Source organism: Euleptes europaea, chromosome 2 (genome assembly GCF_029931775.1).
Source record: "Euleptes europaea isolate rEulEur1 chromosome 2, rEulEur1.hap1, whole genome shotgun sequence".
Taxonomy (NCBI): Eukaryota; Metazoa; Chordata; class Lepidosauria; order Squamata; family Sphaerodactylidae; genus Euleptes; species Euleptes europaea.
In genome coordinates, this window is record NC_079313.1 from 95,205,160 (window position 1) to 95,485,556 (window position 280,397).

At 43.9% G+C, this 280,397-nt stretch overlaps 3 protein-coding genes across 3 annotated transcripts; 2 read left to right on the plus strand and 1 right to left on the minus strand.

The window, feature by feature from the left end:
* The first annotated feature begins 53,723 nt into the window (after window positions 1-53,723).
* On the plus strand, window positions 53,724-139,255 carry CAMK1G (calcium/calmodulin dependent protein kinase IG). Its single transcript, XM_056844324.1, has 13 exons — window positions 53,724-53,756; window positions 99,379-99,496; window positions 114,832-114,960; window positions 118,237-118,311; window positions 124,430-124,568; window positions 125,278-125,401; window positions 126,546-126,621; window positions 128,834-128,946; window positions 129,401-129,479; window positions 130,825-130,912; window positions 132,877-133,301; window positions 136,157-136,288; window positions 139,037-139,255. Exons 2-12 carry the CDS (start codon window positions 99,405-99,407, stop codon window positions 136,245-136,247), a joined length of 1,431 nt encoding a protein of 476 aa, XP_056700302.1. The 5' UTR covers window positions 53,724-53,756; window positions 99,379-99,404; the 3' UTR covers window positions 136,248-136,288; window positions 139,037-139,255.
* Window positions 139,256-140,239: 984 nt separating this feature from the next.
* Window positions 140,240-214,260, minus strand: LAMB3 (laminin subunit beta 3). The gene is made up of 23 exons (XM_056845387.1): window positions 214,202-214,260; window positions 212,914-212,970; window positions 211,319-211,473; window positions 184,173-184,287; window positions 183,089-183,162; window positions 182,131-182,322; window positions 181,066-181,129; window positions 179,240-179,427; window positions 177,206-177,326; window positions 175,877-176,065; window positions 169,785-169,940; window positions 166,576-166,769; window positions 164,774-164,885; window positions 163,473-163,845; window positions 162,066-162,226; window positions 160,097-160,305; window positions 158,204-158,407; window positions 156,976-157,120; window positions 150,037-150,244; window positions 149,028-149,169; window positions 146,637-146,813; window positions 143,293-143,446; window positions 140,240-140,444 (listed from the first exon to the last, which is right to left on the minus strand). The coding sequence occupies exons 2-23, from the start codon at window positions 212,936-212,938 to the stop codon at window positions 140,305-140,307; spliced, it is 3,498 nt and encodes a 1,165-aa protein (XP_056701365.1). The 5' UTR covers window positions 212,939-212,970; window positions 214,202-214,260; the 3' UTR covers window positions 140,240-140,304.
* A 40,767-nt stretch (window positions 214,261-255,027) lies between these two features.
* Window positions 255,028-256,251, plus strand: G0S2 (G0/G1 switch 2). Its single transcript, XM_056845250.1, has 2 exons — window positions 255,028-255,051; window positions 255,877-256,251. The coding sequence occupies exon 2, from the start codon at window positions 255,910-255,912 to the stop codon at window positions 256,228-256,230; it is 321 nt and encodes a 106-aa protein (XP_056701228.1). The 5' UTR covers window positions 255,028-255,051; window positions 255,877-255,909; the 3' UTR covers window positions 256,231-256,251.
* Window positions 256,252-280,397: the final 24,146 nt, after the last annotated feature.

Below are 280,397 nucleotides of genomic sequence, written 5' to 3' on the forward strand. Positions count from 1 at the left end.
CCTAGATGGCCATCTGTCAGCAATGCTGATTCTATGACCTTAGGCAGATCATGAGAGCGAGGGCATCTTGGCCATCTTCTGGGCATGGAGGGGGGTCACTGGTTGTGTGTGAGGGAAGTAGTTATGAATTTCCTGCATTGTGCAGGTGGTTGGACTAGATGACCCTGGTGGTCCCTTCCAACTCTATGATTCTATTATTCTCTCCAGGCCCCAGAAATTTCCCAACCCAGAATTGACAACCCTAAGCCCTAAAGCCTTCAAACTGACAGCATATGTTCATGTTGTGCATTAGATTGTGCAAATTCATAGTATTCCTTGGCATCTATGATTCAAAATAAATACACAAAAAAGGAGACTTGTGGCACATTACAGACTAATAGTTAGAACCCCCTTCGGTTCTCTTGTTGGGGAACAGAAAATGGCTGGCTCCATTTTTAAAATGTGTGTGAGTGTTGTTACAATGTCTAAATATACACAGAAATCATTCAGAACTGCAGGGTGGTTATCCCCCATTTCTTTAAACATGTGTTTGTTTGTTTGTTTGTTTGTTTGTTGGCAGTCCTGTGGAGGGCTTCCCTTGGTTTACAGAAAACTCTACCATAGCTCTGGGTGTCCTTCCTTGCAGGGTTGTTGTTGTTGTTTTGATCCACATAGTGGAACTGCCTATCACTATGTTATCTGCACAACAGTGAGGTACAACAAAGGAGACTATATTACTTGAGGAGGTCTATTCATAACAGGTCAAATGTCCAAAGGTCCCATAAAAAGCCAGCAAAGCCTTTCCTTTTGTAAGAATCAGGTATGGATGCAATTGTCTTAAACATTCTCCTAGAATAGCCAAGGGAGAAAGAAGTATATAGTATGTAGTAAGGTCACGGGTTACGGATTACGTGGACTGCCAAAAAAACAAATCAGTGGGTTATAGATCAAATCAAGCCTGAACTGACCCTAGAAGCTAAAATGACTAAACGGAGGCTATCGTATTTTGGTCATGTCATGAGACGACAAGAGTCACTGGAAAAGACAGTCATGCTAGGAAAAGTTGAGGGCAGCAGGAAAAGAGGAAGACCCAACAAGAGATGGATTGACTCAATAAAGGAAGACACAGCCTTCAATTTGCAAGATCTGAGCAAGGCTGTCAAAGATTGGAGTACTTTCATTCATAGGGAAGCCATAATTCGGAAGCGACTTGATGGCACTTAACACACACACAGTAAGGTCACATTAACAAGTGAAATATGATTATACACAAGTAGTGTTGCCAGCCTCTAGGTGGAGCCTGAAGATCTCCCAGAATTAAAACTGACTTCTAGACTACAGAGATCAGTTCCTCTGGAGAAAATGGCAGCTTTGGAGAGTGAACTGTATGGCATTATACCACACGGAGGTCCCCCCTCCCCTCCCCAAAACCTTGCTGTCCCCAGGCTCCACAAGCCAAGTAGTTAGCCTCTTTTCCAGACCCATCCAATTAAAATATCTGTTTAAAAAAAAACCTGCTATCCATAAAGGCTTATTTTAAGGCAATAAAGACAACAAACAGATGATCCAGAAAGCATCTTGTAAAATGCTTACTTTTCAGAACCTAGTTGGTGGAAAGATTTGCTACAGGACTTGATCCTTAGGCTAAGTTATTCTTCCACTCTTTATTTTTTAAAAAAGTGAAATGAAAAAGGAGCTGTTTGCATCTGTAGCTTAGTACCTTTAAGGAAAGTTAGGGAAGCTTTAGATACAGTGGGTCAGTTCCAAGTAGAAAAATAATTCTTTAGAAAATCAGTGGATAATTTCCTTGAGCAGGACTCTGGAGAGGCGCAATATACATTTTCCTAAATAAATAAATTCCTTTTTTATGCCATCATTTCAGAGATTGGTTATAGATCATTTAGGCAGATCATGAGAGGGAGAGGCTTTTAACTGAGATAGCCATATGCAGGGATGTCACTTGACTTGAAGAACACTGTTTCAGTCTGAAGATTTCTTTGTACCTACACAGGTGTTTGGCTGAGGAAGACAGGGAGCTACATCATCTCTGCATTAAATAACCAACCATCTGTACTGTCTTTCCAGACTGCAACAGCCCAAGAAATCAGGGAACCACTACTGGCCTGTTTAACCCCCCATCCCCACCCCTGACATGAGGCATGCCTTGTACCTAATGGACTATATTCCCTGGAGCACATCAAAGACAAAGGGTCAGCCAGATTCATTGACTTGTTAAGGTTACAGTCACAAGCCTACTAAGAAAAGAAGTGAGGGCCAAACTAGACATTGGAGCATCCCTGGGGATCCCGCCAACATTGATACAGCATCCCCAGAGATGCTGCTGTCTCTCCTCCCTCATGCCATTTTCAAATGCCCCATGGGGATTGGGGCTCCTGAAAACAGCTGGAGGGGGGAGTCAGGAGCCCCTCCCTGATGGTTCCAAGCAGCCTTGAAACCCCACTGCATTTGTAAAGTGAGAGAGTTCAGAGGAGAAATAGCAGCAGTGTCCCAGGGGCATCCCCGGGGATGCTGTATTGTCAAGATGGGCCCTGAGCCATCGGCCATTACTGTACTAGTGCAAGATATGAAAAGCCAACTCCATCCAGAAGAAGAAATAGTTTAGCTTTTAGCTCAAAATTCAAGTGCGTGAAAAGTCACAAAAGAATCACCTCCTGCTTGGAGCAGATTGCAAACTCCTCCGTGGGGTGTCAACAAGTGCTTTGATTGACTGCAACAGGAAGATGTACTAATGAATGGAGATAAGAAGGTGGCTTCAAAGACTACAACAACGATTGTGTCAAGGGCAGAGCAGGACTGGATAGATCAAGGACTGGATGTCAAGGCTTCAACAAATAATGCAATGATTATACCAAGGGATGATTTATCTTCGGCTTCTTTCCTCCCATAAACTTCTACCGAAATAATTCTGTGCTACAGTCTTATAATGGCAACCTGGTCCACTCTGCCTGCTCATGACTAGGTTGTGTGCTTGAAATTTACCACCAGAGCTGGCATCAGAGTTCCGGATTTACAGCACAGTGAAAGAAAACCCTATTAATCTTTCATCCTTCACTCAGCTGTATATTCGGGTCATATTTAACTCAAGGGCTTCAAGGTCTCCCCTGCTCCTGCCATTATCAAGAGGCATATAGTATAAAACCTTTTTTTTTTTTTTTGAATGTGTGAAGAAATCAAGACAAGTGTATAGCTTAGGGAAGAAAACAGTCTCATGTCCCCATCTTTTTTTATTTTCAGCCAGGGTTGCACTGAAACATCATTTATGACAAGTTCAGGGGAAAGTAGTGCTTGAGAGAGGGCTAAGTGACCACACCTGGGGGAAATAAACTAAGCTAACTTTTTTGACTTCTGTTCTTAAACACTGTTACTATAAAGACTATTAAGTGCTCTCTATTGTTCTCAGCTTGCAAGGGAAGCGTTTGGCATTTGAGAGGAAAATGGTTGGACTATAGCAGGCTTCTGTATTTCCAATGTGTGGACAAAAAGCAGATGCCATAAAAATACCTCTTCAAAAAGAATTTGCTGTAACCTAACACCAACAATAAAGTTAAGATTTGTGCTTGCCTGCATTTTGCAAAGGATGCCTGTAAGATCAGGTCATAACCTCATGGCCTATAAAAATGTGCTACTTGAACATGCACCTGACAAAGAATTCTGTTGAGCTTGAAAGCTTGCACATATTGTGTCAATTCGATTGGTCCCAATAAAAGGCATTAGATGGATTTTGCTCTCTAAATAGTAGGAAATCAAGTTGGGGAAATGGAAGAGCTGTTATCTATATTGACTGCACCAACTGGCCACCTGTCTTGATTATGTTGACTTTATCACGCTGATGAACACATGAACACATGAAGCTGCCTTCTACTGAATCAGACCCTTGGTCCATCAAAGTCAGTATTGTCTACTCAGACTGGCAGCAGCTCTCCAGGGACTCAGGCAGAGGTCTTTCATATCACTTCCTTGCCTAGACCCTTTAACTGGAGATGCCGGGGATTGAACCTGGGACCTTCTGCTTGCCAAGCAGTTGCTCTACCACTGAGCCACAGCCCCTCCCCCATGATCCATGCCACTGTAACCCCAAGGCTAGATTATTATTATTAATTACTGTTTTCATGACAAGAGTCATAAACAGAGAAGTCTTTGGTTATTGTAATGTGTTATACAAGGGGCTACCCTGAAAACTATTCAGAAACTTCTACTGGTACAGAATACTGCAGTCAGACTACTGACTGGTTTATGCTGGTATGATCATACGACCCTGTGCTTCATCAGTTTGATCGGTTACCCATTTTTTCCTAGAGAAAATTCAAGGTGCTGGTGGTAACATTTAAACCCCTTTATGAACTGGGACCTGCCTTTCCTCATATGTTCCCATATACCAACTAAGGTCAGCAGGTGCCTCACCTCTGACAGTCCCCTCTGCTCTGCAGGTCTGTCCAGCTACACACTTATTTTCAGTGGCTCTGCTTACACTTGGGAACAGCCTACCAGATAAGGTACAGAAACCTCTTATACTCTCTTGGGGGGTTGGACAAGATGACCCTGGTGGTCCCTTCCAATTCTACAATTCTGTTATTCTGTTCTATTATTCTTCCTTCCATAAAAGATACAAAGCAGAATTATTTCAATGTGACTTTAGCAGACTGCAGGCAAAACAGACGGGATGTTAGTCAGTAAGGCAGAAGTTTTGGAAAGGTTGTGCTTAAGTGGAGCTGCTTTTATGTGATCTGGAAACTTTCGTTGCTACAGAATGCAGATGGTTGTCTATTAACTAGAGCTTGGAGGTATGAACCAGACACAGAGCTGGGGGAAGGAGCACCCAGGGCGGTGGGGGCGGGAGGGGTGTGCCGCACATGCACTGGAGCCTGGCGCTGGTGGCCCTAGGGGTGGAGAGAAATGCACAGGGTGGAATGCATGGCGGCCTCCACCGCAGAAAGAAAGAGAGTGAAAGCAGTGGCCGGAACGAGCTGAAGGTGGGCGGGTGGCGTGCACACAATCCAGGCTGCGGGTGGGCAGCTGCGCCTATGCTGTAGTGCAGTGGTGCTCCTTCTTTCTATACCCGCGCTGGCGCCCTCCCTCTCCTTGCACCCACGGAAACTGCCCCCAGGAGCCCCCCCCCTCAACATCCGGTCCTAGTATGAACATAGTATCCCAATTTTATGTTATCTACTTTGGCTATCAATATCCACGTGCTGGAACCAACATACCTGAAGGACTATCTCTCCCCATTATCAGACTGTGTTCCTATTTCCAAGAGCTTCCTCTTCAGTATTTGATCCTTGAATTCTATTAAATCTTCTATAGTTTGAGCATATTCCTTCTTAGCCATGGCATCTGTTCTTTAGAATACTCTCCCAGAGGAGGTCAGGAGGATCCCCCCTTAGTACAGTCTCAGAAGCATTTAAAAGCCTTCTTGTTTAAGAAGGCTTTTGAGGGCATTTGAACAATTAATATAATTTTTGTGCAGTTGAGTATGTGTAGTGGAGATGAAGTTAGGGTTTTTCCTGTTGTTTTAATTTTTTTTAATTACAGTGTTTTATTATGCTTGTGCGGTGAGGTTCACACATCCATTTGAAAGCCACTTATTTGGCTGTGGGAAAGACAGCGTATAATTTTTTAATAAAAAAATGAAACCTGAAATATAAGTGTTCCTGATTCGTGGTTGTGGAGAGTTCATCCCTAATGGAGAAAGAACCTGTAAGTTGTTGTTTTTTCTTCAGGCAGAAAGCAGTTTGGGGATAGGGGCAGCCATGGCCAAGCAATTGCAAGAACGTTTCCAAATTTCCATCTGGATGGTTCGCCTACATGCCCATTAATTAGCAATGGGTCAGACAGCTAGAAGGGTTAGAGGGAGCCATCTTGAATGTGTTAGCCATTCACTATGAAATGTTTTTTTTTTAAATCTAGTTAATAATGTGATGATGGGAAAGGGAAGTAATACAAACATTTCCCTGTATCCCGATTGTAAAGAATGGTTTGAATCTGCAAGATTCCCAGACGCCAGTTGGATACCTAGCTGTTCTGCAACATTTTTGCTGAGAGACACGAGGGGTAGAAAGGGCCACATAAGGAGGGTGATACATAGAATCATAGTGTTGGAAGGGACCACAAGGGTCATCTAGTCCAACCCCCTGCACAATGCAGGAAATTCACAACTACCTCACACACGCACACACACACAGTGACCCCTACTCCACACCCAGAAGATGGCAAAAAAAAAAAAAAAAACCACCTCCAGGATCCCTGGCCAATTTGGCCTGGAAGAAAATTGCTTCCTGACCCCAAAGTGGCAATCAGCACTACCCTGGGCATTTAGCACTTTACACACAGCAAGGCACAATGGTTAAACCACTGGGCAGCCTATTTGTAATATACATTATGAATATGTCTTTTCCATAAATTTGAGTTGGTTTTGTTTTAACTGCTTCAGCTATAACTGCAAGGCAGAACCTATGTGTTGCTTCATAGGGTGGAGGTAAACTTCAGTATTGTTTCCCATGAAGGCAAGCAACCTATTATTAAAATGTCTCTGGCTAAACATGTTCAATTAAATCTGTGTGCCATGTTCTCCAGATAGCTTGCAACTGATGATCAGATTTATAGCATAGGTGTAACTGGATGATTGGCAAAGATCCAAGCAGTAGAGAATGCCCTATTTTAACATGATTTCCCTGGAGGCAAATTTTAAACAGTTGCATTTACAAACAACTTGATTTCATATTAACCCAGTTTTGTAATTGCTTCCTTGGGAGAATGAAGTCAAGGTTTCGGTATATTCTTTTCTACAACTTCAAAGCACTAATGCAAACAATTAAAGGGGAGATTTTAAATGGGGAGAATTGTGAGGAGAGGCACAAAGGCCAAATATATTTGGAGGAAATTAGAAGAATGTATATGTGTGTGTGTGTGTGTGTGTGTGTGTGTGTGTGTGTGTGTGTGTGTGTGTGTGTGTGTCTGTGTATAGAAGAATCATCATTAAAATTCTACATGGCAAAAAAAATGTATTAAAATGTTTGAATTTTCCAAAGAATGCTTTCAGTAGGTTTAGATGGATCTCATTTCGAGTGTAGGGCCACAATCCAGAGAAACGTGTGTGTGTATTCAGTACCATCAAGTTTATGGAGGCCCTATGAATTAATGACCCCACAAATGTCCTATTGTTAACAGCCTCACTCAGATCTTGCAGAGAGTCGTGGCTTCCTTTATTGAGTCAATCCATCTCATGTTGGGTTTTCTTTTCCTGATGCCTTCAGCTTTTACTAGCATTATTGACTTTTCCAATAATATTACTGGAGAGCCATTATGGTGTAGTGGTTAAGGGTGGTGGTTTGGAACAGTGGACTCTAATCTAGAACTGGGCTTGATTCCCCACTCCTCCACATGAGTGGTGGACAGTAATCTGGTGAACTGGAGAGCTCTCTCAGCCTCACCTACTTCACAGGGTGTCTGTTGTGGGGAGGGGAAGGGAAAGTGATTGTAAGATGGATTCTTCCTTAAGTAGTAGAGAAAGTCGGCATCTAAAAATCAACTCATCATAGAATCATAGAGTTGGAAGGGACCACCAGGGTCATCAACCCCCTGCACAATGCAGGAAACTCACAACTACCCCCCCCACACCCCCAGTGACCGCTACTCCATGCCCAGAAGATGGCCAAGATGCCCTCCTTCCCATGAACTGCCCAAGGTCATAGAATCAGCTTTGCTGACAGATGGTCATCTAGCCTCTGCTTAAAAACCTCCAGGAAAGGAGCACTTACCACCTCTTGTGGAAGTCTGTTCCACTGAGGAACCACTCTGTTGAAAAATTCTTCCTAATATCTAGACAGAAACTCTTTTGATTTAATTTCAGCCCATTGGTTCTGGTCCCACCTTCTGGGGCAATAGAAAACAACTTGGCACCACCCTCCATATGACAGCCCTTCAAGTACTTGAAGATGGTTATCATATCCCCTTTCAGTCTTCTCCTCTTCAGGCTAAACATACCCAGCTCCTTCAACATTTCCTCATAGGACTTGGTCTCTAGACCCCTCACCATCTTTGTTGCCCTCCTCTGGACATGTTCCAGCTTGTCTGCATCCTTCTTAAATTGTAATGCCCAAAACTGAACACAGTACTCTAGGTGAGGTCTAACCAGAGCAGAATAAAGCTATACCATCACTGAGTGATATCTGGGCGAACCTTCCCTCACCTTTATAGTATTTAACCCTGGGGGTGGCCCAAGGCTCTTTTTGCAGGTGTGGACACCTTGGAAACCTCTCTACCAGCTGAGACTTGGGCTGAGCCTCTGTTTCCCTCCCTGTTGCAGGTGTTTAGGTCTGGATGTGGTCAGAGGCGCTTGGCCCTTGGCTCTTAGCTCATGGCCCACAGCCTCTGGCCCTGAGTGAACTAGGCCAGCAAATCCAAGACCAGCCCAGAATGTTGGAGTTGTACTGTATATTTGTATTTCTTATTTGTCTAAAACACTTTGTTGTTTCTTTGCAAGCCATTTAGAGTTCCAGGGAGCGGGGAGGGGAGAGAAACTCCCTGGAGATGCCATGGATTGAACCTGGAAGCATCTGCAGAAAAGCTTCTACCAGTGAGCCACAGCTCTTTCTTATTCCTCCTCGCTAGCAGGTTGATGTGTGTAACTGCCCTTGATCAGCACACCTGTCTCATGTTAAAGTTGCGGGACAACAGCCAGCATACGATGGCAAGTATCATTCTGGAACCAGCACTGGAGATGGGATTTAGTCTTAATGCTTGGTCTCTAGCGTTCACAACAGCCCCTGAATTGCAGACCAAGCTGACCTTCAGGTCCCTTAGATCCTATTAGTTGTTCATGAAACCAATGCATATCTAAATAGCAAAGGGACACCATTTAGCATAAGTAAGGATATCCTAATAGGGCTCAAGTAAAATTGCAACAATATTTTTAAAAAAACCTATTTCCTGAAGCCCAGAATATTTGTGAATTTAAAAGTGCTTTTAAGACCTAACTGGGCTTTTAATGACATCTGTGCCTTCCATTAGAAAGTCGCAGATGAATACAAAGTGACCTTGCTGTCAGTTTAGCATCTAATAGCAGGACTGTGAGTGGCTTCATAATGCCAAAGATTAAAAAGAAATGCATATAAAATTGGAACTTAATTATATATATATATATATATATATATATATATATATATATATATATATATATATATATATATATATATATGTATGTATATATGTATATGTATATAATTTTTTTTCAAACAGAAGGAGCTGTAAATGGAAAGATCATTTTAAATGGATCTGGAGAAATAAAAAGAATCCAGCTGAAAATAAAAGGATTGCCTTCTGATAGACATTAAAGCTTAAAAGGCAGTCAAAGAAAGATATGAATTAAAACGTCCTGCTAAATTTCTCCTTTACGGAAATGATCAATTAACTGTAAATGTATGCTCACTCACTGAAACCCACTGGTGGGCATATGCATGTGCTTAAAACTACACTCTAAAAAAAAAGAGAAAACTGCTGCATTTTCAGTAGTTCAGAGGGAGTTTTTCATGTGTATGATTTCCCTTAAAAGTGGCTAGTTAACCTGTGTTAAGCAAATAATACTTTAACCAGCAGTAATGCCTGTGGGGGCTTTATAACTACTCCTATAGATAGGACACGGTAGATGTGATTTGAAAAACTACAGCCACTATCTAGACATAGCAAAGCACTGTTAAAAAATGTGCTTGACATAATTCCATGTTTATAATTTCATGTTCACTGAAAAGTATCACTTTTTATACTCCTAGTAAACATGCATTTGTATGATTCCAATTGTCTTTGCTGTTTTTTTCCTAAACCTGATGTGTTACCACTGCAAGTTAACCAGAATGGCTGATACTCCACAACACATCACACTAATTGTTAAGTCCCGGCCACAGCAATTTCAGCAGGAAGCAAGAGTGATTCCAGCAGCACAACTGCCGGACTGCCAACCAGCCTTCATCACCACTGTTAAGTCCGTGTGGGGAGGACACACGAGGTCAGAGACGGAGTTCTAATGGAAACTGCTTTATTTGGTGAACAGAACTAACTACAGTGATTAGACCCCTGCTTATACACCCCCCTGGCCGCCTGCAGCCACTCCCCCCTAGTCCATGATTGGAAGGAAAAACCCCAGTAGCCAATGGGAACATACAGTTCAGGAGCCTTGGAGAACACAAAGCTGCCCAGGGTTTCCCCTGATGCAATTACAAGGATCATTGTCCCCTTGATTCAATCACCCCCACACATGCATAAATAACACTACTGACAGGAAGATACACAGATGCCTGGAAACAAAATCCCATGGGTTGCTCCAGCCAATCAGATTAAACAGAAGTGAGGTGAAAGATGACAAATATTACCAAAAGGAGTAGCACCGAGGGAACCAAAAGGGTGCTAAACAGCATCAAAACAACATAACTATTTGTTCAGTCCCATTGATTTCTCTGGGAGAGATTTAAGCTCATGCCTTACATACGTTGAATGTTCACAGGGGTTTGTGAATGTGTCTTGAAGCCAGCATATTCTTGAAGGACTGCTGGGCGAACAAATTCCTCTTCCAGTATAAAAGGTAAAGGTCCTCTGTGCAAGCACCGTGTCATTCCTGACCCATGGGGTGACGTCACATCCTGACATTTCCAAGGCAGACTTTGTTTGCGGGGTGGTTTCCCAGTGCCTTCCCCAGTCATCTTTCCTTTACCCCCAGCAAGCTGGGTCCTCATTTGACTGACCTCGGAAGGATGGAAGGCTGAGTCAACCTTGAGCCAGCTACCTGAAACTGACTTCTGTCGGGATCGAACTCAGGTCGTGAGCAGAGCTTTTGACTGCAGTACTGCAGCTTAACACTCTGCGACACGGGGCTTCCAGTATAGTGGCTTATTATTTTAATGCATTGATCTAACCTCCTTGGTTCAGGGTTGAATGCAGGTTTCCTACATTTAATCAGCTATTCAGGTCGAATCTATTACTGAGGTTTCAGACAATTATCCTCCGAGTATAATCAGGTCTTATTTTGCTTATAGTCTTTACACTATTCTTTTTTCTCTATAAAAGTAGTAGGCAGAGGAGGTTGTATTTACCTGGATTTAAAAATGGACCCAGAGTCATGACATCAAGGAGATGCTGGGATACAAATGCCAGGGTTCTCTGGTTACACATCACATTTACAACTACATACCCATCAGTTTCTGGTTTTCAAGAGACAAGCAGAGATGCAAATTCTAGTATTCTGCATATCAGAACAGAATGGGATTTTTTTTGCAGACACCTTGTCCTCCCCAGATTCAGGGCTCAAGACATTAGTTTAATGAAGGTTTATAAAAATTAACACCAGATCTGGTCTACTAACAAACTCTTCCCAGCCTTTTTTGTATGAGTTTCCTTAAAGGCTGCTCACTGGGGATAATTAGAGCTTGGGTAGTCAGTCCTAAATTTATATACCTCCCCCCACCAGATTTATTTAAATATTTAAAATACTTATATCCCATCTTTTCTCCTTCGACCCAAGATTTTTTTAAAAACACAACTGTATAGATTAAGAACAAACACAGATGACTGGACCTATTACAGCGAAAGCCCATAGTCTAGTTATTGGGATCCAGGTATTGCCCTCTGAACAGAGAAGGCTATCTAAAGAGCATAATGGGCATGTAGGAATATATCGGGAGATGCCCTCAGGCTCTTGCTGATCTAAATTAACTTCAGGCACCTAACCCACCTTAATCCTGCCAATCCTTAGTTAGGGCCTAACCAGTTTTCCTGAGACCATGCCTAACCAGTTTCCCTGAGACCACCTAACAAACAAAATAGCCTGCATGAGCAGCAGGAAACAGGTGAAAAGGGGCTCTTTCCAGAGCCAATTTGGAAGGAATGCAAAACATTCCTGCTTGGCCCCAAAGCCACCAACTAATCCCAGTCTGCTCCAAAAGGGAGGAAAGGCAGAGCAGCTTCACCAGAAAAAGCCTCTGGCTGAGGGGTGGGAATAACCATCTCCTATTGCCCTATGGCTCTGTTGTTTCAGGCAGTTTAGCTAACCCTGGAGTTTCCATCCTTCTTTTGGAATGCTGATAGTGACAAACAACGGCTCCCAACCTCCCAAAAGGGGGGCATGAACCAAACATCTCCGGATTAATCTCTAAACATGGGACACATTTTCCAAAGCCCTGAGATTTTAGCAAAGCATGTTGCTGAAGCATTGGCCCAGCTACAAATGATGACCATGTTTTTATAACATAGCTTGATCTGTCCCAAGCCATCTCTTCATAACACTCAACAGCACTAAAAGGGATGAAAAAAGGTCAGTGTGGCATTTTATCCCATCCTGTAACATAGGGATGAAAACTAGCAATATTAGGAAATTAACCATTTCTTTCAATGAGAACCACATTTCTGGTGTAACTCCCCCCCCCCTCACCCAACTCTGAAGTTCTCAGCATTGTGCCCCTTGTCTAAGGGATCCTCCCTCCCAAATTTCATGCCTATAGGAGAAAGAATCTTCATTCCATAGCCAATACAATTTTCACTTGTAGAGGAGGCAAAGGGATACATGATTTGGTATGTGTGAGAGCCAGCGTGGTATAGTAGTTAAATGTCAGACTAGGATCTGGAAAACCCAGGTTCAAATCCTCACTCGTGCTATGGAAGCTGGCTGGGTGACCTTGGGCCAGACACACTCTCAGACTTGACTCTGGTTAGTATTTGGATGGGAGACCTCCAGGGAATACCAAGGTCATGATGCAGAGGCAGTCAATGGCAAACCACCTCCAAATGTCACTTGCCTAGAAAACCCTTTGGGAACACCATAAGTCAGCTGTGACTTGACGGCAAAAAAAATGTGTATATGGAAATGTTAGAACTGAAAGATGCCTGGAGAACATTATATCTGGATGAAAAAGACTTCACATACTTTCCAGACATACATCAATCTTATTCAAGAATTGATATGTGCTGAATTTCAAAAGCATTGATTAAAGGTGTAGAAAATGGCAAAATTCAGCCAAGGACCTTAGCAGACCACAATCCAATTGAACTAAGTTGGAAAACAGGAAAAAAGACAGAAAGAAGATGGAGAATGAATGATACACTATTATTACAAGATGAAGTCGTGCAGAAATGCAAGAAAGACCTGACTGAATACTTCAAAACCAATAACACTGCCGGAATTGCCGGAACAACAGTTTGGGAAGCAAGTAAGGCTTTTATAAAAGGGACCTTGTTGGTAATAGCTGCAAGAAAGAAAAAAAGAATAACAGACAGAATGCCCATGTTAGAACACAAATATAAACCAATATGAACAAAGACAAATTGAAGGAGTTAAAACAACTAGAGAATCAACTGCACCTGTTAGAGGCAGAAGAAACACAGAAAAAAATAGAAAAAATAAACAAAGACATTTTGAACATGCTAACAAATCAGGAAAATATTTAGCATATTGTTTAAGAATATTTAGCAGAAACACCAATTAAGAAATTTACATCAGAACGTAGAAGAATTTTAAACCAAATGATAACAATACAAGAAATTAAGCATGCAGACCTAATGGACTGACAGCAACATATTATAAATGCTTTGTAGACATTTTAGTAATAGCTTTTCAAAAGGTAATGAATGAAATACAAGTGAGAAGAAATATCCCACCTATGTGGCAAGAAGTTCATATAACATTATTATATAAAGAATGAAATGTTCCAACAGCACCGCAATCGTACAGACCAATATTGTTGTTAAATGTGGTTTATAAAATCTTTACAACTATCATGGCTTAAAGATTAAGAAAATGAGTACCAGAACAAATTCATGAAGATCAGACAGGATTTGTGCCTCGAAGATACATGAAAGATAATAAGAATATAAGAACATAAAAAAGCCATGCTGGATCAGATCAAGGCTCATCAAGTCCAGCAGTCTGTTCATACAGTGGTCAACCAAGTGCTTCTATGAAGCCCACAAGCAAGATAACTGCAGCAGCAGCATCTTGCCTGTGTTTCACAGCACCTAATATAATGGTGCTCACATTGAATCTCATTTGCCATTTTAATGGCCATTCCTCCAGTTTGGACAGATCCTTTTGTAGCTCTTCATGGTCCGTTTTTATTTTAACCACCCTAAATAATCTGCAAATTTGCATCTGCAAATTTGGCCACCTCACTGTTCACCCCCCAGCTCCAGGTCACTGATGAACAGGTTGAAAAGCACCGGTCCCAACACAGATCCCTGAGGGACCCCACTGCTCACATCTCTCCATTGGGAGAACTGACCATTGATTCCTACTCTCTGCTTCCTATTTTTCAGCCAGCTCTCAGTACATAAGAGGACTTGTCCTCTTATCCCATGACTATGAACTTTGCTTAGCAGTCTTTTGTGGGGGGATTTTGTCAAGAGCCTTTCAGAAATACAAATACACAATGTCCACAGGCTCATTCCTGTCCACATGCTTTTTGACACTTTAAAAAAACTCTAATAGGTTAGTGAGACAGGACCTAACTTTGCAGAAACCAAGTTGGTTTTACCTCAGCAGGGCTTGCCCTTCCATATGCTTGACAATGCTATCTTTAATAATGTTTTCCATCAATTTACCTGGAACATATATTAAGCTAACTGGCCTGTAATTTCCTGGGACCCCCTGGAACCCTTTTTTATAAATGGGTGTTACATTGGCAATTCTCCAGTCCTCTGGTACAGAGGCTGATCTAAGGTACATGTTACATATCATCATCATAATTTTAGATACATAATAAATGCAATAAAATAAGAAGAAAAAGAGAGAAAACTGGGGGGTTTGGACGCAGAAAAAGTTTTTGACAATGTATCTTGATCATTACTTATGACAGTGCTTCAAAATATGAACTGTGGAATGGAATTTCTGAATTGGATCCAAAGTATCTATACTGAACAACAAGCAAGAATTCTAATAAATGGGACTATGACAGAGACGACTGAGAGAGAGAAAGGGACATGGCAAGGTTGCCCAATATCCCCTATTAATTTATTCTAGAAATGGAGATATTAACTACAAAAATTAGGCAAGATAAGAGGATCTGTGGAATAAACATTTACAAAGAAGAGTATAAAATGAACGTCTATGCAGTTGATGTCATAATATCAGTAACTAAACTAAAAACTTCTTTGATTTATATAACGAAACACATATATAGAGTTGGAAGCTTTTCTGGATATAAACTGAATAAAAAGAAGGCAAAAGTGATGTTGATATCAGCAACAAAAACAGAAGAAGAAGAAGAAAATCAATAACAGATTATGATATAACCATTAAAAATTAGGAATTTATCTGACAGCATAATACACTTTTTAAGGACAACTATCAAAAAAGGAGAGAGACTATGCGGCAATTAAGGAAAGAGAAAGAAGAAATAGTGGAGAGGTAGAAAATGAGAGGTCTCCTTAAGTCCTTGCAGGCCCCTTACTAATTAAATCTAAACAAGAGGAAGGCAGAGAGAAAAATGGGGTGGAGAATATGAAGCCTGAAAAGAGAGAGAAGATGGGGCCAATGGGGAGAGACAGGATTTTCCTTTCCTATGATTTTGCAACCCTCCAGCTTGTAAATAATATTTTTTTTCTCCAGGATAAGAGGCTGCCTATCATTGGGGGGGGGGTCATAAACAGTGCCTGGGCCCCTACTTCTTATATCCCTCCACCTCTGTAGTCCTGCCTGCTTGCTGCGGTATACAAGCAATGCTTTTGCCCTTGGTCCCTGCAGGTGGGCAGATTGTTGTATAGCCTCTGCTACTACTAGGGTTGTGAAAATCAATATACCCAAACCAAAACAAACAAACAAACCCGCACTTAGCCGTTTCGGCAATATTTGGGTTTTGGGTAGACCGAATACCAAAACCTGGGAATCTGCCCGAAGCAAAATAGGTGATTCCTGAAAAAGCCAAAAGGAAATTCATTTTTTTCAGGTTTCAGCTATTCACCTTTGCTCAGATGCACAGTTCTGTGCTTTCTCCCATTTTTCTATCTTTGAGGGCCCTTTTGAGGTAGGGGTCATGTAATCAGCGCAAAATTGGCCTGACCAAACTAGTCTGGAAGGATCATTTTAAAAGGCGGGGGTCATCTAGCCCTGTCTGGAGGGATATACACTCCAACTAAAAAAGGCCAAAATATTGTCGAAGGCTTTCATGGTCAGAGTTCATTGGTTCTTGTAGGTTATCTGGGCTGTGTAACCGTGGTCTTGGTATTTTCTTTCCTGACGTTTCGCCTGCAGCTGTGGCAGGCATCTTCAGAGGAGTAACACTCTCTGTCCTCTGAAGATGCCTGCAGCAGCTGCGGGCGAAACGTCAGGAAAGAAAATACCAAGACCACGGTTACACAGCCCAGATAACCTACAAGAACCAATAAAAAATGCCAGCTTCTACAGCTGCTCACTAGGCTTCTAAAGAAGACTCTTCACCCACACAGATGAGTCATCTCCTTCACAAGGGCAGCCTTGGTCATGACTTCAGCTGGCTCCGATATCACCACCACCACCACCCGAAAACCTGCTGTCAAACTGAAAGTCGCCCCAAGTAGAGGCTTTGTTTCCCTGCACTATGACCATCTCATGAAATCAGATTTTTGATAACTATAATAAAGGACTGTTCACAGGACGTCATTTGTCACCAAAGAAGTGTTTTCCGTGCCTTATTTTCTTGCATTTAAGCAGCTTTCCTCAGTTTGGAAGCTAATTTGCATGGACATCATGCTATGCGCCCCAGATACAAAGGGAGCCCCCAGACTTTGAGGTGCCAGCCTGCCAATCAGCCTTTCCCCCCAGTCCTTGGCAAAACCGATTGACAGCTCGGCTTGCAAATGCCTGGAGGATGGGGGCAACCCCTTTGTGGGCCCATGAAATTGGACCCCCTGTCCTAAACTTCACCAAACTTTGTTGTTTATCTAAGGAGAGGCCCTTGCAGCTCTGCTGCAAATTTGGTGACTCTACCTCCAAAAATGCCCCCACAGGAGCTTCAAAAAATCCCCATAAACTATAATAGACCTGAATTTTTTCAGTAAACCTGGAAATAGAGCCAAAATGCCCCTTTATGGGAATTCAGCTTATTCCTGGTTTACTTGGGGGGGGGGGGGAAATCTGGCCCAATAAACCCGAACCTGAAATTTACCAATTTTTTGTTTTTTTGCACAACCCTAGCCACTACCCCTCCCATCTGCCCTCCTTACCTGCCAGGTAAAATGCAAAGTTTGCTGCTACCTAGCAGGCACCATTCCAGATAACAAAGTAATTCACACAAGCAAAGCTCTCGTACCTATATAAAATCACAAAACACTGCCAGCCTTAGAGAGATGATGCAATGACTGGAAGAAAATGGGAACACTTTGCACAGAAACACCACTCAAGGTGATCCTGTTTGGCAGGATAATCAGCTAACTGTTCTAATTGGATAACATTCCTATTGGGCACATATGTGCTAAGTTATTCTCTCCCCTCGTTTCCCTTCCTATCTTTCCTTGCTCATGAAGAAGAAATCAGGAAGCCAGATGACTGTCTAATCATAGAAAGTCTCCTATCACTCCCAAATACTGGAAGTAATTCTCTTTAGATATGGAGCACTGTATTTATAAGTGGGTGCAGTTTGGGTAGATTTCTAGCTGTATATGTCCCTAAGGAGCCCCGTGGCGCAGAGTGGTAAGCTGCAGTACTGCAGTCCAAGGTCTGCTCACAACCTGAGTCCGATCCCAACAGAAGTTGGTTTCAGGTAGCCGGCTCAAGGTTGACTCAGCCTTCCATCCTTTCGAGGTCGGTAAAATGAGTACCCAGCTTGCTGGGGGTAAAGGGAAAATGACTGGGGAAGGCACTTGCAAACCACCCAGTAAACAAAGTCTGCCTAGGAAACTTCGGGATGTGACGTCACCCCATGGGTCAGGAATGACCCAGTGCTTGCACAAGGGACCTTTACAGTTTACCTTTTTACATGCCCCTACCGGAATATTCTCAGTATTCTTTTCTGCAAAGAAACTGAATAGAAAAAAAAATTTTTTTTCAAATTGCCCTTTCTAGATCCATATTACTGTTTCTGTGTCTAAATTTAAGAAGCCAGATAAGGGTTGCTCTACATGTGTAGCTGAATCCGGTGGCATCTTTAGGGAACAGAATGAAGTGTAACCCTTCAGACTACCAGTGGAATGATACTGTTTTGGAATGCTAGTCCATGCTTTTTTTTAACTTCCTCAAAGAATAAAACTTGTACAATGGGGGTGGGGGGAGGAATGCTTAAGCTCAGCTTTTTCCCTGTAATGTGATCCCCTACTTGGAGTACCTGGAGTCTGAGGTAGTATATTCCTTTCTCCTACTTTAGGATTCATACCATTCTATTCTCCTCTCAATCAGCTGCATGGGTATAGATTCAGCCAAAGACAATAGGAAAAAATGGCTCTTAATTTTTTATTTCAGATAAAGCATGCCTGCATCAGTCCCTAATCATGTGTAGTGAATTAGCTATGCACCCAGAATCTTTTCAAAGCAATTACTGTGGTCTAGAAGTTTAATTTCCTATATCTCACATGAGCTAGGATTGTCTATCTCTTCTCCTGCAGGCTGGTTTACAAGTTCTTCTGAGCATAGATCAATGGATCAGAGGGCATGGCCTGAATTCTTGAACATCATCTGCTAAAATTAATCATGGGTCTTTGCTCCTGTTAATATTGCAAGGATCCAGTAGAGTTTGGGTTTTCATAATTAAAGGGATTATTCACATGGGTAAGTATAGTAAGATGATCTCCTGAAAACCTGCTGTACATGATGGGAAATATTATGTCACCAGAGTTCTAAGTATTTACAAGGAGATATAGATCTACATCTGGATAAGAATTATTCAACTGAAACAAGACACAGTTTCATTAGATAACAGCAGTAACAATGAATGAATACATAAAGCATTCATTCCTTTAAAATGTGTTCAGTGATTATTCATGTTCAGACCATTCGCCGAACAATTCCTTCATCTGTTCACCATAATACCGATGTAAACCTGAAGTAACCTCTTTAATTGTCAATTAATTTCTATTTGCTTATTGTTAGCACAGAGAAAGTAAATAAAATGTAAATTATGTATTAATACATGCAATGTTTACAAGACACTAAACCCTATATTTATATTTCCTTTGCTAGCATAGTCATAAAAAGTCATTATTTCTAGACCAGGGATTCTTAACAGGGGCCATACACATATGTGGGAGTAAGCTTCAGATCTGGGGAGGGGGGCATTCAGAACTTTTGGGACCTGTAAAGACTGAATCTACCCCCTCCCAAGCTTGCCAGGTCTCCTACTATAGCAAGAGACCTCCCAGAAAACCTGGTCATTGCCCACTGGTGCCTGAAACACCAGCGGGAGGAAAAGAAGGGTGTGCACTTCTAGCAAAAACTGGAAGTGACATCATCATACAATCAGAAAAAAAGGTTTGGTGGGGGGAAGTCATTCCCTAAAGAGATGGGAAATCAGATTGTGAATCTCCAAAGTACTGCCTAGCTTGGCCTTTAAACACATTAGATGCCCATTGGGTAAGACGAAAAACAACAACAACAATTTTTTGTTGCACTCCCAATTCTACTTCCTGACAGCATCTCCCATAAACTTTTTTTTTAGTGGATCATATCCCTAACAGCCTGGGGGCAGGGGTACCCTATTCAACTTGTACCCCAAAGCATCCCCTGAAGACTGTCCTAGCTCTAGTCTCGAAACACTGTGTGATGCTGGTCTCAGCAAATGGTTAGAGCCATTTGCAAGTCCATTGTTTTTGGAAGGGATTCATCAGAGCCATAGCACCAGCCTTAAAAGCTGAAAGGACATTACCAGTGATAGAGGGCAAGAGCCCAGACATTTCTTTTTACAAAATTACTGTAAATTATGCTACTGTACTTTGCATATGATTAAGTTATATCCAAAGCATCTAGAGGGTACAATAAGGCACCTTTTTCAGTATTTCTGTGCATCTAAATAAGCAATTATGCCAATAAAACAAATACTGATTTAATGTCCCATAAAGTATGGAATGGTGACCATTAAAACTAGGCATTATGGACAATTTAAACCATTATCTGTAGATGTACAATAACAAAGACACTGAAAAAGATATACATTCACCCTTGAAATGTCACTGTTTTGCAATTCCTTTGTCCTGAAAACAATGGTAAACAATGTTCCACTGACCTCCAGTGGGGACAAATGGAAAATGCATCCCTTTTGTTCCCCAAGGTGATAGAAAAAATGTCTTGTTTTTCTTTCTTCCCCTTGTCTGCAATAACATGAATCAGTGGCATTTGGACAGAGATGCACTCTGCTAGCACACTCGCACCTGGGCCTTACCTTAAATGACACTGTTCTAATCCATTAAAGCTAATGGTGTGAATGATTTCAGACCATTACTTTCTAAAGCAGTGACAGCAAGTACACAAAGAGAATCCAGGAGACTGTTTGTGCAGGGCATTTACATGATGGATGGGAGCACTGGGGACACTGTTCTAAGGCCGACAAGTTCTTTGACATAATGACACATATCTCATGACTTGCCGTGCTACTGCTATGAAAATACAGTCGTGTGTGGTTCACTTGCTGGCCTTGGCATATATTTTGCTGTCCAGAATAGAAAGGATGAAGTTAAAATAAGGTGCCAGCATGGTATCCCAAGTGTTGACCAAGTCTTCTTTCTACAATAAATTGTATAGCAGACCCAAAGGCTTTGGTGTGGAAGGGACCTAAAAGGAACAATAACAGACTTTCTGAAGAGAATGGCTGTATTATTCTCTTGAATTAAAACTGTTGAGGTGTTTTCCCGATATTACCTGGGTGGTGTAAGATCAGCTGGGGCAGAACCCTCAGATCACAAGGGAGAACTCCATTACATATTCAATATTGCCACGGAAATCACTAAAGCTTTCTGCATGTGCAACAGTCCCTGTGCAAGAGGAAGTGGCTCAGTGGCTGTGGCTCCGTGGTAGAGCATCTGCTTGGCAAGCAGAAGGTCCCAGGTTCAATCCCCGGCAACTCCAGTTAAAGGGACTAGACAGGTAGGTGATAAGAAAGACCCCTGCCTGAGAACCTGGAGAGCTGCTGCCGGTCTGAGTAGAGGATGGTGACTTTGATGGACCATCCTGATTCAGTATAAGGCAGCTTCATGTGTTCATGCGTATCTGCTTGAACTGAGTGAAAGCAATTCTATCCCTACTGTCTTTTCCACATATGCAAGACATAACACAAGGCATTTCTTCTGATATGATTTCCACAATTAATTAAATACAGTCATGTGACCTCTCTGTTGTGCATTCAGTTGCTCAAAGAGACCACTGTTATTTCATAACAAATTATACCAAAGTGCTATAAGTTGCCTCAGCCTTTGTGGCATCATTTGGTGGCACAAGTGGATCTGCACTACTCATCGTCATTCCCCGCCCCACTCATGCATCACTGGATAATGCAGAAATAAGTTTTGGGTGGGTAGCCATGTTAGCCTGTAATATCAGAAAATATCAGGAAAATATCAGTTGGGGAACTCCCTGCCCCAAGATGTGGTGATGGCTGCTTTAAGAAGGCTTTAAGAGGAGAGTGGTCATGTTCATGGAGGATGGCTACTAGTCAAAATGAATACTAGTCATGATGCATACATATTCTCTGCAGTATCAGAGGAGCATGCCTATTATTTTAGGTGCTGTGGAACACAGGATAATGCTGGTGCAGTTGTCTTGTTTGTGGGCTTCATAGCAGCACCTGGTTGATCACTGTGTGAACACACTGCTGGACTTGATGGACCTTAGTCAGATCCAGCAAGGCTTTTGTTGTGTTCTTATGTTCTTTGAAAAAACTTGCATCCAGTAATACCTTAGAGAACAACATACATTTCTATGCTATAAGCTTTCATGAGTTTAAGTTCACTTAATATTTGACAAGGTGAATTTTGACTCATGAAAGCTTATGTCCTGAAAAAGTTTGTTGGTCTCCAAGCCTAAATAACCAATTGCAGCTTTATATTCTTACATTGAGACTAAGAACAATGCCTTGACTAGGCTGAAAACACAGACTGGTAGGAATCCAAGAAACTGAGGTGTTGAGAATGTCTGGGTCCAGTTACGCTGTGTGAGGGTGGTGGCAGTAGTGATTCAGAATGTTATGATCTTTGGATTAAAGAGAAAAAAATGTTCAATTATGCCTTCTTCTTAAATCTGACAAGACACTATTCCTACTATTTGGTTGGCATCCTATTAGCAACTTCTAAAAGAAAGGTGTTGACTTTTTCTGAAGTGAAAACGTTAATAGAAGCATCAACATTGCTTTATTATTGTTTATGTTTTTATGAGGAGATCTAATTTTAAAATGAGAAATGTCTTATGTCACCATCTGGAGTTGGAGAAAAACTTGAAGACCTGTTGACACATTAATAATAGTGGGTGTGAAAAATACACTGAAAAGCATGAAAGTTATACCAGCCGTTAATGTACCGCCACAATTAAAACTGATGAAATGACTTTCAGAATCTGAAAAGAACAGGATGTTGATGTGAAAGGAGATTGTGGAGTCATATTACAAGTTTTCACCTTCAATGCGACTTTTAAGTACTATGTCACAATATGGTGGCAATCAGATACTGTCCCAGCATGCCACAACCCAGGAGGTGCAAAGTAAAGCTTCACTCAAGAGCCACATGTAGCTGCTGATCCCTTCCTCATTCTCATCTCACCTGTACAGACTGTGCATAGTAAGACTCACTCCATACATTTTGGATCAGGGAGTTTATTTATATATCCCCATGGCAGAATCCCACAGATCTCTAATGTGTCATTATGTCACCAGGATCATGTGGGTACTACCGGGCTAAAAGAACCTGGCAGGGGGGGACCCAGAAAAAAATAGCTAGGCCTTCAAGCTCTGCTGCATCAGTCAATCTACAGTGACCCTCCTCATATACCTCAATGCAAATTAGCAGCAGCAGCATCCCTGATATAGGGTACCCCTGGCATATGGTAAGCATTCAACATAAATGGTTCCATGTTTCAAATGTTACCAAAGAAAAGTAAGATCTAGCAACAAGGAACTGGCAGCCATATTGCTCCAGTGACATATGATTTATGCCTAAGAACTATTTCAGAATGGAACATCCATATTCACAACTTGCAGGTAAACTGCATCGGCATGTGACGACACTTCATGGTGCTTGCACAGGGGACTACCTTTACCTTTACTAAGGAATACCAAGGAATACTAAGGTTGTGATGCAGAGGCAGGCAATGGCAAACCACCTCTGAACATTTCTTGCTTTGAAAACCCTACGGGGTCACCATAAGTCTACTGTGACTTGACAGCAAAAAAAAAATTGTATACGTTTAGGCAAGTTTCACACTAAGTTTATAGAGAATTTGGAGGGCCAATGGTACGTGTATGCACATTACAAACCACTCCATATTTATTATGCATATCGTAAATGACAGAAAATAGAAAACTCCCTCTCTTTGAAAAAAGCTGCAGTCTTTTGAATTGGGACGCATCAGACCATCAGCAAAGATTTCTAACCCATTTCTGGAGAAGTAGCATATACATTTTTAAAAAGAAATGAATAAATAAAAAGAAGCTCCAATTCCAACTGACATAGGGTAGCATCCAGTAAATTTCCTGGTACTTTAAGTTTCACTTAAGTTTAATTTAACTTAAATGTAAATCAGAGCTATGTTTACATGAATTACTTCAGAAAATTCCTAAAGCAAGTTGTTTCTCTGAACAGAGCAAATTACAAACCTTTCTATAAGTCTCAGCTTTCACCCTTCCAAAGAAGAGAAAACGGGAAGGAACAGCTATGTGGCTAGAGAAGAGGCACAGTGTTTCAGTACAAAAGGAATCACCAACAAAGGAGTGGAAAGTCCTTGCAACTTTTCTTCACCTTGAACCCTGTCAGATGCACTTTGGGGAGGGCTGTAAACTTGTTTGGAACAAAGCCCTGCCAGATTGCCAGGCTAAAAAAAGAAAGCAAAAACCTTCGAGCCATGCTGCATCATTCATCATTCAATCCAGGCTGGTTGTTTCCAGATACTTCAATGTCACTGCACAGCAAATGATGCAACAGGGGCATATTAGCTAGAAAACAGAGCATCCGTACATCGGTACCCTAGGATGTACTTTACCCTACAATGTATGACATTTGGGGGCCTCCTGTATTTATTGCTCTCCCTCTTCAAGAGGCTGTGGCTATTTTCTTTGTTTAAAGAAGGAGATCTGTCATTTCCCCATGGCATCTGTCATATGCACAATAACTACTTTACCACAATACAGAGTGGTTCACAATGCATACGCATGTGCACATTATTCACAATGAAACCAGCCTTCTAAATTGTCTATACAGTTAGTGTGGAACTGGTACAACCATTTTGAGAATATTGTCCACAATATTCCTTTCAAGAAAGTTCATTGCTAGTATTTGCAGTGGGGGGAGATATCCTTCCCATAAATCAGCTTGGCTGAAGAGAAATCATTTTAAATCAACTTGGAGTGACATTTGAGAGAAAGAATCAATGGAATGGGAAGGGTTAAGTGCCCTCCTCCTAGCTTTTCCTTACCAATGTTTCCCAGCCCTGCTATATGAAAGGAAAAGAGAGTTGAGAAGCCTGTGTTTCCCATAAAGTCTAATTCAGTCTAAGTATTAAGAATGATTCAAAGGGAGTTTGTAACTCTTGACATTTAGCAAAGTTAAACTTCTGGCCAGCTACTCTATTACTGCTTCCCAGCATGTGCAGCAAAATCAAGCCCTAAATTAATTAACTTATTATGTTTGATTGTACTTTATTATGATGTTTTGTGAGTCCTCTTGGCAGCAATGGGGGGAATCTCACAGTTTTGATCCAGAGGTGCTAATTTACTGGGCAATACTTCATCGCAGGCCCATCTATCATGCTATAAAGGGGCACTGTGATCTCATCAGTCTAAGTAAAAGTGACATAAGAGGATTTTATCAAATGAAAGCAAGGCTGATGGATGGTGATCTTCTACTAAGTCAAGTAAGTATTGATTCTGGGCAATACATTATATCTCACATTAATATCTCACAAGCTCAAGCAAATGGCAACACTGCAATATTGTTAGTGTTTTTTACATGATGAAGAATAGCCCTTGCAAGCAGCATCGTTTCCAAGCATCATGATGCACAAGGGTGCTAACTGGCCTCTTATGAACATGCTGCTTTTCCCTTGACCAACAAAGAGCCCAACAAAGTGCCAGTCATATGCTTGATGTTCTCAGGAAAATGGTGGTGTAACATCACATCTCCAGCAAAGAGAGATTGTGCAGTCTAGGAATGGATAGGGGATGGAAGGCATTGAATATTAGAGTAATCATATTGTAGGATCATATGTGCACTTATAAGTATGTGTGTTGAAGCAGACAGACAACAAGGGCCAGGAGCACAAAGAATAGTTAGTAAGTCCAAGGTCAAGCACAGTTCCATCAAAGTCCAAGGCATCAACTCAAGAGAGGGCAGACCATGTCATGAGTCAGGGTCAGTCAAACCAAGAAGCCAGGCTTAGGGTTGTGCCCCCCCAAAAAAGGTAAATTTTGGGTTTGGGTTTATTGGGCCTGATTTTGGGGGAAAATCCTGAAATAAGCCAGATAGCCATACTGGTAAATATGGGCATTCGGCTTATTTTCAGGTTTCCTGAAAAAACTTCGCCCGGGGGGGTTGTTTTTTGAGGTAGAGTCCCCAAATTCACAGTATAGCTTGAAGGTACTCTCCTTGCACTACCTCAAAAGTTTGGTGAAGATTGGGTTGGGGGTCCAATTTTATGGGGTTTGGAAGGGGTTTCCCCTCCTCCATAGAGAAATATTATGAAGTTTGCAATGATTCTCTATGGAGGGGGTGATCCATTCCAGACCCCATAAAACTGGACCCCCTGACCCAATTTTCACCAAACTTCCGGTTTCATGCAAGGAGAGTCCCTTCAAGCTATGCTGTGAATTTGGAGGCTCTATCTCAAAAAATTCCCCCAATAGAATTTTAAAAATACTTACATTTTAGACTTATAAGTAATGGCCACCGTCTGCTTCCTCCCTCGAGACACTAATTTTCCCATTGTTAATTGCAGGGTTACAATCAATCATGGGAAATTGAGTTTTTTCACATTTGTAATGGCCACTCTGTTCTCAAACTGACTCCCTCTAATTCCTCTTCTGAGGAGGAGGTCTCAGCAGGCTGACCCATGACAGTATGTTTGTCCGGGATAAGATGTGGTCAGAGCATGAGTGAAAAAGACAGAGACAAGGAAATGTTGTAACTTAACATTTGACCTGCCCATGAAAATCAGTAGAACCATTTTTTTCTTTAAAAGAGAACAATCTAGCCCAGTGGTTCCCAAAGCACTTGGTGCTCCATGAAACATCTCCTAGTGCTCCGTGAAGAAATTGGAAAGAAAAATACTACTGTCATTCAGTTTAGTATATAGATGCTAGGTGAAAATTAGTGCTCAGTGATGAATTTCTCTCCTGAAAAGTGCTCCATGACTCAAAAAGTTTGGGAACCGCTGCCAATGGAAGCTCAGAGCTACACAGGGAGAAAGGAACCCAGAGATTTTTAAAAATCTTGTTTTTTACAGCAAGGTTCGAGTCCAGTAGCACCTCAGAGACAAGGATATAACTCTGCTTAGGACTGTGTTGTTATTAATGTTATATTTGTTGTTGCTGTTTGGGGGGGGTCTGTTATTCCCTTGTGCGAAACCCTGGCTTAGATTTAGATGTTGTGCTTAATGGCATCAAAGAATTGGCCATGTTTGGATTTTTAAATAAATATTTCCTGACATGTCTGCAAGGAACTAATAAGCATGGGCCAACAACAGCTGAGAAGAGAGGGACTGGGAGCTGGGATGGTGTTCAGGTGCTCTGGTACTATCAGCCACATCTTGATGCTCCTGCTAATAGTAAGACAGCGATTCTGATAAGCCAATTCTGGCATTTGTTTATTGGTGTGCCAAACATCCCAAACTCCTTCCAGTCTGGTTGGTGGCTATATAGTAGCTTTTGTGTTTACTAACCACACTAGTTGGCCGCTTGGTCTCCAGGCCTTATTGTAAGACAAACACAGAATCCTGGTGTATGGAGTGGAGCTCAGGGGACCAACGTGGGAATGCAAATCTCCCACTGAAGTTGGGAAAGTGGTGACAGCAGTGGCAGACAGCTGATTTTGTGCCACTGCTTCCTACCTGGTCTTTCTGCATTGAACAGGTGGAAGGGTCATGCTAACTGGGATGCTAGACTGCAAAATCCTGGCCACTCAAAGGCTACACCAGAACCATTCCCCTCATTGAACTTTTCAATGGTCAAGAATTCAGTGCTGACCTGGATAACACCATCCTAGTGCTGCTTGTGTGGGACCTAGGGTGCCATAGGAAGAGTGTGAAGCCTCCCCATTCTCTGAACCTACAGGAATTCGGGTATCTTTTTCTCTCTCCTTTTTTTGTTATGTTTATGTTTTGCATCTTGTGACTGCGGACCTACTTTCCTTTATGAGACTTTCCCTTGGAGATAACGATAGCCTATTATACAATTCAGCCTACAGGTGTTTATCATTTCCCTCTTTATATTGAATTATTTTTCTGTTTCTGAGCAGAATATCTTCACTTAGTTGTGAATATTGCTTGATGGCACATAGAAATATTACCCTATCCATTTTGACTTGTTAGAAACAGATATATTCATTAATATTTAATTCTGTGTCTTGTTCCTTTTGTTCATTTGTTTTTACGTTTATTTGTATGATGTTCAAGTTCTTTATCTCAGATCTCATACACTGATGTATGACTTCAATGAAGCCTTTAAAGGTCTAACATATAAACGTAGACTTTAATAATTCTGCTAATCTTCTTCTCATTTTAGTATGTTTGTTTATATGTATATTTACTTACTACATTTTGAATTATTATTTGCTATATATATAGGTATAGATACTTTTCCTGGTCTTGCCCCCCCTTTTTAAATTTTCTCATTCAGTGTCTTACAGGATACCTGTTGATATATTTGTTTATAGAAATTACCTGATGTTTGTTGTATTCATCAGCAGCTTTGGCTGGAAAGTATTCTTTTACAACACTGAAGAAGGCATTAGCCAAAACATGTTTGTTGTTTTGCTCAAGGTATGGTATTCCTTGACCAATTGAGTATGTGATTCATGTTGATTGATCTGCATGAATTAGTGCAGCAGTTTATCTGCCAGGTAATGTTAAATTGATATATTTGTAGTGTAGCAATTTTTTATGGTTTGTGTTGCCTACTGGCTATTATTTTATGTTATTAATGGTATGATTAAAATTCACTTTTAGTTTTTTATTTATATATTTCTGTGGCCTGTTAATTCTTTTGGAAAGAAGATGCAACACGATTTTGCTCACTGCTACAAAGGCCAATCAAGTGTTTTTGTTAGTTCTTTCCCTATCCATGGTGTCAGGAATATGGGCATGCCTGTCCCTTTCCCATTGATTGTGCTAGCCTCATCTCTGAACATCTGCATAGGGGCTGAGCAAATGAATTGTGTGTAGCCACCTACAGATTAAATGGTCAATTTCCTAATAATATCCAGGAATCAACCATGTGGTAAGTGCTCAAATATCTGTGTTTTGGATGCTCTCAGATGAGGCTTGTGAGCCAGTTGGGAAGGGTACTCACTGTAGTTAGGGGAGCAGTCAGAAAAAGTATCATCTGAACTGGAACAGTGGGAGGTGTCATGGAGAAGATGCATAACTGGAACTTGTTTTGTTATTGGGAGTTGTTTGACAAAAACTGCTAAGTGATTTCTGATTAAAAGCTGTGGGTGCTATTGCTTCATAATGCAGCATTTATTTCATAATACCTACTTCTGCAACCATATAACATCTGATTGTCCTAAATGTTATCGATGAATGCATTATTACAGAAGCATCATAAACCAGCAATACTTAATCAGGAAACTTATTGCCTTATTAAAGGCTACTCAGAATTTCCCACCAATGTTTTGGTGTTGACTTGTATGACCTTGGAAAGAAAAAGGGAACTAGCGTATTTTGTACCCCATGATACCTGGGCACTATTTGCTTAGTGTCAGTGCACACCCAACAGGAAGTGAAGAATGTGAGTTATTGGGGATCAGATCCCCACATACACAGAGGAGGAAGCCACACAATGACTCTAGCTCTGTATCAATTTATCATCAGAGTTCTGAATAAGACATGGCCTCTTGATGAAAGGAACAATGGAGTGTTCCATTCTTAAGGAATAGAAAGTTGTTTTGATTCCAATAATTAAAGCACAACTTACAGTTTTGCACATGTGACTCTTGATATAGTTACTTACAAAAGCATTGTTTAAAACATATTTGCCTTCATCATTATTGTTATCTGCTGGGGTTGCAAGGCAGTGAGAAGCCCTGAATCTTAATGGTATAAGCATGTTCAGGGAGGTGCTCCTCACTTGGTTCCATGCAACAAAACGTTTCTGGCTTGATGGAGTCATATTCAGAGTGGAGAATGCTTCAGAGTAATTAAGGCTAATTGGTGTAGATGAGCCATAGCTATTGTGGTGATGTGAGAGGGCCTAAGAAAATGTTGTCTGTCCTCTTTCCTCCCAAAGTATGGCAAAATTCACCTCCTCTTTAAGTATTGTCTACTCACTGTCCTGCATGCAGCAGATGCATCACCAGTTCCTGGGATCCCAGCAAACAGAGGTTCCTTCCAATTTGGTGGGGGTAGGACATTCTGCCAGGACAAGTTTCTCTTATGGAGTCTTGGGGACCATGTCTCCTTGGGGACCATGTCTCACCTACTATGGGTCTTGGAATGCATCCCACTCTTCCTATCTCTGAGCCTGATGCAGCTTCAGAACTTTGAACCTTCACTGAATTCTTGACCTGAGCCACAAAAGCAACAGGTAATTAGGTAGGCTTTCTCCACCTCACTTCCGGTCTGCCCTAGTTCACATCTCAGTGGGCTGCCCATGCTGCATTACCACCAAGTGCCATAGCTATGTCTTTTGGAGCCAGCTGCATATGTTATCCAAGGGGGAGCCTAGAATTCTAAATGTCACCTGGTATGTGTTTTCTAGATCAAATTGGCACGTTTCGCTTATTTGGCTTCATCAGCCTATAACAGGTGTTTAATAATACAAGACCATGAACCAGTGTAGGGTTATAAATAACATGGCCATAATGGGGAGCAGATAAAAAAAACAATCATCAAGATTCAAGCACCGATCTCTAATGCGAATCAATGAGAACTTCCAAGCAAGACTGAGCAATGTAGAAATCTCCTACATGTAGGTATAGCACAGTCTGCAGGCTTCATATGAAAAGATTAAAGCCTTGGTTAATGAGCAGGTATAGGTCAAAACTGGCCTAGAACCTCAGCTCTGAAACATTTAGTCAAAGGTGGCAGAAGGGAACGATCACATAGATGGAGACTGGACTGCCATGGACTTTGCTAGCCTGTTGAGTCTGGATGTGGGAAACACAACCTCAGATCCTGAGTTATTTAGGAATGTTGCTGGGAGAGCTAGTTTGCAAGTCCCCGTCTACCTCACCTCTGAGGGTAACTACCTCTGAGGGTTGTTGCAAAGCTAAAACACCAATCTGAGCTCTTTGGAAGTATGAGACAGGAAGAAGGAGAAGAAAGGTAGTTAACCTCACAGAGCCCATTATAGGTGGTCATTTTAAATTAAAAAAAGAAACTTGTCAGGCAAGCCTGAGTATACAAGAACAATATGCTGGACAGTTAAGAGAATGTTAAACTGCCCACCAATCAGCAGGGCTCATGGAAAGTGTTCTCAAGGAGTCAGTTAATAAAAGCTGATCTCTAAACATCACAAACCATGCAAAGACCCGAACGGGTTTAAGATTCATCACCTTTCCATGCTTCATTGCTAAGGAGAGTAAACCAGAAGCTGCATTCATTGAGCCCTGTTGGTTTCAGTGATGAAGTAGTTCTTCTTGTGCAAATCAGCCAGAAGCATCCTTGAACCCGGCCCAAGCTTGTGGGTAAGGGAATGGGTGTGTTTTACTGGGCCCTGGGGGGAATCACACAAACTGTGATCCCATTATCTGACATGAACTATTTATGTCATTTCAGGCATAAAACAGTCATTTTTCTGTTTGAGATGGAACTGGGAGCAGATATTACAGGTATATATCAGGCCCAGGGAAATTATGCTTGGGTACTATCCTTGGGAGGAAGCCATGTGGTGCAGAGTGGTAAGTGGCAGTACTATAGTCAAAGCTCTGCTCACAACCTGAGTTCAATCCCAACGGAAGTCAGTTTCAGGTAGCCGGCTCAAGGTTGACTCAGCCTTCCATTCTTCTGAGGTCAGTAAAATTAATACCCAGCTTGCTGGGCGTAAAGTGTAGACAACTGGGAAGGCAATGGCCACCCACCCCATAAACATAAGTTTCCTAGTAAACATCATGATGTGAAGTCACCCCATGGCTCAGTAATTACCCGGTGCTTGCACAGGGGACTACCTTTACCTTTATACTATCCTTAGTTAAGAGGCGGAGGTTAAATGATGTTTAGAGGGTTGGTTTTATTTGATCGACTGCTTCATGGTATGCCAATAAAGGTATTGAAAATTTAAAAAAATTATACTATCCTTAGGCACTATAAAATATAATTCTTCCTAAGGGTGTATAATTGGCTTCCTGTGCTCATCACTTAGGAAATTTATGCTTTTCCTCCCAGCAGATATGTAAAATTAAAAGGAAATGTTTTGAGAAGAAGAGTTGGTTTTTATATGCTGATTTTCTCTACCTTTTAAGGAGAATCAAACTGGCTTACAATCACTTTCCCTTCCTCTCCCCACAACAGACATTTTGTAAGGTAGGTGAGGCTGAGAGAGTTCAAAGAGAACTGTGAATAGCACAAGGCAACTCTGCAGGCTTCATTTGGAGGAGTGGGGAAACCAACCCAGTTCTCCAGATTAGAGTCCACCACTCTTAATCACTACACCATGCTGGCTCTCTAGCCAGCCATTCATCCATTGAGAAACCTCATTACTCTGCTCAACATCTTTACTGGATTTCTCTTGATTCCAAGCATTTTCGATATAATACCAACTAACCTTTTAAAGGAGCTTTTATTGATGGTTGCTGTTCTACAGCCATGCTCAGTTCCTGAGGGTGGGGAGAAGAGGGAGGGGAGAAAATTAAATTATTTTCTTTAGTGATCTTAATTATCAGGCATAATTACCTCCACTCAATTCTCTAACATGAGCTCTCCAGAGAATGAAGCATTTTAGTTGGGGGAGTAAGTCCGGAATTGAGTCCAAAGGAGCCAGTTGGTAACTTATTTAGAGGTTTCTAATTAACCCACTGAGTGTATAATGCAATCAAAGCTACTCCATTAGGCTTAATTATTAAAAGCTATTAAAGAAATGAAAGCATGTGTGTGCTAACTGATGTGCCTGAATGAGCTGTGTGTGTCCATGTCCCCAAAGCGCCATCTGTCACCAAAAGAAAAGTGAACAGTGCACTGCCCTGCAGGTACAGTCCACATGAAGAATGGGTTGTACACAGTATTCAAAGAAACACAAATGTATCTCATACAACCCAGAAACAAAGCCTAGCTTTTCGCACCAATTTGTAAAGACTGGAGTATCCATCACTTCCTGTTGTATCAGCCGAAATGGCACCTGTCACATTAACAGTAGCCTAAATATATGGCCGTCATTAAGAAGGAATACCCTTCACTGATATTCCAATTTTATACCATCCGTGTCAATCACTTTCTTGTCTGCATCCCATTGCTGTGGATCTGCTACATTCAAGCAAAAGCGAGGAGCTTCAGGTATGGTTGTTCCCAGCTTCTGCACAGAGCTGGTGACAATAAATCAGCCAAGGTGGTCAAACTGCTACAAAAGAGAATGTTTTTCAAATGGTCTCAGTCTGTATCATGAGCAGGGTTGCCACGTGTCCACTGGGTTGGGAGATCTGCCGCCTCCATCAGCCTTTGCCGGCTGGCACGCCAGTGGACAACAGAAAGAAAAAAATTGCCATTGGCAACTATAACATGTCACTTCGGGGGAAACCCAGAAGAGATATCACATCTCTCTAGAAATTGCTGGAAAGGCTATGATAAAACCATAGAGTTTTTGGGTGATTCCTAGAGGGGACTAATGTCACTTCCAGGTTTTCTTTGAATTGATGTCACATTCTCACTGATGGCTTCCCCTACCCTGTCTACCTCTGATTGCCTGACTGGCCTGGCAACGCTAACATTATTTGAACTTGGAGAGGCGAAGGACCATGAAAACAAGCACTGCCAGTCTCCCCCCACCCCAATTTTGCTCCTGCTATCCATGGAGAGAAAGGGGGAGCATGGGCCTTTAGGCTAGGAGGTTGTCATGATGGATAATCTGGCAGCCTCAATTTAGAAGGATGTAACTTTGCTTGCTCAGGCTAGCCTGACCTGGTCAGATCTCAGAAGCTAAGCAGGCAGAGGCAGGCAATGGCAAACCACCTCTGAATGTCTCTTGCCCTGAAAACCCCATCAGGGTCACCATTAGGGCTGCCACCCCTTGGTACCAGCTGGAGATCTCCTGCTATTACAACCGATCTCCAACCGATCAGTTCCCCTGGAGAAAATGGCCGCTTTGGCAATTGGACTCTATGGCATTGAAGTCCCTCCCCTCCCCAAACCCCGCCTCTTCAGGCTCTGCCCCAAAAACCTCCAGCCAATGGCAAAGAGGGATCTGGCAACCCTAGTCACCATAAGTCAGCTGTGACTTGACGGCAAAAAAATGTTTAGGATTGCATAGGAGAAGAACAGATTACCATAAAGACAAGATTAATATGGATATTGCATCTTACTCTCACACCTCAAGCTGCAATTGCCACAATTGCATCTATGTTATGAGAGAAAAGAACCACATTGACAATAAATACAAATAATAAAAGAACAGCTTTTGACATGCCACACCTGTTTCTCAAGAACAGTGTTTTTCAGTGGCACATCAAAAGCTGAATCATGTACACCTCTCTATAAATGCATATGGCCAGTATGTCACATCAAGGCTGGAAATAAACCTGGAAAAGATTTTTTTTTCCTTCCACCACCCTTCTCTGAAATGTTCATGTCAGCAGGCCTTCCATTTCCCATCAGAATCATTCCTGAAAAGCCATTTGCAGCAACACAATGCCCATCCCTAGGCAATTCCACAGATGCTGCATGGCAGAAGGAAACATTGTTTGCATTTCTCTTGTCCTGCATACACTTAACGAGAACAAAATGCTCCAAATATTTATTCGTTGATCTGTGTGCTGAGGCCAGCAGGGTGTCCTCATTTTCATGTAAATGAAGTTTCCCTTTTCAGTATCTTAGAGTTATAGCTGTTCCATCTCACCAAATCTGCATGGGCCACACTAATAATAAGCAAGGGCAGAGAAGAGATTCATAGCTTGGCTCCTACAGGGAACTAATCGTGAGCACAGAAACATTGTAATTGGAAAGGGCCAGGCAGGAAGCTGAGGTTTTTAGAAAGGAAGTGTCTTGCCTTTGAACTGCTACTCTTCTGTGGCATTCCTATTACTTTCTGGTCTCTGCTGTTACCCAAGCCAAGAAACGGTTGCCATGGGCCAGGCCAGGAAGGACAGAAAGGATCTGGAATGATAAATGAATTCATCTTCTTAATTTTTATTCCAATAGTAGTCTGAACTGACAAGTGAAAAATCCTGGAAAGGTACACTGCAGAATATTAGGAGCCCTGGAGTCTGCGTGCACAGGTTTCTTTACAACTCAGACCAAAAGAAATTGATTCATTGGTTTAATTAATAACTAAGCACACATGGAGAGGATGGGCAGCCTTTGCTTCAGGCAAATGGACAGGACAACTTGCTTTCCACAAGGAAGGAACTGTCATGGGACGGAGGGGAGGGGATATCTACTCTGAAGAGCCATATGTCAAATGATTTATAGTGCCAATAGGTTCAGGGCATGGCATAAAACATTTTTACTTGAACACGCAGGATCTTGGGCCTTGAACAAATTTTCCCATTAACAATTAATTTGCTTCCAGAACAAATATCATTTCTAAAATTCATTTTTGGTAAGTACAAAGCCATCAGTGACATGGCCAGCTTACTTCCACTCCTTGAAAAATCACGGATCGGTAATAGAACTAGGAAGAGGGTTTATTTTTATTTATTTATTTTAAGATGGGAGTAATGTGCCACCTGCAAGCCCTTTGGACGCCAACTTCTAAACCACTTCTGATTCTGAATCATCAATAAGGTGTCACCTTTCTGCATGGGCTTGCACTCCCATTGACTCAACAGGTCTGTAGTTCAGGAGTGCTCTTGAACCCAGGACTACTGTTGGACAAGCTGTGGCCAGGAGTGCCTTTTTCCAGCTTGGACTGGTTAACCACCTGTGGCTTCTCCTGGCAGAATAGATCTGGCCACTGTGGTATATGGCCTGGTTATGTCTAGATTACATTACTGCAATACAATCTACATGGGGCTGCCCTTGAAAAGGGATTCAGAAACTTCAATTGGTGTAGAATGCTACAGCTAGGTTGTTGACTGGAGTGGGCTGTAGAAACCACATCACTTCAGTCTTGGTCTATCTACACTGGGTTCCAATCTGTTTTTGGTCACAATTCAAGATTCTGGTGTTGACATTTAAAGCTGCATATGGTTTGGGACCAGCATACTACCTGTTCCCTTAAATACCTACCCTACCAGTATGGTCATGTTTGGAGGCCCTGCTTCAGATGCCCCTGCCTCCTGAGATTTGGTGTGTGGCTACCCAGGAGATAGAGTTCCCAGCTGCCTGGTAATGGCGGGCCATCACCCACCAATTCATGTGCCTGCCAGCCGACCCTCAGCTGGTTGGTGGGCAGAAGCAAGCCAGCAGAAGGGAGAAGCAATCTGCACACCCGGCTTGATGCGGAAGCACCAGCATTATGCCAAGGGATGCGCTAGCACTCTCCCCCAAAACTCTACAGAAGCCCCAGCCAGTTGCCAGGAGGGACCTGGCAACCCTACCAGAAGGCCTTCCCAGTCATGGCACCAAAATTCTGAAACTTTCTCCCCAGAGCGCCTCACCTGTCCCCTTCTGTTGCCATCTTCCACCAATAGGAGAAGACTTTTTGGTTTTGTCTGCTGTTCCCTCATTGACCCCTCCTTCCTGCCCTATGTTTTAATTGTTGTTTTTACATGTGTGTACTCTGTGTGGGTGTGTTTAAGACTGGTTTTCTTTAAATGAATTTTTGTGTGTATTTGATTGTAACGGTGTATCAGATGTGTTTTTATTATTTATTTTATTATATATGTTTTTAATTTGGTGGCCCTGATCAGGGAAGAAATGTGGGGTAAAAATTTTGTAAATAAATAAATAAAATAATAGATAAATAAATGCACAGTGCATTACAGTACTCCATCCTGGATGTTACCATGGCATGTGTGATTGTGCCAGGTCTGCCTTTTCCAGAAAAGGTCACAGCTGATGAACCAACCTAAGCTGGAAAAATGCACTCCTGGCTATCTCTGTCACCTTGGCATTTAGGATCAATTTTCAGGGGAAGAACAAACTGCACACCTATTCCTGGATCGGCTTTAACGCCCCCCCCCCCGACTCATAAAACCTACGGTTTACCTGAATTTAATGTCAGTATATTCACCAATATCCAGTCCTTTATGGCCTAGAGACATGTCCACAGCTTCCCTGGATCATGATGGAAAAGCAAGACAGAGTGTCATCTATACACTGCTGACAACTCACCCCCAAACCCTGGATGATCTCTCCCAGTGGTTTAATGTTTAAAAACATGGGAGACGAGACATAACCTTGCAGGACCCCGTAAGCCAATAGCAAGCACCACCTTCTGAAACCTACCTCACAGCAAGCAAAGAAAGTAAATATTTTTCTTACTTTCACTTGTCTGGATATCTCCTTTTTGGCAGGAAGGGAGAAAAGAATACATTCAAAGCCTTTATAAAATAACAGGACCCTAACAGCGCATTCCTGAAATGCGCCGGTGGTCCGACCCAAAAGCCTTAGGAGGCCGACAAAGGCTTCCGCTGGCACAGGGGCCCACACCGCCGGCATCCAGAAGGCGCACGTCAGCATGAGTGGCCCCAGTGCCAGCGTGCAGGCCCAGCCACCAGTCCCCGGCTGCCTCCGCGGCAGCACTGGGCCTGGACACCACCGCAGCCTCCAGCTGGCCTCTAGCGGCCATCACAGGCCATGGCGGCAAGCTGGGAGGCATTCCGGTGCCCTGGGAAACATTCCTAGGGTGTAACAGTGCCAGCCGGGGGACAGGGGCGACATTAAATGGGCTCCCAATCTGTTCCGGCTCAGGAATGCCCCTTTTTGTTTTTGTCAAGATACGCCAGTTTTTGCTGGCGTATCTCCCGTGCACGGGTTTTTTGCGCTGGGCGGAGGTTTCAGTGGTGCCGAAACCTCCTTAGGAGGCAACGCCGCTAATTTGCCTCCTAACTAAGCCCGGTGTAGGCATTCTTTCCAGGAATGCACTGTAAATGTGTATTAGGCTCTTATTTTATTAAAAATAACTTAGTGAATAAACATACCTAGAGTATTTGCTTTTAAACGTTTGTTGTTTCATGTTGACCTATAATGGCTCCCGAGTATACATTTACTTACACACAAATCCACTAGACAAAATATCACAACAAAAATGCTAGTTAGAGACCTGCATCAAGATGACAGCCCACAGTTTTTTTGTTTTTTACTTATAGTATAATCCTAAACAGAATTTCTCCATTCTAAGCCCATTGACTTCAATGCATTTACAGGTAACTCTGCTTAGGATTTAGGGTTGCCAGGTCTCCTGCTGTGGTGGGAGACCTGCTGGCAACCCTCATTGCCTATTACTGATCTGAACAGTGGCTGGAGAAAAATGCTTTTTAATGCTGGAGCGACATGACCTCTGGAGGAAACTGGAAGGGATTTCATGTTACTTCATGGTAAACCCATAGAGTTTCTGGCAATTCCTAGGGTGCCATTATCTCACTTCCAGTTTTTTCTAGAAGTGACATCACAATGCGTGCAATGCCATTCTCCCATGTCCCTGACCCCCAAGCTCCCAGAAATTGCCAGGCCTGGCTTGGCAACCCTGTTGGGATTACATCCGTAGCTATAGAAAGAGATTATAAACACAGTGAAATGAATAACTTGCCAGTTGTCTTTACTATGTAATGAGGTTTGATTTTCTTGCTTTCACTTTCCTTCCATGTCACCCAGAAAAGGGAATGGATGGGAGGGTGGAAATAAAGCAGTAGAGAAATGAACAAATATTGGATCTTGAAAGGTTACATTTACAAATGAACTGCTGCTGATAAACTCTGCTCCACTGTCAGAATGCAAAATGCAGGCAAATATGTGAGCAGAATACAAGGGAAGCCACTTATAGACTCTGCCTCCTGATGAAATTCCTCAAGGGTCATAGAAGGTGCCATGTATAAATCACATTTCCATGACATATCAAGAACAGCATCCGCGGCTTCTTTCTATCAGAAAGCAATTGTGCAAAAAAACTAGCTGCCCAGGCCATAAAAAGTTGAAGGTATAAAATTCTCTTGCTCTACCCTAGTGATCTCCAATGTGGTGCCTGCTGCTGAGCTTCATGGTGCTCATTTTCTTCTTCTCAATAGCAATCCTGGCTTCCCTCATTACAGCAGGTAGTTATTTAGAAGAGCCCAGGAGGCTTTGCCTTTTTGTCTGTAGGGAGCACCTTTAGTGTATACGTGCCCTGCAGCCTTCTAATATTTTATGATTGGAACCAGCCCATGGCAGCCATTTTATGGCCAGCTACACATGCACCCATGTAACCATGTGAAAAAGGTGGGGGTTGGGAACGGAGGGACTTCCGTGGGGTATAAAGGTCATAGAGTCCCACCTCCAAGGCAGCCATTATCCATGGGGGAACAGAACTCTGTAGTGTAGAGATCAGTTGAATTCCAGGAAATCTCCAGGCCCCACCTGAAGGCTGGCAACGCTATGCGGTGCCCACTCAGTGTTGTCAGTATTTCCAAACCCCCACAGGCTTAACAAGTTTGAGACCCTGGCTTATGGTTGCCAGCCCTTGATTGGCAGCTCCCAGAAGGGGGTATATGTTTGTTAAGTGCCACCAAGTCACTTCTGACTTATGGTGACCCTATGAATTAATGTGCCCAAAACATGCTATTGTTAACATCCTTACTCGGGTCTTGCAAAGTGAGGGGCATGGCTTCCTGGAATGAGTAAATCCATCTCATGTTAGGTCTTCTTTTTCTGCTGCCTTCAACTTTTCCTAGCATTATTGTCTTTTCCAGTGCATCTTGACTTCTCGTATGACCAGCTTCAGTTTAATCATTTTAGTTTATATGGAGAGTTCAGGCTTCACTTGATCTAAAACTCACTTATTTGTCTTTTTGGTGGTCCATGGTATTTGTAAAACTCTCCTCCAACTACACATTTCAAAGGAATCTATTTCCTTCCTGTCAGCTTTCTTCATTGTTCAATTTTCACACCCATACATAGTAATGGGGAAAACTATGGCATGAATTAACTTGATCTGGTCACCATTGATACATCCTTACACCGAAGAATCTTTTCTGTCTCCTTCATAGCTACCTTCCTAGTCTTAATCTCCTTCTGATTTCTTGGGTGCAGTCTCCCTTTTGGTTGATGATGGAGCCAAGGAATAGAAAACCTTGAACAATTTCAATTTCTTCATCATCAACCTTAAAATTGTGTAATTTCCCAGTAGTCATTACTTTTATCTTCTCGATGTTCAGCTGTAATCCTGCTTTAACCTTCATCAGGAGTTGTTGCAAGTCTTCACTATTTTTCTGCCAGTAATGTGGTATCATCTGCATATATCGATGTGTTAATGTTCCTTCCACCAGTTTTCACTCCACCTCATCTAAATCTAATCCAGCAGAGAGTTTTGGCAGAAAGAATAGAGCTTCTTCATCTTCTGCTTCTGATTATATAATCTATTTCATTTTTATATTGGCCATCTGGTGATGTCCACGTATGGTAAACACCATAGCATTTCAGGTGAATCCTAGAGCATTCCAGCCCCACCATTTTACCCCTGCTGCCCTATTGTGTGGCTGCAAGGGACAGAGGCCTGAAGGCAAGAGGTTGCTTTACCCCTGCTCTGGCCAAATGTGCCAAATGTGTATGTAGGTCACTTTTCCTTCAACCTCTGATGAGTTTTTGGACAGAGCCGTTTCCTAACACTTAAGGCCCATTGAAGAGCCAGGTCCATCTTTATGAAATGTTACCAGTTCTTTTGTCAAGGACTCTGGTTCTCCCAGGCATCCCACTTTAGAACAAGCTTGTAGGATAAAATCATTTACTGTAGATTTACAACAGAAGGCTTATTCAGCTGCTTGGAGAAGCTTTTCAATGGGAGATGTTCTTGGACTGTGACCATGTGGACTTCAAGCACTTCAGAGTAATATATTGTAAAGAACAAATACAACTGTTACCTGTCCAATGTGATTAATTCAAGAGCATTCATAAGCTTCTTAAAGGTAACCTGCCCCAATAGTGGTCTGACGAGCCCTATTTGCATATCCAAGCTTAAGGTTGAATTGACATACAGTTTATTGATGGTAAATGACAGTGCATCCATATGAAACTCAGTACAAGCTGTCCAGCTGGTAAAACGTCATAATATGGCAATAAAACCCACAAAGCAAAACCAGCACTCCATTTCCTTTAACTCTCTCCAGAGGTCCAGAGAGATCAGATTCCATCCCACTGGAACACTATGATTAGTGCTAACGCTGTTTCGGGTGTCATTGCGGCAGTAGCAACCAGAGCATATTAAAAGTCATCTTTCGTGTCCAAAAGATGTTTTATGGTCTGATACGCACTTCTAGTAAAGTCATTTAATTCTAGTAAAGTCATGAGAGAGAGAGACAGAGACAGAGACAGAGAGAGAGACAGAGAGAGAGACAGAGAGAGAGAGAGAGAGGTAATATGCTCCTATATAAGAGATGCAACTACTCACATGCACAACTTAAGTCTGACTAATGCCTTGTCCAATGCTTGGTCTAGGAAGAACAGGAAAACAATATGTAATTAATAATTGATGTTTTTAGACTCCTTTAGGGGCTCGAATTTCCAGCGTACGTAGATGATAACATGAAGGAACACCAGCCTGTGCTGTAAAACAAAGAGGGGAAGGATTCAGAGGGAATACAGGATCTGCCAACCTGATCCACCTGAGAATGTCAAAGAAGCAAGAATCATATATTGCAGCAAGACAATGATGTGCAGAGAAGAGTTGGTTTTTATATGCCGACTTTCTCTACCACTTAAGGGAGAATCAAACCAGCTTACAATCACCTTCCCTGATTGTGATTAACCCAAGGTCACCCAGCTGTCTTCATGTGTAGGTGTGGGGAAACCAACCCGGTTTGCCAGATTAGCGTCTGCCGCTGATGTGGAGGAGTGGGGAATCAAACCCAGTTCTCCAGATCAGAGTCCACTGCTCCAAACCACAGCTCTTAACCACTACACCACATGTCATGAAGAGAGAACATACATGTTTCTCCCCAAGAGGCAGATCAAATCCATCCAAAGCAGGAGTGCCATACTCAGAGCTCCATACAACTAAGGCTAGGGTTGCCAACTATGGACTGGGAAATTCCTTAAGATTTGGGGGTGAAGCCTAAGGATAATGGAGTTTGGGGAGGGGAAGGACCTCAGCAGGCTATAATGCCTTAGAGTCCACCCTCTGATGCTGCCATTCTCTCCTGGGGAAGTGACCTCTGTATTCTGGAGATCAGCTGTAATTCTGGGAGAGATCGAGGCCTCACCTGGAGGTTGGCAACCCTAGTGGAAGCAATCACTAATTCTCAAGGGACGGAGGGTGGAGGCAGGCACTGGCAAACCTTTAGGAATTCTGCTTCCCTGCAGCAGAGAAAGTGCTCAACTGACCCTAGCAGATGATAACAGATGCTGCTTAAAAGCAAGGGTAAGCAATAGGCCCACTAGTTTACACATCACCAAGGGCCCACCAAGGCCTTAATATTGCAGTTACTTATTTAGTACATTTTTATTACACCCGTCCTCCAAGGAGCTCAGGCTGGCACTAGGGTTGCCAGGTCCCTCTTCACCACTGGCAGGAAGTTTTTGGAGGCGGAGCCTGAGGAGGTTGGGGTTTGGGAGGAGGGACTTTAATGCCATAGAGTCCAATGACCAAAGCAGCCATTTTCTCCAGGTGATCTGATCTCTATCGGCTGGAGATCAGCGGTAATAGTGGGAGATCTCCAGATATTACCTGGAGGTTGGCAACCCTAGTCATGACACACTGGGGATTTGAACTTGGGTCTCCCAGATCCTAGTCCAACACTTTACACCAAGCTGATAATCTGGAAGTCAATTCTTTCAGAGAGATACAGTGATGGAAAAATGCTTCTGCTTGCCAGTCCTTGTCCAGAAAAAGATGGCAACCCTAGCACTGAGAATTAAATCCATGAGTTTTCCACAACATCTGTTGATTCACTACCCTGCACCCACTACTTAAGAAAAAGAGTCCCAGGAAGACATAAAAGATCCATATTTTCTCTTCATAATGTGGAACCTCTGAGGATTGTGTATTTCTTTTTGGACTTTGCGCCTCAACAAAAGACTCGACATGCTGACACCAGGAGGGGTGTGTGTGTATGTGTGTGTGTGTTAAGAATTTGAATCCAGATACCTGCATGTGAGTTTAGCGCTTTGCTATCTAAATAATAAGCAAGGTGTTCTAGATGGAATCCAGCGGCATTGGATGACTCAAGTGATAAATCAGGAGAAAGGCAGGTGGTCAGCTGGCTAGCATCACAAAGCTGATGTGTCGGTTTTCATGAAAATGGGGCTGGCTTTTGAAAGGATAAATCAGTATAAATCTTGGCTGCTTAGATGTGAGAGCATTTGGCAATGCCATGCAGAGACCCTGCAATAACTCAGGCCTTGCTAATGAAAAGTCAGCTGGCGAGAGATGAATTTACAGACTGGCGTTGAACCGCCCTAACTCTTTTTTTTTTATTTTTCTAATAGTAAATTAAATTAAAGATGCTGTAATTCACTAAGGCTTTGGTACTTGCTGATTGTCAGCCTCATGGGAAGTGCTAATAAACACAGGAAACTGGAAAGCTGGCACTGAAGGAAACCTACCACTTTCCCATTTTACATCTCAGCTTCAATTTCTATCTAGTGGATTTCAGTCATAGAATCATAGAGTTGGAAGGGGACATAAAGGCCATCTAGTCCAGCCCCCTGCTCAATGCAGGATCAACCTAAAGCATCCCTGATAAGTGTTTGCCCAGCTGCTGCTTGAAGTCTGCCAGTGAGAGGGAGCTTTTCTTCAAGGAACTCTCTCTTCCTCAGTTTATCCTCACAATAACCAGCTGAGATGGGTTAGACTAAAAGAGAGTGAATGGCCAAAAGTCACACAGCAAGCCTCAAAGCAATGAACTCACCATTTGAATCCTGATACTAATCCAACACTATGCTGGCTCTTCAGCTGAAGGGGATTCAGCCATAGAAGCTAACTGGGCAATAGGGTTGCCAGGTCCCTCTTCACTACTGACAGGAGGTTTTTGGGGCGAAACAGGTGTGGCATGTCAAAAGCTGTTCTTTTATTATTTGTATTTTATTGTCAATGTGGTTCTTTTCTCTCATAACATAGATGCAATTGTGGCAATTGCAGCTTGAGGTGTGAGAGTAGGATGCAATATCCATATTAATCTTGTCTTTATGGTAATCTGTTCTTCTCCTATGCAATCCTAAACATTTTTTTGCCATCAAGTCACAGCTGACTTATGGTGACTAGGGTTGCCAGATCCCTCTTTGCCATTGGCGGGAGGTTTTTGGGGCAGAGTCTGAGGAGGGTGGGGTTTGGGGACGGGAGGGACTTCAATGCCATAGAGTCCAATAGCCAACACGGCCATTTTCTCCAGGTGAACTGATCTCTATCGGCTGGAGATCAGTTGTAATAGCAGGAGATCTCTGGCTAGTACTTGGAGGTTGGCCACCCTACTGGGAGACCTTGGGCCAGACACACACCCTCAATGTAACCTACCCCAGAGGGTTGTTGTAAAGATAAAATGGAGGAGAGGAGAATGATATAAGCCACTTTAGGGGCTCCATTGTGGAGAAAGGCAGGGTAAATGAAACCAGCGTGGTGTAGTTGTTAAGAGCGGTGGACTGCAATCTGGTGAACCGGGTTGGTTTCCTCACTCCTACACATGAAGCCAGCTGGGTGACCTTGGGCCAGTCACAGTTCTCAGAACTCTCTCAGCCCCACCTACCTCACAAGGTGTCTGTTGTGGGGTGAGGAAGGGAAGGAGATTGTAAGCCAGTTTGATTCTCCTTAAAAGGTAGAGAAAGTCAGCATATAAAAACCACCTCTTTTTCTTCTAAATAATAAATAAAGTAAATAATGGCATATTATACGAACAGAGGCTTTTGAACTCCTACAGCTTATCTGTTGGAAGCACAGATGGTTTCAAAAATGCAAGAGTGCTGTCAAGGCACATGTTTAAGGTGCCCCTTCTGTTTAGATGGGGTTTTTAAAAATCCTTTTAATTTTAGGCTGATTTCCTATTTCCATGTTATTCACTACGGAAAGATAGGGCTGAAGGATTAAAGGCAAGCATAGATTCACAAAGCCAGTGAGATAAGCAAGGACAAAGTGTAAGATAAGACTGGAGAATGTCTTCACTTCATTGGTACTGTTCATGGCTCCTTTTGACCTGAAGAGTTGGAATCTGAAGAGTTGGAATCTGGCTACATGGAACAGCCCATACAGAAACTGCAGATGGCATTTTGCACAGCAAATACTTACAGGGAAGCAATTAATATTGTCTCAGTGGTGACACTATCCATGCAATTGGAAAATCCCAAAGTGTGGGTAACACTAAGGGAGGCAGGGGAATAAGGCAGGGGAGCTGGACAAACATCTGGATAGCACTCACTCTCAGAATCACTCTCAGAATCACTAGCCCACCATCATTTGGCTTCATTTATGCCCCACCTTCCTCCTTAATAGCAACCCAAAACAGTTTTCTCTTCTCCTCCATTTTATCCTAATAACAACCCTATGAGTTAGGTTGAGCATATGTGACCAGCCCAAGGTTATCCGGGAAGCTTGCATGGCCCAGTGGAGATTTGAACCTGCTCTCCCAGATCCAACTCTGTATCTGCTGCCTGCTACAGCTGCTGAGCATTATTCATTGTGAACCCTGTTGTCTGTCTTGGCTGTTTCCCAACAGCCTCTCAACGGTGCAGAGTCAAGGAGGGTCCCCACTTCCAGTGCCAGGTCTACAGCAAAACCAACTCCTTCAGTGACCAGCGTATATCCAGCTTCTCCGCTATGGGGTTGTTTGTTTGTTTAGAAAATTTCTAGGCTGCCTCTCCAGAGAACCCATTTGAGGTGGCTTACAAAATAAAACATATCAAAAACATAGATCACCATAAAAATGGTCGGAAATCCGCAAACTATTTAAAATCCAATGAGAGTTTAAAATTCCACAAAACACAGAAAAACTTAAAACAGGTCTCATAAAAAAAATTCGATCTAGAAGCAGACTGAAATAAAATTATCTTAAAAGATTGACTCCTTAATTAGAAGTCTGGGTAAAAAGAAACTTTTTGTCCTGCCAGGGAAAAGAGAGTAGGATCGGTGCCAGGTGAGATTCAAAGGGAAGGGTATTCCACAGGAGCGGGGCGACAGCAGACAAAACCCTGTCTCTGGTCACCACCCACCTTACCACTGAAGGCAGAGGGCACCGGAAGCAGAACTTGTGAAACAAAATTAAATGGTGGCCTAGACAGTACGGAAGGAAATGGTCCTTCCAAGTATCCTGGCTCCATGCCAAGGCTTCAGAGTAAGAACCATCACATTGAATTATGCCCAGAAATAAAGGTGCAGGCCTTTATACATTAGAATGATACAATCCTTGTATTTAGGGTTGCCAGGTAAAACCATAGAGTTTCCAACAATTCCTAGAGATGTGTGGCATCATTTACAGGGAAAACCAAGAGAAAACAGCACTTCTGTAGAAAATTCTCTAACAATTCCCAGTTTTACCCAGAAGTGATATCACATTGGCCTAATAGCAGTTTTTCTGTTTATTTTTCTTCCACCACCGCTTGGAGTAGTGGTGGGAAATGAGAGCCAGGGTTGGGAGATCCCCACCCCCTGGCAGGAAGATGGCAGCTCTGCCAGTATCCCACCCCTGACTGATCTGGCTAACTGCCATATTTTGGACAGCTGAAGTTTCCATGCAGTTTTTAAAAACAGTCCCATGTAGAGTGCATTACAGTAATAATCTAATCCTCTATATTTATATGCGCAATAAGAAAAACCTGGAATTAAAACATCGTTAATGGACTCAGTCATCATTAACTATTTATCTGCTCAATTAGAGTTAATATTTAATATGTTAAATATTTATATGCTGCTATAATGGAAGAAGAAATGTCTAACTAGGACTTCAGTCCCATACATATATTCGTTTAGATTGTACATTTGGGATTTAATCCAATTCCCGCTCAAAACAGTGGTAAAAATTACCAGTCAATTGAATGGAGCTAGATTAGAAACAGCGATAGGAGAGTGGAGAATAACAAAATGTCTGCAACTGCGCTTTACTTATTAGAGAAATAATTCTTCAAGCAATAATGCAAACAACTGAAATAGAAGGAGCAGAAAGTTCCTAGGAATATTGCAAACTCTTCCTAGGGTCACATGAGTGCATTGATAGGCTGCTCATACCAAAGCACTCCCAGCCAATGCGATTCAAAAGGGGTGGGCTCCAATTAGTTGGTATTCACTGTTAATTATAATCATTACTATTAAGTGATCAATGACATGATCGATTCTTAAAGCTTTTTTTTTTGCTTCCCCAGAGTTGCTGTTAATGTTTCATACCCTGTTTCACACCCCAAAACTTGTTTTGTCTTGTTGTTTGAAGGCATTCTTAAGATTCCTATTGTCTTGTTTCACTTGACCTTCCTGTTCTGAAGAAAAGCGAATGCAGCAAAGTGGTCTTTGTTTTGATTTTGGGTGCCCCGATCCTGGTGATTCACCATCATTACACAGGCCTAAGAAGAAGCCATTTTAAAACATGCTGTACATGTATTTACACACTCTTGGAATAATGACTTCGCCCAGGAATCACCAACCCTACATTCTTTGGCTGTTGCTTTTCAAAAATGTACAGTGAATGCACACATGTTGTGTTAAAATGGTAGACATAATACAAATAGCACTGGCAAAGAAGGTAACAGCTGAGGCCACCCCATGAAGGAGAAACTAATAGGCAGAAAAGAGATACGCAGAAAGGAGCAGAAACTGAGTTAGATCGGGAGGGGGGGTAGAAGAAGAAGAGTTGATTTTGATATGCCAACTTTCTCTACCACTTAAGGAAGACTCAAACCGGCTTACAATCACTCCCCCCCATAGACAGCCTGTGAGGTAGGTGGGGCTGACAGAGCTCTAAGAGAACTGTGACTAGCCCAAGGTCACCCAGCTGGCTTCATGTGGAGGAGTGGGGAATCAAACCCAGTTCTCCAGATTAGAGTCCATCGCTCCAAACCACCACTCTTAACCACTACACCACGCTGGTGGTGGACAGACAGAGGGAGAGCGAAGGAGAGAGAGAAAGACTGGCACAAGAAGTAGACAGGGAAGAATTAGATTCTCTACCAGTATCTCAGATGTGCCATCCCTCAGCTCCAGGAATCTGAAGATCAACACCACTACAAATTGACATGTTTAAATGTAACTCTTTATGCACAGTGTCATTGCTGCCACAACTGTGATATCGATGTCCGCGTGTCAGGAGCAGCATCATAGCTGAGAGTCCTGCTTTACGTCCTTCTCCTTAAATAACTACATTCTGCCACTGGACGGTATGTTCTGCAATTGCCCAGTAGCAAATATGACATAGCATTAAGAGTGACGGCACTCTACACACTTTAAGATTTCAACAGGGTTTGCAATTTCCTTTAAGTCCATGGGAGGGAGCAAGTGACTAAGAAATCTCAGTAGCAAGAAAGGTCACTGGAACCTACTGATGCCAAGAAACCATCACACTGCTGAGTGGATGTGACAGATAAATGGGGCCCGAGATTTGGTTCATGCTTTTGGGACATCTGTTTTAAGGCTTAATTAATTATCTGTCAGGTTGTAACGGAATTGATTAAATCCTAAATCACATTTTAAAACCTTCATTTGTATTCTCTGTTGATGTTTGGTCATGTAATTATTTCTCCATTCTCTTTTTGTTTAAATACTACCTAAAACTTTGTTCAGCTAATAAAATGCCCAATTAATCAAGTGCTGATTTGGAGAAATAGTTCAAGTAAGTATCTGCTTGGTTCACTTTACAGTACTGCCTTAGAAAGACCCTAATTTCTCACGGGTGAAATACAACCACACTAGCTTTGCATACGCTGCATCTACTTCTAAAACACACACAACTAGGGGTGTGCATATTGATATCCTGAAGTAAAAAAACTCCCAAAAAACAAAAACAAAAAACCCTGGGTTTTCTAGATTTTTTAAAAATGTCTGAGTTTTATAAACCGAAACCCCCCAAAATACTTGATATTTGCAAATGTTGGAAGAATCAATTTCCAGTCATTCCCCTCCTTTCCATGAAACCTTCAGGAAAAAACAAAAGCGAGGCATGTAGTTTATATTTACACTAGGAAAGTCAACCCTCCTTAATAGTGCCATCCTAAACAAAGTTACACCTTTCTAAATCTGTTAAATCCAGTGGGTTTAGAACTCTTCTTGCCATAAATAGCTTAGATTCTTATGTTAAAATCCATTAGAACCATCAGAAGAACATAAGAAAAGCCTTGCCAAGCCAGACCAGACCAGATCATTGGAAACTCTTTGGGGGCCCATAACATTGGACCCCCTTGCCCAATTGTTACCAAATTTGGGGAGTTCTTCTAAGGGGAGTCACCTGCAAATTTGGTGCGTCTCTCTTAAAAAGCGGTGGTGGGGGAGAGAGCCCCAGAAAGATCCCCCATAGGCTACAATGAAGCAAAAAAAAAATGGGATTCCCCAAAAAAACAAAAAAACACCCCTACCTGTATGGGAATTCAGAAATATTTGGAATCCTGAAAATATTGCCTCCAATATACCCGAATACAAATTTTCCCAAATTCTTTTTTGCACACCCCTAATGGCTAGTAGCCACTGATAGATCTGCCTACTATGAGTAGGTCTTATACCCTTTTAAAGCCATATATGCTTGTGACCATCACTGGAAGTGAATTCCACACTTTATTTACACCTAAGAAATCACTTTCAAGTTCTGTAATACTTCATACACAAGATGTCCAGGTATCTATGTTTTTGAATTCAAAATAACTAATGTCACAATCATGAATGTGTCAATCTGCCATTAAATATACAGAACCTTCCAGCCCTAACATTATATCAATTGAACCAAAATCTTGTTGTCAGGTGTTTATCCTACTTATAATTAATTTAAAGACTTTGTCTATGGAAGACACTTCACTCCCTTACAGATTTATTCCAATTTACAGTTATCCTCATGCCTGGATGGATGTTTTATTCTAGATATTCACCTCCTGTTTTAATCTGCCTCGAAACCACTACTGGCTGGATGTACAAGCATGTGGAATGCTGATGTGGAAGTGGGCAGAGCTCTTCCCATTGTTGGACAACCCTTAACACTGTGCCTGAGAATGCCATGTGACCATACTAAATTCAGAATCAGTTGAGGGTCTGTGAAAACTCCTAGATAAAAAAAAATAAGATCACAACCCAAAATCCAATGAACTGTTTTTTAAATAATCCAACTTGAAGTGAATCTAATGAAATGTCTTCTATGGAACTCAGCTTTCAGCTACAAAATTCAGGGTTTGATGTTGCCAAACTGCTCTCAAAACCCACCAGAATATCCTGCAATATGTTCTGAAAGTTACATTCTAGGTAAAATTCAGATTTTTCGGAAAACAAAACCCAACATTCCCTGTGATCTGAAGAGAAAGTGTTTCATTCCGGTCATGTAAAAACTATGAGAATAGCAAAAGCTTTTTTTCCACTGCTGTACCCATGCTGTGGAAGATCCTCCCAAAGGAGATATGCCTGACTGCTTCCCTGAAATAAAAACATTGTTGTTTTTAAAAGTTTTTTGTTTGTTTTTTTCTCCAGCGGTGGAGTGAAAGTTCTTTTAACTGCTGAGGCTTCTATCTGGGAACCTCACCATTTGGCACTGTTAAACAAATTGTTCATATTTGAGTTTTTTAAGCTATTTTATATATATATTGTTGATTTTGGATTTATAAGCATAGTTTAATTGTTTTAAGGTCTACATTTTAAACATAACATCATCTGCTCCCGGGCAGAGAGTATGATTAATAATGACTGGGTTAGATCCAAAAGTTCTTTTCTGCTAACTATGAACCCTTCCTGTGGGCCAAAGAGCCAGCGTGGCATGCTGGTTAAGAGCGGTGGACTCTAATCTGGAGAACCAGGTTTGATTCTCCACTCCTCCACATGAAGCCTGCTGGGTGACCTCAGGCTAGTCACAGTTTTCTCCAAACTCTCTCAGCCCCACCTGCCTCACAAGGTGTCTGTTGTGGGGAGAGGAAGGGAAGGTGATTGTCCTTAAAGGTAGAGAAAATCGGGGTATAAAAACCAACTCCTCCTCCTCCTCTTTTTCTTCTTTCTGCGAACACATGGAGTCTTGCGAAAGAAGAGGTATTCTGCACAGGTGGAAACCTCCTTGCACTTGTAGAAGGCTCAACCAACCATTAGCAGAACAGAACTTTGCATCCAATCCAGAGTATAAGTAAATACCAAACAAATGGTTAATAGGGTTTTGTGTGTCTGTCTGTGCGCCAAACCTCACATGCCACTCACAATTGCCATTTCAGAAGTCACCTTATTTTCCTACATTCAGATCATCTGGACGATGTACTCAGACATGGCAAGATTTTACTCTGCTGCTCATGGTTATATTGGTTTTAATCAATTTATATTTTTGTTTATTTTTTATATGTCATCGGTTTCCAGCATTTGAGGAGAATGCAGTTAATAACTCTTCTGCATCAACAAACAAATAAAAGCTTGTCTATAGCCTAGGGTCATATCTCCCTGGGCTTATTTTAGCCTCCTGCATTGGGCTGACACACTTAGCATGCTGACAAAAGCTGGTAGAGTGTACATGCGCTGTCCATCATAATGACTTTGTTTAAATTGTTTTGCAAAATATCTTCCCTTGAGCAAATCTGCTGCCAAAGTATATCTAGAGCAATTGTGTGATACCGTACAAGGTCTCCAATGTAATCCTTTGTTCATTTTCTCATCAACCCCAGCAGTGGGTTATATGGCCACAGTTCAGCAAAACAACTCAACTGTTTTCTCCTTGAACATCCTACGATGTGAAAGGCATTTTAAAAAGGATTAACTGTGATAGCTGTAACTGGTTCTACTGCTGCTATGGTTCTGAGACGTACTTTCCCTTCTCCTAAACATGTATACCCCAAAGTAGGAAAACGCTACATGTCAACACTGTTGTGCAACCACTGTTGCACTGATGTCGTACATCCATATCCACACATATTTAAACATCCATCTCGATTTGTGTAGAACTCTTAGCCCAACCACTTGTACATACAAACATGCACTTTAAGTGAAAACACCAGTATAACACTGGTATATGTGTAGCAATAGTGTTTGCAACATGATCTGTTGTTGGTTTTTTCCTGGAAGACTTTGAATCAGAAAATGTTCTGATGCCCTAAATAGAATATGATCTTCTTTGTTTGTTTGTTTGTTTGTTTGTTTGTTTTTAATATTTTCCCATCAAGTCACAGGTGTCATATGGCGACCCCATGGGGTTTTGAAGGCAAGTGATGTTCAGAGGTGGTTTCCCGTTGCCTGCCTCTGCATCACAACCTTGGTATTCCTTGGTAAAAGTAAAGGTAGTCTCCTGTGCAAGCACCGGGTCAGTACTGATCCATGGGGTGACGTCACATGCCGATGTTTACTTGGCAGACTATGTTTACGGGGTGGTTTGCCAGTGCCTTCCCCAGTCATCTACACTTTACCCCCAGAAAGCTGGGTACTCATTTTACCGACCTTGGAAAGATGGAAGGCTGAGTCAACCTTGAGCTGGCTACCTGAAACCGACTTCCATCAGAATCGAACTCAGGTCGTGAGCAGAGCTTTTGACTGCAGTACTGCAGCTTACCACTCTGCACCACAGGTATCCTTGGTATCCCATCCAAATACTGACAAGGACCGGCCCTGCTTAGCTTCTGAGACCTTATCAGATCGGGCTAGCCTAGGCTGTCCAGGCCAGTGTGGATCTGGTTTAGCATATTTGTTTTAACTTATAAACAAGGTCTTAAAAGTACCCTAACCCATAGCAACAACTACTTGAACTGAAATATTTGATCAAGAGAAAATATTCATCAAGTGTGATTTAAATGTCATATTCAAACAAATTCAAATATCTATATGGTTTTTTTAATGGAAATAAACATGTAACACGTAAAGGCGATATTGCTTGTCCTTCTTTTACATGGTTTAATTTTTAAGAAAAAACAAAGCACAGGGACAACTGCTGACACCCTAATTTTAGCACACCCAAGGAACTGTGCATGATATGCCACAGATGTGGTTGTCCACTCACCTATTTAAAGTTAACTCCCTTCTATGGAAGTCACTGGGGCTTCTCAGTTCCACTGACACTACTTGTTGGTTATATATCCAGTTGGTGATGATAGCACCCCTTCCAGCTTAAGAGAGAAGGCATACATAAGAATTTAACTATGGTTTTTGCATCTGGATTCATATATATGTACTTGTTGCTTTATCTCCTCACCCTGATTTATAAATTAGTAAAACACTCATGTACTTTCTCACACATTTCCTAAGGTCATCACCTGGAAAACATTAATTACAACTTTGAAACCATCAGGCTTGCCTTTCTGGCAATGGCATCCATTCATCGTTATTAATTTTATGATAGAATGAATGGAAATAGAAATGGAAAATTTCCTATGAAAAAAATGAAGCACTGGAAATTTGTTTGCAGAAAAGTTTCTATCCCGTATGTCTGTTCTGCCAGTGTTCCAAATATAATAGGCAGGCTATATTAGGTGCTTTGGAACACAGGCAGGATAATGCTGCTGCAGCCGTCTTGTTTGTGGGCTTCCTAAAGGCACCTGGTTGGCCACTGTGTGAACAGACTGCTGGACTTGATGGACCTTGGTCTGATCCAACATGACCTTTCTTATGTTCTTACATTTGCAGAGTGATGTGTGGCACTGACTTTCACTGCATATGTGTATATTTGCTGATACTGTCTCTTCCTCTCAGATGACAAAGAATACCTTATTGATTGTCCCAAAGTACAGCACAGAACTCTCATTGGGAAAGTTAAAGAATTCTGTTCCTGCCTTTTAACACCTTGACTTCAGCCCCACCCCCCTCCAAGTTTATTTTTTACGTGACTGTAGGCAGTATTCCCCCTGTGTGGATCACTTAATTCTCTGGGCCAAGCAAATCAAATTTTGCTTCTTTACAAGCACATAATTAACCCCTTGAGTATGTATCCCTCTAAACCTAAATAATTATGGTACTTAATTTTCCAATCGCTGATGAAAAATCTCTTTTAGATTCCTAATTGGCTGCCATCTCCTATTAGAGTGTGTGTTGAGCATTTAAAACAACCAGCTTGGGCAATAAGCTATTTTAACAAGCGGATAAGGCAGCAGCCAGCAGAACTAGCTTCATACAGGGCCGCGAGATCAGATGCGAAGCTCGGTGAGATATGCTTTTAATGCTGGATCTAATCTTAGTGTTGCAAAATGTCTCATCAACCAAACCCATCTGAATGTGGTTGCCAATTAATAGGTAACAAAATAGTAGCAAAACATTGGTAGCCATTTTCTTTTTGGTGCAGATATCAATTATTCAGGTTATTGCTCAAACAGTCTGCCTCTTGCAGAGATTTTCTCTACCTTTAAGGATCAAACTGGCTTACAATCACCTTCCCCTCTTCTCCCCACAACACCCACCTTGTGAGGTAGGTGGGGCTGAGAGAGTTTGGAGAGAACTGTGACTAGCCCAAAGTCACCCAGCAGGCTTCATGTGGAGGAGCGAGGAATCAAACCCAGTTCTCCAGATTAGAGTCCGCTGCTCTTAACCACTACACCATGCTGGCTGTCAGAGAAATTCCATGGAGAAGTAAGCATTGCTGGTTTCAAGGGAGCATACTTTTAAGTAGTTGTGCATTAAGATTGCCGTCATAGGGCTGGTTTACACAGTGACTGGGGTTCTGTTAGGTGCTCTCCACTGTTTGTGTTGGTTCCACTCCCACAGGCTGCTGTTCATGTACAGCAAACACTGTTTACTTGTTACTTTATGTATTAGTTCAAAGTATTTATATTTCTCCCTTCTCTATGCACAGATAAGCATTTTCAAGCAGCTACTATAAACTGAATGGTCACAGCTACATAGATATTGTGAAGTGGAGAAAGGCAGTGCCAGCTGGCAAAAGGCTCTGAAATTGAGGCACGATTGCACTGCACCAATAATTTGGGCTGCCAACAAGCTTGGACAAAAAATGTTCTATCCCTTTAACAGTGGTTTAATGTGTAGAATTGGGCAGCTTGAGCTTTTCGTAGCAGAGAGGTAAATAACAGCACCAGGTATATAGTATCACTTTAAGTCTCTATTAAAGGGGCCGGACATTTTTTTTCTCTCTCTCTAGGCTGTTGGCATATCTACCAATAAAGTGTCATTGGAAAGCACATGGTATGGAAGACCTATTCATGAACGCAATATAGTATCAGATACAGAAATATTAGTAAAACTGCAGATTTTCTTTTGGAATTAGACTAAACACATCTATAGGATGAGCTGCAATTTCACACAAATACCCTACTTTGATAGTATGCTGCTCATGGGAGTAAAACTTTTACAGGCCACAACACCCTTCTGTGACTTCAGGGTATATAAGAACATAAGAAGTGCCCTTCTGGATCATACCAATGTTCCATCTAGTTCAGCATCCTGTCTCTCAAAGTAGACAACCAGTTGCCCTGGAGGGCCAACAAACAGGGCATAGAGGCCAAGGCCTTCCCCTAATGTTGCCCCCTAACAAGGGTATTCTGGGGATTATTGCGTTTGGATGTGGATATTCCCTTAAATCATCATGGCTAGTAGCCACTGATCATAGAATCATAGAATCATAGAGTTGGAAGGGACCACCAAGGTCATCTAGTCCAACACCCTGCACAATGCAGGAAATTCCGAACTACCTCCCCTGTTCTTCATGAATCTGTCTGATACCCTTCTAAATCCATCTATGCTCATGGCCATTGCAACATCCACTGATAGTGAATTCCAGAATTTAATTATTCATTGAGTGATCAGTCAATGGGGTCAAAAGAGGTGGGGTGGAAAGAAATAACAGTGTTTGATGAGACTGTAAGCCCAAGGTGATCAGAAGCTAAGAAGAGTATCTGTGTAAAATCTGGACAGTACTCAGAGTCAATAGTACGGTTGACCCCATCATTCTAATATTTTATAAGAGGTAATTGTTTCTCCTTGTAAACAGAATCTAATTCTTACTCTTTCACCTACCAATCCATTTCCTGAGCTCAGGTGCTCCATAACCTACAAACATTTAGCCATAGAGGTCTAATACTATCATAAGCAGCAATATATTAAAAACCACTGAGCACGCCATGAAGCTGTTTCTTATATTCTCTGTTTTTCTTATCAAACAAAGTATCTTACAGGTAAGGGCATGTCCTACAAAGATGGGTCTTCAGGTAATAACAAAAGGTAGGGCACAGAGATTTACTTAGATACCTAATTAAGCTGTAACTAAATGTACCATCAAGTTGCTTAAATAGCAGCATGTGTTTATTAGAAGCCAATTAACTGATCCCTTAGCAGTTTTTAATTAATGATTGTCAGCCCACAAAATCTAATTGGCGAAGGTTAAAATGAACCTACAAAATCCTTGCTGAAATTAACAACCCAAAGTTACTTCTACTGATTCACTATGAGAGACAGAGAAGGATAAGGCTTTGACTATATAGTAGGAATAGTGAAAGCAGTTTATTCTTACTACTTGCAGAACCATCCCTGCAATTCAAAACCATCTCATATGCAGTCTCATCAACCTGACAAGAACACGAAATCAATAGAACCGTCAACCCAGTTCCGTTAGTCATCAGCTGAACAGCTAAAATAAGGCACTTCTGCACCAGACTATAAACTACTCGTTTATAAAATCTATCTGGAAGACCCAGAAGAAAACTTAGACTGTGCAAACAAATTACAAAACACCATTTCCAGTTTGCCCTCTGGGGCCCTAGCTCCTCCTGTGTCCTTGAGCTGAAACTACCAGGAAGTACAGGAAGAGACAGCAGCCAGAAACAAACAATCAAGGTTATATAGGTTCATGGGGAGAGGTTCTTCACTTTTGAATAATCATGTGACAGGCAGACCTGCATATGCAATATTCTTTCCTCCATAGAAATACAGTGATCTCTGCCTTTCTGCTTGCTATAAAACTGTGATAAAGACACAGATTTTGGAATCTGATTTTCCCCCAGCACCATCTTACCAAATTTATCCTGCAACACATCCTGCATTTCATTTTAAGACCCTACAAACGACACACTAAGAGCTTCTCTGTCATGCCCTGAAACATCTTTGCTCCCCCTTTTTATTCTATAACAGTGCGATCCTAAACAGTTATACTCTTTTAATCCCATTGATTTGAATTGATTTAAAAGGGTGTACTTTCCTTAAGGTTGCTTTGTTATTCTTTCCTTTAGGTTGCTCCACTAACAGATGAGTTCCCATGAACTTCCAAGTTCACTCTTTTATGATACTTGGGTAGGTTCTAATCCTTCTCCTTTCCTTTTCAAGCTCCCATGACCCAAAGGTCTTGAGCAGTAAATGGGGAGCCTTTATTTCTTTAAGGAAAATATGGTGGAGAGATACATGTCCACCGCCAATGTTGTTCATGGAAATGTTGTCCACCAGCAAAAAGGGGACTATTTTTATCTTTTGTTACGGTGGCAGGAAATTTAATTAAATAGGGGTAATCCATTGATCATGATAAGAATTGTATCATGGACATTCCAACTTGGGAAATAAAATCTATCTGAATAAGGTAAGTTATTATATCTTCCATTTAGCACTGCCAAAGGAATGGCGTTCAAGCAAGTGAGTATAAAAGTTCTGCAGTAACAAGGGACTTTTAGGTTGCTAAAATAAGTTGAGGTTTGCAAAAATGGAAGGATACTCAAAAATTGGGTAGAGCAACTCTATAGAGCTGGAATAATCTACTTTTTTAGTATAATTCTTGATGGTTAAAATAGATTCTCTTTTTTCCCATACTTAGTAAGGTATCCTTAAATAGGCCTAGGTATGATAATTTCTTGTCAGTTTCATGCATCCTATGGGAGTGGAACTGGTCTTGATTTAATATGCAGATAAGGCCGTTCTTCTCAGTTGAAAATATGACCTTTAGTCTATGTTTGAAGGTTTGTAGCCCCACTTTAGCTTCAATAGAACCTTGGCCTAGTTCTAAATTTAAACGTACTCCAGCTACACATCTTGGGGTCCCTGTAATTCACCGCAAAAAAACTGACACAATGGGAGGTCAATACTCACAGAGACCTGAAGAATCCATATTGAAGCACCATATAAAAGTTGTGGGATAATTTTCATGTAAAACACTTGTAATCCCCCTGGAATATATTTACCTCCCTTATGGAAGAAAAAAAGTTCAATCACTGCAACCGAAGGTGTGATTTTTGGGAGGGGGGTAATAAATTTAAGATGGGGTTTCCAGTTAAGGTTAGAATTAAAAATCACGCCCAGGTATGGAAATTTGGAAACTTGTTCCAATTGAATACTATCAATTCTCGAAGTTATGGAGGTGACTTTCTTAGCTTTTGAAAACACCATAACTTTAGACTTTGAGTAAGTGATCTTAAGTTCCTCTGATTTACAATACTTTGAAAACCGATGTAGAAGTATTTTCAAGCCTTTTTGAGTGTAAGTTGTAAGAATGGCATCATCCGCATTAAGGAGTAAAGTTAGTGCTTTTGAAGATAGATATGGAGGGTGGAGGTTCTAATGAAAAGGTTCTAATAAAAAGCCTTTTTATTAGACATGGAAATGTCTATGGATGTACCACAGCTGACTTCACCATACGCTAGAGACTGCTGGGACAGAGAAACAGAAACTGGCCGCTTTCTTTTCAGAAATATAAAAGCTAGCAGTAAACCAGATGCCTTCCCAGCACAAATGAGTATATGTATAAGGGAGAGAGCAGGGAGAAGGAAAACCATGGTGACCTTTATATTAACTGCGCTGAAATTAATTTTAGGGGATACAATAACAATACTATCCTATACATGGAATGTGTTTAAACTGGAGTAACTTTGCATACGATTAATGGTAGTCACAGGGTATCTTGAAAAATCATGACTTCCAAACAGACTTAAACCTTAGCAACTTCTTGTTGGAAATTGCCTAGTTCCTACAAGCAGGGATGAGGCATTACAGCCATTTCCTTTCGTTTTGATTCAATAGCTTGTCCTCATCTGTTTTAGTCCACCTCATTTTCACTGTTGCTGATTGTTCACTTGTTCCTTTTACATGCTTTTAATGGCATTTATATGCAAGTTAAATGGGTGCACAAATGCTGTTAAAAATGAAAGCATTTTGTATGGGGGAAAATTGGTTCAAGGAAACAAAAATATAAGGTGAAAGTAAAGACTTGTGAGTTCATTTCCCAAAAAGGAGAACAGAAGTTTAATGCAGACATTTGCATCATACTGACAAATTTCCAAAGTAGAGTCTTGGATTTACTGGAGTTTTTCCATAGGCTCAAACATTTCTACCTACAGAATGGAACTTTCTCACTTCCGCTTTCCTGAGGCATCCCAAAATTCCCCTGGAAACACAGTCCCTAGGGATCCCCTGCCCCCCTAGGAGCAGCTTTGGGGGCATTTCAGGCTTCTGCAGGTGGGCGAGAAATTCATGCAAGGTGGGTGGAAATTTTTGTGCCCGACCCGTGGCCTTACCTCTACCTACAGCCATTCCACTTTGGGTGCTTATATAATTTTTTTAAAATTATGTTGAGGTGATAGGCATGTGAAGATAAGCAACTCTATGACAGCTACATTCTTTTTTATACACTCAGGATAGGTCTGGGGATTTTTTTCCTTCTCTTTTCACAGTTGTTATGCCCCAGTGAAACTGTGAGGCAAAAGTAAGGTTTCATTTCCCTGAAGTTATGGCAAGATCTATATTTTTCATATTTGTTTGGGCTCCCCCCACATCTTTTATCACCAGACAAGACATCTCTGTCTACTTTGATCCAAACTAGATTTCAGACATAATCATTACAGTTTTCAGTTCTTATAAGATTTAATTACCCACCCACTTTCACACAGTTTTAGCGTCAGCTACAACCCCATCACCAATCTGTCTTTGAAAAGCTGCCAAGCTGATGTCAAACGGAAATGGTTATCAGCCAGCATGAAATGAAAGCAGTCTCCTGTGCAGATATCCTTGTCAGTATTTGGCAGCATAACTGGGAAGAACACATCTAGGGACATGAGTGGAAAGCTTATGTCGTTTATGCAAGGGAAGAGACTACAAAGTGATTCCTTCATACTGAGTCTATATCTTACAGAGGCAGAAACATTTTAATCTAGCATATTAAGGCCATAACAAACTCAAATAGTGGGGAAAGGCTGTCAGAGGCTAGAAAGAAATTACTAGTTCTTAACAATGGAAAAGTTATTCATGGGAACAAATGCCCCAAGGATCTTTATTACTGAAAGTTAGAGGTGGCATGTGTCCCACTAAGGTTGCCATCTTCCAGGTGGTGGCTGGATATCGCCTGCTATTATAACTGACAGGCGACAGAGATCAGTTCACCTGGAGAAAATGGCCACTTTGGAAGGTGAACTCTATATGGCATTATACCCTATTGACGTCCTTCCCCTCCCCAAATGTCATCTTCTCCAGGCTCCACTTCCAAAATGTCCAGGTGTTTCCCAACCCATGGCTGGCAACCCTATGTCCCGCCCACGTGTCCCGTCCACGTTTTAAACCAGGGGCTCCCCAAACTAGAATTCATCTCAGTGAACCTTTTGAACTCAAGGGAGGAATTGTTCAGGGTTCCCAAATAATAAAATGAAGGGGAAATGAAAAGGTGAAGACTTTCATTGGCCCGCCTCTCTGATCATGTTTTTATATGCTTTATTTAATTGTTTTAAATATTTTATATGTTGTTACCTGTGTTTTAAACGCTGTTTTAACATTTTTGATTGTATGCTGCCTTGGGGATCCTAAGGTGGGGAGAAAAGTGGCATAGAAATGGTTTAAACAAAAAATAAGTAAAATTGCTAATAATTCTTGGAGGTAATCATTGATATTTTAGGGCTAAAGGCCAGAACTGATGGTGGTTACATCACTTGCTAAAAATATACAAATCTATTTAGAATCTAAACATTATCTTTCATGTCTCTAAAAGCAAATGGTCTTATTTCTGCTGGTTACAAGTCCAATGCTCCATCTCCCAGGAATAGGATTTGAGAACAACTGACTCTGTATAATGAGGCTGTTGAACCATGATCAAAACAACACAACTGAAGATGAGACTAATGTCTGCTAATGCATGCAATTTGTAGAATGACCTTTTTGTTCTTTGTACAGTTGTGGGGGAAAGTTTCCCATTGAACTCAAGGAAACAGCCAGCATAAGTGCAGCACGAAGACTTTGGTTCATGTGTTTTTTTGTTGAAAGGGGGGAATGAATCTGATACTTTATTTTATTTATTTATTTGTGTTACTACACTTTTACCCCTCCCCAAGGCCAGGCTCAGGGCGGCTCACAAATACAGAACAATAAAAACCCTTAAAACATAAATTAAATACATTTAAAATAGCCCAAATCATTCAATAAACATTCAATAAACAGGGAGTAATCGTTTCCTTGATGGCGCTAAAATCACATAATAATGGTCTGCAGCATAACATCGTTCAACTTTCTTGTCTTGCAGAATACAAAAGACACAGCAACCCGCCTCTAAGTAGAGCCGCACATCAGTGATGCAGGTCTGGTTCATCTTGAATATGCTTGGCTTTGTTTCACTAGACATGATAGGCATCCCTGGGAATCTAGCCATCCTCTATGCCTTCATCTATGCCATCTTCCAGCAGAACCTCACTCCCAGTGAAATCATCTTGGGCAAGCTTGCACTTGCCAACCTCCTGGTTATCCTGATGCGGGGAGTCCCACTCACCCTCCGAGCCCTTGGAGTCCACACTATGCGCGACAGCTTGAGCTGTGGCATCACCCTCTATGTTTACTGTGTGAGCAGGGCCATGAGCATCTTCTTGACATCCATGCTGGGCTGGTTCCAGTGTCTCATCATTGTCCCGTGCCCTCCCCGGTGCTTGCGCCTAGGGCACAGCTTCCTAGAAAGGCTCCCTTCCACCATGATCTCTCTCTGGTGTTTTAATCTACTGGTCTGCTGTACCCGTCTGCTTTATTCCATGCCACGCACTGATACCAATTGCACCAAGGAAGACATCACAGTAGTATATGATTTCTGCTGTGTAGTATTTCCTAGCCATCTCTTGTACTTCGGAAATGGAGTGATATTTGTCACCCGAGACATGTTCTTTCTCAGCGTCATGACTGTCTCTAGTGGTTACCTTCTCTTTGTGTTTCGGAAACATGGGGAAAGGATGAAGCATTTGCCCATGCTACAAATAAAACGGACAGAGCTCCATGCAGCAAAATCAGTAATTGGCCTACTGGTCATATACCTTCTCAGTTTTGGGCTGGACAGCATCTTCTGGATGGTCAACCTTTGCTTGTCTCCTGTCTCACTCCGGTTTGCAGATGCACGCATGTTTTTTGACTCCTGCTACTCAGCCATAAGCCCGATGTTCATTATCCTGACAAACAGAAAGATTCAAGCTAGATTAAACTGTGCCATTAGGAACTGTGACTTACTGACTGGAAACAACACATCCAAGAATGTCCAAGGACAAACAGATGGGAAGATTTGCAACTTTTAATCTTAACTTCATATCTGTGATGTAGATCCTCTGTTGTCACTCCAACAAAAAAGCAAGCAATCCACGTTGAATAATTTCAGACTTGCAGGAGCCTTTCTGTAAGATCAGAGGTCTATTGTGCATGGTTCATATATTAGTTGACCTGCTGTGGGGATATCTCATTATCTGAGCATTCATTTCAGTGTCCTGAACCTGAGAGACCTGAACCCTAATAAGAACATAGGAGCATAAGAAAGGCCATGCTGGATCAGTCCAAGGTCCATCAAGTCCAGCAGTCTGTTCACACAGTGGCCAACCAGGTGCCTCTAAGAAGCCCACAAACAAGACAACTGCAGCAGCATGGTCCTGCCGGTGTTCCACAGCACCTAATATAGTAGGCATGCTCCTCTGATCCTGGAGAGAATAGATATGCATCATGACTAGTATCCATTTTTACAAGTAGCCATGAATAGCCCTCTCCATGAACATGTCCACTAAAACATGTGTTGCTGATTGTGACAGCTGCATAGAACGTGGTTGCCCATGTTGTGAATTAATCCTTCTGTTCTGACACATTTAGTGATGCAGCAACTCCTCCCCCTCGCATTTCATACATGTATGCTCAAAATTTTATGACATTTTAAAATATAATTTGGGTCAGCTCTGCATTCTCAAGCTGGGCAGCCCCATCCCTGGCATGTTCACTGGCCAATCCTTAATGCTAGAACTGACAAAGAGCGGCAATGCACCCCTGCCCCTTACTGCCTAGCCGTTTGGTGAATCATTAGTTCTGATTAGCTTTTATTTCTACATTCTTTGGAGGCTGTGCACTCTCCCCTTCCTCTGCTGGAGTGCCCATTCAGTGTGGTTATTAAAAAGTTGGGAGCCAGCGACAACATTTCCATGCAGGGAGGCTATTGCTTCATTGATTGCATGGGACAGATATTATCACTCGGTCAGATATATACGCCGCATACAAGATAAAAGGAAGCTGAAACTCTCAGTTTGAAGTACACTCTATAAGGGTTTATGGGCTGCTTGTTGGTACTTCTGTTCTCTGTTTGTAAAAACAGTAAGAACATTTTGCGATCTTACATATTTAAGCTTGCTGCTGATGCCAAAGGCAAATGGGTGAACAACTGCTGTTCTGCCATGCAAAACAATCTTCCTCTTAGATGTTCATACATCTAAGCAGCAAAAGAAGACAAAAGTAATGACTACAGGAAAATTGCTCAACTTTAAGGTGGACAATGAGGAAATTGAAATTGTTAAAGACGTTCTATTCCTTGGCTCCATCATCAACCAAAAGGGAGACTGCAGCCAAGAAATCAGAAGGAGATTGAGACGGGGAAGGGCATTTTAGGACAGAAGCTGAATGAAATTACCCTTCCCATTCTAGTTTCAGAGGGCAGCCATGTTGATCTGCAATAGAACAACTAGATTCGAGTCTAGTAGCACCTAAGAGACCAAAATGATTTTGGGGGGTATAAGCTTTCAAGAGTCACCACTTCCTTCGAGTAACTCTTGAGAGCTTATGCCCAAAACATCTTTTTGGTCTCTAAGGTGCTATTGGACTGGAAGCTAGCCCTTCTTATCCTGTAACTCACATTTCAAAATAATACAGACATGGCTTGGTTTTCTTGCAAAGTGTGTTGAGATTTTCTAATCAGTTATAGAGATGTAGCTATGCTGGTGTTGCAGGACAGTGTTACGGATACCATGGACTGCCCCAAAAAAATAAATCAGTGGGTTATAGATCAAATCAAGCCTGAACTGACCCTAGAAGCTAAAATGACTAAACTGAAGCTATCGTATTTTGGTCACATTATGAGAAGACAGGAGTCACTGGGAAAGACAATCATGCTAGGGAAAGTTGAGGGCAGCAGGAAAAGAGGAAGACCCAACAAGAGATGGATTGTCTCTATACAGGAAGCCACAGCCTTCAGTTTGCAATACCTGAGCTAGGCTGTTAAAGGTAGGACATTTTGGAAGACATTGATTCATAGGGTCGCCATGCGTTGGAAGCGACTTGACAGCACTTAGCACACACACACACAGCTATGCTTTGAAGAAAAAAACCCACCCAAACACCTGCACCACCCAAAGATTAATTAATCATTCTGTTGTGCTTGTGTATCAGAGCCCATTTTTTCAGTGATTCACCTTCTCACATCTGCTGAAGTGAGCTCTGATCGGCAAACGTTTATGCCACAATAAAGTTGTGAGGTTTGGAGCCAAAGAACTGTGAGAGGAGCTCCAGTCATAGAGTGGATATTTGTCACCTTCATATTACTGGCCCCCACCTCCCCTCACAAGTCACTTCTATGGGCTGGAGGACCCTCAAGAATAACATGGGATGCAGTATAGGGATGGTGGCAATTTGCTGAAATCACCTCCTCCCCCATGCAAGAAGGAGTGCCTCCAAAAAAGCTTTAAAACAATCCCTAGTTTGCAGAATGGTAAGCTGCAGTACTGCAGTCCAAGCTCTGCTCATGACCTGAGTTCGATCCCAACGGAAGTTGGTTTCAGGTAGCCGGCTCAAGGTTGACTCAGCCTTCCATCCCTCCAAGGTCGGTAAAATGAGTACCCAGCTTGCTGGGGGTAAAGGGAAGATGACTGGGGTAGGCACTGGCAAACCACCCTGTACACAAAGTCTGTCTAGAAAACGTCAGGGTGTGACGTCACCCCATGGGTCAGGAATGACCTGGTACTTGCACAGGGGACCTTTACCTTGTAGAAATTGGTGCCATACATTTGGGATGAAAAAGCAATGAGAAAAGCTCTCTTTTTTTTGTTTTGGTAAAGGTACGCCTGATTATTCCACATCATCCACAGCTGGGATTCACTGAGCCCCGAAAGCATACCCAAAGTGCTTCATCCTGCCCACGGAGGGATTGCCAGTTTCCCCACTTGCCACATTAAATGCCACTTTGGAGGGTCCTTCTGAAACAACTTTTCAAAAGGCATAAAGACCTGAGGTGGGCAGAAGGTTCTAGAAAGCCCTGGCAAGCTGTGGGAGCTGACGGTTTCTCAGTTGAGACTTTAGGGCCTTGATGGCATTGCTGTACTTTCAGTGGCCAAATAGAAGGGGAAGTCCGCCAGCTTTTGACTTCTACAGTAACTGCGGCATTGTGACTTGGCAGCACAAACAGGACAGCAAGGGCTAAGAAGCAAGGGAAGAGACGAGTCTCATGGATTGATTTGAACTCGTCCGCCAGTTCCTTGGCAGCAGGCTTCTCTTTAATCCTATAATGCAATGTTTGAAGATGGTAAATGGTGCTCTCCTGGCCCTTTACTGATCATGCTCATTGCTCAAAGGGATGTGCTGTGGAAACAATATCTCTTGAGCAACTGTTGTATTGTGCGGTTACAGCCAAGACCCATTGTTGCCAAGCCAAAAAAAAAAGAGAGAGAGAGTGTTGGTTTCAGAGTGTTGGCTTCACCGTTCAACAGCAGTTGGGAAACTTTGTGTCTTTTAGCAAAGGGTGCCACTGATGGACATTTATTCCATGAATCTGCAAAAAACCCCTTTAAGCCCATCCTCGCTTGCAGTAGCCATTTGGTGCAGCACTTAAGAAGAAGAGTTGGTTTTTATACCCCGCTTTTCTCTACTGTAACAGTCTCAAAGCAGCTTACAATCACAATCTCTTCTCCCCTCCCACAACAGGCACCTTGTGAGGTAAGTGAGGCTGAGAGAGTTCTGAGAGAACTGTGACTGGCCCAAGGTCACCCAGCAGGCTTCATGTGGAGAATCAAACTCATTTCTCAAGATTAGAGTCACCGCTCTTAACCCCTCCATAATGTTAGCTCTTTAGGCTGGTTGCCTCCAGGCTGGCAACTGGTCGCGACTTGCCCCGTAGGAGGAACCTTGCTGGTGACACCAACCATCAATGGGATGATGTCATGTTTGGTGTGACCAAAAAATGATGTCATTACATTGATACCAAAGCACATCCATAAGGGAAGCCCCGTATTTCAGTAAAATTAAGATGCGGGCTCCAGCAAAATTCCATTCAGCCTGAAGGCATTTCCAAGCATGATAATAGGAAAGAAGCCTGAATAAAGCCCAAATTCCACTCATACCTGAAGGCAATTCGAAACACCACAAAAGGAAACATCCTTAATAGGTCTACCCAGGAGGCAATGGAATTTGCCTTTTCCCCACTCAAAAAAGCAGGTGATGTCTCAATGATTAGCTGTGATAACATACTCTTAATCAATGGAAGGATCCAGTTAGCAATCACCCCTATCTTAAGTCTATCGTTTACCCAGGATACAACCATCATTTCACACCCGGTTATTTGTCCACCCTCTAGACAAGTGGTCACTTCCACTCACTCACCCTCAGGTGTGTCAGTTTTGCATCTATAATTTTCCCACCTGTCAAGTAGAATCAAATTGGCCTGTAAGATTCAAACTTTGGGGCTCCAAACCCACTTGCTGCTCACCTTCCAATAGTATAAAAGCACGGCACAGTACAAAAATAGCCCCCCCAAACCCCAGAACTTTGCAGCAGCCGTTCCCCTGAGCTTCCTCGCTACTGCCCCCGTGTAGCTCAAACACAGGACCCTCGGAGATTTGAAGCTGGCCTCAGTCTCTGCCCTGCTTCTTCCTTCTTTGCTCTCCTTCCACCCAGGACACCCAGGACTTCCTCACCCCTTTGGACAGGCTTGGGCCCCTTTATTGTGTGCTTTTATTTCTTCAGGGTTAATCTGTCTAGAGTTAAGTTTTACTCTGTGTGTGTGCGTGCACACGCTTGTGTGAGACTGAGGCTCTCTGGGCGCCTCCTGCTTTTCGTGATCGATGTTTTCAAAATAAATATTTGGACTCTGATTCTATTTTCCACTTGTTTTATTTCTGGGAACCTCCCCCATTACCATTGTGAGGCGTTGCTACCAAAATTCTGGACCTTGATATACACAGGCATTGGTTCCTAATTTATATTTACCTCAATACAAGTATGTGTGCTCTTAACATGCGAGGGAGGGATGCTCCAAATGTTGGAGGAGGGTCACACACTTGTAGGCCATTTGGGTAACAACATCACCAGTCTAGCATTCACCCAAAAATCCACCACCCAGATGACTTCTCTTCTTTAGTCCCTCTCACCCCAAGTCTTAACACCTATGTACACAGAACTGCGGTTCTCATATTCTTCCTTTACTTCCATTTCTTGTCTCACTTTATTTGTCACCTATCCCATACACTTCCTTCCCCATACATATGCAAGCAGGCCCTTCCTGTGTCATGTTGGTGAAATCATAATGCTCACATACTCCCATCAGCCCATCTACAGTGTAACATTTCTGGGAGCTCCTTGTTTTTCTGGCCCTAACTACATTGGTGAGAGGTAGGGTTGCCAAGTCCCTCTTCGCCACTGGCGAGAGGTTTTTGGGGCAGAGCCTGAGGAGGGGAGGGTTTGGGAGGGGAGGGACTTCAATTCCATAGAGTCCAATTGCTGAAGCAGCCATTTTCTCCAGGTGAACTGATCTTGATCAGCTGGAGATCGGTTGTAATAGCAGGAGATCTTCAGCTATTACCTGGAGGTTGAGTAAACAATAGTACAAGGCTCAAACACTCAAATAGCAAAGATGTATATTTGAAGGTTACAATAGTGAAAGTGCAGGAAGTGACAAAAAGGAAACTTAACACAAAATCTATACACTAAGATCTAAGGGTCGATAAATATGATAAAGTCAATAATTATGTCTCGATAGAATCTTTAAAAGTTCATAATAAATATATTCAAATCCTTGCGTTGTGGAGACAGAAGTCAGGAGAAGACGGAACGCGGTCCGGATGCCTTGCGTTTTCGCCGCCCCTCAGGGCGGCTTCTTCAGCTCTCTGTTATAAACAGAAACTGTTCTCCTGCAGAAACAAACATCCACAATAGAAAATTCTCTAGGCTACAATCTTTTTAACTAGAATAAAGTCATCACATTTAAAAAAAGATTACTATGCATCAACACCGATACAGTGAGCATACCTTAAATATTCATTCAGCAGTTTCTTAGATATAAAATCTCAGGTGGATTCTTCCTGCTCCCAACTGGGCTGCTCAGTGAAAATGCTTGCTAACTCAAACACAGGTGTTGCCAATATATCTGCTAAGCCCTCAAGGGATCTTTCTAATTGCAGCTGAAATAAATTACTGTATGAGCTCCATGCTTTTGAAAGAATTAAAGAAAACAAGAAAAATCTAATTCATTATTCAAACCATAAGGATGATAGGATTTAAATAAATAAATAAATCGTAATTCTTGCCTAAGTAAAATTTTTTGAACGTTGTCAACATCAAAAGAATTGCCTTTGTAAACCCAGATGGCAAAAAATCTAAGATCATTCTCATTATGCTTCTGATTAATAAAGTGCTGAGTGAGAGGGGCTTCCAAATTCCGTTGTCTGATTCTGGATTTATGCTCCCCTATTCTTATTTTTAGGGGGCGACAGGTGCTACCCACATATAATTTACCACAGTTGCAAGTAACGCAGTAAACACATCTGCTCGTAGAGCAGTTGGAAAAATGTTTAATTTTGAATCTGAAGTTAGAGCTAGTAGAGCTAAACTCTTTAAGTGGTAGACTGAGCGGACAGAAAGAGCAAGATCCACAGGGAAAGTGGGGTTAGTACTTGAGTTAGAGGTACTTGATTTGGGGTTAGGTTTTATTCCCACACCTGCATATTCTTCTTTTCAAACCCGTATAGATTTATTTAAACTTTACCGGAATATTAAGTTACGGAATTTGGAAGCCCCTCTCACTCAGCACTTTATTAATCAGAAGCATAATGAGAATGATCTTAGATTTTTTGCCATCTGGGTTTACAAAGGCAATTCTTTTGATGTTGACAACGTTCAAAAAATTTTACTTAGGCAAGAATTACGATTTATTTATTTATTTAAATCCTATCATCCTTATGGTTTGAATAATGAATTAGATTTTTCTTGTTTTCTTTAATTCTTTCAAAAGCATGGAGCTCATACAGTAATTTATTTCAGCTGCAATTAGAAAGATCCCTTGAGGGCTTAGCAGATATATTGGCAACACCTGTGTTTGAGTTAGCAAGCATTTTCACTGAGCAGCCCAGTTGGGAGCAGGAAGAATCCACCTGAGATTTTATATCTAAGAAACTGCTGAATGAATATTTAAGGTATGCTCACTGTATCGGTGTTGATGCATAGTAATCTTTTTTTAAATGTGATGACTTTATTCTAGTTAAAAAGATTGTAGCCTAGAGAATTTTCTATTGTGGATGTTTGTTTCTGCAGGAGAACAGTTTCTGTTTATAACAGAGAGCTGAAGAAGCCGCCCTGAGGGGCGGCGAAAACGCAAGGCATCCGGACCGCGTTCCGTCTTCTCCTGACTTCTGTCTCCACAACGCAAGGATTTGAATATATTTATTATGAACTTTTAAAGATTCTATCGAGACATAATTATTGACTTTATCATATTTATCGACCCTTAGATCTTAGTGTATAGATTTTGTGTTAAGTTTCCTTTTTGTCACTTCCTGCACTTTCACTATTGTAACCTTCAAATATACATCTTTGCTATTTGAGTGTTTGAGCCTTGTACTATTGTTTACTCAGCCATACTTTGTTAGTACTTGTGCATATTTATCTCAGCATTACCTGGAGGTTGGCAACCCTAGTAAGAGGCCATAGCTCAGTGGTGGTGCAGGGCCTGGAGGACAACCTCTGGCCAGTGAGCCAGCATGGTGCAGTGGTTAGGAGCAGTGGACTCTAATCTGGAGAACTAAGTTTGATTCCCCACTCCTCCACATGAGTGGCGGACTCTACTCAGGTGAACCAGGTTGGTTTCCCCACTCCTAAACACGATGCCAGCTGGGAAGCCTTGGGCTAGTCACAGTTCCCTTTGAACTTTCTCAGCATCACCTAGCGCACAAGATGTCTGTTGTGGGGAGAGGAAGGAAGAAGAAGGAGAAGAGTTGGTTTTTATATGCCGACTTTCTCTACCACTTAAGGGAGACTCAAACCAGCTTACAATCACCTTCCCTTCCCCTCCCCACATCAGACCCCCTGTGAGGTAGGTGGGGCTGAGAGCTCTAACAGAGCTGTAACTTGCCCAAGGTCACCCAGCTTGCTTCGTGTGTAGGAGTGGGGAAACAAATCCACTTCACCAGATTAGCTTCTGCCACTCATGTGGAGGAGTGGGGAATCAAACCCGGTTCTCCAGATCAGAGTCCCCCACTCCAAACCACCACTCTTAACCATTACACCACGCTGGCCAGTTTGATTCTCCTTAAAGGTAGAGAAAATTGGCATATAGAAACCACTTCTTCTTCTTCTTCTTCTGAACTAGATGGACCCAGGTGTGCCTCTGCATTAGGCAGTTTAATATATTTGCTTCATATTACATAAATCAACTGCTGGAAACAAGTAGTACTCACACTGATTCTTTGAGAACTGCACATAAAATCCACTTTTGCTGCCTCCCCCAGATACGTTTTTTTTTTTCCTTCAGAAGGTGTCGGGGGAAATAGAACAGGTGTGAAAATAAGACAGGTCCCTAATAATGGCTCACAGCATCTGGAGAAGCAGGATGGGAGAACAAGAGATGGACTGGAGGTGGAAATTTCTGCTTCTGTATTCTTCTTTGCTGAGCTCTCACATCACACATGGGAATATCAGTGGGACCCAACCGCCCCACTGCAGCTGTAGTGAGTGATTGCAAGCTTGGTTTGTCCTTCCTGATAATAAGATGATCCTTCTTTTCCAAATAGGCTGCACTTTCAGGAAAAAAAGCCACTAATACAAATCAATACCGGGGGGGGGGCAACGAGGAAGATCTGATTAAATGCAGTTTACTCAGAGAAGTGAAGTCCAGCCAAAGCATTAGGGCCACTCTGCCAAATTTTTAAAATTCTCATCAGTAGTACTACTAAACGTTTCTTGTTTCATGCGGAATTGGGGTGGGGGGAGTGCAGACCAGTCATTTCTTTGCTTATGGTCTACTGCCCTCTGCTGGTAACTTCTGTTACTGTTACAGCTGCAAAGGATGGCAACGTTCTTAACCCCTTTTCTCCCCATACTTAATTTGAGGTGAATTTTTGGTGTTTTGCTCAGAGAGAAACTGTTGAAAATCCGAGGCATGCCTAAAATAGTGCTGATAAGATTCTGTTTGCAATTTATGTTTGAAACACCGTCCAAAGGAAAGGCAAGATATGAAGTCAAAGCAAAATGGGTCTAAGCCTAGGGAGGAAGCCTACCGAGACAATGCCAACAAGCCAGTGAAAAGTAAATCTCATTTACCTTATCGCATAGTCTGAAGTGATTGCATTGCTCTTCCCCCTGGTGGCATTCTGTTGTTTATTTGTGCGGTTACTTATATGAAAATATATATCATTCCTGCCTGTGTGTTTGAGGCAGCTCACACTTAGTTTGTTAAAAGTACGATCGTCTTAAAATCACAACAGCTAAAAACAAACAGGATTACAGCCGACTTTTACCTGTCTGCTAAATCACCCAGCAGCATTATACCTCAAGAAATAATTCAGACAGTGAATGCCCTCAAGGAGGGAATGCCTTACACTGCTTTTGAAAAATTTACACGAAGCATGCTCACTGGATCTGACTGGCAAGGTAACAAAGTTTTCACCCTGTCAAGAAGAGGGCACCGAAGCAAAAAGTGTCCTGAGGACCTATGCTGGCATGTGGGTTAAGGAGAAAGGGTCCTCCAGTATATGTCAGCCAGTGTAGAGTAATGGTTAGAGTGGCAGAAAAGGATCTGGGAGAACCAGGTTTGAATCCCCAGTCTGCTATGGATGCTTGCTTGGTGACCTTGGGCTGGTCACACATTCTCAGCCTAACCTGCCTCACAGGGTTTTTGTGAGGATAAAATGGAGGGAGGGAGAATTATGTAAGCCACCTTGGGTCCCCGTTAGGGAGAAAATAAATGAAGAAAATAAATAAATATTCTGTGGAGATGGTGCTTCAATGTCTTTCAAAATGTATTTTGTTAATACATTCTTAAATGCATTCCATGCACCTTGAAAGACAGTTTACAGATATTTTGGCAGATGTTTTGATTGTCTTTCAAAGTGCTCTGTGCTGTTCTGTGGCTTGGTTTGCAAGGTGAATACATATTAGACAGTTTTTTGAGAGCAATACTGTAGTTCTGCCAGGAGGGTGTGTAGAGTTGCCAGGTCCCTCTTCGCCATTGGTGGGAGGTTTCTGGGGCAGAGCCTGAGGAAGGCAGGGCTTGAGGAGGGGAGGGACTTCAATGCCATAGAGTCCAATTGCCAGAGCAGCCATGGTGAAGGATGGGGCCAAGCCTTAGTTAGGGGTGTGGCCAAGGCAGGTTGGGTGTGGGTAGGGTTGCCAACCAGGTACTAGCTGGAGATCTCCTTCTATTACAACTGATCTCCTGTCAATAGAGATCAGTTCACCTGGAGAAAATGGTCGCATTGGCAATTGGACCCTATGGCATTGAAGTCCCTCCCCTCCCCAAACCCCACCCTTTTCAGGCTCCGCCATAAAACCTCCCGCCAGTAACAAAGAGGGACCTGGCAACCCTAGGGTGTGGCCTTTCCAGGGCCATTCTCTGTCAGCTGGAGATCAATTGTAATAGCAGGAGATCTCCAGCTAGTACCTGGAGGATGGCAAGCCTATCAGCCACAATCATTTTTCGCAGGACAACCACAGACTTCCCACCAACTACTGTAGACACACATATGAGAAAGTGCATTATGTATTAAATGTGGGAAAGAAAGGAAAGGGATGGAGGGAGGGAGGGACATAGATTGGAAGTCTGTGGAAACCTAGCAAAATGACTAATTGCTATCTGCTCCCAGTTTCAGAATGGCAGCTGAGAGGAAATTGTTTGTCTCTCTCTCTCTGTCACTGCCTTATCATGCGAAACTACCAGAGTTATTGCTGTGAAGGCAGCAATTCCGTACCTTTTTAGCATCATGCAGCTGGGCGGCTTTTCAAAGTGCTACCCAGCCTACCACCCACGTTGGGCCAGATTGCTTTGTGAAGGGAACAAAGCAGAGCCCTGCCACCTGATGCTCCGGATGACAACAGCTCCCTCCGCGCTTGTGGTTTTGCCCTCACGTGTGCTTGCTTGTACATCAAGGCTGAAGCGGCATTCAGGGAGATGAGAAAGTACAACTGCATTTTCACGCCCAGACAGGAATGCCACTGTGCATACCACCTGCTGAACTCCTGTGGAGACAATTGGGGGGAGGATGGAGGGAAGATGGAGTGTTGATCTAGCACATCATAAATAGGAGGAGACATTCAAAGAGCACTTAGCCCCCTCTCTACGTCCATAGAACTAAGAGCTACTATCAAGAGTCTTTTTGGTTTCTAAACATTTGAAACACCCATTTTGCCCATGGGAGAGAAAGGCAGATTAAAAGGCAATGCAATAAAATATGCCCAAGATCACGTAATATATTAAAAGCTAATAAATCATATGAGTCGCAACATGCAAAGCATGCAGTGGGGAATAGGCAATCAACAAGCCATTGCACAATTCCTAGCGGAAGCCGCCCTATTAAAATAGATGTGTCCACCCACAGGTAATTCAAACAGAGCCAATCCAAGAAGCATGGGTGTGTGGTGTCCTCAAGAAGGAAGCTAGATAGGAAGGGGGGCAAGACAAAGAGAAAGGGATACAACCGGTGAGGGAGGGAAAGATGGGATGGGGATTCAAGATTCCATTGAATGGGGCTTAAAGGAGGGGGCTGTCCGAGCAGTAGGTTCTCCCCTTTTGTTTTCCCAGAGCAATAGGGTTACCACCAGCCTCTGGCTAGCTGCACTCACGAGCATTGAGGGGAGGAACTGCAGAAACCAGTGTCAGACAATGCTCGTTTACGATAGAGATTTGCGAAATTCTTAAGAGTGTCACCCAATGCTGTGACATGCCTTCCAGGTATGTATCTGGAACTGATGTCACAATGTTGTCACAGTGTCCCCTCCCCCATTTTGCCCCCACTGCTTCATTGAGCAGGGACATGAGAAGCTGGACTTTGGTTGAGGATGGCTGGGAAAGAAAAGGGAACAGTAGGAGAGATGAGAGCAGGAAGGCTAAATGGATGATAAATTCTGCACGTACTTGTGAGCCCTGCACTAGGTTCGTTTGTTTTAACATGTTACTTGCAGCCTGTGTATAACTTAACTCACTTCCCATCATCCATCAAAGAGTTGGGGAAAAATCAAATGCTTCAAGGAGCAGAGTAAAGAAAAGGTGTGGGAAGGCACAGGCATTACCTCCCACGGGCTCCACTTTGATAATGAAAAATATGCCCACACCCTGATCAGTAAGCCAGCGGTACAACTGGGGAAATTTTGAGTACAGAAACCCCAACCAAAAACCATGCTGTGCAGCAAAAAACACAGGCTGAGTGCTCTGGTTGGATGAGGCTAGCAAGTACAAGTTGAGTCATTCTCTGACCTTGCTGCTCTTTTCTTTCTCCACACATCCTGGGAAACCAAAACAGAGCAAGGAGGCAGAAACTGAAAGCAGAGTGCATCTGGGCATCACAGCACTGTCAAAGAAATGGGCAGAATTGTCCTTGTTGGTTTGTGTCCAAATATCAGGATTAATTTCATCTGGATTAGTTGCTTTGTTGAGATCAACAAAAAGATTGTTGATTGGTTACTTTCCATCTATGATGTTGCAAATGTTGTTTTATCGTATCCATCTTTTTAATATTTTAATTCTCTGTGATGCTGTAAATTTTGTTTTTTTGTCTTATGTATGTTGCGCTCAAAATCTTTGGTCGGATGAGCTTGAAATAAAAGGAAAGTGTGGTTACTTTCCAAATGCACACCCTTAATAAATACCAGGAGTAGACGAGTGTTGTGTTAGCCCCAATAATAGTTCTTGCTAACAGATTATCACCTTTCTATTCTTTGGTTAAAGCAGTAGGAACGACAAATCTCAAGTTCCTCTGAGCTTGCTTTATGAGCAAATTACTACAGCCATCATAAATAACAAAAAATTTGAAAGGGGATTAGGCTAATTATCAGGCTAATTAAAACAATCCTGTATTCTTGTAATTGCAAAAACTAGTCAACTGTAGAAATTTTGAAATGTTCCACCATCAGTTTCCTCAGTTTTTAAAAACATGGTTGATAAATAGTAGTTATTAAAAAATCCAGAAAACCTTATTTTTAAAACTCAGTTCTTGTGCTAGCAAAGAACTTCATTTCAAATTTGTTTTATTAGTAGGATTAATAAACCCTTTGACTAGATTAGCACTTATTATCACATGTAATGGATATAATGGGAGGGGACTTCATTAGGATTTAATAGGCTGGGAAAACAAATGAAGGATATTGATGTTTAAGGAGGAGCTGAATCAAAAGTTCACAAATAGCCCCTCTTCAAAAATCACTATATCTGGAAAATTCAAGTAAGAAGGGACTTAAACCATCCAGAGAAGACTTAACTCTCTCTGATTAGCTAAGAAAAAGGATTTGGAGGATGAAGACATTTCAATGGCCGTCACAGTATGTATGGTCCTGGCTTCACAACTTATTTTACTCACATACACACGCCAATCAAATACCTGAACATCTGCTGATCCATCTGCAGAGCCAGGTTTTTCCATTAGAGAATTGCTATGTTCAGCCTAAGTTTTTTTTTGTTTTGTTTTGTTTTTGTTTGTTTGCTTGTTTGAGCCTCACTCCTGAACTGCCTCTTTAGCATTTTTTTTCCTGGGGCAGCTCTTATGGTAGTTTGTTTGAGGAGTACCAGCTAATACCACTGAGTGCCACTGAATGGGATGGCATATCTTAGGAACCTTTATGGCAAAGCATCTGGAGAATGCAGTTGGGGCTTCTAGCGCAGCACAGTGCATACACATGGCCGCTAAGTGGCTAGCAGCATCCAGTGCATGCCAGCAATGTCATTACTTGCATCCATATTAGAGCCAAACTACCGGTACATGTGACATTGAGTGCAAGTTTTTCCAGTGTTTGGGATTCCACACGTTTAGGGTTGCCAGGTCCCTCTTTGCCACCAGCGAGAGGTTTACGGGGGGGAAGCCTGAGGAGGACGGGGTTTGGGGAGGGGAGGGACTTCAATGCCATAGAGTCCAATTGCCAAAGCGGCCATTTTGTCCAGGTAAACTGATCTCTATTGGCTGGAGATCAGTTGTAATAGCAGGAGATGTCCAGCTAGTACCTGGAGCTTGGCAACCCTACACACGTTACTTACCCCCTGTGCTGTGCGCTTGCTGCTGCAGTCATGTGTGCTACCATTCCCGTGTTCCCTGGCCATGGGTTTTGCAATTGCGCTATCAAGTGGTTGAAGAAGCAATAGCAAGATAATAAAATCGTAAACCAGCTGGACATGTGAATGTGCTGTCAGATGTTCAGGCAATCAACTGGACAGCACAGACAGGTGGAACGCTGTTGGGAAGATGAACAAGTGGAGCTGCAGCTACATGTTAAAGGATAGTCGGGCAATGCTTTAAGGAACTTGTGTACAATTAGGACTGCCGTCCTCCGGGTACTAGCTGGAGATCTCTTGCTATTACAACTGATCTCCAGCCGATAGAGGTCAGCTCACCTGGAGAAAATGGCCACTTTGGCAATTGGACTCTATGGCATTGAAGTCCCTCCCCAAACCCCACCCTCCTCAGGCTACGCCCCAAAAACCTCCCAGCGGTGGCAAAGAGGGACCTGGCAACACTTTGTACAATGTCACTTAGATTTCAGCTCTTAGATGCTGTTAAGCCACTTGGGAGCTCTGTGCCTGAACAGAGCTATAGCAGCACCCCAGTGTCTCCTCCTTCATCTCTTGACACCCCTGAGTAAAGATGTTGGATCATATTCTCCATTTAACCATACTGTGTAGCCATGACTTACAGTACCATCAGTAAATTGCTGCACAAGCTGCCCGTGTTCTCCTCAGCTATTGTTAGTCTGGGATAGCAGGATTCATTGCTGTATTTCCCTCTCCAAAGGAAGAAATATTCACCCAGTTCCTTGTCTCTTTGTCTCTTATAAAGCCTTTGTCAGTGATTCAAATAAACAACAAATCTTTGCAATTGCTCAAACAGGTCAATTTACCACTTTGGGTTACACATAGTCTATTGTCCCCAATTTCCATGGTGCAAGGTTCACAGCATCTTCTTGATTGTTTCATTTCACTGTAAATCTTTTCTCTCTCCATAGTCACTCTATGGCCAATTGGCCACTTCACTGAAGGCCAAATTCGGAATCAGCATGATGTGGGAGAGGTCTACAGCTGATGGATGCCAACATTGTATGAGCCCTTTTGTTTATCCTATAACCAGTTACATTGTTTGACTTCTTCCTAAATAAACATGATAGCTGCAGAGTGTTTTAGTGCCTTCTAAAACTTCCATAGTGCATAGGGTTGCCATGTCCTTCTTCACCTCCAGAGAGAGATTTTGAGGGTGGAGCCTGAGGAGGGCGGGGTTTGGGGAAGGGAGGGACTTCAATACCATAAAATCCAATTGCCAAAGCTTCCATTTTCTCCAGGTGAACTGATTTCTATCAGCTGGAGATCAGTTGTAATAGCAGGAGATCTCCAGCTAGTATCTGGAGGTTGGCAGCCCTAGTAGTGCATTACATGACTATTTCAAAGTCACCATGGGTATTCAGTGGTATTCGGGTCATTTCTAAGCACATCACAAACCAATCCCTTTACACATTACTCGGAAGTGATTGCCACTGACATTGGAAAGACATCTTCTAGTATATGACTGGCAACTTAACAGTGCAATCCTAAACAGTGTTACAACTTCTAAATCCGTTTATTTCAGTGGCCTTCAGAGGTGTAATTCTGTTTAGGATTGCACTGTATGCCACATATTTCAAAGCAAGCTTTGCTGAAGCCAGTGAGACACTCACAAGGAGACATGTATGGGAACTGGGATGTAACAGAACGTATGGGTTGGATCCAGACTAAATTTTCTGCTAATCCATTAGCATTTCCATTAGCAGTGCAGAATTTCCTGCCTCCTTTTCTCCCACCGCAACCTACTTATCTCCCAGAAATACTGTTTGTGGGGAACTTCTGTTAGCCAAATTGCTCGGTTATGATATTTATTTGGGGAACAGCAGATCAATAACCGGCAGTGGGCATAATCTGCAGGATCTAACCTATGTCTACGGGAGTCCAAACCATGATTCAAAGAATAAAGCAGAGTCAATGGATTTAGTTTCAGAGATTTACTTATTAATAGTATGTGCACAAACACTCAAATAACATGTACACAACAACACAGAGATCCTAGGAAATAAAGAGAGTAGTTTTAGAGAAGTTTGCCCATGTGGTAGGCACTTTGATGACGGGAAATACTGCACCTGAGCTGAAGCAGAGTTGTCCTGGGTTCCGTGGGCTAAGAGGAATAAAAAGGGGGCAGGGGGGTAAAAGGGGGGTTCCCGAGGTTCGACTAGCGAAACGGGAGGGGAGCGTGGTCAGGCTGTGCAAAACCCAAACCAACAGAGTGACGGCAAGTATGCCAGGGGAAGACCTAAGTAGCGTATGGATTACTGGAGACCCCAGTTATACCTTTCTCCTGGGGTGGGGTGATTGGATTACCCCTTTGTGGTTCCCATGTGAAACAAAAGGTGACAAAAAGACTAATGGTCGGCTGTCGGGTTGAGACAATAGGGCAATTGAAACAACTATACTATTCATATTGATTTGCACAATTCCGGGAGGGCCGGGAGTCATCCGGAGATGGGTTTAACGAGCTGGAACAAAGACGTGTATGGATGGATCCGGGGTGTGTCACTTTGCATAGCCAGAGGAGCGATTCTTTGATGGTATCTCGATGTTCTCTGATGGGCTATTAATCATGCAAATGCGGCGGGGAGAGGGGGGGGAAGGACTGTGTGCGTGCCTGGACATTTCTCGCAAAATGACAGCTTGCTGGAGACTGGGTCAGAGAAAATGGATTCCCTCTGGTTCTCTCCAAGAGGCTTCTCCGCCCGCGGTTCCTCCTTGTCAGTTTCTCTGGCTGGTGCGGGAGCCTTCCCAATTGCGTTTGGGGTTTAGCGCGCGTCTGGAACAGTGGTGGCACACATCTGTTTGGGTTGCCATGACCAGGCCAGGAGATTGGCAACCCGTTTCCTTACACTAGAGATCCTGGTGATTAAACCTAGGGCCTTTTGCTTGCAAATAATGTGTCTAGACAATGGCCTATCCCTCAGATACTGATGGATCATGTGCATTCTACAGTCTTGTAGTTCCATATGTTTAGTAGGCATGGAATAGTTGTTGCAGAATTTGGGATTAATGTACATCAAAGTGTTGGCACCCACAACACCTTTCAAATACCTCTCAAAGACTAGCTGGATGGTGCCCCCATCCCATTTCACCCACTCACAGCCCATTCCTGAGAGGGAGGGCTGAGCCGGTGGCTGGAGGCAGCGCAGCCTCTCCGCTTCCAAAGGAGGATTCAGCCCCCCCCCACTGAATCCAGCACTTTGACCTTACCTGCGAGCCCAGTGGAACCAGTGGGGAAGGGCTGTGGCTCATTTGCTTGGCATGCAGAAGGTCCCAGGTTCAATCCCCGGCAACTCCAGTTAAAGGGACTAGGAAAGTAGGTGATGTGAAAGACCTCTGCCTGAGACCCTGGAGAGCCGCTGTTGGTCTGAGTAGACAATACTGACTTTGATGGACCAAGGGTCTGCTTCAGTATAAGGCAGCTTCATGTGTTCATGTGTTCATGTGCTCTATAGGGTTCCATGGGGCTATGCCACCTTAAAAGGTGGCGTAACTCCAGGTATGGGCAAAGGGGGCATTCCTGGCCTGAAGGGGGGTTACGAAGCCGCTTAAAGGCAGCTCCGCTCCTGGAACGCCCTGGGAACACCCCCTGGGATGATGTTCCAGGAGGCCGAGCCGGTGTCCCAGGGCTGGGCTGCTGCAGCAGTTCAAAGAGGCCAGCATGAGTCACCCAACGCCGGCACCCATGCCAGTTTTGCCGGTGCAAGTGGCACGGGTGCCGGCGCGGCCACTTGCGCACCTCCTAACAACTTTCGGCCCTGAAGCTCAAGAATGGGCTGTCAGTTTTAGAAAGCAAATTTGTTACTGTGTATGTGCTTATATTGCCCAAATTCCCCTTTCAAGTTAAAAGACTTCTTCACAAATCATGAATTTTTTTGTGTCCAGCGGACTGAATCTAACTAACGATCCTTTGAAGACTCATAGAGAACTACTTCAAACTGGAGGAATGGCACATAGAACTGTCTTATTTATGCTGACCAAATTTGAAATCCCCATACAGTCTTTAGGACTGACTTTTCTTATTGTTTCATTAGTTTAACATTCTACAAGTGGGGACCCACCTGGAATGGTATTGTTGCCTAGCAACAGCCATGAAGGAAATCCATTGCTTAAAACTACAGGCGCTCCTTTTATAATTTTTGAGGTGTTTTTTTTTAACAATGTTTGGGTTTTTGTTTTTAGATTTTGCTGTGAACCTTGGTCCCTTTTCAGGTTTGTAGAAAGATCTGTTTTGCCCAGTCACAGCTCCTGCAACTGAATTTAAGTATGCAAAGATTTGGCCGACTTGGCTATTAGAATATAAAATACTGTTGTTGTATGAGTATCAAGAAAGATGGGTATGAACTCAGCTTACTAAAAAAATAATCGTATGTTGTTACTGCTGTTCTCATGACTTTGGTGTTCTTTATTATTCCATCTTTGGGAAGGGGCCGTGGCTTAGTGGTAGAGCATCTACTTGGCATGCAGAAGGTTCCAGGTTCAATCCCCGGCATCTCCAGTTAAAGGGACTACCAGGCAAGTACGTGATGTGAAAGACCTCTGCCTGAGACCCTGGAGAGCCGCTGCTGGTCAGAGTAGACAATACTGACTTTGATGGACCAAGGGTCTGGTTCAGTATAAGGTAGCTTCATGTGTTCATGACTTCTCCTAATTTTGTCACTGACTAAGTGCGCACTCCGTGTGGCATCCCGGGCAATCCCATTTGGAAAGTATATCAGTGACAGGCCCTTTCTTGAAACTGGGTGGAACCACACAGCCTCTCTGATGAATGTGGGGAACCTGGTTGGTTTTGAGATTATGAACACAGCCCCTCATAATCCTGGCCATTGTGACAGCTATTAGTAAACGCAATATTTTCCATTAGATATAAGCTATAACTTAGTGGTATGGCTACAGCTGTTTGTCTTAATAAAGCTGTTTAAGAGCAAGCTAGAAGTAAACAAGAATTATTAAATCTCAATAGAAATATACATGAAAATGGCACACAAATGATGTCACTATGAAGACGAGTGGGGAAGAGTAGCTATAGAGGACTGATAACTGCGCAGTATCTGCCTCTAGAGGGCAGTATTTGTTCACTCATTGAAGTAGCCAGGGGTGAAACTGGTGGGAAGTGAATTTCAATTACAAAATGCATCTTTCTTCACTTATTGCTCTGAGACAACGGGATGAGGTACAGAGGACGAAAGCGCGATTTATGTTTGCATTAAATTCAAGTGGAACCCAGCCAGCTGGATCCTTAAAGAAAGACGTCATATATATGGCAAAGTTCCTCAGGCATAAACAAGTAAATCTGCACAAGCATATGAGGAGGGTCATTGCAGAACACAGCGGCTTGTGCTGATTCCCCCCAAAAAGTGAAGTAAGATAATAACATTTGCCTCTGAACATGTTCAGAATGCATTTCCTTCACCACTAAGCCACAGCAACCAGTCCTTATTTGCCTGGATTTAAGGTCAAACTTCATGTCTTAGGGAAAGGCTTGAACTTTGGTTCATCATTTTAGAAATTCCTGCATATGTAGGGTTGCCAACCTCCAGGTAGTAGCAGGAGATTTCCTGCTATTACAACTGATCTCCAGCAGATAAAGATCAGTTCACCTGGCCACTTGGCAATTGGACTCTATGGCATTGAAATTCCTCCCCTCTCCAAACCCTGCCCTCCTCAGGCTCTGCCCCCAAAACCTCCCATCGGTGGTGAAGAGGGACCTGGCAACCGTATGCATATGTGAGATAGGCATTACTTTGAAATTCTCTGCTCACTTCTCCATCCTACACCATCTCCTCCTCTTTAGAAGTGTGGCTCATTTCAGCTTGAGTTGCACAGGGCTGGTTGGCAGAGGCCCTGCTTTTGAAGGGTGGGTGAGCAGACTAGATGGTGTCCCCATTGCAAGATAAGAACATAAGAAGAGCCCTGTTGGATCGGGCCAATGGCCTCTCCAGTCCAGTAGTATGTTTCTCACAGTGGCCAACCAGATGCCTGAAAAGGTCCACAAGCTGGATATGCTGGGAAAGGTCTTACACAGTTGGTGCCCCCAAGCAACTAGCTAGGGTTGCCAGCTCTGGGTTGGGAAATACCTGGAGATTTGGGGGTTGGAGAGGGGAGGGACATGAAAGCCATAGAGTCCAATTGCCAAAGCGGCCATTTTCTCCAGGTGAACTGATCTCTATTGGTTGGAGACCAGTTGTAATAGCAGGAGATCTCCAGCCACCACCTGGAGATTGGCAACCCTGCAATTCGCATCCAGTGGTAGAACACTTCTGAGCTTGGCTGGACACCTTCCTTGTGGCTCATTTCTATGCCCTCTCGATGTTCTTATGTTGAAAACTGAACCCAGCCTCAAAAGTGGTACATCAGATCGGGCCTTTGTGCTTCACCATCAACACCCCTTCAAACGTAGGGACTGTGGGCAGGAAGGGTTATACTGGAGTTTTGGCATGTGGTGTAGAGCAGCATAGCATTCCCATACCTGTCAAACCACTGTTCTTGCCACGGTAGCTGACTCATGATCAGGCAGCAAGTACAAGAACAGTTCAACAAGCTAATGAGCTCCCGTTGAAAACTGGATTGTGTACCAGCTACATCGGGCGAAAACGTATGGTTGCTTTAGCCTCCTTTATTCCCTGTTTCAACCAGGATTCAGCCAGGATTGAACGCGCGTTTGGCGAAACGCATGTGTTCGATCCTGGCTGAATCCTGGCTGAAACAGGGAATAAAGGAGGCTAAAGCAACCATGCATTTTCGCCCATCAGTTTCCCGGCATGCAGGAATGTAAATCAATGCCTGTTGCTATGTTCCTCGGAGTGTGCTAATGACAGGTGCTGTGGATGTGTAAAACACACTTCCATTACTGTTTCAGAGACACCCACACAGAAGTGCATTCTCATATCCTTTCACTCCCCTTTAAGAGCTGCCTAGCTACTATCTCCTGAAAGGAGCCTCCAGCATTCCTCCCCTTTAATCTCAGTTTATTGTTAGCACGGTGCTTGCCTTTAATCCCTGCAGAGCTGAGCAGGAGAAATCAGAGAACAGAAGTTGCTTCATTTGGGTCTTGGAGGGTAAGCAGATCCTGTTTCCGTGACTGTCATTTGTCTTTTCTGGTGATCTTCTCCAAAGTGCATCCTGAACAATCAATTTTTTTTTCTTTTAGCTTCAATTTCATTTGATGGTTCCATTCTGAAAATGCAGTTGAGCAGATTTTGTAGCTCGGTCTAATACTCTGCTAGTTCTGACACTTTTTATATTGAAGCATGAGAGAGGGAGTTATCTTTACTTTGCAAACATTAATCTGAAAATGAATAGTAAAAGTGCTTTTGGACGACCTTTCCACTGACCTATTAATTAATCAGTTGGTATCAGTAGTGATGTCTGATGACTCCTGTACATGTTACATGTTTTACTTTTGAACATTTCACTGCTGAGAATATATGACATTTCCCTTTTTGAGCTTTTTTAAAGCTATGATTATCACTGCCAGAATTGTATGTTTGCTGGATTGTGTTGAGTTATATTATATGATTGAATTATATTAAATTGTTTGGGTTACATATATCTTCTGTTTCTTTCTCTCGGAAGTTTGAAATTGTAAGAGAGTAAAAAAAAACAAAAAACCCTGCGTGATTTTGCTTTCCTGTTCATCTTAACTTCATCTTTCAACTAACAACCCAACGTGTCTGTGGTGTTATTAATGGGTCCATTCAGAAACAGACTATCTGTAGATGAATCTGCTGCTGCTGTAGGGTATAAAACGGAACACATTTTATTGGAGAAATATTTACTCAAGGTTATAGAAGCACTTGGGAGATTACAGTTGGTGACAGAGCATTCTTTGGATCAAAGAGTATGAAGCAACAGTTTGATTCATTTATTTGGTTCGGGGGGGATACCCTTCAATATCACAACTTCTTGCCCTTTTATAACAGGAGACTCGACTGAGACATTGAAGGGTCAGCAGTTTAACCTCTCTGCACTCTGTTATTCTTGGGCTGAAAATTGTGGTATTATATAATATTATAATAATAAGTGGGGACCCGCAAGAAACTCGTGGGAACAGCTATCCCATTCCCTCCGCCTTTGCTTCCTCCCCTCTCCCCCGCCTTCTCTCAGTCTCTCACTCTTTCTCCCTCCTGACCCCCATTTTCTTACTTTCTCTCTCTCCTCCACACCTGTCACTTTCTCTCTTTCTGCCCCCACTCCACCACACTTTCTCTCTTTCTGCCCCCACCCCATCACTCTCTCTTTCTGCCCGCCTCTCCATCGCAGCCTCCCACCTGCTTCCTCTTCCCCCTCCCACAGCAGTAGCTCCCTGCCACCCACTTGCTTACTCCACCACCACCACCCCGTACATACGCAGCAGCGGTGGTGGCAGCAGCTCTCCCAGAATCATAATGGCTCTCCCAGTTACAGAGATTAGTCCCCCTTAGGGTTGCCAGCTCCAGGTTGGGAAATTCGTGGAGATGTGTGGGTGGAGCCTTGGGAGAGTGAGGTTTGGGGAGAGCAGTGCCCTCAGCAGGGTATAATGCCATAAAGTCCACCCTCCAAGCAGCCATTTTCTCCAGGTGAACTGATCTCGGTTATTTGGAGTTCAGTTGTTATTCCAGGTGTTCTTCAGCTCTCACCTAGATGTTGGCAACCCTAGTTCCCATGGAGGAAATGGCTGCTTTGAAGGGGGGAGTCTATGGCATTATAACCTTCTGAGGTCCCTCACCTCCTTCAACCTCACCCTCCCCAGGCTTCATCCCTCAAATCTCCATAGGGTTGCCAACCTCCAGGTACTAGACTTTAATCCTTGAAGCATTAATTATGGACTACCATTAATTTTTGTATATAATAGCACTTGATCTGTCACCTATTGTATATAGCACTTACTTGTTACTTTGTTACCTTGTTGTGCAGCACTCTAATACAATTTGTTATGCATTGTTAATATCAGTGTTTTCCTGTACTAATTTCCTAGCCTACGGCATCAGTACAGAAGTGTTTGTTTCATGGTAACCTCCAGGTACTAGCTGGAAATCTTCTACTATCACAACTGATCTCCAGCTGATAGAGATCAGTTCTCCTGGAGAAAATGGCCGCTTTGGCAATTGGACTCTATGGCACTGAAGTCCCTCCCCTCTCCAAACCTGGCAACTCTATTTGCTTCCCACCCAACAACCAACCTATCTTTATCTGTCCCTCTGTCTTAAGATTTCCATCCCCCCCCCACCCCCGCAGCCTCTACCATGGAAAACTATGGTCTTTCTCCACAGTGGGGACCAAACCATTTTAGGGGTTTGAGTGGTAAAGGGCCCCTTCGCGATGCAGGGATTAAACCTGGAAGTGTCTCATAATACTAGAATGCGGGGTCATCTGCTGAAGGTGGAGGGTGAGAGATTCAAAACAGATGAAAGGAAGTATTTCTTCATGCAATGCATAGTTAAACTGTGGATCTCCCTGCCCCAAGATGTGGCGATGGCTGCCAACTTAGAAGGCTTTAAGAGGGGAGTTGACATGTTCATGGAGGAGAGGGGTATTCATGACTACTAGTCAAAATGGATACTAGTCATCATGCATACCTATTCTCTCCAGGATCAGAGGAGAGACTATGCCTACTATGTTAGGTGCTGTGAAACACAGGCAGGATAGTGCTGCTGCAGTTGTCTTGTTTGTGGGCTTCCTAGAGGCACCTGGTTGGCCACTATGTGTAGAGTGCTGGACTTGATGGACCTTGGTCTGATCCAGCATGGCCTTTCTTATGTTCTTAAGTGACGTAAGCACATCACATGCGGCCGCCACTCCAAGCAGGCTGCTGGATTGGCAGGCAATTGCCCACTGGTTCCAGCAACCTGGCAACCCTATTAAAGCTACAGGCACTCTTTTTATCATTTTCGGATTATTTTAACTGCCCAATATTTTTTTATTTCAGATTTTTCTGCAAACTTGAGACCCTTTTCAGTTTTGTACAAAGATCCGGCTTGCCCGGTCACAGGTCCAGTCACTGGATTTAAGTATGCAAAGATTTGGCCATCTTTGCTATTAGAATATAAGAGAAGTGAGGGCGTGTGAAACCCGCGGGGGGGATCACATCTCCCCCACCATTGCATTTCCAGGCCTCCTCCCCACCCCACTCCGTTGCTGGCTCACCTGGAGCCATTCTGGGCAGGCGCGGCTCACCCAGAACCAGAGGCTCTTTCTACTTCTGGGTAACAGAAATGAGGGACATGCATACTGGATGGGGTATACGCTTCTGGGCAGCAGTGTGTGTGAACAGGAGCTTGGGGTACGGGTGGACCGTAAGTTACATATGAACAGCCAGTGTGATGCAGTGACAAAAAAAGCTAATGCGGTCTTGGGGTGCATCATCAGAGGCTAGGGTTGCCAACTGCCAGGTAGTAGCAGGAGATCTCCTGCTAATTCAGCTGATCTCCAGCCGATAGAGATCAGATCACCTGGAGAAAAATGGCCACTTTGGCAATTGAACTCTATGGCATTGAAGTCCCTCCCCTCCCCAGACCCCGCCCTCTTCAGGCTCTGCCCCCAAAACCTCCCATTGGTTGAGAAGAGGGACCTGGCAACCCTATCAGAGGCATAACATCCAAATCGCAAGATGTTCCGCTGTACACTGCATTGTTCAGGCCACTCCTGGAGTATTGTGTGCAATTCTGAAGGCCTCCCTTCAAAAAGGATGTGGACAGAATCAAGTGGGAGCAGAGGAGAGCGACGAGGATGATCCGGGGCCTGGAGACCAAGCCCTATGAGGAAAGGCTGAGGGGGTTGGGAATATTTAGTCTGGAGAAGAGGAGGTTGAGGGGGGACATGATTGCTCTCTTTAAGTATTTGAAGGGCTGTCACTTAGAGGAGGGCAGGGAGCTGTTCCTGTTGGCAGCAGAGGATAGGACTCACAATAATGGGTTTAAATTGTGGGAGGAAAGGTACTGGCTGGATATTAGGGGAAAGTTTTACAGTAAGAAAATTAGTAAAAAAAATTTTTACCATGAAATCAAGTATGGTGTAGTGGTGTAGCCAGCTTGGTGTAGTGGTTTGATTCTTCCTTAAGTGGTCTAGAAAGTTGGTGTATAAAAACCAACTCTTCTTCTTCCTCCACCTAGGGAGGTGGTGAGCTCCCCCTCACTGGCAGTCTTTAAGCAGAGGCTGGATAAGCACTTGTCGGGGATGCTCTAGGCTGATCCTGCATTGAGCAGGAGGTTGGACTAGATGGCCAGTATGGCCCCTTTCAACTCTATGATTCTATTAAACCTGTGGATCCCCCCTACACACTCACCTTCCAGACCAGTTGCAGCCGGACAGGTCTGCCAGCAGCTCCCAGGCTCTGCCACCGCAGTGGTGGGGTGGCTGTGCACACCCCACACCAGTTGGGCCAGTGGGGGTTGGAGGCAGCTGTGAATGGTGGATGCATTCTCTGCACTTGTGCGGATAATGCTTTTTTAAAAAAATGGGGGATTTAAATCCCCTATTTTTAAAATTTCAGATTTTTCTGCATACCCAGGGGGGCCCCAAGTTGCAGAAACATTTGTTTGTGGTAAGTAAATCTGTAAATTTAAGGATCTGCTGGCAGGGGACACACTTCAGGATTAGATATATAGATATTATAACAATATGGTTATTATTCTAATAATTATTTGGTATATTTTTATCCCCCTCCCTTTCCTCTAAGGAACACAAGGGCAGTATTCATTTTTTCCCTTCCATTTTTCACAACAATCCTGTAAGGCTGGTTATAGGGAGAGAGGGGGAGGGAGGGAAAGGGAGAGAGACACTCCCAAGCTTCATGGCAGAGTAGAGATCTGAATATGGGTCTTCCATATCCTAGTCCAGTAGACTAACCATTGCAGAATACTGGTTCTCCAGTATAATATCATATAATGAGAAATATATTCATAGTGTTCTTTAAGGTTAAGTAAGGAATATGTGTATGGGGCTTTGTAGCAAACTTTATACACTCTAACTAAAGAACAGGCACTTGTGAGTACTACTTGATGGTTATGAGATACACAATATGATGCATTTTCTTACTCCGACACCTAGGTCTCAGTGGTATTATTTCTTTTCTCTATTGCTTCTTTCTCTCATTTCACTTTTCTTTTTCTTTGACTTTTTATTCTGGTGGTAGTGTTTATTGTTATTATTATCAGTAATAATTTGTGCTTTTGACTATTCAAAGATTTTCACAAACAGTATCTCTAATCCTCACAACAGCCATTTAAGGTAGTCCAGCACTATTATCCTCACATGAAAGATGCTATAGGCAGGAGATAAAATGGTTGAGTGGGAGCTTCAAGCAGATGGAGCGAATATTCATAGTTGCATACAGTCTTGCTAGCCGCTATGCGAAGTTGCCATAACATCATGAGCAAAGAAGCGATGAGCATTTTGTTTGCCATCTGTATGAAGAATGATCATACACAAGGGGGTTATAAAGAATTGAATCAGAATCTAACCCTGAATAAGGGGTTCAGGGCTTGTCACACCAAGCAGAAATGACAAGGTCAGAACTGAGGTCACAACAACTCTGTGTTGGCAGGAAAACAGAACGAAGAATCTTAGGATTTTGACAAACAGCTCATGTACTGCTTACTAATTCATGAGAAGTGCTTTATGAATAGAACAAATGGAAATATGTCATGCAGACCACATTGTATTAACTGGATTTGCAGTGTAATCCTGTGCAAAATTACTCCAAGTCTAAAGTAATTGGGTAACTTTGCATAGGATTGTCCAGTTAATTTCTAATATGTATGTTTAAGATTGATGTGGATCTTGTGTATGTTGTTTTGAGTTCGATAAAGCTTGCTTTCTATGTAAACTTACTTGGGAGTAAGTCTCAATGAACTCAGTGAGATTTGTGTTTCAGTAAACACACCTAGGATTGGGCTGAAGGCAAAAAGCAATGAAGATCCCCAGTTCTAGGGCAGATGGAGCTTCCAAAAGTAAGAACTCAAAATTCAGATACACAAGAAGTTAAATTTCAAAACAATCATAAGCCTGGAATTTTTAGATCTTGCCTATCAGTTTAACAGTGCTTAGTATCCAAACTCATATCCAGGATGTGGTTGGAAACCACATGATACAGCAACTGTCCTGAAGCTAAGCAGATCTGGGCTTGGACAGTGCCTGGATATCTTCTGGGAACCCTACACATTTTTCCTTGACTTCCATGCGGGAAAAATGATAGCCTGCAGTTTTTTTGTGTGTGTCTCAAAAGACTTCTGCATATTCAGTAAATGTAATCAAAACATATAAAAATATGCTTCCTTTGTCCTTATATTACAAAGGGTATACCTCAGGAAGACAATTACCATTAGAAAGCATCAGAAATGGAGTGCTCATGGAGGAGGTGGGCTCATTTGCACAGATAATTCAGTATCTCCCCCCCCATATAAAAAATGGAATAAAAGAGGCATTGTTTCCCAGGGTGTGAGCCCTCATTCCTGTATCATTCAAAGGTTTTTGTAGAGATTCAGTAATCTACCAAACCTTTTTGACCATAGCCAATGTCAAAATAAATGAAATGTATGTGTACGTCATTGGAGTCAATGTCTCTGCCTCTCATTCCCTTAAAACTGTTTTCTGTCTCTAGTCAGAGGGACTGGATGCTGCTGAACAGCATTAGTGAATATAGCAGCACACAACTGGGAAATCAAATGCCAGCAGAAATGGAGATTTTCCCAAATGCCCTGGTGGTATCCCATTCCACCACATGTTTATTCCACACTGGTAAGAGTCCTCATGAGATCTTTCTATCCCATGCACATCCTCTTAATTAATCCCCTAATTAAATTTGGTTGCAACTGCTCCTCTAACTCCATAGTTTGGTGATCACAGTGGATTCTCAGTTGCTCTTGCTTGCCTTGACTGTTTATTTCAGTGGCTTAATCAAAGAAGCTTAACTTTCACATGGCGCCCATGTGAGTTCATTGCTCACCCAGGGGAAGCATGCTCAATAGAAGAGGTGTAGAGCTGCATACATTCACCTTATGCTGTCTAGCAGAGTTCCATGTGAAGTGACCTGGAAGGAATGGATTTGACCCTTCTCCATACATTTCTAGTACAACTTACCCAGAGAAGGAATATATTGAATAGAAGCCGTTGTAGTTCTAGAAAGTCCCCTTTACTTATTCAAATGTTTATAACTTGCATTTGACCTATAAGGCAGCTCGGAACAATCTCACCAAAAGCAAATTATACAGCAACAAAAACTAATCAGACCTGCAAAATTAGTAGAAACCTTTCTCTACCCTTAATCTCCATTCCTTCAAGAAAGGTGGACAATAAATGAAGTGAGTAAATAAATACTTTGTGTCATTGCAAAACTGTGCTTCGGATCAAAGTATGGCCTGCTTGGGTTTGTTTGGGCTTTTCACTTCAGAGTAGCACGGGCATTATCCAGTAGAGATAGGCAACTGACTGGAAAATTATTTATGTATTTACTTACTTACTTCATTTATATCCCATATTTCTCCCCAATGGGGACCCAAAGCAGTTTATATCATTTTGCCCGATTCTCCATTTTATCCTCACAACAACCCTATGAGGTAGATTAGGCTGAGATTGTGACTGGCCCAAGGTCACCCAGCAAACTTCTATGAAAGAGTGGGGATTGAAACCTGGGTCTCTAGGCACTAGTCCAATACCTTAACTGCTACACAATAGTGGCTCTCCAACAATTACTGCCAAATCAAGCTCCACGGGTGGGATTGTAAAGGAGAGTCCAATCAGGAAAGTATTTCCTGAAGGCAGAAGTTTGTATCAGTCTGATCTTCATGTGTTTGCCTAATGTCAGGCATCCCAAGGTGCAGCACACCATGGATGCTGCCGAAACAGCAGTCAAGATACTGGGTAAAGGAGGAGGGGCCAGCTAGAGTTGCCAACAACCTGGAGAGAAAATGCCCTGTCCTTTAAACAGAGGTTTAATGTGTGGAAATGGACAGGTGAAGCTTTTCATGGCATGGGTGTAAATAACATCCTATTAAGCCTCTGTTAAAGAGGGCATTTTTCTCTCTCCAGGCAGTTGGCATCCCTACCTCCTGCCATGGCAGCAACATCTGCCAGCTGCCACAGCCACAAAGTAGTTGAAGAGGAGGAAGAAGAGGGGGAAAAGGAGAGAGGGAAATGAATGATACTCTGGAGTCATTCTGATTTTGGAACTGAGCTCATGAAAGATGACCTCTCTGCAAATAGCTCAGTTTTCCCAAACCAAATCCAAATTTGAACCTGGTGAGGCAAGCCCATCTCTGTTACATACTCATGGTTTTACTTTGTGTGTGTTAAGTGCCGTCAAGTCACTTCCAACTTGTGATGACCTCCAAAACATCCTATCATTAACAGCCTTGCTCTGGTCTTGCAGGTTGAGGGCTGCTGCTTCCCTGATTGAGTCAATGCATCTCATGTTGAATCTTCCTCTTTTCCTGCTGCCTTCAATTTTTCCTAGCATGATTATCTTTTCCAGTGAATCTGTCTTCTCATAATGCGACCAGAGTATGATAGCCTCAGCTTTGCCATTTTAGCTTCTAGGGAGAGTTCAGGCTTGATTTGATCTAGAATCCATTTATTTGTCTTTTTGGTGGTGCACGATATCCATAAAACTCTCTTCCAACACATTTAAAATTAATCAACTTTCTTCCTGTCAGCCTCTCCTGATAATGTAATCTATTTGATTTCTGTATTGGCCATCCAGTGATGTCCTCACATACAATCATCTGTTTGGTTGCCTGAAATGTGTTTGCAATGAACAAATTGTTGTCATCACAGAATTCTGTGAGTTTCTCTCCTGCTTCATTTCGTCTACCTATCCCAAATCGTCTGACAATATTTGATTTTACTTTGTTTTCCACTTTTGCATTCTGGTCACCTATGATTATCAGCATATCTAATAGGTGTGTGTTCCATTTCTTCCTGGACACATGCATTACTTTTACTTGCATTTACTTTTTAGAGGGATCAATTGAGCACCCACACATGGAAATGTTACCTGCTACCCCACTCCTACACATAAAGCCAGCTGGGTGGCCTTGGGCTAGTCACAGTTCTCTTAGAGCTCTCTCAGACTCACCAACCTCATAGGGTGTCTGTTGCTGGGAGAGGAAGGGAAGGTGATTGTAAGCCGGTTTGATTCTACCTTAACTGGTAGAGAACGTTGGCATATAAAAACTAACTCTATTTTTGTTGTTGGCCACTTGTGTGATTCCCCCCCCCCTCAGATCTAGTTAGAAAAGCTCTGCTCATAATACTTTTGTGTTTATGTGTTTTTAGACACTGAATGATACAGCATTAAGATTTCCCCAGTTTTCAATGTGAGTGAATATTTTCCAGAAAGGTCACATATGTAAAGCGTTTCTTGTAGCTGAAGAGCTGCATGCAGAGAAAAAACTTTTAGGCCATTTATACTTGGTTGCCTAGCCTTGCTGTCCCTGTGGGACTGCTGCAGGGCTTCCTTTGGATTATTCATGATTTTTCCAACCTTCAGAAGTCACTTCACAGTTGCCGCACACTTGTCCAGCCTTTTCAGGAACCTGTTTTATAGGGTTGCCAGGTCCCTCTTCACCACCGGCGGGAGGTTTTTGGGGCAGAGCCTGATGAGGATGGGTTTGGGGAAGAGAGAGACTTCAATGCCATAGAGTCCAATTGCCAAAGAGGCCATTTTCTCCAGGGGAACTGATCTCTATCAGCTGGAGATCAGTTGTAATAGCAGGAAATCTCTAGCTAGTACCTGGTGGTTGGCAACCCTACTGTTTTATCATGATTTTAAATTCTGCCTCGATTCCAAAGCAAAGCTAATCAAGGCTATCTCTGTTAATAGTGTTAACTTCGGATTTCTCTTCCCCCGCCCATTCTCACTAGTCCCTTCCTCATCCAACCCCTTCCCAGAGAAGCCATTTTGGTCAGTACTCTTTGATCTCTCTGGTCATTTTCGCCAGTGAGTGTAAAGATCTTGGAAGGGAGCCAGCTGTTCCCCTAGCCCTGCCTTATAGGCGTCCTCTCTGGTCTCTCTGGTCAGTTTCAGCAGCAAGTATTAAGATCTCGGAATGGAGCTGACTGTTTCCCCCCTCTTCTTTTCTGTTAGCTTGAAACAAGACGAAATCTTCAGGGCAAAAAGCCCCCACGCATACAGTTTTGAGAATTCAGATCAGAAAACTGCATTTGCAGAGCGGCAAACCCAACTCAAATTTCCCTGCATAAATGGCCTTACAGTTCTTAGTCCATGAGCAAAGACATTTTAGAAGGGAAGACCCATAAAATCTAGTCTGAGCCTAGATTGTGCAGCTATGGCTCTGAGGAAATTGAGAGACTTGCTCATTATTAGCCGAAATGCAGTCTGTACCAAGAGATTATCCCCAGTGTTTTCTGGAATTCCATTCTGGGCAGTTGCAAAGAATACTGTATTTCATGTTAGAGGGTGACAATAAGGGATTGTGAAGTGGTAGAGTAATGAGGTGAGAGAACAGCAGCTAAATTGCCACCTGGTCAGACAGAAGAAAGAATATACCCATAGTCAATCCAGGATGTGTTTGAGAATGCTTGCCCTCATTTCTAGGACACAACATTTAGTCAATCCTGATGGGAATCTGGCTCACAAAACAAAAAGCATTTTGAGTGGATAAAAAAATGTAGTCCTCAACAAGACAGCATAGCCCTTCCGTGCTAAATGGACTGCATCCATTCCTAGCTCCTGCTGCATTGCACCGTAGCAACATAGCCAGTCCATTTATCCCAGGACAAGGCCCTTCCATGCCTCTCTCAGGAATATCCAGCAAAAGGTTCTTCTCCAGCATTTTTAGGGTTGCCATGTCCCTCTTCGCCACCAGCGGGAGGTTTTTTGGGCGGAGCCTGAGGAGGGCAGGGTTTGGGGAAGGGAGGGACTTCAGTGCCATAGAGTCCAATTGCTAAAGCGGCCATTTTCTCCAGGTGAACTGATCTCTATCAGCTGGAGATCAGTTGTGATAGCAGGAGATCTCCAGCCACCACCTGGAGGTTGGTAACCCTAAGCATTTTGCATGCTATTCTTAACATATGCAGGTGCCTGTGTGGGCCTGAAGAAACATGTTGCCTAAAGTTCTTAGAGGTGCAGAGGGATCTGTCTGCAAAGCTGTGCCCTTAGCAGCATGGCACCTGCCAGGTGTGGATGCAGCCCTGTGGGGATGGAGGGGATGATACCTATGAAGTAGCTCCAAGTATGCAGGCTGTGTAGAACTGTGACCTCTGAGAAGAACAGCTCACTTGATATCCAGGTTGAGGAATGCTGAACTACCTGCAAATTCACTCACTACAAACTTCTCCGAGTGTATGACTCAGTGCTAGAGTACCAAATTGGCATTTCTTGTGCAGGTGATTGGCTGGGTCAAGGGCAATACTGGTTACAATTCAACGCCTACACGTTTTGCCAATAAAAGGTCTCTATTCAGTTCTCCCAGTGTTTTCATCAGCATATATTAAGAAGGCTCCCTTTTTATCACGATTAGCCGCTTAATGCTCACAAGGGAATATAACACAATTGCAAGAAGGTAAAGGCCAATTCACACTGTGGCCTTTAAGCAGTTTATAGACTGAAGCTGTCATTCTTTAGCAGCTGAGTCAATTTCTCTTTCACAACAGTTGAATTAACCTTTGAAGCCCAGAACTGGAGCACTTGAAAATCATGTAACCCTGTTAATTAAAGGTGGCAAATACAGTTTCAGTGGGGATTGAAAATCGTAACTACATGTTTCAAGGTGTGAACTTTCAGCTTCTTTGCTATCGTAATGTCTGTCAAAATGTTCCATTTTAACAAAAGAATCTATTTTGTTTCTGGAAAATGTGAAGGCTCTCATTGCTCCTGAGAAGTGAAAAATGAAGCGGTGACACTTTTAGCAGCCAGCCCCCCGCCCTGGCCCTCCCCAATGCATTTCTTTGGTTCTTGAGGATAATAGGAAAACTCTCAATTGCCAGTGTTGAATCTCTGTTCCAGGAATCTGTGTTTAATACCGTGAATTATTCTTCAGCAAATTCATTAATATTTTTGGGTCCGTGGCCAGTTTACCATAAAGATAGGAAATAGCTTGTTCTTAAGGACAGATAGAATCAGATTAGAGTCAGTAGAAACGAACTGCTCAACCCCGAATGGGTGAGTTTAGGCCAGTCATCGCCTCTACGCACAACTAACAGGACTGTTGTGAGAATGAAGAGGGAGAACCATATACAATGCTCTGAGCTACGTAAAAGACTGGGAGGGTAAAAGTAAAATAAAATCAATTAACAATTAAGAATAATGTCTGTTCATTGCCCTTCAGTCCATATAAACTTCCCATCTCCCCATACTTAAGCATTTTGTACACTGAAAAGATGTGGGGACAGTTGTTTGTTTGGTTGTTTGGTTGGCTTCCACGGCTGCAAGGGAAAGTCGTGTACAATAATCTAAAGTGCACAATAAATCTAAAAATGGTACACAATAATCTAAAGACAAAGCAAGAGGTGTTGATGGAAATGGAGCCACTGCCCTTGCTAGGGGTGTGCATCCCAAAACATTCAGGTTTTTTTGGATTTGGGTATATTAGAGCCAAAAAAATAACAATATTCTCAAATATTCCCAAATTCCAATGCCAGTATTGGTTTTTATTTGGGTTTTTTTTGGGGGGGGGAAGGGGGGTGGAATCCGAATATATTTGGCTCCATTATACTCTATGGGGAAGTTATCCAGGGGTCAGGGGGGCTGTTTTTTAAGGCAAAGGCACCAAATTTGCAACGCAGCTACTGGTGCCTCTCCTAAGAATAACCCCCAAGTCTGGTAAAGATTGGGTCAGGAGGTTCAATAGCCGGTCTGGCAGCCCTCACCCTGCCTAACAATGGTTTCCCCACGCCCACCCAGGACGTTGTCAGGTTGCCACCAGTGCGCTATCAGCGAGAGGTACACATGATGGGCCTGAGGGCAGGTCCAGATGTTGGATGTGAAGTGCACACTCCTCCCTCGAATGCGGGACAACTGTGCCTTCACATAGTCCCTGCCAGCTCTAAACAACAATGGGGCAACACCTTCCTGCTCAGCATGGTGCAAGCAGAGGGAGTATATCAAGGATAGGCATCTTGGAGAATTGAGCCTGCGGAAGCCCACATCTTCAACTGCTGAAAAGGGGTGCCTGTCTAAAGCAATCATCTCACCAATGAGGTGAGTGACCCTCTTCTCTGCCTGCAGCGTCCCACTCTTAGGCACCCTAGTGCCTCTTTCCCTGAAGGAGTCCATATGGGCAGAGCACGAAAGGTGGTCGCAGGACAACTGACCTCTTGGCTGGCTGGTGGCTGCACAGCCACCCCACCGGCTTCTCTATCCCCTTAAAGAAGCACCACCTGGTGGTGCATCTTCAAATTGTTCCAGAGGCCAGAAGTCAAGAGATGAGCCAGGTCTTTCCTTCCACTGACCCGGGCCCTATGAAGCTGGCACTGAGCAAAATGGGGATCCTCCATCAGCTGGAAGTGCCCACTTTCAGGTAATATTCCCAGACCTTTTAATGAAGATCTGTAACCAAAGGTTATAATTCTGTGCATATTTACCTGGGCCTCACCTTTCAGCTTTGGTTTAGAAGCCAAGGGTTAATTTGACTTTGAATGTTACCATTTTAAATATTAACATTAAAATTTTCCCAAATATTAAAAATTTGGTTGAGCAAAAATCCTGTTATCCAGATCCTGGCAAGTATTCCTATGGATAATACTTTTTTTTAGCACTTCAGGTCCTCTGGCCACTGTAACTCCATGCCTGTGCTCCCCAGGAACTGATATGAAGGGGCATACTGCCTCTCTTTTGATGGAAAACATAACTCTTATCAAGTGTTGTTTATTCTTGGCTGATAAATCTGTTGGAGAAAAGCATGAGCTTTAATTCTATGCAAATTGTGACTACAGAATATATTTGGCTTTACGTGTGATTGCCCTGAATTCCAGTGGTGGGCTATTACATTACAGCCCAGCACAATGAGATCCTGCGACTCCTGAAGCAACTATAAACTACCAGCACTGCCATTTTAACTACTGTGTCAGCACCTAATATTCCCAGGCGCTGCGTTTAACATGCAAATGTGCATTCAGTCACCTTAATAGAAATGGCATACATAATTATTATTGTGATGAGGCTGATGGAACAGAATTAGGATTTTGTAAGTGATGATTTCCAAAATTAATTCACTATGGTAATTGTGAGCGTTCCTGTTCTGTGTGTATAAACAAGCTTAATATCTTTTCCAATGTCAATTCAATATCCTTAATCACTGTGAAAGCAATAGAAAGCACCTGTCAATACCTCAGCTCCATTCTTATTATAACAACCTAATAATTGCTTAGAAGTTATAATGATGTCACATGTCACAGCCACAATACAACCAGAATGTTTCTGGTGGAAAATTCCTGTGTACTGCATAGATATTCTATAACAGAGGTCCCAAAGCTTTTTGAGCCTGCAGGTACCTTCAGAATTCTTACACAGGTTTAGGGATGCCAGCCCTGGTTTGGGAAATGCCAGGAGATTTTGGGGGTGGAGCCTGAGGAGGGTGGAGTTTGGAGAGGGGAGGGAGTTCAATGCCATAGAGTCCAATTGCCAAAGTGGCCATTTTCTTCAGGGGAACTGATCTCGGTCACCTGGAGATCAGTTGTAATAACCTGGAGGTTGGCAACCCTAAACAGGGTTGAGGACACAACCACAAATGGCAGTCATGGGAGGTGGTGCTAGCCATAATATGGCTGTCTCAAGAGGTGAAGTAACCCAGAGAGAGAGAAAGTCCAAGTACAGGAAAAAGAGGGGTAATTTTTAAAATACACTGGCAAAGACGAATGAGAGACTAAAAACCAACCCAAGCAATGTTATTTTAATCAGCACAGCAAATCAGAAGCCATGCAGTGCAAGAGCATACACTGGCCCCACACACTTTCTGAGAACACTTAGCGGGCACCAGGTAAGGGGTTGGCAGGCCCCATGGTTCCCATGCAACCACGTTGGGGACCCCTGTTCTGTAAGAACTGCAGAATCTCAGGTCAGCTGTGTCTTTACAATGTTAGTCCTCAGGCTTGTGCTGAAAATCCAGAAGCTCTTAGACATCATCAAGAAGCAAAATAAACATGAATTGTTTTATTATTCATGATTTTCCATCCAATTTTATGATGTTTAACATAATATGGAGACAATAATTAAGCCGATCGTTGCCATGGACAGCTGGTGTGCAGTGGTTCTTGCTCTACTGATGCGAAACCTAGCAACTGGTGGGTTGTGGTGCCCTGCTGGGTCAAGATCTGACCTAAGGTGGAGTACACCAGTGGTATAACCATTTCCTTTTCTTTTTTACAATGTTAGTGAAACCTCTGTGTAAGATTATTGGCTTTAAGGCAGGTCTGCAGAACTTGAAATCCACCCAGTTGAACACAGCTCACCAGCTGTGTAGTCTGTTATGCCAGCATTTAACAATCCACCCACCGTTCGTTTTATGCACCCCTTCCAGTCAGCATGGATATTGGGCTACATTTGGCTTGGTGGGTCACAAGAAGGCCTTTCCGTCATCACTGAGCAACCACGGCAACATCATGATAAAGATGGATTGCAGGTCTAGACTGCTGGTTTAGGATGTTCATGAATATGAATCTGATCATTAAAAAGGGCAAAGGCAGTAACCTAAATTTAAAAAAATTGGAGGCCAGCATTAAAAAGTGGATCCTTCTGCTCAAGAGGAAATTGCCGTTAGCTCTAAACAGTCATTGTGGGGCATAGTAACTTAGATTTGCAAGATGCTGCCCATTGTCTGCAGCTAGGGTTGCCAACCTCCAGATCTCCTGCTATTACAACTGATCTCCAGCCGATAGAGATCAGTTCACCTGGCAAAAATGGCCGCTTTGGCAATTGGGCTCTGCAGCATTGAAGTCCCTCCCCCCCTCAAACCCCACCCTCCTCAGGCTCTGCCCCAAAACCTCCCGCTGGTGGCAAAGAGGGACCTGGCAACCCTATCTGCAGCAGTGATGTGAAAACAAGCCGAACCACACAAACAGACAAGGATGTATCAATCAACTGTGGATTTCTACTACAGGAGCATACTTTCCTTCATTTTTAAAAACTAAACTGTCACAATTTTTTTTATATCCTAACAGAACATTCAGCTTCAACACTGGAGGATATGGGCCGCAAACAAGAGGAGGAGGGCAGTTCCTGGAAGAAACAAACTAACAATATCAGGAAAACGTTCATCTTCATGGAAGCGCTTGGATCGTAAGTAGCTTTTGTTGGTTTGTTTTCCAAGAATTCATACCCCACCAGAGCTTAAGTGGTGTTTTTTTTTTTTTTTAACAGAGCATAAGCAATAACACAGTAAAAAACAGAACGTAAGAAGCAAATCGAAATCGACAGCAACAAAGGGACACAATACCCATAAGCCTTTTGGAAGAAATAGGGGTGGCAACCTCTCTCCAAAACACACACTCACACGCAAGAACTGTTTCACATCTCATCAGGAAAGTCACTCCACATCCCTGTGGCAATTGCGCTAAAAGACTTGTTCTTTACCACAGATGGGCCCATGAGGTCTGGGTACATGGAACAGGAATGGCCCAAAGCACATAAATCAGCCACTGTACCCATGTGGAAATCTCTGAAGTATGTGGGTTCTAAGCCAGGAAAGTGACAGGCATGGCGGCGAGAGAGAGTAAGAAAAGGGTTGGCGGGAGGGAGAAAGAGTGAGGGGGTTACCGCACTTTGTATTCCCAGCAATGTATTGCTGTCCAAGGGCTATTGGGCTGAGAACTGAATATATAATTTACTACTACTCATCTTTAATAAACATATAACAATTTTATTATAAAAAAGAACAGTATTTTATTGGAAAACATTTTATATTGGAAAATTATGGCCACAACTAAAATTAATGGCAACAGTGTTATTGACGCATTGGCGAAGCATGGGAAGGCTGGATGGGGGCATCAGCCGGCCCGTTGCGAACTGATGCGGCCTGAACTCCCAGCGGTCCTGCTGGGAGTAGTAGAGGATGACGGTATGTGGGATACACATGGGCTTGCGCCACTTGGTGTTCCCCCGTCACTCAGGTAGAGGCCAAACCTGCCGCCCCCTATGCGGCAACTCAACGCCTTGGCCTCCCCCAAAACCCCTTATTGGGGTCCCCCAATTGGAGGAAGGGGCACACAGGCCGCTTCCCCCCCATCAAAACCCATCCAGCCCCATGCGCAAACCGCCTTAGTTGTGACAAAAATAGCATAACATCAACACCTAAAGCCCTTAGGGAGGGAGGGTGGGCCAAAATCGGAGACAGACTGAGGCAATGGGCGGGAGCCGCCGGGACATGCGGGCCAAACGAAGTGCAAACAGTATTTTTTATAACGTTTTCAAACTCTTACTACATTGCTGGGAATACAAGTGTGGTAACCCCCTGAGAGACTGACACTGCATCCCTAAGGAGATTTACTCCAGTCTAAGCCCATTCATTTCAATGGGCTTAGACTGGAGTAACTCCTTAGGAATGCACTGTGAGAGAAGTAGGGGAAGAGGGGAGGATGCTAAGGTGGGGAAAATGGGATAGCTGCTCCCCCTTTTGTTGCCTTATTATTTAAAACTGCTATCAGAACTGGTAATTAGAGGATTTGCCTTAAACTCACAAACTTTAGGGTCCTTAAAAATGGCTCAGAGACTGCTGTACAAGGTGTTTGAGTTGTTCTTTGTACTAAATTTATTTTAAGCCATCCTCCTTTCCTTTAATCTCTGTCTGTGGACCATAAACATTATATGGGGCAAGGTCGTTGTTGTTTTTAAACAAAATACAGTCATAGGTACTGAGATTTAAAAGAGGAGATCAGTATGGCCCTCTCCCTATCAAAAACCACCACCCCAATCAGACCTGCACGGCCCAGGCTAGCCCCATCTTGTCATATCTTGGAAGCTAAGCAGGGTTGGCCCTGGTTAGTATTTGAATGGGAGACCACCAAGGAATACCAGGGTCGATACATAGAGGCAGGCAGTGGAAAACCACCTCTGAACATCTCTTGCCTTGAAAACCCTGTGAGGTCACCATAAGTCAACTAAGACTTGCTGGCAAAAAAAAAAAAAAAAAAAAAAAAAAACCTTGCTTTTACCTGCAATTGAGGAAAAATATGAGTACTTATATATTATGAGAACCTGGGGATGGGGGGGGGGGGGAAGCAGCTCAGAGTTGATAATTTGATGCAGCACACACACACAAGGGGGAAGGGTTATATATCCACAGTGCTGGTTTGGCCCTTTAGATAGCAACCCTCACTGCATCATGGGGGGGAAGTTGGGGAGGGTCATGTATAGGGTTGCCAGGTCCCTCTTCACCACCAGCGGGAGGTTTTGGGGGTGGAGCCTGAGGTTTGGGGAGGGGAGGGACTTCAATGCCATACAGTCCAATTGCCAACATGGCCATTTTCTCCAGATGAACTGATCTCTATCGGCTGAAGATCAGTTGTAAGAGTAGGAGATCTCCAGCTACTACCTGGAGGTTGGCAACCCTAATCATGGAATTACACCTAATCTATAGTCCCACTTTTAGGATTTAATTATTGATTATGAAAGACAAGGATTTTAAAGAAGGGTGACCACTTACCCTCTCTTCTTCCTATAACAACTATGTAAACACAATGGATGTTGTTACATTGCCCTTCCTCACTTCATCCCATTGCCTGTTGGCAGGGCCGTAGCTGGGAGTGGGGGTAAGGAAGACAGCAGCCATCCCTGTGGCATACAGAGAGGGCGAAAGAACTGCCTCTCCTACTGAACCCACTCCTCCTGTAGGAGAGGCAGTTCTGCTGCCACAGGGTCGGCGGCTGCCCTTCTTACTCCCCCCTCAGCTACGGCCCTGCCTGTTGGCCATGGGGCAGGACGGGACCATGCACAGAGTGACGATGTCACATCTGGCATTGTTCTGACCTGGATTTTACAAGGGACTACAGAGAGATAGGAGCCCCGTGGGGCAGAGTGTTAAGCTGCAGTGCTGCAGCCAAAAGCTCTGCTCACGACCTGAGTTCGACCCCGACGGAAGTCGGTTTCAGGTAGCCGGCTCAAGGTTGACTCAGCCTTGCATCCTTCCAAGGTCGGTGAAATGAGTACCCAGCTTGCTGGGGGTAAAGGGAGGATGACTGGGGAAGGCACTGGCAAACCACCCCGCAAACAAAAGTCTGCCTTGGAAACGTTGGGATGTGACGTCACCCCATGGGTCAGGAATGACCCGGTGCTTGCACAGGGGACCTTTACCTTTTTGCAGAGAGATGCAGATTATTGTCTCTTGTAAGGTATACTTCCTCTCTAAATCCCAGCACAATCTCTTGTCAAGCCTGAACCCATCATGCCGTGAGCCTTCCTACTTAAGCCCTTCACTTGCTGTCCTCCTCCCATTCCATTCTGTTTGACAAACAAAATCATTGTGTTTTTTTTTAAGAACCTCTGTGCTGTTTAGCAGATGCCCCAGTTGCTTGATTATGATTACATGGCTGAGTGGTCAAAAGATTTCTTCTTCACACTTTACATCCTCTTTAATTCTGCCTTGGCATTCTAGTGACTCTAATATTGTACCACGACTGTCATTTTCTCTTTCCTCATGCCAATGGGGGTCTGCTTATCTTCCCAATTATCCCTCCTTAGCAAGACTCACTTTGTGAATAATGGAATTTTAAAAACACTTTACTCACGATGTCAATTTGCATTTTTTCAGTACAGCCCCCCCCCACACACACACACACAAAAAGCTGAAAGAGCTGAAAATGTCTGAAAAGGAACCCTTTCAGAAATGATAATATTTCAGTCTTCTGTGCATCTTCACCTAGGGCAAACTGTTGAAATCTTTGTGATTTTTTTTCATGGCCAATCGTTTTAGCCCAACATGTCATAAGAAAAAAATAACATTGAAGCAGTTGAAAGATGTTCATTATTTTGAAATATTTGTTTACAAGCAAGGTATAAATTTGTTTGACAAGCAAAGGTCATATTCTTTCTGACTATTCAGAAATCAGTTGTAACTGAACATTAGAAAACGTACCCATTTATGTAGAATTACCTGCTGTGGGTTGGGAAAATACGTGGAGATTTTGGGGATGGAATCTGGGGAGGGTTTGAGTGGAGATAACTCATGAAGGTACAATGCCATAGAGTCCACACTTCAAAGAAGCCATTTTCTCCAGGGCAACTGATCTCTGTCATCTGGAGATCAATTGTTATACCGGGAGATCTCCCGGCCCCGCCTGGAGTTTAGTGACCCTATGTATCAGATGTTAGACTGCATACTATTGTGAAAAGTAATTGAAGTATGGGATGTAAAATTTGAATTAGGTTTATTATAAAATTATCACTTACATAACAGGTGTTGATTAGCTGCAAAATCTGGCTAGACCCATCAGGTCTTTTCCCCATCTTTCTTCCTTCTCTCTTCTTCTCCTCTTAATGGCATGTCCCAGCAATCAGTGCACCAACCATTGGTTTAAATTATGGTTGCTATAAATTTGATCAGATGTAAGCTGATCACCTGGTCTGTTCAGCTGGTATAGAGTGTCTCAAACATCTGACACACAGGTTGGCGTTGAGATTTTTTCCCCAAAACTGTGCATGTGCAGAGTGCTGCCAATCCAAACAGTCTGACAGCTGTTACCCAAGGACTTTGAAATGTGGTGTTGTAGGAGAGTTTTACAGATACCATGAACCACCAAAACAACAAATCGATAAGCTCTAGCTCAAATCAAGCCTGGACTCTCCCTAGAAGCTAAATTAATTAAACTGAAGTTACTGTACTTTGCTCACTTGATGAGAAGACAAGAGTCACTGGAAAAGACAATAATGCTAGAAAAAGTTGAAGGTAGCAACAAAAGAGGGAGACCCAAGATGAGATGGATTGACTCTATAAAGAAAGCCACAGTTTGCCCTCAGTTTGCAAGACCTGAGCAAGGAGGTCATTAATTCATAGGGTTGCCATAAGTCAGAAGTGACTTGACAGCCCTTAATACACACACGCCCAAGTGCTACTTAGATCAGCATCAAAGGGTAGGGTTTTTTTTTTCAAACACCTCACAAATTTAAAAAAAATATATTTATGACTGATTTACATATTTTGAGCGATTTAACTGTCTATGGCTGCACCACCCCACTACCATGCCACCAGAGGGGTTTGGGAGGATATTTTAAATAATTAATTAGTATTGTGCTTTGCCATGCTAATATTAAAGGCATTATATTTTTATTTCTAATTTTGCAATCAAGACGGCTAGAGACTTACTTTTAAAAATAAAAACTGGGACTCAAGATGTTGTGGCAATAGATCATGTTAGTGTGTAATACCCAAACTATTAGTGTGAAATAGCACACCAGCAGTTTTTTAAAGTCATAAAGCCCTCTAGTATTATGGTAGAGGAAATGGCAGCCACAGCTGTGTGAAAGCCAATTGTCAGAAAGAAATACAGGGAAGCAACCTGCCAAACAACCATAAATGGATGATAAACAGACAAACAGTCCATCAGAAAATTGGCTCCCTTTTCACCACTGGCAAACAGGATATAAGCCAAACCAATCATGTGCAAGGATCTTGATTAAAATCTATAATTGTCCCCAACTAGAGGCCCATGTTTCAAAGCTACTCACTTTAAACTGTGCCTAGTTATTAGGGATGAAACCTAATATTGGTCTCTGTCCTTAGTAAATCCTTGTGCATATTTGAGGGGAGATTTGCATGGTTCCGTTGTAAAAATTTAGTGGCTATCTCAGCTTGACAATCTGCTTTTAGAATCCCTTCACTTGCAGTTCAATCCTAAAAAGCATTACACTGTTCTAAGTCTATTGATGTGAATGGGCTTAGAAGGGTGGGACTCTGTTTAGGATCACACTATTGCTTCAGAAGCCAGTGCAGAGCAGGACAGTGCAGAATAAATCAATGCCGAGAAAAGCCTTCAGGATTGGAATGGGGTGGGAAGTAATAAACAAGTGAACCCTAGTATGAGAATACATTTTATTTAACTTATTTTTTTTAATGATATATTGTAGGGTATGCAAATCTTGACTGTACATGGGCCACCAGTTATCCAAATCTATTAGTTAAGAGGAGCTTTAATCTCCTGCCATCCTTTCCATAGCTAACCGCAGAATGGATAGGGTTGCCACCAATGGATAGGGTTGCCACCTCTTCACCACCAGTGGGAGGTTTTGGGGCTGAGCCTGAGAAGGGCAGGGTTTGGGGGGGAGGGACTTCAATGCCATAGAATTCAATTGCCAAAGCAGCCATTTTCTCCAGGTGAACTGATCTATATTGGATGGAGATCAGTTGTAATAACAGGAGATCTCCAGCTAGTACCTGGAGGTTGAGCAAAATAAGAATCACCCGGCGCTGTAATGAGAATAACTGAAAACAAGCTACAGCACCCACAATATTTAAGCAAACACAATTTTATATGTATGACAAGAATAAAGCAACAAAAACAGCTAAGTATCTAATAACATGCAATAAGTGTATAAGAACAAAGTGTGGTACTGAACAACAATATATACAATTATATACAACAACCGAATTTCACAAAATAGTCCCACAGCAGATATGCAAGCTCAGTCAGTCTTGAGAGTACGGTGAATCTCTTCTGTTTCACTCGTAATGCCGTAGCTAGCAAAGATCCCTTGAAAGGGTAACATCCAACATCAAGTGGGACCCACAGGTCGAAATTGAGCAGGACCGCATAAAAGGACGCAAATCCCAGGTATTAATTGTGTTTCACCAACGAGGCTTCATCAGCCTTGCATGTCTCAAAGAAATTCACAGTGCCTTGAATAAAGGTCCAACTTTTCCAAGAGAAGAAACGTTTCTATGTACGTACCTGGAGGTTGGCAACCCTAAGAATGGAGAGAGAGAGCTGCTAAAAATACAGTTTCAACATCAGGTACCGTCCCCTCCAGTCACAAAAAGGGTCAAAGTGGATTTAAGTGGCAAAAGAGCTTGAGCGGAGCTGAAATAAATGTGATAGAAGAAGCTTGGGGTTATGAATGTCATTGTTGATCATTTGGAGAACAAACGTCTAATTCAAATTGGCTTGGTCTGAAACCAAGACACAGTTGAATTTGAACAGAACAGGGGCTCTGCTTATGAAAGGATAAAGTCCTGTTTCTTTAAATCCTGTTAATTATATATAACATTAACTCTGCCTTGTTCACTCATATTTTTACGTGCATAGGGTCTTAGCTTATGATGCAGCCATGGTTAGTCAGCCCTCGAGATGAGATCAGATTTGCAAAGCCAGAACCCTGCAGCGCAATATAGAAGAGAGAGCTTGTGGGAGCTTTTGTTTCCTCTGTGCCAGCTTGTTGATTCAAGTAGACTAAATGTGGAGCTGTAATTATCTTAAACTGTTTAGGAATGAAACATGGAACAGATGCCACAGCATCTGATCTGGAGGCTGACGATTTCCTACTGTCTTGGGTGGCGAGGAAAGATAACGCTAGAAATTCTGATTCCCTCCCAATGCAGTGGGTGTTTTCAGTGGGGAAGTGTGACTAGGTAGTGCAGATAAGATAATTAAAAATAATGTGAAAACTAGAGAAGGAGCAAGCAGCATTGCACCAAAACCTTAACATCTATGATGATTCATCTTCTGCATGTCCACAGGTGCACTGTACAAGTGCGGGATCTGCTGTCTAGGGCAGTTTAATATCCAAGGGCTGCATTCCTATGTATATTTGTCTACTAGTAGCTCTTTGCTACTTAACTCCCCTTTCATTTTATTTTTTGAATGCACACATGGCAGATTTCTATTCTTCATGGATGCATAGGAAAGCTGGAAACAGATGCGTATCATATTGTGAATGTTCAGAAGCCAAAGGGAAACTAACATGGTTCTGGTTATCGGGTTGGCTTCCATGGAGCTTTTCCATCAGCAGAGTACAGTTCTCTTACCTTCCCCTTTCTACTGTAGCCCCAAATGGCCATGAAACGCAATTTTTCCTCACCAGAAGCAACATTTCAGCAGGCTTTGGGGGCTGCAGCTAGACGGTGGGGGACAAGAAGGTCCCGCTTCACAGGTGAAAATCCTTCTAGCAGTAGAAACTCCCTGGGGGATCCAAGCCATAGTGTCTAGCACAGTTCTAAACAGAAGTATTAAGGCAATTACAGAAGGAGTTTCAGCTGCACTTAGAAAGCTGAGGGTTATTTGTGGAGTCCCCTTTCAATTAAAAAGCATTTGATGGACATACCTAAGGTCTGGGGTACCTGTTCTGAGGGCAGGGTCTAGACTATGTAAACCCAGCTAAGAGCTGCTGGAAGAAATTACTGGGTCTGTCTTCAAATTGGTTTCAGGGAGGTCACATGGGAAGAAGCAGGTAAGCAGAGGAACAAAGGAAGGGCAGAACATTCCTTTTTCCCCTTTGCTATGATCTTCCACATACCAAGGTTTATCATGGGTTGCTGTTTCTATGTGTTTTCTGACGCCCATTCAAGTGTGAACATTATCTTAAAGCACTTTGATGGCAAAGAAATAGCAAAATGGAGGGAGTCACAGACTGCAGTTTCAAAAAACCTTCTAGCTATTGGTTGAGCTACTGTGATGTCAGTGTGGTGTAGTGGTTAAGAGCAGTGGACTCTAATCTGGTGAACCGGGTTTGTTTCCCCACTCCTCCACATGCAGCCTGCTGCGTGACCTTGTGTGTATTCTCTCAGTCTCACCTACCTCACAAGGTGTCTGGTGTGGGGAGAGAAAGGGAAGGCGATTGCTTTGAGACTCCTTAAAGATAGAGAAAAGCAAGGTATAAAAAACCAACTCTTCTTCAGAATCCTAGCAATCAAGGAAGTGATGTCTTGGAGTGCTCAAGATGATTCTGGACTGCTTAAGCAGTTCAGATGTCAGCACATAGGATTTAAGGATGGGAGCTGGCTGATCAGTGGAAAGGGCTGCAGATAATTAAAAGTACAACTTCTAGGTTGTGTGTGTGAATGGGACATGTTGGTGGCATGGATTGCGTGATGAATTCCAGCTAGGTATTTTATATATCCCCCTTCTGGATGCACACCTTAATGAGGTGAGGGGGTTTGTGTGTGTCAGGGAAGCTGAGAGCAATACTGTAAGGGGTCTAGACTCTATCAAGAGACTAAACTCCTAGCAGAGTCACTCAAGACAGAATGGCCACAGCTGAGACACCAGACGAAGATGCATCCACCCCCTTAAGGGATCAATGGCCACATCTGCAGAAGAGAACAGGCAGTTCCAATGGGGATGGGGGCAGAGGAATCCCTGAAGGTTAGCTACTGGGCAGCAGCAGTAGTGGAAGGTGACACTGGCGGAGGATCTTTCGTAGACGACGGCAGTGCCACTATGGCTAACCCTGGTTAGTACTACGCAGAAGAAGGCACTGGTAAACCACTTCTGACTAACCTTTATCTTGAAAACCCTATGATGAGACAATCCAAAATGAAAAAAGATATAGTGCTGGAAGATGGGACCCCCAGGTCGGATGGCACTCAATCTGCTACTGGGGTAGAGCTGAGGACAAGTATGAGTAGTGCTATTCTTAATGATGTGATTGGACTAAAGCCAAAAGGACGTTCAGTGGTTGACATGAATAGATGCAAAAGGAAAGTCCAAAGCTGTTCGACGCATATAATAGGAACATGGGTTGTGAGAAGCATAAATCAGGGTAAGCGTGAAATTGTTAAACAAGAAATTGAACATTTGGACATTTCAGTCCTGGGAGTAAGTGAATTAAAGTGGACTGGGTTAGGACATTTTCAGTCAGAAAATTACAAAGTGTTTTATTCAGGGAATGACAAAAAGAGAAGAAACGGAGTTGCTTTAATAGTGAGGCAAGATGTAGCAAAGGCAGTCAGGAGCTATAATGCAAATTCTGACCGAATAATATCAATCAGACTTCAGGGAAAGCCTATCAGCATAAGCATCATTCAAGTTTATGCCCCAACTACAGATGCTGATGAGGATTCCTTTGAAATGTGGTGTTGGAGGAGAGGGTTACGGATACCGTGGACTGCCAAAAAAAACAAATCAGTGGGTTATAGATCAAATCAAGCCTGAACTGACCTGGTCACATAGTGAGATGACAAGAGTCACTGGAAAAGACAGTCATGCTAGGAAAAGTTGAGGGCAGCAGGAAAAGAGGAAGACCCAACAAGAGATGGACTGATTCAATAAAGGAAGCCACAGCCTTCAATTTGCAAGATCTGAGCAAGGCTGTCAAAGATAGGACATTTTGGAGGACTTTCATTCATAGGGTCGCCATGAGTCGGAAGCGACTTGACGGCACTTAACACACACACACACACATTTTATATATATATTTTTAAATGTCAGTGAACTGAAGACCTCAATTTGTTAATTTTAATTGTTATTTCTATATGTATCTATAGATGTAAAGGTGAAGATTTTTTTCTTAAGTTTGAGACGTTATTGTACGGTCCATCGATTCTTTCTTTTATTCTCTGCTCTTATGACAACAGTCTTGAGCACAAACAATTCTTAAGTTTCTTAAGTTTATATATCCATCTTTGCTGCTTCTGCCAGCAATGGATAGGCAAATACATGGCTCAGACTGGAAAAGAGGCAGAAAGAAAGGGTGCGATCGTTTATATCCAGATTACTATTCTTTTTCTACTTCAAAATGAAACGTAGTTATGAGGAGAAAAGGAAGCCACAAGCGTTGCTAAATATTGCCACTAATCAAACATAAATATGCTGCAGCAGAAACTAGGGGCTCCCCCCCTTCCTGAGAACAGCCTGGATGAAATGAAATATATCAATTATTAAATACATTGACTCACTTTAGAAAGGAGCGGATCTAACCTCAACAGCAGAAATGCCCTTGAAGCAGTCGATTCAAGAAGAGGTGAGAATTAATCATTATTAACCTGCTAAGACAGACAGCTATACCATGGGTGGCCACGTGTTTTGCTGCCTGTGCAAAACCTTTTAACAAGATTGCCAGCTTTAGCAAGTTAAAAATAAACTTCCTCCTGTAGAAGAGAGTTCTTCGATAAACAGGATGGAATCTATCAAGTCTTAATTAAGCCTTTATTGGTCTAAATCAGTTATGCAAGAAGAAGGTAACTAAGGCCAGAGGCCAAAAGAGAAGTTTCTTCTGAGGCTGAGTTTACCTGATGGTTTTCTATTTGGGATCCCATGCAGGGGTCTGAGTAACCTGCAGGTATATACACCTCCCAGACAGGCAGCTTGGCTGCAGTGTAAAATAATGCTTCCCTCTCCACTATTGTCACTCCACTCCCTTTGGATCACAATATCTCTTGGTGATTCATCGCAGCTGTCATAACCTACAAAGCAACCTTAGACTCAGGTCTAAAACATTGCACATACTTAATGCAGAAGTTAGAAACTGAGCCAGCAAAAAGCCTACATTTGACAGTCTAAGAGAACACTCCTATGCAGGTCTACTCAGAAGTAAGCCCATTTTATTCAGAAGGGCATATTCCCAGGAGAGCGTTCTTGGGATTGCAGCCTTAGTTTAGCTGGTTACTTTCTTCAGTTTGCCTCTCGCTCCCATGATGCCTTATTTCCAGTGCTTATTTCCATGATGCTTATTCCAGTGCTTGTTTCCCGTGATGGTTTATTTCCACTGCATTCTGGGTCTTCCTGCAGGTGAGTAGGAAAACACAGCTATTTCAGAGCAGACTCATAGTAAGAAATTTAACTGGTGTGTCATGGGTGTGTGTGTCTAGAAATATCAAGATGGGGTATGAGTAGACCAAGGGGTCCAGTACAAGGTATTGCATAACATTAAAATTCTAAATACCGTCCATTACATTTTACCGTTAAATAATTTTTAAATAATAATATGGAATGGATGCTTATTTTTAAATTCCATGTGCTATTGAATCGTCCTAATGGCTTTCCACTCAAAGTTCTTTGAGCCAATTTAAGTCTTACTGAGCATGCTGCCTCCATGTTTTTCTCTGTGGAAGACAACTCAGTGGGGCAACCAGATTGCCTTACTACATACACTTGCTTTCCCAATTGGTGTATTTATACTACAAGTCCTGGAGAGGAAAAATGTCACCTTTAGTTTGGCCTTAAGGGTTCTGAGTGTGGTTGCTACAACCTGGGTGTGTGTGGAATGTCTTGCCACTTTAACAGAGGATTTATGTGTGGAAATTGACAGTTTTTCATAGCATAAAGGTACATAACATCACCTGGTAAATGTCATCCCATTAAGCCTCTGTTAAATGGACAGGATTTTTTTTCCCTCCAGGTTGTTTGCATCACTTGTTAGAACATAAGAAAGGCCTTGCTGGATCAGACCAAGGTCCATCAAGTCCAGAAGTCTGTTCTCATAGTGGCCAACCAGGTTCCTCTAGGAAGCCCACAAACAAGACAACTGCAGCAGCATTATCCTGCCTGTCTTCCACAGAACCTAATATAATAGGCATGTTCCTCTGATCTTGGAGAGAATAGGTATGCATCATGACTAGTATCCAATTTTACTAGTAGCCATGAATATCCCTCTCCTCCATGAACATGTTCACTCCCTTAAAACCTTCCAAGTTGGCAACCATCACCACATCCTGGAGCAGAGAGTTCCACAATTTAACTATGGCCATTTATGCTTGGTAATTAGCAGAACGTTCCAGGCTGAAGTGCCCCGCAGGTTTTTTTTAGTTTTGCATGCTGAACCATCATTCAGGAGTGACTGCGAAGCCGGGGCATACCTACTTCGCATTTCTTAAGAGCCCCATTAACACTAGCTTTGTGTTTGCTCCTCCCTCACCACGAAGAATCCCCTCAAAGAACCATGCAAAATTCACAGCCGTGCATCAGCTATGCAAACGTAGGTTGCTAATGGAAGGAACGAAGGAGCAGGTGGGGGAGAGGAATTTCTCCGGACCGTGAATAAGCATTTTAAAGGTCGCATTTAAAAAAAACAGCTTTGAGCAAGCATCAAAATTGACCCTGCATAAATGTGTTGTGTGAAGAAATACTTCATTTTATCTGTTTTGAATCTCTCACCCTCCGGAAAAAAGTTAGCAATACATAAGAAATATCCTAAATTTGTATGCATGTATATTGTGTCCATGCTTTATGGATTTTTCTTGGCTGTTTATGTACCTTTTTTTTTTTTTTTTTTTGCCAAATTCCCATTTATCACAGTGACCACCTTGCACTGAATAAGACTATCAGTCTACCTAGCTCAGTATTGTCTATTCTAGCAGTGGCTTGCTTTCAGGAAGAAAAACATTGTTCCCAACATATGGTGCCTGAGGTCTAACTAGAAGTAGCAGGGATTGAACTCTTGTCTCTCCATTAAATGCAGTGGGAGCAGTCTAACTTCCTTTGCCTCTTCTCATCCCATACACTACTAGAGGTTGCTATGGTACCAGTGTAATTTTATGTGGGCGTCACAGTGATGTTATAATAGCCTAGAGTCACCAACACGGGGTATCTTTAAGAAGTAAATCAAGAGATTTGTCATCTGTTGGCAAAGACGAAATCTCCTGTATTAACATGTGCAAGTTGTTCTGGCAGGTTATATTGCTCTGCATCATGAGCATCGCTGGGACTGTGCGTTTCACATCCCCACTGCATCCTGTTTGTTGAGTTCCATTTGTCATATGTTCTGTTTTTTGTTATTCCCCTTTTCTGTTATTCCCTTTTTCCTTTCCTGCCTTCTTTTTTCCCATCCAAATGCATAGAACCTTTAGGATCATGCATATATTTGAGTTAGTGTTGGGAATACAATGTGGGTTCCATCTCTGTCAGACAGTTAAGAGTTAATTGTTTGTGTTGACAATCACGATTCGTCAACTCTGATTTCTAACAGTTAGTTGTTATACTGAAATATCGTTACATTCCTTGAACTTTTGAATAAGGATCATTCAAACTTTTGAGCTGGTACAAACAGTGGCAGATCTACTATGAAACTAATGAAGCTTAAGCTTCAGGGCCCCTAAGCTTCAGAGTCCCCTGAGCATTTTTTTTTTAATGAGTGGATTTTTCGACAAAATCGATGGAGTTTTTAAAGTGTTTGTTATTAAAATAAGACTACTTTAGTGATAGAATCATAAGCCAATGGGTTGAAGTATTTAATATTGACCTTAGAATATGCTCTAATACCAATTTCATATGGCTTGAAAATATCCTTGTAATTGGTCAGATTTCAAACTATTGGTCAACATTCAAATGAATTTCAAACTTGGGGGCTTGCAGCGCCTGAACCCCCAGCTGTATGGGCTTGCTGAGCTTGCCAGAATCTATTCATAGTCTACATTTTGGCAGTTGGATCCTCAAATCCTTCGTTGGTGCATGGCTTAATAGTTGTATAGCTCAGCCGTTAGGCTAGAGCTAGTCGGAACCATAAAAAGACATCTGAATTCTCAATCGAGGCTGCACTCATCTCTCTTGTGCATTTTAACACCAAAAATCAGATTTTCACCTCTTTATCCTAACGAGCCCCCTCTGAGGACCTTCTAACTTTCTATTAGAGAATGAACCAATAGATCTACCATAGAGCAACCCCACTGAAGATGATAACAGTGGGTACTCAGACCTCGTTGCTGGTGGGAAGGGGCTTACTGTATGGCCCAAGTTCAAGGACTCCACCCCACCACCCTGTTCTCCACCATTTGGGCCTTGAGGTCCTTGCAATATTGGATGTTGCCCTATTGTTGCTGGTGGTGAAGGGGGGCCCATAACAGTTCAAGCTTCAGGGTCCCAAAAATGTATGTCCGCCACTGGTTCTAGATAAGCAAAATGAAGTGAGGCTGTCTGTGTGAAAAAAATAAATAAAAGTATACTCCAGGATTCCCTGCGTTTGTTGCAAAGGATTCCTTTGCACATTTTTTAGCTTATGTGAGGAACATGCCATGCCAGAAATAGTGCAAGAAAACATAGACCCATGTGCTGTGCCTGGTGACCTTGGAGCATCTCTAGAGTTATGTCATCCCAGCTGATATACAGAAATGACTTAAGACTATCAAGACAAAAATGTCAGATTCCTTTGTGCCAGAAGAGCTAAGGAGTCTGACAAGTCCATGCTAGTTACCTTTTGTATCCCTAACTTGGAGGCCTCTGGGTGTAGTGATGGCTGCTAGCACAGATGGCATTAAAAATCAAATTCTTGGAGGATAGATACATCAGTGGCTGACTAAATGTCCAGAGGCAGTACACCTCTGGATTCCAGTTTAGGTGACAACATGTGAGAGAGTCCTTGGCCTCTGTGCCCTGATGGTAGGCCCTCCAAAGGTAACTGGTTAGCCACTGTGTAAAACTCTGTACTAGTTGGACCACAAGTCTGATCCAGCTAGGAACCTTTTATGGTCTCTTCATCTGCAGTTCTAGCACTCAGCCTGCATATCCATCATAGATTAACACCGCAATTATCTCTCAAAATTTCCAAAACATTCACAAGATCAAATCCCATGGGATACTTATGCAACGAATATACTGAATTTGCTGCCAGATCATCAAGTCTAATTAATAATGGCCATCTGCTTCTGAAAGGAGTGTTATTAGTATGTTCTTTGTTGGCTATTTGTGTGACTGACTTTTCTATATGCATTCCACTTACCAGTTAAACCAAGCTTCCTTCCAACTTTGCTTTCTTCACAGAGGAGCCTTTTCAGAAGTTTTCCTGGTGAAGCAGAGAGCTACCAGCAAGCTCTTTGCTTTAAAGTGCATTAAAAAGTCACCGGTCACCCGGGAGAGCAACCTGGAAAACGAAATAGCTGTGCTGAAGAAGTAAGTACATTCAAACAGAGCCAGTTACAATCACCTCCCTACGGGCTCACTAGAGGCTACAAGGCACTCATTTATCAAGGGCTGGTGGTGAAGAGGGACCTGGCAACCCTACCCATGAGTGCCATCAGTTTGGGTTACAAGACGGGAAGTACATTCTCTTTCTTTTGGAAGATCAAGCAAATTTTGTTGTTGTTCATTGAATGATCAAAAGTGTTTGAAAATGCAACGGGAACAGAAGATAATGGGAGGGATGCAACGGGAAAAGATCATGGAGGTGGACCACTGGCTGCTTTGGTGGTGCTGACAGGAGCTATTTGGATTCTGGGACCATGGGCTAGGTTTTTTGGAAGATGGCCTTTTAGCATACAATGGACTTCACCTATCAAGGTCGGGGAAGAATGTGTTTAGCAGAAACCTAGGGAGATTCGTTAGGAGGGTTTTAAATTGATATCACGAGGGGAAGGAGATGACCAAAATAGGGATTTCAATGAAGGAGAGCAGACAGCAGATGCCCACCAGGGAATGTCAGGTCAAATGAAGCTGAAGGTGCCTATGTACTAATGCCGAAAGCTTGGGCAAAAAGAAGGAAGAGCCTGAGCTTCTAATGCAGAAAGAGGAATATGATTTAATAGGCATTACAGAGACTTAGTGGAGTGATTCCTATGACTGGAATGTAGTAGTGGGTGGGTATGAGTTGTTAAGGGTCAAAGAGGAGGCAGAGTGGCACAGTATGTGAGGAGAGGGTTTGCTTGTCAGAAAATACTGGAGGAGGCAGGTGGCAGCCCAGTGGAAAGTATTTGGGTGTTTTCAAATGGTGGAGGAAGCTATGAGGGGCTTGGCCATACTCAATATTAACCAACAGACAAGAATTGGTAGATGGGGTGAAGGTGATGGGGACCTTAGGGGGAAGTGACTATGTCCTCCTAGAATTCGTTTTGCTGTGGGGGATCAAGGAAATTTGTAGCCAGACATATATGGTAGATTTTAGTAGGGCAGACTTTAATTAATTCAGAGGCATGATGAGAGTCATTCCATGGGCAAGAATGCTGGAAGGGAAAGGAGTGGGTGAAGGGTGGACTCTCCTAAAACAAGAGCGCTTGCAAGCTTAAAATGACACTGTTCCAACCAGATGGAAACATGGTAGGGGATTCAAAAAGCCAATGTGGATGAACAGAGAACTCCATGGTGAGCTAAGGAAGAAAAAGGGCATGTTTAAGAAATGGAGGGAAGGACATGCCTATAAAGAAGACTATCTTAGGATTGCTAGGTAATGTAGGTCAGCCATCAGAGAGGCCAAAACTCACAGTGAGCTGATGCTGGCCAGGGAAGCTTGCTACAACAAGGAAAGCTTATTCAGATATGTGAGGAGCAAACACAAGGTAAAGAGGCAATAGGCCCACTGTTGAGTGAAAGTGGAGAAACTCTGACAGAGTAAAGAGAGAAAGTCTCAGTGCCTATTTTGCCTCAGTTTTTCTTTGAAGAAGAGAACAGGCTCATCTAAAGATGGTAGTAGGCAAGGCACAGTGTCCAGGCTGCTGATTGACATGGACAGAGAGGTTATTGAGAGGCATCTGGCTGCATTGGATGAGTACAAATCCCCCAGGAAAGATGGTATGCATCTGAGAGTGCTCAAAGAACTTTCTAGAGAGCTTGCAGAGCCTTTGTCCATTATCTTTAAAATCTCTTGGACGGGAGGTAGACGGGAGATGTGTCAAGAGAATGGAGGAGAACGAATGTTATCTCAGTCTTCGAAAAAAGAGGAGGGATGACCAAGAAAACTACAGGCCAATCAGACTAACCTCTGTCCCAGGGAAGATACTGGAGAAGATTTTAAAGGGGTCAATCTGCGAACATCTGAAGGACAACTTGGTGACCTGGGGAAGTCAGCATTGATTTGTCCCTAACTAGTCCTGCCAGACCAACCCCGTTTTCTTCTTTGATTGAGTGATGAGGTTACTGGATCATGGGAACACCATCAATGTTGTTTATCTGGATTTCAGTAAAGCGTTTGATGGGGTTCCCCATGATGTTCTGCTGGGAAAACTGGAGGACTGTGGACTAGACTCTAGGACAATTAGGTGGATAGAGAACTGGTTGGAGAACCATACCCAAAGAGTAGTTTTCAGTGGCATTTCATCTGACTGTAGGGAGGTGTCCAGTGGGGTGACAGGTCTCGGTTCTGGGCCCGATACTTTCAATATTTTTGTAAATGATCTAGATTAAGGGATGGAGGGACTACTCAGTAAATTTGCAGATGACACCAAATTGAGAGGAGTACCAAACACCCCAGATGAAAGATATAGAATTCAATGAGATCTGAACACACTGGAAAAGTGGCAGATGTGAAAAAGGTACAAATCAGCAAGGATAAGTGCAGAGTTCTATATCTGGGTAACAAAAATGAGCAACATGCATACTGGATGGGGAATACACTTCTGGGTAGCAGTGTGTGTGAGCAAGATCTTGGGGTACAGGTGGACTGTAAGCTAAATATGAGCAGTCAGTGTGATGCAGTGGCAAAAAAGTCTAATGCAGTCTTGGGGTGTATCAACAGAGGCATAACATCCAAATTGCAAGATGTCATAGTCCTGCTGTACATCACACTGGTCAAGCCACGCCCACACCTGGAGTACTGTGTGCAGTTCTGGAAGCCTCACTTCAAAAAGGATGTGGACAGAATTGAGTGGATGCAGAGGAGAGTGACAAGGATGATCAGGGGCTTGGAGAACAAGCCCTATGATGAAAGGCTGAGAAACTTGGGACTGTCAGAAAAGAGGAAGTTGAGGGGGGACATGATTGCTCTCTTTAAGTATTTGAAAGCTGTCACTTAGAGGAGGGCAGAGAGCTGTTCCTGTTGGCAGCAGAAGATATGACTCACAATACTGGGTATAAATTACAAGTGGAAAGGTACCTGCTGGATTTTTTTTTTGGGGGGGGGATATACAGTAAGAGTTGTTCAGCAGTGGAATTGGCTGCCTAGGGAGATGGTGAGCTGCCCCTCACTGGCAGCCTTCAAGCAGCAGCTGGAGGAACATTTGTCAGGGATGCTTCGGCTGAACCTGCATTGAGCAAGGAGTTGGACTAGATAGCCTGTATGGCCCCTTCCGACTCTATGATTCTATTAAAATAATGTGTTTCTCCATCCTGTGTAAAACAGAATTTATACTTTGAAATAATTAAATGTCTGTGAGAATAAAAAAAAATATAGCACAGGAGGGGATTGTTTTAGTTTGATACTTTTTGACTTATCACTGTGAACCATTTCTCTCTTTGCAGAATAAAGCATGAAAACATAGTAACTCTGGAAGACATTTATGAAAGCTCAACCCACTATTATCTAGTCATGCAGCTGTAAGTATCAGTTCACAGACTGTGTTGCAAAAATGTCAGTGACCTCTGGTGCCATGAAAGATGATCACTGGCCACAATCACAAATAAGAACCCATGTCATACAAATACTCTTTAAAACTTTACGGTGATGCAACAAAAGCCATTTTCCTATGGATTCATCCCATACTGCTATAATGTTCAAAGGCCTGCAGCTGTGGTGATGAAGCTAGCTTAATTGGCCCTTCCCTTGAAACTGATGCCAGGATAGGACTGGGGGTGACAATTTCATGATAAAGGTCCCCCTATTGGATGGCCCTTTGAAAGTCACAACAAAACCTTGGTGTCTAGTCCCATGGCATTGGGGTAACATTTTAAAAATACATAAATTACTCAGACATGAGTAGCGATGCTGTAGAGTATTAAGTTTCAGTTTGATGTTTGTGGGACAAAATTGATTATTTGGATCCCTCAAGCCAACTTTCTCCTTAATTGTAAATTAGACTAACAGTGCAGTCACAAACAAGGTCAAGCCCTTCTAAGACCATTTATTTCAATGGGATACTTTATTTCATTTATTTACATTATTTATAGTCTACCTTTCTCACTGAGACTGAAGATAAATTACACAGTGTAAACCAGTGCAGTCATTAGGATGGGACATCCAATAAGCAGTGTATAGGATTACGACTGTGGAAATTAAACCAAGTAAAAATCTGGAACGAAGTTGAAACAAAGCATGAGTATTAACACAGTATATTAAATAATGCACAATTACATAACAGGGTAATACATGCATCAGCAGAGAGCACATACTACCAAAATAGTATAATCCACAGCCTTTATTAAAGCATCTTCCTAAACCATTCCAGTATAATAAAACCCTATTAACTTTGTAAAAATGTCCTTCTGAATAATTCAGTGTTGCATATTTTGTGGGATGCCAGGCCAGTGGGAGCCTTCCTGACCTCATCAGACAGACCATTCAATAAGCCTGGAACCACATCAGAAAATGCATGGGCAGTCTCAAATCATGCCCAAGGCAGTCAAAAAAGCTACCAAATCCTAGGTCAGTCCCAGCAAGGTATGCTCTGCAAGAATGTTGAAGTCCCCCAGAACAATCAGTCTAGGTGTCTCCAGGACCACATTCAAGAGTACCTCTGCCAACTCAAAAAAAGGTGCCTACCAAGAAACTAGGCAGCTGGTAAACAAGAAGTATGCCTGACATATCCTTAGTCCCCAACATCAGGAGCATACAACCAATGTCAGTGTACTTTGCGCTGGTAATCTGTGGAAACTGAAGGATTCATGGAGGATAATAGCCACCCTTCCTCTCCAACCACATTTGCAGGGTTGGTGGAGGACTGCATGACCAGACAGAGTTCGTTGCAACACACTACAACATGTTCTTACAACCACATTTGTCATGCAAGCCAGATCAGTTTTCTCTTCCCATAGCAACCCAGACAGGCATGCAGTTTTGTGCCCCACCAGTCTGGCATTGCACAATATTTACGAAGAGATGGAGGAAATAGGGGCCCTTGCATCATTGTCTCTTGGGAAGCTATAGAGGTTAAATAGGCAGCGAGCATCCTTGCCAAATACTGGCCATTTTTGGAAGATTCCACTCCTATATCTGCTAACTCCCATTGGCCCTGGAACAGTGCATTCACCAAACATCCTTCCACAGGTACAAATTGTCCCCAGCATCACTAACACCCCCCACCCCCAGATTCCACATGCTGCCATCCACAGAGATGCCATGCAGCAGTCCAGAGCTACTATCTTGGTGGGCTGATGTCAGTGCTGACAGGTGTTGTCCTGCATCAGTGCTGATTCCGGGCAGCAGCTGAGCAACTGATGTCTCTTCCCCTGGTGGAACTTCTTCCAGTCATTGCTTGCAATGGGTGGGCTCCAGTTGTGCACCCCAAGCAAAGAGCTATGGGCCAAGAGCCCTTGTGCTCTTGTCCTTTGGCTCATACCAACAGGCCCATGCTTCTTGCCTGGCCTTATAGGTAGTCTATAACATACCTACTGAGAGCAAGGAGAAAGAAAGCAGATTCCCTGCAGCTGGCTTCACAACTTGCTCTGTGGGACTCATACGTTGTCAATTTTTAGTGGTTCCATCAAATATTGCCCTTTTGGTTCCCAGTCACCCTCATTGTTATCCACACATCTGTTTCCCTCCCTATCATCAGGAACTGCTTGGTCTAGAGCTATTCATGAGAATGAAAGAAAATTGCCATTGGTTAGGTAAAAGCGGGGGGAACAGCATACCACTTATTCATTCATCAGCCCTATGCGAGTATCATTAAGTGATCCTGGGATATTTCTAACCTGTCATTAAAATCTATCTATAATAAGCATCAGCAATTATGCAACACAAAATCTAGGTGGGAGTGAGTTCTTCATAGTGAGGTTGAGCCAGCAGGTGGATCTTAAAAGACCCCATTTCGTTGATAGATTCTGCACCACTACCTCACCAGGTCATAATTTTCTAAAAAGGAATAAACTGTGGGATTTGCTGGAAGGTTTCAGTGTAATTCCATACTGTGGCAATTAAAAAAGGAAAATGGGTTAGCATGTTAATTAGTCCTGGATTAAAGGGACAATCGTCTAATTAATGTATTTCATGCAGATTAGCTGTTGGTAAATCAGATTATGTCATGGAAGGCTAGAGAGAGCTTTGTTCACAAGAAAGACAGCTGCACTGAAAACTGATCCTAGTTCTTTGGAGATAATAAGGCACAATTACTACATGGTTTGAAGCACATTGATTTGAGTACATTTCATCCCACGTTACTACTGGGTCATTTTCTTTACTCTATGCTTACTACCACTTCCACTTCTTACCATAACCCAAGAAACAGGACAAATGTCCATTCTCTAGCTCGTGGCCATGTTCAAAATGAATTGCATTTTAGGATGTAGTTGTAGTCCACCTTGAGGCCAGTTTTATAGGAAGGAAGGCTAAAAATGTTCTGAATGAATTAATTCAGGGGGGGGGACAAGGGGGGACAAGACTGAACCATGGAGCACAAATACTAAGGAACTGAGCATTGTTCCTCTAATGGGCCTACATAAACTGTCTCATATAAGAAAGCCTGGAGATACTTCACCATTGCTCTCTGAAGCCATTTGCCCTAGAAAGGGATGATAGTTATTAAACTGCTCTCAGTAAGCCTTTTGGCATTACTGCCTCCTTCAGTGAGCAATCCACTACTCCCTGGACCCAGCCAAGAAATCTCCTCCATCTCAATGTAATAAGCTATGAAGGGCAAGGGTCAATTTGGTCAACATGATAGGCTGAACTCCAAGCAATTTGTCCCTCAAGCTGCAATAACTGAAATTTGTCCAAGCAATTGCAATTAAACTGAGCTGGGATAGTGCCCTGAGACTGTCCGGAAGAATTAAAGGTACCCAGATCATGACAGATGCTAGAGATTTTATCTCTGAAATAATCATCAGAGATGTCATAGCAAGCTACTGAATGTTTGTTTGTTTGTTTATTATTGTTCTTATATGCCACTGTCCCCGAGAAACGCTAGGCTCAGAACGGCTTACAACAGAATCAACCCACCAAATTCAATAAAATACATTAAAACCATTTGTATAACAATAAAAAACAGCCCCAAACATATCAACAATCAATAAAATCAGCAAAAAAAAATCAGTACAGAAATACCAAGGAGGTCCAAAGTACACAGTATGACTGCACTGTTGGGATTGGAAGTGCCATAGCACTATTTCTCACTTTTGCAATCACTAGACCCATGATCACAATCCTGTTTAGATTACAGTTGAAGAACATAAGAAAGGCCCTGCTGGATCAGACCAAGGCCCATCAAGTCCAGCAGTCTGTTCACACAGTAGCCAACCAGGTGCCTCCAGGAAGCCACTAACAAGACGACTGCAGCAGCACCATCCTGCCTATGTTCCACCGCACCCAAAATATTAGGCATGCTCCTCTGATACTAGAGAGAATAGGTATGCAGCATGACTAATATCCATTCTAACTAACAGCCATGAATACCCCTCTCCTCCATGAATATGTCCACTCCCCCCTTAAAGCCCTCCAAGCTGGCAGTCATCACCACATCCTGGGGCAGGGAGTTCCACAATTTAACTATGCGTTGTGTGAAAAAATACTTCCTTTTATCTGTTTTGAATCTCTCACCCTCCAGTTTTAGCAGATGACCCCGTGTTCTAGTATTATGGGAAAGGGAGAAAAACTTCTCCCTGTCCACTCTCTCCAAACCATGCATAATTTTATAGACCTCTATCATGTCTCCCCTTAGCCGCCTTCTTTCCAAGCTAAACAGTCCTAAGCGCCTTAACCGCTCCCATAGGACAGTTGTTCTAGTCCCCTAATCATTTTGGTTGCTCTTTTCTGCACCTTCTCAAGCTCTGTAATATCCTTTTTTAGGTGTGTCGCGGTCCGTGCCGTTAAGGTAGCCCAACTCCTAGAATTGACCCCTTCCTAAAAAGAGATCCGTATCTACTCAGCCCGTTACCCACTAAGCAGGGATCAACACTTTCTATCTCTCGCGAGACAGACTTTCTATTGAATTGTTCCAGTAAAAATATGAAAAGATTATTTAAATAAAAATATTATTTATTTCACATAAAATATATGCATGTAAATAATTACAGAAATAAAAACTATATTAGTTAGTTCAACAGGAACAAATTATATGCAAGCAATATTAGCAATATCAACAATCTCTATGACTCTGTATGAGAGTTTCCCAAGTATATATTTCATTCAGGAAATAATACAGTTTACAGAAATCTTGTAAAATAATGGTTAGTGCATTGAATAAGTATTCTACTTCAATTATTTAAATATAAGACATACTTTTACCCAGTTATGTCATTGCAGAGCTTCTGTAAGGATTCTATAAGTTCATTTAGAATAGTTAGATTTCCTTCAGGTATTCTCTAAATATTATTTTGTTATTTCAATGCCTTTAGTATTTGAAAAGGTAGGAGAGATCTCTTTGGTTCCATAGTTTCATGTTAAAGCTGGTTCTATAGCTCTTAACATCAGTCTGTTTGTGACTGAAGTCATGAAACCATAAAGTCTCTATATGTTTGAGGTTTCTGGGTCTGAAGCCCATGTTCAGATTAGAAAAGGCTATGGGAAAGCCATTTCTAAGCATGCATTTGATGTAAGCATTGCTGTATAGCTAAGAGCCACTTTGATGATTTAACTATACTGTAATTAATCAGTATTTGCTGTTACTATGTGTAAAGCTTAACGTTATGTGTAGAGTATAAAACTATTCTAGCAGCGCCAGTCTTTAGAGAGATACTATAGTTCAGTTTAAGAGCTTAAGGCTCCATGGATCTCCATCCATTTATTTCCAATTATATGTATTCCAAATAGAGTAATTCTATGTGTAAGCCATTGTTGGCTGTAATGCATGTTTATGTATGCCAGACAGTTCTGTCAGACCTCAGTCTTAGAACTGACTGCAGAACATATTCAGTGCTCTCACCTTGTGAGCTATCCTAGACGTTCTAGGACTTCCTGCCTTGTTACCACTATTTGCCTCAGTTCCTCATTTTCCCCTCTCCAAAATCTCTGTTCAGGAGAAGGAATCTGCCCTGTATCTTCAACAGTGAAGACAGATGAGAAGAATTCATTTAGTTTTTCAGCAATCGCTTTATCCTCCCTTAGAGTTCCTTTACTCCCATTGTCATCCAATGGTCCAACCGCTTCCCTAAGAAATGAGATGAAAAAATGACAGCATTACTGGTAAACAAGTTACTCAGTGGTGCTTTGTGTGGAAATTAGCATGGAAGAAAGGAAATGAAACTCAATCAAGGGAATTCTCTTTTGCCTAAACCCATAGGTTTGGATCCACTGCAGCATTTCTGTGAACAGAAGGATTTCTCTACCCATAGAGCACAAGTTTCTCAGCACCACTCACCACTGCAATACAAAATACCCTCTCCAAAGAAGTGGCTTTTCAGGAGCCATTTGGGAACAGAGCTGGAAGAAAGCTATGCCGCACAGGAAAACTATCTCCTTCCACATAGACACTCCAGCAGTTCTAAGCCACAATCAAATTGAACTTCCATGCAGTTCAGTCAGGGCATTTTTTAAAATGATTCTTCTAACTGTCTTCTTTCACAGAGTGTCTGGAGGGGAATTATTTGACCGTATTTTAGAACGAGGTGTATATACTGAAAAAGATGCAAGTGTTGTAATTCGACAAGTCCTGGAAGCTGTGCAATATCTTCATGAGAATGGGATCGTCCACCGAGATCTAAAGGTATAGTCCTTTGGCCTTAGTATCCTGACAATAATGGTGCTATGCCTGTCTAGGGGTCCATAGACTCTTACAGCCATCCACCAATATGCTCTGAGCCACATATCCTAACACTCTTCAGACACAAGAGTCCAGTAGCACCTTAAAGACTAACAAAAATATTTTCTGGTAGGGTATGAGCTTTCGTGAGCCACAGCTCACTTCTTCAGGTATCTTCTTCAGGTATCTGAAGAAGTGAGCTGTGGCTCACGAAAGCTCATACCCTACCAGAAAATATTTTTGTTAGTCTTTAAGGTGCTACTGGACTCTTGCCCTTTTTGACTACTACAAACAGACTAACACGGCTACCCACTGTGAATTATCTTCAGACACAGTTGACCATGGCCTTAACACACTACTGGAAGAAGCCGCGAGCAGTAGCAGCACTGGAATGCCATGTGTACCATTTCTGGTTTGAATAACCATTTCTCATGCTTCCCATTCCTAACCTACTGATAAGCCAAGTGTGCAACAAATGAAAACATTGGCACAATGCAGATTTAGCCTTGAGTTTCCTCTTTCTGAGTAGGAGTAGGATGGCAGCTTAAGAAGCTCTTAATCAGAAGTAAGCCATCCTGAATTCAGTATTGAATGTGACTGTATTATAGGGCTCATTAGGCCACAATCGCACAATCTTTGCTAGTTTAGAGGAATAACAGCTTCTTGTCCACAGCCTGAAAACTTGCTCTACCTAACTCCTGAGGAGGACTCCAAAATCATGATCACTGACTTTGGTTTGTCTAAAATGGAGCAGAATGGCATCATGTCTACAGCATGTGGAACTCCGGGATATGTTGGTAAGCAACACAATAGAAATTATCTATTACTGGGATTGTATATTACAATAAAAACTTTCTTACAGCAAAGCTTCCTAAATGAAGTGATCATAAATAGGATATTAAGTTCCCAGCCACCTTCATGTCCCCCCACAGTTCCATTTCATTTGATGTCCCTTAATTTTGTTAGTGAAATAACACTGTCTCATCTGGAGGTTGCAAATACAATTCTGAAAATGGGATTTATTAACACTCTTATCCTGAACATATTGATGGCAGTGGGCCTTAAAGGATGTACACATATAGCACTGCAGCTTTAATATGTAGGAAGGTAGGGAAAATATATAAATTATTGCCTAGCCAGCCACTGATTCAGAAACTTGTAAAATTTTGTTCCATATGCTGCCAGTACATCAAGCTGTGTTTTGTATGAGTTAAATAAAACATGAAAAGGTGCCAAAGAGCCAACTGATGAATTTATTTTAAAAAATTCACCTGATGCATTTCTAGTCATTGCTTTTCACGAATATTTTGCTCCACTTATAAAAGAAACAGTGGGAGTGGGGGGAGAAAACCTATCTGTTGTGTAACAATAGGAAAATATTTGTTGGGTGAATTTCTGTAATAAATTGATGCAGTGTCTTTGGTGCCTCCAGATATTCTTCTGATTTTTTCCATGGATTGGTGTGACTCTCTTGGTTTTTGTTTTACATATACGTTCAGAATAATCACCAGTCTTACCATGCCAGGTGCCATCACCTGCTGCAGACATGGGACCCTGCTTTTCTGGATCATTGTAATATCTTTCTTGCTTGCTTGTAATTAAACTGTAGACTTCAATCCCAGACGATGTAGTGATGGCCACAAACATAAATAGCATTAGGAGGGAATATGACAGATTAATGGAGGGTATGTCCATCAGTGGCTACTAGCCATAGTAGAACCTGTACATGCAAATGCAGTTAGCCTCAGAACACCAGTGCTAGAAGGCAACATCATGAGAAGGCCTTGGCCTCTAAGCCCTGTTTTTGGTCCTCCAGGGCAACTGGGTGGCAATTGTGTAAAAAAATAGCCTGAATAAACAGAACTCTGGATGCGTAAAACGGGATGCTGGACTAGATGGTCTTGTTGCTTCTTACTTCGATATGATTTTTATTTGTTGCAGCTCCAGAAGTGCTACAACAAAGGCCATATAGCAACGCTGTGGATTGCTGGTCAATAGGAGTCATTACTTATATCCTGTGAGTGTCATCGCCTGTTACCTTTGCCAGAATATGCTTGTAAATAAGTCCACAAACATTACCAACATTTACTAGCCAGCCTACTCATGTGTGATATTTGTGGCATGTAGGAGTATGTTTTTTACACATCTATATTTCAAGTTCTTAATGGTTCTTTCCATCCTTAGGATAACTTTGTTGTAGTTGTTGTTTATTTTTGTCTGCACTGCAGCTAATGGGTGGGGAAGAGGCTGCAGTGAGGATAGGGTTGCCAACCTCCAGGTAGTAGCTGAAGATCTCCTGCTATTACAACTGATCTCCAGCCGATAGAGATGAGTTCACCTGGAGAAAATGGCCACTTTTGCAATTGGATTCTATGGCATTGAAGTCCCTCCCCTCACCAAACCCCGCCCTCCTCCTGCCCATGGAGAAGAGGGACCTGGCAACCCTAAGTGAGGAGGACAAAGAGGTGAAATAATTCCTTTATCTTCTTCTGCAAGCATAACTCTGCTGAGGAAAGGAGTCGATTCCATTCCCTTGTCCTTAACTCCAACCCACGACTCCTCTGCATAGATTCTGCAACCCCAGGAATGAAAATTCCAGGGCTCAGAAAGAGCATCAGGAAAAGAGAGGAAGGTGGGAAAACTCCACGTGCCTTCCACATACAGATGGTAAGACACTGCCCACTGTGTGCAGGGTCAGATAGAGAAGCTGTTGGATTTCTATGATCAGATCACCTCTTTACATTTCTATCAGCAGCAGCCACAGAGGCCTCCAAACTGGAGTGTGGCACTTGGAGAGGGGAAATTTAATCCTTCTACTCAAAACCACTTTCCTGATGTAAATCCCTCCTCCTCCAAAGATGCTATTTGCCCATAAAGAGAGCATATTGGGGGGGGGGGGGATAACATTTTCAGAGGAGCAAGCAATTTACATCCGGAAAACAGCATTAAGAATTTCTAAAAACCTTCCCACAGTCCCATGGTTCCTATCCAAAAATGTGAGCTCCCATAATTACTGTTTATTTTTTTTAAAAATGTAAAGAGATGGGTAATTTGAACATGGCTCTCCAAACTCTCACCTAGTTGCCCTCTCGGACTTCTATTAATATGTTGACATCACTTGTGATCCTCTTTGAGAGCTAGCATGGGGTAGTGGTTAAGAGTGGTGGACTCTAGTCTGGAGAACTGGGTTCGATTCCCACTCCTGCACATGCAGCCTGCTGGGTGACCTTGGGCTAGTCCCAGTTCTCCCACAACTCTCTCAGCCCCACTGACCTCACAAGGTGACTGTTGCAGGGGGAGGGAAGGTGATTGCAAGCCACTTTGAGATTCCTTTTGGTAGAGAAAAGTGGGTTATAAAAACCAACTCTTCATCTTCTTTGCTAGGCAAAGTGGTGCTGGGACCAATGTTTTCACTGTTTTCATGTTGATTTTAGCTTCATTTAAATTGTTTTAATGGTTTTGTGCTTGGTTGTAATGGTTTTTATGACATGTTTTTATTATGTATGATTTTTTTTTTTACTTTGTTAGCTGCCTTGGTGGCCTTGAGGAAATAAATAATAAATAAAGGCCCCTAACTTCAATAGCAAGCAGTCCGTTTCAGCCCTGCCAATATATGTTCCCTCATGATTGCAAAAGTATGGCATTGTTTCTGCTGTGCTCAGTTAGAGCTCCCTGCTCCCTCATTAGTGCCTGAAGGCATCACTTATCAGGTAAAGGGGTACCATCACATCCCAACATTTACTTACTGTTAGGATTTTACATTTCTTGAGTCCCAGTAATGTGCTAGACACTACAGAGATCACAAAACAAAATATATTCAGAACCCTACCTATAGAGCTTAGAGTCTATAGAATGGGCAAAGTCCCTGTATCTTTGCAGTGATGTAATGAATCCCCTTAACTTCTTTTGTATCACCACCTTCAGAACAAGCTTGGTGTGTAGGGCTGCCAGTTCCCTCTTCGCCATCAGCGGGAGGTTTTTGGGGTGACGCCTGAGGAGGGAGGGGTTTGGGGAGGGGCTTCAATGACATATTGTCCAATGGCCAAAGCAGCCATTTTCTCCAGGGGAACTGATCTCTATCAGCTGGAGATGTTGTAATAGCAGAAGATCTCCAATTAGTACCTGGAGGTGGGCAACCCTATTGGTGTGTGTGTGTGTATTGTTTTATGGAGACAGTATTATGGCACCATCTAAGCTAACCCTTTGTGCTTTTTTCCAATCCACCTCAGCCTGTGTGGGTACCCTCCTTTCTATGAAGAGACAGAGTCCAAGCTGTTTGAAAAGATCAAAGAAGGTTACTTTGAATTTGAATCTCCATTCTGGGATGATATCTCTGAATCAGGTACTTTTCTGCTTCCCTGGCAAAAACCCTCTGTCCAGCTTTCATGGTGTTATGAATTTGGTTGTGCCTCTCGCCAAGCAACTAATGGTGGTTGGAGGCTTAACAGAAGGACATTTAGTTCTTGTGAAAATCACTCCCATTTGCTGTTAGAAGGTAAGATGCTTCAACTAGTTTGCGGAACAGAAGAATAATTTCTTGGATGCTCAGTAGAAAGGTTGCTTCCTGTGTTTATGTCTATATGTTCAGAGAATGTTTTCATGAGAGCCAATGCATGGTTATATTCCCTTTATGATATTAGTGAAGCAAGAGCCTCTGAGCCGTTTTATGCTTCATAGGAGTACAAGTCTGGATCAGTGAATCATGTGACAGATCATTTTCGCTTCCTTCCTCTCATTCCCCAGATTGTACATATCTCCTGTGCTGATCACTGACTCTCCTTATTCCTCCCAAACAGCCAAGGATTTCATCTGTCACTTGTTGGAGAAGGATCCAAACGAGAGGTTCACCTGTGAGAAAGCCCTCAGACACCCCTGGTAGGATCAATGATGCTACTGCAACCAGACTGTGCAACTGTGGGACGTAGTGATGACAAATGGAAGTTTAACTGCTGTGACATCACCTCATAAAACAGGATTGTCTTCTCTGAAATTGCCATCTGCATAAACCAGCAGAGAGGAGAATGTGAACGGAGCTATAATTTTTCATGTTACATGTGGTGGGAGTACAAGGCTGTTAAAATAATATAATTTTTAAGAAATTTAAAAGCAATTGCCCTTACAATATGTGGTAAAACCGGGCAGTGGGACAACATAGCACAGCCTGGTATCAACACCAGTGATACCATTATTAGACCCTCTCACAGGGCATATTCCCACTAAAGAACCAAAACTAGTTTAATATCATTCATTCTCTGTTCCCAAGAAGCCTAGGGTTGGATGCAGATTAAATCTCCTGCTAACTGAAGGGGTAAGATAATTGTCACCAATCCCTCCTTTCTGTTCTAGTCCCCCAATTTGCTTCTCATGTTGCCCTCAAGTGTCCCCAGGATTAGAATTTCAAGGAGATCAGTAGGATGCAATGGGAAAGGGATGGCAGAAATTTTTTCTTCCACTAACAAAAGTGGGTGGAAAATTTATAGGGTTGCCAACCTCCAGGCACTAGTTGGAGATCTCCTGCTGTTACAACTGATCTCCAGCCAATAGAGATCAGTTCACCTGGAGAAAATGGCCATTGGACTCTATGGCATTGAAGTCCCTCCCCTCCCCAAACCCCGCCCTCCTCAGGCTCCACCCCAAAAACATCCTGCCAGTGGCAAAGAGGGACCTGGCAACCCTAAAAATTTAGTCTGGATCCAAGCCTTGGGGTTTGTTGTTCTGGAAAGGAAGACTACAGAGAATTCTCAGCACCTGCTTAAATGTATAGAGGTAGGCAATTGAATGTCATGTTGCCATTTCCAGCTTTCCAGGGCAAACAGTTCTGTGCTCTGGGTGTTCTTAAACCTCTGGTACTAGATAGTGAGAGAGAAGAATGTGAGAGATCAGTCCATAAATGGATTTGTATCATTTCCCTGCAACATCTCTCTCAGACCTAGACTGGTGTAGCAGACTCCTGAGATAGTAACATGGATGCTATTACTAAAGACTGCTGATGACAGTGGTGGGGCAGACGTTTGTAATGACTCCCATATAAAAACACTCTGATCCCACTCAACCAATGAAGAATTTGTGTTAAGTGTGCTTTGTTGATTTTTTTTCCCTTTGGGTTTAATTACTACTGATTGAACAGAACAAAAGGGTTAGGGAGCTGTTGCAAGAATGTAAAATGTCTCGCAAGCACCATCTGCCTACAGGCCTGCTCATCCTCTCACTCCATCTGCAGGATTAATGGAAACACAGCCCTCCACCGTGACATATACCCATCTGTCAGTGCACAGATCCAGAAAAATTTTGCAAAAAGCAAGTGGAAGGTAAGTTGCATGGTGCTAACATCCACGAACGTGCCACTCAGTCACTATGGTCTAGTAATAATGTCTTGCCATGAGCACAGTGATATAAGAGTTCCTTGTGAAACCACAGTCTGGAAAGCCTCCAAAAATGATAGTATTGGATCACCAGAAAGCTTGATCTGGGTTTGGATCTGGCATGCTGTTAACAAAAGCTAGAATTGCCATGCTAATTTAGTATATAGAGTATAGCAGAAATAAAGAATTGCCATTCATTAAAAGATCTTAAATCCCCCCAGGGAGGGAAGTTAGCATGGTATAGCCCAATCTCATCAGATCTCAGAAGCTAAGCAGGGTTGGGTACTTGGAAGGGGGACCACCAAAGAAGACTCTGTAGAGGAAGGCAGCAGCAAACCACCTCTGCTTCTCACTTGCCTTGAAAGCCTCTTGCTGGGGTCTCCATAAGTCTGCTGCAACTTGATTGCTCTTTACGCACCCAAGATCACCATGTACTTCCCTGTATAATTTATGTATCTTTTTTAATGTGCAAAGTGTTGTATCATCCTTATTGAAGCTTCATGAGATTACCACTTCTCTGAGAAATTCCAACGGCAGCATATACCAACGTTTGTTTTCTTTGAAAACTAGAACAATGGACTCTTACAGCACTATGGTAATAACATTTAGAAATATCCAAGTAGAGCAAAGGTGGTGGAAAAGATGCACTTTAGCAGATCTGCTATCCCACATCAGACCCCCGCAGAGAGATCCACTATCCAAAGGGTGCTACAGCCAAGTCTCTTACCTGCCTTTGTCAGTCAGTGATACCATTCATTTGTGTTGGTGCAGGCCTTCCATGCTTACGGGCAGCCTTTTACCCCCTGACAGCCATACCTGCCTTAGGAATGAACACATGAAGCTGCCTTATACTGAATCAGACTTTTGGTCCATTAAAGTCAGTATTGTCTACTCAGACTGGCAGCGGCTCTCCAGGGTCTCAGTCAGAGGTCTTTCACCTTTTAACTGGAGATGCCAGGGATTGAACCGGGGACCTTCTGCATGCCAAGCAGATGCTTTACCACTGAGCTATGGCCCTTCCCCATCTGTTAAATACAAGAATCCTAGCAGACGCTGGGTGGTACAATTGGAGCAGTATCATGCACCACTATACTAGCCACTTCTGTTCCTGTGGGCCTGTGGATGCTTTAGGAATGCTTTAGGAATGCCTTAGAATCATAGAATCATAGAGTTGGAAGGGACCACCAGGGTCATCTAGTACAACCCCCTGCACAATGCAGGAAATTAACAACTACCTCCCCCCCCACATGCCCAGTGACCCCAACCCTCCCCCCACCATGCAGGATCCCACAATCAAAGCCTTTGTTCATGGCACTTTGGTTATCTTGTTGGGAGTACATGCATGCATGCTTGTGTGTATATTTAGGTGAGAAGCTCAAAGAGCCATCATGCTTAGAAACTTCTTTTATGAAGAAACTCGGGGATGCTGTAAATAGTAAAAGCTGCTCTGGGCCCAGTCTTGGCCAGGAAGAGATTGCGTTATAAATCTAATAAAATAAATAAAATAAAAATATCCATAATAAATGAAGACATTTTAGAATGTTGGATGGAAATGTTAAAACATGACATTACGCATGAAAGAAATGAGAAGTTTCATGCAGCCTTTACATCCACTTTGGAAATGTATGTTTATAAAGATATAGATAGATAGTTCATATACTATTTTTGACCCCTGTCCCCAACAATTCAGCAGGCTAGAAAGCTATTTTGTCTCACAGGGTTGGGCAGGGGCATCCTAGATTAAAAGAAACCTGAAATCTCCCGGTTCACTGACTACTTTCTGCCTATGTGGGTAGTGTGGGAAAGACCACCCCAAGGTCTACTCCCAAAGATAAAATGCCAGTAGTGAAATAGCATCCGGAAGGACCAAATTTCCATGTCCCAAATCATGCTATCTTCTACTTTCTCAGCAAGCTTTCAATGCTGCAGCTGTTGTTCATCATATGAAGAAACTCCATATGAACGGCCACCATGCAGACACCAATGCTGGAAGTGGTGTCCCAGTCATAGAAGTGCAAGATACATCAAGGCCCAACAGTCCACCAGTCACCAATCTGGAGCAACCAAATCAAGATGCCAGTACTTTGATGCCTCTATTGCCATTCCACAATGTGTTGGATTTTTCTGGTGAACAGAAAAAAAAGACAGACAGCACTTATTTGAATAAGCTGGTTAGCAAGTCTTCACCCATGAATGCCTGCACAGCTACAGCAGACGACCAGAGCTCTCCAAACAGATCTCCATTTGGCTGCTCTTCAGCATGTGGAACACATGAGAAAGTGAAGCCAACCTTTTGTTCAGAGTCGGCGCTCTTCAAAAGAACTGTTAAGCCTCAGTAAGTGTCTGTTTCATCATCTGCCATTATTGAACAAAATATTCTAATTTTTGTTTACAGTAGAATTCGCTATTCGGAAGGGGGGGAAAGGGCAGTATAGACAAAGCAGTGATATTTATTTTAAAATTGACATACTGCCTTTTTGCCCTGCAAGGAATCCTAAGGCAGTTTGCAATACAAATGTAGACTAAATGTACTAAAACCAACACCACAACATAAGCTATAAAAGACAACAGCAGCATAAAACAGCAAAATAAAAAGAATAGTAGTAGCAGCATCAAAAACAACCAGATAAAATCAAGCACCTCCTGTTGCCTCTAAAGGCATGAAGTATAATTAGGTCTTTAGTACTGTTCTAAAAAATGAGAAACGAGTCAGCCTGACAAGTTTTCTCGGGGAAGGAGATCCAGACAATGGGCAGCATTGCAGAAAAATCCCTTCTCCATCTCACTGTCAACTTTGCACTGAATGCTACCAGCTGGCACCAGTTGTGGACTCTGTTTTGGATTGTAATACTGTGTACTTTGTGAGAGCTTTGTAAAAGCTGAAAGTTTGCACATTATGGGTGCATCTGCCAACTGGTTTTTAATAGGGTTGCCAGGTCCCCCTTCCCCACCAGTGAGAGCTGTTTGGGGTAGGGCTGTCAAAAAAAAAAATTCGGTACAGTTCGGATTCGGCCGAATTTGACCCTTGTGGGTTCGGTACGTGCCGAAGTCCGAACTCCCCCGCTTCGGATCCCCGGTAATTCGGGGGGATCCGGAGTTCGGGGGAAAATTCGGCCCCAGCTGGGAGGCGCAGATCAGTTTAAAGGGCAGCCCGCCCCCCTTCAGCGGGCTCCGCTGGAGAGGCGCAGGCTGTCATTTAAACTGATCTGCGCCTCCCAGCTGGGAGGCGCAGGTCAGTTTAAAGGGCAGCCTGCGCCTCTCCAGCGGAGCCCGCTGAAGGGGGGCGGGCTGCCCTTTAAACTCATCTGTGCCTCCCGGCCGGGAGGCGCAGATCAGTTTAAATGACAGCCCGCGCCTCTCCAGCGGAGCCCGCTGAAGGGGGGCGGGCTGCCATTTAAACTCATCTGAGCCTCCCAGCTGGGAGGCGCAGATGAGTTTAAAGGGCAGCCCACCCCTCCTTCAGCGGGCTCCGCTGGAGAGGCTCGGGCTGCCCTTTAAACTGATCTGAGCCTCCCAGCTGGGAGGCGCAGGTCAGTTTAAAGGGCAGCCTGCGCCTCTCCAGCAGAGCCCGCTGAAGGGGGGCGGGCTGCCCTTTAAACTGACCTGCGCCTCCCAGCTGGGAGGCTCAGATCAGTTTAAAGGGCAGCCCGTGCCTTTCAGCGGGCTCCCCTGAAGGGGGGCCGAATTTGCCGAATTTATTCGCGAACTCCCAAACTCGCTGAATTCGGCCCCCCCGGTTGCCCGCCAGTTTTGAGTTCGGATCTGTCCGAACAGAAAATCACCGAATCGGGAAATTCGGTTGATTTTCAGTTCGGACCGAACCGAATTGACAGCCCTAGTTTGGGGCGGGGCTGGGGGGGTGATCCTGTGCACGCGGCATGATTACATCACTTCCAGGTTTACCCTGGAAGCGCCATATCGCATGGGACCCTCTAGCACTCTCACTCCCAAAAACTCTATGGAAACTATAGCGTTTGGGGGGGAGTGCTAGAGCATCCCTGTCATGATACAGCACTTCTGGGTAAACCCAGAAGTGACACAATCATGCCGCGCACGGTTGTGCATGCGTGCGATCGCCAGAGAGAAGAACCAGCAGAACTTCTGTGTTCAGCCCAGTTAATTGGCAAGCAATTGCCCACCAGAACCAGGCAGTTGGTAAGTCTAGTTTTTAACCAGGCATTTAGTGCGCGTCTACTCTATCAGCCAACAACTCAAGTCTCTTTTGGTCAAGTGTCTGTACCTGCCCATCCATGGCTGTATTTGTTTGAAATTTGCACATCTGTGTACAAATCTCCCAGCATCATGTTTTGTTTGATCTCCCGGAAGCTTTCATATAAAGTTTAAATTGGTTTGTCCTTAAATTGATCAGAAATATGTAAAATCTAAATTACAGATCTGTAGAACATAAAATTGGTTAGAATGTTTATCCAGCCTTTTTCCCCGTGTTCTATCCTGCATGCACCCCATTCACATGAGGTTAAATAAGCACATGAGAAATTCAAATATGTTTTTGGGTCTCACATATGAAGTCACATAATTTAATTAATGTACTTGGCAAATGGCTGCTGTAAAAATCATTTCTGGTTGATTTTCAAATGTATTGATAAAAGATTTTCAGTCAAACCCAATTAGGCAGGTCTGCATTCAAAAGCAGGCCACTGCATAAGAAGCTGATGAAGGCCAAAGATTCATATGGATAGACATATAATGCAATAAACTGCCTCCCCTTGAAGTAACTGGATGTATTGTGTGATATAGCTGGGGCTGAGCATGCATAGAGTCAGTGGCTGTTGTGAGCAGTTACTAGAACTGGATTGGATCTTGAATTCTATATTGGGTTTGTCTAAAATGATCTAATATGGTCCCAAATAATATTTCTCAAAACCAGTCTAAAAATAACTAGTATTTAAAGATATGTTTTTTCCTCTAATTGCTGAAGCATCATTGCTAACTATCTTGTCTCAAGATTTTGCATTGTCTACCTTTCAAATGTGTTCAGAAAAAAAGTCAGTAACTTATTGTCTTTACTGCTGGTATTTATTAGTGAATTCATCCTTGAATCAGATAGCTATGCTAACATTTTGCCAATGAGCTGACTCATCTGTACATCAGTAAATGTTGTTGTTTTTTCCATTCATAAAAGCTCTTCACTATTTGCTATTTCCTCCATTCTTCTTTTCCAAATCTCAGTCACTTCACATCAGAGGTCCTTGTTCCAGGGAAAGCCAGTAACCACTCGTATTTTGGCACTGGGCACACTGGAGTTTGTTTGATCATGTGACTGGAGAAACAGCCATATGAATCACATGCACACTTTTACAGGTAAATGAAACACAATACTATCATGCATAAGGTTGGATCCAGCCAGCTTTTCTGTTGGTGGAAAAGGGTGGAGGGATCCCCTTTGACAATCCAAAAAGGCTACATTGGGGATAATGGGACCTGCATGAATAAAAGCCATGAGGGATGTGGGCTGTAGTAAGGAGAAGAATTGGGCAGAGAAAAAGCTGGCTGGATCCAACCCATAGTCTTTCTAGAAGATGTATAAAATTGCTTAGCATTTGAAGTAGCACTAGCTGTGATCCCATGCCCTTTGCATGAAATGTGCATCCTAGCTTCATTATATGTTCACAGTTCCTAAGAGCAGGAGGGGGTGTACTGCACCAGAAGGATGGCTAGATCAAGCAATGGAACTGCCTTTTATAAATATATCATGAATTAAGGAAAAAATACCCTGACCTTTCTCCAAAAAGTAGGCATTAAACAAGCCAAACTCCCTGACAGGAATGTATGATCATGGCCCAAATCAAATTTAAATGTGTGTGTGTATATATATTCTCCCCCCTCCAGTGTGTGTGTGTGTGTGTATTCTGCCCCCCAGTCTAAAAACTCTCAATGTAACTCACATCATAAAACACAAGTACAATAAATGTTAAGGCCCTACTAAAACCCACACCAGCAGAAATGGCTCACACCCATTCTAAAAATACACGCAAGCCTATTGATTTCAAAGGACTTAGCGTTTAACTTTGAGTTAGATTGCAGAGTGGCTCACACGTATACTTATGAGACGTCCTTGATGCTATTGTTTTGGTAAGGAAATTAGTACTGGAAGAATTCTGCCCAGTGGAACCACAAGGCTCAAACCAAGAATAAATTGAGAGGTCTTAGCATGGCTGGGAGTGTAGTCTTAGGTCAGTCATTGATTTACTGGGTGGCTGTTACACCTGGGAACATTAAATGTTCCTTTCCATACCGCAGAGATGGTTGTTTAACAGGAGTTCTGTTTATTCAGGCAACAAGCAGGCAGCCTACAAACAATACAACTCAACACTTACTGGAAAATGAAAGTAAAAGAACTATGGATGCTAGAATGCCTATCCCTTAATCGTCCAGTTAATAAACCCCCTAACATAGTTATGTTGTGGCCCTTGGCAAATTACTGTCTGTCATCTTCGTCCATTCATTCATTCATTCATTCAGGTTATTGGTATCCATCTTTCTCACAGATTCAAGGCGGATTACATAGCATTAATTAATAGAAAAGAGCAAACGTCCTGTAGCACCTTAAAGACTAACAAAATTTCTGGAGGGGTATGAGCTTTCCTGAGCCACAGCCCACTTATTAGATACAGCTAGATTGTGAGTCCATCTATCCTTAAGTAGAGAAGAATGAATTAGACACACAATGGAAATGGAAATGTCAAAAGCAAGTAAATGATATTAGCAGGTGCGATTAGATTAGGTGTGATATGCAGAGGAGTAGTAGGCGTCGAGAAATTAGGATTGGTAATGAGACAAGAATCCCAGATCTCTGTTCAGTCCAGGAGAATGCGTAGTCTTGAGTTTCATTATTAGTTGTCGTTCAGCAGTCTCTCTTTCTAATCTCCCTTTGTAAGAGAACTGCTAAATCAACTACAATTAACAGGATGGGATGTCCAATGAGCAACACAATAGGGTTTGGACTACCAAAATCTGAAAACGAACAGAAATCTTAAACAGAGCCGAAACCAAGCATGAGCTTTTAAACATGATACATCAAGAGGTGTAGGAACTACCTGGTCTGGAGCATACTTAGTGTTAGGTCATGGTCCCTATCCCTTTACCAACGCAGCTTTCTGACCATTTCATTACAATACAGTTGTTTACCTGTGCAAAAAGTCCTTTTGAATAATTCCATTTTGCATAGTTTGCAGAAAGCCAGGAGAAGAGGGAGCCTGCCTAACCTCATCAGGGAGGCCCTTCCACGAGGTGGGGACCACAACACAGAATGCATGAGTACGGGCGGTTATCGATTTTTGCCTGTTTGCAGGATGGTAGCTGCAGAAGGCCCTGTTGGATGAGTGAAGTCAAATATCTGAAAGGAACAGCATAGCAAGAAACCTCACAGGGTTTTTTAAAGGACAAGCAAGATAAAAATTGTATATACAAAGGACTGCTTTCACAAGAATAAGCATATCTGGTCATCAGGGGAAGTTCAGTTCCGTGTTCCTCTACCACCGTCGGATGTTAAGCAAGGACTCACATGTTACAGGGACTTCCCGGTGGTAGCCCCTGGCACTGAGAATTTGGAACTGCCTGCTTTGTGAGGCTTGTCCTCCCAAACCCATCCCTTTAGCTTTCAGAAGCCTAGTAAATATGCTTTCTCTATGAGCTTTTGGTATGGAGGAGTTTTTGTGGTATGCATGTTTCCACTAGCTATTTGGATGCTGGCATAGGGTTGCCAACCTCCAGGTGGGGCCTGGTTATCTCTTAGAATTACAAGCGTTCTCCAGATGACACAGATCAGTTCCCCTGGAGAAAACATCTGCTTTGGAGGGTGGACTCCATGATATTATAGCCTGCTGAGGCGTCGTCCACCTTCCACCTCCAAGTCTCCAGGAATTTCCCAACTTGGAGTTGACAACCCTACTGGTACCTTTTGACTTTTTCCTATAATTATTCAGTATGGGGGGGGGGGCTTTCTGTAAGTCAGTTTTCTGCCAAAAAGCAGAATAAAAATATTTGGAATAAACAGTGATCAAATGATTGAATCAGAAATTATTTTTGTCTCCCTCCTTTCCATTGCAGAAGGGCTTCAAAGGGCTTCTCTGTGCTTCAAAGTCAAACATCAATAGTGCAAAAAGAGAGAAGAGCCTAAATTCTGCCCAGCACAGCTGCATTCTCAGACGGCCGTGGCCATTCATTGAAGAGGTGGACATCCAGAGGCCTGACAAATCTGACGGTGTGATTACCTTGAAACGTTAGAAGGGTCATTTCATTGAAACAGAGAAGCAGTTTTATAGAAGAGAGAGAGAGAGAGAGAGACGCCAGGCTTCTGCTAGCAGTTTTAGTGCATTGCTCTACATCCTTGCAACAACAACAACCAAAAAAAGCTTTATGTTTCTTTTTCTTGCTTTTTCCTTTTTGGGGGGTAAGTATGTTGTGTATCTGTAGTTGTTCAGTTGAACAATAGAACTATTGCAAGGTGATTTCCTTTTGGTCTGAACTCCTATGGAAGAGATGGATGAGAGTATCTTTCTCCAATTTAGTTGTGTTTCTTTCATCTATGATTCGAGAGCCATCTGCCAAGCATGGCTGCTGCCCAGTTGTTTTTTGCTTCGATGGAACTTTACGCAGGGCTTCCACATAGCCCCACTGGAATGAACAGAGGAGGCTGCTGGGTTTCCTGTTCTCAGTGTAGTTGACTGCTGCTTCCAAGTTATTAGTTGTATAATAAATACTATGCTTAATAAAGCTGATTGTTTTTCAAGCGCCTGCCAGTTGTTGATAGAGATGGAAGGGGCTGCTAATTCACTCTGGAGATCCCTCCCCCCCTTTCCCCGGCTGTAGTGGCAGATTTGTTTCCTACAATACTTTGCTTGCAAAGTGTGATGCTGTCAGTAAAGCAGGTGGTGGCTAATAAACCAGATTTCTTGTTACAGCCATTAGCCCTGAAGCTAATATTTGTATATATTTGTGTCACTATTGTTCCTGAAAACACTATTCATGCCTGTTTCTGTGCATTTCTTCTAACCCCAAATCCAGCTTTAAACCTGTTTTTCCTAGGATGACAAGTACAAAATAAACACATATTCTACAAAAAGCAGCCATTGGAAGGTTTTAATTTGATAAGTGAATTCCAGGTGTATATATATATTAAAAAGTTGCAATGTTTAAACAAATAAATTAGCACAACAACCATCAGTTCCTGTATCAGAAAGTTTGACACAGAAAGAAGGTCTTTCACAAAGAGTTCTCTTTTGGTTCAAAGCTAAGTTTGTTTGTTTTCTAATAAAAGGTAGACAAAGGTGTATGATTTGCAAAAGGCATCAACCAGGAAATGAGAATAAGCTGTGCTAATCAGTACAGGTGGCAAAGTATGCTGCTCGTTGGCTGATATGATCTCGAATTGTTTCCACTTGCTTTTCCAAGCCTGCTAGCTTGGCTGATTCAAGGATAATTGCATTGTTGCTGTCTCGGAGCTCTGTTTCTAAAGCTGAAAAGTTAAAGAGAAATAGGTTAACATGCAGAAAAACTCTCCTATCTCCAGTCTTCATTTGGGCTGCTTCCACGTGGAGGTTGTGCTCCAGTTTGGCATCCACCCTGGAGTATCCACACAATATCATCCCCAAACTGTCCACTTTCTATGGCCGAAAACGCACGGGCACTTACTCCAGTTTCTTCCCAGTGTCCTCCCCGTTCCAGCCAGGATCAGTTCAAACCGGGCGGAGGGACAATCTGTGCGAAGAACCTCTCTTGATCCATGGCGAGTCAGCGTGCTGATCTGCCCATCAAAACAGAAAACGCCAGAGACACGCACTTCCTGGCCGTTCAGCAAAGCACGCTCCTGGTGTTGATTTGCCGACTCACTGTCCAATGACAGCCCTGCGCTCCCACTTTTCAAAAAATTTGGAAACAAAAGGGGGTGAGGTTGCGCAGGGAGGGGTTTGGAGGCGTGCGTGACGCCGGAAGAATAGGCTCCTGTTCATCTGAAGAGAGCCAGGGGTAACGGTTTGGGTCTTCAATCGCAAAGACGGGTTCGTTTTAGGTCGACACAATGCTCGGCCAGCAGCAGCCGAGGTCTCCTCTGTTTGCGAGAATTTGGTCCGGCTTGAAAATGGAAAAAAGCAGGGAGGAGACTGGGCGGAGACAGGAGTAAGTGCCCGTGCGTTTTCGGCCTATATTTCCCCCCACTGTGCTTTGATCTTTCCCAAACCTGGCAACATGTTCCTTGCCTCAGCTCTCTGAGCTCTCCCCTACTATGGAGGTCTTTCCATTTTTTTTTAAATCAACAGTAGACATACCACTATAGCATTATAATGTTGCAACATTCTATCTACTAAGTTCCTCTGACTTCTCAACTTTCATTTAAAAAGAAAACAGGAAGTCTCTTGCCCTTTTTGATGTAGTAGCATGCCTTTCCTCTTATACCTCTGCAACAAAAGAGGCTAAAGATGTCTAGGGTTTCAGAGGACCTAGTAGAAAAATTGTTATAATGCTATAATATGTCAACTGCCTTTTTTTGTCTTTTTAAAGCCCAAAGCAGCCTTCTGGTAACACAAGAGGCTGAGGCAAGGGAAGGGCAGGGAAAATTGCTGTGTGGGAGCTCTGTCTCTGCAGTTAGCGATGAAAGCTACATGGAGAATTGTCACCATGGCAATTTATGGATGAGAGGTTTTGCCTTGGATTTGCCACTCTCTAAATGCACATTTTCCCCATCTCAAATTCTCAAAATTTTGCATGGGGGCTTATTTTTAAGTTCTGAGAATTCGGATAGGGAAAATGTGCATTTCTCCCATACGTAAATGGCCCATGTTGCTTGTCTTCAACATCATGAAGCTATTGGACAGTATCTGTTCTAGGTTTTCACCCTTGTCTGAGCAGAGGAGGACAAATCTGTTACGTCCTTGCAAATCATACAACATGTGCTTCTTACTATAAGAAGGCATTCATCTCCATCTGTCAAGATGATGATTTACCTCTGGAGATCCCAGGTCCAGTCCTCCTGTCTGTATTCTGTGATCATTTACTTTTTAGCAAAGTGACTGAAGGAGCCCAGCTGTTTGTGCCCATATTCAACATTGTATTAGGACTTCTCAGCCCAGAGGAGGAAGTACGTACGCATGCAAAAAAGCAGCACTGAGACCGCCAGGGACATGAAGAGGAGGGCTGGCGCAGACACATCATTAGTCACTGCCACAATTTAATACAAACACCTTAATTCTAGGAAACAGCATTCCTCATTTCAATAACCATGAGCTTTGGTGTGGGCCTCTTCCCTGCACACTTCTTGCAGGCCAGATTTTCTGCCCATCTGCAACCCCAGCGAAGGGTAAGTGCTCAGCATCCCTTTAACCACAAGCATCAATCAAACCCCCAATGAAGGAATCACTGGCCCATACCGATCTGCATCAGTTTAGAACTTCTTCCTGATAAAGCTGCAGCTCCTCCCGACAGGGCCAAGTGGGTTTAAACATTGACGTCAGCAGACACTGATAATGTATGTTTGTCATGTTCTGCATGGGAAATTGCCTGCTGGCCTATTTAATAATATCAAGATTCTTGCTGCAGTCAGTAAACAGGGAGTGTGGGGTGGGTGGGTAACTGGCTGGCAGCAGCCGGATGCCAAGTCTCTGGCACGGAGAGACACCTTCAATGAAAGACATTCATTAGAGGCACAGTTTTATCAATGAAAGCAATGCTGAACCTCCTTCCCAATAAAACCTCTGGCTTTGAGCCAGTCAGTTATTCATGCAGCACCTGCTGCTGGGGCCAAGGCATTTAGTCCACACCCTGGCTGGTTCCCAAAACCTATCGAGTGGGAATCATTCAACCTGAATGCGTAAAACTGAAGTGTTGACTCCAGCATCGAAAAATGTGGCTTGGCTGTCAGCTGTTATGAAGTAAGCCTATGAGAGGCCGTCTAGAACAGAGTGTTTATATCCCTTCTAAATGGAGACAGAACCAAAACACAAGCTTTGAGCCACCCTGGGATCATTGCAGTTTCAGATAAGCCTTTGCTTTTGTGAAACTGGATCAGCAAAGCTCTGCCCAGATTCCATTTTGGAGAAAGTGCACAAGCATATTCAGCAGGTCACAGGGTATCTTGCAACAAGTAACTATTTTCCACCTTAGACCCCAGACTGCAATGAAGATGGACCAAATTTCATGTAAGACAGCATAAGGAACTGCAAGGACACTACCTCTTCCGGTGATGACAGACAGAAATTTAACCAGATGTTTGACCTTTTTAGTCCATAGTGCTTTTATGAGGCAATGCAAGAAGGACTGTGGCTGTGAGGTCATCTAAAAGGCATGTGAGCATCCATTCATGTTTTACTTACCTCCCATCTTGGCCATCATACCCAAGGTTTCCTTAAACAATGTGCTGGCTTCCATCTGAACGCTCTGGATCCGGGTCCCTTGCACTCCCAAGTTTGGACCCTGCCCCACTCGCCTTTTCACTTCTGCGTATTTTTGTTTTACCTTTTCAAATTCCTGACAGGAAATGGAGGAACAGAGGATGAACTTCAGATGGATCGATCATGTCGATACCATAGAACTAATACCAAAACCTCGGCAATCTTTCAGGCTTTCTGAGAGAAGTTATGCTATGTCACCTGGCTTGGCTCGGCTCCTCAACCCTCCCCACCCCCCAAAAATAACTAGGGTCTGCTCCAGGAAGGAGAAAGCACTGACACCAGTGTCAGGAACCTGCAGGCAAACCAGCTCTGACAATGGGAGGTGACAGGTGGGGCATGGGGCTCAGCGGGGAAACAGAAAAGTAGGTCGTTAAACCCTCACCCGAAGCACAAGGGAGTGACAGTCTGAGAATGATTGAAGTAGGGGATGGGATCTTTGACAGCAGAATAATATCTGGGAGGCCAGGTCTTTAAGAGGGCTGCCCACAAGGGAGATGAAGGTCAAATGACCATAAAATAAAAACTGAACTGAAGGAGATCAAGGTGATTGGTTCCAGCCTGTCATGGGATGAGGGCCTATCGTGAGAGGGTGGAGGCAGGGCCAAGGCAGGTGTAGGTAATGCCTTGCAGGTAATGGGACCAAGGTTAAAAGGGGGTTGGCCAATGAGGACATGTCAGACCTGACCTGCTGATGCTAAAAAGTGGTTTCAATTACTAGTGATAAGGCACCTTCTATGGTGGGGGCAACATCTGGTTTCATACAATTCTTTGTTAAAGAAACAAAACATCAAATCATTCAGTTTCATTGCATTATACATCAAGAAGCTCTTTGTGCCAGGGACAGCAGCAAAAAATTTGATGATGTCCTCAAAGATGTCACAAAAATGGTGAATTACATCATGGCTCGTGCTCTGAATTGTCGACAGTTTCAAGCACTTCTTGAGGAGGTTCAGACACAGTATAATTGTCTACTTATGTACAATAATGTCCGGTGGCTGAGCAGAGGACGAGTCCTGGAGAGATTTGTAGCCTGCTTGGATGAAATTAGGCTGTTTATGAATGAAAAAGGGCAGGAATATCCACAGCTCACTGATATGGCCTGGCTTACCAACCTCATGTTTTTTTACAGATTTTACACAACACTTCAATATACTGAACAAACAACTACAAGGCTTAGGGAAAACAACAGAAAGGATGTTTTGTGATATCAAAACATTTGAGAGAAAACTGCAGGTTTTTGAAAGAGACCTTGAAAGTGGGCAGCAGAAATATTTTCCAAAACTAAAAATGCATTTAGAAAATTCTACAACATTTGCAGACAATCCTACAAGCCATCAGGAAATCTACAAGGAATTTTCTAGTATTGTAGCAGCTGCACAGGTGAATTTTAGCAACAGATTTTTACAGTTCCGTAAGACGGAGACAACCCTGTGTTTTCTTACTTCTCCAGATAAAGCCACATTTGAAGACCTTGATCTTTCCTGCCTACACTGGTTAGATTTAGAAAATCTGGAAATGGAGCTAATAGAATTTCAAGAAAGCTCTATCTGGGAAAATAAATTCTATGACCTGTGTGAAACACTTGAGAAGATAGAAGGGATGACAAAGGATAGCATAGTTAGTTCTGAAAATGAAATCCTTAAAGTGTGGAATTCTCTGCCAAATAATTTTAAGTCAATGAAAGCACTTGGGATTGCTTTCCTGACTTTGTTTGGATCATCTTATGCTTGTGAGCAGCTGTTTTCAGCTTTGAATTATATCAAATCTGACACTAGAAACAGACTAACAGATGACCTGAGTGCTGCATGTGTTGCTCTCAAACTTACAAAGTATGAGCCAAGGGTGGACAAATTATCAGCATGCCCACAACAGCAAAAATCATATTAATTGTTCAAAAGCATGCCAAATGCAAACTTTTACCTTTCAATAAAAAGTTGTTTGTATCATTGAAAGCTCTGTTATTGTGTTTTTCTTTTAAGGCAAAAGATGTTAACATATGAGTTGATTTTTCTAAACTAAAACCTCAGTAATTCGGTTAAATTGCTGCATTGGCACTCGACGATAAATAAGTGGGTTTTGGGTTGCAGTTTGGGCACTCGGTCTCTAAAAGGTTCACCATCACTGCTCTAGATGTTTGCCTAGGACTGTTATAATCACTTCTTTTAACCATTTGTTTAACTTGACATCATAGTAAGTGCTTTCCAGTGTTGGCCTTTCCAGTAAAGCAGGGATGGGGAACCTCAGGCCTGGGGGCCGTATGCGGGGCGCAGGGCAGCCCTCCCCAAGGGTGTTCCTGGGGCCACGGCTTACAGCAGCGCTGCGGCGCCCTTTGGACCTCCTCTCGCCGACTGTCAGCTGTTGAGCAACGAGAGGGAGGGGGAAAGAGGCTGGCGGCTCCCGGCGGCAGAGCATGCATGCAGGAGACGATCGGGCTTCGGGGGGGGGGCTTTTGTGGACTCTGGGGGGAGGGCATGGAGACTGGGGCCCGGTACTGCGGGGCTCCGTGCGCCGCCGTGAGTGGGGGAGGCGGGGAGGGTGGGGCCCAGTCACGCGGGGCCAGCGTGCACGGATGTGTGTGTGGGGGGGGGGAAGGCTTTTCTCTCTTCCTCTTTTTCTGTCACTCTTTCTCCTTTCTCTCCCTCGCTTTCTCCCTCTTTTTCTGTCTCTTTCTTTGTCTCCCTTCGTCCTTTTCTTTCTTTCCCTTCGTCCTTTTCTTTCTTTCTCCCTTTCTCTCTTTCTCTCTCCCTCCCTTTTCTTCTTTCTCTGTTTTTCTTCCTCCCTTCCTCCCTTGCCGATCGACTGTGGGCTGCGCCCCCCTGGCACCTTGTTTGCTCAGGCCCACCGCTGGCTGCCCTCCCAGCTGGGAGGGGGGGAGCAGGGGCACACTGCAGGCCTTCTCTGTGTGGCCTCCTCTGTGGTTGCCAACCTCCAGGAGGTGGCTGGAGACCTGGCAACCCTAGCCTCTCCCCCCCCCACCGGGAGATCTACACCTGGTATGGCCCCTGAATGATGTCATAAATGTGCAAATGGCCCTTGGCAGGAAAAAGGTTCCCCACCCCTGCAGTAAAGCAAAGGGTTTTGGATTCCTTAGAGAGGCTTTATGTTAAATGAGTCCCTTCCTTCCCTCTGTCTTTCTTAAAAAGGAGGGAAATCTTTTTTCCAGGGACCCATGGGAGGGTTTCAGCAGTTCTTACTGTGGTATGTTCTCCTAGAGTCATAAATGGATTTTTTTTTAATGCAGTACCTGGAAGATTCTATTGTCATACCTGCTGAGTGCTTCTTGTTTGCTCACTGGCTTCCACTGCTTTCTGCTGAGCGTCCGAAGTCCATGCCCGGTTCTGGTCTGCCTTGTACCGCAGCTGGCTGAGTCTATTTGTGAAGCGGTTCAGCTGATCAGTGATGTCCTCTACACTCTTCTCAGCTGGACTAAGGACCATCTGGATCTGAACACCCCAAAAGAGAAACCATTTAGCAATTCAACTAAGGCTCTCCCTCTGGAAAAATATCAGAAAGGGCTTTTATCACTTATTCCAGGATGTGCTGTAACTTCACAGTTGGGGGCCTATTTTGCAGAATATGTCTGCCTTTTCCCTGAAGCACAAAATTACTACGCCATTAAAATCACTTAGCAAGGAACGCTTAGATAGTGTTCACTAGCATTCAGGGCTGCAGCACACAGGTATCCTGCTCAGTTTATGCTGTAATGATGAAAAGAGCAAAGCCTCCCTGTTATGGTCAAATATGGTAATATAATTTACCGTAGGTTCAGAAGTAAGACAATGGGATTTTACACATTCTCAGTTTCCTCCCATCTAACTTCCTGTTTCTTTGGGGGGATCAGTTTTGCACACGTTTTGCTCCCTCGGATGGTCAATTCGACATCACACAACTTTAACTGAAGTGTTTCTCTCTGCAGTTTAAATCAGAAGCTTTTTGTGCTCGATAATAATTGGTGTTATATTGAATTGACCGCTTGAGGGAGCATAACATGTGCAGAACTGGGGGAAAACCCCGAAGAAACAGGAAGTTAGATGCGAGGAAACTGAGAACGTGTATAAGCCCAATGACAAGCATAAGACAAGAGAAACAAAAAATATACTTGATCTAGGACAAGACCCAGGTTCTTTCTAGTAACGGTGCTTGGCCAGCAGGATAAAATGAAGTTTGACAAGAAGAACAATTACTCCTCTGCAATTTGCATGCACTAATAATGCACATCTCACAGTGAATCCTGAACATCTTCTGAGGGATCAGTTTGAACAAACCACCAGCCATGTACAACGTGACCCAGGAATGGCTCAGTAACCGGAGTTGCCAGCTCTGGGTTGGGAAATACCTGGAGATTTTTGGGGCAGAGCCTGAGGAAGGCGGGTTTGGGGAGGGGAGGGACTTCAATGCCATAGAGTCCAACTACCAAAGCGGCCGTTTTCTCCAGGTGAACTGATCTCTGTTGTCTGGAGATCAGTTGTAATAGCAAGAGATCTTTAGCCACCACCTGGGGCAGGGTTTTTTTAAGTGGAGACCCGTGAGGACAAGTTTCCAGAGAGATAAGGGCCAAGGTGAAGTCAGACACAGGTGCAGGTGAGATCATGGGCCTGAGAGCTTCAAAGCCAGAGACCCAGAGGCAGATTCACACTCACATTCCATCTCATTAGCACAAAGGCAGCAGCTGATGAAGCCACCTAGTGGCGAAAACGTTCCCTGCATATTTCCCTGGCTTTTCTGAATAATTTGATATTTGGACGTACTTTTTGGTGAAGAAGACACTGTTCATTTTCAACCCTCGACCAGGCTACTGAAATCGTTTGGAGTCAAGACATTGGACCAAGCACCAATTACAATTATGGACTTTTTACTTGTAGTTCTTAGTGTTTAGGTTTTTGTATATATCTTGGACTTTTAACTTATAGTTATTAGTGTGTAGTTCTTTGCATATTCACTGTTTGGAGATTGGTGCTGGTATTTCTTGACACATTGTTGTGATTTGGTTCATGATTAAAAAAAATTGCTTAGACTTTGAGTATATATTCCTGAGCCTATTTGCTGGTTGTTCTCTTACCACCTGGAGGTTGGCAACCCTATCAGTAATCCTGCTTGCTAGTTGCTTGCCTAGGCTGCCTGGCTGGTGGACCACATTCCATTTGGAAGGCCACAAATTTTTGCTGGCTCCAGCTCAGGACATTGTAGGAGATTTGGGGGTGGTGTCTAGGGAGGGCAGAATTTGGGGAGGAGAGGGACCTCAGTCAGAATGTGGTACTATACAGTCCACTTTCTGGAACTGCCATTTCCTCCAGGGATAGGGTTGCAAGTGGGAGATCCTGGTTGGGAAATACCTGGAGATTTTGTGGGTGGCACCTAAGGAAGGGGGGTTGGGGAGGGAAGGGACTTCAAAGGGATATAATGCCGTAGAGTCCACCTTGCAAAATGGCATTTTCTCCAGGTGAACTGATCTATGTCGCCTGGAGATCAGTTGTAATAGCAGGAGATCTCCAACCACCACCTGGAGGCTGGCAACCCTATCCAGGGAATCTGAACTCTGTAATCTGGAGATCAGCTGTAGTTTCAAGTTCTCCAGGCCCCAGCTGGAGGTCAGCAACCCTGGCATCACAGAAAGAATTTCATACAAGAACACAGCAAGCTCAGCATGAGCCACTTGCCTCATCAAGGCGATCCTGGATGAGTTGAAGGGAATAACCGGACCCATGAATAGTGTCTTCAGCCTCCTGAAGTGCTGTGTTAGCTTGTCTCAGATTTTCTGCCACATCCTCCACATTTCCTTCAATAGCATTTGCTCGATTCCTAGGAAAATATTAAATTCAAAAATGGATATGCTTTCTGATCAAAACCATCCCTCTCAATCCCTATCACGTGCTGCTTTGTGATTAATGATCATAACATGGAAGATGAGACCAACAAGCTCAATAAGAAAACTAGGCTGCAGCAGGATGCTGTTTGGGACCTTCCTTGAACAGGTCTCAGGAGAGGGGGCAATTTTCTCTCTCTTTTAAACAGCATTTAAAAGAATGTTGGGACAACACACCTGAGGGGCTTTTAAGCAGCAGAAATGGACAGGTTTTCATTTGATATTTTCCGTGCCTACTGAGTGCTCATTGAAAAGAAGTGGCTGGAAAAGATTCCATCCCTGTCTGCTCAAAATGAGAAGGACTAGTCTCAATTTGCAAGACCTGAGCAAGGCTGTCAAAGATAGGACATTTTGGAGGACATTGATTCATAGGGTCACCATGAGTCAGAAGTGACTTTACGGCACTTCACACACACACACACACACACACACACACAGTCTCATGCACTATAGTAACTATGAGAATGACCTGTGAGACAGGAAGCCCCTGGTTCACATTTAAACACCAGACTGTTAACAGAAGAGATATTATTTGCCCCACTAGAGACTTTAGCCCAACAAAACAAATAGTTTCCTCTTCCTTAAGTGGTAGAAAAAGTTGGCATATAAAAACCAACTCTTCTTCTTCTTTTAAGGGTGAGCACTCTGAGAAGCTTCACTAAAGAAACATGTCAGCTTCTACTTAAGAGTGAGCAAGAAAAGGCTCCCTCCAAACACAGGCTCAGACCGAATATTATTGAAGTTATGTGCCAGTTCCCCCATTACCCTTTCATGAGGCACAGCAACCAAAACATCTGCTTTACCTGGCTTCTTCAGCTTCCTGCAGAAGCTGTTTGGCCCTAGCGACGTCCCCAGCCGTTTGGGCAATGATGCTCTCCGGGCACTGCAGCTTTGCAGCCAAGTTCTGGATTTCATTCATCTTCCTGAGGACTGTGGCAAAATCAGTGGGAAGGTGAAGGGAAAGGACATAATCGCTGACCTGCTGGATAGCAGCTGCATCAGTGTCTGGATCTGTACAGATTAGAAAGGAAATTCAGATAAAGAGCACATGAGATTACATCTTCCATTTAATTCCACAGCAAGAACCCGTGTTATATAGAAGTCGCCATCAAATTTAGGGGATTAAATCAAACCAAATAGGATAGACATTGCATAGTCACGAGCAGCCAAGGCTGTGTCCTTTCTGAACAAAGAAATAGGCCAAATCCTGGCAGATGCTGTTACTCAGCATACAGCCTTGCTGTGGTGACTCAGGTTACAAAGACCTTCCAAAGGCAAAGCAGTTGATGATAAGAAAACATTACTTTTGGGAATAAGGAAAATAGAAATAAGTTATTTCTATATATATATATCGGATTTGTAGGGTAGAGGATAAGTATGTTGCACTTTTTTTTAAAGCCACAAAGGACAAGTACAAGCGAAGAGCCTGAGAGCAGAATGGCACTTAGGAGAGAGTTACAAAGAATACAGACCTTGCCACTATGGACTAATCACATGCTTGGCGTAAAAGTATATTAGAAACCCTTAACAGGTTTTTTTTAAATATGAAATATGAAAAATATGAAAAACAATTTTAGGAAGATGCAATTTGAGTGGACAGCAGGAGAAGGGTCTGTACGTGCCCAATTCCAGACGCATGTTAATGAGAATAAACTCACATAGGTAACCCTTGAGGAAAGCTGCTTGGGGGGAGGGGGGAGGTGATTTGGAACAAAAAAGGAGCCCTGTGAAGAAAGGGTTCTGCACCACCTCCCTCCCCACCTTTAAAAATCACTCCCATCCAAAGCTGTGCTTCATTTTTAAAAAGCTATGAAGGATTCCTTTCTCTCATTTGCATGTCATGACTCTCAATCAAGATTCAGAATGTGCAGAAAGCCAGCCTTTGCCTCGATGGGGTATTTGAATGAGGATGTTAGATAACAGCTCTCTGTGATTATGTGCCTTTTCCCCCCTCGCTGCTGTCAGCAATATTTCTGTCTTTCTCTCTCTCTCAATCTCCCCCTCTCTCTACTTGTAGACATTTTTCAAAGCAGCAGGTAACAGACCGATCACTTTCTGCACCTGCCAATATCTTTGAGCTCTCAAGGTTTTGAGTCCTATCCTCCCCTCCAAAGTGCCCCTCTGTCATTTCTCCATTAACATCTTGTAATTTCATAGACCATAGTACTCTGCAGCACTAAAATTTTCACAAAAAGGAGATACACACTTTCCCCCAGCAAAGAGAATACTTTCAGCAACATATCCAGGTTTTAAGAAAGAGGTCCCGAGAAGGCTGAGGAGGAAATGAGTGCAAAGGAAAACAAAGAGCTGAAAGGTCTAGATATGGCAAATGACTGTGCCTTACAACAGATTAGAGGGGAAGTGACCCTTAATGCTGAGTGGAGCCCAGGAAATGGTGTGAAGTATAAATGCTGCCCATTCCCTAGTGATCATAGTGATATGATCCCAGAAAGTACCCAGAAAGTCCATTATGGTCTCATTTAATTTCAAGTAAGGCAAGTTCTCCAAAATGAGAAAATTAATCAAAAATATTTGAAAGAGTCAGATCTTTTCAGGAGACTTCGAGGCCATTTAAAGCCACCAGAACAGAAAGTCAGACAAGACATACACCACAGATTAGGAAACGTACCCTCAAGGGTAAGAGGATTAGAATCTTAAACAAAGGAGATTACAAATAAATGACAAGATTGAGGGAGGTGTAGGGGAAGTCTTTATATTTTATTTTTTATCTATATATGCATGTATTTTCAACAATTGTTTATTAGAATTTATACTCTGATGTTTACCTATATTGATTGTTGAATACCTTGTCTAATTAATATAGAAAAATAATAATAAAAATTTTAAAACAAAAAAAAAAGAAACTGGAAAAACTAAAGTAAATTGACAAACAGCAAACAATTATTTAATTAATTCAGAAGTGTTCAATAGAGGCAACAGGAAACAAAGCTCTGTTGCTGACAAATTACAAATTAGGAACTCTTGAGGTCTGGGTAGCGTAGTCCCCTCCCCAGAGTTCTTAAAGAGTTTATTTATTACATTTATACCCGCCTTTCTCCCCAGTGTCAGCTCATAGTGGCTTACATCAGTCTCCTCTCCTCTGTTTTATTCTCACAACAACCCTGTGAGGTACATTAGGCTGGAAGTCTGTGACTGTCCCAAAGTCACCCCAGCAAGCTTCCATGGAAGAGCACAGATGTGAACCTGGAGTCTCCCACACTCTAACCACTACACCACACTGGTTCTTACTTCAGAAGTAAAACTGGATCTCCAAGCAAAAAGACACATCACTAAAACCTTCTAAATACTTGTGTCCTTCTGGATACCATTTAATGGGAGACAAAATGGGGAAGACCTCCACACTTGTTCATGAGCTTCAGAAGCATCAGGCTAGCCGCTGTTAAAAACAGGACACTGGACTAAATGGATACTTGCTCTGATCCAGCATGAATCTTCTTGTGTTTCTCATGGAATTAAATTATTTCTGCTGTGATTCTTTACCACTGTGCCATTACCCATGGTCCCCATGGAGTTAGAAAAGGCCCACAGAAGAAGGGGTAGGGCAGCATTTCATTTAATTGATTGCAGAAAGTCCCAGGTTGAGTCCTTGGCATTTCTAGCTAAAAGGATCAGATTACAGCTGCTGTGAAAAGACCAGAACATGTAATCTTGGAGAGCTACCAGTCAGACTGTGTGTGTGTGCGCGTGTGTAAAATGCCACCAAGTTGCAGCTGATTTATGGCGACTCCTTATGGGGTTTTCAAGGCAAGAGACTAACAGAGGTGGTTTGCCATTGCCTTCCTCTGCATAGCAACCCTGGTATTCCTTGGTGGTCCCCCATTCAAATACTAACCAGGGTTGACCCTGCTTAGCTTCCGAGATCTGGCTATACCATGATGCCTTCCCTCCTCAGTCAGATTATACTGACCTGGATAGTCTCAGTGTGACCAAAAGAAATCCCCAAATGTACAATGACTCAGCTACTAATTAAGGATTGGGACATATTGTCTCCTCATAGCAAAACTAAGTTGTCTTGGCCATGAGGCCAATGAGTTATGCAATTACCTGAAATTAGCATAAATAAAAACTGCATCATCTTCTGAAGAAGCTGCCTTATCCTGAATCAGACCATTGGTCCATCAAGATCAGTGTTGTCTATTCAGGCTGCCAGGAGCTCTCCAGGTCTCAGGTAGAAGTCTTTCATATCCCGTTACATAATTTTTTTAACTGAAGATGCTGTGGACTAAACCTAGGACCTTCTGCATGACAAGCAGATGTTCTGTCACTGAACCATGACCCTCTCACATTTTCAGAGGCTTTTTTTTTCAGAGTCACATATATTTAGTTCAGATTCACAGATAGCAACAGAGCCAGAATGGTATAGTGGTTAAGAGCGGCAGACACTAATCTAGAGAACCGGGTTTGATTCCCCACTCCTCCACATGAGCGGTGGACTCTATTCTGGTGAACCAGGTTTGATTCCCCACTTCTCCACAAGAAGCCTGCTGGGTGACCTTGGGCTAGTCACAGTTCTCTCGGAACTCTTTCAGCCTCACCTACCTAACAAGGTGTCTGTAGTGGGGGAGAAGGGAAGGCGATTGTAAACCGCTTTGAGATTTCTTAAGGTAGAGAAAGTGGGACTTTAAAACCAACTCTTCTTCTTTATTAATTTGGTCTGACAGAAGAAGAAGAAGAAGAAGAAGAAGAAGAAGAAGAAGAAGAAGAAGAAACAACAACAACATTGGTTTTTATATGCCGACTTTCTCTACCACTTAAGGAAGAATCAAACCGGCTTACAATCACCTTCCCTTCCCCTCCCCACAACAGACACCTTGTGAGGTAGGTGGGGCTGAGAGAGTGCGACTAGCCCAAGGTCACCCAGCTGGCTTTGTGTGTAGGAGTGGGGAAACCAACCCGGTTCACCAGATTAGCAACTGCCGCTCATGTGGAGGAGCGGGGAATCAAACCCGGTTCTCCAGGTTAGAGATCACCGCTCCAACCACCACTCTTAACCACTATACCACGGTGTCATGGGTATACAATCAGGATTTGAATCAATGCAAAAATGTAATGCTGGGAGACTTCCATCTTGGGAGACATGTAGACTAAACTTTTGGAAGCAGTTGTAAAGTGAGCAAATCCTTTCTCTGAACTAAAGAAGCATATTACCTTTCCACTTTTTCTCATGAGATGTGGCCTTGATTTGAAAAAGAGTTCCTGCATGTTTTAAGTGGAACACAAGAAGTAGCCCACCTGATAATCTTTTGAATAAAGCTTTGAGCACGACCGCTATTATGCAGAATGGATTCTATTTCAGTACAGAGCAAGGAAATCAGACAATGGGCAGAAAACATTGTGTACGAGCACATGTATAAAAAGGTGGGACAGCCAACACAATGCCGTTTGTCAGAGCTGAAGGAATTATACTGTAATACCCAGCCTTAAATAGTTCCTAACGTTTTAATCAATTAATTGGTCTAATAAGTGATGCTATTTCCCTTGTTCTGAGTTGCTCAGTACAAAACCATTAATTTTAGAGAAGGGGAACTAATGGCAAGGAGTAATTTGCCTAAAAACCACATAAGAGGTGTGTGGAACAATAAAGAAATAATGCTAATGCTGACATAATCTGTCTTATTCAAGATAAAACTGGGGGTATTATGGCACAGTCGCATCTAGAACATAAAGCGCCAAGCATGTGGCCTGCCACATAGGAATAATAAGTGCATAATGCACTGTACTACAACACAGAGGAGATTAAAATCTCAAATAAATGCAAGGCTGAGAACAATAAAATATACCCATTTTTTTGTGTGTGTGTGTGTAAATCCACAACTAAAAAAGATTAAAGTAAGTTGTTTATTTTTAAAAAAGGGAAAAAGAAGTGTACTATGCAGAATTTTTTTCTTTAAAAATATTTTAAAGTAATTAAATAAGATAATACGCTTTCCTCTAGACTTCCATTCAGTTAGGGTTGCCAGGTCCCTTCCCTCCTCCAGCGGGAGACTCTTCTCATAAAGTGTGTGTGTGTGCGCGAGCACCGACGCACATGCATCACTTCCGATTTGGAACCAGAAGTGCCGCATCACAAAGGGCCTTTACCTTAGTTTGAGTGGTAAAGTGGTCCTTTACCACTCAAACTAAGAGGTAAAAGGCCCCTCGTGAGGCAGAATTTCCAGTTCTAAACAGGAAGTGACGCACGTGCTATGCACGTGCACGTCTGCCCACCAACCCTCAGGTGGTCAGCGGGCAGAGGGGGAAATTGCCGGGGGTTTGCCCTCCACCAGCGGGCACCTGGCAACCTTACTTTCAGTTGATAGCTGAAGATGTTTCTTTGGTTGCTACTGATGGCTAGAAAATGCTTGCTTCAATAAACCGTGCTTGCTTTTTAATAGCTAGTTGCTACTAGACTCCTTAAATGCAGCCTAGAGAGAAAATGTTTAGCAGCTAGAATGAAGTCATGGTAGGAGACAGAAATCGGGGTTTTTCAGTTGGTGGGCAGTGTAAGGGGGAGAGGACTCCCTAGGGCAAGCTATCTGATTTTGTTGTCACTGCTTTACAGACTAGCATTGGCTACCTAGGTGGCTGCCTCCTCCTCATGCTCAATTTGCTATTTGTAAAGAAACAGCTATCACAAAACCACAATATTTTCTTAGAACTCATTCCTTACAAGTACACTGACCTGTGGAAAAGATGCCCCTGGAACTTCCTAGAGGTCAGGGGAGCTCAGCATTTTTTACAGTGCTGAGAAAGTGAACACACAAAATGAAAATATACTTGTCAATGTAAAAGTCAAGGTTGCCAGGTATGCACTGGGGGTGGGAGATCTCCCACCCCCTGTTCCCATTGCCATCTGCCACTCTGGTGGCAGTAGGCTTACCAGGTCCTCCTTCTTCTTCGGCTGGATGTTTTTGGAGTGGAGGGGGTGGGGGTCGCGCACGCCCGGAAGTGCTGCATTGCAAGAGGCCTTTACCACGGGAGTTTGAGTGGTAAAAGGCCCGTTGCGATGTGGCACGTCCAGGTGTGATACGCATCACAAGGGGCCGTTTACAACTCAAACTCTTATGTGTTAACTGGGAGTTTGAGTGGTAACCGGCCCCTTGCAATGCAGCGCTTGCGGGTGTAAACCGGAAGTGATGTGTTGCATCGGGCAGGCCCACGTGCATACGTTGCCCGCCGACCCTCAGCTGGTCGACAGGCAGACAGTTGGATTGGCGGGGATTTGCCCGCCACCACCTGGCACTTGGCAACCCTAAGTGGCAGCCAGGAGAAAAATTAAGCAATTAAATAAATAATAAAGTTGAATTCTAGAGATGATGATTTAACTTCTGGGTTTTTCCCCAGAAGTGATGTGACACCATCATGCCAACAGAGCCCCCCACCACATGTCTCCAGTCCCCATTTTTGTTACACATACTTATCCCAACATGTATATCCTAGGTGATTCCCTGACTCTGATCCATCTATGATAAAGTGTTTAACTATATGCTTGATTATTGGGTCAATATCCCTGATTCCCAAGGGATAGCAGAGCAGGCATCACACACAACAAATAAATTGCAGCCTTTGGGAGAATTTCCGTTTTGAAGTGTTTGCAAGCATGCCTCTTGTAGTTGTCCATGTTGTGCCCTCCATCCCATGGCTTCTCTCCAGTTCTTGCTGCCACCATCTTTTGATACACGATGTTTGGAGCCATAGGACCTAACTGGACAGATGTTTTAAATACTACCTTGTGACCTCACCAGAGAGAAAGTTGCGAACTTGGCGGATAAACTGCTGAGTACGTCGGATGTCTCCATCTATCTGTGTCCTGGTTGTGCTCATTTTGTCACCCAGACTTCGGGCATTTGTTTGGATCTGGTTGGCAGCTATTTCTGCAGATCTTATCTGTTAACATGGCAGGCAGAGTTAGTGTCCACATGACATTTAATTATTTATTTGCAAGTGTTTAAACTGGCTTTTCTCCTGGAAAAAAAAAAGAGCTAAAATGGGGTACAGGACACCCTTAAAGCTTCAAGCTCCTACTATTAATTGCATGGGTGTCTTTCAGCAAAATTCTCTACTCTCTGTTTCTTGGCCTCAGTAACCAACCTCAAAGCGAGGCCTAGAGTTCTCTTGGAATAGTAACTGACTTATAAACTATTGAGGTTAATTCCCCTGGAGGAAATAGCAGCTTCACAGGGTGGACTCTAGAGCAGGGGTGTCAAACATAAGGCCCATGGGCCAGATCCGGCCCTCAAGCCAGCCGAGGCAACCACCCCCTCCCACTCTCAATCTGGGCTGGCGAGGCATGGCCTGGCCTGACCAAGTGACACTTATGTCATATCCAGCCCTCATAACAATTGAGTTCGACACCCCTCCTCTAGAGTATCACATCCCCACTGAGCTCTCTCCACTAATTCAATCCTCCCCAGGCACTGCTCCAAAATCTCCAGGAATCTCCCAAACCAGAGTTAGCCATCCTACCCATTTCTCAGTTACCCTATCTTATCTTGCAGGGGGAAAGCTGATTTTTAAAAAGAAGCATTAAAAAGACTATGGGAATTTTAAAAAAAGAAAATGAGCAGAGCTGTAACCATCACCATGAAGGAGTAAAGTACATTTATTCTTCCTAATATATTGCAACTTGTTTTGTACAATTCCAATGTGGCATCATGACCCCTTGCATTATGCCCATTCACAGGGCAACGTTATCATGCCATTTGGTACAGGAGAGATCAAGCCCCAGATTGGTTTCTGAATGCTTCACATTCAGCAATTGTGCTTATACACATGTTCAGCAATTGGTTCATTCAAACTAAGAAGTCACATAAGTAGGGTTAGATTATAATTGTAACTCAAAATGTCTATTCCGTGTTAGATTTCATGACCATCATATTTACAAGTTCAGAGAACATTCACACTTCACAGCAATGCATTCTTCCTCACTCTCCCAGTTTCCCCCACCCCAACTCTGTTCTGGGCACCCACCATCTGTGTAGCCTCCTGTAGTCGAATGCTTAACTTATGGATCTCTTGGGTGGTTTTCCTGGCAGTTTGGATGGAGCTGCCAGCACGTGAGAAGATCCCGCTGCAGCCCAGACCTGGGCCACATTCAGTGGTATTTTGCTGAGGACATAGTTCCCCAAGACACTCTCCAGGGGTGCAAATCTCTGATCTGATGTTGCTGCACAACTAAACAAAGAAGCCACAAGATCAACTGAGTTATGCAATAGACAGGACAAAAATCTCAAATGTTTCAAGGAGCTAATAATCCTAACATGGTCACAAGGCCATTTTATTTCATACATTGTCATTGGGAGCCTTCGTGTTTTGCACACATTTAATTGCTGGTGTTCCCAATCCACTGGTTACTTTTGTGCCAATTCAAGCCATTTATTCAACTCAATCTAAATTAATATTAAACACTGTGCACATTTAGTGGAAAAAAATTGTCATGAAGTAACAGAAAATTGTATGAAAAATAAGACTTATAGACAGGGGTGGATTGGCCATTAAGGGCACTGGGGAAAGTCCTGAGTAAATAATGCTGAGTACATAATCTTGAACAGAGGAAATACTGCCATAGCTGTCACATTCCCACCCTGGGTCTGTGTGTTCTCACATGCATGGTGTGTGTTTTATTGCGTGTAAAAAGCATGCTTCCTCTTCCTGCCACCACCTCAAAATATAAAACCCAGCCTCTCAGTAAACCAGTGCCTTGCGGAGCCCTGGTAAGGCTACCTCTGAACACGTACAAAGGACAGAGCTTCCAACTACCTTATATCTCCCTGTGAGTGTGTATCCTTTAGTGTGTAAGAGCAGTCTTTTGCATGTGGGTGAGATTTCCAGTCACCGTCTGCTTTCTTAAACATAAAGAAGCTTTATTACAAAATATTACGCTAGAGCACAGATATGGGAAATCACCACCACAGTAAAAGGTACACGTCTAAGGGAATAAAAGTAAAACAATGTATCTAACTTCATTGCATTGTGCTAGTTACCTTCAGATGGATCGAGCACCTCCCTCCCCATCCCAGCATCAAGGATGGGTTTCCACATCTTAGAGCTGACCCTTCCCTTCCATCTCTGCTCTCCTCTCACAGCACAGCACATCTCTCAGCTTCTCACTTTGCTCCCTCTCCTCTCTCCTCACACAAAGGAAGGGTTCGCCTTTAACCCTTCTGCCTGCTGAGGTAAAAACTCACCCCTCCCAATCAAGAGTCAGCTAGCTCTCTCACGTGGGCTCTTCTTTCTCGCCATGCCACAAGTGTCCTCCTGGCACATAGCACCTGAGTGTTATGATGCTCGTCCATCACTCTCCCTTTGGCAGGTGTGCCAAATGGTGAGCTCTCAGGCTGAGCCAATTTCCTGTTTTCTCATGCCTTCCCCCCCCCCACTTGGGAAAATAAACAGTTTGTGTGGCTCAGGATGCCCTGACCATAACAGTAGCAACAACCAATCTATGCACTCAAAAGAGAAAGAGACCACACCCTGCTAAATTTTTGCCTCAGATTTTAACAATACTTGGAAATATATGAGGAGAAGTCCCTGAGTTTCAGAAACAATTAGAATAGCTGACATCCTTGCCACCCCACCCAATCCATTAGTTGTCATTTGAAAACACTGCTTGAAAAAAAACACAGCAAGATGAGTGGTTGGTGATTTTCATGGCAACAGGAGATGTTGATATGAGTCTCCATAGCAATATCAGAAGAGCAGAATTGAAGAATGAAAATGAGAGACCTTGGCTAATAACATCTACTGGCTCATAAGACCACAGCCGCTTAGATCTCAGTAGGGATCATGACGAACACATTTCACTGGGTACCAAATTATTCATGTATCATCAAACAGAGCAAAACCAAGTTTAGTAAGCTTCACCTTATTAATAACTGGAGTCAAGTTTGGAGAGAAGGCCAATTCTCCCTGCAGAGCCTCCAATCCTGAGCCATGGTCTGTAAGGCCATTTTCTAGCTCCTCGGTTTTTTCCCTGTTTTGCATGGATTGAACCAGCAGCCTAGAAGAACCAGCTATGCGCATGCTGGCGTTGGAAGATGTCTGGTGGGATGAGCTGACAGTCTTGAACGCTCCTGTGGGAACAAAGAAAAATGCAGCATGAATGGCTCCATGACTCATAAATGCAGCATTGCTCCCAAATCCTTGGTACTTAATTTTATCTTGTGGGTGGGGGAGAGGATTAAGGATGGGCTAGAGCTGTGAATCACAAGTATGTCAACAGAAAAGCACTTGTCAATCACCTTTTACATCTCCAGTCTCCATTGGTAATGGATTTTAAACAGAATGCCTCAAGATAGAAAAAGGAGATGTTAACTGGGTACCCATGACACAAAATGGAGTGCCTGCTATTTCTGGCTCCATGTGGCCATTCTGTTTTATCAGAACATAGCAAGTTAAGAATGTGATCAGTCATGCCTTCCTCCACCAGGGCCAGGAAAGGAGGCAGCACTGAAACTTCTGTAATAATTCATCCAACAATTAAATCCAACTGAATGTTGCTCGCTCGCTCTCGCTCTCACACACACACACAGACACAGATGAACCTGGGATTAAACCAATGCTCCACACTCCAGAATGAGGAGGGTAAACCAATTCAGCAAGATGACCGCATTTGGACATCTTAGCAAACTGAAGCTTGATCAGGCACTGAAGCTGTGAATCCAGTTCCAAGTGCAAAGGGAGACGAGAGGAGCAAGAACAGTGCCTGAACATGACAAGGAGCAAACAGTTTGTTGTGATGTGTGAGTGCAACCCTGGGTAAGTCCATGGTTTCCGTTCCCTTGCCAAATGGCATCCAGCAGCAAAGTAGCCATTGGGGGCTAAAAAGCCATTAGAAGGTCAGCTTTCAGATGAAGAGTATGGCTGCATCTGCACATTATTAGATGTTGTGCTACATAAATCATTTGCAACTGGTTTGCCTTGCCTACACAGGACAATCCAGCTGTGAACAACTGGATATAGTACAAAAACAAGCTATGTGTGGACTCAGCCAATGGGGCTCATGTTTGCTTCTCTCCCATTCAGTACATTGGTAGGACCTCTACTTTGCAAGCAAAATAATTGTTACTAATTTCATTCTCAGAGGACATTTTCATACATGACACTGAAAGCAGCTATGAGCCTGTCATGTGTGAATGCTGTTCGTTGGGGCAGAAATTGGAAGAGAGCCATCTTAAAATAAAAGATACATTTTTTGCCAGCATAAATTCCATTTTTAGGTTGCAGTCATGAAGAAAAGCAGTGAGTGCTATTATTTATGTATCTATTCGTTATCAAAAACACTCAAGATAGAAAGCAGCTTTAAAGAGATGTGAAGGCGGTATGGTTGAGCAATGGTTGACCTTGGTGCAGACAACTCTTTTGTCTGACTGTAAACACTCCAACAAACAAACAAACCCGCTTTGGAGACTCAAGTCTGATCATTTTTTTTTAGCGATGAGGGGGAAAAATCCGTAATCTGTCTTCAGCCCTAAACGGTTTACAATTTTAAACAGCTAAAACAATAGCATCTGTGAACATGGCCAGAGCTTCTTCTAAGGGCATTTAGGAAATATACTTTTGTAAGAGTGCATAGAGTTCTCAGACAGAAATCCCTTCATTCATAGTACATTCGAGGTTTATCACTGCTCTGACCTGTTTTCACTGGAAGACTGTAAAAATGAATGTGAGACCTCCATATAATTTTTCACTGTCTGAGATGGGGCCTTAAAATCAGCAATACAGACCCCTTTTAACATCAACCATTTGTCCCCATTTACAGCAGAAGATGCATCCACCACAACCCATTTATGATTAAAGCACAACCCTTACAAATCAAGAAAAGAATTAATACCTGACAAGTCTGTACTGCGACTGGTTTCAAACTGGACTTTCTTATTTTGGTATTCTGTGGTAATCAGAAGCAGGCTTCTAGCAAGAGCATCCATGTCTGCGGTTAAGGACGACATTTCATCCATAAGAGGTATCTCAGATCTTAAACCTGCAATGGTTTGCCTGAAATTATTCAACAAAACACATGCTTACTGCGCAGGCAGGAGAATGCGGGATGGGAACTAGAGGCAGAGCACAGTCCACACATACACATCGAGCCATACCTGCACCTCAAGCCACAGGTGAGCAAGAAGAAGAGCACAACGTGAGCGGTGGCCAGCAACCCATATGGCAGGAGGGAGCAGGAGCAAGCACGACAAGTCCTCTCACATGCACACATGTTCCTCCCCCACATTGTGACAGAAGCAGTTTCTCACTCTTTGTTTCTCTCCACCCCACTCTGCCCATGATACCATACTGAAGAACAAGAAGAAGAGAATTGGTTTTTATATGCCGACTTTCTCTACCACTTAGGGAAGAATCAAACCAGCTTACAATCACCTTCCCTTACCCTCCCCATAACAGACACCCTGTGAGGTAGGTGGGGCTGAGAGAGCTCTAAGAGAGCTGTGACTAGGCCAAGGTCACCCAGCTGGCTTCATGTATAGGAGTGAGGGAACCAACCCGGTTCACCAGATTGGAGTCCACCGCTTCAAACCACCGCTCTTAACCACTACACCACGCTGGCCAGTGTACTACTGTTATAGACTCAAAGGCCAGAGTTTTTGGCCTATATTTCATCAGCAAAGTGATCCTGGGGTGTTAGATGCAAGGAAAAAATATGGAAAGGCTACTGCCCTACAGAATTTTTTAGTTTAAATTTAAAAGGCTGAAATTGCAATAAAAGGTGAAACAACTAATTCAAACCCATGCTCAGTTTTACTGGCCAGCTTAATTTGCAAGCGCTTTGAAAAAACATGAGGGGTGTCATTCATATTCTTGTCTTCTACTTGAAGACATAGAAGATAGTGACTTGCCTAAAGATCGCCAGCTCATATGAAAAATGTTTCCAGTGGTAAAACACATGGGGCTCTTTTCTGCATATCATGGGCATCTAGGGTTATCTGCTGTACTTGGGAACCCAGCGGGAGACGCTGGGGGTGGCAGAGACAGTTGTGCCCCCTTTGCACCCATCTGCGATGTCAATTCTTATGCAAAACCAGAAGTGATGTCATCATGTCGGGGCAACACTCTAGAATTGGCCCAAAACTCTGTGGTTAAATCCATGTCAGCAAGCCCCCCCCCCCATTTTTCCCCTGCCAGCCTGTGAAGCAGCAGCAGGGAATGGGAGCCAATGTCGGCCACATGGCGGATGCCCTATGGGCACCCCTTATTTATTGCAGGTAAAAAGTAAGAAAACACCGTTTACCTGAGTGCAGCAATGGTGCTGGCCACCTGATTCAGTCCCTGCTCTGTTACAAGAGGATTTCCCAGGATCCCTTGGATGCGCTGAACTTCACCTTCTGCTTCCAAAAAGCGGTTACTGAAGCCAGAGCTCAGAGTTCCCACTCGTAGCCGCTGTGTAGAGTTTTTCAGGGTGGCCTGGCGCAAACCAAACCGATGGATGTCCTCATCATAAGCCTGGAAGCAGGGGTGGCAGGCCTCACAGCTGTGGTAGTCGCCGCAGTAACCCCGCTGACACTGGTCACAGCGGGCTCCGGCAAAGCCAGAGTGGCAGAGGCAGCTGCCTGTCAGCTTGTCACAGCCTACCTGCTCCGTGCCCCGGAAATTACAGTCACACGCTGTTGAGTGAGGACGACAAAGAGAAAGGTATGAATCTCTCAAGAACGTTAAAGTGGTTTGCTGGTGGCAGACTAACAGTGCGTTCTAAGCTAAGTTAACCCCTTCTAAGGTCCAAACTATATGTTACACGTAATTGCCACAGGGACTTGCAGCAGGATGCCAGTGATGAGTTTCCCGTGGGATCTCAATTCTGAAGCACCTGGGGGCCCAATCTGGATCAGGACTATGGCACAGGGGTAAAGGGGGCTTCAGACTTCTGCCCTGTGCCATTTTCTAAACCTGACACCCCCCACCCCCAGGGAAAGGGCTTAACTTGCTCCATGGGAGGGGGGGGACTGCATGTGCAAGTATCGCACTTTTTTTTTTTTTACTATGGTAATTTTTTGTGGTAAAAATGTCCCTCAAGTGAAAGTGTCATAAGGTTAATAAAATCAAAAAGACTAAATACCTACTTATAAGATGCATCATGTCCCTAAAGCGTCTGTGACATTTATCCCACCCTTTTGGGAAAGGCAAAACAGGCCACTAAGAAGCAGGATCAGTTTCAAGAAGAAAGGAAGGGAAGCAGAAGAGTATAGCAAGTTTCTTTTTTTCACAGAAGGGTATAGCGAGCAAGTTTCCTTACTTAACATTTCTACAGGAGATACTCCCCACAACTTCAGAGAAATCAAGCAGTTCTCATGTTCTGCTTTCAAAATTGTTTTCCAAACACTCATCCCATGCAAAAATAAGGAAAACTTAAATTGGCCAAATCAAAGGGGCTGGGAAGCAGAGTTACAACAGATATGAGGCAAGATGTGTAACAGAAAAGTCTACCAAATACCAACAGCAAGGTTTTGTACCTATGTAAAGGGAGTAGCAAGAGAGGTGTAATCCTTGAGAAGATGCCCCAGTGACTTCCAGGTGGATGCCACCTTTACCTCTTACCTCTGCATCCTGTCCTGACATCTCCATAAGACTGGTCTGGGCAAAACCGTATTTCAGAAGCAGAGCATGTGAGGCCCCTGTAGCCTTCTCTGCATGGGCACTGCCCTGTGAACTGCAGAGAGAGGGGTGGGGAGAAAGAGAGAGACAAGCAGTCCGAAATAGCTTTGACACAATGCCACCGAACTGGCTCACTGGTTGGGAGGACAACTGACGAGACCGTAAGATGCTTGCAAGTCTGAACCACATTATTAAGTAGACTACTATATCCCTTCCAAAAGGGTTGGCTGATGTGGAGGATGCCAGGCAGCTTGCTGCATGAAATAGCAGTCTGAGATTCCTGCCTATGGGCAGATGTACTCACAAGTAAGCATTTTAGCTTGCGGGGCATGGGTGCCCTTTCTTCATATAATGTTTTTCAGGAACACTGAGGGGCAAGGAAGTACTGTTTTCCAGCTACAAAAGCTACATTACCCCAATATATGGTGGAGACTGCAGTTCCCAGAACATATATCAGGCTAAACACCTGGTGCAGGACCTGTTGGAATTAGGGTTGCCAGGTACCCCTGGTCACCAGTGGGGGATGGGTGGTAGGGTTGCCAGCTCCAGGTTGGGGAACTCCTGGAGATTTGGGGGTGGTGTCTGAGGAGTATAGGGATCTCAATGGCGTAAAATGTCATTTTTTAAAATGTCCACCCTCCAAAGCAGCCATTTTCCCCAAGGAAACTGATCTCCCTAGTCTGGAGATGAGGTGTAATTCCAGGGGATCCCTAGGTTCCACCTGGAGACTGGAGTCCCCAGTTGGAATGCTCCCACTTCATTAAAATAATACATCTCCCTATATATACCCACAATACTACCCTAGTTTATATGTGCTTTGTTTTTGAATGCTTAGAGGTTTTTGTTCATGGGAAAATGTTTAAATATACAACATACAATGCTTTCCAAAATGCAGCCTACCCAAGATATTAGTCAAGAAGGGGTTCTCCTGAACTGACTCAACTTTCTTGCAACCATGTACAGCCCTGTCATGGCCCAAATAAAGCCACTCAGGCCATTTCAGCTCAGGAAAATTGCATGGGGGCAGACAGAGACTCTTCCTACCCACGCTGTGGTCTCAATCCAAATTGTGGCCCTGTGTTAAATTGGGCCCTGTGGCTTCTTGCAGTCATGTCAGTTCTGGAGAACACCGCCTTGTGGACTAATTTGCTCCATCGGCGGGAGTTTTGTGGGGGTGTGGCTGAGGGTGCGCAACATGCTGAAGTTGCTTCCAGGTAAACCCAGAAGCGACTTCAGCATGTTGCGCACCCTCAGCCACACGGACATTCTAGCAATCTCCACCGAAAAGCCATGGTTTCCATAGCGTTTTGGCGGAGATTGCTAGAGCGTCAGCGTTGCTTCTGGGTAAACCCAGAGGTGACGTCAGCACATCGAGTGAGTCGTGTGTGGACACCCCTTCCACCTGGCCCTCTTTTGCCCACCGATCAGCTGAGGGTCAGCAGGCAGCCCGGTGGATTGGCGGGCTTTGGCCTGCCCCCAGCAGGCAATTGGCAAGCCTACGGACTAACATCTCATCTAGTTCGGGCTGGTACAATCTAAGAAAAACGTTCCCACTTGATTCTGTTTAATACACAAACTAGCTTCAGTGATCACTGTAGAACAAAACAACCTTTCCCACTATCCATAAGACTAGAATGAGGCCCTGACTAGGATGCTACAAATAGAAACTGGCCAGAAATTTTTCTCCCCCCGCCCAGACTCAAGTAAGGCAAGCTACCTCACTGCCTCCTCTTTGCAGTCAATACCTCATTACACTGAGGACTGAGGGAATTCCGAAGGTCACAGTTGCAAGGCTGGCAGCCCTCGCCACTGGCAATTTTCCAGTGATTCACAGCACATTTATCACACTTGTCTCCCTCCACGTTGGGGAGGCAGAAGCAGCGCCCCGTCTCATCATCACAGGGCACCTTGCGGCTACCCAAGATATTGCAGGCACAATCTGAAAGACAAAGAAGCCATTATTCTTGCAGGTCTGGGGCATTTATGGCTGGTTCTTTTAGAAGCTATTGCAGGGGATATCAGTAGGGTTGCCAGGTCCCTCTTCACCACTGGCGAGAGGTTTTGGGGGTGGAACCTGAGGAGGGTGGAGTTTGGGGAGGGACTTCAATGCCATAGAGTCCAATTGCCAAAGCGGCCATTTTATCCAGGTGAACTGATCTCTATTGGCTGGAGAGCAGTTGTAATAGCAGGAGATCTCCAGCTAGTACCTGCAGGATGGCAGCCCTAGATATCAAAGACATTTTACACAAAATGCACAGTGAGGAGGTAGGCCGGGGAGACAGAATGATAGATTATGCCTCTGTCAACCACAATGAGGGTCATTTAAAAGAAACCTTGCAGGTAGTAGAGAGATAGCAATGTCAAACCTTTCTGCCTGTTGGGCTCACTTTCTCAATAGAAGAGTGTGTGTTTTTTCAAGCATTAAAAATATGACACAACACTCTCCTCCCCACCCTGCACACCTGCAATCCAGAAATCTATCATCTCAGTCTACTGTCACACTTTATGTAATGTTTCTGAACAGCTCAAATTTTCATGGTGCGTTGACAGAGTGAGAACTGTTTCTGAGCAGCTCTTTCCTTTGCCACTCAGATAACATGAGAATGGAGGACCTAAAGGATGTGCCTCTTCCCTACATCAGCTTCTGGAAGGTGTGGACTTCTGCCAGGTGATCAAACCCTCCTAATTTATGGTTGCCAGCTCCAAATTGAGAAACAGCAGGAGATTTTGGAGGTGGAGCCTGAGGAGGGCGGAGTTTGGGAAGGGGAGGGAGTTTTATGGGGTATAATGCCATAGAGTCCCCCTTCCAAAGCAGCCAAGTGAACTGATCCCTGTCACCTGGAGATCAGTTGTAACAGCAGGATATCTCCAGCCACCACCTGGAAGTTGGAAGCCCCACTTCTAATTTTACCCAAATGTCACAGGAAGAAGGTGCACCCATGTCACCTACATAATATTGGAAGAATGTATGAATTACTTCAAAATTTAGTTTTCTGATCCTTGCTTTGATGAAGCCATCAGCACTGGAGAGGCAAGTGTACTGAAATTTAGGTTGAGCTGGAGGGGGGAGAGGAGGTATTTTTGGGAGGGGGGGATCTGCCTTCTATAAAATATGCACCATTTGGATGACAATTCATGAGGCCAGTGTAACAGGATGAAAATTTCTCCCATTTGACTTTATGGCGTTATTATGAAGCCAGATTTGATGGATTGCATGGAATGGCAACAGCATCAAGCCAGCTACATATTCCTTGAGTGGCTGAATCACAGTCAGCACTGTGTTTTTTCTTTTTTTGAAAATGTGCACAAGGCAGCTTCTGGCAGCAAACAAGTGCTAAATGGAGCAAAACGGATTCTCGTTTTTTTTGTGCGGAAATGTTTGGCCACAAAAATTTGCAGGGGCCTTAACTGAAATTCAGCTACTGAACTAACGTTCCTGCAAGTGCCCTTGCAAAGGGAATAGGATATATGCATCACACTTCTGATACTAGCATTAGTGAGTTGTTTTCTTAATATAGATTTTACTGTCTAGTTAATTGCAGTTATCCTTTGCCGTTCTTCAAAATTTAACTAAGGATCCACTGCCACCTGCTGGAGAGCAGCTGATGTCCATCCACATATGTATTGCAAGGAGCACATATCAATCCAAAAGCATTTGCCTATGAAACCACTCGTGCTGGACAGATATGGATCCATCCAGGATTTGTTTTATGAGATGAAGCACCATTGAAACTGTATTCCACACTGTTCTCATTAGCTGATTTAGAGAAGATGAGCATTAAATTGTTCAAATGAAGGGGGGGATATTACAAGTTTCCTTTCCTGCTGCATACACAGGGGAAACTTTATAATTTATCATTTTCTTTAAATCATCCTGCAAGTGGCTAACAGGCAGAAGTCAGTCAAGGCATGCTCCTGGGGAAGGAGAGGCTTGGGAAGTGATTTCCTAAAATGGAAGCCTGGCTGATGTTTTATATTCCATTACTCAAATAAAGAAGAGCTATAACCTTGCTTTGCTGGTGTGACCTCTCAGTATTACAGATGCTACATTCATTTTAGTTAACAACTTGGAGAGATAAAAATGTGGACTGGATGAAAAGGGGGCAGGTTCTGCTAATGACAAATGGGGTGTGATTATCTTACCGGGGCTTAAAGCAACCAGGCGAGAATTTCCAGTGGGGGAAACAGCATGGAGGGGAGATAGTCCCCCTCTCCATTGGCTCCACTGCACCTGATTTCCACATGCAATTATTTGCTTGCTTAGGACAAAACACATATCTGGGGTTCCAGTCACAGAACTCCATTGTCACTAACATGGTGTAGTGATTAACAGCAGCGGTTAGGAGTGGTGGACTCTTATCTGGAGAACCGGGTTTGATTCCCCATTCCTCCACAAGAGCAGCGGACACTAATCTGCTGAACTGGATTTGTTTCCCCACTCCTACACAAGAAGCCAGCTGGGTGACCTTGGGCTAGTCACAGCTCTGATAGTGCTCTCTCATCCACCTGACAGGGTGTCTGTTGTGGGGAGGGGAAGGGAAGGTGATTGTAAGCCGATTTGATTCTTCCCTAAGTGGTAGAGAAAGTCGGCATATAAAAACCAACTCTTCTTCTTCTGCCTTTAATGCTTGGATTTTTTTTCCTGCTCAAGCAAGGAAATTCTTATACAATTATAATTTCACCTGCCTTTTTTGGATTAGGCAACAGGGGCAACCTCCAAAAAGGCAAGATGCTTCTGATTGTGAAGTGCAGGAAGAAAGAAAAGGCCATCTCCACCCTGCCCTGCTAGGCAAGCATCCTTAAGCAAGCATCTTTAAACAGCTCCATATTAACTGTTGTCTACAGTGTGCCACTGCCTTACCATGTAATTTTTTTGCTCAGATGGCCAGTACCATCTCAAACATATGTCCTTTGCTAGAAGTAAGTTTCACAGCCTGCTTGGGGACTCACTAACCTCTGCAACCTTGGGGGTTAGAGTTGAGTAGCTGGGTGAATCCAGGCTTGCAGAGATGGCAACGGTCCCCTTGCACGTTGTCCTTGCAGACGCAGCGGCCACTCACAGGATCACAACTGGAGCCAGGAACGGTGCCATCTGGATCACATTCACAAGCTAAGAAAGGGAAGGCAACAAATCCATAGGATTTTAGAAGTTGCAAGTTATAGTAAAAAAAAAAAAAGGCACCAGACACCAGCAAGCAATGGTCTGAGGGATTACTTGAGGACTTCACACCTCTTCACACTATTCATTTGCAGATAGGATTGCCAATTCTAGACAAAGAATTCTGGTTCCTTAGAGAAGCCCAGGGGCAGCCCCTAGTAGGGGCCAGTGGTAAAGGATTGAGACCTACGGAAAACGTTCTCTGTTTATTTTGATGCCTTCATATTGTATGCACTTACAAGTCCCCTGCACCAAACAATACTTGCAAGAGAAAGTAACACCACTTTCCAGACCACAGCAGTACCAGAAGCATAAAACAACAACTAAAAGTGCGTGCAGAGCAGATAATTCAAGCAAGTGAATTCAGCTACTCACTACAAGTTAAGTTCCACGATGGTGTACTGGCTGTCTTTCTGAGATGCAGCAAACATATGTGCTGCATCTTATTAGGAAATTGAATATTAGAAAATATTACTCATTTTACAGAAGTGGAGGGCCAAGGATGAGGCTAGTCTCAAGGTCAATCGCTGAATCCACAGCTTACTTAAAATCAGCACTGAGCTGAAATATTCCAGCTATGATGGCTCAGGGTGAATTTGGGGGGAGGGGGGACATGAAATTGCCAACTAATGCCATCCAGTGCACCTATAATCGACTTCTTCCTTGGAAAATGTTGCAATTACAATAGTAGCAAGGCAGCTTCTGCCAGAAGACAGGGAGAGTTACCTAGCAATAAAGAACCCCTGAACAACCTTTTTCCTTTTGTTCCTGAAGGGAAGGAGTTAGAAACTTACTTTAAAAAAAAAAAAGGAAAGTTGGCAATTCAGAGTGCATGCTGCACCTGTTCTTACTACAATATATCAATATTCTAGTGCTGATTTTAAAAAAAAGCCCCTGCAGTGGTGGGGGAGGAAATGGCTGCCATGGGAACAGGGTCAGAGAAAATGGCTGCCACATAAGTCAGAAAATCCAAATTTATCCACCCACCCAGAAGCCATCCAGACTTTACTGTGATCTTTCCCAAAACATCAGAGCAAAGTAGGTTTGAGAAAGATTGGAGAAAAGCCAGTGAAACCCCTGGAGGTGCACAAACAACACAATGGAAGAAGCTGGGAGAAAAACTGCATTCCCAAAGCACTGAACTAAGGGCAGATAACCTGTGTGGAAGACCTCGATATTTCTATCTGAACAAAATGGCATAGGAAGGGCAGCACCTCTGTGGAAGGGTGTGCATTCAGCTAAAGTCGAACTGAACCCCCCCCCCCGAAAAATACCTTTTCGGTATGGGGGGGGTTGTTACTGGTTAAAAAATAACTGCAACTAAAGGGAGTCGAAAAAGCTGGTCCCAAATAATGCTTTGACCCTACCACCATTTTCCCCCTCCCTCCCCCATCTCCTCCTCACTTACCCAAATCAGATCACAGCTGCCTGCCGCCTCCAAACTCCATGTGGAGGTCCGAAGCAGCAAGCAGTGGCAATCTGAACACCCGCAGAACTGAATGCTCCTCACTGTATAATTTTCGGTTTCGAGTTCAATACACCTGGAAATTTTCAGTTGTTTCAAAAAAGCCAAATGTTTTGAAAATTTCCCCGTTTATTAAACTAGGGCTGTTGATTCGGTTCGGCCCTAACTGAAAATCAGCCGAATTTCCCTTGATTCGGAGGTTTTTAGTTCGGGACGAACCGAACTCAAAAATGGCGGGCAACCGGGGAGCCGAATTCAGTGAGTTCGGGAGTTCACGAATAAATCCGGCCAATTCGGGGCCGTCAGTAAGCAGCATAACCTTCAGTAAGCAGCATTCTCCTCCCCCGGCCAATCGGTGGCCAAGCTGGGTCTTCTTCTAGCCAATCAGTCAGGATTGAGTACTGGAGGAATCAGCTGATGTGCGGCCCCGCCGGGGAAAGAGAGAGAGAGGGAAATCCTCGTGTTGTGTGTGCGGGGGTGCTTGTGCACATTCGCTCCTTTCCGTGGCTGCAGGGGGCGCATTTTTTGGGGTACAGACACAAAACTTTCAGGGGATATTCAGACAAGCCTTCTTAAGAGACCACCCAAGTTTTGTAAACATTGGGTCAGGGGGTCCCGAGATATGGGCTCCCCCCTTTTTCTTTCCATGGCTGCAGGGGGCGCATTTTTGGGTGTGCCGACCCCAAACTTTCAGCGAAGCATCAGACAAGGCTTCTTAAGAGACCCCCCAAGTTTTGTAAACATTGGGTCAGGGGGTCCCGAGATATGGGCTCCACCCCTTTTTCCTCTCCCCCCTTTTCCATTTCCATGGCTGCAGAGGGCGCTTTTTTGGGGGTGCAGCCCCCAAACTTTTATCATAGCTTCAGACAATCCTTCTTAAGAGATCACCCAAGTTTTGTAAAGATGGGTTCAGTGGGAGCAGAAATATCGGCTCCCCCCCTTTTCTCTTTCCGTGGCTGCAGGGGGTGCATTTTTGGGTGTGCCGACCCCAAACTTTCAGCGGAGCTTCAGACAAGGCTTCTTAAGAGACCACCCAAGTTTTGTAAACATTGGGTCAGGGCCCCCCGAGATATGAGCTTTCCCCTTTTCCCTATTGGGATGAATGGATCACCCTCGAGAGATGCATACATATGCATCTCATATTGGATACAAATGGAATCATATTGGATTACCCAGCCTCCCAGCCCCTCCTGATGGAACAGAAGACAGCCACAGTAAGACCCCTTTGGGGGCTTTAATCTGTAATTTTTCTTTTCTGTGTGTGTGTGGGGGGGAAAGCAGAGTCTGTGTGTGTGTGGGGAGGGAGCAGTTTCTGTGGGTGGGGGGGGGGAAGCCAAAGGGGACTTTTGCCGGTTCTGCCTGGGGTGTGTGTTCCCCCTCCAGTCTCTCTCTCCCTGGTTTGAGGGGGGGCTTCATTTTTATGTCTTCAGGTTTTCCCTCATTCATAAGATCAGTTAGGTTATTTTGATGCTTGCTCAAAACTGGTTTTCAAATGGTGACTTAAAGAATGCATCTGCCTGGTCCCAAGTCCAATGCAAAAGGAGAAATTCCACCCCCTCCTGCTCATTATGCATAGCTAGCTGCCTCTGTCCCTTTCCATGGTTTGCAAACTGCCAGGTGTCAGGTGTTGCTTTGCACTGTTGCAAAGGTGTTGCATTGCGTGCTTGTGTTGCTTTGCAATTGTATTGTTTTGCAAAATTCTTCACACCTGCCCCGCCCTTTGCATGTTTGCAAAGGTGTTGCTTTGCAGTTGTGTTGCTTTGCAAAGTTCTTAGCACCTGCCCCGCCCTTGCTCTCATCAGCTGTTTGTCGGGGCTGGGAGCTTTGTGCATGGGCGGCAAGCTCTGCTCAGAGATGCACATTAAGGGTGGGGGGACCCCTTTTGGGGCCCATATCTCAACCCCCCCTGACCCAATCTTTACAAAACATGGGGGGTGTGGCAAGAAGGGTCCTTTGAAGCTCCTCTTAAAGTTTGGGACCTCTACCCCCAAAAATGCCCCCCCAGAGCCGCGGAAAGACGCGGTTGTGTTTCTAATGGCTTTATTCGGCCAAAAAATTTTCCCCAACTTTGAATTCCCGCCGAATTACACAGACCCGAAGTGGGGGAGTTCGAACTTCGGCATATCCCGAATCTAAACAGGCCGAATTCAGCCGAATCCGAACTATACCGAATTTTTTTTAATTCAACAGCCCTATATTAAACCCAAACCCAAAAAATACCAGGGGGTGGGGAGGTGCACAGCCCTACCTCTGTGTTGCCTGGGCAAATATGGCTGAACTTTCCCTAGCTCCATGAGGTCACTTCAAATAACTAACAAAAGGGCAGTCCAGCTTCTTACCTACAAATGAGACCTTAAAATCAGTGCTTTTCGTTTCAATCCAGACATATTTAGTTCAAATTTATTCTGCCCAGTGCTCACATGCGGAGCAGATCACTCAAGAAAGTGAGCCAAGCCACAGACTACAAGGGTGAGTAAATCACGCACACGCATTGTATGATAATGGGATTACACAAGATTCCCTCAAAATAGCTACCATTTTTTGCAAAGGAGATGTACAGCTCCTCCCTATGGATACAAGGCAAAATATACTGTAAACATGAGGGTTATAGATCAAGTGAGAAAGGTGAGTTCAGTTACAATATCAGCAACTGGCTGGAAAGCAGTTGGTGTATAAAAATATATGAGTTCCCTTCTGGAGAAAAATAGGGCAGGAATATCTAGCATCACTATGTATAGGCTATTTCCATATGGATCATCTGCCGAAAGTTCAATGTGTGGGGAAGTAATTTTTTCCTGCTTCCTCACAGCATGATTGTATTTATTTATTTATTTATTTTGTGATTTATAATCCTCCCTCCCCAGCTGAAGCTGGCTCAGAGCGGGTAATCGTATAAAAACATTAATACATCAATAATAAAAATCTAAATTTAGAACAATAAAATCCCAATTAAAACTTAAAAACACAGAATTACAAAATTTCAAACGGCGCCTAACCACAACTCAATTTGCTGGATATTTGCAGTAGGTTACCCCTCCGTTGACATTAATAATATAACAGAACCGGGGGGGGGGTAATAGGGAGGCCAGCAGATGATGTTGTATTTGTGCACCTCCTGGGGTTTCCCCAGCTTTTTCCCAGTCTTTCTCCGACATGGTTTGCTCCAGTGTTTGGGGAAAGATCACAATAAAGTCTGGACGTTATTATGCAAGTGCAACATTCAGATTTCCCTTCCCACATGGCAGCCATTTTCCCTAACCATCCACCTGCAGCAGCCATTTCCTCCCCCTGACTCCGGGGGGGGGGGGGGCTTTTACAAAAATGGCACTAGAATATAGTTTTACCAATACCTGTACAAGGTTTTTTGAATTCCCAACTTTTGTTTTTTGTTTTATTTTTTAAGTAAGCCTCTGGCTCCTTGTCAGGGATGCTTGAGGCTGATCCTGCATTGAGCAGGATTAGACTAGATAGCCTCTATGACCCCTTCCAACTCTATGATTCCTTTTATTGCAGAGATCTGGCTTTACCCTTATATCTCTGCAACAGAAGGAAACAGAGATTTACTTCTTAAAAATACGGAAGCGGGGAATTCAGAAAACACGATACCCATATTAATACAACATTAAAATGAGAGTCTAATGCTGTTGTTGTTGTTGTTTTTAATAGCCCCACTGGGGAAGGTATTGCTCAGGTACTGGGACAGGCAAACTGCAGGAAAACCTGTCACGTGGAAGCCCCGCTGTTGTTGTGCATTATCAGCAGCTGCCCCAGCTACAGAGAAACCACACTAGCCCTAATCTCTGACAGAAGTAGGGTTGCCAAGTGCCCGGTGGTGGCAGGTAAAATCCCGCCGATCCACCGGGCTGCCCGCCGACCAGCTGAGGGCCGGTGAGCAGTGCGTGCACGCGTGCGAACACACAGCACGCGCGTCACTTTCGGGTTTACCCAGAAGTGATGCAGATAGATGCTCTGGCAACCTCGGCTAAAACTCTATGGTAAAGTGCTGTCATGCGGGGTGCACACATGTGCCACAAGAGGTGCGCGCGCGCATCATGCACCTTGGCCATGGCCCCACAAAGCACCTACCGGTGGAGCTACGGGGCCTGGCAAGCCTAGACAAAAGTCATGGTACTTACCAAACTTAAATTTCCAGGGACTGGGGGGTGGGGAGAGTTAACCATAACATGAAATTAGTTATTTTTTAACTTGAACATTTCTCTGTGTATACTCTTAACTGGATTTGATATTCTGGTATTCTTCCCTTAGCCCCTTTCATCTTTGGTTATTTAGAACGTGAACTTTTGAAACACGGTTTTGTGTTTTTATAGGCAACACTCATGCTGCAAACTTGAAACAAATCAAAATTAAGTACATAAATAAGTTTGTCGGGGTGGAAAAGAGAATGCCAAAAGCACACACTTACGGAGACAGGCTTCAGAGTGGCTGAGATCATACCGCCGGTTACGGAAAAAATAGGTCTTGCAGCGCTCACAGTTCCTCCCTGCCGTATTGTGCTGGCAGTCTTCACACACGCCCCCGCTCACTCCCCCACTGGCTTGGTACACGGCTGAGTCAAAATAACACTTGTTGGAATGACCATTACAGTTGCATCCTGGAGAGAAGTAAACCATGTCTGTATTCATATCAATGGAAACCAATGGTGTATATTTTTCTGCATGCCACTAGATGGCGCTCTGGTCCCGTACACCAAATCCCACTGCAAGCGTCTAGCAAGACCAGAGAGAGGTCTGTTTATTTATATACTAGTTTGTTTGGGAGGGAGGTCTATCTGGCACACTTAAATAATTGAATTCTTAAGGCAACAAACATTAAGAATCATCATAGTCAATATTTTAAACTAACAGATATAAATATAATCACATCTATCAAATAAAATCAGGTGAGCCCAATTTCAGATCTTGGAAGCTAAGCAGGGTTGGCCGGCCCTGGTTAGTACATTGATGAGAGACCTCCAAGGAAGTCCAGGGTTGCATCGCAGAGGCAGGCAATGGCAAACCACCTCCTTTCGTCTCTTGCCTTGAAAACTATACTGGTTCACCATAAAGTCAGCTACAACTTGACAGCACTTTACACACTTCACACAGCAGCTGGTCTCATTAAAATTCAGTTAAATCACTTAGATGCTCTCCTTTTTGTTGAAAGCTAGGGGCACTCTGATCTTAACTAGTGGACATATTTCAGTGAGAGCAGGTGATCCTTTAAGAACTATGTTCTCTATCCTTTTACAGTGCATTGCTGACCTTTCGGCGTGGGGGAACGGTAGGGAGGAGGCGCCGCTGCAGTGCCTCCTAACCCATTTCCCCGGCGCTGAAAACTCAAAAAAAGCCTTTTAAAGGCTTTTAAAATTTTAAATGGGTTTTTTTGCCCCATAGAGAAAAGCGAAGCTGAACCTGTTAAAAAGCAGGGGCAGCCTCGCTCTTCTCACTGCTGGCATACCCGGGACAAAAGGGGACAGGAAGCTGCCTAACAGCAGCTCCTGCCCCCAGCCCACTCTGGGAATGCCCCCGGAACACTGGCATGGGCCTTTACCCCAGTTGGACGCCAGCGGAAGGCCCCATCGGCATTCCGGGGCGGCGCTGCCACGACAGCACCTAGACACCAGTGTCCAGGCCTCCCCGTCAGCGTTGGCGCCACTAATGCCGGCGTAAGCAGCCCAGATGCCAACATGGGGGCCCTAATGCCGGCGCAGTGCCTTCCTGGCCTCCTTTTTTTTTTTTCCAAGCATACATACTGCGGCATTCATTGGGGTTGCTGTCTTCTGCAGGCCTCCATGGCTGGTCATTGAAGAAAGCTGCACAATGTTCACAGTTGGGACCAGCCGTGTTGTGTTGGCACACACAGTGCCCGTGAACCTAGAATAGAAGGCAGCTTTGTTTGTAATTCAGCCCTCTACCCTCTGGCAGGGTACCAGTATTACCATTTTGTCTTTGCCTGCCTGATCCTATAGAGATCAGCTCTCTTCTGACTTGTTCAAAGAATGCATTCAAGGTGATTCTACGTTTTTATTAGGTGCCCTTACAGACATTGAACTGGAGTGCTTAAGATCTGCAAGCCACTTGTGTAGATGCCCATGTAGATCTCCGGAATTTCAATTATTGCTCAGGATACTGGCGGGATCACTACAAGTAAGCACAGCCTAAATGACGGAATATTGCACAAAATCATGTGCATTTTTAAAATCCCCTTTTTCCTGGTTGTGGCTCTTACATTTTTGGCATAACACTACAATGCCAAGCTAACAATGTGGGAAGCTCCAGCTTTATCTAAACTATGGCAGAAAAGTAAGAGCTCAATACTTTTGTGACCAGCATATATGTGAATTCCGCAGAGTGTACAGCCCTCTCCACACAAGAAATCTGGAAGCTTGGTTTGACCAAAGATACTCCCATCTTCCTCTTCACACTGTGAAGTGGAGGGAAGGAAGGAAGGCGAGGTTGCCATGTTTCAGTTGCATTTCTCCCTTGCTCCCTATTAAGCCATTTCTCATCTGGAGGGACTAGGGAAAGAGTTCTCTTCTTCATGCTCCCCTCCAAGCTTCCTCAAGCACCTTATTCCATTGTTCTTACTAACTCAAAACATGGTAAATGCAGAAAGAGGAAAGGGTATCTATTATAAGGGATGTGCATAATTCTCTTTCTTGAACCTCTTCCCCCCACACACACACACACTGCCTCTTCTACCCTCCTGTCCCTCAGAGCAGTCAGGAAAACCCAGATGGAGAAAAGGATTTTGTAGGTGGAGAAAAGGGGCTGATTGTGCTGCTCAGGGGCTTGATTAAATCCAGGGATGTTGAGCCTTGATCCCAAAGTTATTCAGAAATGCAATTTGAAGCAGGCTGGGTGGCCCAAGTTTATTTTTGCCCCTCAGACAGAGAAGATGGCTAAGCCTTACCTCCATCAGTCTCTAGACACTAGATGGTGAATTCCAGGGCCAGTTCCAGGTATTGAGGGGCCCTGGGCAGAGAGGGCTCAGGGGCCCTGCCCATGACCAGGACCCCCATTCTCACTTTCTTTCTGTCCTCACACATGTACCCCACATCTGGCTGTGCACCCTTCCCCTGCCTGGTCATGACCCCTGGCCATCTCCTGTGCTCACAGCCACCTACATGCCCTTTCCTCACTGGCATTGGGCAGCATGTGTGGCTGGGGGTGCCACTGCTGTGACCGTAAAAAACGCTGCTTGCACCACCCACAGACTTTTGCCTGGGGGTGCTGGGCAGCCCAGGTAGCCAGGCGGAATGCTTGCAAGTGGGTGGGTGAGGGAAGGGCATGCAGGCAGGTGGCAGAGGAAGTGTGCAGGTGGGGGGTCAGTTGAAATGGGCCCTGCCAGTATCCCTGGGGCCTGGGGCCCCACCTCAAGGTATGCTGAAGCCAGCTGAATTCCCATGCTTAACTTAAAGCTCTTTTTACCTCTTGTCTTGCTGTTAGCATGAACAAGAGAAGAAGAAGAAAACAGAAATTGTGCAAGCGTGACACACAGAACGACCATTTTTAAATGTGCTCGTAACAGGCTTTAGAATGGTTTGATGGCCGTTGAGAAAGGTTGGTTTACAACTGCATTTCAATATTCCTGCATTTACAGTGTCATTGTTTCAGTCTCCATAGGGAACATACTCTCTTTCCAAAAGCACACTGGGCTTCAGACATTGCAAACCTGTAGGAGTAAACTGTACAAACAAGTCAAGTTGAACTGTACAAACAAGTCAAGTCAACCAGAACCTATGGCGGGGAGCTGGAAAGCCATGTGGCACCATCACTGTCCTCACCACAGCATTGGGTTCTCCAGCAGATGCATCAGGGGCACGACAGCGGTCAGCATGTCCATTACAGAAGCAGCTCCCTTGCACCTGCATCTCAGTCAAGGCATAGAAAGCACTGGGTAAGCGGTAGCCATGGTGTGGGGGATGGGACAGGTGGGTGAAGTTGATCCTCAAGTTGGTGAAATCAGCCAGATCTGTCAGAGACAGGGGAGAGAGAACATTGGAGGGTGGAGAAAACATACAGGTCCTGGAAGAACAAACAGGTCAAGAGAAGATGCAAGACGGGAGCCTTTGGCTGAGAGATCAAAGAACCAATATGATATGATAGTATCAACACGTGGTTCGTTTTTGCACACCAATAAATAAAAGAAAATAATAGGGCTCTGTCCACATCCAGATAAGTCTATTTTCAGAAAGATCAGGAACAGGCCCTGCTGCACACAGAATGCTTTCTAAATGGGTTGCTGAAGCAGCTGGCTCCCGCAGAGCGTTTCTAAACTATTTTAAGGAATGCTTCCCTGTCTCCAAACAGTAAATATTTTTATTTCTTAGTGCACACAATAGCACTACTGTGCAGAAATTCTTCATTTGGCATCAGAACAGCAATTTGAGTCCCAGTTTCCACAGACACCAAATGGGATTAAGTTAAACCCATTTAAAAGGTAGCCAGAATACTGTACTTGTGAGACTTTGGGACTATGACCGGGAAAACCTGGGTTCCAACTGTAATATACACGTGGGCGATATACAAGACTGGAGACGGAGTTCAAGTGACAACTGCTTTATTGAACGAACTAAAACTGAACTGCTGAACTGTGCAAACAACCTGGTTTATATGCCAACCCAGCCACCCAGGGCCACCATGATTGGGCAGCTGTAGCCCATTCTCCAATAGAAACACACAAGCGAAGGAGCCTGGGGAGACTCCAAGCTCGACATGAGGCTTGCCTCCCGAACTGCATACATTACACCAACCCCACTCTGCGAAGAAGCTAAACAAGTGACCTTGAGCCAGTCACTCTCAGCCTAAACTGCCTACATACTAGATTAGCTTGATAGTTCTCTCAAGATTCGTACTAAAGGAATTGTGAAAGCTAATCCTGAATGATGCTGATAGCTACTCCCAGAGAAGCTGTGCATGTGGTAAGAACAGGTAATATTATCTGCGTAACATTATATACCCTGACCTGGATGGCCCAGGCTAGCCTGATCTCGTCAGATCTCAGAAGCTAAGCAGGGTCAGCCCTGGTTAGTATTTGGATGGGAGATCACCGAGGAATACCAGGGTTGCTGTGCAGAGGAAGGCACTGGCAAGCCACCTCTGTTAGTCTCTTGCCATGAAAACCCCAATAGGGGTTGCCATAAGTTGGCTGCGACTTGAAGGCACTTTACACACACACAACATTATATTATTTCAACCAATGGGAAGAATTCTGTGCTAAAAAATCCCAGATTTTGCCATGGCAAACCCCTAATCAAGCCATCTGCTCCACTCACAGGCATGCTGACATTCACAGCTATAAAAGTTACTCAAAATCAATTAGTCCCCTGCTTGTATCACTTCTGATACATTCGCTTCTGATCCTTCCCCATAACTAATACCTCACATCATCCCCCATTCTGCACCACCCCCAAGCGCACATTTTTCTTAAAGATATGAAGCAAAGGTAATCAGAAGCAGGAGCACAATCTGGTTCTGAAGCCTAAGTTATTGCCAAGGCTGACACAACTTCAATATCTGCTGGAAGGAATCCTCCCCTTGGGCACCCAATCCATTTCTGCTCCCCGTAATCCATCAACTATAAATATAATTGGCAAAAATATGTACATACTGTTGATACGCTGGCTTTGAGATGTCCTCATCCCAGATGTAAGGTCAATGAGGTTGAACTCAATCTTACAAGAACAAAGGAGGAGGAAATGATTAAGGTCAAAGGATGCTAGTACAGGTATTTCTGTCTCTTCTTAGAGGAGAAAAAAGTTAATGGGCACATCCCACTTAGGAAACTGCATGGTTACACTATCAGTGAGAACATAAGATAAGCAGCGCCCGTTGGATTAGACCGGTGGTCCACCTAGTCCAGCATACTGTTTCACAAAGTGGCCAACTAGTTGGCCTGGAGGGCCAACAAACATGGCATAGAGGTGTTTAGAGATTTGCTGCCCTTTACTGAAGATAGCTAGTAGCCATTGATGAATCAATCCTCCATGAATAATGTCTAACCCCCTTTTAAAGCCATCTACATGCATGGTCATCATGACATCCAGTAGCAGTGAATTCCACAGTTTAATTATTTGTAATGAATTTATGACTGAAATTTCAAACTATATAAGGTAGGCAAAGAGAGGAGGTTGATGCAGGAAAGCACAAAGCATAGAACAGTAATGATAACTGGGATTTACAGACAATTGTCTCTAATCTGTGAACAGGATAGCATATATAGTTTTCAGCTAAGGTTTACATTAAGACAGAGATATCCCCCAAACCCACTTTCAAATGCAAGGGATCAAGTTAAATGCATTAAAAGACGGCTTCTGAGCAGGTGCAGAGTATCTTGTCAATAAGGAGTAAACACAGTTTTTTTCGCACTCTTCTTGAATTAGAGAAGGAGCTTCCAGAGTAGAATGTTGGACTTACGGCCAGTTTTAGTTACAGATTCTCTTTTAAGAAATGAACTTCTGCCCACAAAACCTTCTGTGGCCTAATTCCAACAAGGCTGGAAAGGACTAACTAAAGTGGCTTGATTCGTCCTTCAAATTGATTTCTGGGCAGCTACCACCAGCCAGATGAACACCTGTTACCATCACAGTGGGTACTGTCAAAACAAACTACTTGAGACGCCAGAAGTTACTGTCACATCATCTTTTGTAGGTGGTAAGTATCACATGGACTATACCTTCCCCCCACCCTGAGGTGGTCTGTGATGAGTCTGTATATCCTGACACCTGACATCCTGCCAGGTCTGCGGGAGACCTCTGGAGATCCATGGAAATGAGGTGGCACAATCTGTGGACAAGTACTGATAAACTTTCCAGTTCGTGCCAAAGTCAGTAGATCTTTCAGTCACCATGCCAATTGGCAGAGGGCTCTAGAGAAACAAGGAGAAAAAGAACTAAAGGCAGTTTCTCCTTGATAAACCAAAACAGAGGAAGATACAATTTCACATGAGTCTCTGTTCTTCCTCCCCTAAGGTAAAGGTAGGTAAAGGTCCCCTGTGCAAGCACAGGATCATTCCTGACCCATGGGGTGACGTCACATCCTGAAGTTTACTAGGCAGACTTTGTTTACGGGGTAGTTTGCCAGTGCCTTCTCCAGTCATCTTCCCTTTACCCCAGCAAGCTGGGTACTCATTTTACCGACCTCGGAAGGATGGCAGGCTGAGTCAACCTTGAGCCGGCTACCTGAAACCGACTTCCATCGAGATCGAACTCCGGTCGTGAGCAGAGCTTTTGACCGCAGTACTGCAGTTTAACACTCTGCGCCACAGGGCTCCTTGGTCTTCCTCCCCTAGACAATTTAAATGATATATCTCCTCAGAAAGCATGCAGCTTTTAAAATTTGTGTATACTCTTGCTCAATTTGGGGGTGCACAATTGATTTTCTTTTGGACATTTTCCAGCTGCATTTGGCCTTGGCAAGGGCAGAAAGAATTATGTATGGAAGACAAACTAGGGATGAGGGTTGACAAACAGGATTTATAATCTTCCTTCATGTAGGGGAGCCTTTCCCTGAGGCATCTGTTCTGCCATGGATGCCTTTACTCCTTTCATAGTCAGGAAAAAAGGGTGGGGCCCTAAGAAAGCTATAGATTCAGATTTTTCCTCTGTTCCCTGCCCCAGTAGCCACACACATACCCTGAAGTCCAGCAGAATGCTACTCAGTTGAAACTTTCTATCCAGATCTAGTTGGAGAGAGACAGGATTCACATCTAAGAAATAGAAAAGAGAAGTTTTCATAGTACCAGGTCCTGGAAGTTGTAAAAAGCGTCTTCTGATCAGTGAGGTCATACTGTTTCTTTCTTCGTTTGATCCACTGAAACTGACATCCCATTTGTGGATCCCTTTTATTCCTTGCCCCTCTTAGTCCATCATCCCCATCATAAGATATCCTGATGTATAGTCAGCTGTGAAAGTCATAAAGCCAATTCGCACAATGTGTGCTGGGAGTTCAGTGCTTCACAGGTGCAGGAAGGCCTGATTCTGATCAGAACCGCACTACACATGAAGAAGGGGCTTTAGCCTCCCCCTACTCCCAAAACCATTTTTCCTGACCTGAACAGATCTAGAACCACCCTGAGCTCCACTGGGAAACTTACATGAACCACAAGCACCCTAGGGTCCTTTCAAGTCAGGAAAACTGCAGTGGGGTGGGAGGGAGAGAGCTGAAGACCATTATCCATGCATGCTGTGGTCCTGTTCCAAATCAGGCCGCTGTGTGCCTGGGAAGCACAGAACTCCCAGCACACACATAATCCAAATGCCTTATGACTGTGGAGGGGCTGTGGCTCAGTTTGTAGAGCATCTGCTTGGCATGCAGAAGGTCCCAGGTTCAATCCTTGGCATCTCCAGTTAAAGGGACTAGGCAAATAGGTGATGTGAAGACCTCTGCCTGAGACCCTGGAGTGCCGTTGCCGGTCTGAGTAGACAATACTGACTTTGATGGACCAAGGGTCTGATTCAGTATAAGGCAGCTTCATGTGTTCATGTGACTGCCACAAGGACTTTGTAATGTGTGAATCAGCCCTCCTTAAGCTGATACATGCTGCTACAGAGAACTGGTAAGAAAGTCTCTCAAGTGGTGCCTCTTGTCTTTTGCTTCAACATACCCGTCTCCCAAGAGACAGTACTGGTAAGAAGTTTTACTTTCACTCCTGTGCATAGTTTTAAAACACACTCGCATCAGCTTCTTGAAGGTATGAGGAGTAAGAGAGAGGCTTACCATTCTGGGACTGCCACCACCGCATGTGTCCATTGGAAGAGAGGACATTGTCCACCCGGTGACTGTTGAATGCATGAGGCACTCTGGAATCGCATCGGCAGCATTTCATCTGCCACTGAAAGAGATCAAGAGGCAAATACCAGCTTAGGCTGCCGAGGAAATGAGATTTCCACCCGTTGAAAAATAATCTGTTTTCTGAATGAAGGTTTTTATTAAATGACAAATCCAAGTCATTATTAAAATGTAAGATAACTCCAAGACAGAGACATGGTATATAGAGATATTGTGCATCCTAGGAAACACAGAAAGAAGGAAAAATGTTTGTTTTAGATTAGTGACCTGAGAAGGAAAAATCATCTGATTGCTGAAGCAGGATATTATATAGGATTCATTTCTACTTAATATTTATTGCATTTATTTCCTACCTTTCATCCATGGGAACTCAAGCAGTGTGTGCAACAGGGTTCCCTGGCAGCTTCCTCCCTCTCCCTTGTGACAGAAGAGCTTTTGGTTTTTATTTTAATTGATAGTAACCATATCATTATAATATTTATGATGCTGTAGTGATAGAGTGACTACTAAAAGTCAGAGAAAGCCCACTGGTGTCATGTTGAAGGAAAATAATACCAAGGGAAATGTGGATAGAAAGTTTCAAAAATCTGTACCTTCCTACTCACATGGCGGGTAAACCTGCTTTGACTATGATCTTTCTGGAAAGAACATGCCAAAGCATGCTAGCAAAGATTACATGACACTGTCATGTGGACAATATGACAAAAAATGCTCCAGTTTGGAGGTAAGGCAGAGCTAAACATCCAGCCTCTGATCAGACCCAGACCTGTTTAGCTTCAGCAAGATCTTCAAATCACATGCTGGAACCTTTATTGTCAACCATACTCATCACTCTGTGACATTCCAAGATATCAATTTGTTTTATATCTAGTCAGACCTCCAGTCCATCTAGTCCAGTGTTGTTTATCTGGCAATGGTTTTTCAGAGTCCCTAGCAAGAAATTTCCCCTAGACCTGCTGCCTGAGATCCCTTTTAGGCAAAGATGGTAGGGGTGGGTGTGTGGGACCTTATGCATGCATGCAAAGCATAAAAACATAAGAAGATCCCCGCTAGGTCAGACCACTGGTCCATTAGTCCAGTATCCTGTCTCACACAGTGGCTGGGTACCCAAGGTTGGGTGGATATATATATATATATATCTGTGTATAAATACTGAAAATATACACAGTAATACTACTGTGTTACTACTATGAAGATGCCTGCCACAGCTGCTGGCAAAACGTCAGGAAAGAAAATTCCAAGACCACGGTTACACAGCCCGGATAACCTACAAGAACCAATGAACTCTGACCATGAAAGCCTTCGACAATATACTGAAAATATAATTTATTAGAAGCGCTAAAGGTTAAAATTATTTAAAAGCATTAAACTAGCACAATGGCATTTCCTGAGGTTGATAACTGTGACCACATACCAAATGCGTTTCGGCCTATAGGGCCTTCATCAGTGGTTAATTAAAACCTTTGTTAAGACTGCACACAATTACAGAAATAAATTAATAAATACATGTACAAACAGTTCAAACCCAACCAGGTATGTGCATAGGTTGTAAAATCTATTCCCAATTACTCAAACATCTGGTCAGATAGGTTCTAGTTGTAATACTGGTTAGTATATGTCTCTCATATACTATGTGTGCAGGTATCAACCTAGTAAAGCAGTGACTGCTTTACTAGGTTGATAGACAGTATTTATACACAGACAGACAGACAGACAGACAGACAGACAGACAGACAGACAGACAGACAGACAGACAGATAGATAGATAGATAGATAGATAGATAGATAGATAGATAGATAGATAGATAGATTCTTTCCACCCATCCTTGGGTACCCAGCTTCTGTTTTTAGGTTGGGTTTTATTCCCCTCTTCTTTCTTTTATACAGTGGCCAACCACTTACTCTGGAGGGTCAACAATAGGTCATAGAGGCCAAGGCCTTCCCCAATGTTGCTTCCTGGCATTGGTATTCAGAGGTTTACTACCTCTGAATGTGCAGGTTACCTTCAGTAATCATGGCAAGCAGCCTCTGACAGATGTATCCCCCATGAATCTGTCTAATCCCCTTTTAAAGCAGTCTATGCCTATGGCCATCACTACATCCTCTGGCAGCATATTCCACATTTTAATCGTTCATTGGGGATTAACGCATGGGCAGAATGTTCCTGGTTCGCTCCTCTGTTATCTCACAATATTTTAATCCCACAATATTTAAGTCTGGATAATCAAACGCATGACGCCAGCCTATCCCACATTAAGTCTGAAACAAGTAGCTGCTGGAGGCTCCCCGTGCGTTTGAACCAACCATATAATGTGGGATAGTTCGCAGTGCGGGATAGCAGGGGAGTGACATCGCCCAAGGATTGGCTGAGGGGTTATCCAATCAAAGGGCGATTCTCCCCCTTTTTTTCTTGGAACACCATTGTTCCGGTATACCATCGTCTCGACCTGTTAAGCATTGATCTTCTCAGGCATAAAATGGCTTTTTGGAGTGGGGCAGTGGAATGCATACTAGAGTGAGGGAGGTGCGTTGGTGCTACTGAAAAAAAGATGTGGGTATTTTTTTGCTGAGATGTTAGAAAACTGGCAATCTGGTGAAGCTAGCATACCTCAGAAGTTTACAGGCATTGCAAACGAACTCACTAGTAGAAGCTGGTGTGGATGACAGGATGGATTGTGCTAGTCCCATGGGCTGTCATTCCAGTCCCAGAGCTCTGGGTTTAGAGATCTTTCTGGAAAATCCATTCCACATTTTCTTTGCAACTCTGTTTGTGCTGTAATGTATTTCAATGGAGCTCATGCAAGGCAATTGGCAATCCAGGCTCCTTCAATAGGCTATGCATCCTCTCCCATTGTTTCTAATCGGCTAGCCTGTCATTCATTTTAGTGCATCCCGACTTCACCTCTTTGCTTCCACCCACACCCGGAAACTAGCTGCGATGATCCCAAGGTGGCCAGCCCAGAGGAGAGGGGAAGGAAAGCCTTGTACATTTTTCAGCGTGCCGCTTCAGAGGCTCGCAACAGCACAGCGGATGGGAACTCGTTGATCAGATTGACGGACCACGTTTTGCTTCCACCCAAAGCTGGAAAGTTGTGCCTTTTCCTTCTGAGTGTAAATAAAGCTGTGTTGTGAGGGCGAGGCAACAAAACTGGCTGGGCTTATTCAAAACAGGACAAAATGGGCATTTTAATTAAAAAGGCCAGGAAATGTGACAAAAAACGGGTCAGCCTATACAAAAGGAAGGTAGGACAGGACTGTGCTTCAGCTGCCATTTGCCTTGGGGTGGGGGCTCAGTCCCCCCTCGCAAGTTCGGGGGGGGCTCGAGGGCTTGAGCCCCCCCAAAGTTTACGCCTATGTGAGGGAGACCAGTAAGGGGCGTGTCCTTGAACAAAAGGAGGTTAGTAGCGGGCTAGTCATGTGATTACACGCACGCCGGCGTTCCAGTAATGTAGCAAAATTTTTAAAAAGTAGCGGTTTAGCACTGAAAAGATCGCTAGAAAACAGGGATTGCTTAACCCGTTTTTTTTTTTGCCTTAATTCGCTACTAAGGTGGGTCCGATGCGCAGCACTTGGACGGTCGTGCATGTGGACCACGGAGATTCGCTACTATTAAGGCACAAAAGCGAGACAAATTGGCCGTGCGTTAAACCCCATTGAGTAAAGAAGGATTTCTTTTGTCCATCCTGAATCCTACTGCCCATCAGCTACACTGGATGACCTTGAGCTACAGCTGTTTCCCCACTCATGGCCATTTAGCAAAAGAAAGGAATATGCCAGAGTTCTGAAAGAAGAGGCTGAGGAGCACACTACCCAAACACAAAACCATAATCAGTTTAATCCAAGTATGACCCTGTTGGTAAGCATGTACTTGCAGTAACGCAAACCTCAAATGATTGGACAGTAGGTCTTCTTTCTTCTTGGGATGTTTAAACGGGTCCTAAATTAGTTGGAACAGATATTCTAATTCACTATTGGACATGTTCATGGAGGAGAGGGGTATTCATGGCTACTAGTTACAATGGATACTAGTCATGATGCATACCTATTCTCTCCAGGATCAGGGGAGCATGCCAGATATATTAGGTGCTGTGGAACACAGGCAGGACGGTGCTGCTGCAGTCGTCTTGTTTGGGGGCTTCATAGAGGCACCTAGTTGGCCACTGTGTGAACAGACTGCTGGACTTGATGGACCTTGGTCTGATCCAGCATGGCTTTTCTTATGTTCTTATGTACTATATGGCTGAAACCCACTAAAAAATCCCTTCCATAATGCACAGAATGCCCTCCAGGATAGTGGTCAAAAGGGCAAAAAGATATGGCTTATAGCCAGAGCCACAGCATACTGCAGCACTCTCAGACAGGATCAAGTTGTGGCAGATCAAGCCCTCCATTTCATGCACTCCATACAAATGCACCTCAATGAAGAGATGGTGCTAAAGAATTGGACTAGATAATCTCTTTTTAAAATACATTTCTTCAGAGCTTACTAAAGATAAGCTAGTTCAGCCCCCTCCCCTCTCAGAACAAAGTAAGCTTGATAAAACCTAATTTATCCCAGACAGACATTTTCCTGGCCTACGCAACCTCATCATAAAAGCCCAAGGGCCTGGTTGTGGCATTTCATACTAACCTCAGTTTGAGTTATTGCTCTTGGCTCTTTCATTAGGGTTCATTTGATACTGCCATGAATCTAGGAATGCCACGGTTTTGAGGAACTACAGCTTTAAAAACTACGTACAAAAGAACATATTCATGGAAGTATTGTAATGGTGATGGTTCTCTAGATAGTTTTTATAGCTTAATGGGATGGATTAGAGGTAACCGTTAAAATGGTAGGACATAACAGGAATGCCATCATAAATGGAAAAATGACGAGAAAGCAGGTGGAGGGACAGATGATCATGGATAGCACTTTAGTTTTTCCCATCCAGTCTAAAGACAGGTATGAGTGGCAGAGATGAGAGCCTGTTCTTTTCTCACCTTCAAAAGGGAACAGGGCCATGGGTGGTCAACCCCCCCCCCAGTAGGGGGGCGAGGGCTACTGCCCCTCTTGCCCATCGGTTAGACTGCCTCTGCTCTTTGGGGTTCCATTCTACATTGCCTCCATCCTTTTAATCCAACCCCCTTTCTGGTTTCTATTTTCTCTTTCTAGCACCTAAATCTCTCTGATCTGTAGGGTTGCCTGCCTCCATGTACTAGCTGGAGATCTCCTGCTAATACTATTACAACTGATATCCAGCCAATAGAGATCAGTTCACCTGGAGAAAATGGCCGCTTTGGCAATTGGCTTCCATGGCATTGAAGTCCCTCCCCTCCCCAAACTCCACCCTCCTCAGGCTCCACCCCAAAAACCTCCCACTGGGGGCAAAGAAAGACCTGGCAACCCTACTGATCTGGATAGCCCAGGTTAGATTGGTAGGGCCTGGCAACCAGTTGGGGGACTTACTGGAATGGCCAGGAGGCCTCACCAGCTATGTATTGATATCACCAGCCACCCAAACACACTGTGACATCATTCTCTGTGTGCCCAGAAATGACAGCTGGGCAACACCAAGAATATACTGGCATTTCGGCAAAACTGTATGGTTTAACCACAAGTTCTGCCTGAATGCCAGAGCATCCCCAGCATCACCCAGTGGTGCACTGACTACACTTCCAGGTGCACAGGGAATAATGTTAGTCCATCAGCATGATGCTGGTGACACCCCATTTGCCCCCATTTCTGGGGAGGTTAGAGCCTGGGGGACAGGGTTTGGAGAGGGGAGGGACCTCAGCAGGGTATAATGCCTTACACTCCACCTTCTGAAACTGCCATTTTCTCCAGGAGAACTCATCTCTGTCATCTGGGGATCAGCTGTAACCCCAGGGGATCTCTAGCCGCCACCTGGAGGTTGGCAACCCTACAGTTGGGGCAGAGAATTTCCCCCACCCCCAGCAGGGGTATGGTAAGCTTAGGCTAGCCTGATCTTGTCGGATCTCAGAAGTTAAGCAGGCTCAGCCCTGGTTAGTACTTGGATGGTAGACCACCAAGGAAGTCTAGGACTGCTACTCACAGGCAGGCAATGGCAAACCACCTCGGAACATCTCTTGCCTTGAAAACCAGTGGGGTTACCATAAGTCAACTGTGCTTTGACAACAGCAACAAAAAACCCAACAAAATCACACATGCAAATACCAGCTGGATGTCACTATAGATTAGCATCTCTGCATTGCCCTGGGTCATTCCAAAACCTGATATAGGCACATTTAAAATTCTGGTTTTCACACATGTACATCAACATGGGAGAATAACTGAAAAAACAATGTAATATACATATAAAATTCATCATAACACAGAATCTGGGAATTACAAACTCCTCCCAAGGGAAATCTTATGAATTTAATCAAGTGTCAACAAATTGCTCCATCTTTAAGCCACACAATAAGCAGTCTATGAAACCCTGTCCATGAACTGCATAGAGGCTGCTGGGTTTGGGGAGACGCAGGGGGGTCTAGATAGGGTGGTATCTGTCATGGCCTTCTGTTGTTATCTGCCTTTGTGCATGCAAGACATCAAAAGTGCTGAATATCTCTCTATCCATTAATTCACAAGGGAACTGAAAACATTAAAAGCACATGATGGATTTTCAAAAAACAAACAAACCAAACAAATATCTACACATTCAAACAAATAAATTTATATTATTAGTGAGACGTGTCCCCATTCAACAAAAATGATGAGAAACACTCTACGTTTTTGAAATATAAATAGGCTAGCTGGTATTCACAGGAGCCCCGTGGCGCAGAGTGGTAAGCTGCAGTACTGCAGTCCAAACTCTGCTCACGACCGGAGTTCGATCCCAACGGAAGATGGTGTCAGGTAGCTGGCTCAAGGTTGACTCAGCCTGCCATCCTTCCGAGGTCGGTGAAATGAGTACCCAGCTCGCTGGGGGTAAAGGGAAGATGACTGGGAAAGGCACGGGCAAACCACCCCGCAAACAAAGTCTGCCTAGGAAACGTCGGGATGTGACATCACCCCATGGGTCAGGAATGGCCCGGTGCTTGCACAGGGGACCTTTACCTTTACCTTTTTTTAGCTGGTATTCTCTCTCCCATTTAAGAGCGCCTCCAAACCACATTTCATAGACATGAAAAATCATCGCAGTTTCAGAGGGACTAAAACCTTAGTGATTTTAACAGACTTTTCAGCTCTGTAATTTAAGGAATAACGGGACAAAAGGGACAGCCTAAAATTCAAAGAGGCAGAAATGGGCTCAAAAATGGTGCTGAAAATTGGACCTTGCTGTGGGTTTCACTCACACTCCGTTTGTTTTTACCCACTACAGATCCACCAGAAACAGTAGCAACTCCTTTCTGGCTTTGTCCTTATATCTTAATTTTGTCGTTGTTCACGGGCTGAAGTCTGTACCTTCAGCTTCTCAAAGCTTCACCTCAGCCCGCATGTTGAGCCCAACCACGCTTGCCCTGTATCAGAAGGGTGGTGACAAAAATGCCCAGCTTTGCCCTTCGCCTTCAGCCTTCGGTGGTTGGAGCACTTTCATGTGGGCAAACAAAAAGGGCTTTATCTCTCAAAACATTTCAAGCCTAGTCCCCACCCCCCACACACACTCTCCTAAGTAAGTCATATAGAGGGCAAACAGCTTTAGTGGGCGAAAGGTTACTAGGTGGAAAGTCAAGCAGGACTAAAGTCATCCCCTCAGCCGGGGGTGAGTAATTCAAGAAGCAAGGCAGTCTGGGTTATCCCCAAAGGGTCATGCACATACGGCTTAAAGAGACTGCCGTCCCAACTTCACAAACAAACACTAGCAGATGTTAGGCCAAGCTAAGCCCCAAATCTTCAGGAAAAGCCTTCCAATCTCCCCTACTATAAGTAGATACACAAAGAGATCTGGTAGAAAGCAGATGCTGTAAGGGGCATACTACAGTTAAAATGAGGGTTGCCAACCTCCAGCTAGTGGCTGGAGATCTCCTGCTATTACAACTGTTCTCCAGCCAATAGAGATCAGTTCACCTGGAGAAAATGGTCACTTTGGCAATTGGACTCTAGGACACTGAAGTCCCTCCCCTCCCCAAACCCCGCCCTCCTCAGGCTCCGCCCCAAAAACCTCCCACTGGTGATGAAGAGGGACCTGGCATCCCTAGTTATAATTACTGGTCTCATTTACAGATTACATTCAGGATACTTTATAAATACTTCAAACATCAACTAACATCTCTTTTTAAAAAAAATAAAAATGATATTCCAAGGAGCACCAGTGGAAAATCTTCTAAAGACAACTTGAGCGTTTTTTTGGGGGGTGCTTTTGGAGGAGGGGGCTAAGTCTTAAGGGTGATTTAAAAAAAAAGTAAGGAGCTGCGCAGTAAGCAATCTACTTCAAGTGGTGGGGGAAAGAGAGAAGAGCCCAGGCACGCACTGTCAGCCATTGAGCAGGGATTGAGGGAAGAAGCCACAGTTCATACAACAGAAGTGTTATGTTGCTGCCCTGTCAGAAACTGAACTAAAATTCCAGTTGCTACTCTGATGTATTAGCTAGTATGCACCCAGCCCCTCGCCCTCTCTGCCAGTGTTGAACAACTTTACATGGTGCTTTAAAAGCCTGGGAGTTTTGGTGGGGCAGGGCTTAGTGAGACCCAGGAAAGCTAAAAGCCTGGATAAAAAGTGTCCTGTCCTTTCAACAGAGGCACTGGCCTTTTATGCAGGGACCTTTCCCTGTGGTCACCCCCGCCGACTGCTTCGGGGCTTCCTTTTGATTATGCATGCCTTTTCCGCCCGTCAGAGGTCGCCTCGCTCTCCCCATGCATTTGCCCATGTTTTCCAGATGCTGTTTTAGCCAGAATCTGGAAAATGCAGGCAAAACGCACAGGGAGAGTGAGTAGTCAGTGGGGGTGACCATGGGGAAACGTCCTGCATAAAAGGAATTAATGAACTGTTTTTTACCAGTTTATGTCACTTGCCTCAATGCCATGAAGAGCTTCACCTGCCCACTTCCACACTTTAAGCCTCTGTTAAAGGGAAAGGAATCCGTTGGTAACCTTAGTGAGACCTGGTAATACCACACTGAATAACAGTACTAATTCACCACATAAAAGAGTAAAAAAGAATAATTCAGTTTTGCATAGTTTGCAGAAATCGATGAGAATGGAAGCCTTCCTAACCTCATAAGGCAGGCCATTCCATACCACAACAGAGAATGTGCTTGTTGGTTTTTCCCATTTGTGGAGGGAGGGGGCACCTGCAGAAGGCCCTGCTTAGATGAGCGGGGCTGCCGCAGTAGAGCATAGGTAGAGAAGTGGCCCTGCAGATATGAGGGACCAAGGCTTTGTATGTGATATGCAATACTTTGAATCTAACCCAGTAACTGATGGGCAGCCAATAGAGTGACTGCAGAATGGGAGTAATACACATGCTACACCTATCCCCTGATAATACCTCAGCTGCAGTGAGTGAGTGTGTATGTGAAAATGCCTTATACCAAATGCCTTATACCAGACAATTGATCTGATGTCAGTATTCAGTATTCTCTATTCAGTATTCTCTTTTCTGGCTGGCAGACGTTTTCTGGGGTCTCAAGAAGAGGTCTTTCACATCAGTTACCACCTGCTCCTTTTAACTGGAAATGCTGGGGATTGAACCTGAGGCCTTCTGCAGGCAAAGTCGATGTTCATATGTCCTGAGACATCATGGAAGAAGGTCCTCTTCCCGTGGAGTCTCAGGAACATGAACCCCCTAGATTTCTCATTCATTTTTGCTCAATGCAAGACACTATGTAAAAGGCCTGCCTGCTCTAAATAATACCAGTAGGACCTTGTAATTGGCTCAAATCAAAGTCATGCCACTTTGGAAGAGTTTCACCCAAGTGTTCTGCCTGCCACCCAGATTGGCCACACCTATGCTTGGACACTGAAATATTTGTTTCACATGGCAGACCGCTGTACTGTCGAAATCTTCTTTTTCGTTATTTTGGATTGCTAAAATTAACACGGAAGGCAAATGTAGGGGCTGTCTGTTTTTGAGCAAATTGTGTAACATTTTCATTGTGTAACATTTTCATTTCAACAGAATGTTGCCCTTGGTTGGAATTGCAGTGTGTGAGAGGAGGCACGTATTTCAAAGCACAGAGGGGAAATTACTGGCCAGAAAATAAAGCTATGGATTACAGACAGAACTACAGACCCTTAAGGGCATATCTATATAGCAGTTTAATTGTCACAGCTGCCAACAAAGTCTGTAACTGTGAGATTGTTGAGATTTCTGTGTTAGATGTCCCTAATTCCTTCAGAGAATGACTGGCCCTTGGGCATTTGGGAAAGAAACAATAAGGGCTACTTTACAAATCGCATGGCTGCCCGGAGTGTAAACTGGGATTTCAGTGCTTTCCAGGTGCACACAGGCCTTTTGGGGGGAAATGTACATGCAGCAATCATTTCATGTCAGTTTCCCATGGGACAAATAGCAGCTCCCCTGGGCTGTTTCAAATCAAGAGAATAGTGGTGGGGGGGGCTGAAGTCCCTTCTCCAAGAGTATTGTGCTCTCAGTCTGAATTAGGAGCATATGCCTGGGAAGCAAAAAAAACTCCCAATGCATATGATCCAGAATTTTTGCAGTGGCCAAGGATTTTGCAACTAGGGTTGTGCATTCAGCTAAAGCTGAACCAGACCTCCCCCCCCCCCAAAAAAAAATTTATTTTCTGTATTTTTCAGGGAGATTACCAGTTTAAAAATGCTGGCAACAAAAGGGAGCCGTAAAAGCAAATCCCGAATAATGCTGAATTCTTTGAGGCCGCTTTGACTCCACCACCATTTTTCCTATCCCTCCCCTCTTCTCCCCCCACTCCTTACTTACCCACTGGCTGAGTCAAATCCCCGCTGCCTGCTGTTGCCGAAGTCCACGGAATTCACAGAGGGCAGGCGCCAGGCAGCTATCTGACTCAGATCCCCACCACCTGACATCTGTGAAGTCAGCACGTAGATCATTCTCCCCTGCAGCCTCCAACTTTGGGGAGCTGGAGCCCAGCGCTTACATTGCCCTCCCCTACAACCTCACACTTCAGGGGTGGTGGGGAAGGGCAATCTAAGCGCTGAGCCGGAGCTCTGCGCAGCATATTTTTTTGATTCGGTTGTATTAAACCCAATAATTTTCTATTATTAAAAAAAGGCAAATCCTTTATATTCGGCTTCTATATTTGGCTTTTTCAGATTTTTGAACATTTCCAGCTTTAATAAACATGAACCTGAAAAATGCCAGGGGGAAATGGTGCACGGTTTAATTTGCAACTTTAACACAGTGACAAAGTGTTTCACTTACTAGTAGGGCTGTTAACAGGCCTGGAGAAAAATGTTCTGCCTCTCAGAGATTTAATGCAATGTTATTTACCAGGTGGTATTATTGATAGCAGTGGAACAGTTGATAGTAGTGGAAGTGTTAAGTATCTTCCCAAACCTGCTTCACTGCAAATAGGAGAAGAAACTAGAGGGCATCTAGGTCCAGATAGGGCTGCTAATTTAATAACTAATTTGTTTTATTTATTAAAACATTTGTACCCCATCTTTCCTCAAGGCAGGATGTTATTAACCAGATGATGTTATTTACCTGCACGCTATTAAAAAGCTTCAGCAATCGATCTCTATATATTAAGCTTCTATTAAAGAGACATTTTTATCCAGGCCTGTTGGCTTCCCTAGTTACTCCTAGTATAAATCACAATAAAATCAGACTGTTTGGGCATGCCTATATATTCTGTATGTATATTCAAGGTTATTTTAATCTGCTGTTAGTTTAGAATGGTGATCAAAGTCATAAAGCATTTAATATGCCTTGTAAATTAATATGGGCATGTGCCAACATGAGGAATCTGATACCTACAGATGCCCTTTAGCTTCACTTTTCAAGAGGACCAAGTTTATATGAGGTTCAGATAGCGGCCTGATATATGGAAAGTGACTCCGTATTAACTTTCTGTAATAACTTTCCATAATTATTAACTCCGTAATAAACTTTCAGTGTTTATTTCCAAAGAGTGTGGCTCATTGCAGCATGTAACCTGACCTCTGAGAGCCAGCATGGTGTAGTGCAGAGGTCGGCAAACCGCGGCTCGCGAGCTGCATGCGGCTCTTCAGCCCCTTGAGTGCGGCTCTGCCCCTAAGCGCCATACCTGCTGCTTCATGTCCCCCGGGGCCCGGGCGGCCGTGGTTCCTGCCGGCGCTTCTCCCTGGGCTGGGGCTGGGGAGTGGGTCCGCCTGCAGGAAAGGCTGGGGATCAAGGGCTGCACCTAGGCCCAAGCCGGGGGCTGGGGGGCTGGGCAGCGTGCGCCCCAGCAGGAGGCGGCCTGCCCCGGCGTGCATGGAGAGGCGCCTCGCCGGCCCCACAGCCCACCAAACAGGAGCAGGAGGAGGCGGCACATGGGTGGGGGGGAGGCGGCGGCTGGGGGGCGGCCGGAGGGCGGCCTCTTCCCCTGGCGGTGGCAGCGGCTGCAGCGCTCGCCTGCAGCCCGGAGCGGTTGCCCTGTGGGGAGGAGAGGCACCATCCGCAGCCAGCCTGCCCACCACGAGGCGGAGGAGGCAGAGGAGGCCGGCTGGCCGGCTGGACCCCATCCCCGGGGCAGCCCTAGACCCCCCCCAGTAGAGAGGAGGAGCAGGCGGGGGCGCATTGCGGAGGCGCATTAGCACGGACTGCACGGAGGGTCCCCAGGTGGGCGGGCGGGTGGCCAGCCCAGGGAAGGGCCCCCCGCGACCCCCAGATGATGCCCAGAGGAGGAGGCAGAGGGGCGCGGCGTCGGCGGCAGGTGGTTGCGCAGGGCCAGCGTGGCGCCTCCTGATCCCCTCCCCGCCGCCGGTGTTATTTATGTTGATGGGACTTAATAATAGCGAGCTGATGGCTCCATAAATAACTGCAGGGTGGGGGAAATGGGGAAAGCAAGCTGATTTCCTGCCCCCTCTTTCTTCTCCCTTTATTTGTTTAGGACCTAAACAGTACAACAATTGAGATTTCTTTTGAGAGCCACCTAAACTTTAGGTGGCTCTCAAAAGAAATCTCAATCGTTGTACTGTTGATATTTGGCTCTGTTGACTAATGAGTTTGCCGACCACTTGTATAGTGGTTAAGGTCTTGGGAAACCCAAGTTCGTGTCCTCACTCTGCCTTGGAAACATGCTGGGTGACTTTGGGCCAGTCACACACTCTCAGCCTTGACCTCAGCAGGTTATAATACCATAGAGTCCACCCTCTAAAACAGCCATTTTCTCCAGGGAAACTAATCTTGGTCGCCTAGAGATCACTTGTAATGGCAGGCGTTCTCCAGGTGCTACCTGGAGGTTGGCAATCCTAACATACTGCCTCCCTAGCTAACAGTTCTCACAACCTTTGATAAAAAGAAATGTATGGATATATAAACAAAGATAAAGGCAGAATTGTGGTGGCCCAGGAAAGCCACTGATCTCATCATTATGTGGAACCACAATGTGGAACTCTTTATGCTTGTCCGAACCACTTGCTGGTTGTGCATTTCTGCTTCATCTCCCAGTCTATGGCTACCATTACCTAGTTTGTCAGAGTGAAGCTTTCTGTGTCCTTACATCTGAGCTATTAATGGAATTGTTAACTGCTGGCATTGAGCTATATCAGGGAGAAGCCAGAACAGTGCACAGATTTTTTTTAAAGAGTAAAAGATATCTCAAGGATTGGCAGAAGTAGTACGGAGACGAATGATAAGTCAGCTCAGGACAAGGTTACCCATTAAAACTTGATTACACAATAGTCTCTCTTTATGTGTCTAAGTCTGATATAAATATAGCATCAAATCATATTATAAAGGAAAATTCCAAAACAGAGCTCTCATGGACATCCATCTTCTGTGAGCAAAGGGAAGATCAGCTTTCTACAGAGTAGATTTGGTATTATTCCACTGATCCCTGCCCCTTGCTTTTAAAACCCTAAACACCATAGGAGTCCCCAACCTTTTCAAGCCTGTGAGAACCTTTGCCCTTTGACACAGGGTGGTGGGCACACAACCACAAAATGGCTGCTGCAGGAGGTGAAGCCAACCACAAAATGACTGTGATAGGGGGCAGCACCACACCCAGAGAAAGCCCAAGTGCGGGGAATAAGAGGGGGAATTTTTAAAATACACTGGGAAGGAGGAGTGAGAGATTAAAAAACCTGCTCTGTTGTGGCAAAAGTCACCAAAGCAACATTAACCTGTTGCCCACTGGTTAAGACCACCCTTCATAGCTATATCTCCTATGGATGTACACTCTGTTCATCTGATAAGCTCTGACTAACAAAAACATATGTTGAAATAAATTTTCTTTAAGGAGCCACTGGACTTCTGTTTAATTTATCACAAATGTTAGACATATAAGAAGAGCTATAGCAGAAGTTGTCAGCACATGCTTTGCATGCACAATTCCCAGGAGAGTGGTGTTGGGAAAGAGCTTTATTTGCCTGAGACACGAAACAGCTGCTGCCAGTTGGTGTGGGTGATACCAAGTTGGATGGACCACTGGTCTGCCTAACTTAGATGTACACAGAGGAAGTACATAGGTGTACATAGAGGAAATGGCTAGAGAGAGAACACCAATTTCACTCAAACACTGATATTCAGGTGCAACAAATTGCAAGATATCTCTGGAAGCAAGCTCTTTCAGGCCTGCTTCACAAGTGATATGTTCAGAAGCAGTATACTCATGAGTACTAGATACCCTACAGTCAATGAACAAAGGGAACATTGTCATTCTGTGCTTGCGAGTACCCAAAAGCATCTGGTTGGCTGTCATTGGTGACAGATTTTGATTTGGTCCAGCAAGGCATTGTCTTGCAAAGGCGTGATCTGCAAAACGCATGAAGAACATGGAGTGTTTCCTTTTTCTGTTTGATTCAATGCACTAACTTGTTTATCCAGCATATCTATTCCTGATGAAACAGCTGCACATTTTGTGTACTCATTTCTCACTGCACTAAGGTTACCTCCATGTAGGAAAAATAGCGCCTGTGAAATCATGACCTCCTGGGTGTGTTCACAATGAAGTCTTTGAGATAATGAAATTCTTACTAATTGTAGTGAATAGAAATAGAAACATCTTGCACATATTTGACAAGAAACTGATGCTAGCACCTAGGAATTTGAAATATTTGTTCATCCCTATGTAGGGCTGGATTCATAAACACTGGTTCTGAGTGGTATTCTTCCCAACATGAAAACCAAATTATTTTTTAAAAGAAAGAAGCCTCACAGCAGTCAATGACTGAACAATAATGTAATTTGAACCTGCTGAACTGATCCATATAGTGTCTACTGATGCCTGAGTTGGAATTCATTTTCTCAACAGACTTTTGTCCAAGTTTGTGTTGGGTTGACCTGTGACCTACTGTTGGCCAAAACTGAGAAACCAACCCATAAGCAGAAAGAAAAACAATTTTAATTGTGACTTATAAAAATAGTAGTGAGTAGTACTGGAGAATTATTCAGGTTCTATCTTCAGGTGTCTCAGAACCATGACTATTCATCTAGGCCAGTGATCCCCAATGAGGGCACCATAACACCCACTACCATGTTTACTGGTGGACACTTCCTAATACTACAAAACATCTTCCTCAAAGCAAAGAACCGGTTCTTGCTTTCCTCTATTTCACTGGAACAGGACTTGCTTCAGAAGAGTTCAGGACGAACCCTCCCCTTTTGTGTCTGCAGGGAGCACCCAATTCATGACACTGTCATTGGAGGACACTTGGTTTAGAATATCCCAGCATTCTGTGATTGGCCTTGGACCTCATAGAATCAATTTTAGGATTGGCTGCATCCCTCTCCCTAGCAGCCACTTTATGGGAGCCTTGTTCTCAAGATCCTGAAGTGGCTACGGGCTCAGCAAGGTTGAGGCCCCTAGGCTGTTCTATATCACATCCCACTCCCTCACAATGAATGCCTCAGAGAAGAAAGAAGGAAGAAGAAGAGTTGGTTTTTATATGCTGATTTTCTCTATCTTTTTAAGGAGAATCAAACCGGCTTACAATCTCCTTCCCTTCCTCTCCCTACAACAGACACCTTGTGAGTCAGGTGAGGCTGAGGAGCTCTAAGAGAACTGTGACTAGCCCAAGGTCACCCAGCTGGCTTCATGTGGAAGAGCAGGGAATCAAACCTAGTTCTCCAGATTCAAGTCCACTACACCACTCTCCTAGACGTCAGCACTTCTAATAACAAGGACTCTTCATTGGTTTTCCTTAACATTCCTCTTTTATGAGTTTTGAGAACTTCACTTTGACAGCCACTTCGGCTGTAAACACTCACAGAGATTAGACCTGTCAGGTTCTTGCCAGAAACAGAGATCAACAGGATGGGATAAAACTACTAGACCTTGTGGCCATTCCTCCACCTGTCCCCTTACTCATTATCCTCCGTCACCTGCTAAAGCCACCATTTTTCCTGATAATGGTCAAGGAGGAGAATGAGCAAGAAGGCCAGCAAATCAGGACTGCTTCTTCATGGTGATGATTTGTGTAGCTCTCATTGCTGCTGCAAATGAAGACGAAGGTGAAGATGATGATGAAGAAGAAGAGTTGTTTTTTATATGCCGACTTTCTCTACCACTTAAGGAAAAATCAAACAGGCTTACAATCACCATCCCTTCCCCTCCCCAGAACAGACACCCTGTGAGGTAGGTGGGGCTGAGAGAGCTCTAAGAGAGCTGTGACTAGCCCAAGGTCACCCAGCTGGCTTCATGTGTAGGAGTGGGGAGACAAAAACCCGGTTCACCAGATTAGCATCCACCGCTCATGTAGAGGAGTGGGGAATCAAACCCAGTTCTCCAGATCAGAGTCCACCACTCCAAACTACTGCCCTTAATCACTACACCCTCTGGCTGCATTCACAGTAGCAACAGGGTGTCCAGAAGATGTAATAGCTGCATCCAAAACTGGTCTGCTTTGCCTCATAATTTATCCCACCTCATATCCTAGTTTTGCTTCACTGGATATAAATCAGAAATACTTGATCATCCAGTACAATTTTTAAAAACCACTTTTCTCACCCTACCCAACACATACATTGCTCATGCGTAGTGTCTTGGGTAAGTTTGTTTTACTAGTTTTGTGTGCCTATGCAGGGCACTAGAGCTCTTATCTCTAGAAACTAATGTTGACAAGGCCTCACTTAACTGAAAAAGAATTAGCTTTGCACGTTTCTAGCATGCCAGAAGATTGGAGAGGCGGGGAGGGAATCACATGCAAGCTTGTTTCAAGGAGCTTCAAAAATCAGATTTTGTCGCTGAATGCTGCTGTGATATTCAAACCCAGCTGGAACCTGTCCCATAAGGGGTTGGATTTCTTATGCAGTTTATAGGTTGACATTTTAAAGACATGCCATGCAAGGACACTGGCATGGTCCTTTCAAGAACAGAGGACTATGCATTTTAAATCAACATTATGCCATTTAGCTTGCTATTTCCCCCTGATTAAAAGGAAGATTTACAAGTGGGTCTTATAATAAAGTCAATAGAAAAAACCTCAGACAAAGACACATAGGGAAGGAGCATTTGAGGACAGCAGGATATTACTAACAGCAAGAACTCTATGTACATAAGCTACTAATGAATGAGTGCCTTCACATGGCAGATACAGTAATAGTCAAGCAGTACTATAACATGGGCTTTGAAGGGAGAAAAAATTGATCTACTAGTGTGTCAGGCATTATGCTGAGATTCAGGAGCTGTGGGCCTGATTCCTAGAAATAAACAGCCAGATCTGAGCCCACATACAGCTCTGTCATCCTTACATCCTCAGTGTTGAAGAACAACTCTTATATGATCATCCAGTTTGTTTCACACCAGCTGAAGTCAATGCTACTTTTCTATCTGCATGACACATACAATGGTAGCATAATGGTTCACAGTTGTTAAAAGAGCAGCTCTCCGTTCAAGAAAAAGGTAGCAGTCCTTGACCCCCCCCCCACCAAAAAACTATCTTTTGAACACCAGAAGAACTGCATTGCTTGCACACCTGGTGTTCACATTTTCATAAACACATGCAAGTTGTTGTCTTTTGTCCCTCTTCGTTAGCTTTGAAAACTACTCTGTTTGATTCCCTACTGGCACTCTTTCTGTCTATGACAGAATGTGTCAGTCCTTTAACTCATTTGCATCCTAGCATGACAATATTACATGCTTTGGAACAGAGGCAGGATAATGTTGCTGCAGTTGTCTTGCTTGTGGGCTTCCTAGAGGCACCTGGTTGGCCACTGTGTGAACAGACAGCTGGACTTGATGGACCTTGCTCTGATCCAGCATGACCTTTCTTATGTTCTTCAAGGGGCTCAAGGTATGTATCCTCATGGTAACAATGATCACCCTACAAGCTGGTTAAACTGGACTTGAGGATACTCCCTTCTGATCTTTATGGATGAGCAAGTATTAGAAACTAGACTTCCTGCATCTAACTCCAATATGTGATCCACTAGACCCCATTTGAGACCTGAATCAATACTAAAAAGTCTTCAGGTTACAAAAATGCAGTTTCGATGGGTATCCTTCCATTTCAATGGACTAAACAGATTTTTGAAGAACAAGTCAGATGCTGTAATGGTTTAAAGCACTGTGCTGCATGAATCTGACAAGACATCCTTTCAGACTGCATTTTCTTTTTGTAAATATGCAAGAGCTTACCCAAGAGACCTTCATTCAGCGCTTGCTCCCTTTCCTAAGAAAAGCTGTAGAAATCTGCTAAAACCACAAAATGAAACTACAACACACCGCTTAGCTACCCTTACTAGAAGTCTATGAGGAACTATAACTGTAGTGTGCCATAAACATTTTAACAGAAAACTATTCTTTATCTGCATTCCAGAAAAGCTCATTATGGGTTTCTGCAGCAGATCACAGCCTCAATGGTTAAAATAAACAGAAAGCCCGGGGGGGGGGGGGGAAGGGCTTTTGTTGTACATGTTAAAACATATCCCTGTCAAAACTGATGCAAGAAAGGAGTGCCCTAGTAGAAGGGTTTGCTGCATGAAATATTAGCTGCAGTTATTGGAAATTTCCAGTTCTATGCTTTTGAATATTTATTTTATTCAATTTATACCCTGCCCATTCCCAACAAAGTATGGCAGTTGAAGCCTTGATCTGCCCTGGATTAACTAAACGGCCAAAAGAAAGGGTGTCAGCCCCAATTTACCTCCTGTAAAATGGGAATATTAATGACCCAAATCAGAGAATGAAGGTGTGAAAACCCTTTTCACATTGCTACAGAAATGAACAATAGGCTAGTATTTGTTTTTATGAACAACACACTGAAGATTTCTGAGAAGCCATCCATTTCCCTAGTAGATACATCAACATGGCTTCTGCCGTCACCTCTGCTGTTTGCTTCCTATTTGCATACAAAGAGGCCTTTTTTGTTTGCTCTGCACTCACATTAAAATGAGGCACTGCTGCCTATGGAACTATCATAGGTAAACTGCCAATCTCAAGGTGAGACCTGGAGGTCTCCTGGAATGAAAATTGATCTCCAAGTACCTTAGGAGCCGGCGTGACCCCGCGCTGGCGTAGGTGCCACCTTATCACAGAATATCTCTTTCTCCTATGGAAGAAATATCCCTCCCCCTCCCCCAAACTATGTCTTCCCAATACACTGTCCCATATCTCTAGGAATTTCCCAAGTCAGAGTTAGCAACCCTAGCCATGGACTGGGTTTGAAATTGATTTTCCTCCTAGGAGGAAAAGGTACACATCTCCTCGTAACTGACTCAAGCATTATAGCCACCATTTGGATATTGCCAAAAATTGCTTCCATAAGGTGCCACTCCCTGTCGTTCCTGTTAATATGTGATAGCTGTTCTTCACACTAGCACTAGCAGCCATGTCTATCAGGACTGTGCTGTCAGAGTCTCCATACAGAGTCTCCATACATGGTGATGATTCTCTACTTCCCTGTCATCACTGTCGAGAGTACAGATGCTTTTTCATTAGGAACAGAGTGCCCACAAGTGAGTGTCCAGTGCACTTTCTTCCATCAGCAGCCATTTTCCCTGAATCCCCCCATTGTGCCATCAGAAGGCTTTTTAAGGACTTTCAGTTCCTCTCAATTCCCAGCTTTCATTTCTGAAAAGTAAGTCTGTAGTCTTTGTTTCTGTTGCTGATCTCCGTGGATCTTTTTTTTTTAATGAAAGCTAGGAATTCAGAGGAACTAGGAGATCATGTGCTAAACCACAGTAGATGTTAACCATTTTTAAACCCTCAACAAAACTCTCCAGTAGGACAGCAGGGTACACACAGGCTGGATGGAACACATGGAGCTGCCTTATAGTAAGTTTATCAGTATAATTAACTTGGTCTATCACAGTCAGTGGGGTGTGGAATGGTGTAGTATAGCTCAATCTCGTCAGATCTTGGAAGCTAAGCGGGGTCAGTACTTGGAAGAGAGACCTCCAAGGAAGACCCTGAAGAGAAAGTAATGGCAAACCACTTCTGCTTGATCACTTGCCTTGAAAGCCCCACTAGGGATCGCTATAAGTTGGCTGCAACTTAACGGCACTTCATACACACATCACGGTCAGTATTGTCTACGCTGACTGGCAGCAGCTCTCCAGAGTCTCAGACAGAGATCTTTCACATCACCCCCTACCTGATCCTTTTAACTTAAGATGTAAAGGACTAAATCTAAGACCTTCTGCATGGAAAGCAGTTGCTTTATCACTGAGCTACAGCCCCTCCCTTAAGAAGGAATCATTCATTGTAGGCAGGATCTTCAAAAATGCACACCTTCCAATCCAGATGGCTTGTTGACATTGCTTGGACAGCATTCTTTCCAGAAGAATTACTTTAAAAAATAATTTTTAAAAAGGCTGAGAAAGAATGTCCAAGAATAGGGAAATCCTAGAAACTGAACAATTAGAGGACAATTTTGTGTGGATGTCCCTAAAAAAACCCTGCTGCCATTTGGAAGCTAAGGCAGAGGAAAACCTCCATGTGAATGCAGCCCTAGAAAGTTTCCAGTGGTATCCAAGGGAATTCAAGTCATTGCTGAGCAAAGTACTGCAATGTGCAAGCCATTTCGAGCAGCTTCAATCTGTGTTTGGAACATGTGAACCAACCCAAAGCAGAAAATACAGGCAGAAAACCTTTACTGCAGTATATTAGTTTTTGCAATTAGAAGGCAAGCCCAACATTCCAAAAAATAAAATAAAAACCCGATGTAAGCAGACAGGTAGAATGCATTTAGTCTGCTGTCTTCCAGCTTCATAAAGGCAAGGGGAAGATCTGCCACCATCACAGACAGGGTGGTAGAAAGCGCTCAGTAATCTTGACTAAGCTGACCACAGCATCCCAGACTTCTCCTAGGCTGGAGAATGCAATAACAGTTTTTTGATGATGACTGGAGTTTCCAGATCCATCACCTTAATTTAACAAAAATAGTGGTAAAGAAAGAAAAATAGGGCAGGTGTGCCCAGCTTGCTTGGCAATCAAAACAGACTCCTATCTGCCATGAAAAATGTATCTCTCACTTGCTGTGGGTTTTTTTATGCTTAGAAACCTGATCCAAACATTGCTAGTTTGCTTGCATCCTAATATGCATGAATAGAATAGCAGCTGAAGTACAGACCCAGAGTTACAAACTGAGATTTCTTCTCCAGGCTTGCTGACGATACAAACATAGTTTTCTTACCCTGCCATATCTCAGATGATAAAAACATTTTCTCACTCTGCAATTATCATGCAGGAATGCTTTCCTTGCCGCCAGGCAATGTAGTGGTAAGAGTCCATAATCTTGACCGATGGCAAACAAGGCCTTAATATTCAGGGACTTTCACACAATAAACACAGGGAAAGTTAGCCTGATGAGTTCATGGATAAGGCTGCAAGATTATCTGCCTCACCATGAAAAGTTGGAACTCTGAGAGACACCTCACACAGAGATGGAGATGGTTGCCTACTTGATTTTTCCACAAAAGATCAAGAGGATCAAAACATCTCGATTCTGTAACAATGTAATGCTACCACCACTATTTTAAAGGTAGGCAATGCTCACTGTATAGGCATGGCATTACACCATGGCAGATGAAACAGCTGAATAGAATGGTCTGGGTCTGTTCAATAAATAGGGTTGCCAACTTCCAGGTACTAGCTGGAGATCTCCTGCTATTACAACTGATCTTTAGCCAATAGAGATCAGTTCACCTGGAGAAAATGGCCGCTTTGGCAATTGGACTCTATGGCATTGAAGTCCCTCCCCTCCTCAAACCCCACCCTCCTCAGGCTCCACCCCAAAAACCTCCCACCGGTGGCAAAGAGGGACCTGGCAACCCTATCAATAAACTGAATCCTATCAATAGAGCTGCCCCCTTTTTCTGGCAGGACTCCTATGTCTTTAGCATTGGCTTATCAAACTGAAATTCAGGGTAGCAAACTTGTTCCTATGACTGTATTAGGGAACATTCTCTTTGGTAAAGGAGGGCTTAGTGGCAGAGTACAGAGAAGATCCATGGTCTCCCCAGTGAAAAGATCTAAGCTGTAAGGTGGAGGGGAAGACCTTTCTCTGCCTGAGAGCAACTGCCCACCAGATCAGATAGCACTGAGCTAGGTAGGCCAACCATCTGACTCTAACAGAAGGCAGTTTAATAAGTTCACCTATCGAATTCCAGACAGTCACAAAGCTGTTAGAAGTACAGGAGCCCTGCCAGAAAAGTCACAACCTGGGAGAGCCATGCTAAATTGGTCTACTCACAAGTCAGTCCGATTTTATTGAATGCAGTCTACTCCCAGGAAAGTGTTCTTGGGAGTGCAACCTTAGTCACTTCTTTTTGTCCCAAGGCAATACATATATGCATATCAATGTAGATTATAATGTAGATTTGTCTTTCAGCAACAGGGGGGCAAGTTCCTCCAAACCACCCGACAGGATTAATACACATTTTGTATAAATTGCTATAGGAGATATGGTCAGGACTTTGCTACTCCTAGGCTACATGCTGTCACTGTGGGGTGTACAAAGTATAAAGGTTAGAGGGAATCACAGCCAGGGGAAGGAGAGCAGACAAAAGGCTCGGGATTGGAGGGTTTCCATCAGCAAGAAATTTACCAGGATTGCAAAAGAACACTCGTTGGGACACTTCTCATTGGCACTAGACTCAGACGGTACACATTGGCCAGCAGGGCAGAGAGTGAGGAAAGAACGAGAGACAAAGCAAGCAAACCCCCTCCTTCCATACCCTGTGCAGAGGTTGCAAAAAACGGACTTTAAAACTTTCCACTGTGTGGCAGAATTCTGGGAACACGACCCACAGCAACATTAAAATTATGTACCAGACAGACGATGGCGGACAAATGAAATAGTTCTCACTTTCAGTTCACCGCACTGACTCGTCAAGCTGTGCTTAAATTTATTGAATAATCCACCACCAAAGGACAAAAAAATCCTGCAGCCAGATTTTGTGAACAAGGACTTCTTGCACAAACACTCACATGGGAGGCAGGGGCTGTGGCTCAGCGGTAGAGCCTCTGTTTTGCATACAGAAAGACCCAAATTCAATCTCTGGCAACAGCAGTGAAAAGGATCAGGTAGTAGATAGGGTTGCCAACCTCCAGGTACTAGCTGGAGATCTCCTGCTATTACAACTGATCTGCAGCCGATAGAGATCAATTCACTTGGAGAAAATGGCTGCTTTGGCCACTGGGCATTATGGCATGGAAGTTCCTCCCCTCCCCAAACCCTGCCCTCCTCAGGCTCCGCCCCAAAAACCTCCCGCTGATGACAAAGAGGGACCTGGCAACCCTAGTAATACATGATGTGCAAGACCTCAGACTGAGACCCTTGAGATAGGGTTACCAGGTCCCTCTTCGCCATCAGCGGGAGGTTTTGGGGGCAGAGCCTGAGGAGGGCGGGGTTTGGGGAGGGGTGGGACCAATGCCATATAGTCCAATTGCCAAAGCAGCAATTTTCTCCAGGTGAACTGATCTCTACCGGCTGGAGATCAGTTGTAATAGCAGGAGATCTCCGGCTAGTACCTGCCTTGAGAGCATCTGTCAGACTAGACATAACTGACCTGATAGACCAACATTTTGACAGTGTCAAGCCGCTTCATGTGCCTTCATTAAAAGCTACGTCACAGGGTGGGGCAGCACAAGACCCCAAGGTGCGCTCTCATGTTCAACTGCAGGTCCAGCCTATGATCATCAGCACTGTGTGAACCAGCCCACCTGTGTGTGCCTGTTTCCCCACATACTTATTTACTTAATACATTTATATGCCACCTTTCTACCTAAACAAGATCCCCAAGGCAGCAACCAAGACATTAAAACTGCATCCAAAATGTAAATATTTAACAATACAATATAAACATACAAAAAAAAACCCAAACAACCAGGAAGAAGGGTTTTACTGGGGATATGACAAACGAAACAAAAAAGCCGTCACCCACCAGCAGAAGACAGGGACAGGGGGAAGGGGTTGGGGCCTCTTCCTCCTCCTCTGAGGTAAGGCTACAGCCACGTACCCTATAATCTTTCTGATTCTATTCAGAAGTGTTAAAACAGACACACTTCCTTTTTCGGTGAGATTTAACAAGTTGTACATTATTTAGGAACTTTAGGATAACCCTTTGCCAGAGCTTTTTCAGTCTCAAATGTTTGCCTTTCCTTTGGTGGATGGGCCGGTGCCCCTTGAACCGCCCTGCACCCCTTTGCTTCAGCCCCCCCCAAAACCCTTTCCACACTTAGACATGTGGGATCCCTATTTAAAAAAAAATCACAAAATTGTCACATGATGTAGCCACAGCCTGGATGGTTTCCATGGCTTTTAAAGCCTTGGGAGATGACCGTGTGCTCACCCCCAGCAAACCTGGCGCTAGCCTAACCAGAGTTTCCATCTGGTCCTTCATATAATGATCAAACCAAGTCCTTAGCCTTGCAATGCTATCCCATGAAGCTTTAAAAGCAGCCTCAGGGTTAGTGGTGTCCATTTTCTGCTTCTTGCAGGTGGTGCAAAAGCATCCCCCTTTGTGTCATAATGTGAACACCGGCAGCCACAGTGCCCTCTGAGCTTTCCGCAAATACTGATACTACAGTTTACACTGCAATATACTCTGATTAAAGGGAAAGGGATGGTAGTTCTGAAGGCCAGAAAGGGAAGAAAAAGTTATTACTCCAATTCTTTCTCAGGCAGATGATGATAAAAAAATACGGGAGTAGACTAACGTCAATGAACAGCAACTTCAGTTTAGCCAAGTTTAAACCATTAACAGCCTTAACTCCTGTACGATGTATACAGAGAATCACTGATAGAGTGTCCACTTTTTCCTGTCAGAGTTTCTGTGCTTTAACAGTGGTGTAATAGGGAAAAATTCAACAACAACACTTGTCTTTCCATAGAGATTCCAGGATGGGAAGAGTTTCTTGTGTTGAACTTCTGCCTGCCAGAAAGATGTTAAAGACACAGGTTCCCTGCCAGAAAAAAACATGTCCAGAGGAGGGCAACAAAGATGGTGAGGGGTGTGGAGACCAAGTCCTATGAGGAAAGGTTGAAGGAGCTGGGTATGTTTAGCCTGAAGAGGAGAAGACTGAGAGGGGGTATGATAACCATGTTCAAGTACTTGAGGGGCTGTCATATTGAGGATGGTGCCGAGTTGTTTTCTGTTGCCCAAGAAGGTCAGACCAGAACCAACGGGTTGAAATTAATTCAAAAGAGTTTCCATCTAGACATTAGGAAGAATTTTCTAACAGTTAGAGCGGTTCCTCAGTGGAACAGGCTTCCTCGGGAGGTGGTAAGCTCTCCTTCCCTGGAGGTTTTTAAGAAGAGGTTAGATGGCCATCTGTCAGCCATGCTGATTCTGTGACCTTAGGCAGGTGATGAGAGGGAGGGCATCTTCTGGTCACTAGGTGTGGGGGGGAGGTAGTTGTGAATTTTGTGCATTGTGCAGGGGGTTGGACTTGATGACCCTGGTGGTCCCTTCCAACTCTATGACTCTATGATTCTATAAAAAGTGGTTAAGGTAAAGTAGGTAAGGAAATACCCTGCCTTTCCCACCATCAAACAGTAACTTTTGAAAGAAACAACACCTCAATCCTTGCCGTTCCACTGGGGGAACACCGCAGGGATAAGTCCAACTTTCCCTCTTCCTGCAGATTGCCACTGCCTACTGAACAAAGTGTGGCACTTCAGGACACAGAGCCCAAAATGATTCTGAGATAGTCCAACATGATTTTTAGGAATATGAACCTTTGTTGAGAGAGGACAGCCATGTGTATACTGTTCTTAAAACATGTGAAAGATGCAACTCTTGCTTAAGCCCAATAAGTGTGAGTCCCAATCAAGACATTTCTTAGGATAAAAATGAAAACATTACTCAGGATTACGATGGGTAGCTGTGTTAGTCTGTCTTTAGCAGTAGAAAATACTCTTCTCTGCTTAAGGATAGATGGATTCACATTCTAGCTGTATCTGAAGAAGTGAGCTATGGCTCACGAAAGCTCATACCCTGCCAGAAATTGTGTTAGTCTTTAAGGTGCTTCGGGACTCTTGCTCTTTTGTGCTACTCAGGATTGTTGTATTCAGGAGGCAACAGCAAAGAAAAAAGAAGCAGAAATACAACTTAACATGAAGTCCAGATATCTCCTCAATGCTTAGAAGTGTAGGGGTACAGATTGAAAATTTAAAAAGACATGTAGCAGTACCACTTGTTGAAGCAAGTAACCATTAATCCAAATAGGATGTTTTGTGTTTCTTTGGGCTTATGGCATGCCATGGCTTGATTTCATAAAAGGAATTTTTTTGTTTTTTGCTCCATGAATTTAAAAATACTAGATAACCTAACCTGATGAAACATTGATACTTCCCTGTAAATAGGCACACCATAATTAGCCAAGACGGAAAAGCTGATGCAAGACTTTTTGTGGAAACCATTGTTTAGTCATTTTTAATATGTGCCCCGGAGGCCCATGGAAATATTATCATAAAACTGAGATCATCCATTGGACCTCCTATGTTGCTAACTTTGTGATTTTAATTTTACAGTCTCTTCTCAGGCAAACACAAAGCAACTCTGTTAAACATGTCCATATCCTACATGAAGGAAGGAATATATTTTGGGTCATACATACTTCCCCATATGGAGTGCAGTAAGTTTCAGGCTGAACGAGTCCACAAGTGGAGGAGGCTTTCAAATGATGGATTCTGCCTATGAGAAGATCTCCCACAGGTGGGTAACAAGCCCCATCTGAGCAGGTACTCTGTGCAGCCAGGAGGTCCGATGAAGCTAGAGTGAAATGAGAACTGGATTTTAACAATGCCATTCACTGGGTCAAAGGCGAGATATACACTGCAACATCCCTAAAAAGCCAGCATGGTGTAGTGGTTAGGAGTAGTGGTTTGGAGCGGTGGACTCTGATCTGGAGAACCAGGTTTGATTCCCCACTCCTCCACATGAGCGGCGGATGCTAATCTGGTAAACTGGATTTGTTTCCCCACTTCCATGCATGAATCCAGCTGGGTAACCTTGGGCTAGTCACAGCTCTCTCAGCACCACCTACCTCACAGGGTGTCTGTTGTGGGGAGGGGAAGGGAAGGTGATTGTAAGCTGGTTTAATTCTTCTTTAAGTGGCAGAGAAAGTCGGCATATAAAAACCAACTCTTCTTCTTCTAAAGGCTACATACATCCTGGTTACTTTAACTACAGCTATTCAAGATTAGGGTTGCCAACCTCCTGGTGGTGGCTGTAGATCTCCTGATATTTCAATTGATCTCCAGGTGTCAGAGATCAATTCACCTGGGGGGAAACGGCCACTTTGGAAGGTGGATTCTATGGCATCACACCCCAAGCCCTGCCCTGCTCAGGCTTCACCCCAAAAATTTCTAGGTATTTCCCAACCCAGAGCTGACAACCATATTCAAGATGAGACATGTATGTACAACAGGTCAAGTGGATAAGCAAATTCCTTTTTTACTCATGACTGATACTAGTAACACAGTGGCTACTGCATTGCTTGACGCACTGGGGAACACTACCGCTGAACGGGTGAGCCTTTATTGCTTCAGTTAAATGCTTACATTTTTGAGAAAAGGATGCAACAGATGCATGTAGCTTGAAGGTACGGAATTGACAATTACTATCAGGGAATCTATCACAGTAAAGGCAGTGGAGAGCTAGTGTAGCTCACTAGACTATGTTATGAACCAGCCAGTCCTTGATTCAAAATCTCAGCTCAGCTGCCAAGGAACTAAGCTGCTTTAGCAAACCATTCTCTCTTCAACACAACTGCAACATGGCAAAATAATATTAAGCTTTTTTGCCAGGCCATTGTAATGACTACTGAGATAGTATGCAAAATGCTTTAAAGTTCCATCCAAACTCTAACAGTGCAATCCTAAACAGGTCTATTCAGAACCCTACTCAGGTCTACATAGTGGGGCTTACTTCCAGGAAAGTGTTCTTAGGATTGCACTGTAGGTAATCGGTATCTGTGTGTGGGAGGGAATAACACAACAGCATCCTTTCACTAAATCTGGCAGATTTTTCATACTGCCAAGTACTTCCTGTGAGTAACCTTGGCAGAAGGAGCAGTTTCAAATGAAGATTATATTTAAGTATCTTTGGAACAATAGAGTTTACCTCTAAACCTGAGCAACATCTAAAACATTGTATATTCTCTCAGAAGCTTTTCCTTTTTAAGGCATGCCTAGGGATAGGAATACTTACCTAGAATGAAAAGAATTATCCACATGATAATGAGTGTCCACAAGACTAAAGATCCACCTGAAATAAAGATTTAAAATGTACGTAAGTGATGAGGAGGAAAAGGGCAAACCAAGCCTTTAAGCGCTTGCTCAGCCCCAGGTTTGCCATTATCTTTTGCTTTCCTTGGGTCTACACATTACAAAGCAGATAGGAAGGATAAGATGCACATTGTCACTCCACACAGGCCTTCCTGGTTCTAAGGGCTCTCCTTACCTTCAATGCAGGAGACAGCTCTGTGCACACAAAAGCCTGCAAAGGGATGGTGCCAGATGGACAAAGCTGTCCTTTTCCCTGAAGTGGACAACCCGCTGTGTCAAGAACAGGGCCTGCTGCATTAGAAGATACGTAAAGTTCTGCATTAGCATGCTTCTTTCAAATCAGGAATGGTGGGTGATGGGACAACATGCTGACACTGCAGGTGCCAAAAGCAATGATACCTCACCAGTGATCAAATTGGTCTGCCCTTTTGTGCTTTGACATACATCCAATTGCAGACCCATGGCACAGTGGAGATCAAATGGCTCCCATGCATTGATATCCAGCCTTCCTGCACAAAACAAAGTCAAGGCTTTGCACAGCTCATTTTCACAGCCAGTCCTGTTTGTAAAAGAGGAAGGCTTGACCCAAAACCATGGGCATCCATTATGGGTGCTCTGTTGCTTCAGAATTCATAGCTTGATCTCAGGTTGCCTTTGTGCTTGTGAGCTTAAAATCTTTTTTGTATAAACATCTACCCAAAATGAACTCTCTCTAAGGCACTGATCAACTTCATTTTGTTCTTTTATTCTATTCTCTCCAGGGAAACAAAACAAAGTACTACATTTCTATTCAAACCTTTGGAGAGCCTGAATATTCAGACAGTACTTGATTACCTTTGGGGCTGTGTTTTTATAAATCCAGCTATAAATACCTGGCATACACAGAACACTTAAATGTAGACATATAAAGCAAGGACGCAGTATGTGCTGTACACCTCGTCCTTGCCTGCCTGCCTTCCTGTTTATTTTATTTTATTTTATTTTTTACTCCATTTGGAATAATAAAAGACTTGCAAGCCTTTAATATGAAGAGTATTTTTTTAAAAAGTATAACCACATCCCCACAACTGTGAATTGACAGCCAGCTAGAAGCAAAGGAGAAGTTCCTTGAAGAAGAAGATCAGAACTCCGTTGCCATAGATAGACCTATCACTTAGTGGGGCAAAAGGGGTGACGTCCGTCTCCAAATTCCCCCACTGCACAGTACCTACCTGCTCTGGTGCTAGATGTTTTCTCCTCTCATTTACAGCGGCCAACATCAATCCCTCACCCGGCCGTCTGTGCTGATGTCTTTCCCTCGCCGTCTTTAAACACGGCCTCACCTGAGGAAATGAGTTCCTGTGGGTGTAGCAATGATAAAAGGAATGATTCAATGATCTCTTCAGACAGGACACACCCATTTACAGTATAACTCATCAGACCTTCTAGACGGTGAGCAGTACCTGAAACACAGAACTGCCAGTCCTTTCACCAGCTAAGCAATGGATGTACATTTAAGAATACAGAACTAAATCACCTTTAAAACTGCAGAGGGAGAGCAGATTGGTCTTGCTCTGTTGCACCCACTATAAGGAAATACAGAAGTACAGAAGAAATTGCTTTTCATGCCCAGCATTCCTTTTCTAAAACATATCGGCTTTCCCCTCACTTAATACTGAGCATTGATATATTGCTGTTGGGTATTCAAAGTGCTTCACCTCCATGGGGCTGTACCCTACAAACAGGGATCCCAAGGAGCAGGGCTGTCTGTTATGTGGGGATCTGCAGGTGTGTGTGTCTGGGAGGGGGGAGGTAATAAAATCACCCCCTCCTCTGCCAGCAGAGAATGAGATGTGCGTGCCCACGCTGGAAAAGATGAGTACATGATCTCTGGGGAACAAGAAAGGATAAGAAGAGCAAGGAACAAGATCAATGTTGATTCAGACTCTTCAGCATTCAACATGGTGCAGTTATGGAATGAGTCTTAAGGTGCAGCTTAGCTATTAGGACAGAGGACCGTTCTGGATGTGCCCAGCAGCAAAACCACAAAAAAATAACTGTGCTTACCAAAGTTTAAAACACACACACACACAAAACTCTGCTTCATAGCAACTGTACTTAGTGATATGATCGCTGAGAAAGCTGATTTCCTCACAAGAGCAGTGCTGACTAGCAGAGCATCATCAGGACAGACAACTGAGGGGTTGCTGACAGCTGTGTGGTCTGGTCTCCGTGCACCCTCTGGAAAACCAGTGTCTGGAAGACTCCCATGTGTCAGCATTTTTCTCCTTTCTGACACAGAGCAATGGTTCTTTGTTGGCACTGCTCCTGTGTCTCCGGCTATAGACTGATACATGGAAATTAAAACAGGTGAAGCTTTCTCCACCACTTCAAGCAAGAAACAGCTAGATGCGGTTAAATGTACATAAAGGCATGGGACCAGGACTTGTTTTTTAAAGGAGAGAGAGAGGTTGCAATCCTTCTCATAAAAAGAACTGACCGACTCCCACGAGTGGATGCAGCAGAACCCGGAGAGGAGTTGACTGCCCCGCGTTTACTGCACTGCCATGAGAAAAAATGCTACCTCAATAATAATTGCAAGGAAATGGGCACAGAAGCATTACATCTATGGGGACCACCAACAATTAACTATATTTGTATGCTTTCCTATATGGGATATTGCACACTTAGCTATGCCCTGACCAAGCACTTTGCTGATCCTGTGCATCTCATGAAGTGAGCTCTAGCTTTCTTTATTCTATTTTCAACTCACCTTTTCTCTAAAGTGCTCCAAAGACCAACATATTACCTTCACAGCTTGCTAACAGAGGCTTCTGGCTCCCTAGGCCAGCTGCTGGTCAGCAATACACAAACACACATCCCCCCCACCATTGCTGGAACCAGCACACCTGAGTGGGAACACTTCAAGCTGCAGTGATGGAGGAAAACAGAGGAGCTTGGCAGCTGATGAGTTAGTAACATCCTGTTCTTCCTCCCTCCTTCACAGGTAAGGGTGCCAACCTCCAGGTAGGGCTGTCGATTCGGTTCATCCCGAACCGAAAAAACCACCCAATTTCCCCCAATTCGGCGGTTTCCGGTTCAGATGGAACCGAACTCAAAAGAAGGCAGGGAAAGGACGAGCCGAATTCGGCGAGTTAGGGCAAACGCCGAATAAATTCGGCAGGTTCGGCCCCCGAACCTGCCTTTTCCCACCCAGGAAACTGGGCGGGGCGGTCTTTAAAGTGCTCTGCACTGCCTGCCCAGGCAGCGCGGAACACTTTCCCCCCCCCGCTCAGCTGTTGGGCGGGTCCCGCCCAACAGCTGAGCATCAACTGGGAAGGGGGGGAAGTGCTCCGCGCTGCCTGGGCAGGCAGCTCACAGTTTAAAGACCCACCGCTCGGGAGGTGGGTCTTTAAAGTGCTCCATGCTGCCTGCCCAGGCATCACAGAGCACTTCCCCCCCCCGCCCAACAGCTGAGATTCAGACTGGGAGGGGAGAAAGTGCTCTGCGCTGCCTGCCCAGGCAGCACCGAGCACTCCCCCCCCCGCTCAGCTGTTGGGAGGGTCCCCGCCCCCCACCCAACAGCTGAGCATAGGACCGGAAAGGGGGGAGTGCTTAACCCCTGCTGCCCCCCTTCCCGGGACTCCTGAATTCCCGGATCCGAATTGGGGGAGTTCGGACTTCGGCATTTCCCGAATCAAAACAGGCCAAATTTTGCCGAATCCGAATTCTCCCGAATTTTTTTTTCAGCAGCCATACCTCCAGGTACTAGCTGGAGATCTGCTATTACAACTGATTTTGAGCTGATAGAGATCAGTTCACCTAGAGAAAATGGCCACTTTGACAATTGGACTCTACGGCATTGAAGTCCCCCTCACCAAACTCAGCCTCCTAGGGTTGCCAACCTCCAGGTAATCAATATAAACAAAACAAAAGCACTCCCGTGCCTATACCATATGGTTTGGAAATTAGCACGGGTGAAAGGTACACAAATGCACAGAGCCAAGTAGCAAAAATGCAAAAGTTAATAAGTGCAAAACATCAAAGACAGCAGTGTGAGACATCACACTGCTGTCTTTGATGTTTTGCACTTATTAACATTTGCATTTTTGCTACTTGGCTCTGTGCATTTGTGTACCTTTCACCCGTGCTAATTTCCAAACCTCCAGGTAATAGCTGGAGATTTCCTGCTATTACAACAGATCTCCAGCCGATAGATATCAGACCACCTGGAGAAAATGGCCGCTTTGGCAGTTGGCACTATGGTGTTGAAGTCCCTCTCCTCCCCAAACCCCGCCTCCTCAGGCTCCTCCCCAAAAACATCCCACCAGTGGCAAAAAGGGGCCTGGCAACCCTAAGTCCTCCTCCGGGTCCACACCCAAAATCTCCAGATAATTCCCTACCCAGATCTGGCAACCCTAGATCAAGATCAGTTCCCCTAGAGAAAATGGCTGCTTTGGAGGGTGGCCTCTATGGCATTACACTAGGCTAAGGTTCCTCCCCTCTGCAAACCCCACCCTCCCCAGGCTCCACCCCCAAAATCTCCAGGTATTTCCCAACCCAGAGCTCGCAACCCTAGCTGTATGGGGGAGGACAGGCCTGGAAAATTGACATGCCTGCCCCAAAGCCAAAGAAATTGAGAAATTCATGGAAATTGGGGGAGGGATAGAGTTGGAGAAGGCTGGGTTTGGGGAGGTGAAAGAGCTCAGTATGGTATAATGCCATAGATTTCACCATCCAAAGCAGCCCTTTTCTCTAGGGGAACTGATCACTGTCATCTGGAGATCCGTTTTAATTCTGGGACATCTTCTGGCCCCACCTGAAGGTTGGCAACCCAAGCACTTTCCATCAGCAGCAAGCCTCTTTTTCGTGCCCTGCCACGCCCCCACCCTCTGGTACCCTAAGTAACTGCCTAGGTCTGTCTAGTGGGTGGGCTGCCTCTGGTTTCCAACTTTGAAACTTGCCCCTCTAGCTGTAATACAAGTTTAATCGGTAGCAGATATGCTATAAAAACCTTCACGTATATTAAACCTCTATTAAACCTTCCCATTTGAACCTTGCTCAAATTAACAACCCTGGAAGGTAGCTTTAGGCTGACCGCCCCAGGATCACCCACTAAATCCTTGCTCACAAGTTACAGTAAATACATATATAGAATATACTTAGGGTTGCCAGGCCTAGCCTAGCCTGGCAACCAGCAGGAGACTGGAGGATAAGGACATGGGGTGGCAATCAGTGACAGTGTAATGTCATTTTTGCGGAAAACCCAGAAGTTACATCCTCTCTAGGAAATGCTGGAAAATATGGTTTTACTTTTCTTTATGATACATGAATGGCAGCAGAAACAAGAGGCAGGGGTGGGGATTGCCACTCTCCAGGTTGGGATAACCTAACAGGGTTGCCAGGTCGGGTCTGGAGATCTCCTGGAGTTAGAACTGATCACCAGAAAGCAGAGATCCGTTCCCATGGAGAAAATGGCTCCTTTGAAGGTCGCACTCGATTGCATTATACCCTACTGAGGTCCCTCCCCTCCCCAAACCCTGCCTTTCCCAGGGTTCAATCCTAAATTTCCAGGAATTTCCCAACCCAGAGTTGGCAATTCTAAACTCTAAGTATACATGATTTATTGTAATATGTATGTTGGGTAATTCTCATGCTACCTTCCACACATGTGATACAAACCACACATTTATCCAGGTCCTCGTCCCTGGTTTTAACGGCAGCGACTGCAAAGTCAGGGCACATGGGCTCTTTCTTTCAAACATATATGTGCATGTGGTAATCTCCCATAAAACAGTTGCACCGTTGGCTGTTTACATTCTTAAACGGAAGGTAAAACCCGCAGTTCAGGGCTAAAACAAAAAACCTGTCTCCTAAGGCTACACGTTTGGAGGCTCCGCTGGGAGTTTTTGCCAGTTCTCTCTTGGGTGGGGCAAGAATGTCGGTAAGTGGGTAGAGCCGCTGGGTGTGCCTGTCCTGCTTTTCTTCTGCGCGTTCAGACTCCAATTAGTAATGCTGCAGTGCCAATTTTTTTCATCCTGGAATCTTGATTCAACAAACCAACCTTACAGTCGACAGCTCCCAGCATGTCAGGGAAGGAACTGAGCAGAATTAGAAAAAGGGAGATTTGTGTGTTCTTTTAAATCTTGTATATGAATACCACTTCTACATGCAGAACAATGCTGTTCTAATCCACGTGGGACCAAATCCAAATGCTAATCACAGTGCAAAACAAATCACTGCTTGTTCCCTCCCACGATCCCTTTGGTCTTCCAGGATATTGAGCCAAAGGGAGGAAGGAGCAATTAGATGGCAGGCAGGCTTAAATATCCTTTCTCTTCTAGGCCAAATGCTGCAAAAGCCTAAAAATAAGGACACAAACGGGAGCATAAGCCTTTGTCCTCTCTCATGCATCATATAGGAAACAGGCTGAACAATGGTTTGTCGCTTCATCCCTTTCTGTGATGATGTCAGGGAGTGAGGTTATGTGTAACTCTAATAATAAATCTTGGACATCTTCAGGCAGCAGCTGTGGTTAATAGGATGGCTTCTAAAATGAGCATATTTAGTAGTATTTTCTTACACACAGCTTACCTTCAGTCACATTTTTTAAAACAAATCTGCACAGCCAATCAAATCTCCAATGGTCAATCAGAAGCTCTCCTGGAAAAAAGCCCCTCCTGGAAATCTAGCCCACCTATTTTCTAAAAACATTTGGCAGGCACCAAGAAAGGTGTCTGTGGGTCCCATGGTGCCCACAGGCACCACTTTGGGGACCCATGATGATTGTAGACAGTGCCTGCCGTCTGTATTCAGTAGGGTTGCCAGGACCCTCTTCGCCAACAATGGGAGGTTTTTGGGGAAGAGCCTGAGGAGGGCGGGGTTTGGGGAGGGGAGGGACTTCAATGCCATAGAGTCCAATTGCCACAGTCACCATTTTCTCCAGGTGAACTGATCTCTATCGGCTGGAGATCAGTTGTAATAGCAGATCTCTAGCTAGTACCTGGAGGTTGGCAACCCATATTTAGTCACAGAGTAGACTAAATATGCATAGCTCAGACTCAGGGCGTGCTATTTCAGTTCCACTTCTGTAAAGGTAAAGGTAGTCACCAGTGCAAGCACCAAGTCAATACTGACCCATGGGGTACTGTTACATCATGACGTTTACTAGGCAGACTATGTTTACAGGGTGGTTTGCCATTGCCTTCCTCAGTTGTCCTCACTTTACCCCCAGCAAACTGGGTACTAATTTTATTGACCTTGGAAGGATGGAAGGATGAGTCAACCTTGAGCCGCCTACCTGAAACTGACTTCTGTCATGTTTGAACTCAGGTCATGAGTAGAGCTTTTGACTGCAGTACCGTGGCTTACCACTCTGCACCACAGGGCTCCTCCCACTTCTGTACCCAGAGTAAATATCTGTAAAGACTAGGGAGTTCAGGAGAAGAGGGACTATAGTGAGTAGAAAATGCCCTAATATGCCTTTACTGTGCTCATAATGCCATTGCATTGAAGACTGCTGCTTATCACACATCTATTTACATGCTATGCACAAGTATGCGGACCAGAATTCCACAGATTCAAGGTTGTGATTTCTATCTGTGGACAGAGACAATTGTCTTCTTGTTATCTTCATTCCAGCATTCCTCATCTATTTCCCTTAGATCAAACAGTGAAGGGTGTTTTTTTTTCCTTTGGGGGGGGGGTCCAGTTAATCTATTTGTCCCACAGTTGCAGAAAATTGCTAAATGAGCCCATATAATTAATCTCAATGGAGAGAACTAACAAGTAACTTAATACGTTCAAAAACAAGAACTATGCCATGCCTTTTAGTAAGAACCAATGTGCGTTATAGCCCATTAAGGACAGAGAAACAGAGTGGCTGGCCACATTTTCGAGGTAGCGTGAATCAGTCCTATGACTGTCCCCTGAATACTACTGCTTCCTGTTTAAGTGACTCACAAGCTGATAACAGAACATTAAATGCCAACACGCTGCCCATGGAAATGCTGCATTTCAGAGACAACAGGGAAAAGTTTATTCTCAGTTTTTTATCTTCCTCTTCCCACAGTTTCCTCTCATTAATTAAAAAGCCCTCAAGTAAACAAACTCCTTGTCTTTCAGATCCCCAGACTAGAGCAAAACTAGGAAGCTATTTTAGAAGGAAGTCACATGTGCAACTTATCTCTCGCTTCTACCCTGTCCCCTCTCCTTCTATTGGTGTACATGTATGGTTGTCAACTGCCTGGAGAAAAACATGACTGTCCCTCTACTAGAGATTAATGTAATGTTATTTACCAGGTCATGTTATTTACCTCCATGCCATGAAAAGCTTCAGTTATCCATTTCCATACATTATGCTGCTATTACAGACAAACCTATTGACCATCCTATGAAAATTTGATCAGCAGAAAGGTAGTTTATACAAAGTGGTTCTATTGAGGATAATGAGACTCACTCCCTAGTAAATGTGCTTAGGGTTTCAGCTAGGGTTACCAGCCTCCAGGTAATAGCTGGAGATCTCCTGCTATTACAACTGTTCTCCAGCCACTAGAGATCAGATCACCTGGAGAAAATAGCCACTTTGACCATTGGATTCTATGGCATTGAAGTCCCTCCCCTCCCCAATCTCCACCCTCCTCAGGCTCCGCCCCAAAAACCTCCTGCTGGTGGTGACGAGAGACCTGGCAACCCTAGTTTCAGCCTTACAGTATGCTCCTATGTAGCCTGGAGTTGCCAAATCCAGGTTGGGAAAGATCTCTGTAGTCTGGAGATCAGTCGTAATTACAGATCTCCAGGCTCCACCTCGAGGTTGGCAACCCTGTCAGGTTTACTCAGACTTTCCAAAGCTGGAGTCTGCAACCTACAAGGTGCCCACTGGCATTAGCCCAGGGATCAGACCCTGTAATAAATCCAGTTGCCAATTCTGTCCCTATATCCGGTCAGGCTTCATTACATGTTATATTTAGGGCTGTTGATTCGGTTCGGCCCGAACTGAAAAACAGCCGAATTTCCCCTGATTCGGTGGTTTTTAGTTCGGGACGAACCGAACTCAAAAATGGAGGGCAACCGGGGGAGCCGAATTCAGCGAGTTCGGGAGTTCACGAATAAATCCGGCCAATTCGGGGCGTCAGTAAGCAGCATAACCGTCAGTAAGCAGCATTCTCCTCCCCCGGCCAATCGGTGGCCAAGCTGGGTCTTCTTCTGGCCAATCAGTCAGGATTGAGTACTGGAGGAATCAGCTGATGTGCGGCCCGGCCAGGGAGAGAGAGAGAGAGGGAAATCCTCGTGTGTGTGTGTGGGGGGGGTGCTTGTGCACATTCACTCCTTTCTGTGGCTGCAGGGGGCATTTTTTTGAAGTACAGACCCCAAACTTTCAGCAGAGATTCAGACAAGCCTTCTTAAGAGACCACCCAAGTTTTGTAAACATTGGGACAGGGGGTCCTGAGATATGGGCTCCCCCATTTTTTTCTTTCCATGGCTGCAGGGGGTGCATTTTTGGGGGTACAGACTCCAAACCTTCAGTGGAGCTTCAGATGAGCCTTCTTAAGATACCCCCCAAGTTTTGTAAACATTGGGTCAGGGGGTCTCGAGATATAGGCTCCACCCCTTTTACCTCCCCCTTTTCCATTTCTGTGGCTGCAGGGGGCACTTTTTGGGGATACAGCCCCCAAACTTTCAGCATAGCTTCAGACAATCCTTCTTAAGATACCACCCAAGCTTTGTAAAGATGGGTTCAGTGGGGGCAGAAATATCGGCTCCCCCCCTTTTCTCTTTCCATGGCTACAGGGGGCGCAATTTTAGGGGTGCAGATCCCAAACTTTGAGCGGAGCTTCAGACAAGCCTTCTTAAGAGACCACCCAAGTTTTGGGATGAATGGGATCCTGTATGCATCTCCTCCAGAGCAAAACGTCCCGTGCCTAAATGGAAACATCTTGGATTACCCAGTCCTCCCCAGCCCCTCCTGATGGAACAGAAGACAGCCACAGTAAGACCCCTTTGGGGGCTTTAATCTATAATTTTTCTCCTGTGTGTGGGGGGGGAAAGCAGAGTCTGTGTGTGTGTGGGGAGGGAGCAGTTTCTGTGGGTGGGGGGGGAAGCCAAAAGGGGCTTTTGCCAGTTCTGCCTGGGGGGGGTGTTCCCCCTCGAGTCTCTCTCTCCCTGGTTTGAGGGGGGGTTTCAGTTGTGTGTCTTCAGGTTTTCTCTCATTCATAGAAAAACTTCTCAGCTGTTTGTCGGGGCTGAGAGCTTTGTGCGGGGGCGGCAAGCTCTGCTCAGAGATGCACATTAAGGGTGGGGGACCCCTTTCGGGGCCCATATCTCAGCCCCCCCTGACCCAATCTTTACAAAACTTGGGGGGTCTTTCAAGAAACGTCCTTTGAAGCTCTGCTGAAAGTTTGGGACCTCTACCCCAAAAAATGCCCCCCCAGAGCCACGGAAAGGAGCGGTTGTGTTTTTAATGGCTTTATTCGGCCGAATTTTTTTCCCAAACTTTGAATTCCCGCCGAATTGCACGGACCCGAAGCGGGGCAGTTCGGACTTTGGCATATCCCGAATCTAAACGGGCCAAATTCAGCCGAATCTGAACTATACCGAATTTTTTTTAATTCAACAGCCCTAGTTATATTTTCCATGTATCCTCCCTGGTTTCTGGCAATCAGACATGTGCTCAGTGTTCCATGCTCCAAACCTAATCCCCAGGCACATGGAGGCCAATTCAGATTGGGACCACAATGCACAGGAGAACAGGCCTTGCCCTGACACAATTCGATTTCCTGACCTGAAACAGCCCTGGGAAGTGCTGTTTACCCCATTGTGGATACCTTTGGATACCTCAGCAGTACAGTTCTCAGTGGAACAAATCATTCTTCCCTGTAGGGTTGCCAAATTCCCTGTAGTGTTGCTTGGCAAATTCTTAGAGATTTAGGTACATTGACTGGGGAGGGAGGAGTTTGGGGAGGGGAGGGAGTTCATCAAGGATGCAATTCCATAAAGTCCCCCTCTGAAAATGGCATTTCCTTCAGAGAGAACTCCAGGCCCTACCCGGAGATTGGCAACCCCAGCTCTGCGGCTGTTTCAGGTTAAGAAAATAGAATAGAAGTACCCTCTCCCCATGTACCAAGGTCCTGATTTGAACTGGCCCCACACACCTGAGAGCTGAGTGTCAAGAATGGAATTTGAGCATACATCTGACCGCCTTTACTCTGGGCCTAATAACATCTGCCATCAGGGTCTCAGAAATCATGCATCGACAATACCCTTCAGCTTTCCACAAAAAAATCAAGAAGGTCACACAGAATAAATGGTATGTATTTGACATTGAGACATTGACTTAGAACAGAATATGGAGAAACGGAATGGTTTCCAATTGGCAAAGGTGTCAGACAAGGATGTATTTTATCTCCTTATCTCTTCAATCTGTATGCAGAACATATAATTAGAAAAGCTGGATTAGATTTAGATGAAGGTGAAGTGAAAATTGGAGGGAGGAACATTAATAATTTGAGATATGCTGATGAGACTACATTATTGGCAGAAAATAGTGAAGATTTGAAACGACTACTGCTGAACGTTAAAAGAGAAAGTGCCAAAGCAGGACTACAGCTGAACATCAAGAAAACAAAAGAAATGACTACAGGAAAATTACACAACTTTAAGGTTGACAATGAGGAAATTGAAATTGTTCAAGACTTTCTATTCCTTGGCTCCACCATCAACCAAAAGGGAGACTGCAGCCAAGAAATTAGAAGGAGATTGAGACTGGGAAGGGCAGCCATGAAGGAGCTAGAAAAGATTTTGAAGTGTAAGGATGTGTCACTGGCCACCAAGTCACTGGCCACCAAGACTAGATTAATTCATGCCATCATATTCCCTATTACTATGTATGGGTGTGAAAGCTGGAGAGTGAAGAATGCTGATAGGAAGAAAATAGATTCCTTTGAAATGTGGTGTTGGAGGAGAGTGTTACGGATTCCGTGGACTGCCAAAAAAAAAACAAATAGTGGGTTATAGATCAAATCAAGCCTGAACTGACCCTAGAAGCTAAAATGACTAAACTGAGGCTATCGTATTTTGGTCAAGTCATGAGACGACAAGAGTCACTGGAAAAGAAGTCATGATAGGAAAAGTTGAGGGCAGCAGGAAAAGAGGAAGACCCAACAAGAGATGGATTGACTCAATAAAGGAAGCCACAGCCTTCAATTTGCAAGATCTGAGCAAGGCTGTCAAAAATAGGACATTTTGGAGGACTTTCATTCATAGGGTCGCCATGAGTCGGAAGCAACTTGAAGGCACTTAACACACACACACACACACATTTGACATTGAAAAGAAGAGAGCATTTCAATCCATTGTGTTACTAGTCTGAAGAACAGCATTCTGTTGTGACACTGCTGAAGTAGAAACCAAAAGGTTTAATTGTATTAAAGGGGGATGATCACTTTCTCCAACCCTACCGCTTAGCATATCTAGGGTGTTATCACTAGTTTCATCTGTTCCGAATGGTCACTGTGTTTATTGTGCATTCCTCTGGTGTATTTCTGGTGAATGGGTATGCAGATGCAATGGAGCAAATCCTACAGGTTTGTTGTTGTTGTTTTTAAGTCCCAGCAATACAGGGTGGCAGGACAACATCCAGGAAGAAAGAAATTTCTGTTCAAATCAGCTGCAGGAAATGTGATTAAACAGGATTAGCACCATAAAGATTTACCAATTTTATTCCAGCATAAGCATTTGGGAGACAGAGCTCACTTCCTGAGATGCCTAGGGCTGATACGTGGTTTAATGAGGTTACATGGTTTCACACAAGAAACACCCCCCCAGTCAACTGCTAAACTAGAACAATACCCTCCACCTGTGTGGTGCCTCTTTCAGTGATTAGCAGTTCCAGATCAAGTGCTGCAAACCCCCCACTGTGATGAATGCTACGGGAAACACAGAGGTATTTCCATGGCATTGCAATGCATTTGTTTGGAAGCATTCTTCAGCCAGTTGAACCCAAAGTACATTGTGCATCTACGTTCATGGATTTTATTATTATTTATTCTTTCCACTGGATTTAACTTCCGGTAATGAAACAGCTTGAGGCATGTGAAATAACCCTCAAAGGAACAAACAAGATAGTTATGCAAGAACTATTATTTCAGTTCATAACTTTTGTTACAATTGTTTGTGTGACAAGCCTGTTAGCTAATATATAGTTGGTCAGAACAATCATCTCCTGCCTTTTCCCATTATTATGGTGTGTCTTTCTGGAGCTTAAATGAAGTCTAGACATGGCAGCCGGCGGTTGGTGATCGCAGTGCCTGCTTTCACAAAAAAGCAAATAGACAGAGGGGAGCGGTGCATGATTTGAATCTAGTGAATTTATTGTTCTGAATCAACTACTCCCCAGAAGTAATTTTTCCAACCTGCAAAATGTACAGGTGTAGAGCAACCAGAAGTCTGGGGCAGGCCATTTCAGTCAAAGGTGTGATGGGGGTTGCCTATGCCAATATATACTGTTAGAAAGTCACAATCCTTTTACTCAGCAATTTTACAGAAATGAAAGATAGAACAATCAGAACTAGTTAACATTTTCAAAACTATTTACCCAATTTTCTCAATCTCAATGTCTTTTATAGAGATAGGGGGAAATCCTAGAGTGTCATTAAACATGGTTATGTCACTTCTGGGTTCCTAGCCAGAAGTGACATCGTGGCATTGTGCACTGACATTTTGCCAATCTCCACCACCCAAATACTCCCATTGCTGTTGGAGCTGGGCTGGGAACCCTAACCGTTGTTCATTTACAGCATGATTAAAGGAGGTCTCCCTAGTCCATGCTTCTGGAATGGATATCATAGAATGAACAGTTGCTGATGAGACTGCAAGCTCCTTTCTGATGTCTTCCCAGTCATTGAGCTGGTTCCTATACCCATCTTCATCAAAGGCCTTGGTCTTCCCTTGCAAGGGAAACAGTGCTCAACCTGGGAAAAAGAGAACACATGACAAAGGAAGGGAGTTGCAGTCTAGGATAGGTGTAAGGGTGGTACATAAACACCTAGCTTCTTTAAGCGAAATCAAGTCCTTAGGGCCAGATGAATTGCATCTGAAGGTATTAAAGGAACTTGCTGATGTAATTTCAGAGCTTCTGTCCGTCATTTTTTAGAATTCTTGGAGAACAGGTGAGGTACTAGAAGATAGGAGGTGGGCAAATGTCCCCAAGAAGTGGGGAAAGGGTAACTACTAGGGCTGTCGATTCGGTTCGGCCCGAACCGAAAAACAGCCAAATTTCCCCTGATTCGGCGGTTTTTAGTTCGGGACGAACCGAACTCAAAAATGGCAGGAAACCGGGGGAGCCGAATTCAGCGAGTTCGGGAGTTCACGAATAAATCCGGCCAATTCGGGGCCCTCAGTAAGCAGCATTCTCCTCCCCCGGCCAATCGGTGGCCAAGCTGGGTCTTCTTCTGGCCAATCAGTCAGGATTGAGTACTGGAGGAATCAGCTGCTGTGCGGCCGGGCCGGGGGGAGAGAGAGAGAGAGTGAGAGAAATCTTCGTGTGGGGGGTGCTTGTGCACATTCGCTCCTTTCCGTGGCTGCAGGGGGTGCATTTTTGGGGGTACAGACCCCAAACTTTCAGTGGAGCTTCAGACAAGCCTTCTTAAGAGACCGCCAAAGTTTTGTAAACATTGGGTCAGGGGGTCCCGAGATATGGGCTCCCCCCCTTTTCTCTTTCTGTGGCTGCAGGGGGTGCATTTTTGGGGGTACAGACCCCAAACTTTCATTGGAGCTTTAGACAAGCCTTCTTAAGAGACCCCCCAAGTTTTGTAGACTTTGGGTCAGGGGGTCCCAAGATATGGGCTCCCCCCCTTTCCCCTCCCCCCTTTTCCATTTCTGTGGCTGCAGGGGGCACTTTTTTGGGGGTGCAGCCCCAAACCTTCAGGATATCTTCAGAAAAGCCTTCTTAAGAGACCCCCCAGGTTTTGTAAAGATGGGTTCAGTGGGGGCAGAAATATCGGCTCCCCCCCTTTTCTCTTTCTGTGGCTGCAGGGGGTGCATTTTTGGGGTACAGACCCCAAACTTTCAGCAGAGCTTCAGACAAGCCTTCTTAAGAGACCCCCCAAGTTTTGTGAACATTGGGTCAGGGGACCCCGAGATATAGGCTTTCCCCTTTTCCCTTTTCCCTATTGGGATGAATGGATCACCCGATCCTGTATGCATCTCCGGAGCAAAACGTCCCGTGCTTAAATGGAATCGTCTTGGATTACCCAGTCCTCATCCCAGCCCCTCTTGATGGAACAGAAGACAGCCACAGTAAAACCCCTTTGGGGGCTTTAATCTATACTTTTTCTCCTGTGTGTGTGGGGGAGGGGGGAAAGCAGAGTCTGTGTGTGTGGGGGGAGGGAGCAGTTTCTGTGGGTGGGGGGAAGAAGCCAAAGGGGGCTTTCGCCTGTTCTGCCTGGGGGGGTGCCCCCTCGAGTCTCTCTCTCCCTGGTTTGAGGGGGGGCTTCAGTTGTATGTCCTCAGGTTTTCCCTCATTCATACGACGGTTAGGTCTATTTTGATGCTTGCTAAAACTGGTTTTCAAATGGTGACTTAAAGAATGCATTTGCCTGGTCCCAAGTCCCATGCAAAAGGGGAAATTCCATTATGCATAGCTAGCCGCCTCTGTCACTTTCCATGGTTTGCAAACTCCCAGGTGTCAGGTGTTGCTTTGCATGTTTGCAAAGGTGTTGCTTTGCAGTTGTGTTGCTTTGCAGTGTTGCTTTGCAGTTGTGTTGCTTTGCAAACTTCTTAGCACCTGCCCCGCCCTTTGCATGTTTGCAAAGGTGTTGCTTTGCAGTTGTGTTGCTTTGCAGCGTTGCTTTGCAGTTGTGTTGCTTTGCAAACTTCTTTGCACCTGCCCCACCCTTGCTCTCATCAGCTGTTTGTTGGGGCTGGGAGCGTTGTGGGTTGGCGGCAAGCTCTGCTCAGAGATGCACATTAAGGGTGGGGGGGACCCCTTTTGGGGCCCATATCTCAGCCCCCCCTGACCCAATCTTTACAAAACTTGGGGAGTCTGGCAAGAAGGGTCCTTTGAAGCTCCGCTGAAGGTTTGGGACCTCTACCCCAAAAAATGCCCCCCCCAGAGCCGCGGAAAGGCACGGTTGTGTTTTTAATGGCTTTATTCGGCCGAAATTTTTTTCCGAACTTTGAATTCCTGCCAAATTGCACGGACCCGAAGTGGGGGAGTTCGGACTTCGGCATATCCTGAATCTAAACAGGCCGAATTTAGCCGAATCCGAACTATACCGAAGTTTTTTAAATTCAACAGCCCTAGTAACTACCAACTCGTTAGCTTGATGTCCATACCTGGTAAGGTTTAGAACAAATCATCAGTCAGTCCCTGAGCATTTACAAATGATGGCTGTGATTACTAAAAGCCATCATGGCTTCCTTAAGAACAAGTCATGTCAGACTAACCTTATCTCCTTTTTGGAGAGAGTTACTACTTTGTTGGATCAGGGAAATGATGTGGAGTTATTTTCAGTTGCCTCAGAATGTCCAACCAGAACCAATGGGTTGATATTAAATCAAAAGAGTTTTCATCTAAACATTAGGAAGAACTTCCTGACAGAGCAGTTCCTCAGTGGAACAGGCTTCCTTGGGAGGTGGAGGTATTTAAGCAGAGGCTAGATGGCCATCTGACAGTAATGCTGATTCTATGCATGAATTCAGACAGATCGTAAGAGGGAGGACAGGAAGGGATGAGCCAACGCTGGGGTCTTGTGGCCCTTTCTTATATGCCCAGGGTAATGCTGATCATCATTTTAGGATCAGGAAGGAATTTTCCTCCAGGCCAGATTGGCCCAGGGATCCTGGAGGTTTTTTTGCCTTCCTCTGGGCATAGAGCAAGGGTCACTGTGGGAGTAGGGGGAGGTAGCTATGAATTTCCTGCATTGTGCAGGGGTTGGACTAGATGACCCTTGGGATCCCTTCCAGCGATATGCTTTTAAGTGAAGCATAAGTTGGTAACTTGTTACATGTGAACATGTTTCATCTCAGATCTAACACCATAGCCAGGGATTTAAAATTTCCCAGTATCAGTTAACAACCCAGTGTAATCTTTTCGGTGAAGTCAAAGGATGCATTCAACAAGGCGGGCTTCGGAGTCTGGCAAAGACTGAGCAGCCAGTTACTAAATGTCCATCATGCCTTCAAGAGTCTCAGTCGCCCTCTGCCCCGGGTGGGCTCCCTACTGACAAACTGCTTCTACTACCCCTGCCCCTGAGAAAAGCCACAACTACCCCCACCCCAAAGTGGTGAGGATTTTGGACTTCTCCTAGGCTAGGGCCTCCATTCCTCAGGAGAGGGTTTACCACACAGTAATTTGCTATAATTCTCATAAATCCATATAATCTTATGTAAAATATATTTCTGCATTCCAAGCATATTACCACCCCCAGAGGCAGGGTTGCAAAACTCCAGGTGGGGCCTCTATATCTCCCAGAATTATAGTTGATCTCCAGATGACAGAAATCAGTTCCCCTATAAAAAAAATAGCTGTTTTAGAGGGCACTTTATGGCATTATATCCCATTGGAGGCTTTGCCTCCAAATCTCTATGAATTTCCCAACATAGAGTTGGCAGCTCTAATTACAATTGATCTCCAGACTACACTGACTAGTTCCCTTGAAGGAAATGACACCTTTGGCAGTTTAATGCTATGGCATCCCCTCCCCAAACTCTGCGTCCTCAAGCACCACTTCCAAATCTCCAGGAATTTCTCAAGCCAGAGCTGGCCACCCTACCTGGAGGACTCATGGAGGATAAGTCTATCAGTGGCTATGGCTACTAGCCATAGTGAATAAAGGGCACCTCCACGTTCAGAGGCAGTTAACCTCTGAATCCCAGTGCCAGGAGGCAACATCAGGGGAAGGCCTCGGCCTCTATGCCCTGTTCTTGGATCTCCAGAGGAACTGGTTGGCCACTGTGTGAGACAGGATGCTGGACTAGATGGACCTAGGATTGCCAGGTCCGTCTTCACCACTGGTGGGATGTTTTTGGGGTGGAGCCTGAGGAGGGCAGGGTTTGGAGAGGGGAGGGACTTCAATGTCATAGAGTCCAATTGCCAACGTGGCCATTTTCTCCAGGTGAACTGATCTCTATCAGCTGGAGATCAATTGTAGTAGCAGGAGATCTCCAACTTGTACCTGGGGGGTGGCAACCCTAGATAGACCACTGGTCTGACCGTATAATAGGGGATTATGAGGAACGGGGGGGCTTTAGTATTTGAGATATGTTCCTTGCTTATCCTGGTTTAGAAATGACACCAGGTTGTTTATACATCAATCATTACATTAGAGTCAAAGCTAGATGTCTGTCTTTACCTTTCTTTTTGCTGGATTGCTCCCAAACTGTTGTTATTGAAGGTAGCAGGACAATTACAGGCAGAAACATCTGAATCAAGAAATAAAGAGATTTTTTAACATTTCTATATTGTGTTAATGCTATGTTTTATTTCACTAGACTTACACAGCACTTTATAGTTCCCAAATCAATATGGTGCCAAATCAAAATGATAGTCAAAAGAACAACTTGCTAAAAAAAAAATTTCTTTTTTGACAAGACAAGATTGCAAAAGGGGCTTCTTTGTGGAAGCACAATAGTATGTTGGGTTTGCCATATGTTCCAAATTTATTAATTTCTTTGTTGCTGTTGTATCTTATCTGTGTTGAAATGTGTCTTCTTTACCAGACAGTTGACCTTAGTTTTGTCTATTAGTCAGCTCACTAAAGTCTAGCAATAGGGGTCTCTGTATAGAAATGTATTGCGGCATAGCAAGCTAATTCCCACTGGAAGGGTGGACAATTCCAAGCTTGTCTATATGTCAACATTAGGAAAACAACATTAGGTCTGGAATATTTCCTGTTTGGCTGTATTGACTGTTGACCAGTGCCTGAAAGCTTGAAGCTAACAGAGTTGAATCTAGGTACAACACAGCCATCTGCATTTCTAGTAATGGATACAACATGTCAAAATATGAAGAGAAGTAAAGGCGAGGGAATAGGAAGGAAAAAATGGATAGGATGAGTATTCAAACAAATGTGTTTCTTCCCGTAGTTTTCTTCAGTTCCCTAGAAAGCAACAGCTGAACAACCAAACAACTGCATCCAGCTTTTTTGCTTAATATCAATCAATTTCCCTCCCTACAATAGTCAGTGTCCCACATGGCATTTGTCCACGCAGGTCCTAAGATCCCCAGTATTGCCTTTCTGGTGGTCACCAGCAGAATATCTGGTTGTCTTTATGTTTGCAGGATTTCCCCCTTGCAAAAATAGCAAAGGGCAGAAGCACCTTATGCCCCCATTCCAGCCACCAGCTTCCAAACGAATACCATCAAGCCCCACACCAGTTACAGACTTAGGAAGCTATCACAGTTTTAAATTATAGACCATGTTTTCCTGGTATCTTGGACACATATGGGCACTGGTGAAATGAGACATGGAGAGGGTAGGGTTGCCATCTCTGGGTTGGGATATTCATGGAGATTTTGGGGGTGGAACCTGAGGAGAGGCCTCAGTGGGGTATAATGCCATAGAGTCCACCTTCCAAAGCAGCCGTTTTCTCCAGGTGAACTGACCTCTGTAACCTGAAGACCAGTTGTAATTCCAGGAGATCTCCAGTCACCACCTGGAGACTGGCGACCCTAGGAGAGAATGATACATATTGTCATCGAGCTAGCCACAGAATGGTTTGAAACATAAGCCACTCATGAGACTTCTCTCAGGAAAAATGAACAGGTACAACAAAATAGAAGCTTGTGACAGCTCTAATAAAGCATTGGTTTCTGTTGACTACAGCCCAATTCATCACTTGCATGAAGTGTATTCTCAGGAAGCAGATTATATATGGGCACGTATCTGTCTCCTGAGGACATTCTTCATTCATCTGATGAAGTGGATTCTAGTTCACAAAAGTGTGTGGTGTACTCTTGAAGGTTCCATGGGACTCTTTTCATGTTTTCTGTAACAGACTGATAACACTTGCCCTGTGAAATGTGTTAACAGGTTTAACAATCCATAAAAAACCTGTTTTTTCACAACTCCTGTTACATTCCTTAAAGGAAGACAACAAAATGTAACTTTTATATCCAGCCAGGCTGGTTTTTGTTCTGTCTAATACGACAAATAATGTACAACTTCATAACCATAAGTGTCTGTATCACATCTTCAGAAATTATATTAGTCTTGGGGCCAAACCAGAAAAGGGTGGAGATTCATGAATGGTTTCCTATCTCTTTACACTTCTCTAAGTGGCAGCTGCTGGTAGCCCAGTTCAGATCAGGCCTATGGCTAGGGTTGCCAGGTCCCTCTTTGCCACCGGTGGGAGGTTTTGGGATGGAGCCTGAGGAGGGTGGGGTTTGGAGAGGGGAGGGACTTCAATGCCATAGAGCCCAATTGCCAAAGTGGCCATTTTCTCCAGGTGAACTGATCTCTATCTGCTGGAGATCAGTTGTAATAGTGGGTAGATCTCCAGTTGGTACCTGGAGGTTGGCAACCCTGCCTATGGCACTGGGTGAGCAGAGGTTAATTCTTCTCTCTTGAGGCTTGTTATCAGTCCCCTGGTGGTATTATTTGTTCTACTATGGCACATATACTTTTCCCATATGTTTTTCCTCCCGTCCCTCCACACACATCCAGTACTTTTACCCAAACAAAAACAAACAAAATATTTAGGATCCTTAAACTAGGCCTCTGTATCCCAAATGATATAAGATTAGTCAATGCCCTTTCTTCTTCCCTCCCCTCTGAATTTCTGTTGCCTCTGTTATGTAATATCCACTCCATGTCAGTTACCAGCAATCCATTTACCTTTGTCAAAGTCCACATGCTGTTGACCCTTGCCCATAAAGAAACCATGTGGAACTGAGGGATGTGGCAATTCTCCCCCCATGCCTTGTCAATACAAGGGTAAAAATAACGCTGTGCAATATTTGGAAAGTGTTGCTGTCTGGCAGAAAACAGACTTGCCCTGCAAACTAATGCCGTCCCCTCCCAAACCAGCCTGAACAATCCAGGACGCCTGCACAGAAATGGCACCAATGATATTTGAAAATCCCTCAATAGGAAGGAACGCCAGCTAAGTTCTAGATTTCCCAAATATCATCAAACACTTGACCACAAAATTTTATTAAAGTGAATGTAATTTTAGCCAGATTTTGCAAGAGCAGAGATACTGAGCACAACTTACACAAAGATCTTCAGTCAAGCCCACCCACGCACAAACGTCAGAACAAGAGGCTCTGCTTAGCATCCCAGTACCCCATGCTGGAGTTTTTTGTGTTAAGGATGTTTTAGTCCATTTGGACTAGCAGCGATCCCCATAATCCCTTGTGAATTGTGTAGAACCAATCACAGATAATGGAGGAATGGAAAGCAGGATAATTGTCTAAAGGAACAGTGCTTGCTTGAAGCTAGCTCCTTGACATTTAAAACCATAACACCTCACAAATAGTTGAGTTCCTTTCTGCTCTCTAAAGCATGGGTAGGCAACTTTTGGGGGCCAAGTGCCAAAAAATGAAACATCTACCTTTGAAAGTGTTGGTGTGCCAGCAAACAAAATGGAGGGATGGAGAGACAACGGATGTACTTGGCCAGAACCTGACACACTTGGTGGATGCCAACCCCCCAGTGTCACTGCCAGCATCTCAGGGACTGCCTTTTGCCTTCTCACACACAGGTGGCCCCACTGCAGTGCTGCCAATACCTTGGTTGCTTGGGCAGATATTTGGCCCTGGATGCCAAGCAACACTTGTCAAGGATGCCAGTGTCGGCACACATGCCAGAGGATTGTTTACCCCTGCTCTAAAGATTTAATGAGTTTGTATTCCCTGCTTTTCCAAGGCTAGTTTCTTATTGGGAGTGAGCCCAAGCAGCTGCGATTCCAAACCCATCAATGGAATTACATCAGAATCAGAACAGCACCTGCCCCCTCCTGTGTGCTTTTGGCATGTCCACCTGATACGGTTGCCAACCTCCAGATGATAGCTGGAGATCCCTCGCTATTACAACTGATCTCCAGGTGAGAGAGATCAGTTCTTCTGGAGAAAATGGCCACTTTGGCAATTGGACTCCATGGCATTGAAGTCCCTCCCATCCCCAAATTCCACCCTCCTCAGGCTCCACCCCCAAAATTTCCAGGTATTTCCCAACCTGGAACTGGCAACCCTACCACGTGAGGAGATGGAATGCTGGAAATAATGATTTGGGTAGGTTTTCTTCAACTTCATACAAAATGGTGGTGAGTGGTGACAGCTTATCAAGACACCAGTAAAGGATGAACTACAGCAGAACCATACTTTGCAGTGAAAGCTAAAGTATTGGCAAAGAGAGTATGTGGTAAGAAGTGAATAAAATTGTATTTTGAAACTGTTGCCAAGTGCTTTGAGGACCTTCTGGTCAAGCAGGAGGGATATAAATGGATGAATGCACATTAACTCTCTTCCCCACCCTTCTGTATGGAAGCCTTTTGCTTCCCTCCCACCCTGTGTGGGCACTGACAGTATCCCTGGATATTTGACAAAAGATCACACAAGAACAGAACAACCCTCGTACTGGATACTTGACTCAATGCCCTTGTACTTGCCACTCAGGGCAAGTGTCCTTCCCCTGCCCCTGAACAGATTCTATGCTGCATCACAATTTTCAACTGGAAGATGCCTCAAAGAGGCAAGGACTTGCAGGATCTCCATGTAGCATGTCACAACTGTACATAGAGTCAAAGATCATAGTCGCAAACTTGTTGGTGTCCTTTTATGGATGCTGATGCCTTATCCGAGCTGCCTCGCGCCATCTGAACCACGCCATCGAGGATGGAATGTTTACAAACACTGGAGGGCAATAAAAAGCTCGGCTGGCCCATATAATTTTACAACACAAAATCCTTAATGAAACAACAGATCAGCAGCCAGACTGATGTTCCCAGCCACTCTTTCTCTGCTGATGTACCTGCAGACATGAACAGCTCAAGTCGCTATCGCGGCTATAAAGATTACACAGGGACACTTTCCTCACCACAGGCCTTTGTTCACAAAGGTGGCTGATAAGGATTGTGCCCTTTATCCCACTGCGTAGAAGGGTGAAGGGAGCAGCTCCAGAGAATTTGTGTTCTGCAGAGAATCAGTCTGCCACGGTCTCATGAGGAAGAAGACAATGGGAAGTTAGATGACTTCTAAATTCAGGAGTCACCTAAATAATATTCATGGCTCACTGCTGATTTGATGTGTGATATCTGGCCACCCCAGCACCCTGAAAAAACACCCTTTCTTTTTGCTAGGGGTGTTTTGGCTCCAGTGAACCTATAAGCCATCACATCTTGTGTAGTGTAAGAATGAGGGTGAAGTTTCCCAAACTGTATTTTCTATGATATAATATTGACTTCACATATTGTCCTCTAAGAAGTAATAATAATCACCCTCATAAAACGCATGTTAGAATCTGTTAAAGAGCCAGTGTGGTGTAGTGGTTAAGATTTGGGACTAGGACCTGGGAAACCCAAGTTCGAATCCCCACTTGTGCCGTGGAAGCTTGCTGGGTGGTTTCGGGCCAATCACACACTCTCAGCCCTGACCCTGGCTAGTATTTGGATGGGAGACCTCCAAGGAATACCAAGGTCATCACATAGAGGCAGGCAATGGCAAACCACCTCCGAAGGTCTCTTGCCTTGAAAACCCTACAGGGTCACCTTAAGTCAGCTGTGACTTGATGAAAAGGGGAAAAAATAATCTGTCAGCAAGGCTTAAGTTAAAGACTCTTTTCAGCTAAAATGAAGGCCAGTTCATGTAACTTAAATTCTACCCTGGCTGTATGCAAGTTCAATACACATTACAGCTGACTATCCACATTCTAACTGCTCTTCGACGGTGGCCTAGTGTTGGGTGAACTCATCAGAGGTGGCACACAGATTGGTCCTGTACAGAGCAACAAGTTGCATAGACACTTTACCACAAGGCAACTATAATGTACTTTGAACTTGCCCATGGGCAGGGCAATTTTTTGTTCATGGGAATACATCTTGATTGCTTGTTGTGACTGATTATATTAATCAGCGAGATGTCCAGGACAGGATATCTCAGAGTCATGCCACCCTTTTGGGGTTTCAGTTTCCTTGTTCTATACAATGGACACAGTTTGTACTTTTCAGATGTACTGTATATTGAATGGCCATAAATATCTAAGCTGTTTTAGGCTGCCACAGTGGCAGCTGGGTTTTTTATGAAAAACGAGGACAAGAAAACAAAAGAAATTGCTCCGTTTTTGCTAGCTTTGTAGTCCAGGTTTTCTCATAAATTATCATCAGGTATGTGACCACTGAATTACCAGCGTGCTGTACTGATGTCTCTGATAAGTGTCTGTGGTGTGTTTGCTTACTTGTCTGGCCCTTACTATCTTCTCTTGCTCTTCCCACTAGAATGAAAGCATCCCCAAAACCAAGTCCCTAAGATGGAAGCAGCTCATCTCAAGCTACTGGCTGCAGGATACCTTGATCCTCAACAGACAGGTGAGGGGAGGAGGAGAGAGCAACAACAGCACAGTATATCAGCCCTGGATTTACTCATGCTATCATTACAAGTTCAGTAACGACCGGGGTCAATGCACATTCACCGTGCTGTGAGCCTGTTTTCCATGTCTGTACAGCCATATTTACCTAATTGAGGCAGCAGGCCTGCATACTCTGTAGGGTTGCCAACCTCCAGGTACTAGCTGGAGATCTCCTGCTATTACAACTGATCTCCAGCCGATAGAGATCAGTTCCCCTGGAGAAAATGGCCGCTTTGGCAATTGGACTCTATGGCATGGAAGTCCCTCCCCTCCCCAAACCCCGCTCTCCTCAGGCTCCGCCTCAAAAACCTCCCGCCGGTGGCAAAGAGGGACCTGGCAACCCTAATACTCGGACTTGAGAGCAAACCCTATTGAATTCAGTGGAACTTACTTCTGAGTAAACATGTACAGGATCAGGCTGTGAATCTGAAGGAAAGCTGTCATCGGCTAATCCAAACATTGATTCACGTGAGCACAACAAGAAGACCTTGACACAATGCTGTTTTGTAAGCAGCACATTTAAAAATAAAGGTGGATACTCTTGGAAACCAGCTAGGGCCCTCAAAGTATCAGGATGCAGGGTGGGGGCAATTTGGCAGTTCCACCTCCCCAAATCTCTCCCTCCAGGATTTTCTAAGGGGTTTGAGGAGGAGGATGTCTCCTCAGCTGGTCTCAACGCTTCACCCCTTTAGCTTTTTCAGTCTTTATCAGGACATTTTTACTATTCCGTTCCCTTTTGTTTTGCTTTCATTAATTTACAAAGTTCTACTTTTTTTTCATATCTGGGGAGTTCCCCACATATTTAGAGACCCCAGCCCTGGCTGTGGGTGGTCTAGTTTCGTTGCTTTTGTGATTGGCATAGGGCCCAACCACTTTACTATTAGACAGAGTGATACTGAATTGCAAACTATATTAAAAACAGAAGTGGATGTAGTCTTCATATGCTGGAAAGGCATGAACTGAACCTGAGGGTGTGTACAGACAAACTGTAACATGAGAGCTCAGAGCACACCCACAACATTGTGAGTCTCTTTGCATGTTTGTGTGGCTATAACTTACAACCTAACTGAATGCTGATATACATTTTCTTCCCCTGGCTTCAGTGGTATCCCATCCAAGTACAAACTAGGGCTAACCCTTGCTTAGCTTCTGAGATCTGACACGATCAGGCTACCCTGGACCATCCAGGTTAGGGAGGAAGTAATGGGGGTGGGTTAGGGTTGCCAACCTCCAGGTACTATATGGAGATCTTCTGCTATTACAACTGATCTCCAGCCAATAGAGATCAGCTCACCTGGAGAAAATGGCTGCTTTGGCAATTGGACTCTATGGCATTGAAGTCCCTCCTCTCCCCAAACCCCACCCTCCTCAGGCTCTGCCTCAAAAACCTCCAGGAATTTCCCAGCCTGGAGCTGGCAACCCTAGGCGGCAAGTAGTTCCCCCCATATTGGACAGCCTCAGTAAGTGTAGGGTTGGGCTGGAGGGCAGGTGATGATGAGGTGTCTCTTTGGGACTCTGTGTAGTTTCAATTCTGGAAGGTACAGGTACTATTCTGAGTTTCTGAAACACCTTGGGGTATAGAAACTCTTTCTCTCCAGAGGTTTGATATGGGGTAGCAGATCTGCTGCTCTGCAAAACTGCCTCTGTGCCTCAATAGTTGTACATTTGTAAACAAAGGAAATACTTCAAAAATGTAAGTCTCCAGGACTCTCTCCTTTAAAGCGAACTAACCCATTTAAGCATTACTCCTAAAAGTTCTCCACTTCTTTAAGCATAAGCTCAATTGACCTTCTTTTGGCTGAAGAGTTGGTGCTAGCAGTTAGAGTAAATCTGACTTTTTCTTCACTTATTTTATTCTCTGTTTATATTCCTCCTGCTAGATCAAGTAATACTGCATGAAACTGGGCCTGTCTGGGAGAACTATTTGATGACATCAAAAACAACCACCCAACTATTCCAATTCTTATGGCTGGTGATTTTAACGCACGAATAGGGCCGGATGATAATACTCTCTTCCAAAATCTTATAGGGAATTTTGATGAATCTTTCCTGAGTTCCCTATGGTATACTAGAACTTCCAGGGACTCGGTAATCAATTCTTCCGGCTTAAGTCTGGCCCAATTCGCTATTCAGAGGAACCTAATAATAGTAAATGGGCAATCACAGATCGACCCTAATGGAGATTTCACTTTTTTTAACCAAAATGGTGCCAGTGTTATCGATTATTTTCTGGTTTCATTAGATCTCTTACCTCTAATCAGTAATATGGAAGTCTGCGATTACATAGACAGTGACCATCTCCCTATCTTCTTTCAATCAACCAATTATGTGTTCCACACTTAATACCGTCCTACCATCAAACATTGCACCAATCCCAAAAAGCCCTAGCTCGTGTTTACTGGAGCCCTGAGCTTGATTCCTTGGTTCGTGGCAAAATGCAGCTTTTGGAAGTGACTTCGTTGAAAGCTGCCCTCCTTGAGCAAGAGTCTGCAGCTACTGTCTTAAATGGTTTTTTCAGATTAATTGATGTATTTAAACCTCTATTTACTAAAGAAATCACCTCAAGCTTACACGCTCTATACAAACGAAATTCTTGGTTTAACCGCGAGTGTAGACTACTCAAACGAGTAATAACCAGGAAACATAGAGAATTCAGAAGGAACAACACTATTTCAGTATTGAAGGAATTGATAACTATTAAAAAGAACTACAAGGACTTGGTAAACTGGAGGAAAAAAGAGGCCCTATATAAAAATTGGAGGAGCTTGATTACAGCTATAAACAACGATAATTCAACCTTCTGGTGGACTGTGAATTCTTTAAGTAATGGCTATGTCAGGGTCCCCGCATGTATCCCGTCTTCGGTCTGGGTAGCTTACTTCAAGAGCCTCTTCTCCTACTCTGTGGAAAACCAGGGTCTTATACCTGTAGCACCTTCTATTTTGCTGAATTCCTGGCCAGATGTGTCTCCTAAGGACATTAAACCGCTCATTGATCGCCTACACTCAGGCAAAGCCCCAGGTCCTGATCTAATTCCCTACGAATTTTTTAAAGTCAACAGCGAATGGTGGGCCAACATTCTTGCTCCTGTATTCACACAAATTAATGCATCAGGAGCTATTCCAAAATCTTGGAGACATACCATTATCATTCCAATCTTTAAAAAAGGTCAGCGCTCTGACCCAAGCTGTTATCGTCCAATCAGCCTTTTGTCTTGCTTAGGCAAATTGTATTCCTCCTACTTATTAAAGAGGCTGTTGGACTGGGTTGAGAGTAATGAAATCCTTGGCTGGGAACAGATTGGCTTCAGAAGGGGTTGGTCTGTCATGGACCACTGTTTAGTGCTCTCCCATTTAGCCGAGAAATATTCCTCCCCCCGAAATGGCACCCTTTATGCGGGTTTTATGGATCTTAAGGGAGCTTTTGATACCATCCCGAGGGAGAGGCTATGGTTGAAACTATCACATTCTACTATGGATAGGAGGTTACTATGGCTTATCCAGCAATTTCATACTGACCTCACAGCTCAGGTTCGCTGTGGCAACCAAGGAGAACTAACCGAGCCTTTGAACTGGCCAAGGGAGTTAGACAAGGTTGCCTCCTTGCTCCTCTCTTGTTTAATCTATACCTGAATGATATGGCAACCAATTTCTCAGAGTTTTGCCACCCCCCAAAGCTTGCAAGCCATTCCACCCCGATTCTACTCTATGCTGACGATGCAGTTCTCCTGTCCCGCACAAGAATTGGTTTGAAAAGATCTTTGCAAACTTTTTCTGAGTACTGCTCTAGGGAAGGTCTTAAAATAAACCATCATAAATCTAAGATCATGATCTTCACTAAGAGGAGAAAAATGCCTCTTTTTCGCTGGGTATTAGATGGCTTTGAGGTTGACCAAGTCAAGGAGTTTGTTTACCTTGGCATTCTGTTTTCCCATAACCTAAATTGGAATGCCCATCAAAAAGCAGTGTCCAACAAAATTAAACCTGGGGTTGGTGCTATTGTCAATTTTTTTCACACCAAAGGTGGCAAATATATTCCAGGGGCTATTCAGGTTTTTAACCTGAAAATTACCCCAATTATCCTCTTTGGTGTTGCCATCTGGATTACAGTCATCAATGAATCTATAGATCGTCCATTGCTTCAGTTCTTACGAAAACTCCTAAATGCCCCTCGATGTGTTGCTGGCATTACTCTTCGTTCCGAGTTTGGCCAAATGTCACTTGAAGCTAGGGCGTGGTTGGCCGCCTTTAAACTCCACCTTAAACTGTGCTTTAGCACTGAGGGGTTCCTAGCTTCTCTGAAGCATGACCCTTTCAAATCCTCATGGCAAAAAATCTTAGATGAGAAACTGGCGTTGCTGGGCTTCTCGCAGGATATGATATCAGATCTTGGGAAAACTGAAGCTTTTGCCAAAATTAAAAAGCGCATTAAAGAGCTCGATTATAACAGCACTACTTTTCGTGCTCGTCGCGTCTGTTCATCCCAGTTCTTCGGAATACCCCCTCCACGTGGTCTGCCTGCCTATACATATTATCTGACAACTCCTCGTCTCTGTAGAGCTTTTTGCTTGGCTAGATTGAATGCTAACCCTTCTATGGCAATGCAGGGCAGAATTCTGAATATACCATACTCAGACAGGATCTGCCCTTGCTCTTCTGGCTCTATTGACTCATTAGCCCATGCCCTTTTGGAATGCCGCTTTTACGAGGAACTTCGATCGCACTATATTTCCCCCCTTTTAATATACAAATCCAATGCCTCTGTGACTGACATAATGCCTTTTTTACTAAGCGACAGGGACCCCAAGGCTACATTGTCAGTGGCAAGATTTGTTTCAGTCCTTATATCCCTCCAACGCTAGATATATGCTGCTCAAGATCAATTGATCAAGGAGCTTCTAAGGGATAAAAGGAAAGGAAAAGTTCTTACTGCTGCACAGAGAAGTGGGGGTGCTTATGATATTTGTTAGTCCCTAAGGTTCCAGGATGCAGACAGGAGCCTTAAGACCATGACCTTAAGACTGCCCACTCCCTGTTTTTTAACATCCTACTTGATTAGGTTTGCCAACCTCCAGGTACTAGTTGGAGATCTCCTGCTATTACAACTGATCTCCAGCCGACAGAGATCAGTTCCCCTGGAGAAAATGACACTTTGGCAATTAGACTCTCTGGCACTGAAGTCCCCACCCCTTCCCAAAACCTCAGGCTTCACTCTAAAAATGTCCAGGTATTTCCCAACCCGGAGCTGGCAACCCTATATTGGATTAAGAGTTCTGGCGAACTCAAAGTCTTGCACAATGTGTTGCGTTATTGTGGTTGGTTTTAATAAAAGGTATTGTATGCCTGTGTTTTTGGATTTTGCTGTCGACTAACAACCTTTTTTCTACTTTAGAAATACTGGAATTTAGCCACTGAAGAAAGGGATACCTCAACTAGAGGTATTCCACTAGGTAATAATGCCACAGTTTAACCACATGAACTGCCTTATACTGAACCAGACCATTGGCCCATCAAGGTCAGTAATGTCTACTGGCAACAGCTCTCCAGGGTCCCACCAAAAGGTCTTTCACATCACCTACACCCTATCCTTTTAACTGGATATGCCAGGGATTGTTTCTGCATGCAAAGCATGTGCTCTCCCCCACTACAATTTGGCTTGCTTTAACTCCTTACTTCATGCACTAACCTAAATTACTCTAACCACTATTAATATAAGACCTACATCTGCCCTGTGCTCTCAGTCTTTTAAGGGACATGTGTTTTCCACTTGGCATCAGAGAGAAATCTAATCAGTTAATGACTGTTATATTTTCAACTGAATGGCTTCCATTTTTTAATCTTCTTTCCAGCATACCTACTGGATACCAGAGTGTGGCCACTGAAATCAGCAAAGTATCACATACAAAATACATGGCCTCACAGCCATATACTAAAAGAGTCCCCCACTTTTTCTTGCTCTTTTACATCTAGTCTGATAAAGAGTTCTGGAGAGTTCAAAAACTTGCAACAGTGTGTTGTGTCATTTGGCCTGGTCTTAATAAAAAGTATTTCATGGGTTCTTTTTAAGGTTCTACAGACACTGTTATCTTTGTTGCAACAGACTGCACAGCAACTCTTCTGGAAATGAATCAACACAATGGCATCAGGAGACAAAGACCACTAGATTTTATGGCAGGAGGGCATTGAATATGTTCAGCATTTTTGCAATATGTACAGTGCAATCCTAAACAGTTATACCTCCCTATGCCTACTGAATCAATGGGCTTAGACTGGAGTAACTCAGCACAGGATTGTGCCGATAGTTGCATGATTCTTCATATATCTTCCTCTGAAGATGTTCAAAATACCTTAGAACATATTTTTCAGACCCATTTGATTGTACACATATCCTGTCCTTAAAGATCTGTCAGCACAATAGGCTGATACAAATGCTGCAAGAGATGCCACAGAAACTGACCATATCAGATTCCTGACAGCTGCATGGCCTGTGGCTAGGGATATAAAAATTGGAGAATATTTCTGCAATGGCAGATGCAGGGAAAGGATTCACTGATTTCCAATTCTCTGCATCCCCTTCCCTTTAGCTAGCGGAGAGGTGGTCCTTGCTTGCATTCAATAATAATTTCTCCCTGTATCCAATGAAGACATTTTTGTTTTGTCTTGCATACCCCAATAATAGTATTGGCCCTCCCTTCTCGTGCTGTGTATTTATGTGTTTTAATTAAATTTTATCATTTTAAATGTATTGTTGTTCCAGGCTAGCCCAGTCTCATCAGATCTTGGGCACTATGCGGGGTCAGCTCTGGTTAGTACTTGGATGGGAGACCACCAAGGAAATCCAGGGTTGCTATGCAGAGGCAAGCAATAGCAAACCACCTCTGAATGTCTCTTGCTTTGAAATGCTTACGAGGTTGCCACACATTGGCTGCAGCTTGATTGACCTTTATTCACACACACACGTGTATTTTTAATTGTTTTTATGTTTGCTGCCTTGTGGACCCTGATTGGATGGAAAGGGGCATAAAAATGGTTAAAATAAATAAATAAATGTTCTTTTCCACTTGAGAACTATCTACATTTTTTCTGTCTTCCTCCCCATAGAAACCTCTGTCCTTCTATTTAACAGTTTGCAAAAAAAAAAAAAAAAAAAAAAACCATTCCAGCCTGCAAGCTCCTTGCCTTTTGGGGTATTTTTAACTCTGTTAAAAAAAAAAAAAAAGTACAAACCCACTTGAGAAATATTTTACAAATTCTAGCTGTTAACAAACCCCAAGAGCCTCTTTCATTCTCCATGCCCTTTCATTTCACATTCTGATTTCAGTTCATGACCTTTAGCAGTGCAGAAGGATAAATCAGTATCTAGGGGACAATTCACTGAGCACGCATTGGTGTAGTCTTTGACCCTCGATGATTACAACTTTGCCAGTGTAACCAGCTATTTAGAGTGGTTGTGTGGAAGCCTGAAGATGGAAATTAAATTTACTCATAAGCCACATTTTCTCTGAACAACCTAGAATAAATGGTACCTTCTCAACTAACATGGGAAGAAATCCCTTCAATTTCAAAAGAAGCTTCAAGTAAGTGGTAAAGGATTGCCACCTTCCTCAGTTCTTCCTTCTGTGAAATGGAGATAACTAACTGTCAGAATATGTTGTGAAAAAAATATACTGAATATTGCAAGTTGGTCCGATAATGTAAAAGTGCAGCGGGTGGAACAGGGATACACACACACACACACCATCATGCTAACAAAAACGATGTGCAGAGTTGCATGAGGAACACACAGTGCATTTGGGTAAATGCACTGAAGATAACCAAGCCTTGGGATAAGAATAGTGAGAGCGTTGTCGTCGCTAGGACATCACTGGCATACTTCAATGTCAATTTGGAGCAGTAAAATTCAGTACACTAAAGCAAAACATGCAATATACTACATGCATTCTGGTGCTGAAGCTTATAAAACTGATTTTCAAGCCATCGCTTGTCCAGTTTTTACAAGATTCTCCTTCTGTTGCTGAGGCATACTTTGTTCCACAAAACCATCTTTGCAGCCTCATTTTTCATGTTGCCCATTTTTAAGTGGCCCCTCCCTGCCTTCTGCTGTCTCATGCTGATGCTTTTGATTCAAGGAAGTTGTACTTACCAGTATTCAGCCATGACTTCAGAAAATACGATTTCCTTCCTCCACGTTTTAATTTTTTTCTCTGGAACGGTTTAAAATGAAAGTCACAAGCCATTATCGGATGCAGTGGTGACCTCTCTATTGAGCAACAACACAACATCCTTCACTCTTGCTTGTAAATTCATTAAAGCACCAGATTTATGCAATAGCTGTACAAATTGGTTGCTAACCTGTTGCATCATGCAGGAGTTGTCCTATAGCCCTTTTTATTAGAGTGAATACCACCAAGGCTTCCATGTCCACACAGATGCACCCACTCAGCACCAACACATCACTATTTTATGAACTGTTTTGCTTTTTAAAAATGTATACTTGAACATCTGTGTTCTCCAGTGTGCATCTAGTCTGATTTTTTTAAGAAAGTACAGTGAAGAGATCTATGGCTTCTCACCCACCTAGTCAAGCTATCTCCCCTGCAACACAACTATTCCTTCCCCAATATGGAGTCACACAGGGACCCACAGAGATTTGGGGGGGGGAGAGAGAAGGAAAACTCGTTTGCTTTCCCCTTCACCTGCCAATCCCTATTTTTTCGTTTTTCTCTTACTCCATCCCCCGCCCCACACACAATCACTTTCTCCCACCTCCTCCCTCAACAGTTCCCTGTCACTCCAGCCTTCTCACCCCCATTCACTGTCTCCTATGGCCCCTCCTTCTATAGTGACACAGTTTCCTTTGCCCTCCACTCCTGAAACAACCAAAGAGGGATTGATGGGATTCAGGAATAATACCCTTGTGACTGGCTGCCAGCTGGCTAAGCATGCTCAGCTGACTTCAATCACTGGGGCTTATGTTAGGTTGATGGGAATTTTCTCTTCAGGCACCCACATTTTCACAGCAAGCCAAGAGCTAACATCTGCACACAGCTCTCTGTTGACGTTTCCACCACCATGAAGGCTGTGTACATGCACACCTTGGTCTGGGGGTTTTGAGAGGAAAGCAATGGGTCTTTCTGATAGACCCATACACGGGCAGGGTATCTTAGAACTTGTTTCCTTCCCCCTTTTTACCCCCACTTCTCATGTTAATACACATGTCCTGCTATAGTGGAAACTTAGACTTTTAAGTCACTTGCACATTTAACCCATTTTAGTAACTTTTGCTTGCATAAAAAGCAGGGTGTTAAATTAAGGGAGGCTATAAGGGTCAGCCATAGTTAATACTTGGATGGGAGACCATCAAGGAAGACTGAGGCTTGAATACAGAGGAAGGCAATGACAATCCACCTCTGCTCATCTCTTGCCCTGAACAATGCAGCCACCATGAGTCAGTTGAGACTCAATGACACATTATTCATTCATTTATAAACTTACCCAGTTTACCCTGTTTAGGATATAATTCAGAACTAGGGCTGTGCATCTCAATAAACCCGAACCAAAAATAAACCTGTAAAGGCCTTTTTTGCTTCTTTCCAGTTTAATTTAACCTGAATATTAAAACTGGGAATAAAGCCGAAGCTGGATAGCCAATGGCTGAATCAGCCGAATAGGTTCGGATTTTTCGGCTTTGGCTTTCCCCAAGCTTTTTCCTATGGGAATTTTTTTAATGAGCTCTGGGGAAGGCATTTTGGGAGGTAGAGTTCCCAAATTTTCAGGATAGCTTCAAAGGACTCTCCTTGCATGAACCCTGACGTTTGGTGAAGATCGGGTCAGGGGGTCAAATTATAGGGGGTCCCAAAGGGGTCGACCACCTCCTCCATAGAAAAGCATAGTAAACTTGTAAATGGTATGGATATTCGGCTTTTTCCAGGTTTATCAAAATAATAATACGAATAAATAAATAATAAACCCGAACCTGAAATTTAGCGATTTTTTTTTTTAGTATAACCCTATTGAGAACACATGACTGATTAGTAGAGGCAGGGAGGCCAACAAAACTTATATGAGGTTTGATTGCTCAGTTCAAAATGTTTCAAGCATCATCACTTTCTTTTACAAAGCTCTTTCACATAGGAAGAACCACATATGATTTTGTCTGATGCTCACACCTGGATCAATTTTACCACATGTACCATAGAGAAGAGATTGTTTGAACAGGGAAGGATTTTCCCTGTTTCCTCTGTACGTAGGAGAGTTTGAGGGATAATTATAGACAGGAAACCTTGCAAGATTAATGTCTTATCTTTCCCTGGGCTTAACCCAGTTCTTCCAATTCTTGCTAAATTCTGAGTCACTTGCGCCTTATGCACACGAATGGCACGTACCATAAGGAGCTCTCACTTACTCACAGCCTAGAAGACCATGTGTTAGATCGTAAGCTGCTTCCAAGACTGGGCATTACTCACTGAGTATAGAGAAATCACTTAATTAACTCTCTGAAATACCATTCATTCTTAGGTTTGTAGGGCAACAGTTGTCAGACAATGTTCTGAGGTCAATGTGTGATATTGCACCGAGAAAACATGCCTCAGACGTGCACGAGATTTCTTGGCAGACGTGCCAAAGTGGAAAGGGTTCTCTGAAGCAGTAAATGTGTCCTGAACTCTGTCACAAAATAACTTACTGGGCTGTGCTTGGGCAACCAAGTGCACAACAACTAAATGGTAAGTTTTCCTGGTAGAGGCAAGTGTAAAAACATCTTTCCCTTCAAGGGGATTCTGACATACACAGATGCTCACTTTATGAAAACATCCCTTACTGCACCTGGATCCTGCCATGATCTTCATTAAAGACCACTCCATGTGTTGACTATGATATTACTGGCATTTGTAATTCCCAGGCTTGGAATATGAATATGTTGACTTGACACGCATTCCTGCAATTCAAGGAGAGCATTACAAACCCAAGAATTCTTCTCCAGCATGGATCACAATTTGGAAAATCTTTCTGTATCCATCCCTTCCTACTTCCTGTCCTTTGCCCAAACTTACCTGACTGTGGTCCAGGGTTATGGCTGCGGCAGCCTTTCATTCTGGAAGCCTCCCTCTCTCATCTAGAATACTGCCACAGCGGTATCTCAGCCGCAGAGACATCTGGGTAATGTAATTTTTCAGGTCACTAACTGCCCATTCCTGACCTTTCGGCGGCCGGTAGGGTTGCCAGGTCCCCACTTACCTTGGGCGGGAGGTTTCTATTGTGGGGGAGGGTGCGCAAAAGAGCCGACACGCCGACACGCCACTTCCGGTTGTAAACTGGAAGTGCCGCCTGCTGCGTGCAGCTACAGCGGGCAGCCCGCTCGCCCCAAGGAGGGGGAGGGGAGGGTTCCCGCTGGCGTGCGTAGCTGCAGCAGGTGGCCCGCTCGCCCTGGGGAGGGCGAGGGGAGGGTTCCTGCTGGTGTGTGCGGGCCTTGAAGGGCACGATTGCCCGCCGACCCACAGCTGGGCGGCGGGCAGAGGGGCACTTTACTGGGGGTTTGGCCACCAGCAGTGGGCACCTGGCAACCCTAGCGGCCGGGGATTGCATGGCTGAGGCACCAGAACACGCCTCCAAAGCCATTTCCCAGCCTTTCAGCAGTTTTTTATTTATTTTTTAATTCCCCATTGAGAACAGCAAGGCTGTGCCTCCATAAAAGCAGGCACAGCAAAGCCGTTCTCCTCACTGGCGTGCCAGGCCGAAAGGGGACAGGAAGCTGTCTACTGGCAGTTCTGCCCCCCAGCACACCCCGGGAATGCCCCCCTGGGATGCCAGCGCAGGGCTTTGTGCTGGTGAGACACCGGCAAAAGTCCCAGCCAGCGTCCCTGGGTGGCACTGCCGTGGCAGCTCCGGGAGGCCAGTGTTCAAGCCTCTCCACCAGCATTGGGGCCACTCTGCAAGGCGTAAGTGGCTCAAGCACCGGCACAGGAGGCCCCAATGCCGGCACAGCCCCTTTGTGGCTTCCAAAGGACTTCCATCCTTGGAAGTCAGGAACGGGCTGTAAAGATCATAGCAAAACTATTTTTCAGTTGTTAGGGGAAATAACTCAGTTTGTCACGCAGGAATACCAAATCAAGCTTCAGGGAACTTGCCCATAATTAGTGTTTATCCTTAGTCTGAGCCTGAGATTGTAGGTTTAATAGCTAAGGTTGCCAACCTCCAAGTGGCACCTGGAGATCTCCACTATTACAATTGTTCACCAGATGACCAAAATCTGTTCACCTAGAGAAAATGGCTGCTGTGGAGGCTGGACTCTATGGCATTATACCCTGCTGAGGTCCCTCCCCTCCCTCTCCAGGCCCCACCCCCATAATCTCCAGGTATTTCTCAACCCAGAGCTGGCAACCCTATTAATAGCCAAAGAATTTTAGTACCCCGAGGGAAGAAGAGGGTAAAGTACAGCCAACTATTTTTTTAACTGGACACTGTATGAGGCTTTTACACAACTCCACACTTCAGATTCGGCGGCACAGCCCTCACAAAAGACAGTTATGAGAAGAACGATCCAAGGATATGAACTGCAATCTTTTATTTTTAAACATATCCATTAAATGACACAGAATGGAGTATATGGAATTAAGTGGCATGATTAGCAGACAGTTGTGGGGAATTCTTTCCCATTTGGGAACAGAGCTGAAGAGAAACCAAAAAGAAGCCTTGAGGCACCTTCAAGGCTAACAGGTCTATTGAATCAAAAGCTTTGTTGGCTGGAACCCAACTTCAATAGATATATAAAGTGAATTATCAGTCAGGAGACGGGAGACCACCAAGAAAGTGTAGGGTTAGTTGCTATACAGAGGCAGGCAATGGCAAACCACCTCTGGGGGTTCCTGGTAACATTCTCTGCCTAAAGTCCTCTCCCACCACCCATCTTCTCAGTTCTGCGATCTCTATGACACCAAATTCAGTATTGGAAGAGAAGCTAAGTAAAGAAGTATACGACACCATCATGCCCTTATTTTCTGCCAATCATATGCCACACCCTCCAGATGTTTTTGTCTGAACCTTGTAGGGAGAGGGCTTGTAAACTACTGCCCAACACCTCTGTGCCTACTGTTGTAACTGTTAGTAGAAAAGAGTCCAGTAGCACCTAACAAAATTTCTGGCAGGGGTATGAGTTGTTATTGTCATCCTCAGTGAACCGATCAAATCATGGTCTCAGTTAAAGAGCACTTTTAGACCAGGACAGCGGGCCATCAGAGAACTTTACTAAATTCCTTAAGTCAGCCTTGCTCCCGTCAGACCTTCCCCAAAGCTACACTTTTTCAAATCTATGTGAAGAATGTGAATCCAAATTTGAAGTTAAGAGAAATGTTACCACAGCTGATATCTGTGGCTGATGCAAAATTCCTGTAAAGACAGCATAAAGAAATGTGCAAATAGCTGGGAAAGACACTTTTCTTCCCATCCAGAATGTGCTGTACCTCCCAGCCATGACTCACTCCTTAAGGCACTGCTAGCATTTAGTCAATATCCCGGTGATTTCATGACCAAAGAAAGCAGGGTCATTGCAGAAAAAAGGAATGCAGGAAAAATAAAAGTAATATTAAATATTGCATTGTTTTATTAATAATTTCATCATTTTCTTTTTTTCTGATGGATCTATACCAATCTATAGACGAGGAATTCCGACATACAGGATTTTTAAAGAGCATCTTCCCTATATCATCAGCTGGTCAAACATAAAATTGGGACCTTCATATAGTTAAATTGTTCAAAACATAAACTAAAAATGGAAGGTTCTGGTGAATTATTTTGGAGGGGACACTGTGACCAAGCTGCTCTGTGGTTCAAAAGTCAGTAACAATGAAAAATGATTTAGCAACTGGTTCCTATGGACTGGATTCAATTGTGGTAGCAAGTGAATGTATTTACTTCCACAGCTCAAGCGTCTGGGGAGACCGCTAGCTCTGTCTCACTGTACCGAATCCATCTCGTCTGCCTCTTATGCATGGCCAATATACATTTATACCAGCACGCATGTGTCTTATGGACTACAAAGGCCCATGAAATATTGTGAGCCCTCAGAGTACCACAAAGGGAGCTCAGTCTGTGCTGAGGCGACAGCACGAAAAACGGTTGCTGCGGTGGGAAGGTATGGCTCACCAGCCTCATACCACCCTCTCTGCCGCCACACCAGCTGAAGCAACCTTGATCTCGATTCTACTATTTACTGGCTGCTTTTCTCTCTCTATAAGAGGTGAAACTCTGAGCCAGAAGTCTGGACTATTTTTCAGTCAGAAGCATGGAAACCAACAGACCTTTACTCATGGTCAGAACTACCACCTTATTGCATAAGTCATAACTGATCCTCCCTTTGGGCCACTGTCTACTGTTTTATTTATCCAGTGCATTTATGCCACCACTTTCTACCTGGTATCAATACCCAATGGTCAGATATCCTACCTATGGGTCTGAACCTTAGCATCAGAACCTATTTTCCGTGCCAGATCTCAGCCTCCTCTGAACATGAAAAGAGTGTTTTCCCTCTGGACTGGGCTTCAACTTCTCTCTCATTCTCTCCCCTCCCCTTTACTAAAGTTTTGGACAACACAGAAGATCTCCCTCTTCCCTTCACCAAAGATCTGTTCAGGCACTCAAAAAAAGATGCATGGATGGGGATGAAGGGGTAAGATTGCGCTGGTTCCACCGTAACCTCCATGCATTCACACAGCCATTAGCACAGGGGCCCACATGCACGCAAACCTATGCACATTCGGGTACATGAGCATAGGACCCAGTGACAATGTGGAGGTTGTGGAAGGGGCAGCAGGGGCAATTCAGATGCCATATGTCCAGCCTGAAGGCCTGAACAGGGTTCTAACCCTCACTCTTAAAAAAAAAAAATCGGCCCTTTCTGAACACTGTCACCAAGTCTCTGTTTCAGCAAGGTTTTTTTGTTTTGCTTTTTTAACAGCAGCCCGCAGACTCACAATCCCTCTCACTCACAAGCCAGTGGGTGAGAGGTGAGAGGGAGGCACACAGATTTACGCAAGGCTGCACAGCGGCTTGGTGGACAGAAATAGAATACAGATCCCTTGAGTGAAGTCCTAGACCCGTGCCCTGTGCTCTGGAAGGGAATTAACCACATTCTTCAGAAGACTGGACAGGAATCTGCACAATAAAAACTACCGCTTTACCTTTCACCTGAATGAATGACTCAAAAGCTGCATGAAGAGGCTAGTGGGGGCTGTCGAGGGGCGACAGAATCCGAATGTGGTTGTTTTACTTAAATAATACGAGCCTTAGTGTGTTTATTTATTTAACATAGCAAGAGTAGTTGTTTCAAGTCTTCGCTAAGGCAGCTTGCAAGCAATAATTAAAACATTACAAATACAGCCACCCCTCTGCAAGAATTGCCCTCTATCAACCTAATCTACCTCACAAGGTTCAGGTTGGTCACCCTGAACTCCTTGGAGTTAGTCCAGACCGTCTCAAAAGCTGCCCAAAATCTCTTGACAGGGCCGAAGTGTGTGAAAGAATATTTGTCAGGTCAGGGAAGGCAGTGGGTATGTACAGGGCAAACTGGATTATGTGTCTATAGCATGGATTGGATGTTCAAAGCAACAGACTAGATGGCCATCTGTCAGCAATGCTGATTCTATGTCCTTAGGCAGTTCATGAGAGGGAGGGCATCTTGGCCATCTTCTGGGCATGGATTAGGGGTCTCTGGGTGTGTGAGGGGGAGGGAGTTGTGCAATTCCTGCATTGTGCAGGGGGTTGGACTAGATGACCCTGGTGGTCCCTTCCAACTCTATGATTCTACGATTCCTTGCCCTGGCAAGTGAACCCCCAACCACAGGACAAAAGGCCAGGGTATTTTGAAACGGAAATATCCTTCCTGTAATATTCAATATATCAGATATAAAATGCAACCTCCTGGGAAGCAGTGATACCCTGTCATAAAGGCAAACCTTTAAAAACAGCCATCTGGCCAACAGATCATGACTATCAGAAAGGCCATCTTGTAAACAAAAGGAACAAAAACTACTTTGGGAAATTATTCACAGTGGGTAGCCGTGTTAGTGTGTCTGCAGTAGTAGAAAAGGGCAGGAGTCCAGTAGCACCTTAAAGACTAACAAAAATCTTTTCTGGTAGGGCATGAGCTTTCGTGAGCCACAGCTCACTTCTTCAGAAAAGCTCCTACCCTACCAGAAAACATTTTTGTTCATCTTTAAGGTGCTCCTGGACTCTGGCCCTTTTCTACTACTTTTGGAAAGGCCCACAAAGAGCCGCTTGCTTGTCCCTGCCGTTTGAGCTGACTTGGGATTCTCTTTGCGTTCCCTGCCTTGTTCCCTCGCCCCCTTGAAAGCCTTCAGTCAAAGGGGCGAGCTGAACCTCTCCCATCAACAACGAGCCTACGTGCCAAGTGACCCAAGCGCATCGGCTGAGCGGCAGATCCTTGCAAGCCCTGGCAGTTTCGAGGGGAAGAGCGAAGGTCACCCGACGCCACCGGAGAACTGTCGCACGTCTCGCTCTACTGGGCTTCAAGCACGGCCGGGGGTCTTGCAAACACACACACACACACACCCCGCGCGCGCGCCGCTTTTGCAAGGCGCCGCCGGGTTTTTTGTAATACATTTTTATTTTCTCAATTTGACATGTTAACATATAGAACAATATCCAATATTGACAATACTAAAAAAAAAAAACCACTTAAAATTTCTAAATTAACCATAAATTGACTTCCCCCTCACCCTCTTCCTTCTCAAAATAAATTGTAAAAACTGTTGCTAACGGGATTAATCCCTTTGCTATTTCAATTCACATACTCTTATCCTATCTAACATCATTAAATCAATGCTTGGCATAGAATTAATAAAAAGTATAAGTAAGGGGTTAAATCAAAAATTATTCTCGAAATGGTCCTATTAGGAACAATTAAGGTACTCAATAAAAAAATAAAAACAAATAGGAACCATTATAAAAAAAAAATTAAAAAAGAGTATTAACTTCCCCTACAACTCCCTCCTTCAATTAAGAATTAATCGCTTTGTTAAATTTCCATTTCGCCCTCGCTTTCATCAAGGCGCCGCCGGGCTGACCCAAACCGGAGTCCGCCAGCACGTTCGCGACGTGACTCCCGTGTTGAATGGACTTGATGGATTGCTGCCCACGTGTCGGGGGGCTGCGTCCCCCCTGCCCCGCCCCCTCCTCCTCCTGCTCCCCCAGCCAGGGGCGCACGGGGCAAGCCCCGGCCAGCTCCGAAGGCGGAGGAGGGCCCAGCCGCTGACCAATGGGCTGGGCTCCGGCGGCGTGCTGGCCGCATGGGCAGCCCCCCCCATCCCGGGGCCCCCCCCTCGCCCGCGGGGCCAGGCTCAGGCCGGGGGCGGGGCCGCCTGCAAGCGTGAGCATAAAAGCCGCCGGGCCGCCGCGCCGCCGAAGCACAGCGTGGTGAATGGGGAGGGGAGCGGGACGAGCCCTCCAAGGCAGAGACGGACAGTCGGGGGCTGGGAAGGCCTGAGCGCCGCAGACGACTCCTCTCTGGTGAGTACCGCGGAGCTGGAAGCGAAACCGTTGCGTTGCCTTTTGGGGTTGCTGCTTTGGCCGGGGACGGGGTGGCGGCGAGCGGCCCCTCTGCGTTTGACGTCCCCCAAGCAGGGCGATCTGCGGTGCCAGTGTGGCCGTTTGGGCCCGGGAGGTTTCGCCTGGGCTTTGCCGCTCTCTGGAGGCGCGTTTCCCCCCCTGCAGAGTTTTGGGAATTCAGATGGGGGAACATCTAGAGAGCGGCAAATCCAAGGCCAAACCTCCCGTGCACCAATGGCCTGGGTTGCAGAAGGATCTGCAGGGGCGGCTATGTCAGGGAAGAATTCGGCTAGGTTCTTGTAGGTTATCCGGGCTGTGTAACCGTGGTCTTTGAATTTTCTTTCCTGACGTTTCGCCAGCAACTGTGGCAGGCATCTTCAGAGTAGTAACACTGAGAGACACTGTCCTTCAGTGTTACTACTCTGAAGATGCCTGCCACAGCTGCTGGCGAAACGTCAGGAAAGAAAATTCAAAGACCACGGTTACACAGCCCGGATAACCTACAAGAACCAATGAACTCTGACCGTGAAAGCCTTCGACAATAATTCGGCTAGGGTTTATCATTATTATTATGCTCTTGCATGGTTTTGCTCTAGCACTAGAGCACCACGTGTGTTAAACGGTGCTACCAAAATTTTATTACCGGACTGCTTACTTAGCATATGTATGGGACCCCATGGGGTCATGCTCTTTGGGAACTATGGGCTATTGTTAGGGATGAAAAAGGTTTGAATCAGGCCTCTGCAACTGACCTTCCTTTTCCCCCTGTGATTTTTTGCTCTCTAGGTTTTGTGACTTTGGTCTGGCTGCATTTGAACCATGGAGACCATGCAGGAACTCATCCCCTTTGCCAAAGAGATGCTGAGGCAGAAGCCAAATCGGAAGATGCTCAAAATGTACATGCTTGGAAGCATGCTGGCTTTTGTCGGGGTGGTTATTGGCCTGGTGGAGACCGTCTGCAGCCCTTTCACCTCTGAAGGGAAGCTGGAGGACGAGGAGGCCCAGGAAGAGAAAAAGAAAGGACCTGCTTCCCCGATACAGGAGGCAGTTGTCCTCCCCAAACAGGAGGAGGTAATCTTGGAAAAGAGCAAGCAGGCTGTGGCCCTGAGGAATTCGGTGAACAGGCAGCATGCATCGTAACACTGTTCGGAGAAATCCTAAAGACTGGCCGAGTGAGGACTTGTGCCCTGCAGAACACAAACCACTTGCTGACCTGCTTTGTGCAGAAGCCAGGAGATTAGACCACGGCCTGTAGGACTCTGAACAAGACACTCTTGATTTTGCTGCTGTGCAGCAGTCGGGCACAGCCTCTGAATCTATGTACCTGTTCTGTTGGTATGAATATGTGAAGCTTGTAGCCTCTTGTGCTTCCCCGCATGGGGTTATTTTTTATTATGAATTTACATGCATTTTACACTACATTTTAAATAAAATGTTTTATACCTACTGGATTCTAGCTTGCACAGGGAATTGCTGGCTGGGAGGGGGAGGAAGGAATCTCTTGCAAGAGCTCTTTGATGTTCTTGGAGTGGGGAGGAGTCTGGAAAAGGCTGCAAAGGAGCTAATTCTGCAATCCTAAACACAAATCAAACCAGATGATTAAATTCCATTCAACTTTTGCATGCAACAGGCCTCTGGCTCCTTGAGTTCAAGGTGGCTTAGTTTGGACTAATTTTTGTGCACAGTATACGGAAGTCCCAGTTACTTTACTAGATCTTTAGCATCAGGAAATGTATTGCAGCACAGTCAAATATTTAGAGTTGCAAAATATACAACTGTTTTCAATTGTAATGGTTCTGGCTTCAGCAGCGCTTCATTAAAGTAGGTCTTGGAATGGGCATTGGCATACAGAACACACATTTGGGAACAGTTTCAAAATTAAGTCTGAATTAACAAAGTATCTTCCTTGGCAATAACAACAGTTATTCAATAGAATCTAACATACACATATCAATATTCAGCTGATATTTGGGGAAGTGGTTGTATTGGAGCTGGCAGAGTTTGGGGGAATATAACAATGGCTTGCTTCTCCTAGCCCCATCTGCTATATGAAAGGGGCCAGTGGCTCAGTGGTTGAACATCTGCTTTGCATGCAGAAAGTTCCAGCTTCAATCCCTGGAATCTCCACTAAACAGGATCAAGTAGTGGGTGATGTGAAAGATCTCCATCTGTGAGACCCTGAAGAGCCACTGCCAATCTAAGTACACAGTACTGGCATTGATGGACCAAGAGACTTATTCAGTATCAGGCAGCTTCCTGTATATTGTCAATTCTCTAGGACCCTATCAAGATGGTAGAACTTGCTGTATATGCAATATCATCTAGTGATGCAGAGAAGCCCTCTAGAAACAACAGTCCCCACCAAACATTTGAGAAGAGAGCAGCTTTAACCCCTAGAACCACACAGTCATTTTGTTGTTCCCAAGAATACCAGGCTAGGATCTGGGACACCTGAGTTCAAATCCCCTTTCTATTATGAAGCTTTCTAAGAGACCATGGGCTGGTCCCTTTTATCAGCCTAATCTACCTCCCTGGGGTTGCTATAAGGAAAAGTGGAAGAAAACTACATATGTGACTAGGAGGTCTTTAGAAGAAGGGTGGGATAGAAATGGATCTTGTTCTTTAGGGTTTGCCTAATTCGCTGCACTTTTGCTACTCAAAAAAATAAAAACACACACCTGAAATTTTCGTTATTCCATAACTAATTGCTCTTAGCTATAATGAAATCATCCTATCATTGTAAGAAACATCCAAGGTGATTTTAAAGGGACTTTATTTTTTATTTTACTGTCTGTCTCCCCTGGGGACCCAAAGAGGTTTACATTGTTTTCCACATTATCCTCACAACACCCCTATGATTATTTGATTTAATATAGTTATAGCCCACCTTTGTCACAGACTCAAAGCAGACTACACAGTGTAAGTCGATAAAATCAAGGTGAAGAGACATCTAATGAGCAATGTTCTAGGAGTGGGATTACAGAAATTGGAATAATATTAGGCATGATACAGAGTGGAGATATGATGAAGAAAAATGATATTGCATCAGTAGAAAACAATGCAGCAACAAAAGAGTAAACTGTGCAGCAAACTGATAATACATCATATACTAGGATTGCCAGCCTCTAGGTGGGGCCTGGAGATCTCCTGGGATTACAATTGATCTCTAGACTGTAGAGATTCAGTTCCCCTGGAGGAAATGGCAGCTTTAGATGGTGGGGTTTATAGCATCACAACAACGGTGAGATCCCTCCCGTCACAAAGTCTGCCTTCTCCAGGCACTGCCCCCAAGTGTACAGAAATTTCCCAAACTACAGTTGGCATCCCTATTATATACACAATGGTATAGTTACTGTCTCTTTATACAGTGCCTTCCTGAACCATTCAGTTATAGTATAGCCCTATTACCTTTATAGAAAAGCCCTCCTGAACAACTGTGTTTTACATAGTTTGCGGAATGGCAAGAGCATGGGAGATGAGCAAAGCGGTCATGGCATAACATAGGAGGAGATGTATGTGATAGTCAGTACCTTGAATTGAATCTGGCAACTGATGGGCAGCCAATGGAGCAACTGCAGAATGGGTATAATGTGCATGTTCTGCCTAAAGCCTCACAATAGCTGAGCTGTGGCATTGAATACTAAATGGAGTCTCTGAACGGACTTCACGAGTGGACCTATGTAGAGTGCATTACAAAAGTATAGTCTGGAATGAATGAGTGTTCAATATGAGTGTTCAATTTGCTAGCAGGTTGGTAACTAGGGTTGCCAGGTCCCTCTTTGCCACCGGCGGGAGGTTTTTGGGGCAGAGCCTGAGAAGGGCGGGGTTTGGGGAGGGGAGGGACTTCAATGCCATAGAGTCCAATTGCCAAAGCGGCCATTTTCTCCAGGCGAACTGATCTCTATCGGCCTGAGATCAGTTGTAATAGCAGGAGATCTCCAGCTAGTACCTGGAGGTTGGCAACCCTATCGGTAACACTGTGCGCGCTTGTTCACAGAACAAAATGTCAACATCTGTACCCCAGGCCCTTTAAGAAGACAAATCAGATCCCAGGTCCGATGACTTTCTTTGTTTTTTAATACATTTAAAATATTTTCACCATGCCTTTTTAACCTAACAGGTTGGCAAGGCTGTTTATAGCAGTATAAAATTGTACAGTGTGAAATCCAAACAATATAAACAGGAAGGCAGTTACACTGAAACTCAGCCAAAAAGAACTTGCAGTTACCCAGCCAAAAACAAATACAAACAAACCCAAAATGCCGACTGGAACAGAAAAGTTTTTATCTGTTTCCTAGATGAAAACAATGAGGAGGTCAAATGGGCTTCCCGCCACAGTTTCAGTCACGTCTTGTGCCCACCAAACATCAAAAGGTGGAGGCACGTGGAGCAGGACTTCAGATGAAGATCTCAAAGCCAATTCATACATTGCGGAGTGCACAGGTTGAGCATGGGGTCCCTATCCTCTGTAAGCACTAGGTTATTCCTGACCCATGGGGTGACATCATGTCCCGACGTTTACTAGGCAGACTTTGTTTATAGGGTGGTTTTCCACTGCCTTCCCCAGTCATCTACACTTTACCCCCAGCAAGCTGGGTACTCATTTTACTGACCTCGGAAGAAAGGAAGGCTGAGTCAACCTTGAGCCGGCTACCTAAAACCAGCTTCCGTTAGGATCGAACTCAGGTTGTGAGCAGAGCTTGGACTGCAGTACTGCAGTTTACCACTCTGCTCCACGGGGCTCCTCCATGTTTATGTACAATGGGCCAAATAACAATTCCACTCCTAGCCTGTTTAAGATTTGGAAAATGGTATGGGGGGAGGGTGAATTTTCTTCTCCATGTGCAACATGGACCTGATCTGAATCAGGTACCATGCATACGATAATTAAATAGCACCAACAACTCATAGCTGACTGGTACACAAGATAAGGATCCCAGACCCAACCTATATACTCCATAATGTGTGAATCTGATCTTTGGAAAGTTTTATCATGATAAAGTTCTTACTTGCAGGACCCTCAGTACAGTTATGCAAGCCCTGCTCTCCTGGCCTGGCTTCGGTTACTATAAACAGTATAATGCAAAAAGAAGAAATGCACATTGTTATTTCTGTGTTGGTACAGAAATATGAAAGGCGGGTTGTATTTTCTCACAATACAGACAGATCACCAGCTTCTGAAGCAAAAGCAAGCAATCTTTTACAAGATAATTGTGTCCTGAACTTTTAAAGTATATACAGCAAACAAAGTGGAGTGGGTAAATTTGTTTTTGTTAATTGCATACGAGTTTTGCAGACCAGAAAGGGATGTGCATAGGGATCTTTCCAGGTAGGAAACTATTAAATGATACCTCACAAAGTTTGCTGCTAATTTTAACCACAACTGCGCAACCTGTAGGGAAGGGACAAAAATTAGACAAACTATGTAGGCATCAGCTTCACAAAAACAACTTCTCAAATGGAAAAAAGAGCATCCATGCAGTTTTATTTGGTTGGCTATCAGGCCACAAAAAAAATGTCTGAAAGAGCCTTATGGATAAATTGAACATTACCAAGAGAGAATTAAAGCTCCCAAAAATATTTTTCATGGCAAAAAGCAGCCACACAGGGACTAGATACCTATATACACCCAGCCAATTCCCCCCTACTGCTGCAGACCTCTGACACCCTCCCCGCTGTCCCTGAGGATCTATGTTCCTAAAAAGCAGCATTTTGAGGGATATTTTGTGTGGCAGAAGGAGAGGGAGGCAAGAATGTCGCACTCTACTGATGGAAATCCCTTCTAGTTCCATCAGCAGAAAACTCTGGTGAATCCAAGCCATGATTTTTTTAAAAAAAATGTTGAACTGGGTAAAGAGTTTATGGAAGTTCAATTGAGTGATATTACCTAGTAATGGGGAGCAAGGAAAGCCATTATATTGTAAGTAGTTATGCATTACAGAATGGGTGTATGTTAAGTACTGTCAAGTCATTTCTGACTCATGGCAACCCTATGAGTCAGCGTCCTCCAAAACGTCCTATCATTCAATTTCAAAGGAATCTACTTACTTCCTGTCAGCTTTCTTTCTTTCTTTCTTTCTTTCTTTCTTTCTTTCTTTCTTTCTTTCTTTCTTTCTTTCTTTCTTTCTTTCTTTCTTTCTTTCTTTCTTTCTTTCTTTCTTTCTTGCCTTTCTTTCATCATTTTTGTAGCCCAACCTCCCCCAGCGAAGCCAGGGTCAGGCCAACTCACATAGCAATAAATGTACAATGAAAACTTCAAAATCACATAAAACAATAGAATAAAACAGCCTAACAATGATTAAAATCACATTTCTCAATGGCACATTGAATTGCGATATAAGGCCACAGTAGGGCCTGCAGGCTGTTCTGAAAGATGCATAGCCTGCAAATAAGATGTCACACTCAGGCAGCGGTGGGGTAAGGTATGTAGGCCAGCATTAGTAAGGAAATCATCCATCACTGTCCAACTTCTACACCCATACATAGCAATAGAGAATATTGTGGCATGAATTAACTTGATCTTGGTTGCCAGTGACACATCCTTACACTTAAGAATCTTTTCTTACAGGGACATACCTATATTAAACCTATTTTTCCCCTGTTGGGACTAATAGAGGCGTTGGCATTTTATGCCTCATACACGTGGGCTGTACCCTGATCCACACTGCAGCCCACAGCTACTTTTTAACATAAAAGTATTTATGGCCTTGTTCATATTTAGGGTAGCCATCTGATCCTTCCCCCTTTCAGCAAAGGGTTTGTTTTTTTCCTGTGTTCCATCTTAAAGATGAAAGCCCTGAGTGGTGCTCAGAAATAACATGTCATGCGGAAGCTCCTCAAAAAAGCCTGTGTGGAAGCAGGATGCTCACTGGTGCAGACATGTGGGTTTTGATTACTTGGTGACACGTAGTTAGGACCTCGATGTAACTGACCAGATTCCCTTTGTGTAGCTGTAGCCCCATCTATTTTTAAGGGAAAGTATTTTTTAAAAAAGAGGGGGGAAATACCCTGTGAGATCTTATGGGTAGAGGCTGCTAGAGAACAGTACAACTAGAACGCAAGGACCCAATGAAATGTTAGAACTATCTAGACATACCTTGGGGAGGAACTTTGGCTCAGTGGTAGAGCATCTGCTTGGCATGCAGAAGGTCCCAGGTTCAATCCCCAGCATCTCCAGTTAAAGGGACTAGGCAGGTAAGTAATGTGAAAGACCTCTGCCTGACACCCTGGAAAGCCGCTACCAGTCTGAGTAGACTTTGATGGACCAAGGGTCTGATTCAGTATAAGGCAGCTTCATGTGTTCATGTGTACCTTAATTCAAAGTCTTCAGAATGACTTTTCTCATACTAAAATCAAGACACATCCCAGCCTGTCCCCATTATATTGTGCCAGTCTTTCCCCATCATTGTCAACATGTCACAAATGTTAATACATTCTGATTGATTGATTTTGTGGCTTCAAGGTGGTCTCCTGCCAAGAAAGGCGCTCATTTAGGCGCTAGGTAGTCGTCATGAAAAGAACAGATCATCCCATCAATCTGCTAAGTAAAAGAGGCCGGGGTGTTGCATTACACATTCAAAAGAGTGGCAGTGTAATTCAAGGCTACTTCATTTATTTTAAAGAATGGTGGGTTAATATTCTGTTTATGCTATGGCCCCTGGATGGTTTTACTACATTCTGGGATCGCTGCCTTTTTCAAAAGCAAGGAAGGACACTTCATCGTAAAAGAATGCTAAGCGGAGTTCCTAAATTCCCTGCTCCTGTGTTTAATGGCTTGGCCCACACAAATTTACTTTTAAAGGGAAATCTAGGAGAACAGCCAGCCGTTCCACTGGAGAAAACACTCTGTTCCCACAAAGCCTTTCAGTGTTTTGTTTCCTCCGGCTGTCAGGATCCAAAGCAATTAAATTCCCTAGCAGTTAGCATACAAATGAGAGCAAACCTCTGCCAGGACAAAAAGCTTAACTGGTTTCCTCCTTTCAAGAGCAAGGTCTGATTTTGGGTTAGCTTTGTGGCACATGCAGACTCACCCACTCGAAAAGGGTTATGCAACGGCACCATTATCATCGGCAGCATCAAATAAATAACAATCAGCTGGGAGGAACCTCTCCTAAACAATTTACCAGTTCCCGCTGTTTTGACTACAGAGTCTACTTTTCAACCATAGGGCCTGCATTTTCCCTTGCATCTGCATGATCAAACATATCTTGCGAGTCTTTGCAGGGAACTTAATCCCAGGCATCTGCAGGTACAATTTGGATTGGGAACATTGTGTGTAGGGAGATGGCACTTCAGTCTTCTGCTCTGCAACGTTTTCTTGACCTGTAACAGTCCTGGTGGGTGCATTTGCCCCCTTGGAGTCTCCATGCACTGTGATGGGGTACACTCAAGATTCCCCCACAGGGCAAAGAGCCTCTCCCAGGGCTGTTTCAATCAGGAAAAGGGTGTGTGGTGGTGGGGAGGCTTAAACTCCCTCTCCTTGCACATCACGGTTTTGATCCAAATTAGGCTCGTGGGTGCCTAAGGGCTGAGTTCCCAGAACAGAATTTGCAATATATCTTTGACTGCATGGTTAGGGTTGCCAGGTCCCTCTTTGCCAGTGGCGGGATGTTTTGGGGGCAGAACCTGAGGAGGGCAGGGTTTGGGGAGGGGAGGGACTTCAATGCCATAGAGTTCAATTGCCAAAGTGGCCATTTTTCTCCAGGTGATCTGATCTCTATCGGCTGGAGATCAGTTGAATTAGCAGGAGATGTCCTGCTACTACCTGGCAGTTGGCAACCCTATGCATGGACCTGGGGAAGACCCAGTATAGTGAGGCCCTAAATTGATGCAGGCACCCAAACAGTCCCCTCCCAATTACTTTAAGGATGTATCTGTTTTCAGAAGATTGTTTTAAAAGAGGAATCAGATATACTCATTCCTTAACAAACTCAAGCTCAGTTTATGCTGACCCTCAGCCCATCTGCATGATAAACAGATAGGATAGTGTTGCTACAAGTTTCCATAGCTTACTCTATATTATGCCTCCTTTTGAGGGGACTTCTTATACCTTTCCAGTTTAGCACTAAAGCATCAGCCCAAGAACAAGAAAAGCAGTTGTGCACAGTGTCAGACAAGGACTGGAGAGGCCCAGGTTCAAATCCCACTCAACCATAAAGCTTGTGAAGTGATCTTGGGCCAGTCACACTCTCTCAACCTAAACTGCCTCACTGGATGGTTGTAAGAATAAAATGGAAAAGGGAAGAAGCCTTCCTGAGCTCCTTGGAAGATGAATAGGATTAAAATGTAAGATTAGGTCCCCTAAGGCTCTTGAGAAAAAGCAGCTCAACGGACGATAAAACTTTTCTAGAGCTGTTCCGCTTCTACAGCTGCAGGGGAGGAAAAGAAGAAGAAGAAGAGTTGCATGAACCCTTTCCCTAAAAGTCTAAGGGTCAAACCAGACATGATGACGACCAAAGATCTTCCAGCACCATTTTGTTCATAAATACAACCACATGGAGGACTAATTACAAACAAGGCAGCACGGGGAGATGCTTGGTTAAAAGAACCTCCCCCCTCCAACACACACATACTGCTGTCGTCACTGCTGTTGTACCCGACTATTTCTTCGAACCAAAATGGGATGGTCAGTTTCAGTGTATAGAAATCATGTAGAGATAAGGCTTATATCCAAATCAGGTCTACGGCAGTTGTAAGCTCAATTACATAGACACTGGGAAGATCCAGTTATAGCTCTTCTGGTATCTTGTCTTGTTTTGAGCCTTTTTTATGTCCAAGGATTTGTATGGGACGGCATAATCCAATCCACACTTGCAGTCAGAAGTGGCTTAAAATCAGTTTGTTTTACCCTTTGATCAGCTCTTTGTCTAGGGAGTGTCCTCAGTGACGGTTCTGCACATGTGGGCTTTTCCAGATGAAGGTTCTATTGCAGAGGGAATGTTCAGTCCTTAACTACAGCTAGAATACAACTAGAATACAGATACATTCTAGCTGTATCTGAAGAAGTGAACTGTGGCTCACGAAAGCTCATACCCTGCCAGAAATTTTGTTAGTCTTTAAGACGCCACTGGACTCTTGCTCTTTTCTACTGCTATTGACAGACTAGCACGGCTAACCATCGAGTACCTTTAAAAGTAAGCTGTTGCTCCTTTAAAAGTAAGATGTTGCTCCTTTAGTGCCAAAGATTTATTTTATTTTAAAAGCAAAGTTTCTGTACAGGCAGCTTTGCCAGAAAAAAGAGTCCCCTGTTTGTGAATAAGACATGATCACACACCCAGTATTACAATAACAAAGCAGCGGCAGGGATTAATGAAAGCATTGGGCAGGGAGAATTTTCAGCTTCCAAGGAACAGCAAAACAAGGAGCTCTGAGGTCGCAGGCCTTCCAAACAAATATGGGGAAACCAAAGGCCGGCCTCTTTTCTAACACTCTGGGGCAACAAGTGGCTGGCTGAATTCCACTCTTGACTCAAGTGATATGGAAAAAAGACCCTTCTGTCAAGTGTGCGGACAGCCTGCCAACCTCCCTTCCTGCTTCTGCTCACAATGAATGTGATATTTAATGAGCAGGATAAAGGATGCAGTGCCAGCATTGTCTTTTTAAAAGATGAGCAAACAGAATGCCTGGGTTTTATTTTTGGTATCAGACATTCATGCTGACAGAAGTTTGGACTTCATGACTGTAGTCTTAGGATCAAACCAGATGTGATGCTGGCACATCTGTGAGCAGCTCTCTGGAATGCTCAAGAGCAGCAGCAGGAGTCCCCCAGTATGGGTCTAGGACCATGGCCCGTAGGGAACAGGATTTAGTTTGCCAGCACCACCTTCCCAACCTCAAACAGTCCTTTGGAGATGCAAGTTGTCTTCTGGGGGAAAATGAAGAGGCAACCTATATGTTCTCCTCTTAAAAGATGAGTGGTAGCTTAGGAATGAAGTGTTTGCCACTGGAAAAATGGTGCCGATGCCCCCTAGGTTTGCAAAGAGTGACCTATAGAGGGAAGGAATATACACAATATGGGCAGGGTGAAATATAGGATCTACATGGATTTTTCAGGATCAGTTCATGATGCACAGGGAATTGGTAGAGATTTCTTGAAAAGTCCATGTGGAATTTTCATGCTGGAACCAGTTCTCAATGGACATTCCTTCATTGCAGCTCAAACCCTCTAGAAAGCCTGGAACCTTGCTCGGACTCAGCCACTTGGTTTCTGAGACTTCACTATGCGTGGCCACTTTCTCCAAGCTAGCCTTGTTATTTTAATGGCTAAAAATGGCCACAGTACTGTGCTTCTGCAATGCCGCTTGGGGATGTAGATGAAATGGAGAACTACTGGGCTCAAAGCAAAACAAGTTTGCCTGCCTTGTAATGCTGAGAAGTGAAATGTAATTTCTTTGACAGGTTTAAAATTGGATCACAATGTAAAATGAGATTGTGCACATGCACAGAAAGAGCTGACAGATTAGTCTAATTCAGTCCTTGTCACGGGCATCCGTTGCGGTTCACACTGAAGAGGCTCGAATCATGATTTTTAAGATTTCATGAATTGTGGGTAAGTCCAAGGAACCTCTGGATTCTTGGTGGGAAAGAAGAAGAGTTGGCTTTTATATGCCCACTTTCTCTACCACTTAAGGGAGACTCAAACCGGCTTACAATCACCTTCTCCTTCCCCTCCCCACAGCAGGCACCCTGTGAGGTAGGTGGAGCTGAGAGAGAGCTCTAACAGAGCTGTGACTTGCCCAAGGTCACCCAGCTGGCTTTGTGTGTAGGAGTGGAGAAACCAATCTAGTTCACCAGATTAGCCTCCGCCGCTCATGTGGAGGAGTGGGGAATCAAACCCGGTTCTCCAGATCAGAGTCCACAGCTCCAAACCACCGCTCTTAACCACTACAAAACGCTGGCAAGTTTCTCTAACATAATTCTGCACATGACAGGAAGAAGCATTCCTGCATAAATCTAGCAGCTATCGTTTCCTAAGTGAAAACTTCAGTACACAGTTACCCTCATGATTCTTTAGTACTGGTCTGAAATAAGAGACCATTCACTGAGAAGAAGGGAGTTTTTGTTTTGTTTTTAAGTAAAAAAAATAACAACATAAATAGTGAAACAGCAACTCCTCTAATTGCTTGAACAAGGGGTCTCCTAACTCTGCAAACATCTTTCTTGTGGATTCTGGTCTGCACTCAGCAATAAACATAGGGCGAAAACGCATGGTCGCTTTATCTTCCTTTAATCCCTGTTTCAGCCAGGATTCAGCCAGGATCGAACACATGCGTTTCACTTAATGTGCGTTCGATCCTGGCTAAAACAGGGATTAAAGGAGGATAAAGCAACCATGCATTTTCGCCCATAGACTATCCCAGTTTAACTGATTATCTCATTAGTTGATTATCACATATCTCATTTAACTGATTATCTCAAAATTCGGAGGTAATATTCTTCTGAATATCAGATGCTAGGGACAAACAACATGGGCAAACTCTTGTCTCCATGCCCTGCATCTGATTTTCCAGAGATATTTGGCTCATTGCTGTTGAAAACAGTAAGCTGAACTATATGGAGTCTGACGCAGCAAAGTTCTTCTGGGGGGTGACAGTGGAGGGAACCACTCTCATTTTCATAAGAAAAAACATCCGGGGGCAAAGAAACATCAGAACAAGTCAATAGACTACAGTTTATTAACTCACATTTTCCATTATCTATGGATTAATGACTTTCATTGTATCCCTCAGTTCTAATGCAATATCGACCATGTGCTGGAGTAAAATGTTTAGGGAAAGTATTTAGTCATTTCAGAGGATTTTATTTATCTGTCTGACTCATCATTTAGGCAAAGAGAGGGAAATGATGATGTTGCAAACACTTCCCAAAATTGGTTCTTGTAGGTTATCTGGGCTGTGTAACCGTGGTCTTGGTATTTTCTTTCCTGACGTTTCGCCAGCAGCTGTGGCAGGCATCTTCAGAGGAGTAACACTGAAGGACAGTATTACTCCTGTGAAGATGCCTGCCACAGCTGCTGGTGAAACGTCAGGAAAGAAAATACCAAGACCACGGTTACACAGCCCGGATAACCTACAAGAACCAATGAACTCTGACCGTGAAAGCCTTCGACTATACTTCCCAAAATGTTGACATCTTTTCTAGCTCCATCTCAAGGGCAGAGACAGTCTTTAAAGAAATGCATGGGTTACTATTTACGGTCTTGTGGAATCAGTTGAACCTGACACTGCAAGGCTAAATTTAGAGCATGTGAAAACATAACCCACAACAGCAGCAAAGAGGAGGGGGTCTCCTTGATCCCAAATACTGAGAATGCAATTGGCACATGGTATTGGTCAAAGAGCTACACCTAGATGCCCTATATAAAATTACATAGGGATAACTTGTGAACAAGATGAATTTCACTGACAAAATGTTAAATCATGACACCTCACTCCCAGTGTGTTGGGGGCAGGTGAACTGCTTGAAGATAAAACCATAATATTTTGAAAGGGCTGAAAAGGTTTCCAAAAGAACAATTTGAATTCTGTCCTTAGAGGATAGGATTAAAAGCCATGGGTTTAACTATAGGACAATAGTTCTAAGTTAAATTCAAAACAATGTTGAAGCAATGAAGGAACCCTGTTGAGTAATATACTTTTTTGAAGCATTTCAAAAAAAACCAGGTTATGTAGGCATGGTTGGGGATGCTTTAAGAGCAGGAAACCTGATGGCAGAGCACTGGCCTAAATGATATATGAGTTACTTTCTAGCTCTGTGTGGCTTTTAAAAAAATAAGGAGATCTGGCTTACTCAAGTATTCACATTAAATAAAATACTACCATATTTTGGCTCTTGAAAACACAGTCTTTGATATACAGGTGAAATGCCTTTGCTGTACAGCAGCATCCAAATCCTACCACATATTCATGGCAATGGGGGGCAATGGTCTGCAGAGAGAGGTGAGAAATAGGAAAATTCGATTTTGTGAGCAGATCTTTATTTGTGGTACTCTGTGGTTCAACCGATTGAATGATTCCTGCTGTAGAACCTCTGAAGGGTGGATCAGACAATATGAAACCTAGGTCTTTTATGCATGGCCATTTCACTCACCATCACCCCTCGGGTGACTTCGGGTCTTTGTTCGGATTATGCATGCCGTTTCCAACCGTCAGAGGTCGACTCGCTCTCCCCCTGACTTTCTCCGCATTTTCAAATTCGAGATAAAACAGGTCCCTCAAAACGCAGGCAAAACATGGGGAAATGCAGGGGGAGAGCGAGGTGACCTTGGATGGTCAGAAACAGCATACATAATCTGAACAAAGACCCAGAGTCGTCAGAGAGATGATGGCAAGTGAAACAGCCATGCAACTAGAATTCCTGTGTGTGGGGTTAATCAATAACCTCGGAATAAATTATATAAATGATTCATTCTTTGAGGTTTTTCCACATGTATCAGTTCATAGAAAACATGTTATCCTGTCTGTAGAAATGACGTATTATGAACAGCCTATACCGTTCCTTTAGCTGAAATATTTCTAACTCTCATAGTTAAAAATGAAATGCTTGAAATATATCTTCAAGAGGCTATCATAAAAATAAAATAAAAGAACGAAGGGTTATTTAAAAAATTCACTTCCATGATTGTTGTCTCCTGTGTGTGTGTGTGGGGGGGGGGGGGTGTTACAGTGCCCCCAGTTCAAAAGAAGGCTTTCACGTGTTCACGTGCACACCTATTGCAAATGGATGGCAGACTGGATGTTCATCCGTCATTGTGTACAGCTGGCTGTGTGTTGATTTCCTGCTTGACTTTGCTGGTTTTCATTGCTGTAATGATTGCGTGGTATTTTATATTTGTTTAATTTATTATGACTCTGCATGTAAACCTTTATTGTACCATGTACAGAATAAATAAAACAAAACATAAATGACTGGTGTTGGACCGGAATCCTTGGAGGTAAAGAAAATGAATCTCTTGCAAAGGAATCTCTCCCTTTCTTCACTTCAAAGTCATGGAGAGCAAATTACATGCAAATACGCTTGGCATTACACAGTGTGGGACATTTGCCCAGCAATCAGCTTTCCTAATAAGACAGAACTGCATTCCATTCCCTATAATGGAATCTTAAAACAAGCCCTATCCAAAGAGCACGGGAGGGCAGTTTATTTTCCTAAATGCCTAAATTACTGTTTCATGATGTCAACTGAAATTTTCAAATAAATTTCCCAGCATTATTTGGCAGCTCAGGAAAAGGATTGCTTACAGGCTGTGGCCCTCAGGGGAATATATAGTTGAAAAAAACATGATCCACCTCCTAAGCAGCCAAGGCAGCTTTGATATGTTCTTAGGGATTGTATTACAATTGAGGCACGTGTAGATCCTGGGATGTTGGTATATCCTAGTGCCGTGTTGGCGAACCTATGGCACGCGTGCCACTTCCGGCACGCGTAGCCCTCTCTGCCGGCACGCGCGGTTCCCCCAAGCTGCTGGCCTTTCTGGCTCTGCCCCACCCCGAGTGATCTCCAACCAATAGAGATCAGTTCCCCTGGAAAAAATTGCCACTTTGGCAATTGGACTCTATGGCACTGAAGTCCTTCCCCAAACCCCGCCCTCCTCAGGCGCCACCCCAAAAACCTCCCACTCATGGCGAAGAGGAACTTGGCAACCCTAGCCTCTCCCTCTTGGCCCCCTGTGGGGGTGGTATTCAGGTTAAATTGCCGCATTGGCACTCGGCGATAAATAAGTGGGTTTTCGGTTGCAGTTTGGGCACTCGGTCTCTAAAAGGTTCGCCATCACTGTCCTAGTGGTATATTTGTTCCTCTTCAGAACTGCTGGATGCATGCACTTTTAGAACTGCTTTATAGAGTCAATTGTTCAACACCAGTAAAAGTTGTGAGCATAGAGAAAGTGTACCATTTCCTAGGCCTGGTCTATGGCTCTTCATGCTCTTCTTCATGTCTAACAAGGCTGGTGTGATATCATTATGCTTTGTGTCTCCGTGACACATCATTGGCCGGTAGGGACAGAGGGCAGGAAACAGTATGAGCTGATGTCATGCCCTGTATTGTCTTAGATGTTATAAGGAGGAAAAGAGATCTCTCTTGTGGCCCTTGGGAACCTAAGACTATACCTGTGTCAACAAAATTTCAAAAGCTACAAAATCTATGTGCAAAAATAAAACTGGGCTCTTGGGTTTTCTGTTCTGTGATATACAAGCAAAATCAACAGTCTACTTTGTGTGTAAATAAACAATTTACTCTGTTTGCCAAAACCATTTTGGACTGCTTTCTTTCATCCAGATGCAAAACATAAAAAAGATTAAAATTAGCACACCAGGTTGAATTATGCATGCATCTTAAACCACATGGTAAACCATCTCAAGTGAATGGTGCATTTGTGGCTCTGCTTGCCTGAAATCCAGGCGTATAACATAAGGACTGGGTATGAATTGGGAGGTTTTTGATTCCAAGTGCACTTCAGCCACAAACTTACTAGGTTTGTCACTCACATCTTTAAATGAGTAGGGTTGCTGGGTTCCTCTTTACTACCGGGGGAGGTTTTTGGGGTGGAGCCTGAGGAGGGTGGGTTTTGGGGAGGGGAGGGATTTCAATGCCATAGAGTGCAATTGACAAAGCGGCCATTTTCTCCAGGTGAACTGATCTCTATCTGCTGGAGATCAGTTGTAATAGCAGGAGATCTCCAGCTAGTACCTGGAGGTTGGCAACCCTATTAAATGAGGAAATAATACCTTCAAGGATTGTTGTAGGGAATGTTTGAGAGAATATGTTTCAAATAACACTGATGAAATAACTGATTTTAGGACCTTGTAGAAGTGATCCATATGGAACTTGTGGTCTTTCTTGTGTTAAATGGCATATATTGAGTATAACTGGGAGAATCTCAACATTCAAGGGCAACCTTGCAATATTTATTGCCATGCACGACTGCAGTAGCTAGTTTTAATATTTAGCCAGGCTTCCCACACCTCTAAGGTTATTTTAAAAGTTGTTGTGAAGGTTAAATGAAACAGGAGATGAGGCGTCTGGCAAAGATGTGAGTGGATGTGAGGATTGTGAGCGATTAGTATATCTTGCCCCGTTTAACTGGATAGGCCTGATTGACCAATGAAAATAAGTGTTTAGTAGATAGCATCCTGACACCATGTGGCTCGTAAACAACATTCCACCTTTAGAGAGGGAAAAATACTTCTGCTTAGTCGGTGTGGTCTCTGTACACGTGCAGTGGAGTCTCGTTCTCTAGTGCAAGAAAAATGAGAACTAGGTCTGAATCACGTTGCATCTGCTGAGAATGGATCTTGCATGTGAAGATAAATCCTACATCAGGCTAATGGAATCCTCAGTATGATGGTCTGCTCTGATAAGTAATCTCGCTGTTATAATCTGATCACCAATTTGCTAACTTTCAGGAATTCTTATGGTACTGGGTGTTTTTCTTAAAGCCTACAGTTTGCAATCATAAATCCATGCTAGAATCTAGGGTTGCCAGGTCTCTCTTCGCCACCGGCGGGAGGTTTTGGGGCAGAGCCTGAGGAGGGCGGGGTTTGGGGAGGGGAGGGACTTTGGTGCCATAGAGTCCAATTGCCGAAGTGGCCATTTTCTCCTGGTGAACTGATCTCTATCAGCTGCAGATCAGTTGTAATAGCAACTAATACCTGGAGGTTGGCAACCCTACTAGAATCTCACCTTGCCTACAGTTTGCAATCATAAATCCATGCTAGAATCTAGGGTTGCCAGGTCCCTCTTCGCCATAGAGTTCAATTGCGGCCATTTCAAAAGCGGCCATTTTTCTCCAGGTGATCTGATCTTTGTCGGCTGGAGATCAGTTGAATTAGCAGGAGATCTCCTGCTACTACCGGGCAGTTGGCAGCCCTAATCACGACTAGTATGAATTTCAACTAGTTGAGCCTTTCAACACCCTGTAGCCACCATAGGTCAGGCCCTGTAAGGCCCATCTGCCTCCAAAAACTTTGGCCAAACACAGGAAGGGAGTATGCGAGCCCAGAAAATTGCCCTGCTAGCAGCCCATGCCTTTACCAACCCCTTTAGTTTCAAGTTTCTCATGCACGTTTTGGGGAGCCAACAAGGGCCCAGGCTGCAAGCTGAGAAGGAAGCCAAACTGTGCATTCCCCAGGTTGCAAGACAGAGGATTGGGAGGAGAGGAAAAGGCATCAGGTATGGTAACCCCCTTCCCTCTCCATTTTTGAGGGTCTGCAGGCCCTTGTGGGGTCAATAAAGAAAACCATGGAGAGCAAACAGCTGGAGGGCTATAGAGACTCAGATCCCACCCCCTACACACACATTAACAACAATTTAAAATACAGTATTTTATTGGTTGTTCAGCCATAACTTGAAACCCAAAACTCCAAATGAATCAAAATGAATGCACATTTTGCAAAAGTCAAATTTGGGCATTTATTCTTTAATTAGATGGTCTAATTTTGAATTATTAAAGTGAAACAGCTAATTGGATTCAGCTTTTAATTTGCACAGGCAAAAAAACCACTGGGGGTTTTTTTTTGGTTTTTTTTTTTTAAAAAAACAGGTTTTTGGGTTTTGAGAGGACTTCCTATATCTCATGGAGGTGCTAGATTTGACAGCCACGAATGCGTCATTTATTCATCCATGTAGGTCAAGTGTCTGACTCTGTGACCTCAACAACAGAACAAAAAGGGAAGAAAGAGACTCTCAGGAAAGCCGAGAATTTCCATACAAATCAAGGACTCATTATCTGACCGAAACCTACTTTCTTTTCAAGAAGAGCACTTGACTCTCACTTCCTCAGAATGCTATGTTTGTAGTAGTACAATGCCTGCAAAAAAAAAAAAAAAAACCGGTTTCCCTTGAATGACCTTGTCTTCAGCAGTGGCAGGAAGCTGAGAAATAGCAGCATCTGCAGATTGCTTCACAACCTCCTGGACCGGGGAACCAAGACTGGAATCGCCCAGATTACCATATTATAGTTATTCAAAAATTGATTCCACATTGATTTGAATCTGGAGGACTGGTCATTTGTAGACTCCAGTGGTAGGGTTGCCAGGTCCCTCTTCGCCACCAGTGGGAGGTTTTTGGGGCGGATCCTGAGGAGGGCGGAGTTTGGGGAGAGGAGGGACTTCAATGCCATAGAGTCCAGTTGCCAAAGCAGCCATTTTCTCCAGGTGAAGTGATTGCTATAGCTGGAGATCTCCAGCTAATACCTGGAGGTTACAATTTACAAGTAAAACTCGGATTGCAATATGTAGTTAGTCAATACAGGGCAATCACTATGGCTATTAATCAAAAACCAATGATAACAATATTCTTAAAGGTTTAGTTTCTTATTCATCCTTTGTTCCTTCACAAAGATACAAAATATACATAAACAGTATAACTGAAAATCAAAACAGGCTTCCGGTAAATCTCCTGTTTCACATAAACTTTCATCAGTTGGTAAGTATAGTTTCATAAATTATAGTTCATTAATCCTTTGTTTCTTCTTTTTTTCAGACCACACCTTTTTCCTCAGATTTCCAAGTGGTTGTGGAAGGATGATAACACGGTGGGTGAACATTACAAACAACTGGTTGCCCCTACTGCTAGAATTACCATGGCATCCATTTTTAAGCAGCCCACAGACAGTAAGCAACAATGTGGTCCCATCCTTTTTTATAAATCTTGGCAGAAATAGTATATGTGCTCACAAGGCACAAGACTGGCAAGGGGTGGAAAGTGACCAAGGCTCCACCTATCCAGAAGTCAGACCAGTACGGTGAAAGTGTGAGGCTCAGTGGGGTCAAACTCATGTGCCCAGGAACAAAGCACATGGCCAAGGGGTAGAGCCAATTTTTTTCTCTGGCTCTTTCCGACATCTCTGTTTCTGGTTGAGGAGATATCCACAGGAAAAGGGAAGCAGAAAAAGCAGCCAAAGACAGAAGCGGTGCTTAAGGAAACTGCTTTGGAGGCACAAGAAACCCTTAGGTAAAAAAAAGTACAGTTTAAATTGGATGCAAGTCTAGAGTACAAGGATCTTAAATATGCAACACAGCAAATTCCTTTGCTTTAAAAGGCATGGCATGGTTAAAAACAGGCCTCTCTCCTATTCCCTACATTATATGAAAAATTCTTCATCTGGCAACTGGCCAGAAGGGAGAAAAATGGATATTTCCAGTAGAAACGGGCCAGTTGGCAACCCAACCCTACAACATATAGTAATCCAAATGCTGCTTTCAAAGGGTCTAAAACTACTTTGTTGCACCTCATTTTCTTTGTTTTGATTTGTTGTTCTATCTCTCATTGTGCGATGCTTTGGAATACACTGTAGTGGGTGTTTGATATACATACACAAAGAAAAACAAGACAAGAATGGATTAGGGTTACTAACAGCCTGGAGGGGGAAAAAATGGCCTGTCCATTCAATAGATGTTTAATGTGCAGAAACAGGCAGGTGAAGCTTTACATGGCATGGAGCCTCATCTGGGAAATAACACCCCATTAAGTCTCTATAAAAGAGGCAGGACATCTTTTCTCCTGGCTGTTGGCAGCCCTCCTTAAAGGGACAGATATGCCAGTTCTCATTGGTGGGCTGGGGAGTCTATTTGCCAGTAAATTTACTTTTAATATATTTACCTTCATGGCAGGCACAGAAGCATGCCTGGAAGCTTGGAGGACAAAGTGGCTCTCCTGACTTTGTGAGGGGCTTTGTAAGAAGTACTTACCAGGGAACCAGTTAGAGAAAAGGTGCAGTTTGTTCATAATACGTTCTGGACAACATCATGTATTGAAAAACAAAACCGGAACAGCCATATGGTAAAATATGGCCATGATCTCTGGCTGGTATCAGAGAGCTACTGCTACATGAGCATGGCAGTGCAGCCCTGCATAGGGCTAGAAAAGATCTTTTTCGGGGCTTATTCCTCTGTGAATCTCAGATATTAACATCAGTTGTATTAATGAATGTATTAATGAATTATTGTGGCCCCACTAGGGGGCAGCAGGACATCGTAAGTGTTTTCTGTGGCAGGCAGGGACTCACCAGGTCTAAGCAGTGCTCATTAAGGCACACTTTACTGCCAGAAAAAGGCAGTTCACGTCACCTGCCCAATCTGCCCCTTTAAAGACTTGGTGGGCTGGGCCTAGGGCTGCTAGGTCCCCCTCTCTCCATCGGCAAGAGGTTTTAGGGGTCAGGGCTGGGGCAGCTGCGCGTGGCGCAAATACGTCACTTCTGGGTTTGCCCCCGGAAGTGCCGTATCGCCGCAGCCGCTTTAGCACTCAAACCCCAGGGTCCAAGGAGCAAATGTCACACTGCCCCTTTGCCTCCAGTGCTCCCCTCTGGAAACGATGCTGTATTAAGTCGTTCCGGGGTGAAGAGTCAGAGCAGCATACCAGGCTAGTTCCTGACAGCATACATGCACATGGACCAAACGCCAGCCCAACCCCAGATGGATGAACTAGGCAGTGGCCTAGGGTGCCAGACAGAAGTGATTCCCTTCTCTAGTTTTTCAATATATCCACACGTTATTTCATGTAAAGTGCACCATCGCCATGTCGGACGTTGAGTTACATTGATTAAACAACCTGCTCTGCAGTGAGCAATAAACAATCACAGTTAAAATGTATCCAAAATGTATCCTGTGTCTGATGCTGGGGGTTGGGAGCCTGGCAGCAAAATCATTGGTCTTTTGTACATGGCTGTTTCACTTGCCATCACCCTTCCGACGACTTCGGGTCTTTGTTTGGATTATGCATGCCGTTTCCAAACATCAGCGGTCCCCTCGCTCTCTCCCTGCGTTTCCCCACATTTTCAAATTCGAGATAAAACCGGTCCCTCAAAATGTGGGCAAAATGCAGGGAAAACGTAGGTGGAGAGCGAGTCGACCTCTGACGGTTGGAAACGGCATGCATAATCCAAACAAAGACCTGAAGTCGTCGGAGGGGTGATGGCGAAGGAAACAGCCATACAGAAAAGACTATAGCTTGGTGCCAAAATCCCTTTGGCTAATCAAGCATGCACCTTTCCTTTACAATACAGCCAAGAGGTGATATGAGCGCTGTCAGTAGTGTGGTTGAACTTCTGCGATTACCAAGGTGCCCTTCCTCTACTAGGGAGCAATACAGCAACATGCCCTGTCAGGCTATCTCAACAGAACTGAAATTTCATGGCACATCATCCTCTCAGACATAAGGTGTAAAGTATAATGACAAGGTTGTAGGATAAAAAGGGACTGATGGAGAGAATGCTTCCAGATTTAATGTAGTGTCAATAATATTATCTATGTTAATTGAATGATGAAATTAAATGTGATTTAAGTGGAAAATAATAAAAAAATAAAAAAATATATAATATCAACTAATTTCATTCATGGGAAGGGAAGGTGGCATGATATAGCCGGATCTTGTCGGGTCTTGGAAGCTCAGCAGGGTTGGTACTTGGATGGGGGACCACCAAGGAAGACTCTGCAGAGAAAGGCAATGGCAAACCTGTGCTTATCACTTGCGTTGACAGCCCCTTGCTGTGGTTGCCATAAATTTCATTCATTTAAAAAAATAACTTGGTAACAATGTATTTGAGAATTCATAATTTCTTGAGGCTCAAGCTAAGGTTGCCAACTCAAGCTTGAGAAATTCCTTGGAGATTTGGGGATGGAGCCTGGGGAAGGTGGATTTTGGAGAGGAGAGGGACCTCAGCTGGGTATAATGTCATGGACGCTGCCATTTTCTCCAGGTGAACTGATTTTTGTATTCTGCAGACCACTTGTAATTCTGGGAGAACTCCAGGGTATACCTGGAGGTTGGCAACCCTACCTCATGCTCAGGCCCTCTCAGAGGTCCAGCGTGGCCTGTGCCACTTCCAGCTTTGACAGCAACACCTAGCCAGCGTGGTGTAGTGGTTAAGAGAGGTGGTTTGGAGTGGTGGACTTTGATCTGGAGAACCAGGTATGGAGTGGTAGAGATCTGGAGAGATCTGGTAAAGATCTGGAGAACCAGGCAGAACCAGGCAGAGGCTAATCTGGTGAACCTGGCTGGTTTCCCCACTCCTACACATAAAGCCAGCTGGGTGACCTTGGGCTAGTCACAGGTCTCTTAGAGCTCTCTCAGTCCCACATACCTCACAGGATGCCTGTTGTGGGGAGGGGGAGGGAAGGTGATTGTAAGCTGGTTTGATTCTTCCTTAAGTGGTAGAGAAAGTCAGCATATAAAAACCAACTCTTCTTCTTCTTCTAGCCATTATAAAAAGTTTTTTTTAAAATGATGACGCACGAAAACAAAATAAAACACAAAAAAAGAGTGAGACAAACTTATCAAAACTTACCAAATGCCAAAAGAAAAAGTGTCTAAATTCGGGCATCCCTATAGGCTTGAGGCCCAGATCAAAACCACCCCTACCCCCCACCCCCCAGCCCTGCTAAGGCTATTTTGTTTGCTGTAGAAGGATGTGTTTCTCGCATAAGGATGGATAACTTGGCAAATCTAGGCCACCAACCTCACTAGACCATAAAGAGGATTACTCGCATATACAAGAAAATAACCAGTCTCTCTCTTCCTTCTCCCCTCCCCATTTTGTTAATCTGTTGTCAAGACGTCTTAGACTTCAGGCACTTTCATTGTTGATATTAGCTTCGTTTATAAGGGGCTTATTTTTTACTGCCGGTGCTGGCAAAGGTTATTCCACAACAGAGAATCCTGCTAGATATACATTAACCATAATGGGCAATTGTGCAGATAACAGTAAACTTGATTTCTGAATGCAAACTTGCATTGGTTTTAGAAGTGATATTTGTGAATATTGCACATATTTGATATTGGACTATCATATGGTTGGGCAGTCCCCCCTGGCCACCGGTGGAAGATGAGGGGTAGAGTTCCCAGATCTTGGTTGGGAAACTCCTGGAGATTTGAGGGTGGAGCCTGGAGAGGACAGGGACCTCAGTGGGGTACAATGCCACAGAGCCCACCCTCCAAAACATCCATTTTCTTCAGGGGAACTGATCTCTGTAGTCTGGAGGTGCGCTGTAATTCTGCGAGATCCCCAGACCCCACCTGGAGGGTGGCATCTCTAGACCATCATACTCTTCCATGCTGGGAACCCGTGCAGTGAGCAGGGTCTGTAGGGTTAACTTTTCAGCAGCTTATTTTTCTACATGTGGGAGGATATGCTGGTAAATTCCTCCATTCTTAATTGGTTTTTAAATGGATTCTGGCAAACAGGATTCCACAGAGTATTTGTAGACCATGGGAGAGATGCCCATATGCTGGGGCACATCTGTGCCATCAAACAGTTGCCAGCTACGCTCCCTGTGCAAGTCTGGTTTTAATTGTGTGTTTCTTGTCCAAATGCAAATGTCTGGGGTCATGCCTAGTCTATAAGTACTGTGGCGTTTTGCCCAGAATTACATGTAATGAAGTGTACTCTGCTGTTCTGTACTGTCTAGGATGATTCTTCGAACTAGATTGAGGCAGTGGGTAATTTCAGGTAACACCTGTTATATAAGAGCTGCACTGTTTTTATCAGTACCTAGTGTACAGACACCTTAGATGCTGTTTGGTCGGCAATGCATTTCCCCCCTCTTACTCAAAAACTACCAAAATGCCTGTCACTGGATGGGCAGGGTGTATAGGGATTGTTGTACAATACAAGACACTCAGGGGGTCCAATATGTCTCTTGCATAGTGCCCCATACAACATCACAGTGGCTCCAGTGTGGTGCCAGCGTGGTGTAGCATGGTGTACAGCGTGGTGTACTGGTTAAGAGAGGTTGTTTGGAGCAGTGGACTCTAATCTGGAGAACCAGGTTTGATTCCCCCCTCTTCCACATGAGCGACAGATGCTAATCTGGTGAAGCAGGTTGGTTTCCCCACTCTTACACATGAAGCCAGCTGGGTGACCTTGGGCTAGTCACAGCTCTCTTGGAGCTCTGTCAGCCCCACCTACCTCACAGGGTGTTTGTTGTGGGGAAGGGAAGGTGATTGTAAGCCAGTTTGACTCTTCCTTAAGTGGTAGAGAAAGTCAGCATATAAAAACCAACTCTTCTTCTTCTCCCTGCAGGATTCCTGGCAGGGCCAACCTGTGTCAGGGATGAAGCACTTTTTTCACTTGCCACAACAGTCCACAATAGTTTCCTTTCCCCCACAGAAGTGAATGGCAACTTTTACATGAGGGGGGAAAGGGGTTTGATTAAAGGGTTTTTCAGGAAACAAGGCTGAACATGCTCTTGCCTCTGGTGACTTTATGGCCTTTTATGCAGGGATGTTTCCCTGCAGTCACCCCCGCCGACTGCTTCGGAGTTTCCTTTTGATTATGCATGCCTTTTTCGCCTACCACAGGTCACCTTGTTCGC

Coding starts and splice junctions, on each gene's coding strand:
- LAMB3 (XM_056845387.1), bottom strand. CDS start 212,938: ATGTGGATAATTCTTTTCATTCTAG. Junction 211,474..212,913: donor GATAATTCTTTTCATTCTAG/GTAAGTATTCCT, acceptor ATTTCACTCTAG/CTTCATCGGACCTCCTGGCT. Junction 146,814..149,027: donor TCCAGGATCGCCTTGATGAG/GCAAGTGGCTCA, acceptor TGGGGTGTTCAG/ATCCAGATGGTCCTTAGTCC.
- G0S2 (XM_056845250.1), top strand. CDS start 255,910: ATGGAGACCATGCAGGAACTCATCCCCTTTGCCAAAGAGATGCTGAGG.
- CAMK1G (XM_056844324.1), top strand. CDS start 99,405: ATGGGCCGCAAACAAGAGGAGGAGGGCAGTTCCTGGAAGAAACAAACT. Junction 118,312..124,429: donor TATTATCTAGTCATGCAGCT/GTAAGTATCAGT, acceptor CTTCTTTCACAG/AGTGTCTGGAGGGGAATTAT. Junction 125,402..126,545: donor TGGAACTCCGGGATATGTTG/GTAAGCAACACA, acceptor TATTTGTTGCAG/CTCCAGAAGTGCTACAACAA.